General features: G+C 43.4%; 5 protein-coding genes, 5 long non-coding RNA genes and 2 pseudogenes across 29 annotated transcripts; 5 read left to right on the top strand and 7 right to left on the bottom strand.

Annotated features, from left to right (window-relative positions):
* Positions 1–3,430: 3,430 nt before the first annotated feature.
* Positions 3,431–22,333, top strand: LOC131506407 (uncharacterized). The gene is made up of 3 exons (XR_009258915.1): positions 3,431–3,863; positions 5,318–5,444; positions 22,229–22,333. It is a non-coding gene; the product is annotated as an uncharacterized LOC131506407 (long non-coding RNA).
* On the bottom strand, positions 17,719–41,674 carry CASP3 (caspase 3). 6 transcript variants are annotated; one of them, XM_058719989.1, is made up of 8 exons: positions 41,556–41,629; positions 38,819–39,005; positions 28,361–28,425; positions 25,447–25,574; positions 22,284–22,412; positions 21,791–21,966; positions 20,902–21,022; positions 17,719–19,508 (listed from the first exon to the last, which is right to left on the bottom strand). In XM_058719989.1, the coding sequence occupies exons 3-8, from the start codon at positions 28,411–28,413 to the stop codon at positions 19,279–19,281; spliced, it is 837 nt and encodes a 278-aa protein (XP_058575972.1). In that variant the 5' UTR covers positions 28,414–28,425; positions 38,819–39,005; positions 41,556–41,629; the 3' UTR covers positions 17,719–19,278. The 6 variants fall into 6 exon arrangements, with proteins under 6 accessions (XP_058575972.1, XP_058575974.1, XP_058575969.1 ...); XM_058719991.1 differs by having other exon boundaries at positions 25,447–25,571; positions 41,556–41,627; XM_058719986.1 differs by lacking the exon at positions 38,819–39,005 and adding an exon at positions 29,271–29,346 and having other exon boundaries at positions 41,556–41,582.
* Positions 41,675–41,849: 175 nt separating this feature from the next.
* PRIMPOL (primase and DNA directed polymerase) lies at positions 41,850–97,983 on the top strand. Of its 8 annotated transcripts, none has more exons than XM_058719969.1 (16): positions 41,854–42,075; positions 42,197–42,332; positions 42,888–42,964; positions 46,455–46,595; positions 48,115–48,327; positions 51,259–51,356; positions 52,275–52,404; positions 61,079–61,226; positions 66,698–66,982; positions 83,908–84,070; positions 85,979–86,067; positions 88,797–88,886; positions 88,964–89,072; positions 93,734–93,816; positions 93,897–93,943; positions 96,717–97,983. In XM_058719969.1, exons 5-16 carry the CDS (start codon positions 48,148–48,150, stop codon positions 96,963–96,965), a joined length of 1,671 nt encoding a protein of 556 aa, XP_058575952.1. In that variant the 5' UTR covers positions 41,854–42,075; positions 42,197–42,332; positions 42,888–42,964; positions 46,455–46,595; positions 48,115–48,147; the 3' UTR covers positions 96,966–97,983. The 8 variants fall into 8 exon arrangements, with proteins under 8 accessions (XP_058575956.1, XP_058575950.1, XP_058575954.1 ...); XM_058719968.1 differs by having other exon boundaries at positions 42,229–42,332; XM_058719967.1 differs by lacking the exon at positions 42,197–42,332 and having other exon boundaries at positions 41,853–42,075; positions 48,089–48,327.
* Positions 89,105–93,936, top strand: LOC131506403 (protein kish-A-like). The gene is made up of 3 exons (XM_058719992.1): positions 89,105–93,191; positions 93,734–93,816; positions 93,897–93,936. The coding sequence occupies exon 1, from the start codon at positions 91,714–91,716 to the stop codon at positions 91,939–91,941; it is 228 nt and encodes a 75-aa protein (XP_058575975.1). The 5' UTR covers positions 89,105–91,713; the 3' UTR covers positions 91,942–93,191; positions 93,734–93,816; positions 93,897–93,936.
* Positions 97,984–102,846: 4,863 nt separating the features above from the next.
* Positions 102,847–146,760, bottom strand: CENPU (centromere protein U). Of its 2 annotated transcripts, none has more exons than XM_058719976.1 (13): positions 146,738–146,760; positions 142,413–142,461; positions 140,958–141,075; positions 137,127–137,232; positions 128,822–128,882; positions 128,133–128,375; positions 121,562–121,628; positions 120,377–120,485; positions 107,836–107,914; positions 107,573–107,620; positions 106,407–106,468; positions 104,337–104,493; positions 102,847–103,067 (listed from the first exon to the last, which is right to left on the bottom strand). In XM_058719976.1, the coding sequence occupies exons 1-13, from the start codon at positions 146,743–146,745 to the stop codon at positions 102,954–102,956; spliced, it is 1,221 nt and encodes a 406-aa protein (XP_058575959.1). In that variant the 5' UTR covers positions 146,746–146,760; the 3' UTR covers positions 102,847–102,953. The 2 variants fall into 2 exon arrangements, with proteins under 2 accessions (XP_058575959.1, XP_058575958.1); XM_058719975.1 differs by lacking the exon at positions 146,738–146,760 and adding an exon at positions 145,701–145,842.
* On the bottom strand, positions 104,631–105,995 carry LOC131506408 (uncharacterized). The gene is made up of 2 exons (XR_009258916.1): positions 105,923–105,995; positions 104,631–105,886 (listed from the first exon to the last, which is right to left on the bottom strand). It is a non-coding gene; the product is annotated as an uncharacterized LOC131506408 (long non-coding RNA).
* Positions 143,402–145,681, bottom strand: LOC131506406 (uncharacterized). Its single transcript, XR_009258914.1, has 2 exons — positions 144,149–145,681; positions 143,402–143,902 (listed from the first exon to the last, which is right to left on the bottom strand). It is a non-coding gene; the product is annotated as an uncharacterized LOC131506406 (long non-coding RNA).
* A 6,416-nt stretch (positions 146,761–153,176) lies between the features above and the next one.
* On the bottom strand, positions 153,177–154,294 carry LOC131506053 (uncharacterized). Of its 2 annotated transcripts, XR_009258707.1 has the most exons (3): positions 154,084–154,294; positions 153,647–153,891; positions 153,177–153,315 (listed from the first exon to the last, which is right to left on the bottom strand). It is a non-coding gene; the product is annotated as an uncharacterized LOC131506053 (long non-coding RNA). The 2 variants fall into 2 exon arrangements; XR_009258706.1 differs by lacking the exon at positions 154,084–154,294 and having other exon boundaries at positions 153,647–154,071.
* Positions 154,295–160,281: 5,987 nt separating this feature from the next.
* ACSL1 (acyl-CoA synthetase long chain family member 1) lies at positions 160,282–233,022 on the bottom strand. 6 transcript variants are annotated; one of them, XM_058719995.1, is made up of 21 exons: positions 232,884–233,022; positions 210,583–210,809; positions 196,321–196,435; positions 192,148–192,212; positions 189,475–189,576; positions 187,063–187,162; positions 186,663–186,841; positions 181,046–181,078; positions 180,819–180,870; positions 179,492–179,565; positions 176,666–176,743; positions 174,777–174,911; positions 171,293–171,427; positions 170,266–170,361; positions 169,238–169,310; positions 167,393–167,481; positions 165,793–165,909; positions 164,067–164,210; positions 162,470–162,571; positions 162,292–162,363; positions 160,282–161,933 (listed from the first exon to the last, which is right to left on the bottom strand). In XM_058719995.1, the coding sequence occupies exons 2-21, from the start codon at positions 210,775–210,777 to the stop codon at positions 161,793–161,795; spliced, it is 2,097 nt and encodes a 698-aa protein (XP_058575978.1). In that variant the 5' UTR covers positions 210,778–210,809; positions 232,884–233,022; the 3' UTR covers positions 160,282–161,792. The 6 variants fall into 6 exon arrangements, with proteins under 6 accessions (XP_058575978.1, XP_058575977.1, XP_058575979.1 ...); XM_058719994.1 differs by lacking the exon at positions 176,666–176,743 and adding an exon at positions 176,818–176,895; XM_058719996.1 differs by lacking the exons at positions 176,666–176,743; positions 232,884–233,022 and adding exons at positions 176,818–176,895; positions 232,247–232,365.
* On the top strand, positions 172,176–173,481 carry LOC131506410 (heterogeneous nuclear ribonucleoprotein A1-like; annotated as a pseudogene).
* Positions 233,023–239,578: 6,556 nt separating the features above from the next.
* On the top strand, positions 239,579–243,609 carry LOC131506411 (uncharacterized). The gene is made up of 2 exons (XR_009258917.1): positions 239,579–239,879; positions 243,463–243,609. It is a non-coding gene; the product is annotated as an uncharacterized LOC131506411 (long non-coding RNA).
* A 31,020-nt stretch (positions 243,610–274,629) lies between these two features.
* On the bottom strand, positions 274,630–275,551 carry LOC131506054 (voltage-dependent anion-selective channel protein 3-like; annotated as a pseudogene).
* Between the last annotated feature and the right edge of the window lie 12,807 nt (positions 275,552–288,358).

A 288,358-nucleotide genomic window follows, 5' to 3' on the forward strand; every position in this document is an offset into this window, starting at 1 on the left:
CTCAGTTTCTGTACCCGTTCACCTCTTGATGGGCATTTGTACCCTTTCCATTTTAGGTCATTATAAATAAAGGTGCTGTGAGCAGTCACGTGCAAGTCTTTGCGGGGGGACATATGTTTCCACTCCTGTTGAAAAAGCACCTAAGAGTGGAATGAGCGGCTCATACAATAAATGTATATTTAACTTAAGAAGAAACTGCCAAACTGATTTCACAAGTGGCTGTTCGATTTTGCATTACCAACAGCAGTACGTGAGAATTGCTCCCCCTCCTTGCCCTCCTTGGGCTCTGGCTCTCGCCCTTGCCACCAACACCGACGAGGATCCTTCCAAAGCCAGTGTGTTTTCAGTGCTAGGCTCAGCCAGTGGCACTTCTTGCTAAAACGAGCCCACGCTCCTACCATTCCAGCTCTTTAAACACCCTTGCACTGAAGGGTTGGGTCGGGTCAGACCCTGGGGTCTTCCCTCAACACACACCCACAACCACTCTCCCCGTTTGACTTTCGAAGTCTGGATTTTGATCCAGCAAGTCTTTCTCAAGCCCGAGACCCCTTTTTGTCAGCACAGGGGAGCCTTCTTTAAGGGAGAACTAATAGTGCTGGGTATCATTAGGAAGCCTAGCCTGAAAGAGATATTAAAACCAAAAATCATTCGGAGGGGCAAGCGTGGCAGAGACCAGTAGATCCATCAGCTATCAGTAATCTGGTAGGAGGCAATGAACAAGATAGTTTTGTAGCTCTTTTAATCCCAGTAGACCTTGGAAGGTTTGTAAATTACTGACTTTCAAAATGTGCTTCATCTCATGAAGCCTATTAATAGTAATACAAAGTCGTTTTTTTCATCGAAAACGAGAAAATAAAAGGTTTCATGCAAAACAAGTATTCCTTAATTAACGCCATGAATTCGATTTCAATTAATTTGAAAATAATTTTTACCTACCTCTTTTTCTTTACGGTAATAATAATGCAGGAAATTAAACTTTGTTTGGAAACTCCCTCAACCCACCTGACACGGGCTAGTATTTTTTCAACTGTCACCTACTCCTTACACAACCTGCTAGGATCCTACTTAGCTGATACTTCCCTCCCTTGACAGCCAAGGCGGACCAGTCTGTGGGAATTTTGATCAGGACATCACTGCAAGAGGCCCAGAGCAGGGGGCCAGGTGACTTTCCTCCTAGCCGGGCCTTAGTTTCCCCATATTTAGATTGAGAGTATTTCTAAAATTAGATCCCAGGCCTCATAAACTGCATTCCTCTGGATGCCCTAATATTATTACCTGAAGATGTCTGCAGGACAGACAGAATGCAAAGTGTCTGAGATGGTGAGAGAGGCTTCCCCCAGGGCAACACATTTCCCAGCAGGACAATAGTCTTTTAGGGTGTGGCATCTGAAAAGGGTGATGTGATTCTGTAAACTATCTAGCAAGAAGAAAAATCACCTTGTGAGTTTCCAAGTGGATCAGTTGCTGATTCACAAGGTGTCTAGTACCTGTCGTTTACCCTGTGCTAAGGCTTAGCCCTCAGCCCCCGCTTGGAGCTGGGTATGACTGAGCAGGTATCATTGGCAGAATTCTTATATGTTCTTCCAGTTTCTGTCCCCTGGTGTCCGTGCCCCAGATGATTCCCTCCCTCTGAGTGTGAGTGAGATGTGGGAGCCTGATGGGATTTCATCCTGTGATTGGGTTGGGTGACATGGCAAAGGGAAGGGATTCTGCAGATGTAACTAAGGTCTCTGATCAGTTGACTCTGAATTAATCAAAAGGGAGACGATTCTGGGTGAGACTGACCTGAGCGGCCACATCTCAAAAGAGGATCTGGGCCTTCTCTGAAGGGAACAGATATTTGAAGGGAGAGAAAGCCTCCCGCTGGCCTTGAAGAAGCAAACAGCATGTTAGAAACTGCCTGTGGAGGGAGCCAAGTGGCGAGGACCCAAGGGTGGCTTGTAGTTAGAGAGTGGCTTCTGGTCAATAGCTAGGAAAACAGGGACTTTAGTTCTATAGCCATAAGGAATTGAGTTCCACCAACAACTCTGATGAGCTTGGCAATGGCTTCTTCCCTAGTAAACACCCAGAGAAGAACATAACCCAGCTGGCATCTTGGTTTCAGCCTCGTGGGTCCTTGAACGGAGAACTGCGCCTGGAGTCCAGACCCCAGATACTGTGAGAACAAGTGTGTGTGCTGTTTGAAGATGCTGAGCTTGTAGGGGCGCCTGGGTGGCTCAGTTGGTGGAGTGTTGGCCTTCATCTCAGGTCATGATCTCACAGCTTGTGGGTTCAAGCCCCGCGTGGGGCTCTGTGCTGACAGCTCGGAGCCTGGAGCCTGGATACTGCTTCGGATTCTGTGTCTCCCTCTGTCTCTCTGCCCCTCCCCCACTCATGCTTTGTCTTTGTCTGTCTCTGTCGGAGATAAATAAACATTAAAAAAATTTAAGATGCTAAGCTTATAGTAAGTGGCTGTCATCAGCAGAAAACGAGTGTGACAGGCACCATTCAGCACTCATCTTTGCCCAGCTTTCTGCAGTAGCTTGCACCTTCATTTCACAGCACTAGCACAGTGCTTTGCACATCGTAGGACGGAGAATGCAGCCTTGAATTTATGAGGTCTAAGAATCTGATGGAAACCGTGAGAGATCCCTTAGGAGCAAGTACATGAGCTTTGATGCAGGACAGAACCGATTGCGCGTGACGCCCTAAGCTGTGTGCTCCACAACCGCTTTGCAAGGATGATATTATTTACTTTGGTCATTTTACGAATAAGAAGACCGATGCTCGTGGAGGTTAACCAAGATGCCCGAGGTCGCGTAGTTAACGCACAGAGACGTCAGGCTTCGTGGCCAGGTCTTGAGGACTCCTCTTTCTCATCTCCACTCTGTTTTTGAGTTCCTGAGGGCCACAGGATCACCCTGCCTCCCAGGTGCCCAACTCTGGCATGCCCAGGCGTCTGCTTCTTGCCTAGGGCAACACTTGTCGCCCAAACGCTCCTCGTTGGTCCTCTGGCTCATAGATGTTTGCGGCTACTCACACACGACGCCGTGGGCAGATGCTCCTAGCTGACATCCCCCAGCTACAGCACCTCCTGCTCCTTTGCTTTCTGGATCCTACAGTCACGGGTGAGAGAAGAATAGAGTTGGATAGAAAATCAGGAAGAGGGGCGCCTGGGTGGCTCAGTCGGTTAAGCGTCCGACTTCGGCTCAGGTCATGATCTCATGGTCCGTGAGTTCGAGCCCCGCGTCGGGCTCTGGGCTGACAGCTCAGAGCCTGGAGCCTGTTTCAGATTCTGTGTCTCCCTCTCTCTCTGCCCCTCCCCTGTTCATGCTCTATCTCTCTCTGTCTCAAAAATAAATAAACGTTAAAAAAAAAAAAATTAAAAAAAAAAAAAAAAAAAGAAAATCAGGAAGAAAAGTTGAAAAAGAAAACTATGAATAGGTATCTGTCAATTTTCAACCCGCCCGAGTTGACTCCCCAACCCTGTAGCCTCCAACCCTGTCCCGGGACTTGTTTGCCTTCTTATTTTGGCTTCTTTAAGTGATGCCACGAGGTACAGCTCTTGGCCACCTTGAGAGCAGGTTCTGGCAAATGAGGCTCTGCCATTTGTTCAGACTGTTTTTAAGGATTGGAGCTCATCTGTTCCTCCGCTCTTTCCTGCAGCCATCCTCAAGGAAGGGCCATGCTATCGCCCAGTGCTTTCTGAGCTTCTGTCAGCTTGACTGATTCTCCTCCCACGAGCTGCTTCAGCATCTCAAAAGGCCAGAGCTCTGAGAAGCACGTAGAAGGTGTTTCTGCGATCTGTTTTACAGATGCATGCTTTCTGCCAGATTCTAGTGCGTGCTTTAGCTTGTGTTCTTCACTGGGTTTCCTCTGGAGAAGTAAGTAGTAGAAAGAGCAAAGAATTGAGAGTCAGAAATACCTGGGTTCGTGTTCAGGCACTACCACCTATACAGGCTGTGTGACCTTAGGCAAGCTGTTTAAGCTCTGATTTTTCATTTCCTCAGTTATAAAATTAGGAAAATAATACCCACCTCATAAGTTCGTGTGAGAATTACAGGAAACGATGTTTGGAAAGTATCCGGCATGGAGAAGTCACGCAACCGGGCCAACTGCTATGATAAGCACATGTGGCAAAATAATGTTAGGAAATATTAACTGATGCGTTCCCATCATCCGCGTCCACACTTCCTTTGACTCTGTTACCCTCCCTATTCTCAAACTGTCCACTTAGCTGTTAGACGTGAGGTCTTCGTGGCCCCCAGGAGAACTGTTGGCAGCGGAAGTAAGAATGAGGGCATTATGTCTTGAGTTTGATGTCTAACAGCTGAAGCTGACACAGAATGAGTAACTGTTGTGCTTCCTCCGTCCCCTGCATCCCCGCTGGTAGGTCACAGTCCTCTGAGCTGAGAAAAGGAGGACATCTAATAAGGAGAGTGCCAAAGTGAGTCACTGGTGTGGGTCCCTGCCCATTTCCTGCTCGGAACCCTGAAAGACACACTCCCACAATACCCTTCCCTCCATCAGAGTAGCTGTAGGAAAAGCAGCCTCACAGACGGACACTGGGCCTGTCCCAGAAGGGCTCAGGAGACAGCTAACTAATCTTCCTGTGTGGTCTGAGGGGCAGTTAACTTTGAGGGGTGTGAAACAAGCTACCCCAAAATATGCCTCTTTGACGTAGGATTATTTTGAGTAACTGCAGACACAGGCGAAGCTCTGAAAATGGAATCGAAGTTACTTTTTTTGCAAGAGAAATGGGCATTTATTTATTTATTTCTGTTCTGTTTGTTTTTGAGAGAAAGAGAGGGCAAGTGGGCGAGGGGCGGGAGGAGTGGGGTTGGGGGAACGTGAGGGGACAGAGGATCCAAAGCGAGCTGTGCCCTGACAGCTGGCAGGCAAGCCCGTTGTGGGGCTCAGACTCACAAACCCTGAGGTCATGACCTGAGCCGAAGTCGGACACTCAACTGACTGAGCCACCCAGGCGCCCTGAGAAATGGGCATTTATATAAGGGTAGTCTCCACCTGGAAGCTTGTCTCCCTCTCTGTACCATGAAGGGAAGGATGACTCTTGACCATAAGAGGCTTAACTAGACCGTAACTAGACCACCTCACCTTTCTTTCTTTTGTCTTTAACCTGACGATGTTATTTAAGCCAGTGCCTAGGCCATCTCGGGAAGTTATTACCCACTTTTCCCTGGGGATCTTCCTGTTATACACGAGGTATTCATGTTAGTAAACTTCTGGGTTTCTTTCTCTTGTTAATCTGACTTTTATGACAGGGGTCTCAGCCAAGACCTCAGAAAGTTCCAGGAAAGATTCCCTTTCCTCCCTACAGGGGCCTCAGGGATTCGAGGACACAGAGCAGTAGCAGAGTAACCATAACAGCAGAGGCTCAATGGGAACGCAGATATCTCGGTGGATACCAGAGAGCACAAGTGATGGGGACAACCAAATGGGACGAGGTAAGTCTCAGCCGGACCCACAGGGCACCTGTGACAACGGAGAACCAGATACCTCCAGTCCTCCAACCTTCTCCTACCTCCATGACACGGCGCTTCACCAACTCCAGGCAAGGAGAGAGCCCCCAGTTGGCTGGGTTAACTCTGAATGGATCCAGTTTGCCCTGAACTGATGAGTTTTCCACTACCAAGTAGAACTGAGGTTCAGGTAACTTGATTTATCAACAGAGTCCTCAAGCTAATTTGTATACCCGCCAAATGGGAGGCTATCCCAGTGAACTGAACCTCTGAGCAAGTATGTGTGTGTGTGTGGACACACACTCACGATCATGGGATCACTTCCTGCTGTGTTCTCCTCTGGTAGTGATCCCCTCTTTTGTCAGGAGCCCTGCCACCCTGTACTTCCTCAAAGGACATGATTCTTTTTTTTTTTTTTTAATTTTTATCAAGTTCACTTATTTTGAGAGACAGAAGGTAGGGTAAGGGGCAGAAAGAGAGGGAGAGAGAATCCCAAGCAGGCTCCATGCTGTCCGTGTAGAGCCCAACACAGGGCTCAAACTCTCCAACCATGAGATCATCATCTGAGCTGAAATCAAGAGCTTAACTGACTAAGCCACCCAGGTGCCCCTCAAAGGAAATGATTCTTATATTTGGGGTTAAAGGCGGTTTAAAGCAAACTCACAAGTTTATTGCAGCTTGGGTTTTTTTAATGTACACAATTCTAGGACACAGCCATCTAAGAATTAGAAAGTACAGCTTTCTCTCTCACGTAGGATATTTGCCTTTCTATCTAATCAGCTGCTAAGTTTAGCCATAGGAGAAGTTAATTTTTAAGACTGCTATGCATTTCCTGCTTGGATCCCTGAAAGATACCCCTGAAAGATCCCTGAAAGACACTCCCACAATACCCTTCCCTCCATCAGAGTAGCTGCAGGGAAAGCAGCCTCACAGGCATGCTGCCTGTCCCATTTGGGCTCAGGAGACAGCTAACCCTTCTCTGTTGTCTGAGGTGCAGTTGACTTTAGGGGTGCAAACTTTGGCTCTCCTTACATGTACATTAAAAAGACACCATTTGTACACTAGCCTTGGTTGAAAGTCATCCAAAAGATCCTTGTTGACAAGCAACAATGTGATTCAGCTGAAGCTGATGTGAATTTATCAGGGTGGGAGGGGCAGAGGCAGAGAGAGAATCTTAAGCAGGCTCCATGCCCAGAGCTGGGGGGGGAGGGGTGCGGTGGGCAATGGGGCTCAGTCTCGTGACCGTGAGATCACGAGCTGAACCGAAAATCAGGAGTCGGATGTCCGACCTACTGAGCCACCCAGGTGCCCTTGCTAGGATAAAGTTGCAAGATAAAGTGAGGCGTATTACATTTTTTAGAGTTTATTTGAGTCGAAATGGATTTGAATCGGCAGCACTAAACCAGAAGTGGTTAGGAGCTCCATAGGAGCTAAGGGAAAGACTTCACAGAAAAGACGCAGAAGCAAAGTAAGGAAATGACTTCATTGGCTCTAGCTGGACAGAAGCCTTATTTGGAAAAGTCGGCTGTTTGTGATTGGTTGTCCGTAGGTTTTGACTTCCTAGCCCTGAGGCGTGACAGGCTTAGGTTTGGGTTTGCTTACATAGGCTGTCTGGGCAACAGAGTCACCTCAGTCCTAATACTTATTTTTCAATTCCAGTTGGAAAATATCCTTTTGTTTTAACCTCCTGCCTGGCAAGAGCTGAGCTGGAGAGAGCTGGAAGGCCGGGTATCGAGATGATCAATGACAAGCCAAAATGAGAGTAACAGTGGTGCCTTTAAATGCTTACTGTGAGGGTATGAGCAGGAGGCAGGCTGACGAAAGCGAAAGCGCTGGCTCTCCCAGTGTTTTGTTCTTCCCCGTGGAACAGGGCGGGCACCAACAGGAAGCCCCAGACAAAAGACTCCTACCGTTTTGTGAAGAGGAGACAGGGTGAGGGGTGGACTGGGAGTGAAAAAAAAAAATGAATGCTGAGTCAGAGTGAAGGAAAGTGTCTTTCAGAGTCCCCTTTCCCCCAAGCCTAGAAGGTGGCCTCTGCAGAGGTGTCTGAAAAATGACTCAGCCATGGGCCTCCCAATAAGGAGGCCTCCAAATGAAGGAATGCAGATATCTGTAAGAGCATCGCCGGCCAGGAGGGTCTGGGTATCCCTGCAGAGACTCAGTTCGGTGCACACAGATACTGTGTGTGCAGGGAGGTCAGCTTTCCCCCACGCGGTCTGCCAGGTAAAGCCTCTGTAATTCCTAACGTTGGGCCTGAGAGATCACACATAGGGTTGCGACCTGGAGTCCGACTCCTCACTTCTCAGCAGGACTTTCGCATCCACAACCCAAGACCTAACTGGATGTCAGTGGAAAGAGACTTGTGACACCACACAAAGAGATTTCCAGTGCGCATATCTTAGAAGGTCTTCTGAGCATCAGTCTGCCTTCTAAACCCTCATTTGTTCATTGGCGATTTTTCCACATATACTTCCTGGGAATAGATATATAATGAACGTTGGCTGTATTATCTTGACCTTTGTTACTATTTTCCTTTAAAAACACAACAACGCAAAGAGGCACTGGTTTGTTAGAATGAGTGTCAACGACCTGTTTCCCTTCATCTCGTATTCCAGCGTTGTGATATTCATTCCCCTCCACACCCACTCACCATGTAAAACCCGGTGAGGAAATCAGCATTTCCTCCAGAGCCCAGTGTGCCCCACAAGGGGGTTAAGAGCCGTCCCTGAAAAGCCCACCGATTCTGACTAAGCGTGGCTTCCTCTCTTTGTGGTGTGGGGGAAGCTGGTCATACCAAGACCTATCAGTTGGCCTGCCTGGGAGCGGCCAGAAGCAGCTGTATACTTTGTACACTGTTGAGTCATCAAGGTTTCCTTTGCTTTTGACAGATAAATAAGTAGAGATTAGGAGGCTGCCAGAGGCTACCTAGGATAAGGCAATTTAGAATTCACCCACTCTGGAATTTTTTGGACTCAGCTTATCCTTATTGACTTCAAAGGGAGGGAAATAGCCTCTTACCAGGTGTTCCCTGTTTATTCCACCAACCATCTGACAGATTCCAGAAGGGCATGAAATGTGGCTTTCAGCTTTATGGTCCTAGTACCTAGCACAATCCCTGGCAAAGAAATGATGAATACTCAATACATATTTGTTCAGTAACAACTTGAGGGGTGGCTGGGTGGGTGGCTCCGTCGGTTGGGCGGCCAACTCTTGATTTTGGCTCAGGTCATGATCTCACAGTTCGTGCGTTCAAGCTCCAGGTGGGGGTCTGTGCTCATTGCACAGAGCCTGCTTCAGATCCTCCGTCTCCCTCTTTCTGGCCCTCTCCGACTCACGCTTTCTCTCTCTGTCTCTCAAAAATGAATACATGTTAAAAAAAAATAAGAAAACAAACAAAATAACTTTAAGTTCCCCAGAGATCCTCTGCACGCTCAGGACTGAACCTGCTAACGTGGCTGCCGAGGTCATACAGGACCTCCCTTGAGGTAGCTCGGCAATGTGGTTGAGTGGGTAGGCCCTGTAGCTAGACTCCTGGGTTCAAATCCTGGCCCTGCTCCTTCCTTTCGTCGTGGCTTTGGTCCAGTTACTTCAGTTTCCTCCTTTGTAAACTGGGGCTGTCTCATAAGGTTGATAAGAACAGAATATGAGTTAATATTTAAAACCACTTAGAATGGGGGCGGGCATCAAGTTGGGAAGTATACGTGCTGATAAGTAAAGAAAGCAGTTTTCCTAGTCCTCCGGGCATTTTCAATGACAGCAAACTGATGGCTATCTAAATAACCTGCCGTCGTTTTGTCTGCTTCAAATTCATCAGACAACTCCTCTGTCATTCTCTGTTGACAAATTCTCATGTCACTCCTACAGGAAGAAAGATATTATTGCCCCCATTTTAGAGAAGGAGAGGCCGCAGTCCAGCCTGGGGAAGAGGCAGCTAGCTAGCTCAGTACAACCGGCGCTCCCTCACTTCACGAACCCCAACAGAGGAAGTGTAGCTGTGGGAGTTGGAGCAGAGACGGGGGAGTCTGCATTGAAATGAGTTGTGACAAATGTCCTGTGAAAAATATTTCTTAGTCATAGTTTACCTGTGAGTTTCCCAGGCTGAAAAATGGGTCGTTCGCAAACCGTAACACCTCTGGAGACAGCGGCACATGTTAACTCAGGATTTCCTGGAATGTAGTCGATGGCATTGGACATTATGCCACGCTCTCCAACTAAGGTAGTTCTTATCAACGCGGTGATCTGAAGGGACTTTTTACATCGGGGCTTCAACATAAAGTAGATAGCCTTAAGGCTCTCAGATGAACTTTCATAAGAAGCTTCCATCCGGGACTTGAGTTTTAGGAAGACATTTGTGAAGAGAATCTATTACACATAATTTAAAAGTTTTAGTGGTTAACTTTAAAGGATATGAATGTATGATAGTGGCTCTGAGTCGAGTCTGTTTTTCTTTTTATGTTCTCATTGGATAAACCAAACCACTGTTTTGGTTCAGCCATCTCAACCTTTCAGTTCTGCTCCATGCTTGAGGGTGTATGAGGGGATGGGATGGGATAGGGAGACAGCAGGGATAAATGAGATCCTAATTTTGTATGACTATATACTAATAATAGAAATCTAAATGACATTTAAGTGATATTTGACTCGTTTGACCATCAGATATATCTGGAAAGTTCATATTCCATTTCTCACAGTAAGATTATTGAAATTTTTTTTCAGAAGGCTAACAAGTTGATCAGTTAGGGATAAAGTACCGAAAGTAAATGGAAGGATGGAGTCTGTCCACTAAAAGCAGACTTTAATATTTAAGTCATTAAATTTTGTATCAGCCTGGGTTGGGACAAGGGAGTGTTGAATCAGACTGTAGCTGATATGCACAAGCCAGACACATCTGAGTTTTGTTTGTTTTTTTTTTTCCCTCATTCCAGAGTCTCAAGTTCATTGCAGGGGACAGAGAGCCATGAAGGGTGAATGGGGAGCAGGAGTCGGGGAAGGTGGGGTGAGACTGTGCAGGTTCAGAACAAGATTTCAGTAAACAGGCTGCCTCCACCCCTCACCCCAGCAGTAGTCCACCTCATTCTTACAGATTTTTAAATAGTAGAAACCCAACAGATACTACTTGAAAATTTTATTTTTCAATCATTTCCATCTGAATTTGCATCACCAATGATGCTTCTGGACACCAGTGTTCAAAATAGACACGGGGTAGTGTTGGCTGGAAACAGGGATCTACTATTTCTATATGGAGCTCTTGATTGCATTATTATTTCTTTTAACTTGTAATGTTTATTTATTTTTGAGAGAGACAGAGCATGAGCCGGGAGGGGCAAAGAAAGAGAGGGAGACACAGAATACGAAGCAGGCTCCAGGCTCTGAGCTGTCAGCACAGAGCTGGATGCGGGCCTCAAATCCACAAACTGTGAGACCATGACCTGAGTCGAAGTTGGACGCTTAACTGACTGAGCCACCCAGGCACCCCGATTACATTGTATTCTGATTCAAAACTGGAAATAAACAACAGCCAACACACACACACACACACACACACACACACACACACACACTAAGGTTTTGAGCAGAATCAGGGTTTTTTTTTGAGCTTTAAAAATGGGGAAGCATCTTGGAAAACTTGAAGGTCTAGAAATAAATGCTGTAAATGAACAACAGGATCTAGATATATTGTAATAAACTTACTTATTCAGGGGGCGCTGGGTAGCTTGGTCGGTTAAGCTTCTGACTCTTGATTTTGCTCAGGTCATGATCTCATAGTTCATGAGTTCGATTCCCACATGGAGCCCCATCCTGACAGCACACAGACTGCTTGGGATTCTCTCTGTCTGCCTCTTCCATGTGCACGCACACTCTCTCTCAAAATAAAAAAACTTAAAAAAAAAAAAAGTTGTAATTTGGCCAAGATCACTCTACTATCAGTGGCCTCATACAGACTGGGACCCAAATATCCTCGTTCCTAACATCCACATGCAGTTACTTTTGATGTTAACCTATTATTTCCTAATCATCTATGCAGTGGACTGACTCAGACCCTCCCACATCGACATTCACTTTTTTTCTCTTGCTCAGGATCAACTGAAAGTTAGACAAATACGGAAAGAAATGAAGACTTGGAATCTTTCTTTGATCTATGGAAAGTTCTGGCAAATCACTGATGATGACATACTAATGGTGTACAGGGAAAACTTTTGGTAAAAAGATTTCTGTAAAAGGCAATTCTATGCCATTCTAGTTACTCCTGCTTCTCGCTGCCCAAGTCTCACCAAGGAAGGAAATTTTTAAGAGTACAGATTTATTTCAGGTGGCAAGTGGAACTTTATTCTAATGGACTAGAGTAAGAGTAGCACTTCTCAAATGCCACATCAAAGATTCAGATTCTGAGAGCAGCACGTATAGGTTTTCCCCCCACACCATTAATCAATTCTCAGACACCAGCTAAGTAGATGTTTTTCACTGCAGCTTAATTCTGACACTGTCTACCTGGAGATAGTATCAGATGGCACAGGTTAAGGTCTCAGTCCTGCCAACTTCAAGTTGAGATTGTCACCTCTGCTTCTGATGGTGGGCTAGAAATCAGAGGTTCCACTGATCCCCTAATGGGTTCCCTTAGTGAGATCCCCTTCTAATGGGTTCCATTAATTAGCTAGAGTGGCTCACAGAACCCAGACCAACATTTTATTCACTAGATTGCCAATTCTTTGTAAAAGGCTAGAACTTAGAAACAGCCAGAGGGAAGAGATGGTTAGGACGAGGTTTAGGGAAGGGACGCAGACTGTCCATGCTCCCCGGGTGCACCATTGTCCCCACATCTCCATGTGTTCACCAACCCAGAAGCTCTCTGAACCCAGTTCTTTTGGGTTTTTATGGAGGCTTTATTACGTAGGCATAATTGATTAAATCATTGGCCATCGGTACATCCCCTTTTCTTGGGAAGTACTTTCCTCTAATCTGAGATGATGTCCTTCTTTATTTGGGGGCCGAGGGGTAAATGAGAAGGTGGGTTAAAAATGTCTTTTTTTTTTTTTTTTTTTTATGAATAATGGTGATAATGGATAGCGTTCCAAAAATGTTATTTGGCAAAAAAAAAAAAAAAAAAGATTTTTAAAAATTCCATACAATCAAAGGTTTGTGAACACAACTAAATTTTGTCCCATTATCCCATTACTATACTCCCTCATATTGAATCTCATTTCAGCAAATCAGGGCTTACATGGATGAGGCCACTCCCACTATCCTCACCTCTTAGGTCCATGACCTCATTTCTAACATGGTCTGCTTCCTGCTACTTGGTCCCCGTACTCAGTCACATCATTTTCATGATCAGATTTGCCCCACTTTCCACTCACTCTCTGACCACGGTCTCCCCTCATTTCGTCACATTGTTCCACTACTGGCCCTACAACAGATATTCGGATTTATCAGGACCACCAGGCTCTGGACCACTCTTCATATTCCCTGCATGTTTATACCCCTTCTGTTTCCCCTGCCCTCTCTAGCTGGTTCACGTTCTATGGTTCATCAATTCACTAACTCATTTTTCAGTATCCTGAAGTCTGTGGCTCCTCTGTATTTTTTTTTTTTCAAGTTTATTTACTTATTTTGCAAGAGAGGGAGGGGAGGGGCAGAGAGAGGGAGAGAGAAAATCCATGAACCATGACATCATGACCTGAGCCAAAGGCAGACGCTTAACCAGCTGAGCCATCCAGGCACCCCCCCACCTCTGTAATTTTTTTTTTTTTTTTTTAACAAATGTGGGCAAAGGTCCAAAGTTGGATAAAGCCAACACATGCCAATATCCAAGTCGGATAAAGCCAACACATGCCAATATCCAAGCAGCTGAGTGCACCAGATAAAATCATGCCAACGGGGCAGCTGGAGCCACTGTGGATTCATAATCTCTGGTCTTGAGGAGGCCCTCAGCACCCCCCAGAGACCTCCCTGAGCTTCTCTGCCCAACTCCCTCTCCCGCTCTTGACAATGATTGTTGCAAACTCTTCTTACTCTTCCAACCTTTGATCCCACTGTCCCCTCCCTAACTTGGAGCAGAGTCCTTGCCTTCTACTTCACAGGAAATATAGAGGCTATTATAAAGGAACTTCCGGCCACAAAAACCGTAACCCTGGCTTCCTCAGCACCCCGCCTCACATTTTCCCCTGTTAAAAAAAAAAAAAAAAAAGTCTCCCCTCCTCTTTCCCACAGTTGTTCAGGTTTATCCTTCCTCACTTCCTGCTCTAGCTACTCCCTTCTCTCTCTCCCGTCCTTCAAAGCCAATTTCTCAAGTTTCTTATACTCGTTAGTTCCGTTTCCTCATTTTCCACTAATGTATTGATCCACTCTTAGCTGGCTTCTGTCTCAATATTTGCAGAGTGCCCTTTGTGGGGCTCACGTATAACCTCCTGTCACAAATCCAATGCCGTTAAAAAATTTTTTTTTCTTCTCTGATTCTTGGTAGTTTGTCACACTGGCCACTTCCTCTGGAACGTTTCTTCCTGTGGCTTTCTCAGCCTCTACTGTTTTCCCACCTTTGACTTTGGTGGTCCTTTGTCTCCTTTTCTGGGTGTTCAAATGTTGGTGCTTCCTCTTCCCACGTGTACTCTCCCTGGGTGGCATCTCTAGACAAAGCACCTCCAAGGCCTCTCTCTTGACCTTGTCTACTCTCCCCCTTGTTGACTGTCCTTCTGCCACAGTGGCCCCATTAATTCTTCTTAAACCTGCCAGGCAGAAATGGGTTTTTGGGAATTCTTTGGTAAAATCAGTGAATTAGCATTCAACATGCTGGCCAACCATGCTTCCCTCTAAGGCTGTCAGGTCTCCAGGCTTACATTTAAGTCGCATAGGGGCGCCTGGGAGGCCGAGTCGGCTGAGAGTCTGACTTCAGCTCAAGGTCATGATTTCGAGGTCTGTGAGTTCGAGCCCCACGTGGGCCTATGCTGCTGACGGCTCAGAGCCGGGAGCCTGCTTTGGATCTCCCTCTCTCTTTGTGTCTCCCTCTCTCTTTGCTCCGCCCGTGCGCGTCCACACACACACACACACACACACACTCAAAAATAAACATTAAAAGTTAAAAAAAAAAGTCACATAAAAACAAAGCAGGAGGAGATCAGACAATGGATTCTTTTAACTCAGACATGCTCCTTAATAGCTTTTGTACCAAGTTTAAATTTGGTAAAAACATTTTCTTGAAAGGGAGATGTCTGCCTTTTCTGAATATTCCTAAATATCTCAGTTCCTCAGGTCTTTTCATTATCTTTTTTTTTTTAATGTGTTTTATTTAGTTTTGAGAAAGAGTGTGCAAGTGGTGGAGGGGCAGAGAGGGGGAGGGCAGAAGAAGCAGGCTCCTGGCCCTGTGCTGACAGCAGCCAGCCGGATGTGGGGCTCGAACTCACAAACCCTGAAATCATGACCTGAGCCCAAAGTTGTTTAACCAACTGAGCCACCCAGGTGCCCGCCCCCCTGCTGTTTTTTTTTATTTTACTTCCAGGATAGTTAACATACAGGATAGTATATTAGTTTCATGTGTACAATATAGTGATTCAACAAGTCTATACATTACTCTGTGCTCATCATGACAAGTGGACTCTGAAGTCCCTGTCACCTATTTCACCGCTTCTCCCACCCACCTCCTCTCTGGTAACCACGTTTGTTCTCTGTAGTTAAGAGTGTGTTTTTTGGCTTGTCTTTTCCCCCCTTTCTTCATTTGTTTCTTAAATTCCACGTATGAGTGAAATCATATATTTGCTAAGTCTTTTCATGACAAGTAGAAAATCGATCAAGAAACTGATATTCTAGTGTGTTCCTTCAACAGCAACCAAAAAACTGAACTGAGAATTACTTTGGGGTCAAGTTCTAATATTAAGCATGTTATGATTTTGCAACGAATACCTACGAAGTTTGAGGCAAAAAAAGAAAGTTAACAAGCTAAACAGAATCCTGTAACATGGCTTTTGGGAATGTATGGTATCCTCCCCACCGCTCCCCTCTGTGCTGATTTGTGTTCTCATTACTGAAACAGTTTTGTGCCATTTGCACCCCCCTTGATTTAATTTCACTTTTGAAGGCAGGTATGAATGGCGCAATAAAAAGGAGTCATTTATGTCAAGGAGTTTTAAAATGGAGCTGGGAGGCCATCAAGGTGGCCCTTCTGCACACATCTCACTGGGCGGGACCATGAACTTTTGTACTGGGCCAAACAGCAAATATTCCAGGGAAAGGAATTCCAGGGAACACGGGCAAGTTGGTACCGTAATGAACCAACGAGTGACAGCCTTAGCAACAACCGTGGTTAGCCAAGGTTAGTTTTCTGCTGTCAACACCAGTCAACATTTTTTGCAAACATATGCAAGCCTTCCCTTTTTTCTTTGTTTTTTTTTATGTTTATTTAGTTTTGAGAGAGAGACAGACAGAGCATGAGCAGGGGAGGGGCAGAGAGAGAGAGAGAGAGAGAGAGAGAGAGAAAGAGAGAGAGAGAGAGACAGAGATACAGAATCCGAAGCAGGCTCCAGGCTCTGAGTTGTCACACAGAGCCTGACGCGGGGCTCAAACTCATGAACTGTGAGATCATGACCTGAGCTGAAGTTGGATGCTTAACCAACTGAGCCACCCAGGTGCCCCCCTTTTGTCTTTAATAAATCCTGATTTGTGTTCCCTGGGGGGCCAAAATTTGGGTTGCCACCTAAATCTGTGCTCCCACATTGCCATTCTGAGACCCAAAATAAATGTTTTTGTTTTATTTCAAGTTCTGCTTCTTTTCTCAGTTGACATAGGTAATACATTGACATGGTCCTCAACAGTCCAAATGATACAGAAAAGTTAACACGTGTGAAATCTCACTTCCGTACTGTCCGCGTCCACCATTTACATTTTTGTTAGTTTCTTCTTCTTCTTTTTTTTTGTTTTTAAATCCTTCTGGTGTTTCTTTAGGCAAATGCATATTCTTATCTCCCTTCTCCCTTTTGACACAAAATGCAGCATATTATCTATAGTGTTCTGTGTTTCATCCTTTTCTACTTAATCACCTATGTTGGAGATCTTTACCTATCAGTTGAGGATCTTCCTCATTCTTTCACAGCAAATCATGTTCCATCACGTGGATGTATCACAGTGTATTTCACCTGTCTTCCTGACGCTTGGGTCGCTGTCATTTTTTACCCATGAAAACAGTGTTGTGATGAATAATCATGCCTATGACTTTGTACATATACAGATGTATGGGTAGTTTGAATTTTAAGAAATGAGATGGCTACTTCAAAGAGTCAATAATTTGATAGATATTGCTGGATTCTCCTCCACAGGGAATTATACCATTTTGCACTTCAACCGGTGGGAGAATGTATTTCCTTGTTGCCTCGCCCACAGAATGGTGTCAAACCTTAGGACAATGTTTGATTGTCTTACTATGATGGAGGTTAAGCTCTTTATGTGAGTGTTAGGGACATTTGGTCTTTCTTTTTCCGTGAACTGTGTCCACACCCTTGGTCCTTTTTTTCTTTTTAACATCTCAAGTTTCTTTAGATAGTAGGGAGATTAGAATGGGCTGGCTTTCTCAACCCATTACAGAACTATAGCTTTAAAGAGTCTTTAAAAAGTTATTCATGCCATCCTCTATTTCTTGGAAATTGGAATCCCCCATTCCCAGTTAGGATAATTTAATTTAGTTTTCTGACTTATGGCATAATATGTGTATTACAGAAATACTGGAAGAAATTTAAAACTGCTTGTCTGCCCTTTCTTTCTTTTCTTTTTTTAATTTTTTTAGTTTGTTTGAGACAGACAGAAAGCACTAGCAGGGGAGAGGCAGAGAGACAGGGAGAGAGAAAGAGAAACCCAAACAGGTTCTACACTGCCAGTGAACAGCCCAACGTAAGGCTCAAGGGGCTTAAATTCACAAGCCGTGAGATCATGACCTGAGCCGAAGTCCGACACTTAACTGACTGACTGAGCCACCCAGGTGCCGCCATTTTGTTTTGTTTTTTAATTTAAGTTTATTTATTAGAGAGAGAGAGAGAGAGAGAGAGAGAGAGAGAGGAGGGGAAGAGAGAGAGGAGGGGAAGAGAGAGAATTCCAAGCAGGCTCTGCACTGTCAGCACAGAGCCAGACATGATCCCACCACTGTGGGGTCACAACCTGAGCTGAAACCAAGGGTCGGACGCCCAACCAACTGAGCCACCCAAGTGCTCCTTGGTTAAAAATGTTTTTAACTACAGCCAGTAGCACAACATCAGAAACGACAACAAAAACTTGACCATGTTGGTAATTTTAAGTTAAAATTTATGTTTTGAAATAAAAAATCATAACAAAAGTTTACAGAACAGTCACACAGATACCATTGCATGCTTCATTTATACAAAAAAGTTCCATAGTCAAAACAAAGAGCTGTCATTTATAAATGTGAGTTCCTTTCTTTGAGCAAGAGATAGCTTATGTGCAACGTGAGACGGAAAAACCAGGGAGACCTGGTGACGCGGCAGCGGCCCAGGGCCTGCCCGAGCGCCGCTTCCCCTGCGCCAGGGGAGGGGAGACTGGCTGGCGTCTCAGGTTCTGTGTGCGGTGGGCCTTTCATTTCAGAGAACAGGACATGATTATAACCGGACCATTTCCTGTGTAGACTTCAACAGAAAATAGCTTGCTTAAAAACCGTACTACAAAGCGTGCTATGCTTTTGGCTGTGACGCTCACCTTCTCTGGAAAATTTCCAATTCAGACGTTTCTGCTTTGGTTTGCTTTCTTGGAGATTCATCCTCCACACGCACCAGTCCATATGAAACAACTAACTGGCGGTGGTTTTTCTGAAGCTGTGGCCCCGTCTCCATCACATCACACGGGCTGTGCCCACCGTGTCTCTGCTCAGGTCAAACCATCTCCTAGTTATGGAGCACCCAGCTGATGGATTTATTGCTTCTTCATTGCATGACACTGTTTACTATGCATGGTGTGTTTTATTATATTCCTGTAGAATTTTGTCAGTTCGCGCTGCTATCAGCATGATCAACAGTTTGAGGTTTTTACGTAACTGCTCTTCAGGTGCTCTCCTGGTGAGAGCTCAGCGGGTGGGCCCGGGCGCAGACATCAGGACAGCGATGCTGGTGGATGAACTCTCTCTGGCACTTCGCACTTCTGACTCTGTCTCCCTCCACTGACGCCGCATCTAGCCTCACAAGAATCAACGGAATTTGCACACACTGCCTCTCTAGCAAAATACTCAGTTTCTTTTTCAATAGTAAACGTGACTTTTTGCCGCAGAAGACCTGCTCAGGACCAACATCACAAAACCATGCACTCAGACAAATGATCTAAAAGTACAGGGGCCTTATCTCCAAATACCGATTCTAAAATCAAGGTAGGTCTTTAAGACTTTGACCGTGTCCATGGGTCCCCACAATTCTAGGACACCTTATTCCACATCAGTAGGTCTATGGTGTGACAAAAACCAGAATGCATACTCTTAAATGACAGCATACCAGGACCACTGAACTTCCTAACTACAATGTTTAACGTTTTCCGTATTTACTTAAAAATTCATAGCATGGCATCACTAAAACTTGCTAATTATGAGAGCAGTTAATTTACAAACATTTCCCCTCACAATGATTGTGCCACTATTCACTTTTATTTATCCCTAATTAAGTTTGATTTCAACTACCTGATTCTGAGTTTGAGGTAGCCTCATAATTCTGCTGCTATGAAAGTGCCATGTTCCAAAATACCACTTGAAGTATTAGATTAGATCTAAATGAGAGAGGAAAACAAAGCAGTTAAACCTTTTCCTCCCTTGGCATACAAACTGAAAAAAAAAAAAAAAAATCATCCATCTTCAGTGATAAAAATATAGTTCTTTTGTGAGCATAGACACAATACATGGAATCTGTTTCTTTCCATGAAAAGCAGAGTCAAGAGAAAAGGACTCAAATTCTAGGGCTACCTTTCGGTTAACCCGAGTAAGAATGTGCACGAACTCAAGCTTGTGAGCATACAGTCTGAGCATCGAGCAAAGTGACTGGATGAACCAGGATCCATCCTTGGAATTTCGCCAGGAGTAGTAACCTACAAGGCAAAATGTAACCGAAATGCCGTGAGTGTCTGATGTTATAAATTCTCACATAATCGTCAAGGAGAAAACAAGCATACACTTCCTCAAGCAGGGCCAGCCCTAAAAAGGAAAAGAAACGGCGCCTGTGGTGTCCGGGGAAATGACAGCAGAGGGGACAAAAGTGTGCTGTGTATATACCCCTGCTTGTGGCGAGGAAACGAAGAGTTGTGAACTACCTTCCCCGCTGAATTATGGGAAGCTCTCTTCTCTGGGTCCCCCTTCCCGCAGGGAGGGTAGAGGGTAATGTGCAGAAGGTACAGAGGCAAACGTGTGAGAAGCACCACTGGGGTAGCACAGTGTTGCAGTCAGATTATTGACTCATCCAAGACAGAAGCTGCTCGTGTCTGCACACACATTCGAGTGTCCTAAATGCGTCTACGAGGCATCTGAATGAAGTATGATAAAGACATTAGAGAGTATTCAAAAACTCCAAAAAAGGGTAAAAAGATTTATTGTACTTTTTTCAGATTAACTCTTGGATCGACTGCTTCTAATTTAGAAGCACTTTACCTGGAAACATGTGCTGAGGTCAAAAAGAAATCATACTGAGCGTATTTAAAAATGTAACATCGTTTAAAAATGCATCTGTCCTCAGGGGCGCCTGGGTGGCTCAGTCGGTTAAGCATCCGACTTCGGCTCAGCTCATGATCTCACACTGTGAGTCCGAGCCCTGCGTTGGGTTCTGTGTTGACAGCTCAGAGCCCGGAGCCTGCTTTGGATTCTGTGTCTCCCCCTCTCTCTGCCCCTCCTCAACTCACACTCTGTCTCTCAAAAATGAATAAACGTTAAAAAAAAAAAAAAAAAATTAAAAAAAAAATGCATCTGTCCTCCATTTCCAAACTTTGTGACACCCTGAGTTAGTCGCATAATAAATAAGTCACACAGTCAACCAATACTTATTTATATGCTGATGGGTTTAACACAAACCACATTTCTTTTCCCTTGTCATATACTATTAAGGTTTATCTTTTTTATCTCCCATCTTCCAAAGAATTCCTGGAAAACATACCTCTCTCCTATTCCAAGAAGTGGAGGAAGCTCTCACAATTACCATACCTGTGACAAAATGGTACATATTGTGTTCTACTACTAAATCACGATAGTGCTATTCTGCATTACCCTATAGCCTCCTCTCTGGCATTAAGTTCATGCATGGCACTGTCCAGGTATGCTTCCTTCTATCAGCAGATTTTCCAGCCAGACTTCGCTGAAGACACTTCTCCGTAGCTAAAGTTACCTGAAATACAGACCCGCTAGCTGTTCATGAATATCAAAATCCTGACAGCCTTTGGAACAGTTTCTTTGTGTTTAAGATCTCCAGGTAACATTCACTGTTTGTACCCTTACCAGGGGCTGTGGAATACGCATATAAGAAGTCGGCTTCCACTGGTATTTTCTGGCAGGCGATGTCATCCTCGGTACCACTGTCAGTCTCAATGCCGCAGTCCAGTTCCGTGCCTCGGCAGGCCTAGAGGTTAGAAAATAAACATTTACTAAAAAACTGTTATGTGTGGGGCACCTGGCTGGCTCAGTCGGTTAAGGGTCCAATTTTGATTTTGGCTCAGGTCATGATCTCACTCTTTGTGAGTTTGAGCCCCATGTTGGGCTCGGTGCTAACAGCATGGAGCTTGCTTGGGACTCTCTCTCTCTCTCTCTCTGCCCCTCTCCCGCTCATGCCCACTCTCACTCTCTCTCTCTCTCTCTCAATAAAAAATAAAACACCTTGTGTGTATACACATAACTGTGATTTCTTTTTTAATTTTTTTGGTAACATTTATTTTATTTTTGAGAGAGAGAGAGAGAGAGAGGGAGAGAGACAGAGTGCAAGCAGGGGAAGGGCAGAGAGAGGGAGACACAGGATCTGAAGCAAGCTCCAGGCTGTAAGCTGTCAGCCTAGAGCCTGATGTATGGCTCGAACTCACAAACTGAAATCATGACCTGAGCTGAAGTTGGCTCTCAAGTGACTGAGCCACCCAGGTACCCCTACACACATAACTGATTCCTAAGAAATGTAAAGGCTGTGTAAAACTGGATGTTAACTATGAAGAATATTTTGGATAAAAGTCTAAAATGAACATTTATTCTAGATCTCGTAAGTGGTAGTTTAAATGAATAAAAAAGTTAACATTAGTTCAGTAGCTTCTGAGGGAAAAAAATAATCCATCGGCTAATCCACAAACGAGTAACTTAATCCCTGATTAATCCTCCGTCACCAGGTTATTCAGTGAAAGATTACCTGAATAATGAAGAGTTTGGGTTTGCCGGTTAGACTTCTACAATAATCCCCTCTGAAGAAACCTGTCAATTTTTTCAGGTCAACAGGTCCGTTTGTTCCATAAATGATTCCTTCATCACCGTGGCTTAGAAGCACGCAAATAAAACTGCTCCTTTTGCTATGATCTTCTCTAGAAACTGGAAAAACGTTTATAAGTAAGGAAAATAAGCAAAGAAAACCCAACACAACTTCGCTCACTCATCTCCTAGGAGACCGCACAGGAGAAAAATGAAGGACTTGAAGACGGAACCGAGAGGTCACTGAAGCCCCACCTGTGCCAGACAGCACAGCTCAGACCATTTCAGGGGGGGCACGACTACTCTTATGTCATTTATATACGATGTAGGCTTATGAACAGTACGACGCCACGGTTCTCACGCTTTACGGCTGTAATTACAGCTACCATCATATAAAGTTGGACCGTGAAGGCGGGTCACTCTTCGTTATTTCTTACCACTGTCCAGCAACGCCACAATTTGTTCGCGTGTAAGATCGTTTTTATTCCTGACTTCGTATTTCAAGTTTGTGAATGTTTCTCGGAGGTTCGCCGCATCCACATCTGTACCAGACCGAGACGGCATTCCTGGAAAACAGAAAGGATTACTTAAATTGCATTAAAAAGAAAAAAAGAGTAATGGCTCTGAATGAATTATTCAGTGCAATAAATTCTTCTTTTCAGCTGTTAAGAAAATTCAGTTACTCTGATCGTCGGTAACACTAAGTCTCTTTAGTTTCTTGGCATATAAGACACTTCATAATACAAGCTGTATCAGTGTTATGGTCCTAAGATCTTTCACAGCTGTTTAGTAAAAAACACAACTGAAATGCTTAATGGGAGAACTTTGGTTAAATAAATTATGATTCATTTATATAATGGAATACTGTGTTGCCATTTCTGTAGACAAAATTTTACCATGGGAAATGGTCATTGTATAAAAAAACCCTATAAAACAATATAGGATACTACTTTTGTTTAGGAAAAATATGATATATATATATACACACACACATATATATATAACCATATACACATCTCATACACTCAGAGGAAATGGAATTTTTTTAAGTTCCCAGCAATTTTAAGATACGTTACTACTTTAATAATATTTTTCCAGAAAAAACCCCACAAACCCACTACCACATTAATATTTTTCACCAGGCATCCTGCCAGGAGTAATTTCCTCCAACCCTTTCCAAGCACCACGAGACCATGATTATGACCAGCTTCTTTTGTACAGATGTGGGACAGGAGCACAGAGAGGTTCAGGCACTTGTTGAAAGTAACAAAGCTGGCGTTAGGCCTGTACCTGGGGGTCCTGGGCTTTCATCACTCCTTTACGGTACCCTCCACCTAAATGTACAGATTGATTGCACAGTGCACCCAGATTTAAAAATGCTAAAATGTTGGGGAGGACACACCTTAGAAGTGAATATGTTATTAACGTGTATGAATAGAAAAAAAAAGACTCGATGTCTATAGCTCCAAAACATTGTGGATAGAGTATCTCTGTGTAGTGTGACTATGAGTGATTTTAGTGGTTTTTCTTTTGTTAATCTGTAGTTTCTGAAATTTCTATTATGGCCGTATGTAATTTTTTATAAAATTAAAATAAGCCTAGCAAAGTTGTGACTTTGGAGAGGCTGAGGGTACCATGCAGCTATGTGACAAGGTGAGTGAATTCTGGTCCTAGGTTGTGAGCCATTTAAAAAATTTTTTAAATGTTTATTTATTTTTGAGAGAGAGAGAGAGAGAGCGTGACAGAGTGTGAGCAGGGGAGGCGGTGGGGCAGAGAGAGAGAGAGAGAGAGAGAGAGAGAGAGCGAGAGGGAGACACAGAATCCGAAGCAGGCTTCAGGCTCTGAGCTGTCAACACAGAGTCCGACGCGGGGCTCAAACCCACAAACCACGAGAACATGACCTGAGCTTAAACCAAGAGTCAGACACTCAACTGACTGAGCCACCCAGGCACCCCTGTGAGCTATTTAATAGTAGAACCGAAAGTATGATACTGTCAAGAGATCACTGCAAGGCCCTGACCTTCAAATTTCAAAGCAGAAAAAGAGCTCACTCTAATGCTCTAAAGTCTGCTCTAAAGCCAGACTACCGGTTTGTTGTTTGTTCTTATGGTTGTTAAAGAACATATTCAACAGTGTAAAATCCTACAGGAAGTGGGCATCATAACTGGCAATGTGAGACAGAATGTCCCATGGTTCAAGGCGGCATCTCAACTTACAGCCAAAAGCAATGCAGAATGCTGCCATTCGGATTTAGACACCCATCCCCATTCACCGTGTCCTCATTCTTCATAACTAGTCTAACGCCAAGGCCCACTTATCTTTCCAGTGCCACCTGGCTTCTTTTGGCCATTTTCACCACCACTCTGGTAGACAGCTTCCTAAATTAGATCTGCTGCTTCTAATTTCTTTAGTTAAAAATCAATTCTAATGTGATCGATATGCCAATTCACAGAATGATCACAGCATCAGTTTAAAAAATAAGAAGTGGAAAAACAGCCCATTCAGATCGTAAATTATACAAATGGAGCAAATGGAATACTATATGATCATTAAAAGAAAAAAATCTGAAGATTATATAGGAACACGAAAAATGTTTATATGACGTTAAGAGGGATAAGGATACAATACTGCTTGCGTATTATGAATACAATTAAGCTTCAAGAGAAACGGTCAGGAGAAAGTATCAAGTAATACATCAAGATATTAATTAGCTTTTTAGGATTGTAGGGGATTTTATTTTTTATATTCTCTAAAAATAAAGTCTGCAATGTATTAGTAGATTCAAGTGGCACTCCGCATAGAGGCTGGGAAGGAGATTTGGTGATCAGGCCATGGTAAATCTAAGAGAACAGTTTCAGTGGAGAGGTAGTGGAGGAAACAGATTCAAGAGGGATGGAAAGAAGTGAGAACAGCAAGCTTGAAGTACATGTTTTCAAAATTTAGAGGAGACAAAAATGAGATGAAAGCTTAAGAGGAAGCAGGGTAAAAGAAAGGTCTCTTTCAAATGGGGCTCTGTCATTTTTGTAGGGGGAAAGGAAAAAGTCAGTAGAGCAAGTGAAGATACAAACAGGTGAAGGAGTCCAGGAGGTGGATTGAGAGCTCAGGCTGGGGGCGTGGTCGGGCACACCAAGGCCAAGTCCCAGCTCTGCTATTAAATTATCTGTGTGACTCTGTGCAAGAATTTTAACCTTTCAGCACCTAACCGTGGTTACTTTTCAGGGTTGTTATGCAAATTAAACAAGAGAATACCTACCAGGTGCCCTGTACAATTCCTGGAATGAAAAAATACTACTACCTATTATTTGTTGACTCCTTCCATTAGCGTTAAAGAGGGAACAGGGGGATAAAGAAACGAGGGCAGAAAAGCCAACACACAGATAGGAGGCCTGCTATAGGAAGAGGGAGAGATTATGATGGTGGATAGAAGATGGAGAGTTCATAATGTGTTGCAGGACATGAAGGGTCCTGCTCCATCCTTACTTTGTGGTTATTCTGTGTTATCGTTTACTAACTAATAACATCAGTTCTATTTTTAAAATGATACCAAATGTAAACAGGACGATGTTTGAAAAGGACTAAAAATTAGGTTGTGATACATACCGGTACTTTCATGAAAGTTCTTATTATTAATTATTATACATAAACCCATTTCAGGGTAATCCATTTTGTAACTGTTGTCCATGTATATTCCAGAGTCCATTGATTTGCTTCCATGGAAGATCTTTCTGCTTGGAAATCAAACAGTTTACAAAGATAGAAAGGCCAATGCTGCTGTTCACATCAATACAACTTTTATAACACATACGGACAGTTCACATTTGTTGGGTGGGTGTTAGGCTGTGTGCTGCAGGCCTTTCCTGATTTAAATTTCACAAGAAACCATTTTACGGATGAGGAAGTGACTGTTGTGAGGCTAAGTAATGTGTAGATGGTTATGCAGATAACGTGTCAGGACCGAGGCCAAGAGCACCTGTTGGACTTGAGTCCAGGCTTTTAATCTCCACATTTGGCTTTCCTCTAAATTGTATAGAATTCCATCACATACATTTTATGCTTTAAACATTTTAAATGTCTTGTAATATTGTGAGATATTTTACCTTTCAAGGTAAGAGCAACGTCTTAAAAATTACCCTGAAATGCTAGGAAAGCAACAAAATGCATATATGACGTGAAGCACAATATTTACCACAATTCCTAAATTGTTCCTTAAATGCCATGAGTTAAACGAATTAATAGTTAATACAGAAAATCACTGTTGTAAATAACTGGAAAATACTTGTCTGAAAGTCGCTAAACCTCTGTTAATCCTAGACCAGGGTCAATAAACTTTTTTTTTTTTTCCAGAAGAGCCAAATATCAAGTATTTGAGGCCTGTGTTTTTTGTAGCTCCTCCGTTCTGCTGGTGAACATAGCCCAGGACAATATGTAAGTCAAAGTGTGTGGCTACATTCCAATAATACTTGACCAAAATAGACTGGAAGCCCAAACCCTGATCTAGCCCAAGAATCAGTAAATACCAGGTCTAGGAACAGCCAAACCTCAATACCTAAAGTGCACGTACTCATCATGCCTTTAACCGGAGAGTATTTCATTACGTGCAATTACATGCAATTCTAAAAACATTGTTGGAAAAAGATGAAAATAGTACATGAAAGCAATCAAGGTCAGAAAGGAACTATTATATTTAGCTACAGGTGAAGATCCCCACATTTTACAGGTGAGAAAATCAACACTCTGAAAGCAGACTGACTTGTTGGAGACCATATAGATAATGGATCCCAGAACAGTAATTCTCCACCTCCTGCTGCCTCCTAGGAGGCAGTAGGATAGCCAGGCTGGGGGAGCCGTGGGGGGAGGGGGCTGCCTGATAAAGAGCAGAGACTCAAAAAACCAAGGGACGTGAGGATAACTTAGCACAGGACAAAAACGACCTAAATCTGTTTTGGGCTCCCATGCAATTTGCTATTAAATTATATTCTAGGGGCACCTGGGTGGCTCAGGTCATGATCTCACAGTTCATGAGTTTGAGCCCCCCGTTGGGCTCTGTGCTGACAGCTCAGAGTCTGGAGCCTGCTTCGGATTCTGTGTCTCCCTCTTTCTCTGCCCCTCCCCTGCTAATGCTCTCTGTCTCTCAAAAATGAATAAAACCGGTAAAAAAATTATATTCTATATGATATGAAAAGGTAGGAAAATGCATGTATCATTTAAAAAGGTTTTTAAAAAAATCCCCAAACCCTCTAAAAGGAGAGTGCATTTCAAAAGCTTAGTTTCTAGGAAATCTCCTTAGTGAAACAGACACCGCTAAATCTTTATTGGTAACCTGTTAATAGTTCTGTAATACTCTGGGGCGCCTGGGTGGCGCAGTCGGTTAAGCGTCCGACTTCAGCCAGGTCACGATCTCGCGGTCCGTGAGTTCGAGCCTCGCGTCAGGCTCTGGGCTGATGGCTCGGAGCCTGGAGCCTGTTTCCGATTCTGTGTCTCCCTCTCTCTCTGCCCCTCCCCCGTTCATGCTCAGTCTCTCTCTGTCCCAAAAATAAAAAAAAAAAAAAAAAAAAAAAAAAAAACGTTGAAAAAAAAATAGTTCTGTAATACTCTTATTTAGTACTAAAACTACTACTTCCCTGGGTGGTCCAAAATAGTAATATCAGGTCTCAGAAAGAAATTTTAGAATTCAAAGTTCTCCAAGAGATTGCAAATGGATAATGACATGAATTAAATTAATAGTGTTTTGAGTTTTATCTTTTTTCTTTCTCCAACATCTGGTTATGGGAAACATTAATATGTAAAATATTACAAAAAGGAAGACAGAAAAACAAAGGGTACAAGATCATCTAAAACCAGGCAATTCTTCCCCAGACTCGGAATTGTCATTTCATTTTAGTCTTGTCCCTCAGAGATAAACACAACGCCAAAAATCTCCCCCAAACACAGAAGCTCTCATCCTCCAGAAGGATTTAGGGAAGCACAGAACCATCCAGATCTGCAAGTTCTGCCCTTCCTGTGGCATCCCGCTTCCAGGTTAGGGTCTCTTACTGTGGGTCAGGCACTGTACCTCGTCTTTCCCCCCATCCTCCCCATAGTTTCGTGAAAGTTTGATTTTAAGAAGATTCAGGGAGGCTAAGTAGACATGCGGAGCCACACAGCTGCTGAGGTAGGGAGCTGGCTGGGTGTCTCTGGTTTGAAAGCCCTTTCTGTTTCCTTCTCAAAGTTCGCTGTGTCACGTACACATGCCTTTCTCTGATTATAAAGATAGTATTAGAGGGGCGCCTGGGTGGCGCAGTCGGTTAAGCGTCCAACTTCAGCCAGGTCACGATCTCGCGGTCCGTGAGTTCGAGCCCCGCGGCGGGCTCTGGGCTGATGGCTCGGAGCCTGGAGCCTGCTTCCGATTCTGGGTCTCCCTCTCTCTCTGCCCCTCCCCCGTCCATGCTCTGTCTCTCTCTGTCCCAAAAATAAATAAACGTTAAAAAAAAAAAAAAAATTAAAAAAAAAAAAAGATAGTATTAGAAATACTCACGTTTCTGAATTTTTAATGGATTTTGCATCCACTGAGTTTTCACTGTTCTCCATGGGTACTTCTAACTAGAATATAAAGATAGGAAGTAATCAAAATCTGTTATTATAAGATCACTGCCTCCTCTTAATTATTCCAATGATGGTTTCTCCAAATTAATGCTTTATATGGACATTTTTACATTAGCATTACCCCCCTCCCCAGCTTCACCTCCTCTATTAAATGTTTCTGTGAGTCAAACCTGAAAACAATGATCCCTTCTAAGCCCATTTCTTTGTCTCTTTCTTTCTTTTTTAAGCGAGCTATGAAGTCCATACAGTATACAGGGAAGAAGCATGCGGCTTGATCAATGTTTACATTTGTACACTCCCACCCGACCAGGATACCAGTTGCAACTTATTGCAACAGAGCAGGTCATTCATTGATAAGAACTCAGTTTTCTAACTCAACACCATCAAAACAAAACCCAGAAAGGCCCCATCACAACAGTATACCTCACATCATACTATTCTACGATGCTTTAGATTCTTGAGAGATACAGCACCAAGAAGTTCCAAACCTCCATATAATCTTTATTCTGAAACTGGGCTTGAGAATCCCGACTTCTCGTTTAGGGCGGTGGGGTGGATGGCCTGGGAAACCAGGAAGTAAGAACTGAAGTTTCTGCTTTCATGCTTCCATCAGACAATTCTAGCCTACCTTATGCAGTGCGCAAGTCCTTAACAATCAAAGCACTTATTATACAGCAGACACTGTGCTGGGCATGTGACCTTTTCTCTTCCCGACACTCCTACAAGTCAGGAAACTCCACTTTTAGTGATTAAATGACTTGGTCCACAGTCACAGAGCTAAGTGACTGAGGCCCCTTCCTTCCCACTCTGCTCTGAGGCCTCCGAGGAAGCCAGGTCCTTACTACTTGTCTTCTGGAGTTCTCCCATGTCTTCTCTAGCCTTCCAGAAGTAAAGGTACTTCCCATGGCAATCTGCCTCCTTAAATAAAGAAGAGAGAAAAAACAAGGCCAAAATTGCTCAGCTTTCTCCAGCCTCTGGAAGCCCTGGCTATCTCAGAAATTCTAACCAAGATACAATTTTAACCTAACTCGTATGCTAAAATCGGGAATCTTGAAAGAATATACTAGCCCATCAACAGGACCTACTCAACCACAGAGCTTATATAGAAAGCCTTAGCCTCCCTTCCCACTTTTAAATTTAAAAAATTGTGATAAAACATACATAAATTTACCATCCTAACTATTTTAAGTGTACAATTCAGTGACATTACGTATAGTTACATTATTGCATAACCATCACACCATCCATCTCTAGAACTTACTTTTTCATCTTCCCAAACTGAAAATCCCTACCAAAGCCCACCCCTTTCAAGGCCTCCTAAGAGCTAAGGAGACTTCTTTTGTTCTCCAAAGTTAAGTTCCTTCCTGCCTTCTCCCTAAATATTATATGCACCCGTGGTGGGGAAAGATGGAGACAAGAATATGGAGGAAAGGAAGTGTCACCATTTCAATTCAACCACAGAGGAGGGTAGCATTTCACCTTCTCTCAACGCCAGTCTTCATTTTGCATTTCTAACACAAAGACTTTTTTGCTTTTCTACCATCTTGTTTCCTACAGGCTTTCTACAAAATCACGGGAGGATAGTGATGAACCCTCTTTTAGTAAGTAAGCAAATATTTAGTGAGCACATGCTTTGTGCTAGGTACCATTGTAAGTACTAGGACAGAGTAGAAGACAAGGCAAAGTTCTTACCTTCAAGAAAGTTTCATCCTAGAAAGGAAGAATAGTTACAGATTGACAGTAAGATTTCTGACACTAATTGGAACTCTGAAGAAAATAAAATAGGGTAAAGTACTGGAGAGACTGGGAGTGCGAGCTACTTTAGCTAAGGTGGTTGGAGAAGCCATCTCCGAAGTGACATTTACATCGAGATCCAAGACATTGAGGCTATCCTTGCCAGAGAAGGACCCCCGAGTACAACGTCTCTGAAAAAGTTTGGTGTATTCATGGTACAGAAAGAAGACTAATTTCACTTAGTGCATGGTCAAGGGAGGGGAAGGGAGGGGAGGGAAGGGAAGAGAAATGGAGTAGGAAAGGTGAGATCACATGGGGCCCTCAGGAGCTGAGAGCAGCTTGGGTTTTATTCTGGTTGCAAGGAGAAACCATTGGTGTGTTTTTAAGCAGAGGAGGGAAGGAATGCTTTCAAAAGATCACTGTCACTGCTGAGTGGAGAATTAACTGCAGAAGACTGGAGCACAAACACATAGGCCAATGGAAAGCCTTAAAGAATAGTTCTAGAAAGGGATGATGATGGCTTAGACTAGAGTTGAACAGTGGATGCAGGCAGTTAAGAGTCTGGAATCAGGGAGAGATCAGTGCTGGAGATACACTGGGGCACTCTGGTATTTAGAGAGCCAGTAGGAGACTAAGGTGACTGCAGCAGGGGGAGTATCAGAGGAATGTCAGGAAAAATTGTCTAACACTTGGAAATGGGCAAAAGAAATTACTGTATATCATTTCAGTGTGGTGCTGGCCATTGTCAAGAGGAATCTTGACTTTATAGGGTGTCTTTTGACTGACCTTGTACTGTGTAGGTTGTTTTACAACTCTGTAGGAAGATAAGTCATGGAAAATGGATGGCCATGCAAATGATTCTTGTCTGTAGCAACAAAAATGAATGTGTCTTTTAATGATGCAGTTGGTTTTGAACCTGTAGAAAAGAGGACCCTTTCAAATGATGTATTACCGCCCTATAGGATATTAACCAGTTTTGCTTCTATTAGCAAATTCATTTCATTATACCTAATTGTCTATGTTTGTTCTTCCAATTCTCCTTTGAACTGGTCTTAATATCTTTACTGGTTCTATTATTAATTAAAATGTCTGGTGCGCCTGGGTGGCTTAGTCGGTTAAGCATCTGACTCTTGATTTTGGCTCAGGTCATAATCTCACAGTCATGGAATCGATTCCTGCATCTGGGCCTCCTTCGGATTCTCGCTCCTTTCTCTTTCTGCATCTCTCCAAATTGCACATGTACGCTCTCTCTCTCTCAAAATATTTTTTTTTTTTTTTAACGTTTATTTATTTTTGAGACAGAGAGAGACAGAGCATGAACGGGGGAGGGTCAGAGAGAGGGAGACACAGAATCTGAAACAGGCTCCAGGCTCCGAGCTGTCAGCACAGAGCCCGATGCGGGGCTTGAACTCACAGACCGCGAGATCATGACCTGAGCCGAAGTCGGCCGCTTAACCGACTGAGCCACCCAGGCGCCCCGTCTCTCTCTCAAAATAAATAAACATTAAAAAAAATGCTTTAAAATATCTGACACATTTATTTTACATTTACCCAACAGCCACATTTTATACTTTTCAAAAATCATAGTTTAAAAGGATCCATGTTGCCGCAGAGGGTTGGGGAGAAAATGGGAGAAGGAAAATGAGTAAAGATAACAAAAGTGAGTAAACAGTTTTGCAGTGAAGGGGAAAGGAGAAATGGGATAGTAGCTGGAGGGGGACAAGGGGGCAGAGATTTCTTAAGTTGTTTGGTTTTAAAGATAGGTTATAGAAGGCATGCTTTCATGCTGGTGAGACTGATCTGTGTAAAGTGAGAAATTAAAAGGGCAAGAGGAGAGAAAGTTCCTGAAGGGATGAAAGGGTTTGTGGATGTAGCTCACATGTGGGGAGGTGTCAGTCTCAGCTAAGAACAGGAGAGGGTTCATCTGCCATGATGGGAAGGAGGACAAATATCAGGCACACCGTGTAAAGAGATGGTGAGTGTGACAGAGGGAGGATTAGGTACTTCCCTGGGATTGCTCCTATTTCCTCTATATTTAGATCAGCCACGAGACGAGAATCCCAAAATGTCCTAGCTGTATTTTTGTGCGGACTTACCCATGTATTTGAACCAAGTCATACCTAAAACCGATCACACACAATATGAGGAGAGGTGTGTGAGACAGGCATTCTCATGCACTACTGGAAGGGACGTCAACTGGGATCATCTCTTGAGAACATCTTGATATGTCCTCCCACCCCTCAATAAATGCTTTGAAGTTTGGCCTGGTAAAATCATACTTCTAAGAATGCAGCCTAAAAAAATAGCCCCAGGGGTTGGTGGGGGTGGGGAGGGAAGGATACGCACTTTTCAACAAAATATTGAGAATATCGAGAACTGAGAATAGTTAAGTTGTGGTATATCCATACACTGGCTAATAGAGCTATAAAACTTAAAACAATGTTTTTTTTTTTTTTTTTTTTTTTAATTTTGGAGAGAAAGGGCACATGGGAGAGGGGCAAGGGAGAGAAAGACTCTTAAGCAGGCTACACTCAGCCCTGGTATAAAAGTTTTTTAAACAACTTAACAAGGGGCACGTGGGTGGCTCAGGTCATTACTCGCAGTCATGGGATCAAGCCCTGCATCAGGCTCTGCACTGAGTGTGGAGCCTGCTTGGGATTTTCTCTCCCATTCTCTCTACCTGTCTCTCCCCAGCCCTCTCTTAATCAAAATATATAAACAGTACAAAAAAGTACTTATCAATTATATAGCAAATGCTTATAATGTAAGGCTAAGTAGATATAGGTTACAGGGGTGCCTGGGTGGCTCAGTTGGTTGAGTGTCCAACTGAGGCTCAGGTTGTGATCTCACAGTTGAGTTCGAGACTTGCGTCGGGCTTGCTGCTGTCAGCACAGGGCCCACTTAAGATCCTCTGTCCCTCCCTCTCTCTCTCTGCCCCTCCGCCACTCATGCTTTCTCTCTCAAAAATAAATAAAACATTAAAAAAATGCTTTTAAAGCTGTATAAAATAATCTCCATCAAAGCAAACACAAGAAAAAGACCCAAAGTAATTATCTAGGATCTTTACATATTAACCTGTTAACTGTGGCTATCTCTGGGGGATGGGATTATTGGCAACTTATTCATTCCTTAAAATTTTATTTTCTATTTTTTCTATGATATCTGTATTGTTTAAAAATTTTTTTTTAATTATTTTATTTATTTTTGAAAGAGACAGAGCATAAGTGGGGGAGGGGCAGAGAGAGAGAGAGAGAGAGAGAGAGAGAGAGAGAGAGAGAGAGAGAATCCAAAGCAGGCTTCAGGCTCTGAGCTGTCAGCACAGAGCCCGATGTAGGGCTTGAACCCATGAACCATGAGATCATGACCTGAGCCAAAGTTGGATGCTTAACCGACTGAGCCACTCAGGGGCCCCCGTACTGTTCTTATTTATTTATTTATTTATTTATTTATTTATTTATTTATTTAACTTTAAAATTTTTATTATATTTATTTATATTAATTTATCTTGTAAATCTTTAACTTAAATTTTAGTTAATTAACATACAGTGCAATATTGGTTTCAGGAGTAGAATTCAGTGATTCATCACTTTTTTTTTTTTTTTTAACGTTTATTTATTTTTGAGACAGAGAGAGACAGAGCATGAACAGGGGAGGGGCAGAGAGAGAGGGAGACACAGAATCTGAAACAGGCTCCAGGCTCTGAGCTGTCAGCACAGAGCCTGACACGGGGCTCGAACTCACGGACCATGAGATCATGACCTGAGCCGAAGTCGGACACTTAACTGATCAAGCCACCCAGGCGCCCCAGTGATTCATCACTTACATACAACACCCAGTGCTCATCACAGCAAGTGCCCTTTTTTTTTTTTTAAATGGTGTATGTTTACTTTATTTTTTAAATTTACTTCCAAGTTAGTTATAATACAGTGCAACAGTGATTTCAGGGGTAGATTCCTTAATGCCCCTTACCCATTTAGCCCATCCCCCCCTCCCACAACCCCTCTAGCAACCCTCTATTTGTTCTCCATATTTATGAGTCTCTTATGTTTTGTCCCCCTCCCTGTTTTTATATTATTTTTGTTTCCCTTCCCTTATGTTCATCTGTTTTCTCCCTTAAAGCCCTCATATGAGTGAAGTCATATGATTTTTGTCTTTCTCTGACTAATTTCGTTTAGTGTAATACCCTCCAGTTCCATCCACGTAGTTGCAAATGGCAAGATTTCATTCTTTTTGACTGCCGAGTCATACTCCATTGTATATATATATACCACATCTTCTTTATCCATTCATCCATCGATGGACATTTGGGCTCTTTCCATACTTTGGCTATTGTCGATAGTGCTGCTATAAACATTAGGGTGCACGTGCCCCTTCGAAACAGCACACCTGTATCCCTTGGATAAATACCTAGTAGTGCAATTACTGGGTCAGAGGGTAGTTCTATTTTTAATTTTTTGAGGACCCTCCGTACTGTTTTCCAGAGTGGCTGCACCAGCTTGCGTTCCCACCATCGGCACAAAAGAGATCCTCTTTCTCTGTATCTTCGCCAACATCTGTTGTTGCCTGAGTTATTTTTGTGTATGGTGTAAGAACGTGGTCCAGGTTCATTTCTCTGCATGTTGCTGTCCAGTTTTCTTAGCACCACTTGAAGACACTATCTTTATTCCATTGGCTATTCTTTCCTGCTTTGTCAAAGATTAGTTGGCCATACGTTTGTGGGTCCATTTCTGGGTTCTCTATTCTGTTCCATTGATCTGAGTGTTTTTGTGCCATGTATTATTTTTAAAGTTAGAAAATAGTAACAAAGATCATGTCTACTATGAAAGTAGCAATCCTTCCTTAACTGCTCTGTGCCATGTTCTAGTCTCCCTCTTTTTCTTTCTCTTTCTGTTTCACACATTGAAAAAAACATGTATCAGGTACAGGAAACCTCAAATGTCCTTGAACCATAAATCTAGAGCCCAAATTGCCCCATGCAGGCTAATTCTAAGTGGGCAGACTAGAACTCAAAAAAACTATCCATCCATAATTTTTTGCTAAAAAACAAAGTCGTGGTTAATTTGATGAATTGAGAGAATAGTTACAGAGTGGCTAACAATTCTGAAAACACAGGTAAATATATAATGATTTATTGTTGTATTACAATCCATACGAAAATAGTATTATATATGTTTCAAGACTTTATGGCCAGCCTGTAGTAAATCTGGACTGAAAACACAGTGGGAAAGACGACTTAATAAAAATAGAAATTTCTTGGGGTGCCTGGGTGGCTCAGTCAGTAGAGCATCTGACTTTAGCTTAGGTCATGATCTCACACTCCGTGAGTTCAAGCCCCGTGTCGGGCTCTGTGCTGTCAGCTCAGAGCCTGGAGCCCGCTTCAGATTCTGTGTCTCCCTCTCTCTCTGCCCTTCCCCTGCTCATGCTCTGTCTCTCTCTGTCTCAAAAATAAATAAAAACATTAAAAAAAAGAAAAAAGAAATTTCTTAAGCTGAACCCTGAGCTCCTGCCAGTGTCCTTTCTGGCCCCCAGGGTTTGTCTCAAATTGGCCCTGTGAATGAGTTTTCCAAATGTACAGTATGTGCTCAGGAACCCCTAAATGCTGGTAGGTTCCCGCATGGGACTGAAGCCCTTAAGAGATCCTGTCAAACACTTTGGCCAACGGTGCAGTGATTCTCAGACTGAAATACTAATTTCTAACAACCTTTTTATCTTTTGCCAACAATAAGCTGTGGAATGAAACTATTCTATCCTTATAGAAAGTTTTAATTTAAATAGTGACCAGCTTTCCAGAGTTTTAAAATATTTGGCTTCTTGGCTCATATCAGTGTTAAGATTTCATTTAAATAATAAGAGACTTTTACGTAGTTACTTCCTTTTCACTGAACTTTCTTTTTAATTTAACTTAATGTTTTTGGAGAGCGAGAGTACGCAGGTGCGGGAGAGGGGCAGAGGGTGAGAGGGAATCCCAAGCAGGCTCTACACCCAGTGCGGAGCCTGATGTGAAACTTGATCACGACCCTGGGATCGTGACCTGAGCCAAAATCGAGTCAGATGCTCAACCGAGCCACCCGGGTGCCTCTACTGAACTTTCTCCGACCAAATCATCCTTAAAAGTTACAGTTTCATACAGATCAAGCTTAATACAAATAATCGTAATTTATTAATATCTGGTATTAGGCACGAGATGTGCGATCTTGTTGCAGTAAAGGCAGTTGGTGGCTGAAAGGAAAAATATGAATTCTTTAGAGTAGGATTATAGTGTTTGATAAGGATTTCTCAGGAAAAAATACTGTAACATGCTTCATGGCTTTTGTTACCAGAATCTGAATACTATACATTGTGACAGTATCAGCTGACCTTCATCTAGTATCGTAAATTTATATAATGGTAAATAAAATCCTCACTGCCTCAGATTCGTGCACATTTGTTCTCTCCTTGTCACCATCTGCTTTTTCCACGTGAAAGTAGCAAATCCACACTCTTGGGATCAGCGCTGTGGTTCTCGCAGAACTTACTAATGTGTCACATTTAGCATTACCTCACCTCCATTAGCTAATGCTTGGCTGAATATAAATTATTCTGAGCATGGTGATCTCATCTTGAAGGAAAAAAAATGATCCCTCAAGGGAAACATCTAATGCTGTAAATGATAACAGAAGTCTATGTTCTTAGAACATTTTCATTTGACAAAACGTAAGTGGGAAGATATGAAGGATTTAAGAAATATATCTTAGTGCAGCAATGAACTTAATACTAATTGTTTCTGCTGTACTGATGTATGTTATTTTTTCCCACCAATTCAGGATGCTGCTGCTCACAAAGTAGATTTCTGAATATATATTAGGTCCTAGAGAAAATTTAAGTGGACCAATTGGCATTAGATGGCAACTTGACTGTGGGTCTTAGGGTCACTTCTCAAGTTCCTAGACTCTTTTAGCATTTGCCACTGAAGATACAAACAGATCTTCAAGTTTAAAAACAGGTTTTCAGTATAAATTTGCTGTCACTCTGAAACAGATATTTAAACATTTCACACTGTGTTTTCCTAAACAAGTGAAGAGTTGTAATGTTTTCCTATTTATATTGTGGTTAGCCAACTAAAGGGACCATCATGTATTGCAATAATACAATAAAGCAGAGAAAGTCATCTACAGTTAAGGTGCAGAATGGAAATTAATTTCTAAAATTGCAATTTCTATATGAAGTTATGAAGTGTTCTGTAAAAGCCCACAAAACTCTGTTATTAAACATGAATAGTTTGAAAGCGTGTCTACAGCAGAGATTTCCAAATAAGATTTTAAAATAGTATAAACAGTTTGCTAGATTCCTACTCAGCTAACCTGTCCCCCATCAGTAGGTTGTTCCTGGGGGCTACCCTACAAGAAACTGAGGTAAGGGATAAAGCCTGGTCTCAAAGGGTTTGAAATCTCAAAATGAGGCATCAGAATGAATACTCACTTATGAATCAACTCCATGAATCTATCTAAAAAAAAAAAAACAAAACAACACACTGTATTTCTGATTAGTTCTTCCAGTGATGGTCTGAGACGTTAACATCCCCATTTTACAGTTCAGCTGACTGAGGCTCAGAGCAGTTAAGTAACTTAAGTGGCAGAGCCAGGACTCCCACTCTTCTACGTGACTTACTACCCTATAGGACACTATTCATAATTTCAAGATAGGAAACTAAAATCCATAACCTAGAAGCTCTAATTAAGAAGCAGCAAAGAGCATAAATAACATGACAGAGACTGATAGCAGAGACACAGAAATAGTATAAAGTGCACTTACTCTAATTAATGAAGAAAATAAGGATGACAGTTATGGTGTTTCTGAGGCCACTGGGTAATTTACTTCTAAAAGTCACATAACTGCTTTCATGTTAAGCATTCAGTATGTTATTAAGACATATTTTCTGTATGCCTCTAAAGTAAAGGTGAAGCCTTCCCATTAGGATTTCTGGGATTTATGCTTTTGCCAAAGAACTTGAAAAACATCAGGGTTGTATTTATAACCGATTACAGAGGACAAAGTCTGAAAAGCAGTCATGTATCCAAATTTAGTAAGTGAAACAGAAAAACGTACTTTTCAAATAGTTTGAATAAGAAAAGACTTCAGCTCTAATGTACTGGGGGTTTTATGGAAACTGTTTCCCATCTAGTCTCTGAGTTTCTTTGGGGAATTGTAAGACTCACTGAATTGGATGTTGTCATTGGACCGAGTAGTCATTCTTTTAATATTTATTTTGTAATTGAGGTGAAAACCCACTGAGCAGCAAGTAGAATTAAATACAGAATAAACTAGACTAAGTTCAGTGGTGCCATAGAATCAAATGAAATCATTCTTTCCTTTCTTCTGGAAGGGCCACAGGCCCAGGAAGACAGGCTGGAATTGCCCCCCCACCCCCACCCCCCATTCAAAGCCAAATTGTGTATAAAATAAATGTAGAATGAAGGATCCCGAATGCCTTTGATAAAAATTACAGCTAACCTACAAGACTTTCTCCTGCCCACTCAGAACCACTCCTCTCTACACGCAGATTCGTGTTTACAATCACCTGACTTAAAAAAATCCTCCCAGGGAGAGAAGGTTTGAAACTGGGAAAAGTCAGAGTGAGCAGTATTTACTCAATTGTCATTTGTGCTATAATAATTACCTGAACAACTGCGTGCAGAGTACTGCGGTCAACCTGAGTGGATGCAGTGAGGGCAGAGCCGTGGGTCCCATCCCTGTGTGGGACTCGCCTGTACCCCCCGGGGAATTCAGAGGTGCCTCCACAAGCCAGATGCCAGACAGTGCTCAGTAGGGATCACCTAACTTTTTCTTACTCGAACTCAGAATCTCTGTAAGCAATTTGCAGGCAAAACCAAAATAGGCAGAGAAATAACATTACATAGTTAGAAAGCACCGTCAACAGACGTCCATTTCATCCTTACAACCACCCTATGAGGTGTGTATATAATTTATGCCTAATCTACGAAAGAGCTAGTAAGGGATGCCCTTGGGACTTGGCCTCGGGTCTTCTGACAACAGAGTGCCTATTCCCCTCCATTACATTTATATTTACTAAATGTGTACAGAACATCACCTTAACAGTTGAAGAATTCCCACATCTTTTTGGGGGCCCAAACACCAGTGCTTCCTACCTTTGAGGCAGAGTTTAAAGATCTAATACTAGGCACCAAAACTGTTCTGAAAGCATCCGTGAAAGGAAAGACTGCTTTTTAGCATTGAAGGAGGATGAAGCTGTAGGCTGTGTTAAATTAGGTTTGAAAGCAAACAGTAAAGAAATATTATAAATGTCTATATCAGACAACACGTTAGTCTCTTAAAATGGCAGGAAGAAAGGCCTTTTTTTTTTTTTTTTTTTTTTTTTAAGGAGAGCAAAAGCAAATCTGATGATTTAAATAGGTACCATGTTTCATTTCCTTTGTATTGTGAACAGGTTTTATCACCACACTTTAATAACTTGCTCCTTTGTTAAAACACATTCTAACTTTGAAAGCCTTCTTTTGCAAAAAAGCAAAGCAAAACCAAAGCTCAAACATCAGGTGTGAGAGGGATGATTTAAGCTTGGAGATCACGTAACTCTAACACATTCAAAGTGGCTGAGCACATTTTGATACAGGCTGGTCTAATCACTTTGCTCAGCACCTGTTACTATCTTGCATATTCACATTGTTACAGCGTCTCCATATTTCAGTTCTGCAGTTCCTTTCTAATCCACATCTTTTAATTATAATTTGCCAAGTAATCCTAAAATAGGTTTACTTTTTCTAAACAGGGCTTACTTATTTAAAAAAAAAAAAAACACATAATACTGTAGTCCGGGCATTAACATGTGCCAGGCCCTAGACATGGGGAAAGACAATAAGGAACAACAAGATAAACACAGTACTTCATGGAATTTGCTTACTAACTAGTAGGGGAGATAGTAAACTAGCAATTGCAAAGGATATGCCATTTCCTTCTTAGGAAATGCAGGATGCAGAAGGAACACATGATGAGAAGACTTAAACCTTGAAGTACTTAAGGAGAACAGACACCTAAGTAGAAGTTCCACAAGGAAATGTGATGTAAAGAAGGGAGAGAGCGAATGCAGAGTGTTCCAGGCAGAGAATAGGTATTAAGATCAGCCTGGCTGTGCAGAAAGTGAAATGGTGCTATAATGAAAGATAAGGCAGGGGAGGAGACCGAGGACCCAACCCGTGCTTGGCTTTGTTAGCCTCGTTAAGGCAGTGGGTTTGTCCTATGGGCAAAGGATAAGCCTTCTGGAATTCTATTTTGTAAACATCACTCAGCCTGTGCTGTGAAGAATGGACTAGAAAGGGGGAAGGGGTCTGGAAGTACGGAGACCAATGAGGCTGTTGTAGCCACGTGAGAGCCTGGGGTGGCTCTCAGGAATGCAGAGAAGTGGACAGATGTGGCGGATATTCAGGAGGTCCAGAGGCTTGATGGCTAACTGAGGAAAGAACAGGGCGCGGTAGCTGAGAAGGCTGGTTCCTGGTTTCTTGGCTTGGATGCCCTTTACTGAGTACAGGGAGAGAGGAAGCTTCTGCATGGCTTGAGAACAGACCACTCAAATCAAGAGTGACAAGTGTGAGAAGGGCGCAATTTTCAGCATGGCCTGAGGGGGTTTCAAAGCAGCTCCTAGGGGACTTTGGCAATGGATATTTAACCACAGGGAAGAGCTGCAAGGACTTATGGAAGCCCTCAGGTCTGAAAAGGAATTGGAATTCAATGCTTGAAGTTACGTCTCTGGAAAACTGAGTCACACAGTCTACCGGAGAAAATCTACGCCCGAGACGGAACAGGCAGCAAAGACCATACGGTCGTCCAGTAACGGGAGGATCGGCCCCGAGGGCCGCGCCTCTCGGCACCACCAGGCCCGCCTTCGGCCCCCCAGGGGCACGGTTTCTGGGCGCCGAGCTTCCGCTCCTCTCTTCCCGATCCAAATCTTAGCCCAAGGCCGCCCTACCTTCCCAGGCATCCCGCTGCCTTCGGCTCTCGGCTCCTCCTCCTACTGCCGGGTTCGGCGCCCCCTCCCCCCACTCGTCCCCAGGCCCGGGGTCTAGTCTCCGGCAATCCGGCTTCGATGCTCCGGCCCGGCCTGTCCATTCTCCCGTCCTCCGGGCTCGGCCCCTCCAGCCAGATCTCCGCTCCTCGGCCCGGTCTCCCCCACCCCTGCTCGGCTCTGTTGCCAAGCGGGCTTCGGTGCACGTTCTCACACCCATGTGGTGCCGTAACAAAGGATCCGCCGCACAGACCCTGCCCATCTCTTCCACTCCCCCCGGAGCAGCTGCAGGCCCGGCGGGCGCCGGGCTTTGGAGGATGGAGGGAGCGGGCCTAGGGCTGACGGGGCCGCGGCAGGAAGGGGCGATGGCAGCACTCACCGCACACACAGTCTCCACACAACGGCCACCGACTTGCGCCTCTCCGCACGGGCTCCGTTTCTCTAGCCCTCCGCCAGCTGCCCATTAAGGGTGAGTTCCAGAGCAGGCTCCGCCCCCGCTAGCCCCGCCCCGGGCCCGCCCCCTCGGCTCAGCCTGTCTCAGCGCTGACACGTCCCTCCAACCCCGGCAAGCTCTCGTCCCCACCGCCCCAGGCCCCTTTCTCATAGGCCTGGTGCTCTCCTTTCTCCGGCCCCTCCGCACCAATGCCGCCCTCTCATTGGCCCGGCGCCCTCCTGCCGGCACGCCCCCTCACGCTCTGGCCTGGCCCTCGCGCGGGGTTTGAAGACAGACCCCGCCTGCTGCTGCGGGCCCACGGGTTTCCGCCGGTGGCGCGGGCTTCTGAAAGTAAAAGGACGGAGACGTGAAGGCCTCACGAGGCCCAAGGAGCAGAGAGAAGGGAGTCAAAGGCGGGCCCCGGCAGACCTCCGGGAGGAAAGGGAGCAGGCCGCGACCCGCGCTGGTAAATCTGTACTTCGCTTTCCTTAGCTCACCCCCCCCCCCCCCACTTACTGTCCCTAAATCCGAATCCTTCCCTGCTCTACTGATTTCCCCGCCCGTTTTCGTTCACAATCTCCGTTCAGACCCTGATGCAAGCAACATATCGTTTTCGCAGGAGAATATATCAACACAATTGAGCACGAAATTCACCAAATTTCAAGAGCTTCATGATATCCACGTTAAGAACTAGCCTGCTCCCCAACATTTTTGCCCATTCAGGTATAAACCCGGGGGCTGCGATTTGTACATAAATATGCATCGTCTTGTATATATGGCACCCCTTTGTTGAGTGCTTAGTACATTTTTGCAGTGCACTTTCTTATTGTATTCTCTCTACAACTCCAAGAGGTAGGAATTCCAATTACAGTCGCTACAGGTATTGAAGACAGTTAAATCATTTGCTCTTGCTAAAAGAGTTACCGGGGTTAAACTCAGATCCTTTCTTTATCCTTCCCAAATTGAGAGCGGTCCAGTGTTTGGCAGTCCATTCTCTGCCGCAATGCAACTGAAGAATGCGACCCCCTCCAAATCCTACCGGTGGTCCAGCTCCTACTTCTAAGGAAGGAACTGGTACTGTTAGTAAGTCCTGTTACCCTGAGATGCCCACGCCCCTTCCTGTGCCCAGGAATTTCTTACCAAAATGATGCTTGAGTTAAAGCAGCAGCAGATTTTGTTTTCCTGTAAATTATGCTAATTTGTCTAGTGAAACTTTAACTATAGTAGAACAGTTGGCTAGAGGAAATGTCTTCTGAGTCCAGTAATTTGTTTTGACAGAGTTGTCTCAGAGGTGGCAGAATTTGATCTGGGCCTTGAAGAGGAAGAATTTGGGAAAAGCAAGCGAGGCATTCCAGGTGAGAGGAATCTACGCCAGAGGGTGCTTGTAATTGGCCAGGGACAGGAAGTGGTCCTTATGCATTTGGTGGTAAGAAATAAAATGATTAAGTGGTCTAGATTCTAGAGGCTGTAAAGCGGTTTAGAATCTGGTCCAGATTCTGGAGAGAGTTTGGACTTCTTGAGGTGAATCAAAGTGTGAACTGAGTGATGCTCTGAACCATTAATGAGTGGCCCTATGGAAAGTTCTGAATCTGGTTTTAAAGGTGATTAGTCTGGCAGAGTTAGGCTGTTCGGATGGATGATCCACCGGGGGTGGTAGAAAGGGGAAGCTGGAGAAGAATAATATATCACTGTATGTTTTGTTATTCCTTACCAGAAATTTTTGGGAAATTTGATTTTTTTTTTTTTTTTTAATGTTTATTTTTGAGACAGAAAGAGTGTGAGCGGGCTTGGGTAGAGAGACACAGAATCCAAAACAGGCTCCAGACTCTGAGCTATCAGCATGGAGCCCAACGTAGGGCTGGAATGCACCGACTCAAGATCATGACCTGAACCGAAGTCTGATGCTTAATCAACTGAGCCAACCAGGTGCCCTTAGGGAAATTTTCATATGACTTACTTTTGTTTAAGCATAGAGAGGCAAAGTGACTGGAGTGGGGGGTGGGGAGAAGATTCAATTAGTGTAGTTAATTTCTTCAGGTGTTACTCATCTGGGATATAATCTTCTATAACAGTATTACTGTAAATGAATTTTAATCTCATACTTGATTATGAATATTCTAGTAGCGGGAGAAGTAGTATAAATGTGTTCCAGGAGGCCAGCAAGGGGATTTTATTAAGAAAATATTGCCAAATACCAGAACATTACTAAACACTGGAACTGGAACATACATGCCAGGAAACAAAATACTGGTGAATCTTTTCTCAGGGCACAGGGAGAAGCTGACTTGTGATAAAACAAAAGAAGAAAGAAGCTAGAAGCACACCAGGGAGAACCATGGCCAGGCTTTAGCTCTCCCTAGAGGCCGGGAATCTGTATTCCAGCTGCTCCTGGGACTCCAGCCACCAAGTGTGCTAGCTGGGCAAGTCTGGGCATAATCCAGGGCTATTGAGGTTGGCTGGTTCCTCAAAAATGACTCAGCCAGACTTTTTTCTAGCCTGACCACCTTTAGTTGTAAAATCAGTATTGAACATGGTTAATTGCAATGTTAAGAAAAAAGCATTGTGGGATGTGGCGCCTGGGTGGCTTAGTCAGTTAAGCGGCCGACTTTGGCTCAGGTCATGATCTCGCAGTCCATGAGTTCGAGCCCCACATCCTGCTCTGTTCTGACAGCTCAGAGCCTGGAGCCTGCTTTGGATTCTGTGTCTCCCTCTCTGTCTCTGCTCCTCCCCTGCTCATGCTCTTTCTCTCTCTCTCTGTCAGAAATAAATAAACATTAAAAAAAAATTAAATAGCACTGTCGGGGGTGCCTGGCTGGCTGACTCCGTTGCTAGAGCTTGTGACTCTTGATCCTGAGGTCATGGGTTCAAGCCCCACATCGGGCACAGAGCTGACTTTAAAAAAAGAAGAGGAGGAGAAAGAAGAAAGAACATTGCGGCACAGTGTGAAGAAATAAATAATAGAGCTCTTAAGCTTACTATTTTATTTTATTTATTTTTATTTATTTTTATTTTTTTATTTTTTTTTTCAATATATGAAATTTATTGTCAAATTGGTTTCCATACAACACCCAGTGCTCATCCCAAAAGGTGCCCTCCTCAGTACCCATCACCCACCCTCCCCTCCCTCCCACCCCCCATCAACCCTCTTAAGCCTACTATTTTAAAATACAACAAATATTTTTCTTTGGAACTTGGAAACTGTTACCAAAAATAGTTACGGTCCTGTGTGAAAAGAGGTTTTTGCTGCACAGTTATGTAAAAGACCACAATCCTTCCCCACCAGGAATTAAAATCATTTCAAGGGGCACTTGGGTGGCTCTGTGGGTTAAGTGTCCAACTTCAGCCTAGGTCATGATCTTGCTGTTTCGGAGTTTGAACCCCGCACGGGCTCTATGCTGACAGCTCAGAGGCTGGAGCCTGTTTCAGATTCTGTGTCTCCCTCTCTCTCTCTCTGCCCCTTCCCCACTCACGCTCTGTCTCTCTCAAAAATAAACATTAAAAAAAAAAAAGCATTTCAAAATTGGTGACCTGTTTCTTCTCGTAGAGGATAGAGATGAGGAAAATGATAGTCCAAAACCAAAATGCCAGATGCCTTCCTGTTCTCCATTTCCTTTGCTTTTGTCATTTAATCCTCCTGCTCCTACAGTCAGGCCCCCCGTTGTCTTCTAACCCTGAACCCAGCTGTTAAAATTTTTGAACTGTGCAAACAACATGAGGGAATAACATATTGAATTTCTCTTTGTTCTCTGTTGGCACTATGGTTTCCTCAGTTCAGTGAGTTGTCAAACCATACTCTCATGGTCATGCCAGCAATTTTTACAAAATCAAAAATTTTCCTGATGTCAGTGTCACTAAGTGTGAACATGTACATGGTTGTTCTTCATCAGTTACTGGTTAGATCCTAGAGCTACAGATCCTATCTAAATGCATTCTGTGTTTCTTGTCTTTATTAAGTCATCAGTGGGCTTTATTAAAAGTTATATTTTATAGAAGAGAATCAGTTTCTCACTTAGGTTGTCTAAATGTTGAGGATTTTTATCTGTATGTGAAACAAATTAAAATAAACTTTGTACTCAGAATCTAGCATTATGGAGCCCCCGTATCACTTCGTATTGAAAAAGCCATTTCGTCAAAAATTATCCTGTCTCGGGCGCCTGGGTGGCTTGGTCGGTTAAGCGTCCGACTTGGGCTCAGGTCATGATATCACGGTCCGTGAGTTCGAGTCCCACGTTGGGCTCTGTGCTGACAGCTCAGAGCCTGGAGCCTGTTTCAGATTCTGTGTCTCCTTCTCTCTTTGGCGAACCCCCCCGCCCCGTTCATGCTCTGTCTCTCTCTGTCTCAAAAATAAATAAACGTTAAAAAAAATTATCCTGTCTCTTCAATCCAGTGAAGTTGTATTCCTTTCCTCGGCATACCTGTAATGAAATTTATGTTGATATCTTTAGAATTATGTTGGTTATAATTTATTTATTTATTAAAATTTTTTTAATGTTTATTAAAATTTTTTTTAATGTTATTTATTTTTGAGAGAGAGAGAGAGAGTGCATGTGCCAGCGGGGGAGGGGCAGAGAGGGAGAGGGAGACGCAGAATCAGAAGCAGACTCCAGGCTCTGAGCTGTCAGCATAAGAGCTGGATGTGTGGGGCTCAAACCCATCAACTGGGAGATCATGACCTGAGCTGAAGTTGGATGCTTAACCGACTAAGCCACCCAGGTGCCCCTCTTGGCTTGTAATTTATAATTTTCATCTGGATCAGGTGTAACTTTGAGAGAGCAATCTTTCTTAGGTCTGTTAGGGTTGGAGTCGAATGTGAAATTTAACAGTCATGACGTTCTACCATCTCAGTCTTCTAGGATGAACCTGTTTTTCCTTCCCGGGAACGTATCATTTGCCAGTGAGTTTGTGTTGTTGGAAGGTTTTCTGCTAAAATTCCAGAGAATATTTATCGACATGATAAGCACAAGTACTGGAAAGGCATCGCGAAAGGTAAATAGGAATGTTTCCCTCAAATGCTGTAGTTTATGTTGTTATTTCGGCTTACAAAATGAATGTATGTGTTTTATATATCAGTAAATTATGACATAGATGATATTGATGAAGAGGGAGACTACATCGGGTTTCTATTTCTGTGTAAAACATCAAGCCAAAACTTCTAGGCTTGAACAAAAAGTAATATTTTCTTCCAGTTCTGTGGGTTGAACAGCTGCTTTGCAGATCTCACCTGAACTCACTCAGGCTTACTCACACATTGAATTCTGGTGGGTGCCTGATCCAAAATAGCTTAACTCAATATATCTGATAGTTGATGTTGGCTGTTACCTGGGGTAACCTGGGTTCTTCTCCAGATGGCTTTTTATCCTCTATGAGGCTAGAATTCTGGCATGACAGTCCCAGGGTGGGACTACAGCATAGCCAAATCCAGTGCAAAAGCACTTAATGCCACTAGTTTGCTTCACATTTGTTGATGTGACATTGACACATTGAGATTCACATTGTTGATGTGACCAAAGCAAGTCACATGACCAAACACAGAGTCAGTGTGGGAGTGGGCTCAGACAGCAGCTATTGATGGGAGGAATGGCAAAATTTTGTGGCCATTATCTACCTACGATACAAGCTTTTTTCCCCTTCTAAAAACTCATCCTTTTTTTTTTTTTTCTAAGTAAAACATAATCAAAAGTTGAAAAAGTATTGCCTGGCCCCCTCACCTGGTTAAAATGGAAACGTATGCAAACAAAAACATATAAGATTAATAAACAAGTGTTAAAAGACCATCATTTCACATTGATCACAAAATTACAGTCATTAACAGACATAGATTAAAATTTATTGATTCCTGTCTTCAGTCGTGCTTATGATGAACATAGACATCCGAAACCAAAGTAGCCAATATTGCAGTTCCCATTTATACACGGTGTTGTCCTCCCAACTAACGGCTGTGTTGGGTGAAAAGAAAAGAAATGGATAGAAACATAGAAGGAAAGGGAACTAAGAGTTGCACAGCGGTGTCTGGAAATGAACTCTGCCCTGAGAAGTAGTAGCACAAGGGTCATGGCCAAAGTAGTAGGACGACTTGGGCAAGGTCAATAGTGCTTGATGCATTAAAGTGGTTCTAGTGAAAACGATAATGATACAGAAACCACTTGTATTTACCTGCGACTTTGTAATTTACAAAACGTTTTCTTAGGTCTTATCACATGTATCCTGATAATTACATAAAGTATTCGGGATGACATTGATCCCCATTTTGCAGTTAAGGCTCAGGGAACTTCTAAAATCATAGCACTGTTAGAAGAACCAAGATTGAAAGATATCTGACAACTAGCCATGTTCTCATTTCGCATTAAAACTCCATGTAAAATAAATAAGTAAATAAACGGGATAAGGAAATAGCCATTAGGAAATGGGTTTTGAAGTTTTACCAAAAAAATATGTATATATATTCTAAACAAAGAAATTGATGTCCTTGTTTGTTTTAGTACTAATTGGTAGAAATCTTACACAGGATAGGATTTAGTTTCCCGTAACTTCTGAACCAATGGAGAGAAAATGGGAAGCAAAACTGAAGCAAATTGAAGAACGAGCAGCTTGTTATGAGAGGAAACCATTGTCCTCAGTATACAGACCGAGATTGTCCAAGCCAGAAGAACCACCTTCCATTTGGAAACTATTCCATCGGCAAACTGAAGCCTTTAATTTTGTTAAAAGCTGTAAAGAGGTAATTTTCTCATCTCCTGCCTTTATTTCTGGGGCTACTGTAACTTTAGATTTCTAAAAACAAACTAAAAATCGTTGTTTGTGTTCATTCCAGCCCACATGATCTACAAAAGAATCGTGATCTAAATATCACACTGTTTGCAAAACATATCCCTATGAATTATTGGCCATTTACTTTATATTAAGAATGAAGAGCAATGACCTATGTGGTGCCAATTGGTTTGAAAAATTTGTAATGACACTTAAAAATTTTTTTGTTTAAAATATAGTTGACCTAGTAAGTATATTAGTTTCAGGTGAACAACATAGTGATTTGACAGTTCTATACATTACAAAATGCTCACCACAATAAGTCTAGTTACCATCTATCACCGAAGTTACTCCAATATTATTGACTATATTCCCTATGCTGTCCTTTTTTTTCATCACCATGACTTATTTATTTTATAAGTGGAAGATTGTACTTTTTAATCCCCTTCCCCTATTTCTCTCTTGTCTCTCCATCTCCTCCCTGCCCCACTTTGGCAACCAACGGTTTATTCTCTATATTTATGAGTCTATTTTAGGTTCGTTTTGTTTTTAGATTCCACATATAAATGAAATCATATGATCTTTGTTTTTCTCTAACTTATTTCACTTAGCATAATACCCTCTAGGTCCATCCATGTTGTGAACAGCAAGACTTCATTCTTTTTTTTTTTTTTTAAGCGCTGAGTAATATTCCTTTGAGTACATATACTGTATCTTCTTTATCCATTCATCTGTCAGTGGACACTCGGTGTGTTCTTGGCTGTTATAAATAAATATGGGTACACATATTCTTAATTAGTGCTTTCATTTTTTTCAGGTAAATACCGAATTACTGGATTGTATGGTATTTCTATTTTAATTTTTTTGAGGAACCTCCATTCTGTTTTCCATAGCGGCTGCACCAACTTACGTTCCCACCAGCAGTGCTGCATGAGTGTTCCCTTTTCTCCAAATCCTTACAAACATTGTTATTTCTGGTCTTTTTGATACTAGCCATTCTGATGGGTGCAAGGTGGTATCTCAGTGTGGTTTTGATTTGCATTTCCGGGATGATTAGTGATGTTGAGCATTTCTTCATGTGTCTTGTCCATCTATAGGTCTTCTTTGGAAAAATGTCTATTCAAGTGCTCTGCACATTTTTTTTTTAAATTTTATTTTTTAACGTTTATTTATTTTTGAGACAGAGAGAGACAGAGCGTGAACAGGGGAGGGGCAGAGAGAGAGGGAGACAGAGAATCCGAAACAGGCTCCAGGCTCTGAGCTGTCAGCACAGAGCCTGACGTGGGGCTTGAACTCACAAGCCGTGAGATCATGACCTGAGCGGAAGTCAGACGCTTAACCAACTGAGCCACCCAGGCGCCCCTCTTTTATTTCTGATTTTATTTTTGAGTTGTCTTTTTTATTCTTGATGAGTCAGGTTATATCAATTTTGCTTATCTTTTCAAAGAACCAGTTCTTAATTCCATTGATATTTTCTTTTTTTTTTTTTTTTTTTAATTTTTTTTTTCAACATTTTTTATTTATTTTTGGGACAGAGAGAGACAGAGCATGAACGGGGGAGGGGCAGAGAGAGGGAGACACAGAATCGGAAACAGGCTCCAGGCTCCGAGCCATCAGCCCAGAGCCTGACGCGGGGCTCGAACTCACGGACCGCGAGATCGTGACCTGGCTGAAGTCGGACGCTTAACCGACTGCGCCACCCAGGCGCCCCTCCATTGATATTTTCTATTGTCTTGTAGTCTTTATTTCCACTCTGATCTTTATTATTTTCTTCCTTCTAATTTTGGGCTTTTTTTATTCTTGTTTTGTTCCTTTAGGTGTAAGTTTAGATTGCTTCTTTGAGAGTTTTCTTGTTTCTTGAAGTAGGCCTGTATTGCTATAAACTTGCCTCTAATAGAACTGCTTTTCCTGTGTCTCCCGTAAATTTGGAGCCATTGTGTTTCCATTTTCTCGTGTGTCCAGGTATTTTTTGATTTCCCTTTGATTTCTCCATTGGCCCATTGGTTTTTTTACTAGCACGTTTATTTCCAGTTGTTTTCTCGTATTGATTTCTGGTTTCATATTGTTATTGTTGGAAAAGATGCTTGATATGATTTCAGTCCTTTTAAATTTATTGAGACTTGTTTGGTAGCCTGACATATCCTGGAATGTTCCATGTGCACTTGGAAAGAATGTGTTTTCTGCCGTTTGGGGATGAAATGTTCTGTATATATTTATTAAATCCATATGGTTTAGTGTGTGACTCAAATCCAAAGTTACTTTATTGATTTTTTTTGTCTGGATGATCTATCCATTGATGTAAATGGGGTGTTAAAGTATGCTACTATTATTGTATTACTGTCATTTTCTCCCTCTTTGTCTGTTAGTACTTGCTTAATATATTTAGGTGCTCTTATGTTGGGTGCATAGACATTTACAATTGCCGTATCCTCTTGTTAGACTGATCCCTTTATCATCATGTCATGACCTTCTTTGTTTCTTGTTATAGTGTTTGTCTTAAATCTATTTTGTTTGCTAGAAGTATTGCCACTCCAGCTTTTTTTTTTTTTTTTCATTTCCATTTAAATGGAATATCTTTTTCTATCCCTTTTTCAGTTTATGTGTCTTTCAGTCTGAAGTGAGTCTCTGGTAGGCAGCATATAGATGGGTCTTGTGTTTTTTATCCATTCAGTCAGTTACCCTTTGCCGTTTGACTGGAGGATTTAGTCCATTTACATTTAAAGCAAAGATTTTGATCGGTGTAGATGTACTGACTATTTTTCTTATTTTTAGTAATACAGAATGATCAAATTCCAGTTTTTAAAAATTTGACAAAATTCTTCATAAGCATTGAGTAGCTACAGTGGGTTTTTGGATTTGTACTCTATTAATTTTTTGAATATTATTTTTGATTTCTATGAAGGATGTTCATGTATTTGCTTTGGAATACAAAGTGGGTGATGGACAACGTATTTACCTGGTAACAACCTACACTCAACTTTGGTTTTACTATAAATCCCGGTAAGTCTGTAAAGCACAGCATGTTAAAGTTACATTTCCTTCATCTAGTTATGTTTGTGAGATTGATTCTGGCTGAATTAACTGTTACAGTTCTCAATCACGCAATAGTCCTTTACTGGTAGAATTGAATTCTAGAGCTTCCTTGTCATGGCAACATTGAATGATCTCACCAGGTGTTGGGAGAAGAGTACTATGTAACCAACCTTGTGTGTGTGTGTGTGTGTGTGTGTGTGTGTGTGTGTGTGTGTTTTGAGTTCCTAAATAATCTGTGTCACATGATGACCCAATCCCCCATCACTTTTCCGTGTTGAAATTACAAACCTTTTACTTACATAGGATGCCATCGGAACTTCACTTAGCACAAGTAATCATTTACTTATCAAGTCAGTATCTGTTCTTATTAACCCGTGTTAAAGTCCTATCTCCTGATCCACGTGGGAGCACTGAAAGCTCGTTGAAGTCAGGTGATTTAGAATATGTTTTTAGCCAATTTTGAAAAGACTGTTTTCCTAATGAAAATACAAATCTTAAAAATTCTCAAAAAATTTATCGAATCCCAAGAATATATGTGATCTTGGGATTCCAGTTTGAGAAAGTTCTTTTCTTAGACAGGATTTGCTTTATCATGTCACCAAAAAGCAAAGAATTGTCATACAATGTGAAAATTATCAGAACTTGAAAATATTTTCAAGTTAAATAATGTTACGAATACAATTATTACATGTTGTGTGATGGGAGCTCTTGATAATATGATCCATAAACCTACTGTGAGCAGTTATTTACTTTGTCATGCCTTCACTGTGCCATAGTTACATGTCATTAAATCACAGTTAATACAGTATCTTGAAATATAAAAGCAGGTATTATGATTTAAAAGGTATAAGATGTAAACCTAATAATCTTGCATTATTCAATTAGAAAAAATCTCTTACACTGCTATGAAGTCATTCCTGAAAACGCTGTGTGCAAGCTTTATTTTGATTTGGAATTTAACAAACATGCGAATCCTGAAGCTGATGGGAAAAAGATGGTTGCGTTACTCATTGAGGTACATTAAAAACTTGGGTTTTTCTTCTTATATTTGTATATCTCTTCATTCATTTATTCATTCATTAAGCGCATCCAACCTATGTAATATTTGGCTTCTGTGTTTCAGCTCCTTTTTTTTTTCCTCTTCCTTTTGACCTTCATTTCGCATGACCTTCATGTGACTTTTCTGAGTAAAGTTCCAAAGAGACCGAAGGTTCAGTTCTGGTCCATATGTTTTGTGATATTAGCACATCTATAAAAAATAGCCTTGAGAAAGATGGCAGTTTGGACACTTTTTAAATTATATATTAATTCTCTTCATATTATAAATAGCTGACTCTGGTAAAAAGGCAAAGTAATTTTTACTATAAAAATCAGGTAGTAAGATGAATTTCAAGAAAACTTTGATTAAAAATTGTGTCATAGGGGCGCCTGGGTGACTCAGCCAGTTAAGCATATGACTTTGATCTTGGCTAAGGTCATGATCTTATGGTTCGTCAGATTGAGCCTCAAGTCAGGCTCTGTGCTGACAGCCTGGAGCCTGCTTGGGATAGTCTCTTTCTCTCTCTGTCTCTCTGTTTCTCTGTGTCTTTCTTTCTCTGTTCCCTCCCCTGCTGGTTCTCTCTCTCTCTCAAAATAAATAACTTAAAAAATAAAAAATAAAAAAATTTGTATCACAAGGGTACCTGGGCGGCTCAGTTGGTTGAGTGTCCATCTTGATTTTGGCTCGGGTCATGATCCCAGGGTCATGGGATCGAGCCCCACATCTGGCTCCATGCTGGGCTGCTTGAGATTCTCTCTCTCTCCCTTTGCCCCTCTCCTCTGCTTGCTTCTCTCTCTCTCTCTCTCTCTCTCTCAAATTAAAAAAATAAGGGGCACTTGGGTGGCTCAGTTGGTTAAGCGTCCGACTTTGGCTCAGGTCATGATCTCACGGTTCATGGGTTCGAGCCCCGCATCAGGCTTTGTGCTGACAACTCGGAGCCTGGAGCCTGTTTCAGATTCTGTGTCTCCCTCTCTCTCTCTCTGCTTCTCCCCCCACTCGCACTCTGTCTCCCTCTGCCTCAAAAATAAATAAGCATTAAAAAAAAATTAAAAAAGGTATCATAATTTTTTTGCTCACAAGGATTTTGGAAATTATTGTGCCATCATAAATGAGAAAACTAAGGTCTAGAAAGACTTAATTCTTATTCCAGGTCTTATAGTATTGGAAAAACATGGTCTAGTAATTCAGTTAATGTTGTTTTTAAAGGAGAAAAGACTGTAATTCTAGTATGTTTTTGATTTAGCAGTGTCAACCAGGAAGTTACTAACAAAAGGGATAATATGGGCTTGTTCAACTGAACACTATTATGTATGTTTATAAAAGCTTTTAATATTTGATTACATTAAATTATATTAAACTTATATTGGTTTTTATTTGGGCCCAAAGTAGGCATTAACATTTATTGATTAATTTTTTTCTTTTACATGTTAATTGTAGATGACACCTTTTATAACTTTAAATATATCTCAAGGGTGCCCAGGTGGCTTAGTCAGGTAAGTATCCAACTTGGGCTCAGGTCATGATCTCACAGTTCATAGGTTCGAGCTCCATTTCGGGCTCTGTGCTGACAGTGCAGAGTCTGCTTGGGATTCTCTCTCTCTCTTCCTCTCTCTGCCCCTCCCCCACTTGTATTTTTTCTCTCTCCCCCCAAATAAATAGATAAAACTTAAGATTAGAAAAAATATATATCAAAATGTTTTTGGTAGAGAATATCTGCCCAATTATGTTGAATCACTATATGTTTTTAAAATTTTTTGTGAAAAATGTATGCAAATACTTTTCTTAAAAGTGTGTATTTATCTTGAGAGAGGAAAAAAAGCATGAGCAGGGGAGGGGCAGAGAGAGAGGGGAGAGCGAGAATCCCAAGCATGCTCTGTACTGTTAGTGCAGAGCCCAATGGAGCCTCACGGAGCCCCATGCGAGGCTCAGACTCATGAACTGTGAGATCATGACCTGAGCCAAAGTTGGACGCTTAACCGACTGAACCCCCCAGGTGCCCCACCCCGCAAATATTTTTTTAAAAAAATCATATGTTAGCTTTCTTTTGGCTTTGCCAACCCCCCCCCCAACCTTACTTAGGTTTGTTTGTTTATTTATTATAAAGTATAGTTGACATCTAATATTTTATTGGTTTCAGGGGTATAACACAGTGACTTGACATCTATATACATTATATAGGATCCATCAGGATGAGTCTAGTCACCGTATAAAGTTATTATAATATTAATGACTATGTATTCCTATGAGTCTATTTTGGTTAGTTTTGTTTGTCTTGTTTTTTAGATTCCACAGGTAAGTGAAACCATATGGAGTTTGACCTTCCCTGTCTGACCTATTTCACTTAGCATAACACATGTGCTGGCAAATGGCAAAATTGTATTGTTTTTCATGGCTGAGTAATCATATTCTTTATGATTACATCTTCTTTATCCATTCATCTCTCAGTGGACACTTAGATGTCTTCCATATCTTGGCTATTGTAAATAATGGTGCAGTAAACATAGGAGTGTGTACATCTTTTTAAATCAGTGTTTTTGTTTTCTTTGGGTAAATCCCCGGGAATGGAATTGGTGGATCATACGGTAGTTCTATTTTTTACTTTTTGAAAAATCTCATACTGTTTTCCACAGAGGCTGCACCAATTTACGTTACCATCAACAGTGCAAAAGAGTTCCCTTTTCTCTACATCCTTGCCAATACTTTTTATTTCTTGTCTTTTTGATACTAGCCATTCTGACTTGTGTGAGGTAATATCTTATTGTGGTTTTGATTTGCATTTCCCTGATGAGTGATGTTGAGCATTTTTTAATGTGTCTGTTGGCCATCTGGACATCTTCTTTGGAAAAATGTCGCTCAAGTCCTCTGCACGTTTTTAAAATCAGAGTTTTGTTTTTTGGTGTTGAGTTGTTAGGGGTTCTTTAGACATTTTGGCTATTAATTTCTTACTCGATACATCATTTATAAATATCTTCTCCCATTCAGGAGATTGTCTTTTTGTTTTGTTGATTGTTTCCTTCTCTGTGCAAAAACTTTTTGGTTTGATGTAGTCCTTGTTGTTTAATTTTGCTTTTGTTACCCTTACCTGAGGAAACAGATCCAAAAACTAATGCTCAAATATACTAGAGTTTACTGCCTATAGTTTCTTTAAGGAGTTTTTTGGTTTCAGGCATTACATTTAGTTCTTTAATCCATTTTGAGTTTATTTTTGTATACGATGAAAGAAAGTGAATTCTTTTGTGTGTAGCTAGCTATTCAGTTTTCCCAGCACTATTTATTGAACACAGTGTCTTTTATCCATTGTATATTCTTTCCTTCTTTGTTGTGGAATGATCATTTAATTATGGGTTTATTTCTGTGCTCTGTTTCATTGATTTATGTGTGTACTTTTGTGCCAGTACCATACTACTTTGATGACTATAGCTTTGTAGTATAGTATGAAATCTGGCAGTGTGATACCTCCAGCTTTGTTCTTTTTTCTTAAGATCGATTTATTTATATGTGGTCTTTGGTTCTATACGTCCTTATGACCATTACTTGGAAGTCTTTATCAGGTAGATTGTTTATCTTTTGTTTGATGCTTTCTTTGAGGTTGTTTTTTTCCCCCCTATTTGGAACATATCCTTTCTCATTTTTTCTGTGTTTATTTCTATGTATTTGGTCGTCTGCTCTGTTTCCTGGTCTTGAAGGTAGTATCCTTATGTAGAAGGCATCCTACTGGCCCCAGAAGCGAAATCTCTCCTGCTTACTAGAACCAGGTGCTCCAGGGGTGTCCCGTGTGTGGGTTGTATGTGCCCTTCTGTCGTGACAGGGCCCTGACTCCTGTCAGGGGCACTGGTGGGCAGGGCGGGTGGGAGGATCAACGGACCCAGTGGTGTGGCTACAGCTGCTGGGGACGTGCTTGTGGGTGGAGTTAGCCTCTGTTGTAGCTGGCTCTAGGGCTTGGCTGTGACTGCTGTGCATGTGCTGGTAGGTGGGGTTGACCTTTCCCCCTTCTCCTTGGGTAGGAGTTGCTTTACAGGGTGGTCAGTCCCAGCCTGGGCTTACCTGCTGGGTATAGCATGTGGGAAGCCACTTTGGAGGAGCACCTGATGGGGTGGGCAGGTTGGACAGGCTGAGTCCACAGGGTGATGCTGGGGCTCAATGAGTGGTACTAGCAAGGTGGAGAGAGAGTGTTTGGAAATTGTATCTGCCAGGGAACAAGAAAAATGATGCTTACTAGTGCTTCCATTCCCAGAGAAAGTTCCTCTTCTCCTCTGATGCACACACTAAGATTAATACATCTCCTCCTGTATGGACCAAGTGCTTCTTTTTTTTTTTTTTTTTTTTAGTGTTTGTTTGTTTTTGAGAGAGAGAGAGAGAGAGAGTGCATGCACACAAGTCAGGAGGGGCAGAGAGAGAGAGGGGGAGACACAGAATCCAAAGCAGGCTCCAGGCTCTGAGCTGTCAGAGCCCTAGGTGGGGCTAGAACTCACAGACCACGAGGTCATGACCTGACCTGAAGTCAGAGGCTTAACCAACGAGCCACCCAGGTGCCCCTGGACCAAGTGCTTTTTAAATCTGTTATCTTTGTGCTGTGTCTTAGAGTAAGATTGCTCACAAGCCCTTTAAGAGTAGAGTCTTGGGGCACCTGGTGGCTCAGTTGGTTAAGTGACCGGCTCTTGATTTCAGCTCAGGTCTCGATCTCATGGTTGGTGAGTTTGAGCCCCACCTTGAGCTCTGTGCTGATGGTTTGGAGCCTGCTTGGGATTCTCTCTCTCCCTCTCTCATTGCCCTTCCCTGCTCGCGTGAGCACTATCTTTCTTTCTGTAAATAAACATAAAAAAAAACAACAGAGTCGAGTCTTGGTTTCCTAACCCTCCAGCTCTCCAGCTCTCCTGGAGTTCTGCTCCTTTTCGAAGTCCTTTTCTGGTGGCTGGTCTTCCTGGTGCACATCTCCAGGGCAGGCAGGGCTGCTCGGTGTGGGCCTTGAACCCGTGGCTACTCAGGGAAGACCTGTGCCTCGTGATGTCTCTTCCTCCTGTTGGTCACCGTGTTTAGGGCTTGGTTCCTGAGCCAACCTGGTCTTTGCCCCTCCTACCCTTATTTATATGGCTTTTCCTTTATATCTTTAGCTCTGTTCTTCTAGGTCATCAGGCTGCTCTCAGAGGACCTGTTCTGTATTTAATTGCAGCCTTGGTGTGTCTGTGGAAGGAGTGAACTCAGGATCCTCCTACTCCATCATCCTTCTCTCTTAGCTTTGATGCAGAAGAAATGTACATTAGTCCCCCTTCCCCCAAAGAAACCAAACAAGAAGGATGCTTTTCTTAAAATAACCATTAGACCCTTAAAAACAGATTCCAAAGTTTTATTTCATTGTATTTGGTAAATTATAACATGCATAATTATTTTGAATTTAATTTTATTTTAAAATAATTCATAGATACTGATTTTTCCCTGATGTATGATACACTTTTAAATTCTCAGGTAAGATTTATTGCACAGCTATTGTATAGCTAAGAAGGAATTAAGAATCAGAGATTTTTACTGGCACTTTAATACGGCATACCAGTAAGAAGTAGCACGTTGTATTATAAACCAGAAATAGCCCTAATTGAACCAACACTAGTGCAAATCCTGTTTGTAACATAGATTAATAAACACGGGTATGGCAGAAATGGTGTAGGTATTTAAAACTTTTTCCTCCTAATTTTTTTAAATATTTATTTACATATTATTTTTTAATGTTTATGCTTGAGAGAGAGAGAAACAGAGTGTGAGTGGGGGAGGGGCTGAGAGAGAGGGAGACACAGAGTCTAAAGCAGGCCCCAGGCTCTGAGCTGTCAGTACTGAGCTGATGTGGACCTTGAACTCACAGACCGCGAGATCATGACCTGAGCCGAAGTTGAACTCCCAACCAACTGAGCCACCCAGGCGTCCCTCCTCCTAATTCTTTATATAATTTTATCCAACTTAGTCTTAACTAATCTTCTACATCAGCAAAAGTTGGAAAAGATTGTAGAAATGCGAGCTTAAAATTCTATAGCCTTTTTATTTAACATGTTTACTGTTTGGTAGAAAAGTTAGTAGGATTATTTTAGATAATATAACCTTCATATTTATACTGAAATTAATTTCATTTATTGGTTACTTTGTATGATAACTGTGTATTCCAGTAAGTACTTTTCCTCTTGAATCTCCATGTGAAGAGGCATAAATTAGATTAAGTCCTGTCTTAACAGGTGGTTAGGAAATAACTGGCTAATGATAATTAGTGATAACCTATCACCCTTTGAGTCCATGACTTAACTGAAAAATTTTAGTAAGCCCCTTTTGCCAAATGGTATGAGCCCTGGTGCTAATGCATTTTATAAAACTATGTTGACAGGTAACATTGTTCAAATAACCATATATTTTTAATTTGTGGATTTTGTAATTTTAATATTTAAATAAATATTTAAAGTTTAGCTTAGGAAAGTTAACTTTGATGATTAGGACTACTCTATTGTTGTTGTTTAACCCATGGAGTCATTCCATTTATTCTGTACAGCTCCAAAGTACATAACTAGATTTTATTCACTTATCAAAATCTTTTCAGCCTCTGCTGAGAGTCAGTGTGTCCAGGCACTAGGAATACAGTGGTTTAGCCCATAGGACATGGTTTCTGCCTTCTTAGAATTTATAGTCTAATGGAGGGTAGCAAATTAGGATAGGTTTAGTTGCCATAATAAAAAACTTAATGTGGCTTAGACAAGATAGAAATCTATTTCTCTCATGGAGTATCTGGATATGGCTCCATTGTTAAAGACTAGGCTTACTGCTTTTGCTGTTTCCTGCGATGTTGCCTATTTTACCTTGTCCAGATGGCTCACTACCACTGTCTGCTTTCTAACCAGTAGAAAAGGGTGAAGGGATGGGCATGCCCCTTGCCTGTAAGAGTATAACTTAGAAGTTGGGTACCTTCCCTCTGTTCACATCCCATTGGCCTGAACTGAGTCATTTGGCCACACACCTTACTGCAAGGGAGTCTGGGAAATGTAGTCTTTATTCTGATGGCCTTGTATCTAGGTAATGAGCGTTCTATTTCTACAGAAGGAGGAGAGAACAGATAGTGAGGGATAGCCTCTGTAACAGGAAACTGAAGTCAAAGTAATCACACAAGTTAAAATTATAGCTGTGTAAGTACTACAAATGGAGACAGAATATGAAGGGGGAATTGATGTAAATAGGAAACTGAGGAAGTCTCTGAGAAAGTGAGAATATTGAAGAATACTATCAAAGAGGGTGGGAGGGGGGGTAGCTATAATAACGCTCAAATAACATTAATAAATAAAACTTATTGTGTAACTATTAGGTGTCTAAGTGCTTGCCAGTTTATAAGCATTTTGCTAATGTCAGGATAACCATGCATGGTAGTTCTTAGTAACTTCATTTTGCAAATGAGGAGGCTGAGGTTTCAGGAGAAGTGACTCATTTTGTAGCTGCTTTTAAGCAGGTATATATGCCAGGCACTGTGCTAATTCTTTACTTTCATTTTGTCATTTACTCCTTACAACAATCCCCAAAGTTAGGTCTGATTATTATCCTATTTTGCACTAGGAATGTAAGGTTTGGGCTTGACCAAAGTCACAGAGCTGGTAAGTGGCAAAGCCAGTACTCAAACCTAGATCTTTCCGATTCCAAATCTTGTGCGCCTATCCTGCTTGCTGCCTTCTTATAATGCTTCACTGCCTTCAATATGAGCAGCATCTGGGGGCATCTGGGTGGCTCAGTCGGTGAAGCATCCAACTTTGGCTCAGGTCATGATCTCATGGTTTGTAGGTTTGAGCCCCGCATTGGGACATGTGTTGACAGCTCAGAGCCTGCAGCCTGCTTGGAATTTTGTGTCTCCCTCTCTCTCTGCCCCTCCCCTGTGTGTGTGCGCTCTTTCTCTCTCTCTCTCTCTCACAAATAAACATTAAAAAAATTTTTTTTTTTTAAATATCAGCAGCATCTAGCCCCAGAGGGCTATGTCCTTGGATGTAGATTTGGGCTCAATATGTGTGAGGAACTTCCTGAAAACTAAAACTATAAAAAAAATAGAATTAGTGACTTCAAACTCATAGATGATATTTAAAGAGATGCTTAAGGGGCGCCTGGGTGGCTCAGTCGGTTAAGCGTCCGACTTCGGCTCAGGTCATGATCTCACGGTCTGTGAGTTCGAGCCCCACGTCGGGCTCTGTGCTGACGGCTCAGAGCCTGGAGCCCGTTTCAGATTCTGTGTCTCCCTCTCTCTCTGACCCTCCCCCATTCATGCTCTGTCTCTCTCTGTCTCAAAAATAAATAAACGTTAAAAAAAAAATTAAAAAAAAAATAAAATAAAAAAAATAAAGAGATGCTTAAAAAGAAATATTTTTACTGTGATTTTAGAGGAGATTAATATATAAGGTAAATTGTTCGAATTTTATGAGGTCTTTACTCCTGAGAGCCTATGATTCTTTGAACATAAGTGTGTCATAATTTAAATACTATGTATATTTCTATACATCAGTAATTTGATGAAATTATTACACAGTAAGTATACAGATAATAAAATAAAAAAGATGAGTTTGAGTTGTACCACGGTATTTGAACTTTGCTCATGGAAAAATTTTAAAACAATTTGAAACATGAATTATTTTGCTTGTATTTTTAGCATGTTTGTAAGGCACTTCAAGAGCTATATAGGGTTAACTGTTCAGCCGAAGATGTTTTCAACTTGGATTCTAGCACCGAGGAAAAATTTAGCCGCCATCTAATATTTCAGCTCCGTGATGTGGCATTTAAAGATAACATTCATGTTGGTAAGTACACCATTTTTTAAAAAGTTAAGGAATTCTATTAAAATTTCATATTTTCCTTTACCTCTTAACGTTTTGTAAATACTTGCCAGGTTTTAGGGTTCTTACCTATCCTGAATAACGAAATGTGGCTTTTCACATCTTCAGGATCTCCTTTAGTTCTAGACCTACCTTCCTGTTCTAGACACATTTTAGACACATTAACCTCCTCAGGATATCCTTGGCATTAGTGCCTCTTGCTAGACATTTTGGGATGGCCGTCCGTTGCCTGGGACTGGTTTCTGCTACAACAGGAGTCCTTTCAGAACTTTTCTGGGTAATGCATTGGAGGCCTAATTCAGGTCTTATCTGTGATGCCTCAGATCTGTATCTGTCCTTCACTTCAGCCTTGCCTTAGTCTTCGTTTTCGGTACATGAGGACGAGGCTGGGGCTCCAGGCCACGTCCGAAGAGGCTTTTTTATTGGTTGCTGCTCCAGGCGGACCCTCAAGATTGGGCAGGTGTCTTCGTATGGAAGCCTGAGAGTGCAAGGGGGGTGTGTGTCTGGGACTGGATGTTTAGAGACACAGGCCCAGGTATAAAATGAAGTCAGTCTATAGAGGAACAAATTAGGCAGGGGGAAACACTGAAAACCAAGGTCTGAATAGAAGCCCCAGTCCTGAGTGTTTCTCAAAGCAGCAATAGAGCTAGTATTTTGAGGCCTAAATGGCAGATGATTAACTGAAGTTCACGTAATAGGTAATCTGTTTCAGAACTACAGGTGTCTGATAGTTTAGGGGCACCTAGAATAAAAGGCATGAACATAGTCACTCGAGGACTGGCATAGAAGTCAGGAACCTAACTCAGATTAGATCAAAGCTGGGTCACGGTGACCTCGTTTGCTATGTATGAGGGGCTCCTATTATCTCCCCGTTTTCCGTTGCATAGTTGGACATTCCATCTCTTTCTTTCAGCCCTCAGGTATTAATAATTGTAGAATCTATCCTTGTCCCTCTGTTCACTCTGTCCGTAACCTTGGCGATCATCTACTGTCATGGCTTTGATTACCATCTATGTGTTGATGACTCTTAAGTCTTCATCTTCAGCCAAGATTGTCCTCTTTGATGCCAGACCCTATAAAGCCAGCTGCCTATTAAACATTCCCTTGTAGATATGTTACACCCATCATCCCTAAACCGGACTCCTCATTTTTCTCCTAAATTTGCCCTTTCTCCTGTGATCTATGTACCAGCGAGTAGTATCTACCGTCTACCCAGCTACCCAAGTGACAATGTTGGTGTCCTCTTTGAGCTCTGTTTTCTCTCCACACTTACCTAGCGAGCTGGAGTGATCTGATTCTACCACTTGGATGCTTCAGACCCTTCAAGGATTGCTCGATGCCATCAGGATGACTTCTAGATGTCTTCCTTTACACAGAGCCCCACTGTGCTCCAGCCTCCTCTCCTACCACGTGACCCTTGGAGTGTAAACCCCGACAGTGTTTGGTTTTGTTGTAACGCAACTGCCTGACTTAAGCTTTGATTCCTGAGGCTCCCATTTCAAAGTGGCATCCATTTCAAAGACCACTATCTCAATAGCACTCCCCAGACTGAGACGCTTTTGATTCAGAAATCTTGGTTGATTTCATTAACTGACACTTTGGGCCACTAGTTTTCTCTTCCTTGCTTTAAATTCCTGCTCTTTTATTTTTAACATTAAAAAAAAAAAAATGTTTAGGGGCGCCTGGGTGGCGCAGTCGGTTGAGCGTCCGACTTCAGCCAGGTCACGATCTCGCGGTCCGTGGGTTCGAGCCCCGCGTCGGGCTCTGAGCTGATGGCTCGGAGCCTGGAGCCTGTTTCCGATTCTGTGTCTCCCTCTCTCTCTGCCCCTCCCCCGTTCATGCTCTGTCTCTCTCTGTCCCAAAAATAAAAAAAAAAACAAAAAAAAAAAAACGTTAAAAAAAAAAAAAAGTTTATTTATTTATTTGAGAGAGAGCATGTGTGAGCAGGGGAGGTGCAGAGAGAGAAGGAGAGAGAATTCCTAAGCAGGCTCCGCACTGTCAGTATGGAGCCTGACTTGGGGCTTGATCCCACAAACCCTGAGATCAAGAACTGAGCCGAAATCGAGGGTTGGACATTTAACTGATTGAGCCACCCAGGTGCCCCTGCTCTTATACTTTATATTCACTAACAAGGTGTGAGCCTGGGAAACCCTAGGCTTCTGCCCCCAAGCCCAGTAAAAGCAGAAACCCCTTGCCTGCGCATGCTTTCTCCACTTTGCTGTGTGGCCCCAGGTGTCGTGGGCAATTTTCAGATCTTGAAAGTAATAGACCTTTATTTTTTTTTCAAAGTTTCTTGATAGTTGTTACCGAAAGGCGTCTTGCAGTCGTAACAAGAACCCCAAGCCCAGTCCAAGCACAATATTTGTTGTTGATGAAATGCTGAGACTGGCACAGAACAGCCCTTCTCACTCTGACCTTTACTTAGCTCCTGCGGGGGCCACATTTTCTCAAGTCCCTGTGCCTTTGCACATTTTGATGCTGCTGTCTGAAATGACATACTCCCATTATGTGGTCTCTTAAGACTCAGTGTAGATATCATCAGATGAGAAGCCATGCCTGTCACATCTCAAACGCTGAGACTCTGGGTTGTAGAGAGCCCAGTGCTTATCACATTCACCACTTCCTCATGTAATTTTCTGTCGTCTTTATGTTTCACTGAATGTCTCCTTAGGGCAGGGACTACTTGTTTTTTCTTTTTCTTTTTCTTTTTTTAAATTTATTTTGAGAGAGAGAGAGCGCACACGCATGCACACAAGTGGGGGAGGGGCAGAGGGAGAGAGAATCCCAAGCAGGCTCCAGCTGTCAGCTTGGGGCCCGATGTGGGGCTTGAACTCACGAACTGTGAGATCATGACCTGAGCAGAAACCAAGAGTTGGACACTTAACCTACTGAACCACCCAGGCGCCCCAAGGACTGTTTCTTATTCACTGTTTATTTCCAGAGCTCGTACATAATCATATCTTTATCAATATTTGTAATCTAGTAGTAGCAGTCGCAGCAATAAAACAGAAGTAGGCATTTGATAAGTATTTGCTGAATGAAAAACTATTCAGTGGGCTCTACGGTCAGGGTGTGGGGGCAGAGCCTTCAGCAAGATATTTCCTTGATTCTATGGACTCCTCATAGTCTGCTCCACGGCCTCCCAGCCACAAGGCTAAAAGTGGAGATTGGTTGCTAGGGAAGAAGGGAGAGTAGAAATTTGTCAGGTAATTAGCAGTCGCTGCTACAGATGTCTTCTGAAAGCAGATTGCCTTCAAGCTGGCTTTAAACCTGATTCCGTGGCATAAACTGAGTAAAAAGTGCTTTACACAGAACAGCATACACAAAAGTGTGGAGGTACAAGTTTGAGGCTACCTTGGGGGGCAGAGGGGGTCTGAAGCTCCTTTTCTCTAAAATTATGAACTGCCAGAACCAGAGATGCAGGGATGAAGAAATTAGTCCAAAATTTGCCCTTCATTTCCCATCCCTCCATGGATGTTTTGGTGACATTTCTAGTTCCTTTCGTTAGCCTTTTGGAAAGTAGAATTAGAGTGAGTGTAAAAGAGCACAGAATGTTTGCAAAATGTGTAAATTTGGTCTGCCTAAACTACACCTCTGCCAGCCTGCCATAGGACCCGAAATTCCTACGATCGACACGTTCTTTTGAGTTATTCCCAGCCGGTAAAATTCCTGTCCCCATGGTAATGATGAGGGCGAGGGTGATAAGATTGGGGAAGGGAAGTAGAAAGCAGAGTAGTTGCTGGAAGCCTGTGTTGGAATTCATGCTGGTGATACTGTCCTTGTATCCTGGCCACGTTAGCTCCCCGCCAAAGGTTTTTAAAGGCCTACCTGGCCTGCTTAGCGCTCCCTTTGCAAGGCGTTCTAGAATCATGCCTTGCGTCAAGTAGATGTTATCTTACATTTCCAGGAACATTAACTTTATTAGTTTATGTTGGTACTGCTTTGTTGTTTTTTGATACATTGTGATTTCTTTTTACTCGGTGTTTACCCTTATTTGCCTCATTCCAGAGATAATCACATCTGTATATCATTGCAAGGATCAGATGCTTTTGCTTTCATTTTGATGTATAGCGTTTTATGAGATACTGGATTTGTTTCATTGAGTAGAGAGTAAATCATTAATTTGGAGAAAGAGAATTTGAAATTCAGAGCATGTGTGTTACATGATTTAAGGGTAAATAAAGTGACAGACCCAGACAATACCAATATTAGAAATTAAATTTTTTTTCTTAAAACACTGCCTTTCTCCAGTATTCGTATACATGAAACACCTTAACGCAAGTTATTGCTTGATTTTATGGTATAAATAACATACAAGAGTTAAAGAAGTTCTAGATTTGCCATATCATCTTTTCTAGGTAGAGATAGGGCCGCTAATGGTTAGAGCTCTTTGTGGCACCTGGGTGGCTCAGTCGGTTAAGCATCCGACTGTTGATTTCCGCTCAGGTCATGCTCTCCTGGTTCATTGGATCAAGCCCCACGTTGGGCTCTGTGCTGATAGCACAGAGCCTTCTCGGGATATTCTTTCTCTCCCTCCTTCCTTCTCTATCTCAAAAAAAAAATAAACTTAAAAAAATAGAGCCCTTAGAGTAAGTATTGAAATATATGTATTTAATTGCTTTCGATCTGGATTTTACTTATGATGCCATAGCCCGTCCAGTGACCAGTTATAGGGAGAAGCCGGAGGAGCAGCGACTTTGGAACCGCTGGCTGCAAATGTCACGATTCTTAGGGCATATCATGACAGGTAAAGGAGAGAGCGTGAGCCCCAGAGAAGTTTGCTGACATCCTGACTCAAGGAGAGTGCGGCAGAGGTTCTCGGGGTATTTCTGGGCATTATCTTGGCAGCATTGTTTATGCATAAAAACCTTCCTTCCATTCTTTAATCCGTCGACGGTCAAGATAAGTTCTACTCAATTTGTATTAGTAAAAGTAGGGCTGGGACACCTGGGTGGCTCAGTCAGTTAAGCGTCCGACTTTGGCTCAGATCAGGATCTCATGGTTGGTGGGTTTGAGTGGGGGTTGGTGGGGTTGGGCTCTGCGCTGACAGTTCAGAGACCGAATAAACATTAAAAAAAAGTTTTTTAAAAAAGTGGTGCTTTCTTGGTGACAGTACGTTAGGCTCAGGCTCATGCTAGCAACGTCAACACATCTTCTCAAACTGACCTTCCCTTCTAAGATGATCTGTTTATTGTAAGTGACCCCACGCTACCCTGTCGGTGGGAATCGAAAAAGTAGAAGATTGCATAAAGAGGAAGGAAGTAACGAGAGAAGCACGTTACAGTTGGTAATAACAACTCAGTTTTAAAACCAGAAGTAAAAAAAAATCCTTACTGTATAAAATTGTCATGTGGAGATTTGTGCCTAGATCTTATACTTTGTGGAAAAGCAGAATTAGATTAATCATAATACTTTTTTTTTTTTTTTTTTTTTAGGTAATTTTGTGAGAAAAATATTGCAGCCTGCTTTTCACTTAATTGCCAGTGAAGACGATAGTATTTCTGAGAAAACAGGCCATGGGTTTTCCCATTTTTCTGAAACCCCAATTAAACAAGGAATTTCCTTTGGCAAAATGTCCCCAGATCAGGATGGAGGAGAGAGCTGGACGTTGAATTCAAAGGAACTGGAGAGGCTGGGGTCAGCCAAGCAAAGCAGTCCTGATCTTTCGTTTTTAGTTGTGAGGAATAACACAGGAGAAAAGCAACTTTTTGTAGACCTGGGTAAGTAAAGCTGGCAGCTGTCCGTTGGACTGTCCCTTTGTACTCCTCTGAGAGACCAGTCGGTGCCCACTTGTCACTCTGCTTGGGATTCTTGCTACTGCCACTGCTCCATGGTGACCGTAGAATCACCAGCAGACTGTGATCAGTGAGCTAAGGTGCTGGAACTCTGCCTGGCTTCCATTCAGAGATCGTAGAGAGGCCCCGTGGGACAAAAGCCCCGGACCGGCCTGAGTTCCAAAAAGAAAATGGTTGTGGCTGCCGCTACTTCTGAAATGTCTAGAGACTTGTGTCAGGAGAGTCTTAGTAGGGGACAGTTGCCCCAGCACTCTCCAGCACCGGTGAGAAGTTTCATAAGATGAGATAAACGTTAGAGCACCTGGGTGGCTCAGTCAGTTAAGCGTCTGACTCTCGGTTTTGACTCTGGTCATGATCTCGCAGTTTCGCGGGTTCGAGCCCTGCATCGGGCTCCACGCTGCCAGTGGGGAATCTGCTTGGGATTCTGTGTCTCCCTCTCTCTCTCTGTCCCTCCCCTACTTGCGCTGCTGTGTCTGTCTCTCTCAAAATAAGTAAATAAACTTAAAAAAAAAGTTAAAAACAGACACAATATAAAAATGGTACTTTTATGTGGCAAAATGAGGCGGTTGTTTTCTCCACTGAAGAGCTTTGCCGTTAGTGGCAGCGGCCATTTCTTCAGCCTCCTAACTGTGGTCAAACTAGCAGCTGCTTTAACTGTGCTCTCTCCTACCCCACTTGCTTCTGGTCGGTGAACCTGAAGGTGTATGAAGCACGGGGCGAGACTGTGGTCTGTTTAGGTAACACATAGGCCGATCGGGACCCATTCAGCCAGCTCCAGTCTGGTGAAAGAAGCCTCACTTAAAAAAAAAAATTTTTTTTAATGTTGATTTATTTTTGAGAGACAGAGACAGAGTGCAAGCAGGGGAGGGGCCAAGAGAAAGGGAGACACAGAATCCGAAGCAGGCTCCTGGCTCTGAGCTGTCAGCACGGAGCCCGATGGGGGGGGGGCCCAAACCCACCAGCCAGGGAGATCATGACCTGAGCCCAAGTCGGACACTTCGGTGACTGAGCCACCCAAGCCTCATTTTTCTATTGTGGCCTCCGCTTGCGATTTGAAAGCCGTGAAGAGCACGTTTATGCGTTGCGTGTCAGAGCAACCGTGAGAGCTGCAGTGTCCACGGGCTGAGGGAAGTTAGGTTTAACTTGTAGGCAGGATTATCAAGGCAGCCAGGCCAAGAGGGGGGGCAGTGTCTTGATGCATTCCATATCTCTCTGGCTACCCTGACAGCCGAGCGCCCAAATTTGGAAATACAGTCAGATAAGGGCAATGCCCTGGTTCGGGTGTGAACAAGCACGAGTTAGGAGTAGAGGGGCATTCTTCCAAATGACAAGTTTTGTCTTGTTAGCAGACTGTTCTCTCCAGGTCGTGCTAGCGTGCAGTAAAATAGGGGAGACCGCCGAACAGGAAGTGACTCGGGGCGGGGGTGGGGGGTGGGGGTGCGGCATAGCTGATCTCTGTGCTCCACCTCTACCCCAGTAAAAGACACAAACAGAATACCCCAGTTTGTGACAGCCTTAAAAGTTAGTTTCCTGAACTAGCAAGGAAATTTCTGTGATCTGCTTGAAAGAAATATTTCAGGCCTCTGCCTAGAATTATTGATGCAGCAAAGAGGACATTCCTTAAGGCATCTTTTGAAAGGTCAGAGATTTAATAGTAAGTTTTTGAGGAAACTTTTTTATTGAAGTATAACATTCAGAGCCACGAGTGATTGGTGAGTGCCCAGGTCAATGGATTATCACCAAATGAACATACCCTTGTCACCACACCACCCTAGGCAAGAAATAGAAGGTTACTGGGATTCCAGAACCTCCTCTAGGTTTCTTCTAGGAAGTACCCTTCCTCCTCCCCACAGGCAACCAGTAATCCATCCTCTAACACTGTAGATTAGTTTTGCCTATTTCCGAACTTTTTAAAAAATGCTTATTTATTTTGAGGGCGAGAACACGCTCGATAGGGGAGGGGCAGAGAGAGAGGGGCAGGGAAAGAATCCTGTGAGTGGGGGCTCGAACTCACAAACTGTGAGATCATGACCTGGGCCAAAATCAAGAGTCAGATGCTTAACTGACTGAGCCACCCAGGCACCCCTGAAATTCTTATTATTGGAATCATAGTACTTATGGCTTGCCTTTTCACTCTCTTATTGGTGTCTTTGATGAACAAAAGTACCTTTAAATAGTGGTAGTCTGATTTATCAAATGTTTTCCTCTTAGTGCTTCTTGTATCTTGTTAAATCTTTTGCCATCTCCAGTTATGAAGATATGCTCCTAGTTACCTTCTAGAAGACTTATATTTTTACCTTTTATGCTTAGATCTACAATTCACTTGGAATGGATTTTTGCTTATCGTGTGAGGAGGAGTCAAGATTGTGTTTTTTCTTCCTGTATGAACATCTGTTTGTCTCAACACTCTTTGTTGAAATAACCGTCCTTTACCTAAAAGGACATCTTTGTCATAAGTCAAGCGTCTGTCTGTGTCTGGTCTTCTTCTGGATTATGTTCTGCTCCATTGTTGTATTGATCTATTTTTGTGCCAGTACCACTACTATCTTCATGTTGCTTTTTTATTTATTTTTTTTTAATTAAAAAAATTTTTTTATTAGAGAGTGTATGCTAGTGGAGGAGAGGAGGAGAGAGAGAATCTTAAGCAGGCTGCATGCTCAGCGCAGAGCCTGATGTGGAGCTCGATCCCACAACCCTGGGATCATGACGTGAGCCAAAATCAAAAGTCAGATGGATGCTCAAGTGCCTGAACCACCCAGGTGCCCCTTAATGTGCCTTCTTAAAAAGTCTTGCTATCCAGTAGAGTAAGTCCACCATCTTTGTTCTTTGAAATTTCTTGGCTGTTCTTGACCGTTTGCACTTCCATTTAAACTTTAAAATCACTCTATCAGGTTATGTGCGCGCGCGCGCGCGCGCACACACACACACACACACACACACACAGCTAGAATTTTGATTTAGTTTGCATTGAGTCTATTGATCAACATTGGCATTTTTACAATATTTAGTGTTCCGATTCATGAGCGTGGTTAGTCATTCCACTAACATCGATGTTCTCTAATTTCTCTCGGTGTTTTATAATTTTCTGAGCAGAGAACTTGTACATCTTAGATTTATTCTAGATATTTGATTTTTTTTTTTTTTTTTTTTTTTTTTTTTGCTTAAACAACAAACATTTATTTCTCACAGTAGCAAGATTGGGGTACCAGTGTGGGTGGCTTCTGGTGAAGGTCCTGTTCCTGGTGTACGGATCCCTGTCTTCTCATTGTAGCCTTCCATAGCGGAGAGAGAGCAGTGCTTGATTTTTTGATGTCTCCCTTCTTTGAGATTTTGGCACTAGAAAACCTCACTGCCTTAGCAGGTCTTCAGTAGTCTCAAACTTTTTTTCCTAATGGATTTCCCCAGGTTTTCTATTTATTTACAATAGGAGGGTTACCCACAAATTGAACAGAATTCGATTTCTGTTTCTGGATGTGGCATTCTTCCAGGCCAACTCTACTTTATTTTAATTTATACATTGATTTTATTTTGTTTACAGCTGGTAGAAAATAATTCTTATTCTCATTTTTATTTTTGTTGACATGAAGGTGATTTTTTTTTCACCCTCATTTTTTAAATTGAGGTATAACTGACATACCACATTTAATTAGTTTCAGGTGTATAACATAATCTGATATTTGCACATATTGCAAATTGATTACCACAATAACTCTCATTAACCTCCATCACCATACATACAATAGAGTTGTTTTTCATATGATGGGAATTTCTAAGATGTACTCTCTTAGCAACTTTCAAATATGCAATATAGTGTTATTCACTATATTTGCCCTGCTGTACATTACATCCCCATGACTTATTGATAACTGAAGTTTGTGTCTTTAGACTCCCTTTATCCATTGGCCCACCCCTACCCCCCCACTTCAAGCAACCATCAGTCTGTTCTCTGTATTTATTAGCTTTTTTTTTTTTTCTAACTTTTTAGATTCTGTATATAAGCAATATGGTATTTGTCCTTCCCTGTCTGACTTATTTCACTTAGCATAATGCCTTTAAGGTCCATCTATGTTGTTGCAAATGGCAGGATTTTTATTTCTTTTTAATGGTTAAATAATACTCCGTTTTATAGACGTGCAGATTGTTTCCATATCTTGGCTATTGTAGATAATGCTGCAGTGAACATGGTGACCACATATCTTTTTGAATTAGTTTTTATTTTCTTCAGATAAATACCCAGAAGTGGAATTACTGGATCATACGGCAGTTCTATTTTTAATGTTTTGAGGAACTTCCATACTGTTTCCCACAGTGGCTGCACCAATTTACATTCCCACCAACAGTGCATAAAGGTTCCCTTTTCTCCACATCCTCACCAACACTTGTTATTTCTTGTCTTTTTGAGACTAGCCATTTTGACAAGTGTGAGGCGATATCTCATTGTGGTTTTGATTTGCATTTCCCTGATATTAGGGATGTTGCACATCTGTTTATGTGGCCATCTGTGTGTCTTTTTATGGAGAAACGTGGATTCAAATTCTGTCCACTTTATTTTATTATTTATTTAATTTTTTAATTATTTAAAACATAATTTATTGTCAAATTGGCTTCCATACAACACCCAGTGCTCATCCCAATGGGTACCCTCCTCAATGCCCATCACCCACTTTCCCTCTCCCCCATCCCCCATCAACCCCCAGTTTATTCTCAGTTTTTAAGAGTCTCTTATGGTTTGCCTCCCTCCCTCTCTGTAACTTTTTTTTTTCCCCTTCCCTTCCCCCATGGTCTTCTGTTAAATTTCTCAAGATCCACATATGAGTAAAAACATGAATCTGTCCTTCTCTGACTGACTTATTTCAGTTAGCATAATACCCTCCAGTTCCATCCACGTTGCTGCACGTGGCCAGATTTCATTTTTTCCATTGCCAAGTAGTATTCCATTGTATATATAAGTCACATCTTTATCCAGTTGTCAGTTGATGGACATTTAGGCCCTTTCCATAATTTGGCTATTGTTGAAAGTGCTGTTGTAAACATTGGAGTACATGTGCCCCTATGCATCAGCACTCCTGTATCCCTTGGGTAAATTCCTAGCAGTGCTATTGCTGGGTCATAGGGTAGTTTTTTTGAGGAACCTCCACACTGTTTTCCAGAGCGGCTGCACCAGTTTGCATTCCCACCAGCAGTGCAAGAGGGTTCCCATTTCTCCACATCCTCGCCAGCATCTATAGTCTCCTGATTTGTTCATTTTAGCCACTCTGAAGGGCGTGAGGTGGTATCTCAGTGTGGTTTTGATTTGTATTTCCCTGAGGAGGAGTGGCGTTGAGCACCTTTTCATGTGTCTGTTGGCCATCTGGATGTCTTCTTTGGAAAAGTGTCTATTCATGTCTTCTTCCCATTTCTTCACAGGATTATTTGTTTTTCGGGTGTAGAGTTTGGTGAGTTCCTTATAGATTTTGGATACTAGCCCTTTATCTGATATGTCATTTGCAAATATCTTCATTTTTGCTTTTATTTCCCTTGCATTTGATTGTGATTGCATTGAATGTGTAGATTGCTTTGGGTAGTATTGACATCCTAACAATATTTATTTTTCCAATCCACGAGCATGGAATGTTTTTCCATTTCTTTGTGTCTTCTTCAGTTTCCTTCATAAGCTTTCTATAGTTTTCAGCATACAGATCTTTTACATCTTTGGTTAGGTTTATTCCTGGGTATTTTATGGTTCTTTGTGCAGTTGCGAATGGGATCGGTTTCTTTATTTCTCTTTCTGTTGCTTCATTATTGGTGTATAAAAATGCAACCGATTTCTGTACATTGATTTTGTGCCCTGTACCTGTACACTGATTTTGACTTTGCTGAATTCATGTATCAGTTTTAGCAGACCTTTTGTGGTCTGTTGGGTTTTCCATGTAGAGTATCATGTTGTCTGCGAAAAGTGAAAGTTTAACTTCATCTTTGCCAATTTTGATGTCTTTTATTTCATTTTGTTGTCTGATTGCTGATTCTAGGACTTCCAACACCATCTTAAACGACAATGGTGACAGGACATCCCTGTCATGTTCCTGATCTCAGGGAGAAAGCCCTCTGTTTTTCCCCTTTGAGGATGATATTAGCTGTGGGCTTTTCATAAATTGCTTTTATGGTGTTTAAGTATGTTCCTTCTATCCTGACTTTCTTGAGGGTTTTTATTAAGAAAGGATGCTGTATTTTGTCAAATGCTTTTTTCTGCATCTATTGACAGGATCATATGGTTCTTTTCTTTTGTTAATCTGATGTATTACATTGATTTGTGAATACTGAACCAGCCTTGCAGCCTGGGAATGAATCCCACTTGATCATGGTGAATAATTCTTTTTATATGCTGTTGAATTAGATTTGCTAGTATCCTGTTGAGAATTTTTGCATTCATATTCATCAGGGATATTGGCTTGTAGTTCTCTCTTTTTGCTGGGTCTCTGGTTTGGGAATCAAAGTAACGCTGGCTTTATAGAATGAGTCCGGAAGTTTTCCTTCCATTTCTAGTTTTTGGAACAGCTTGAGAAGCATAGGTATTAACTCTGCTTTAAATGTCTGGTAGAATTCCTCAGGGAAGCCTTCTGGTCCAGGACTCTTACTTGTTGGGAGATTCTTGATAACTGTTTCAATTTCTTCACTAGTTATGGGTCTGTTCAAATTTTCTGTTTCTTCTCATTTGAGTTTTGGTAGTGTGTGGGTGTTTAGGAATTTATCCATTTCTTCCAGGTTGTCCAGTTTGTTGGCATATAATTTTTCATAGTATTCCCTGATAATTGCTTGTATTTCTGAGGGACTGGTTGTAATAAATCCATTTTCATTTGTGATTTTATCTATTTGGGTCTTCACTATTTTCTTTTTGAGAAGCCTGTCTGCCCACTTTTTAATTAGGTTTCCTTTTTCTCTTGAGTTGTAGGAGTTCTTTATATATCTTGGCTAGTAACATCTAATCAGATCTATAATTTGCAAGTATTTTTTCCCATTCAGCATGTAACCTTACTTTTGTTGATGGTTTTCTTTCTCTGCAGAAACTTTTTACTTTGATGTAGTCCTGCTTATTTATTTTTGCTTTTGTTGCCTTTGCTGTTGGTGTCAAATTTAAAACACCATCGCTGGGGTGCCTGGGTGGGTGGCTCAGTCAGTTGAACGTCTGACTCTTGATTTTGGCTCAGGTCATGATCCCAGGGTTGTGGGATTGAGTCCCACGCTGGGCTCTGTGCTGAGCATACAGCCTGCTTAAGATAACATTCTCTCGCTCTTTCTCTCTCTCCCCCTCTCTTTCTCTCTCTCCTCCTCTGCCCCTCTGTCCTGCTCGAGTTCTCTGTTTCTCTCTAAAATAAAAAACAAAAACAAATAAAAACAAACCACACCGTTGCCAAGATCCAAAACCACCGGTTTTCTAAGACTTATGGTTTCAGGTCTTATATTCACGTCTGTAATTCATTTCAAATTAATTTATGGATATGATGTGCGAAAGTAGTACAGTTTTATTATTTTGCATGTGGCTTCCCGGTTGCCCATCTCATTTTATTGGAGAGACTGTTCTTTCTCTATTGTATATTCTTGGCTCCTTTGCTGTAAATTAAATGAACATATACATACACGGCTTTATTTTCTTGCTTTCTGTTGTGTTCCATTGATTTATGTGCCTGTTTTTATTGCTGATATCATACTGTTTTGATAAGTATGGCAGTGTGATATACTTTGAAATCAGGAAACATGCTGCCTCCAGGTTTGTTCTCTGCCTGCGTTGCTTTGGCCATTCGGGATCTTTTGTAGTTCCATTCAAATTTTAGAATTCTGTGTTCAGGTCTGTGAACAGTGTCACTGAAATTTTGATAGGGTCGGCACCAAATCGTAAATTGCCCCAGGTATTATGGACATCTTAACAGTATTCGTCCAGTCCGTGAGCCTGGAATGTCTTTGCATTTCTTTGTGTCATCTTCAACTGCTTCCATGAGTGTTTTATACTTTTCAGAGTACAAGTCTTTCACCTCCTGGGTTACATTTATTCCTGGGTATTTTACTCTTTCCAATGCAATTATAAATGGGATTGTTTCTTTTTTAAATGGGATTGTTTCTCAATTTCTTTTCCCGATAGTTTGTTAGTGGTTGTACAGAAATGCAGCAGATTGCTATACAGTTGATTTTGTGTCCTGCAACTTGACTGATAATAGTTGTAACAATTTTTTTGGTGGAGTCTTTGGAATATTCTACATAATATGTTTCTATACATACACATCTGCAAATAGTGACCGTTTCACTTCTTCCTTTCCAATTTGGATGCCTTTTATTCCTTTTCTTGCCTACTTGCTCTGGCTAGGACATCTAATACCATGTTGGTAAAAGTGATGAGAGTGGGTGTTCTTATTCCTGATTTTAGAGGAAAAGCTTTCAGCTTTTCACCACCGAGTGGGATGTTAACTATGGGTGTGTCGTAAATAGACTTTATTATGTTGAAGTACGTTTCCTGTATACCCATTTTGTTGAGAGTTTTTATCATAGGTATAAAATACTTTGAGTATTTTATCATAAGTGATGTTGAATTTTGTCAGATGCTTTTTCTGTATCTATTGAGATTGTCATTTTTTTTTGTTGTTGTTTTGCTTGTTTGTTTTACAAGAGAAATCTACACCTTTACCTATTTACTTTTCAGTAAGTTTAAATCCTTGAGGGGTAGAGCATCACATGTATTCTGTGGCCAATGACTTTAGCAGGAAGGTTGCTTTGGAATTTGCCACGAGCCATATGCCGCCGTGTGTGTCCATGAGCATGTTACTTTTCTCCACATTACTCTGGTTGTGTTCAGTTTGCCACCAGGAGTCATCGTGTTGTTCTTTGCTTTGTACACATAAGCCTAGATAGAATTCATTTCATCTAGAGCATAAACACCTTCACTTTTAAGAAGAGCTGTGTTCCAGAGACCCTCTGGTTCCGGAGACCTCGCTTACAGACAGCAAAAATGGCCTTGGATCACAGCCTTCTAGACGTATTTGTCTTTTTAGGAGTCCTGTTCCCAGCCAGACTCCACAGGTTCCAAGGTGGCGGAAAGAGCAAGATGATCATTTGGTTTTTATGAAGCCACTCTGCTTTTATGAAAGACCTACATTAGTATGATTGATAATAGCTTTTTCCATAAGAGTGGAAATCCTCTTTGGAATCTTACAGGTAGTGAAAACAGGTAGTAATATAGGTCTTTCATAAAAGCAAAGTGTTGTAATGTGAACTTTCAGAAAGTGGGGAGATACCTGTATTGTTGAATTTGGTTTGCTGTTACTTTGTTTTCTTATTGATTTAGTTATTTTCTTGATGACTTTTATATCTGTGTTCATCAGGGATATTGACCTGTAATTTTCTTTCTTGTGCCCCTGTTTATTTTTGGTGTCATGGTAATGCTGGCTGTGTAAAGTGAGTTTGAAGTGCCTATTTTTGGGAATAATTTGAGAAGGGGAACATATTATTCTTTAAATGTTTGGTAGAATTTACCTTTAAATCAATCTATTCCTGGGCTTTTGTTTGTTGGGAGGTTTTTGTTTACTGATTCACTCTCCTTACTAGTCATCAGGCTATTTTCGATTCATGATTCATCCTTGGAAGGTTATATATTTTTTTTAAGTTTTTATTTTTTTAATGTTTATTTTTGAGAGAGAGAGAGAGAGAGAGAGAGAGAGAGCGCGAGCACGAGCATGAGCTGGGGAAGGGCAGAGAGAGAAAGAGACACAGGATCTGAAGCAGGCTCCAGACTCTAAGCTGTCAGCACAGAGCCTGACGCGGGGCTCAAACACAGAAGCTGAGATCATGACCTGACCCAAAGTTGGACACTTAACCGACTGAGCCACACAGGCGCCCTGGAAGGTTATGTTTCTGGGAAGTTGTGCATTTCTCCCAGGTTTCCCGATTTGTTGGAGTGTAATTTCTCATAGTAGTTTGTTATGATCCTTTGTATTTCTGCAGTATCACTTGTAATGTGATGAATCACTTTCATTTCTGATCTTGTTTTAGTCCTCTCTTTCTAAACTTGGTGAGTTTAGCTAAAGGTTTGTCCATTTCATTTATCTTTTAAAACAACCACCTCTTGCTTTCATTGATTTTTTTTTTCCTGTTTTTTTTTTTTTTAATTTAAAAAAAAAATTTTTTTTTCAACGTTTTTTATTTATTTTTGGGACAGAGAGAGACAGAGCATGAACGGGGGAGGGGCAGAGAGAGGGAGACACAGAATCGGAAACAGGCTCCAGGCTCCGAGCCATCAGCCCAGAGCCTGACGCGGGGCTCGAACTCACGGACCGCGAGATCGTGACCTGGCTGAAGTCGGACGCTTAACCGACTGTGCCACCCAGGCGCCCCCCTGTTGTTTTTTAAAGTCTCCATTTCATTTAGTTCTGCTTTGATCTTTATTATTTCCTTTCTTCTACTAACTTTGGGTTTATTTGCTGTTCCTTTCCTAGTTTCTTGAGAAATAAAGGTGTTTGAGATTTTTCTTTTTTCTTGATGTAGGTATTTGTCACTGTAAACTTCTCTCTCAGAATTGCTGTTTGCTGCATCTCATAGGTTTAGATTTGTTTTATTTATTTTTTTTTTAATTTGGCTCATGGTCTTTTGATTTCTTCTTTTTCAGTAGCATGTTGTTTACCCTCTATATGTTTGTAAATTTTCCAATTTTCTTCTTATAATTGATTTCTAATTTCACAGTATTGTGGTCAAAAAAGATGCTCAATGTGATTTCAATCTTAAATTTATTAGGACTTATTTTGTAGCCTATCATGTGATCTGTCCTGGAGAATGTTTCCTATGTACTTGAGAAGAATGTATTCTGTTGCTTTTGAATGGAATGTTCTATATATATTGTTATTCCCATCTGGTCTAACATGTCATTGAAGGTTGATGTTTTCTTATCATTGATTTTCTGTCGGGATGATCTATCCATGGGTGTAAGTGGGATACTAAAGTCCCCTGCTGTTATATTTCTATTTCTCCCTTGAGGTCTGTTAATCTTTGATTTCTATTTTTTAGGTGCTTCTGCATTGGTGCCTAAATATTTGTAAATGTTATATCCTCTTTTTGTATTGACCCTTTTATCGTTACGTAATGCCTTTCTTTGTCTCTTATGCCGTCTTTGTATTGAAGTCTTTGTGTTTTGTCTGACCTAAGTATGGCTACCCCAGCTTTTGGCTTCCACTTGCATGCCACATCTTTTTCCATCCATTCCTTCACTTTCAGTCTGTGTCCGTATGTCTGAAATGAGTCTCTTATAGGGACCGTATAGATGGCCGTTGTTTTCTTTTGTCCTTTCAGATACTCTTTTGATTGGTAAATTTCATCCATTTAAAATAATTATCGATAGGTAAGTACTTATAGCCATTTTGTTCATTATTTTCTGGCTGTTTTTTAATTCTTTTTCTTTCTACTTCTCTTGCTTTCTTCCTTTGTGGTTTGATGACATTTTTAGTAGTATGCTTCCTTTCTCGTTAGCTTTTGTGTATCTGCTAGAGGTGTTTGTTTTGTGGTTACTGTGAGGATTACATATAACAGCTTATATTTATAATAATCTATTTCAAGTTTATAACAACTTAAGTGTGAACCCATTCTTTTTTTTTTTTTTAGTTTTATTTATTTATTTTGAGGGAGAGCGTGTGTGTGTGTGTGTGTGTGTGTGTGTGTGTGGCAGAGAGAGAGGGAAAGGAAGAATCCTAAGCAGGCTCTACATTATCAGTACAGGGCTGTACTGGGGCTCCATCCCACAAAGTGTGAGATGAAGCTGTGACCTGAGCTGAAATCAAGAGTCGACCGCTTTGCTGACTGAGCCACCCAGGCGCCCGCGTGTGAATGCATTCCAAAGCTGAACATTTTTACTCTTGACTCCCATGTTTTACGTTTTGCATGTCACGTGCACTTTTTTTTTTATATTATATGAAATTTATTGTCAAATTAGTTTCCATACAACACCCAGTGCTCATCCCAAAAGATGCCCTCTTCAATGCCCTTCACCTACCCTCCCTTCCCTCCCACCCCCCATCAACCCTCAGTTTGTTCTCAGTTTTTAAAGAGTCTCTTATGCTTTGACTCTCTCTCCCACTCTAACCTCTTTGTTTTCTTTTCTTTTTTTCCTTCCCCTCCCCCATGGGTTTCTGTTAAGTTTCTCAGGATCCACATAAGAGTGAAACCCTATGGTATCTGTCTTTCTCTGTATGGCTTATTTCACTTAGTATAAGACTCTCTAGTTCCCTCCACATTGCTACAAAAGGCCAGATTTCATTCTTTCTCATTGCCACGTAGTACTCCATTGTGTAATATAAACCACAATTTCCTTATCCATTCATCAGTTGATGGACATTTAGGCTCTTTCCACAATTTGGCTATTGTTGAGAGTGCTGCTGTAAACATTGGGGTACAAGTGCCCCTCTGCATCAGCACTCCTGTATCCCTTGGGTAAATTCCTAGCAGTGCTATTGCTGGGTCATAGGGTAGGTCTATTTTTAATTTTTTGAGGAACCTCCATACTATTTTCCAGAGTGGCTGCACCAGTTTGCATTCCCACCAACAGTGCAAGAGGGCTCCTGTTTCTCCACATCCTCACCAGCATCTGTAGTCTCCTGATTTGTTCATTTTGGCCACTCTGACTGGCGTGAGGTGATATCTGAGTGTGGTTTTGATTTGTATTTCCCTGATGAGGAGCATTGTTGAGCATCTTTTCATGTGCCTGTTGGCCATCCGGATGTCTTCTTTAGAGAAGTGTCTATTCATGTTTTCTGCCCATTTCTTCACTGGATTATTTGGTTTTTGGGTGTGGAGTTTGGTGAGCTCTTTATAGATTTTGGATACTAGCCCTTTGTCTGATAGGTCATTTGCAAATATCTTCTCCCATTCCGTTGGTTGCCTTTTAGTTTTGTTTCCTTTGCTGTGCAGAAGCTTTTTGTCTTCATGAGGTCCCAGTAGTTCATTTTTGCTTTTAATTCCCTTGCCTTTGGGGATGTGTCGAGTAGGAAATTGCTGCGGCTGAGGTCAGAGAGGTCTTTTCCTGCTTTCTCCTCTAATGTTTTGATGGTTTCCTGTCTCACATTCAGGTCCTTTATCCATTTTGAGTTTGTTTTTGTGAATGGTGTGAGAAAGTGGTCTAGTTTCATTCTTCTGCATGTTGCTGTCCAGTTCTCCCAGCACCATTTGTTAAAGAGACTGTCTTTTTTCCATTGGATGTTCTTTCCTGCTTTGTCAAAGATGAGTTGGCCATATGTTTGTGGGTCTAGTTCTGGGGTTTCTATTCTGTTCCATTGGTCTATGTGTCTGTTTTTATGCCAATACCATGCTGTCTTGATGACGACAGCTTTGTAGTAGAGGCTAAAGTCTGGGATTGTGATGCCTCCTGCTTTGGTCTTCTTCTTCAAAATGACTTTGGCTATTTGGGGCCTTTTGTGGTTCCATATGAATTTTAAGATTGCTTGTTCTAGCTTCAAGAAGAATGCTGGTGCAATTTTGGTTGGGATTGCATTGAATGTGTAGATAGCTTTGGGTAGTGTTGACATTTAAACAATATTTATTCTTCCAACCCATGAGCATCACGTGCACTTTGAATATGTTCTTCTGGTCTGTAGCATTTCTGCTGAAAAATGTGCTCATAGTCACATGGGGTTTTCCTTGTATGTAACAAGGTTTTTTTTCTTTTTGTTTGTTTGTTTTTTCTTGTTGCCTTTAAGGTTCTCTCTCTCTCTTTTTTTTTTTTTTTTTTTTTTTTTTAACTTCTGACATTTTATAATGTGTCTTGGTGTGGGGTCTCTGCATTTATTTCATTTAGAACTCGCTGTCCTTCCTGGATCTGTAGGTCTTTCCTTACCCAGGTTATTGAAGTTTTTAGTTACTATTTCTTCAAATGAGTTTTCTGGCCCTTTCTCCTTCTGGGATTCATTTAATGTGAACGTTGGCCTGCTTGGTGTTGTCTTCTAAGCCTCTTAAGCTGTCTTCACTTTATTTCATTCTTTTCTCTTTTTGCTGCTCTGCCGGGTGAGTTCCTCCATCCTGTCTTTGAATTCATTGATCCTGCTTCATCTAGTTAGCTGTTGGACCTCTACAGTGTATTTTTCACATCAGTTTTTGCATTTTCAGCCCTGTGACTTCTGTTGGGTACTTTCTTCTATTTTCTTTTTGTGACGTTCTCACTGTGTTATCCATTCTTCTCCCGAATTTGGTGAACATCTTTATGACCATTAGTTTGAATTCTTTATCAGATAAATTCCTTATCTCCATTTCACAAAGGTTTTTAAAGAGTTTTAAATTGCTTTTTTGTTTGGAACTTGGTCCTTTGTTCTTCATTTTGCTTGACTCTCTTTGTTTCCCTGCATTAGGTGAACTAGCATCCCTAGGAGTCTTGAAGAGTTGGCCTGAGAAGGAGATGAAATCTGTCCTTCAACCCTGTCCTAGCTCTTGGTTGTTTCTCAAACTTTTGTAATTTTCCAAGCAGCCTATTTTATTTTTAATAGCTCCCAGTACTTTGGGGTATTCCAGGACCAGTTAATGTCCCAAAGGGGAGGATCCCATTTAACAACACCTAGATTCAGGCTGATTGGAAGCCAGACCCTCAGGCAACAGCTTGCTTGCTTGCTTGCTTTTTTTTTTTTTTTAATGGTTATTTATTTATTTTGAGAGAGAATGCTTGAGTGGGATAGGGGCAGAGAGAGGGAGACCGAGAGAATCCACACTGGTGGCTTGGAGCCTGACATGGAGCTGGAACTCATGAACCGTGAGACCATGACCTGAGCTGAAACCAAGAGTCAGATGCTTAACCTACTGAGCCACCCAGATGCCCCATGGCAGCAGCTTTTAAGGAATGGAGAGCATGTGCAGTTGTATTGGAGTACAAGCGTAAGTCCCGCTGACCAGCACAGCCAGGTCATATGGAGGTGCCCACGGTGGCAGTTGTAAAAATCAGGACTTGTTGAGCATGGAACCTTCTTTCTGAGAGATCCTGGGGAGCGATTGTGAGCTAGAAGGAGAGTACACAGATCGCGTCCTCTGGCTACGTTCCTTGCGAGCAGCTCTGTAGCTTCTAGATGTATGCCAAACTTGAAGGCTGCCCCTCAGGCTGAAGCTCCGGGACAAGCAGTTAGGCGTCTTTCCCAGAAAGGCTGGGGGTGTTTCAATCCGCTGTCTTTGCGGTGCGCCGGTGGTGGTCGCCATCTCAGAACTGTCTCCCTGACCGTTCCGGTCCCATGACCCCCAGGGCCGGGTGATCGAGGGTTAGGCCCTGGGAGGCAGCTATGAAAAGCAGGGTACCAGAGGTCAAAACTGGGGCACCAGACACATACAGAAGCTCCCCTCTGAGAGATGCTGGTGCTGTGAGACACAGCAAAAGCCAGGAGGAGAATGGCACCCACCCTCCAAGGTCTCAGGAAAGGTTTGCAATTAGCCCCTGGATGTGTGTTCGGTTAGGCTCCCGTGAGGAGAAGCTGGCAGGCTCTTGTACAGAGGGACTGAGCTGACTGAGCTCCTGGGTCTGTTGCCTCACTGTGCCCTAGGGACGCCCGCTGTTTAAGAACCCTTTCTCCATTGGTGACAGTTCTGTCGGACCTGTGAGGGTAAGTCCCACCGGCCAGCAGAGCCAGGTGACAGAGAGGAGTCCCCAGGCTGCAACTGCGAAAATCAGGGCACCAAGCAAAGGGCATAAGCTCCTTTCTGGAAGATACCAGTGAGCTGGAGTGAGGCAGAGGGAGAGTGCCAAAATTAGGTCCCCTGGACTCCATTCCCTGAGAGCCCTCCTGTAGGCCCCTGGGAGTGTGCCACAGCAGAAGCCTGCCCCTCAGGCACACGCAATCGGCCTGTCAGAAACTGGGGATGGGTTTCGGTCTGCTCTCAGTGCCATGGCCTGGGAGTGGTGGTCTACCGAGAACTGTGCCTCCAGTTGTTAGAGTCCTGTGGACCCAGGAACGCAAGGCTCCCTGGCCTTTGAAGCCAGGTGATCAAGGGGGTTACCTGACAAACGGTTTGGCGGATGTAAAAGTGCGGCACCGGATGCGAGTAGACGCTTTCCCCCCGCAGATACCGGTGGTCTGGAGCACGGCAGGCGGGGAGCCAAAGACTGTGTCCCCCGGCTGGAGGGGGGCAGAGGGGCTTGCAAAGGTGGCACTCGCTGGAAAGGGGGGGAGGAAGGAGAAAAGATGGCGCCCGCCGGATTTAGCAAAGCAGAGAAGATGGCACCGGCCACCTCCATCTCTGAAGAAGATCTCTCAGTCCAACGCTTGAAAGTTTGGAAATGAGCCTCTTTCACATAAACCCTGGGTGCTTTTCGGAGAGCTGCTTCTGCACTCGGCCCTGGGGTGAGTGAGTCTGCACGCAGGCCCTGAAGGAGTCTTTCTTCCCTGGTTCGCCACGGCCCGCAAGTCTCCTAGGCCCCAGCCCGGCTGGTCTTCAAAGCCGTATGTTCCTGGGGCTCATCTCCTAGGCTCAGGTCTTAAACGCTGGGCTGTGAGGTGTGTGAGGTATGACTCCTCCCCCTTTCAGGGAGAAGCTCCAGGTTTGAATTCCCTCCCAATGGTGGGGGTGGGGCTTGCGGTGAGGTTGTCTCAGCCTCTCCTACCTGCCTTGACGGGCTGTCTGACTCCTTCCTCCACGCGGAAGGAGTCAGTTAGCCAGTTTTTAGGCTGTTTTTCAGAGGAGATTGTTCCATATATAGCTACAGATTTGGGGTGTTCACCCGAGGAGGTGAGTTCAGGCTCTTCCAACGTTGCCACGTTGGACCGGAAGCACTGGTATCCCTGAGAACGCCATACAAAAGGAATCTAATGTTTGCTGACTATAAAACCAAATGGCTGAAAACGTGCGTTCGTAATTATTCTTATTAACTTTTGACATAGGAGTTTATACAAGAAATAGAAACTTTCGGCTGTATAAATCATCGAAGATAGGGAAGCACGTGGCTTTGGAGATTGCTGAAGATAACAAGTTTTTTCCTAAACATTCGGAGACTGTATCTGAAGAAAATCAATGTTTCCTGTCGTCTTTGGTCAGCAATGTCAGGTAGATAGTATATAGTACCAACATCAAACTGTTGCATATTCGTGAATGCTTATTAAGCAGTGAACAAACAGCATTGGATAGTACTATAATGTGAGTTGGGTAAATTCATTCTAACTTAAGGAAAAGGAAGTTCTCAAAATTCTAGGGTAACGTATTTTCATAAAGAAGAAAATTAAAACTGTTCCATGTGCAAATAGTTACTGTTAACATCTACTTTTCATATATGCATGTTCATACATACTTATATACGTCCTTCATTCAAAAAATAGTTGAGATCATTATTTATGTGGTTATATCTGTTGTTTTATCCACTCGACATTATATCATGAATATCTTCCAAGGTAGTAATTTGCAACAGTTAGTTGTAATAAAAACTTAAAATTTGTTTTAATGTTTCTGTGTTCTTGAGAGAAAGACAGCACACAAACTGGAGGGGGGCAGAGAGAGAGACCCAGAATCCGAAGCAGGCTCCAGGCTTGGAGCTGACTGCCCAGAGCCCCACGCGGGGCTCGAACTCACAAGCTGTGAGATCCTGACCTGAGCTGAAGTCGGGTGCTTAACCAACTGAGTTACATTTGTCAGAAGTAATGTCAGGGTCTTAGTTTCCTTACCTTTAAAAAGGAAATAATATGGGGCGCCTGGGTGGCTCAGTCAGTTGGGCGTCCGACTTCAGCTCAGGTCACGATCTCGCGGTCCGTGAGTTCGAGCCCCGCGTCAGGCTCTGGGCTGACGGCTCAGAGCCTGGAGCCTGTTTCCGATTCTGTGTCTCCCTCTCTCTCTGCCCCTCCCCCCGTTCATGCTCTGTCTCTCTCTGTATCAAAAATAAATAAACGTTAAAAAAATTTTTTTTTAAAAGTAAAATGGAAATAATATTAACACCTATCTTAGGGAGTTGTGAAGATTAAATGAGGGAAGAGGTACACACAAAATTATAGCTGGGCCTGGCACGTGATGTCTGATGGGTAAGTGTTAGTTGTTAGCAGCTGTTCCTGAGATTCTGGAAGTACAGTGGTAAGTGTAAGAATTGTATCACTGTGGTTGGCACAGGAGTGGCCTCTAATACAGCCTGAAGTCATCTCCTGATTACCAAATCCTATTTCTTTTGTAGTTTCGGTATTAATTTCATACAAGTGGAGAGTTCTTCTACTCAATGGGGTTTCCTTAATTTTCTTTTGTGTAGCCAAGTAAATAAGTATTTCTTTTCCTGAAATGAAGCCTAAATTCTTTATGGCTATGAGTCTGTCTTTCAGTTAACTTTAATTCATTTCTTCCTTTGTTCTCATCCCTCCTTCCTTCTTTTTTTTCACGCTTTTCAAATTATTTTCAGACTTATTCACACTTTTCAAATCATTGTAACAAAAATGTCAAAGGCTCTGTATGTTTGGAGAATAGAATTGTACTTCATTCTATACCTTCAGCAGTCCCAGAGTCCTCTAGTTCACTCTGTGGTTGAAGAAAGTATTTTAATTTTTAAAAATTTATTTGAGAGAGAGAGAGAGAGAGAGAGAGAGAGAGAGAGAAAGGGAGGTGGAGAGGGGCAGAGGGAGAGAGAGAGAATCCCAAGCAGGTTCCACGCTCAGTTGCTCAGTGCAGAGCCCGATGCAAGGCTTGATCCCACGACCTGGATCATGAACTGAGCCAAAATCAAGAGTCAAGAGTCAGATGCTCAATTGACTGAGCCACCCAGGCAGCCCAAAGAAAGTATTTTAAGTGACCACCAAACTACTCTTTTCCATATGGATAGGACTGGTGTTTTTGTAGGCAAATGTGGCTTGATTGCCCTAGAACAATTAGCTGTTGAACAAAGGATTTTAATGTGGAACTATTTGAAATTCAGTCTCCTTTCCCTAGCCATGTCTCTTTAATTCTTACATAATGTTAACTGTTTCTTTCACCTATTTTCTTCAGATTCTCAGACACTTTACGAATTCTGACATGTGACACATCTCAAAATAAAGAAAAACGCATTGAATGTTTTAGCAGCACCAACACTAAAGGTAATTCTAAGAGAACAATTTCCTATGAAAATTTAAGGATACAAAGTCTGTTTTGCCTTGAAGATTTTAAATCTTCAGTATTCATATCTACTGATCATTTATTATTTTTTTTAGACTTTATTTATTTAGAGAGAGAGCTATTAGGGGCGGGGCAGAGAGAGGGGGAGAGAGAGAATCCCAGCAGGTTCTGCACCAATGAGGGGCTTGAACTCATGAGCCATGAGATCATATCCTGAGATGAAACCAAGAATCAGACACTCAACCAACTGAGCCACACAGGTGCCTCAGTATCTACTGATCCTTTAAAACAACTTAGTTTCTATCCAAAAGGGAAAAAGTGTAAAGAAAAGATATTTATATTTTTTATTTTTTAAATTTTTATTATTTTTAAAAATTTTAATGTTTATTTTTTGAGAAAGAGTGTGAGCAGGGGAGGAGTAGAGAGAGGGAGACACAATCTGAAGCAGGCTCCAGGTGCTAAGCTGTCAGCACAGAGCCTGATGTGGGGCTTGAATTCATGAACTGCGAGATCATGACCTGAGCAGAAGTTGGATGTTTAACTGACTGAGCCACCCAGGCTCCCCAAGAAAAGATAATTTTTAAAGTGTATTCACTAATTTTCATCATATGATGGTTTGGGGGCAGGAAATGGGAAAATAGAGTAGATTGTTGGTAGAAATAAACCATTATTAAAAGAAAAACCTAGGGGGGCCTGGGTGGCTCAGTCGGTTAAGCATATGACCTCGGCTCAGGTCATGATCTCATAGTCTGTGACCTTGAGTCCCATGTCAGGCTCTGTGCTGACAGCTCAGAGCCTGGAGCCTGCTTCAGGTTCTGTGTCTCCCTCTCTCTCTGCCCCTCCCCTGCTCACACTGTCTCAAAAATAAAAAGAAAAAAAAGAAAAACCTAAAAGTCCTCTTCCCTTCTGTCCACAACCTAAGATGGGTAGCCACCATCAGTTTCCATGGAACCCCATGGAGCTTTTCCTTGCATTTCCCTGTTCTTTTAATGACTGCATGGTTTTCACGCATGTCCTTCATTTTTATATTGAAAAACATAGAGGTTTTTTTCTAGGATTTCGTATATTCTCCCGTAAACAATTTTGTAAATGCATTTTGGATTATCATTATTTATAGCAGTGAAAAACTGGAAACAAATCTAAATGTAAAACAAAATGGCATTGGTTACCTCCTATAACATACTCTATAACCAATTTATAAAATTTATAAAAACCAATATAACATGGGAAATGTCCATTTATAAGAGAAAAAGTAGACTGTGAAATTGGGAGGTATGATTACAGCTTCATTAAAAACATGAATAACATTTTCTTATGCTTATTTTCTTGTTTAACAGTTATTTCTAGATACTGATTTGGAGTTTATTTCTCTCATTTCTGCTTTAATATATTTTCCAAAGTTTCTCCAATTATGTATATTATTTTTGTAAGTGAAATATAGGCATTGTTTATTTGCACACTTTTTTAAAAAAGGGTATTTATTTTGAGAATGGGAGGGAGAGAGAGAGTGAACACCTGAGAGTCCGTCGCTTAACCGACTGAGCCACCCAGGTGCCCCTATTTATTTATTTAGAGTCAGAGAACACAGTGGGGGAGAGGGGCAGAGGGAGAGAGGGAGAAAGTCTGTAATCAGCCTTCACTCTCAGAGCAGAGCCTGACTCAGGACTTGATTCCACGACCCTGGGATCATGACCTGAGCCAAAATCAAGAGTCAGACACTCAACCAACTGACCCACCCCGGTGCCCCAATATAGGCTTTATTTTAAGAAAAGTAGATAATTCTGTGTTTAAAAATGAAGTGAGATTTTAAGTAAATGATTGTAAATTATTCCAGTAGATTCTTAGATACAAAATATAACCAAATTGTCAGAGCCCTACGGCTGAAGTTCCCGGGAGAGCACACCTGCAGTGAACCAGGGGCGTGTGTTATGTGTGGAAAACACGTACCACCGGGATCTGTGGGGGCAGCTCAGTAAAAGGGTGTTAGAAACGACTTCTAGGATTCAGGCTTGAGTTGGGTGTTTTGAGGAGTGTCCAAGGCAGCGTGGATTTGTTTTCAGCTGGGTACTGTCGGAGACAATTCTGCGCTTGACTATCTTCATAACGTTTATCTAGAAGGGAGGCAGACTACAGTGGGACTAAAGCTAGAATTGGCAAAGTAGCCCCCGTTATGAATAAGATGGGCGGCGTTTAGTCATTTTTGTGGTTTGGAAATAGTTCATGTTTTGTTTGTGATTGCAGGGCGCTCTTATTTTTGTCTTGAATCATCTTGGCCACAGAGTGACCTTATGTGATGTTGAAATTCTGTGAAATAGTTACTCATCAGCAGGAAAATACAGGGCTGAGCCGTGTGTGCCCAGCCTGTTTGTCACAACACCAAGGCCGAGCTGATAGGAGTAGGCCAGCTCTGGGGTGTAAGGGGTTGCTTTTCTCTTTATAAGAATGAAGAAAGCAATCAGAATGGTTATAGGTGCTTCTTGTGAAAATTAGTTAACATTGGACTTAATTGAGAGGTTTGAATATTACTTACTTGTAGGATAAGCCAGAACCCATGACTGACTAAAAGACAAATGGAGAAATGGGGGGGGGGGGGCGGGGGGAGGGACCTGGAGAGTTTCTGAAACGTGTAATTGCACTAAAGAACAACTTAAAATGTAACTCTTCAGCTTTTAGCCACTTTAATTATAATGAATTTTTCTCTCTGTTGCAGCAGAAAACATTGAGGGTTTTCATTGTTCGCCCTACCCTGAAATTGATCAATTTGTTCTTTCTTTGGTGAATAAAAATGGCATTCAAGGAGGTAAAGATAATCTTATTCCTTATTCACTGTAATATGATGGAGTTGTAATAGCTTCAGAAACATTATTTGCATTTTAGGAATTCGGCGTTGGAGCTACTTTTTCCCAGAAGAGTTACTGGTTTATGATATTTGTAAATATCGCTGGTGTGAAAACATCAGAAGAGCGCACAAGAGCAATAATATCATGTAGGTAAATGTTGTTTATTGAGTTCCATGTATTTAACCAACATTACATTTTAAATTTTTATAATTTCTACAGTTGAGAATATAAACATGATTTTGTTCTTATAATGAATGTAGTTACATCAGATACTGTATTTGGCTTATGTTTGAAAATATTTAATCTGACCAACTTAATTATCACCTTAGCACATGTCATTTTCATCTGTACTTTATTTGGTAAAATAATCCATTAGATAGTATAATCTTGAGAAGGGTAAGGTAGAATTGAGTGGGGCTAGAAAGAAATTAGAGGCAGTAGACAGGAGGAAGGAAGTATCTCTCCCTTGTCTGTTTCCATTGGTCCTTGACATGTTATGGAGTAAATTGAAATCAAGCAAACTTGGGTGAAAAGGAAACTGTTCGGTGCTAAGAGTTGGAATTGTTGGAACATGCACGCCCTGTTTTAGGAGTTTTCTGTAAAATCCCCCTGGCAAAAGGAGAGGGAGTGAAGGATGAAGTGAAACCACAAATAGAATTTTAGATAATACAGGGGCACCTGGGTGTCTGTTGGTTCAGCATCTGACTCACGATTTCAGCTCCGGTCATGATCTTGCGGTTCGTTAGTTTGAGCCCCGCATTGGGCCCTACACTGACAATGAGGACCCTGCTTGGGATTCTCTGTCTCTCTTTGTTCCTCCCCCACTTGTGCATGCTCTCTGTCTCTCTCTGTCTCTGTCTCTCTCGCTCAAAATAAATAAACTTAAAAAAAAAAAAGAATTTTAGACAATACAAAGGTATGGTTAGAATAGGGATAAGACAGAAACCCAGCAGTTACTGGTTATGATATGGGAAGTTTTGCTGTGTTTTATATTTAACACAAAGCTGAGACTTCTGTATATCAAGTGTAAATAGCACGTGTGCCAGACATGAGAAAAGACTGTGAAGTTCTGCTAGGAAGCTAGCGAATACATTGGGTAGCATGACTCAGTGCTATACTTACATATGTAGGTTAACCCAGTTAAAAAAAAAATAACATTTCAAAAAATATATCCTCAGTACACAAAAGCTATCACGTAGAATAGCACAAAGAAAAGATTACCCATAGGCCCAGAACCAGTGATAACCGTGGTTATAATTTTGGTATATCTTTCTAATTTTTTACTCTATGGATATATAAGTTTACCAGTAAATCATTATCATAAGATGATCTGATCGTCTTTTTTTTTTTTTTTAAGAATTTTTTAATTTTAATTTTATTTTTTATTTTAAAGTTTATCTTTTTGAGAGAGAGCATGCGAGTTGGGGAGGGGCAGACAGGGAGAGAGGGAATCCCAAGCAGGCTCCACACTGACAGCACGGAGCCCGACGTGGGGCTGGAACTCAAGAACCGCAAGATCAAGATCTGAGCTGAAATTAAGAGTCGGACGCTTAACTGAGCCACCCATGTGCCCTCCCCCTTTTTAAAAATAGTTTATTTACTTAGAGAAGGAGAGAGAGAATCCCAAGCACGCTCCGTGCTGTCCTCACAGAGCCCGACACATGGCTTAATCCCATGAACTATGAGATCATGACATGAGCCAAAATGAAGAGTCGAACGCTCAACAAACACAGCCACCCAGGCGCCCCCCCTTTTGACTAATTCTCAAATATGGATACTTATTAATGGGATATGTGTCATTCTGAGCATCACATAACCTCGTAAACCTTGGAATTAGATTGGACACTGTCACCCCCACGGTTCTGTCTTATTCCGCATTGAGGTTAGTGGTCCTTTTTATCCCAGTCACCACCAAAAACCTCAGCTCTGCAAAGACAGGACAGGACCGAAAGGAATGAAGGCTGTTACAGTTCTGAGGCTGTGAGCCATAAGCAAGTAGTTTGCAGGGCGCATGATGGATGTCAAGTATGACAGTTTCCCTTAGGAACATGTAAATATTCTTCATGACCCTGGCACAGTTTGATGTGAAGTTCGGGAACTGCAGCATTAATGCGTTTATTAGGATTGTTCAGGTTCTTCATAACTTTTTGAGTTTGCTTAGTTGGGTATCTTTTTATCTAGTACTTTGTCTATTTTACCAAAATGCTTAATGTTACTGTCAGAAATTGTTCAGAATATTCTTAAATTTTTAGTATATTCTACATTTGTAGTTATAGCTGCACTAAATTTTGAATAACACTTATGTCTTTACCTTATTTATTTTTTGATCAATCTGGCAAGAATTGTATTAGTCTTCACATTGGCCTTGTTAACTCTTTTACATTTTGGCTTCTTGAGGCACCTCGGTGCCTCAGTCAACCGGTTAAGCATCCGATTCTTGATTTCAGCTCGGGTCATGATCTCATGGTTCGTGAGTTTGACCCCTGGGTCTGGCTCTGTGCTGAGAGCGTGGAGCCTGCTCCAAAATAAACAGTGTGGAACTTGCTCTCAAAATAAACATTTAAATTTTTGCTTACTTCCTGCCTGTTATTTTATTAGAGTGTATTCTATTGTTCATTTCCCAAGTTAGTTACTTATTGGTCTTCAGCTATTCTTTTATGTAAATAAGCTTTTTCTAAAGATCGTTTTAGCTCTGTTTCACATATTTTAATACATATTTTCAGTTGCGTTCAGTTCCATTTTCTAATTTCCACCATGATTTTTCCTTGAGTAATTGGTTATTTAGAAATGTTTTTCAGATGTGGCTGGGGCTTCACTGGCCTCACTATGTCTACCGTTTTCGGTTTCCAGAGTCTGTTGACTGTAATCTTGCTGCTTATATGTACCTGTGCTTATATCCTATCCTTGGCACCCGCCCTCCTAGACAGAAATAAAACTGGATTGTTGGGTATATTTTGGAAGTGCGCCAGAATTGGTGAACGGAAGAGTCCTTATGTCACAGTGTGCTGTACGTGATGGCCTTCGGCATTTTCTTCATACAGTAGCTGGGAAAAATACCATAATTTAATTGCCAGCAGATTTCCGTATGAAAAAAGGACTTATCTATAGAACATAATGGAATGAATAGTTAACTCTTTTATCTCTGAACACTGAATGAGATAAATTTCCAGCTGCTGTTCTCTATTTTTGTTATTGGACCAATGTTCTATATAAACAGGATGTAACCATTTAATATGCAGAGTTTAATATGTCTAACAATCAATGTGAGCAGTGTCACTACAATATTATGTTCTGCAAATGTTACTCTGTCAGATACCAGTTTTTAGTGAGGCATCTCTGAGACACAGAATAGAAAACAAAATTGGGAAATCACTTACTTCCCTTCACTGTGATTTGGAAATGATAAATCTTTATGGGATGAGACACTTTTCTGGGCTAGCTTTTTTATTGAGAAAAAAAGGTTCAATTTGTGTTGGTAAGGATTGCATTCATATTTAATAATGCTTGCTTTTCCTCTGGCCACACCAGAGCATTAACAGAGTGCCTCTAAGCAAACTCTATAGTGTATTACAGACGTTTCAACTATTTAAAACAAGCCTGTGCAGTTCTTAAGGAAGAAGGTAAATGAGATATAACTTAAGAGTAGTATTGGGAAAATGTCCATATTTAACATAAAAGTTTAGAATAGCTGACTGGTCCAGTAGCCTCTGAAAACTCTAGATAAGTATGGATAAATATCTTACGAATAAATTGACCAGCTGTCATTCTCTGAATAAGACTACATTCTTAGAGTGAAAAGAACAAAATAGAACAATTCAGAATGATAAGAAAAAAAGTTTTTCATTTCCAAGTTACGTGTTTCTATTAGCTATTTTTCTAATATCTATTTCTAAACAGTTTGCTTTGTGGTCAGAGATGCGTTGTATGAATACTTTTTTTTAAATTCAGTGAAATTAACATGATACCTGGCAGTCAGTTTTTATCATTGTTTTGTGTTTAAGTTTATTTATTTATTTAGAGAGCATGTGGGAGGGGCAGAGAGAGAGGGAGGAACAGAATCCCAAGCAGGCTCCACACTGGACCGCGCAGAGCCCGACGTGGAGCTAGAACTCACAAACTGTGAGACCATGACCTGGGCTGAAACCAAGATTGGACGCTTAACCAACTGAGCCACCCAGATGCCCCTGGAATTGTTTTATATGTGATTGTAAAGAACTTCCAACTATCTGAAACAATATTCATGTATGCCTATTACATCAAACTTGGTAATTGCTTTTTAATTTATGTCATTCAAATTTTCTATATCCTTTCTGAATTTTTTGTGCCTATTTGTATCAAATACTAAAAGAATGTTTTTTAAAATCTTGATTTATGGGAGATTTGTTTATCCTTGGAGTTCCATCAGTTTTGCTTATGCATTTTTGAAGCTTTTTTATTTGGTGGGTACAGGTTGAGAATTAGGTCTTCCTGGAAGAACTTTTGTCTATAGATATACGTATAGATATGTATAGACATATGCACATATACGATATACGTATAGATATGTATATCGCATATGTATCTATATGTATATAGATATACACATATTTTTCCCCTAAAGTCCATTTTGCGTGCTATCTTTGACAACCACAGTTTTCTTTTGGGTGGTGCATATTTATTTCAATGCTTCTACTTTCTACCTTGTCTGCATCTTTAAGTCTTAGTTAGGCACATCTCTGGTAAGCAGCATGTAGATGAATTTTGTTTTCCATCCAGTCTGGGAATCAAGTTGTAACTCTTTTTCCTTTCTATTTTTTTCAATATAAAGGATTTTGGTTGATCTGAAAAATGAAGTTTGGTATCAAAAATGTCATGACCCTGTATGTAAAGCAGAAAACTTCAAATCGGACTGTGAGTTATTAATTTTTATATTTATACCAAGTGAAAATAGGAGGTCTATATAAAACAGTTTTACTCTTTGTCTTGTTCAGGTTTTCCATTACCTGCTGAAGTTGGTCTCCTATTTCTGCTCAAGGAGGTAAGTGCAGGTTTTAGTTTCTTTCTCATTAGTAATCAGTTCTTGGTACAACAGTATCCATGAGCTGTTAGTAGTGTTCAGACGTGTCCACATAGCCTTTAAACACACTCTGCAGTACTTAGTTTTCACTTAGGAGTGTGCCGTAGTGATTGTGCCTTGTGAGCACGTACCTGGTAGGATGCACCTCACTGTCACTGCCGCGGAAGAAACTGTATAGATACCTAGTCAACCACTCCCAGACAGTTAACAAGTTTCTCGTGTTTCGTTTTACAAAGTGTACCAAAATACTCACCTTTGTGTTTCTTTAAACAACTCTTTCTGTAGGGAGAATTTCTGGAAGTAAATTATGTCAAAGAGTGTATACATTTTTAATTTTGGTAGATATTGCTAGATTGCCAAATTAACGTTTTCCTGTTAAAAACCTTTATTTGCCCAAATAATTCACATTCACTCTGAGAAAAAAATTAGAAAATACATGAAAAGCCAAAGGGGAAAAACTCCTCCTCACATATAATTTGACCACTCAGAGATAACAGATGTAAGTGCTTTGGCATAGATCTTCCAGAAATTTCTATTTATGGTGCTCCCGTGTATATTTTTAAAGTCATAGTATGCGTACTATGTTAGAGCCTTTTTTTCCTACTTCAGCTATCACAAATGTTTTCAGTAGTATGTATTACCAGTTGGTACCAATAAAAATGATATAAAATTAGGCTTCACAATTTAAGAGAGCACCTGTTTACACCTTTGCCAACATTGTTTATTTTTACCTTTGACCTTTACCAACCTATTTGGCCAAAAGTGGTATTTCAGTTGTTTTTGTTTACATTTCTTACAGTCTTAAGGAAGTTGAACTTCTTTCAGATTTGCTATTTGTATTTCTGTTACCGAGTGTTGGTAACTGTCCTATAGAAATGTTGTACAAGGACAACAAACTCTCTTCACCTAGAGTTGCCCTTTGTTAATATTGGTTACATTTGTGTTTCTCCCTCTACTGTACGCATACACATTTTTGATGAATTTTGTCTTACTCATTTTAGGCTACTATAAAGAATACCACAGGCTGGGTGGTTTTTTTGTTGTTGTTGTTTAGTTTTTATTTATTTTTGAGAGAGAGTGCAAGTGGGGGAGGGGCAGAGAGAAAGAGAATCCCTAGCAGGCTCTGCGCTCTCAGCAGAGCCCGACGTGGGGCTCGAACTCACAAAAACGTGAGATCGTGACCTGAGCTGAAAACAAGAGTTGGGCACTTAACCAACTGAGTCACCCAGGTGTCCCTGACTGGATGGCTTATCAGCAACAGAAGTTTATTTCTCACAGTTCTGGAGGCCTGGAAGTCCAAGGTCAAGGCCCTGGCAGATTTGCTGTCTGGTTGGCTTCCTGGGTTATGGAGAGCCACTTTCTCGCTGAATCCTTGTGGGGGATAAGTTTAAAAATTCTCTGAGCTTGCACCACTAGTTAACAAGGCTTAGGGCAGAAAGCCGCTTCCACAGGACGAAAGCATAGGAGAACAGGTAGAGGTGGAAAGCTGCCACAGGGTGAAAGCACCCAGGGCTAATTATCCTTGTTAACCCTGAGGTAGCATGCTCTGTCTGTCTTAGCCCCTAGAAAAGTTAAGATACACACATGTGGTGCCTGGCACCTGCAGTAAACAGCTGTCTGCTCGGTGTCCAGATTTTGATTTGTCTTGACCCTAACCCCACACATCTTCAAAAACCCCTTTTGTCTCACACAGGAGTTAATGGTTACTGCATTATTGTTTCTTTCTGCATGTCTATCACATATGTGAGCCTTCTAATCCTAATAAATACGGAGCTAGGTCCCTTACTCGGGGCTCTTTCTCCTCCTGGACATTAGCCTCTCTCGTATTCAATTCTGCATCTGCTCTCTTGCAGGACAAGAGAGAACTCCAGACTCAGAGTCTGTGACAAGTCCTCGCATGTCAGAGGGATGAAAGAGCTCTCTGGGGTCCCTTTTGTAAGGTTTCTAATCCCAGTCATAAGGGCTGCACCCTCGTGCTTAATCACTTCCCAAAGGCCTCCCTCCTAATACCATGATATTGGGGGTTTGGATTTCAACTTATGAATTTGGGGTAACAGTCCACAACAGATCTCTTGAAGGGAAGTTGCAGCCATCAAAACCCTGTATCTTAAAAAAACAAAAAACCAAAAACCCTGTATCTTCATTTAAGTATATTACTAGAGAATAAGGATACTCTTAAATATGGTAAAATTTTAAAACTCAGAAAATGTACATAACAATACTGTTATCTAATACACAAATCTGCATAGCCCTATCTTGACAATTGTCTCAACTATTTATAGCAGTTTTTTACATTCATGTTCTTAATTCTTAAAATTCTTTATAAATAGGATAACAAGTCTTTTAAATCTTTTAAGATAGCAGGTGTATTTTCTAATTTGGCTTGAGCTGCACTGTCTGCTTTTTAAAAAACTCCATCTACGATTGTTCCAATCCCATCTGTGAATACTGAAAAGAATGTACCAGAGGAATCGTGGGCGTTTCCAAATTTAGAGTGTTAAGTGTCTGAGTTACAGCGGCAGCAACATTTGAATTAATGAACTCATTCCCATGGTGACTGTATTGAAGACCATATCATCCAGCATATTTATTTTAGTATCTGTTCAAGAACTGGTTTTGTACTTAGTACTTTAACATAGATCGACTGTTTAGTGAAATCATCACATATTCTCATTGAATCGCCTGTACTTTCTTCCTATCTCCCTCTCCCTTATTTTCCTCCTTTGAACTAAAGGAAGAAGAGTTCACAGCGACTGAAACATTGAACAGTGAAACCGAGAATCCTCATAAACCACCATCTAGTACGTTGTCAAGAGGTGTAGCTTCCGATGCTGACTGGGATAATGGCATTGATGATACTTATTTTTTGGAAGCTACCGAAGATGCTGAATTAGCAGAAGCTGCAGAGAATGGTCTTCTCAGTTATTATAGTGGAGTGGATGAAATTCCTGATGAACTAATTTTGCAAGTATTGCAAGAGTAATTAGCTCTGGACTGGTATATAAGTAGGCTGTAATTTTGCCTGAAGGTGGTTTAGTAACATAATATATTAAGTTATAGTAACTTTTTATTAAAACCGTCTATATCAACTAAGTTTTATCACTTTGCTTCTCAATTCTTGTTTTTTACTGAAGTAAGCCAGTTTTATTGAAAATTAGCTTTGAAATCGTAACTGACCAGAGTTGGTATATGTTCATATCAGCTTAATTTTGCATGTTTATTTATGTTAAAACTCTTATTAAAAAATTTTTTTTAAATTGAGGTATCATTGACATACAGTATATCCAGGTATATATTGTAGTGATTTGATATCTTTATACATTACAAAATGATCCCCATGATAAGTCTAGTTACCATCTGTTATCAAAGTTAGTACGATATTATTGATTCTATTCTCTGTACTGCACATCACATCCTCATGACTTTTTAAGTTTATTTATTTTGAGAGAGAGTGAGTCAGTCTGGGAGGGGAAGAGAGAGAGAGAATCCCAAGCAGGCTCCATGCTGGAGCATGGGCTCCACAGAGCCCAGTGTGGGACTCGATCCCATGAACCGGGAGGTCATGACCTGAGATGAAATCTCAAGAGTCAGATACTCAACCAACTGACCCAACCAAGCACCCCCCTCATGACTTATTTTGTAACTGGACGTTTGTAGCTCTTAGTCGTCTTCACCCCTCCTTCTGGTAACCAACAATTTCTTGTATCTATGCGTCTGTTCTGCTTTATTTTTAGATTCCACGTGAAAGTGAAATCATACGGAATTTTGTCTGACTTCTTTCACTCAGCATAGTATACTCTAGTTCCATCCATGTTGTTACAAATGGCAAGTTTTTATTCTTTTTTATGGCTGAGTGATATTTCAGTGTGCATGCGTGTGTGTGTACATGTGTGTGTACCTCATTTTCTTTATTCATCTATCGGTGGACACTTAGGTTGCTTCCATGTCTTAGCTGTTATAAATAATGCTTCAATAAACGTAGGTACATACATTCTTTTGAATTAGTGTTTTTTCTTCAGGTAAATACCCAGAAGTGGAATGATTGTATCACATGCTATTTCTATTTTTAATTTTTTGAGGAATCTCCGTACTGTTTTCCACGGTGGCTGCCCCAACTTACATTCCCACTAACAGTGCATGAGGGTTTCCTTTTCTCTACATCCTCACCAACACTTGTTTATCCTTTTTCATAATAGCAATCTGATGGGTCTGAAGTAATACCCATTGTGGTTTTGATTTGCATTTCTCTAAGGACTAGTGTGCTGTTGTGCCATCTTTTCATGTGTCTGTTGTGTATGTGCATATCTGCTTTGGAAAAATGTTTATTCAAATTCCTTGCCCGTTCAAAAAAAATTTTTATATTAAGTTGTGTAAGTTTTTTTTTTTTATATGTTTTGGATATCAATCCCTTATTGTAAGATATATGACTTGCAGATATTTTCTCCATTTCAGTAGGTTGCCTTTTCATTTTGTTGTTTGAGTTTGATATAATCCTACTTGTTTCTTTCAAAGCTTTTGTTGCCCTTGCCTAAAGAGACTAGTTCAAAAATATTCATAAGGCTGATGTCACAGGGCCAACTGCCAGTGTTTTCTTCTGGGAGTTTTATGATTTCACATCTTACGTTCAGGTCTTTAATCCATTTTGAATTTTTCTACATGGTGTAAGATAGTGGTCTAGCTTCATTCTCTTGCATGTAGCTGTCCAGTTTTCCCAGCACCATTTATTGAAGAGACCGTCTTTCTCCAGTAATATATTGTTGCCTCGTCTGTCATAGATTGATGGACCACATTAATTGAATAGCCTATATTTTCTTCCTATCTCACTCTCCCTTATGTTCCCCTTCTGAACTAAAGAAGAGGCCACAGCAGCTGTGAATGGGTCTTTTTCTGAGCTATTTCATTGATCTGTCTCTGTTTCTGTGCAATTACCATACTGTTTTGATTACTGCAGCTTTTATAGTACAGTTTGAAATCAGGGAACAGGACCCCTTCAGCTTTGTTCTTCCTTCTCAAGACTGCTTTGACTATTGAAGGTTTTTTACGGTTCCATACTAATTTTAGGATTCTTTATTTTAGTTCTGTGAAAATGCCATTGGCATGTTGATAGGGATTGTATTGAATATGTAGATGGCTTTGGGTAGTATGGCCATTTTAACAATATTACTTCTTCCAGTCCATGATCAAGGGTATCCTTACATTTATTTGTGTCCTCTTCAATTTCTTTCATCAGTGTTTCATAGAGTCTTATAGGTCTTTCACCTTAAATTTATTTCCAGGTATTTTATTCTATTTGATGCAATTGTAAATGGGATTGTTTTCTTAATTTCTGATAGCTTAATATTAGTGCACAGAAACTTAATTTTGTATCCCGCAACTCTACTGAATTCATTTATTCAAATAGTTTCTTTGGTGGAGTCTTGAGGGTTTTCTTTATGTAGTATTAGGTCATCTGCAAATAGTGACCGTTTTACTTCTTCCTTTCCAACTTGGATGCCTTGTATTTCTTTTTCATGCCTAACTGCTGTGGCTAGGATTCTAATACTATGTTGAGTAAAAGGTGAGAGTGGGCATCCTTGTGTTGTTCCTGATCTTAGAGGAAAAAAGCTTTTCGCATTTCACTCTCGAATATGATGTTTGCTGTGGGTTTGTTATATATGGCCTTTATTATGTTGAGATGTGTTCCTTGAAGTATGTTGAGGATGTCAAATTTTGTCAAATGCTTTTTCTGCATCCATTGAAATAATCATTTGATTTTTGTCTTTTGTTAACGTGATGTATCATGTTGATTTGCAGATGAACCATCCTTGCGTCACTGGAATAAAACCCACTTGATCATTAGTAAAGGTCCTTTTAATATATTATTACATTTGGCTTGATATTTTGTTGAAGACTTTTGTATCTATGTTCATGAGGTAAATTGGACTATAACTTTTTTTTTTTTTTAATGGTGTCTTTCGTTTTGGTCCTCAGTTTATGCTGGCCTCGTAAAATGAATTTGGAAGCATTCCTTCAAGTTTTTGGAACAATTTGAGAAGAACAGGTACTACTTCTTTAAATGTTTGGTAGAATTCACCTGTGAAGCCACTTGGTCTTGGGACTTTTTGGGGGGGAGGAGTTAAATTACTGATTGTTTCATTACTTGTAATTGATATATTCAGATTTTCTATTTCTTAGTGATTCAGTCTTAGAAGATTGTGTGTCCTAGGAATTTATCCACTTGTAGGTTGTCCAATTTGTTGGTGTATAATTATTCATAGTAATCTCATGAGCCTTTGAATTTCCGTGATGTCAGTTGTACCCTCTCCTCTTCCATTTCTGACTTGATTCATTTGAGCCCTCTCTTTTTCTTAATGAGTCTGGCTAGAGATTTATTAATTTTTATCTTTTAAAAGAACCAGCTTCACTTTCACTGATCTTTTTTAATTGTTTTTGTTGTTGTTGTTGGTTTAGTCTCTATTTCATTTATTTTTCCCTCTGCTCTTTATTATTTCCTTCCTTCTGCTAACTTTGGGCTTTGCTTGGTCTTTTTCTAGTTCCTTTAGGTATAAAGTTCGATGACTTGGGAGTTTTGTTTCTTGAGGTGGGCCTGTATCCGTATGAAATTCCCTCTTAGAACTGCTTTTGTTGTGTCCCAGATTTTTGGAAAGTTGTTTCCATTTTTATTGTCCCATGGTATTTTTTAATTTCCTTTGATTTCTTTATTGTTCAGTAGCATGCTGTTTATGCTCTGTGTTTGTATTTTTTCAAGTTTTCTTCTTGTAACTGGTTTCTAGTTTTATACTGTTGTAATCAGAGAATGTGGTTAATAGGATTTGTTTCCCTGATTTATTTCTTGGGGAATACTCCATGTGCACTTGAAAAGAATGTGTATTCTATAGTTTTGCAATGAAATGTTCTGTATATATTAAGTCCATCTGGTTTAATGTGGTAAGGCCAATGTTTTCTTATTGGTTTTGTCTTTCTGTTCAATCCATTAGTTTGTTTGTTTGTTTTTTTTTTTTCAACGTTTTTTGTTTATTTTTGGGACAGAGAGAGACAGAGCATGAACGGGGGAGGGGCAGAGAGAGAGGGAGACACAGAGTCGGAAACAGGCTCCAGGCTCCGAGCCATCGGCCCAGCGCCTGACGCGGGGCTCAAACTCACGGACCGCGAGATCGTGACCTGGCTGAAGTCGGACGCTTAACCGACTGCGCCACCCAGGCGCCCCTCAATCCATTAGTTTAAGTGGGGGTATTAAAGTCCCATACTATTATTATATTGTCAATTTCTCCCTTTGTTAACGTTTGCTTTATGTGTTTAGGTGCTTCTGGGTTGGGTACATAGATGTTTATAAATGTTATATATCCTCTTGTATTGACCCTGAGTCATAATGTAATGCCCTTATCTTTTGTTATAAAGTCCATTTTAGTTAATAGAAGTATCACTTTTTATTCCCTTTGCATGGAATATCTTTTTCCATCCCTTCACTTTGTGTTTAGGTCTGAAGTATAGGCAGCACATACATGGGTCACTTCCTTGATCCATTTAGCTACACTGTGTCTTATGACTGGAGCATTAGTCCATTCACTTTTAATTATCAATAGGTATGTACTTATTGCCATTTTGTTAATTGTTTTCTGGTTGTTTTTGTGCTTCTCTGTACTTTCTCTTCGTCTCTTCCCTTGTGGTTTGATGGTTTTCTTTAGTGTTTAGGTTCTTTTCGCTGTCTTAGAGGTTTTTGGTTTGTGGTTATCGTGAGGTTTGTATGTATTGATCTACATATATAGCAGTCTATTTGAAAGTTTTTTTAATGTTTATTTTTGTGAGAGAGAGTGCGAGCAGGGGAGGGGCAGAGAGGGAGGCAGACACGGGATCTGAAGCAGGCTCCGTGCTGACAGCTCAGATGGGATGCAGGTCATGATCTTGCGGCAGGGCTTGAACTCACGAACCGCGAGATCATGCCCTGAGCTGAAGTCTGGATGTTTAACCGACTGAGCCATCCAGGTGCCCCTACAGCAGTCTATTTCCAAACGATAGTCACTTAGAGTTCTTGGCGGGATAGCTGAGGCTGGCTGGGCGGCCCCGGAGTGCCCTGTGCCCTGGCAGGACTGCGGCAGTAGGCACAGACCAGGGTGTCCGTGTTCTCCAGGGAGATGGCTGGGGCCGGAGTGGCCCCAGGCTGAGGGGGTCCGGTTGCACGTGGTGCCGAGGCGGTGCCGGTGGGGCGGCTGGGGCAGGTGCAGGCCTGCACTGGAACCGCTGTGGGCTGGAGGCCCCGGGCTCACTGGGCCAGTCCTCAGAAGAGTGAAGTGCCTGGGCCCGGCTCCTGTCTGGCCGTCAAGGTGGAAGGGAAAGTAAACAATGGTGCCCTTCAGCCCCGGAGAGTTTTAGCAGTTCTTCAGCAGCTTGGTGGATGTGCTAAGCTTAATAAGTGCGTTTCCTTTGCTTACAGTCCATTTGTCCTTTAAATCGGTGTTTTGGGTTTCTGTTTTTTTTTTTTTTGCTGTGCCCCAGGACTGGCGAGCGTGCATGTAGGCCTCAGTGCTATTCCTCCCTGCTGCCGGCCAGCACTTGGGGGTGGGGAAGGTGTCCCTCTAGCATCGTGCAGAAGCTGTTCCATCAGTCCTCAGTGGTGCAGGAGGAGCTGCTCTCTATGTAGGTGCAGACTCTGCGTGGCCAGCGGAGGAGGGGAGTTCAGGGTCTTCGGTGCCCGTCTTAGAACACCTCCCTGTGCTACTCAGGGCAGAGCTTTCTGTCTGCCTCTGATCAGGTGTCAACGTTTTAAGTCAACTAATCACACTGTTGCCACTTAATGCAGTCAAATTAAAGGACCATGAACAAAGTACTGAATTTTGGTGACAAACCAGCCCAAACAAGTAGACAAGTTAACTTTTCAGGGAGTTTTTATTTACAAAACTATGGATCGGAAGACCACAGGCTGCAGCAGGGGACTGACTGATCCTTCTATTCGGCATGTTTTAGTCGGCTGGCTTCATTTCCGGTCAAGGAGCTTCTCTAATTGATGGTTGATGTTTTGCAGATGGGTCTCAGCTCCTAAAAGGGTTCTTGCCTGAACTAACAGAGCTGGAAGGCTGGATGAATCATACTGTTGAAAGCAAATTATTTGGATTAAGTATAACAAACTTTTATAACCCTGTCTGTTATACAGCTCCTTGCTGAATAGAGCTTTCCACTACTTTCATTTTTCAAACTAGGACCATTATGATCAGGAAAAGGTTTAATCCTTTTCCTTAGGGCATAATTAGTAAGGTTACAAGGGACCCCTCTCTAGAAAGTTTTAGGCTGATCTCATCCCGGAAAAAGTTCCAAGAACTGTGGCATCTAAATCATGTACAACAAAATCACTTCCTGGTACAGATTGAGACTGGGTTTGGGCAAGTCTGCTTGATCTCATGCCGGTTTTAAACCCAGAAAACTATAAGGCAGATGGACTTTTCCTGGAAGAACTAATGGAATGAAAATACCAGGCCCATGAAAGTTCATGAGGGAAAAATTAATCACGTAGAAAAACTGAAGACAAAATTAGACAACCCAACATAAACTCGTGATTTTGAAATGACTAAGCCAGGCTCCATGTTGTAACTTGTATCTAAGGATGAGTGACCAAAGTCCTCTTCCAGTCTGTCACACTTATGACAGTTTGTTTAAAATCACGTTTTCAAAGGGTTTTTCTTAGTAATGAAAAGAGCAGCTTTGAGCAGAAAAGCCATCAGACGATTGCTACCACCCACCTAATAATGCAGTTGTTTCTAGACTACCACATACCCTATTACTGGGGAATTCAATTTCACAGATATTTGAGAGCCTGCTGTGTTCAAGCTACCATGGGGCGCCTGCTCTCAGGGAGGAGAGAGAGAAGAACTAACATTTGGTGTTAGATTTCTGGTTTAGGAAAAGAAGTAGGACATAAACCCAAATACCTACTTTCCCTAAAGGAAGACAGATGCTGCAAGAGTACAGAAGGCCCGCGGGGCAAACACAGGACAGGTTGGTACACTCGTGTATTCCAAGCCAAGTACAGTTGCCACATCTGTTTTCACCAGTTATGCTCAAAGTCAGTGCTCAGGATGTCTCCAAGTTAGTAACCAAATCCCCAACTCCAAGCAAGCTTTGGGCCAAGTGTGTGTGGGCACAGAAAACAGTAATTGAAAAGCATTCCATGTCCGTATCTAATACACAAACAAGCTTAAGGCTTTTAGATTGGTGTAAAAAACCTCAATTTAGAAGTGAAGTCTAATGCTGCTCTGCAGGCCGACTGTAATGTTGCATCCACCTTTCTCCTCAGAGCTGCTAATCCTCAACAGGCCAATGCCCTCTCTTCTCAATCACAGTGAAAAATAAAAATCAATGTTACCGTTTCTTTTACATGTGGTTCTTTCTCTCGAGTATCTGAATAATCTCGATGAAGCTGTTTTAAGTTAGATAAGAAACACGCTGCATTCCTAAGGGAAGATTTTCTCTCCTCAAGCTCGACGTATTTTATTTGTAGTTGTTTCATCTGTGGCTCTAACCTGCAACAGAAAATATTTCCCCACGTATGAATGGCACGTAATGAAGTATAACAGCCTAGGGTGTAGGAGACTGAGGACACACGTAGACGGAGCGAGGTAAGACCATGCTGTGAGGGGGGGCTAGATCTTTACAGGTATCTTCAGTTCTGAAATTACGAATGTGGGACAGAGTCTAGATTTCAATTTAAAATACAGACAAAACTCTGAAACACAGTACACAATGAAGAATTAGAAATGACATCCACAGACGAAGAGGTCTTCTAGATCCTAAAACCCGTCCAGTCATATTGTTGGGAACCACTGAATTAAGACAGTTTGGTTAACAAGTCATAGCCTCAGGTGGGAGGAGAGAGGCCGCGCGGGTCAACAGCAACGGCAGGGAAAAAAGCCTTTCCTTCGCCCCTTCCCCTCATCACAGCCTTGTCCATTTTCCAATATCCAATAAAACCAGTGGAAAAATCATCCAAGTGCCTGGATGGAAAATGTATAGGTAAACCACTATATCTTTCAGTGTCTTCTTTCTTACCCTGGAAAGTAAAAATGGATAACTTGGATTTTATGGACAAATAAAGGCGGGGGAGGAGGCTGCCGATTTTTTATTCTCTCCAAGATAAAAGGATTTTTCTAAAAGGATATTAGAGTTACTTTTTCACAGTGGTGTCTGCTGAACAAATGCAGCACTGTGGGCAAGCTGTCTGGGGCAGGAGGGCGGGGTGCGGAGGCAGTCTGTACCCATGAGATCCTGGCCCCGACTTCCTGGGGGTGGGACTGGGGGTAGGTTACCTCCCTCGGCCTTGGGGTTTTCCACACGTGAAGTTAGAATAATGATACACTGCAGGTTTCTATGCCTTCTCAAGACATACTTTTCGACTTCTAGAATTGTATCGAGAAAAGGAACCAGAGGCGCTGGTCTGTAAGAGGTCTGATTCTCACTATCCTGCCATAATAAGCCACCTCCCAGGACCACGATAAGGAGCTAATACATAAAGCATTTCAGACAGTGAGCGGCACACACAGGAAGCTTAAGTGCTATTTTCTTTCGGCCTGAGTGAGCAGACGCTCCGCCAAGGGCCAGGACCTGCCCACAGACTGGACTGGAGAACAGTGAGCTGGACACCCAATCCCACCCTCTCCTAGACTTCTGGCATTCTCTCCTTTAAAACTTGGTACTATAATTGTAGGCCATCTTTTCCGATAATACCACTTTCTCGCCCTATTTTAAAACGCCTACAAAGAGCAGAGAAGAGATCTGCTTCTCTGGCCACTGCTCTCCCACAGCCCCCAGCTCACACGACGGTCCCGTCGCACAGAAGACCACCCACAACTACGAGCTGGTTGACTGTCGGCGGCAGCAAACCCCAGGCTTCATAACCACACATGGGGACAGCCCCGACTATGTTCCCGGCCCCACACGTGGGGACGGGTTCACAGGAGGGCTACGCCAACAAGAACACGAACACAAGCCGTTAACACTTACACAGCACTTACTGAATGCCGGCCACTGCGAGGCACGTTGTGTGTATTTATTCACTGAATTCTCTCAACACCCCGGGAGGGGTAGGTATTGTGCTCGTTTACCAAGGAGGCGCTGAGGCACCGGGAGGTTGCACAGCCAGTAAGTGGCAGACCCTGGATTCGAACCCAGGCAGTCTCGTGCCAAAGTCCATGCGCTTCATCTGTAACTGGGCCACCTCTCGGGCTGGAGTTGAGAGAGCTGATAGCAGACAGATGAAGGCTGAACTCTTCTTTGCTAAAAGCTTCTACTCAGCCACATAACCTACCTTCACTGAGCTTCCGGGAACAAAGAAAACCTGGGATTTCAAGGTAATACGGCAGATTTTCACAGCCCCACGGGATGTACTGTGATTCAATCCTTGCAGCTAAGTTCTCAGAGGAGTCTGACATTATCTTACCGAAGCAGTTCATCCTGGAGTTCGAGCAAACGCTGCCTTTTCTTCTCAATATCTGAAATAATCTAAAGTAATACAATAATTTGTTAAAATAACTCCCTCAGTGTTTGAGCACCGCTATGTACACTGTACCAGAGTCTAGAAAAACAGTGGGAAAGAGACTGCATCCTCCCCCTCGCGGAGCTTCGGTCTAAGGGGAAGACAGACATTACATATGAACAGCAGGTAACTACAACCTGTCATGTGCTATGGAGAAAAAGAACAGGGAACTCTGGGAAATAGGGTATCTACCCCAGGACAACTCTGAGGAGGAAGAGGGGTCCAGATCTTTACTACCCTGTGAGCTACTGTGTAGGGAGTCTGGATTTTATCCGGGTACACTAGGAAAATACTGAAGCAGGAGAGTGTCCTGATACAACCTGTATCTAAGAAAGAATACTTCCATAGAACAAATTTTATTATCTCAGCCATCACCTTTAGTGACTACCAGATCCACGGCTGGACCATTCCCAGGGGCTTGGAAGCCATGCGGAATTGACCGATAAGAAAATACAACTGAGGGAAAAAAAAAACCAACAAAGGCTTGTAATCACTGAAATGAATATACATTTCAAGTCTATTTCTATTAGAAATATAGAGGGGGGCTGCTCTTCAGTCCTGGATTCCTGCAGGCTTAGAGCTCAGAGGTCATCTGGTCCAACCGCACACTGGTGTTCATGGGCTTGCTTCTCCTCACACACCTAGTGCTAGAGTTTGCAAGAAGGTGGTACAACATCAAAACAGCAGAACCAGGACGAGAATGGAGGTCGCCTAACCCTTAATGCTGTATTCTTCCCAGGCTGTCCCTCTACGTGGGACATGGGACAGTTCTTTATTCCATAAGGTTTTATTTCTTTGACATCCACAAAAGCAATACATATATATTACTTAATACTTAATACCTTGTAAGTGTCACGTTGGGCTTGATGGCCATTTTAGGCAAGTTAGGATCCCCATCCCTTAGCACGCATTAGTAGGACCCAACCACGAGATCAACCCGATACAAGCCTGACTAAAAAAAACATCTACAAACTGAAGCTCATAAAATCGAAGGAGTCACGGCTTTTCTTAACCCTGCACATGCTAGACTTCTATATGACCGTGTGCTTCTAATCACACGAGGGATATACCTTCGTGTTCTTCCTTTTCAGGGTTTTCGACGTCTGGATGTCTTTAAGCTGCACAAAAGAAAAAAAATACGTATTTGTGTGTTTTCCAAAATTAAACTGTTTATTAACTTACCAGATATCACATTTAAAGACCACATGTGAAACAGAATAGTTCGAGTGAGTTCTTTACCACACTGCAATCTCTTCTTAGATAACTAACTGTATGCTGCCCCGCGACTGGCAAAAACAATTCAGACCGACAAACTTACGGTCTGTGAGCTTACCATTTTGAGGAGTTCTTCTTCCATATGAGCATGAAATTTTTTGATGGCTTCCTTACAGATTTTAGATTCTACTTTTTGTCTACAGCAGGAAAAAAAAAAAAAAAAAAGGATCACACTAGGTATCATACAAAGGATTTTGAAAGGTGTGTTTCATTTGCTTAGCACATCAACAAACCACGATTTGGCATATATACCGTTCCGAAGAAGACGGCCTGGCTAGCGTGCAGCCTTTTCTCAGGCTAAAAAAAGAAAAAAAAAATACCGGACAGAGTCTCAACAAAAGAGAAAGAACAGCAAATATGTTCCCCTAAACCTTCAGGGACATGGTTACCTGAACTTCCGGATACGGGCCACGCCCACAGGTGAAGGCGTGAGACGCAGGAAAGGCTCACGGCCCGTGTTCACCCTTTACTGTCCTGCCACTAGTGTGGTCATCGGATGACCGGCAAGCCAGCCCCTCCCTGCCCGCTGACAACCAGAGGGATAATCGTGTCACACGTCCGGACTAGCCAACAGGCGGCGAGAAGCCAGCCGGACTGGTAGCCACAAGTCTGGCCCCTCAAACACTTACAAAGCTCACCCACACAAAGTGGTTCCGGTCCGTCATCAGGACAAAAGCCTCCGAGTCTCCCAGTTCGGCGTGCTTATGGCCGAACGGCAGAGCCACAGTGCTATGCGGCAGCGGGACAGCAGCTAAGCCCTGACGCTGCCTCGGCGCAGAAGGATACTGGAGTGTGAGTGTGTGCCTTCCGCCGGAAGTAATAAATACCTGGTATGAGTGACAGGTCGTTACAAAATGGTTTCTTTCTTGGGGGAAATCCATGAGGAGGCAAAGTCCCTCAGAAGAAGGGGACTGAGCTAAGCGCCACACAAGAGAAGGCCCGTATGTCTGAATATAGATCTCTGTAGAAGTTCTCATCAAGACTGTTAAAAGGTATGTCTAGTAACATCGGCAAGATAGTGGAATAGGAAGCCCCCCACACCAGACTCCCCCACAGGGAAACCAACTTAATAACTATATATGGCCAAAAAAGCCTTGTGACAATTTCAGAAACCAATTAAGTCGCAGGCAAGTTCTAAGTCAAGAACAGTCATACTGAAACAGGTGAGAAAAGCTGTTTCCTATCAACTTCAACAGCCCTTCTCCCAAGCGAGCACAGCTTGGTTGAGCCAAGAAGCTCCGTGCGTGGTTTCTCCCTTGGGAAAGGAAGAGAAGAGTGCAACGTATGTCCAATGTCATGGCTTTTCGGGGGGCTGCCCAAGGGACCCCTTGCCACCTCGCCTGATTTGGAACGCTAACGGAACCAGCATACTTCAGATGCCTGACTGCCGTGGAGAACAAAGTCCAATGGCTTTCTACAGCGACAGAACTGGCAATGCTGCGGACAGGGGATCAGGAAAAATGGCCCAGCTCATGCCTTCCCTTTTGGTTGCGGGGCGGGGGGAGAGAAGAGCAAGAACGTTATCCATCATTTGGAATGGTTTCTGTGTCACCTGAAGTATGACAATGGTGGGAACCGAAATAGTTTGGATGCCTTTGGTCACAGAGACCAAAAAAGAGCTCAGCAGCCTGTTGCAGAGAGCTCTAGTCTTTGGAGATTACAGATTCCTAAGAAAGAAAGAAGCAAATCTCTCCAGTTGGCAAATCACATGCACAAGCCCAAAGGCACATCTCTCAGAAAGGACTGAGGGACCACCAGAAGTGAGGGACTGCCCAGGCTGACTGGTGAAGGTACAAAGCCTGTACAAAGCCGGTATGTAAAGACCAGGAGAGGTGGCTGCTTTTTAAATGTACACAACACAGCAAAAAATAACAAGGCACTAGAAGAAACAAGAAAACATAACCCAAATAAGTGGGGGGAAAAATCCCCAGAAACAGAACCTAAAGAAAGAAGTGGAGATCTATGAATTTGCTAACAAAGAACTAAAAAATGATCACCTTAGTGAAGTTCAATGTGCTACAAGAGAACACAGATGAATAAACTAAATCGGGAAAATGATGCATGAGAGTATCAACCAAGAGAACCTATAAAAAGAACCAAACAAGTTCTGGAACTGAATAAGATAACTGAATTGAAAAATTCACTAGGCGTGTTCACAGCAGATTTGATCAGGCTGAGGAAAGAAATGGGAAACTTGTGGATGAGTCATTTGAAATTACCAATCAGAACAACAAAAAGAAAAAAGAATAAAATGGAAAAAAGCATGTGGGATTTACAGAAAACATTCAACACACCAAAATGTGCATTATGGGGAGCAGAGAACTTATTTGAAGAATGGCCCCAAACTTAGCAAATCTGAGGATGAAAATGGACACCCAAATTCAGAAAGCTCAAAAAGCCCCCACCTAAGAGGAACCCAAAGGGGCCCACACTGACACACATTATATTCAAACTGTCAAAATTCAAAGGCAAAAACAGAATCTTGAAAGTAGCAAGAGAAAAGCAACTTGTCATGCACAAGGGAGCTCCCACAACACCACCAATGGATTTCTCAGCAGAGACACTGAAGAACAGAAGGTGGCACGGTATCTACAAAGCACCGAAGGAGAAGTGCCAACCAAGAATACCGTACCTGGCAGAACTGTACTTCAACAATTAAGGAGAAGTAAAGACTTTCCAGGTAAACAAAGGCTGAGTGGGTTCATCATCACTAGAACTGCCTTGTAAGAATTACTAAGGGGAACCTTTCAAGTTTAAACAAAAGGACACAATACAGTAACACACAGGCATATGAAAATAGAAAGGTCTGCTAAAGGTATATATACAGATGGATACAGAACCCCATAATACTGGATAGTGATGCATAAATCACTCTTCATACTGATAATAGATTTTAAAAGCTATAAGCATAAAAATAACATGAAACTGTGTCAATGGTTAAAACTCTAAGAAGGTGAGGGGCACCTGGGTGGCTCAGTTGGTTAAGCGTCCGACTCCTGATTTCTGCTCAGGTCGTAATCTCATGGTTTTGTGAGTTTGAGTCCCGCATCAGGCTCTGCACTGATAGTGCGGACCCTGCTTGGGATTCTCTCTCCCCCTCTCTCTTTTCCCCTCCCCTACTTACACTGTCTCTGTCTCTTTCAAGATAAATACATAAAAACTTAAAAAAAAACGTAAGAAGGTGAAACCTGCAACATCAGTAACAAAGTGTTATCCCCATATGGTGGGGGAGGGAGACATAAAGAAGTAGAGTTTTTTAGGTGATTGAGGTTAGTTAAGTTTTTATTCTTTCTTTCTTTCATTAACTAATTCATTTATTTTAAGTAGACTTCATGCTCAGTGCAGAGCCCAATGCAGGGCTTGAACTCACAACCACGAGATCAAGACCTGAGCTGAAATCAGGAGTCGGATACTTAACTGACTGAGCCACCCAGGCATACCTAAGTTGTTACCATTTTAAAGCAGACTGCTATAAGATGATTTATGCCATTCCCATTTGTGTAAGTGCACGTGTGTGCACATGCGTGCACGCGCGCGCACACACACACACTCGACAGAAGCACAGAAGAAAATAGGAGAATCAAGGCACATCACTACAAAAAAGAAATCAACAAGACACAAAGGAAGGCTATAAGAGAGGAAAAGAGACAAAATAACTGTAAGACTTAGAGAAAACAAAATTTAGTAGTAAAATAAGTCAATCACTACCAGGAGTCCCCCCAATCAAAAGCCACTGAGTGGCTGACTGGATTTTAAAAAAAGGATCCAACTATATCCTGTCTATAAAAGATCCTAGTTAGGTATAAGGAAATACACAGGCTGAATATGGAAAAGATATTCCATCCAATGATAACAAAAAGAGAACGGTGGTGACCATACTTACATTGGACAAATTATACTTTAAGTCAAAAAAGTGTCAATTCACCAGGAATATAGAAAATTATAAATATATATGCACCCAACACTGGAGCACCCACATATATGAGTTAACAGAACTGAAAGGGAAAACAGGCAGTAACAGTAATACTGTAATAGTAATAGTAGGTGATTTCAATACCTCATTTTCAATAACAGATCAAACAGAAGCTCAATAAGGAAACGAGATTTGAACAACACTATAAACCAAATGGATCCAACAAACCTACATAGAACATTCCACCCAGTAAGAACAGAATATACATTCTTCTGATAGGCACACAGAATATTCTCCAAGACAGATGTTAGATGATGAAATAAGTCTGAACCAATTTAATATGATTGAAATCATACCAAGTATCTTCTCAGACCACCGTGGAATAAAACTAGAAATCAACAACAAAAGGAAAACTGGAAAACTCACAAATATGTGGAAATTAAACAACATAGTTTTGAACAACGAATCATTCAAACAAGAAATACAAGGGAAACTGGAAAATATCTTGGAACAAATGAAGACAAAAACATAATGCACCAACACTTACGGGATGCAGCCAAGGAAGTACTAAAAGAGAAGCCGACAGCAGTAAATACCTACATTAAATAAGAGGAAATATCTCAAATCAACAGCCTAACTTTACACCTCAAGGAACTAGAAAAGGAAGATCAAACTAAACAACAGCATAAGACAGAACAGTAAAGATTAGAGCAAAAATAAATGAAATGAAAAATAGGAAAAAAATTAATGACACTAAGAGTTTTTTTATTTTCTTAATTTTTTTTTTTTTAACGTTTATTTATTTTTTTTGAGACAGAGAGAGACAGAGCATGAACAGGGGAGGGGCAGAGAGAGAGAGGGAGACACAGAATCAGAAGCAGGCTCCAGGCTCTGAGCCATCAGCCCAGAGCCCGACGCGGGGCTCGAACTCACGGACCGTGAGATCGTGACCTGAGCTGAAGTCGGACGCTTAACCGACTGAGCCACCCAGGCGCCCCTAAGAGTTTTTTTAAAAGATCAATAAAACTGACAAATCCTTAGACTAATACGAAAGGGAAAAGACGCAAAAAATGAAAGGTGAGGCATTACAACTGACGCTACAGAAATAAAAAGGATCATAAGAGACTACTATGAACAATTATAAGCCCACCAATTAGGTAATCATGAAGGAATGCATAAACTTCTAAGAACATAAAACCCACAAAGACTGAATCAAGTAGCAATAAAAAGTATGTTCAAACCTATAGCTAGTAAGGAGACTGAATCACTAATCAAAATCCTCCAATTTAAGGCCCACAAACCAGATGACTTCACTGAAGAATTCTACCAAATATTTGAAGAATGAACATTAATCTTTCTCAAACTCTTCCAAAAACTTTAAGAGGGGAGAAACACTTCCAAACTTATTTTATGAGGCTGGCATCACCTTGCTACCAAAATCAGACAAAGATACTACAAGAAAAGAAAACTAGAAAGCAATATCCTTGATTATGGATGCAAAACTCCCCAACATAATACTAGTAAAGGGGAATTCAATAACACACTTAAGTGATTATACATCACAAGAAAGTGGTATTTATGCCTGGAATGCAAGGATAGTTCAACAAATGAAATACAATCAACATAACACAATAACAGAATGAAGGACAAAAGCCTCATGCTCATCTCAATTGATACAGAAAGAGCATTTGACAAAATTCAACACCTTTCATGATAAAAACTCTCAGCAAACTAGGAATAGAAGGAAATCACATCAATGTAATAAAGGCCATATATTAAAAGCCTACGGCTAACATCATATTCAGTGGTGAAAAGTTAAAAGTTACTGCTCTCAGATCAGGAACAAAATGGAGATGCCTCTCTTGCCATTTCTGTTCAACACAGGACTGAGAATGCTAGCCAAAGCAATTAGGTAAGAAGAAGAAATAAACGTATCCAAATTGGAAACGAAGAAGTAAAATGATCTCTGTTCACAGAGGAAATAATTTTATATGTAGAAAATCCTGAAGATTACACACACACACACACACACACACACACACACGCTGTTAGAATAAACAAATTCAGCAGGATTGCAGGATACAAAAATCAACAAAGAACAGTTGCATTGCTATGTATCAACAATGAACAATCCAAAAAGGTAATTAAGAAAACAATCCCATTTACAATAGCATCAAAAAGAATAAAATACTTAGAAACAAACTTAAGGAGGTAAGGTATTTCTACCCTAAAAACTATAAAACGTTGTTAAAAGAAACTGGAGATACAAATAAAGAGAAAGACCTCCTATGTTCATGGACTGGAAGATTTAATTTTAATACTATTAAAATGTCCATACTACCCAAAGCAAACTATAGACTCAATGCAATAATTACCAAATTCCCAATGGCATTTTTTGCAGAAATAGAAAAAAAAAAATCCTCAACTTCATACGTAATATCAAAGGACACCAAGCAGCCGAAACAATCTTGAGAAAGAAAACCAGTGCTGAAGGCCTCATACTTCCTAAGTACAAAACATCACAAAGCTACTGTAATCTAAACATTACAGTACTGGCATAAAGACAGACATACAGACCAATGAAAGAGAAGAGAAAACTCAATGATAAACCCTCACATATATGGTCACATAATTTTCAACAAGGATGCCAAGGCTACCCAATGGGGAAAGAAAAATCTCTGCAACAAATGGTGCTGGGAAAACTGGATATCCACATCCAAAAGAATGAAGATGGACCCTTACCTTGTACAAAAGTTAACTTAAAATGGATTAAAGACCTAAATGTAAGATTTGAAACTACAAAACAGCTGAGAAAACACAGGGGAAAAACTTTATGACATTAGCCTTGGAGTTCTTGGATACGATACCAAAGCCACAGGCAACAAAAGCAAGGACAGACAAAATGCGACGACATCAAACTTCAAAACTTCTATGTGGCAAAGGAAGCAATCAACAGAGTATAAAGGTAACCCAAGGAATCACAAACAATATTTTCAAACCGTATGTCTGATAAGGGGTAATATCCAGAATATATAAAGAACTCCTACAACTCAACACCAAAATAACTCAAATTTTAAAAAGGGCAGAGGATCTGAACACTTTTCAAAAAAAAAAAAAAAAAAAAAAAAAAAAGAGTATATAAATGGCCAACAAGCATATAAAAAGGTGAAAATGGATAAAGGACCTGAATGTGAGACAGGAAACCATCAAAACCCTAGAGGAGAAAGCAGGAAAAGACCTCTCTGACCTCAGCCGTAGCAATCTCTTACTCGACACATCCCCAAAGGCAAGGGAATTAAAAGCAAAAATGAATTACTGGGACCTTATGAAGATAAAAATCTCCTGCACAGCAAAGGAAACAACCAACAAAACTAAAAGGCAACCAACGGAATGGGAAAAGATCTTTGCAAATGACATATCACACAAAGGGCTAGTATCCAAAATCTATAAAGAGCTCACCAAACTCCACACCCAAAAAACAAATAACCCAGTGAAGAAATGGGCAGAAAACATGAATAGACACTTCTCTAAAGAAGACATCCGGATGGCCAACAGGCACATGAAAAGATGTTCAACGTCGCTCCTCATCAGGGAAATACAAATCAAAACCACACTCAGATATCACCTCACGCCAGTCAGAGTGGCCAAAATGAACAAATCAGGAGACTATAGATGCTGGAGAGGATGTGGAGAAACGGGAACCCTCTTGCACTGTTGGTGGGAATGCAAACTGGTGCAGCCACTCTGGAAAACAGTGTGGAGGTTCCTCAGAAAATTAAAAATAGACCTACCCTATGACCCAGCAATAGCACTGCTAGGAATTTACCCAAGGGATACAGGAGTACTGATGCACAGGGGCACTGGTACTCCAATGTTTATAGCAGCACTCTCAACAATAGCCAAATTATGGAAAGAGCCTAAATGTCCATCAACTGATGAATGGATAAAGAAATTGTGGTTTATATACACAATGGAGTACTACGTGGCAATGAGAAAGAATGAAATATGGCCTTTTGTAGCAACGTGGATGGAACTGGAGAGTGTGATGCTAAGTGAAATAAGCCATACAGAGAAAGACAGATACCATTTGTTTTCACTCTTATGTGGATCCTGAGAAACTTAACAGAAACCCATGGGGGAGGGGAAGGAAAAAAAAAAAAGAGGTTAGAGTGGGAGACAGCCAAAGCATAGGAGACTGTTAAAAACTGAGAACAAACTGAGGGTTGATGGGGGGTGGGAGGGAGGGCAGGGTGGGTGATGGGTATCGAGGAGGGCACCTTTTGGGATGAGCACTGGGTGTTGTATGGAAATCAATTTGACAATAAATTTCATATATTGAAAAATAAATAAATAATAAAATAAAATAAAATAAAATAGTGAAATGCAAGACAAATCATCGGGGAAATGCAAGTCAAAACCAGAGTGAGCTATCACCTCACATACATCAGGATGGCCACCACAAGTAAAAGAGATGACACGTATTGGTGAGAAGGCAGAGAAACTGGAACACTGTGCACCGTGGGTGCGACTGTAAAACAGTGCAGCTATGACGGTAAACAGGAAGGAGCTTCCTCAAAAAGTATAAACCCTATGGCCCAGCAATCCCACTTCTGGGGACGGATCCAAAGGAACTGCAAACAGGATCTTAAAGAGACATCTGCACACCCATGTTCATTTTAGCATTATTCACAACAGTCAAGAGGCAGGTGGATGAATGGATAAAGAAAAGTGTGCTATATTCATACAATAAAAGATTAGTCAGCCCTAAAAAAGGAAATCGTGTTATGTGCTACAGTATGGATAAGCTTTGACAACATGAGGCTACGTGAAATCAGCTGGGCACAAAAAGAAAAATACCGTGTGATTCCACTCACGTGAGGTATCGAATGTAGTTACGCGTAGAAACAGTAAGTAGGTTGCTAGGGGCTGCAGAGACGGGGAAATGGGAAATTGTTTAATGGGTACAGACTTTCAGTTTTGCAAGAGGAAAAAGCTCTGGATATTTGTTGCACGACAATATGAATATACTTAACACTACTGAATTATACACTTAAAAATGGTTAAGATGATAAATTTTATAATTAAAAAAACACATCAGCTCCAGGTTTAAAAAAAAATATTTCTAATATAAATATGAAATCATGATTTTAAGATGTTAAAAACATAAAAAATTAGGAAAACCGGTTAGGCCTTTCTGCATATGGCTTATAATGTTGATAAATTGGTAGACTGTACCATTGAAAATGGTGATGGTCTACATACAAGAGTCAGACACAGCTCTTTCAAATTCTAGTGCCCTAAAAATCTGGTCACTTCGCTACAAATTACTAATTGAATCAGTTATAGAATAGCCTAAGTTTGTCATGTTTGCATTTCATGGCATACTTCCCTAGGTATATGTACATTGGCAAACTGCTTACAATCAATCAGTAAGTCTTTTAACAAACTATTCATGTGTGAGTTCCAGATGAGTATTAAAAATAGAAGACCCTCAAATAGTTAACTTGATTTGGAGAAAACACAACTTTTCACGTGGTCGAGAATACTTTATATCAGGAAAATAAAACAAGATCAGTGATTCTACCAGAATCACTGGGTATGACAGAAACACAAGGGTATTTTATCATTTTAAAAGTCTATGGGGTGCCTAGCTGGCTCAGCTGGTGGAGCATCTGACTCTTGATCTCAGAGTCATGAGTTCAAGGCCATGTTGGGCATGGAGCCTATTTAACGAAAAAAAAAAGTCTAACAAAAATACTATACCTCTTCTAAATTTTTTTTTCTTTTGAGTGGGGTGGGGAGGGGCAGAGGGAGAGAGAGAGAATCTTGGCAAGGCTCCAAGTTCAGCATGGAGCCCAATGCTGGGCTCGATCCCATGACCCTGGGATCACGACCTGAGCCGACAACAAGAATCGGATGCTCAACTGACTGAGCCACCCAGGCACCCCTAAATCATTTTTTTTTAAGTTCATGTTTTGAGGTGGAGAGAAAAAACAAGCGGGGGGGGGGGGAGGGAGGTGGGCAGAGAGAGAGGGAGACCAAGGATCTGAAGGGGCTCCACGCTGATAGCAGAGAACCCGGTGTGGGGCTTGAACTCACAAACTATGAGATCATGACCTGCGTCGAAGTCAGAAGCTTAACCAGCTGAGCCACCCAGGCGCCCCCCTAAATCATTAATTACATCAAAAATATATTATGCTAAAATTCAAGATACTGCCATTTTGCCACAACATCAGAAATCTATAGTAAGTCTCTTCTTCCTTTAGAAGAGATGTACGAATGGGAAAAGGGTAACACAGTCAAGATGGTCTTGGGTATGGTAAGAGACCTTCTGTACCAATTTTAACAGCAAACTGGCTTTAACACATACAGTAAGTACAGAAGAGTAAAACAGATAATTCCTACAATGATAATGATGAGTTAGCATGACAGGCTGGCTCCTTTCCCTGAGATCAACCCCATAAGAACCCCAGAGCGAAAATCCCCTCTCAAAATGGGTTGAGCTGTGAAAATCCCCGAGGTGAAAGGAAGAGGTGTTTAGAATGTGTGGTGGCTGTGACCCAGGGCAGGAAAGGAGCTGTCAAGGTTGGCTCCTGCTTCTTCCCCCGCATGATTCTCACAAGCCGCGCTTCCCTAACTGCTGCAGCCAATCAGACCTCTGTCTGCGTCTTGCAAGAGTCAAACCTGGGCTGTGCTTGTGGGGCCTGGAGGGAAACAAGGAGACTAAGTTTGGGCAGCTGCCTCCTCCGCCTTCCCCCACCAAACCCCCAGGGCTGGAAAATGATCGTGTAAGGAGCGTATCTGCTCTTAACACTACTTATGTCTGGAGGGCAAGGCTAAGTCCTGACCTGACAGGTTACTTTGGGGGATAAGTGACTGAGGCTTCCCACCTACGCCTCATCTACCCCCATCCCTTGCACTCCCAGGAACCCAGGGATCAAGACTCGGTCTTCCCTTATACACACTGTCTGACAAAGAAGCTGACTGGGGCAGGGGTAAATAAGCTCATAGGCTGGGGAATAACGCACTGGAGGAACACGACTGTGTCAGAGAAAACAAACTATCAGATCAGAAATTGTAACAGAAGCAGGTGTTTCATAACAGATGACTCAGTAATTTGACTTTAGCCTAATAAATATTCTAAAGAGGACAGCAGCAACATAAGACATAAAAGAGAACCAAATAGAAATGTTAGTTAAAAACTCAGGGCTAAATTTAAGAACTCAGTAGCTGGGATAAATAGCATAACGGATATATCACAGAAATAAGTTAGCAAATTTCTAGTTTCAGGATTGAGGAAATCTAGAAAAAGCAAAGGGCAGGATAGAATAGAGGACAAAAATATATTTTGGAATTAAAAAAAGAAGAACCTTAGATCCAAAAGGTCAGGCCCCATATAGTGAAATTTAAGAATATCAAAGACCAAATATTCTAAAAGCTTATAGAGAGAAAGAACACAGCACATATAAATAAAGACTTTGACAAGCACCAAATTTTCCAAACCAACACTAGAAGACGAAGGAATAGTACTCCAGAGTATTTAAGGAAATGATTTAGAACCTAGAATAGTATATCCAGCTAAACAGTCTTTCAAGTTCAAAGTCACGACCAAAATAATCAGAAGGATTTAGAAATTTTACAACATAAAGAGCCACACCTAAAAGTGCTGGATGAAGCACTTAACTAAGAGACAGATCCAGAGGTTGTTACAAGAAATATATGAAATAAAGGTGATCAGATAAATACCTTAATAAAGTTTATTATCTTAAAAACGGAAAGAGAAAACATTTGTATATCTTACCCCAGAAGTAAAAGTCTCTAGGTATTATAAATATGATGGATTTTTGGGTAGGGGAAGGGAGAGGTGAAAGTTTTTATTAGTGAGGAGTTAAAAATTCTATTTTTAACAAAAGTTAGAATTAAAAACCTCAAAGAGAAAAAAATCTAAGAAATCAAAATAATATATCAACACATTCTTCTAAATGTATTGATAATTATAATACATGTAAATGGATTGAAGTCAACAAAGACAGACACACTGGATTTAAAGCTTAATATTTCTTATTAAAATTTTTTTAGGGTCAGACAAAGGCTATGCGAATTCTGGCAAATGCCAGCAAAAGAAATCCAGTGACACAATAGTAGTATCAGATAAACTAGATTTTAAGCCAAAAAAAAAAAAAAAAACAAAACATTTTTAGGAATGGAGAGGGTACTAGAGAAGTATAAAATGTTTCATCTATGAGACAGAGCAATTTTAAACACGATGTCCTAACAAAATAGTCTCTAAGTAGATATAGCATAAATTGATTAAAAGAATCAAGAAAAATATTGATTCTACACAGATCCAATAATTAGAGAGTCTACATAAATCCATGAATTAGAGTCCCCAGATTATGTGCTAGGCCACGAAGAAAGCCTCAAAATTACAAAAAATATCACCAAATTTTCCCACAACATATTTAAGATGTAAGATAAATACAAAGAAGTCACATATGTGGGCGTATAAAAACATACTACTAAATAATTCACAGGATTAAAGAAAAAATTATAACGGAAATGTAAATATATGTAAAACTACGCGATGATAAAAATACGAGGTGTCAAAAGCCATGCTTTTGACAAAAGCACAAGTCGTGCTTTAAGGACAATGTATGAGGTGCATGTATCACATCAGAAGACTTACTTATACTCTAGGATGGTTTTCTCAAACGCAGACAAAACAACATCTAATTCCATGAGATCACTGGCTTTCTTTCCTTTTAGACACCAAATATGAACACAGTCGGACGTATCTAGAATATGAAGATAAGTCAATTTAATATACTGATTATCAATCTTTTGGCTCTAGGTCCAGGGTCCTGAAAGCCCCACACAAAAAAACTGTCCTACCAAATGGCCAAAAATAGCTTCAGCTGAAGAGGCACATAAGGGGAGGCATGACTCACTTCCTATCCTGGTGCAGAGTCTCACAGATCCTGTCTACACTGTCACTCTAACCGCTGTCTCCTTGTTTCTACTGAAAGAGTCTGAAGTACTGCTGACTCTTAACTACCTCGTTGTACCTTTTATGTAACAGTCTGTTGTTACCCAACACTACTGGTAATAGAGCTCTTTTTGGTTACCTGTGATTCCTTAATTTTAATCTACCTAATAGGCCACTTCTAGCACACATAACGGTTACTCGATGTGATTTAGTCTCAGTAGTGTATTGTAAGACATTAAGTTCTGGTACCTCTGTGGATGAAAGGTCATGCGTTCGTTAAGATGGAATTGTAGAATACTTAAACATATCCTATTTCGGGTGAGAAAGTGCGACAAAAGGCTTGAAGAGTAGAGACCAAACAGAAAGCATGGCGGCTCTTTTTGGGTTATGGGTGATTTTTATCTTCCTTTCCATACTTTCCAAACTTTCTAAACATAAAGGACGTCTCCTTTAAAGAACTGTAGGAGAGGGACAAAATGGTTTTCCACCCATTTTTCAATAAACTCTTATTTGCATCGATAAAAAAGTACAGAGTCAATCTCAAAAAAGTTATGTTGACTAGAAAAAGCCTATACAGAAGAGTATATGCTACATGATGTATCAAAAGAATACAGACTGTGTGATGAAAAATTAAGGTGATAAAAGGAGGTATAACAGTAAAATCTAGGTGTATAGATACATACCGTAAGATTCTTTCACCTTTGTTGTAGGTTGAAAATTTTCATGATAGATGTCGGAAAAAATCAGTTACTACAAAGTCTCATGTTTTCAGCTTTTTAAAGTAGCAATTTTATTGACTTACAATTTACTATTTTAACAACAAAAAATAGGTTTTTAAAATGAAATTCTTGAATGACTGACAAAGTATAAAACACTATTCTGTACCTGAGTCTATGGCTTCGCTTCTTGATTTCTTCCTTTTGCCGGGAAACATCTTCTTTTTCTGAGTTTTCTACAATAAAAAAAAAAAAACGCAAAGATTTTTATTTAAAAATTTTCCTTCTCTTAAAACATCGGTATTATAACAACAGTATCAAACACTCTCCATTCTAGTTATTACTCTCATTTAGTTCTAAGTGGTTCGTTATGTATACTGGCTAAATTAACATAAAGAGACCCTGGAAAAATTAAACTGTCTCAACACAAAAAGTAAATAAAGCTCTTCAGTGGCTTTTAACAACGATCGTCTTGGAGGCAGCTGAACTTTTCTTACTTAAGGTGATGTACTGCGTGGAGGCCGGCTGATCGCTCTCCAAGCCGGGATGAAGTATCGGGCTTCCGAACTAGCTCTCTTGCCACAACCAACCACGGAGTCGGGGTGGGGATGAGGCGACTTGATTCAGGTGCTGGAGAGCGGGCACCCAGGACTGGGAGACCGGGGACCCCGTGAACTCCCACTCCCCCGCCCCGCCCGCGCCAGGGGGCAATTTCGACAGCAGCACAAGCTAAACCAAACAGAGCACGTAGTGCCACTCTGCTGAGGCAGCAGAGACCAGACTGGAGCAGGTGAAGCACTTGGGACCGGAGCTCAGAGGGCGCACAGGAAGTCCAGGTGCGTGTTCCCTGCGGTCCCGGAGTCCTCCGCGTGCGCAGAATGAGACTACGTCAAGCTTACTAGAAAGCAGCCGGCATGGGATTCAGAACACAACAGGTAATGGGGGACAAGCCACTGGGGGGAAATTACATGCAGAAAATGCAGAGATCTCATCAAACCTCATTAAAACCTATCTATCCAGTTGAGCTAGGAGGAAGACTGCAACTTGGGGCCACAAGGATACTCTAGAGCGTGCAACCCTCAACAGGGCGATGGTTTTCCTAAGGAGCAAAAATGGGATTCTTCAGGAGAGGATGCAGAAACAATTCTTAGGTATTAAGATGGTCTGACTCTCTCCAAAGGGTCCCAGTTCATAAAGAGTAACACAGTATATTTCGGTATTAAAATTTAATTGGGGGAGGGAGTGGTTAGGAGAGAAAGGGTCTAAAAGGCTTTTTAGTCAGGACAATAATGAAAAGGATTGAGAAACACTACCCTAGAGGAAAGCCTACTCTGGACCCACCCTCACAAACCCTAAACCCAACGTCTGACCAGATTCACTAGAAAGACACATTGTAGGCTCTCAGCAGAATTGGAAGATGATCCTCAATGATCTGGGTAACTCCTTCCCCTTGAATGTGGGGGGCACCTGCAGACAGGATGGGATAGTTGCTCCCTCGATGAGGTCACCTTACAGAAGACTCCACTGTAGCTGACTGGAGAAAATCCTCTGGCTCTGAAGATGCTTGCCGCCATACTGTGAGAGAGCCGCATGACTAAGACCTAAGGAGGACTTCCAGCTTCCCCCACGGAGAAGCCAAGAACCTCAGGTCTACAAAGGCAAGGACTCAAATTCTACCAACAATCTGAACGATCCTAGATGAGAACTAGGCGACTCAGATCAGATTTCTGTCCTGGAGAGCACCTTGATTTCAGCCTCGTGGGACCCTGTGTAGAGAATCTGGCTAAGGCTGGCCTAGACCGGACCTATAGAAACCGTGAGATGTAAATATACGTGAAGTCACAGAGTTTGTGGGAGGTAATTTACTAGGCAGCAACTGAATACTAATACAGAGGCTGAGTCCCAGTGAGTTAGAGCTGCTTGCAAAATCCCTTAGGCTTTTTGCAAATTGACCCTAACCAAAGATAAAGCTTTCAGAAGCTAAAGATGATCAGCCAATAAACAGGCTACCAATGAGAATAAAAACTCAACATTTGTAAGAGAATTCAGAGTCTCAACAGCCTGTCAACAATTTCCAATACACAATTTAAAAGTACTAAAATACAAATGTTACACAAAAAAATGTGACCCATAGAAAAAAACAAAACAAAACAAAAAAAAACATACTCAAGAGAAACCGACCCCAAGTTAGCCCAGAACAAAGACTTTAAAGCAGCTATCATAAATATGTCTCAAACGGGGCTCCTGGGTTAAGGATCCGACTCTTGATTTCGGCTCAGATCATGATCTCTTGGTTCGTGAGTTTGAGCCCTGAGTCAGGCTCTGTGACAGTGTGGAGCCTGCTTGGGATTCTCTCTCTCTCTGCCCCTCCTCTGCTTGCACTCTCTTGCTCTTGCTCTCCCTCTAAATAAATAAATTAAAAAAAAAAACAAAACAAAAACGTCCCCAAAAGTAAAGAAAATGATGGCTTAATGATAGCAGAAAAAGAGAAACTACATTAAAAACAAAAACAAGCTAAATGGAAATTCTAGAACCAAAGAGCACAAAACTAAGAAGTCACTGAATAGTGTTTTAGTTTTCTGTGGCTGTTGTAATAAATTACCACAACTTGATGTCTTAGAACAGAAATGTATTCTCTAATGGTCCTGGGGGACAGAAGTCCAAAATCAGTTTCAGTGGGCCAAAATCAAGGTGTTGGTAAGACAGCATTCCCTCCAGGGACCTGGCGGGGGGTGGGGGGGGGGGGTGGGGGTAAATCTATTCTTTGTTTCTTCCAGCTTTTGTGGCTCTGACATTCCTCAGCTTGCAGTCACATCACTTCAACCACCTTCTCCGTCCTCACATCATCTTCTCCTGTGTGTGTAATCTCCCTCTGCCTCTAAGGATACTTGTGATGACACTCGTGGGCCTGCACATGGACACATCTGTAGGGGGCACCATTCACTAATTGGGGGCTTAACTGCAGGTTTTAGATGGCAAAAGACTGGTCAGTAAAATTGAAAACAAAGTGATAAAAATTTACCGAATTTGCAAATCAGAGAGACAAAGTCTGGAAAAAAAAAAAAAAATCAGAGCATCTCAGGAACCTGTGGGACAATACTAAAATATACATAATAAGAGTTCCAAAAGACGAGTCAGAACGGGATAGAAAAATTAAATTTTGAGAAAAAAAAATGACTGGAATTTTCCAACTTCTAGATCCAAGAAGCTCAGTAAACCCTAAAGCAAGATAAAACCATACTTAAGCACATCATAGTTAAAATGCCAAGAAACAAAAAAGATAAACAGGAAAATCTTGACAGCAGCCAGAAGAAAGGGACAGAGTCAATATACAAATAAACATGGGAACAATGACCCATGTCACAGCCTTGTCACAGAAACAAGAGACACCACAGAACAACACAGACACCTAATTAAAGAGTGGAGGGGAAAAAAATGTCAACCCAGAATTCTGCATCCAGTGAATCCATCCTTTAAAAACAGGGGTGAGGGCGCCTGGGTGGCTCAGTCGGTTAAGCGGCTGACTTCGGCTCAGGTCATGATCTCGTTGTCTGTGAGTTCGAGCCCCGCGTCGGGCTCTGTGCTGACAGCTCAGAGCCTGGAGCCTGTTTCAGATTCTGCGTCTCCCTCTCTCTGACCCTCCCCCGTTCACGCTCTATCTCTCTCTCTGTCTCAAAAATAAATAAACGTTAAAAAAAAAAAAAAAAAAAAGTAGACATTTTAAAAAAATTTTTAAAAATTAAAAAAATAAAAACGGGGTGAATAAAGACACTTTCAGATCAAGAAAATGAGAGAAAATGTTGCCAGCAGACCTGCACTAAAGGATTGCTACAGGATGTTCTTTAGGCTGGAAAGGTATTAGAAGGAAACGCAGATCTATAGGAAAGAGAAAAGACAACTGGAAAAGAAAAATCAGTGGGTAACCATAAAAACTAGATATTTTTTCCTTTTCATAATTTCCTTAAGAAATAGCTGTTTCAAGCAAAAATGACAATATCGTAAGGTTAGGTTTACAACGTATGTAGAAGTAAAACATGTGACAAAAACAGCACAGAGGATGACGGATGGATAAATGGAATGATATTGTCATGTAATTAGATTCACGTAGTGGGAAATGGTGAACTGTCAGGAAGTAGGATGTATGGTAGGAAGTGGTAACATACTGATTCTAAGCGGACTTTGCCAATTGAAGGATGCAAAGTTTTTAGCTTTATCAATTTTTGAGAGACAGACAGAGTGTAAGCAGAGGAGGGGCAGAGAGAGTGGGACACAGAATCCGAAGCAGGCACCAGGCTCTGAGCTGTCAGCACAGAGCTCGATGTGGGGTTCGAACTCACGAACCGCGAGATCATGACCTGGGCCGAAGTCAGAGGCTCAACCCACGGAGCCACCCAGGTGCCCCAGACGGATACAAATTTTTAAACCCAGACGCAACCACTTAAAAAAAAAAATTACTCTTAAAAAAATTAAGAGGCATAGGGCGCCTGGGTGGCTCAACTGGTTAAGCATCCGACTTCGGCTCAGGTCATGACCTCGCAGCTCGTGAGTTGGAGCCCCGCATTGGGCTCTGTGCTGACAACGTGGAGCCTACTTCAGATCCTCTGTCTCCCTCTCTCCCTGCCTCTCCCTCCCCCTCTCTCTCAAAAATAAATAAACATTAATAAAAAAAAAAAAAATTAAGAGGATAACTGAGAAGTCAATAGAGGAAAGAAAATGGAACACCAAAATATATTCAGTTAATCCAAAATTAGCAACAGAAAGAAAAAAACGAAGGGAAAATGGAAAACAGTAAGTAAGATGATAGACTTGAACCTGATTATACTTAAAAATTACATCAAAAGTAAATGGGCTTGGGGTGGCCATTTACTGGGTGGCTCAGTCGGGTGAGTGTCTGACTCCTGATTTTGGACTCCCTCCGCCCCTCCTCCACTTGTTTGTACACATGCCCGAGCTGTCTCTCAAAAAAAAAAAAAAAAAGCTGAACTCATAGACACAGACAGAAATGGTGGTTACTAGGGACTGAGGGAAATGGGGAGGTGTTGGCCCAAAGATCCAATCATAAGATGAGTAAGTTCTGGGAATGGAATGTCCAACAGAGTGATTATAGTTAACGATACTGTATTATATACTTGAAAGCTGCCAACAGAATAGATCTTAAATGTTCTTCACTTCCAAAAAGAAATGATAATTATGTGAAGTGATAGGGATATTAACTAATACCACTGTGGTTAATTTTGCAATATATGATTGTATCAAACCAACACCTTAAACTTACACAATGTTATATATATATTATATCTCAACAAAACTGGAAAAAATAAAGACAGAAACAGGTTGTAAACAAATGGGCGAAAAGAGATATACCGTGCAAAGTGAGCATAGGAAAGCTGCTGGGTTATATGAATATCGAACACTATGTATTTCAAGACAAAAAAATATTATAAGAAATTACAAGGAGACATTTCCTAATGATAACAGAACATAATGGTAACAGCCACTCATCAAGAACATAGAACGTTAAGTAAGCATGCAATTAAAAACATAGCTTCTGTACTTGAGATAACAGTATTATGTCAAGGTTAATTTCCTGGTTTTAATCACCACACTTTGGTTATGTAAAATCTAAGAATTAGATTAAGATGGGGAAGAAATGTGTGGGAACTTCCTGAACTATCTGTGCAACTATAAGTCTAAAATTGACAGAACAAAGCTACAAAAGTCACAATGCAAAACTTCAGAGAACTAAAGAGAATCCGCAAAACTGGGATATTAACAAACACCTAAAACATCTCTTTTGTCATCAAGTAGACTATCCCCACACCATAAAAAGACTCTACGGAGACATAGTATCTGAACGCATGTCCATCAACTTGACCTGAGAGGACATTCACAGAAAACCTCCAACAACTGCCAAGTCAAGTTCACGTGGGATGTTCACCAGACAGACCAGAAAGAGGCAGATCAACATGAATACGCTTCTGTTTGCGTAGAAAGGGGACAGTAAGAGAAAATAGATCCCTCTTTGTTTATTTGAGCAGAAGGAAACTCAGGAAGAGAACACAGAAACCAGCCGAAATGTTACCTGTTCAGTGGGGGAGGAAGACGGAAAGTGGAGAATGAGGCAGCAGGAACACAATATACTTAGAATTCTTTCTGAACATGAATGAGAATTATTCAAAGCATTAAGCCAAATGGATAAAATGACATATTAAGAGCTTGTCCCAAAGATAACATATGCCACGAATTTAAAACAGAGTGTTTAGGACCCGGAAATCTTATCTTAGCAATGTTTTTCTACGGAAATGATCGAGGGTGTACACAAAGATTTAGCTAGGAAGAGATTCATGAATGAAAGCACCTAAAAATTTTTGATTGCAACCATTCATTCGTAAGAGATTAAACTATGGCACATTCATGAAGGAAATGTCGTGCACTTGTGAAAATGGCATCCCAGAACACCAAGTGACCAGGTCGGTCCACTCAGGGGGAGGAAAAAGCTCCGTTAAGGGACTGAGGCGCACAGATCAAAGAGCACGCATCTTTTACGGGGATGGGATCGTGGGTGATCTCATCCTCCTTTCTACACCTTCTGAATTTTCTAAAATAAACATTTTTATAACAAAAATATATATTAGCTTTTTAAAGAATCAAAGGAAAGAGAGGAAATGCTTTATTTTCCTCCTCAACATTTTTCAGTCAACTTTTTTTCTCCCCAACGGGGATGACAGACACGCTCTTACCGACCGACTTTCTGTCGCCAGGGTCGCTTTTTCAACACCAGACGTGGCGCTAAGGGGTCCTACTCTTTTAGGAGTGGTGGACTCAGCTGGTTTCTCTGGAAGTTCCGAAGATATACGCGGTGTATCTGGAACAGGTTCACATCGTTCTGTACTCATTTTCTCTGCTGGTTTAACTTTCCTTCTTATATCACCTTCTTTGGGGCTTTCAGATTCATTGCTAATGGGCTTGACGTTTCTTGCTGGCTATGCCAAGAAATCAGCATTACTGGTTTAGAAAACTCAAATGCTTACCATCCTTCCTGTAATAGTAGACAGCCTTAAAATCCACATTTCTCATTTCCCACCTTCAAGCCTGAACATAACAGGAAGATGGCAACAAAATTAGTGGGTAAGTGGGGAAACCCAGATTTAAAGGCTCCATGTAAACACTCCTCAAGTTCACTCTGCCTCTGTAGATCCCGAACTAAACACAGGAATGCTGTGAAAACTGACAGGGTACATGCGGGTTTGAGACCTATGTAATGAAAAGCACTTAAGACATAAAAACACATTTCCCTTTTTACTCGAAAAGTATCTTCTGAAACGTAATATTCTTCCTCTGCGTAAAATGTGCCCGTTTTCTCTGCTTGCCTCCAATCGAGATAGGATATGAAATATGTTGCAAGATAGAAGAGAACACTCCTACACACCTTTTTTGCACTCATTTCTACAGACGTGTCTCCACTTGCTTCGATTTCGTAAGTGTCTGACCTGTGCAAAAGAATAAACCATCAACATCTTACACTTCCTTCATTTTTATTCACATGCTGCATAGAGGTTGCTCATCCAATATGAAAATAAGCTCAGTTTAGTGAGATTTCTCACGTGTCCCGGATTTATGGGTCATCTCCCACTTCTTCCAACGCCCAGGGCAGCCAAGCGTCCTGTTACTGCACCACACGACATGTGGTCATATCTAAGAAATGCCCTTTCCCTGGTGTTCCCACTCCCAGGTACATGGGCCATCATTTGAACTAAAAGCTAATCCACAGACGCTAGACCTATCATTAGGGGATATAAAAAGGAATACCCTTTTTTTCTTTGAAACGGAAAAAAAAATAATCTTAAACTTCTGATGAGAGATGAAAGTTCATTTTTTCATTCAATTCAACATTCATTTAATACCAACTTCAAAATGCAAAGCGCAGTGAATAAAATTACTTTAAAAATGAGAGCCTTCAGGGGCGCCTGGGTGGCTCAGTCGGTTAAGCGTGCGACTTTGGCTGAGATCATGATCTCGTGGTTCATGGGTTCATGCCCCGCGTCCGGCTCTGTGCTGACAGCTCAGAGCTTGGAGCCTGCTTGGATTCTGTGTCTCCTTCTCTCTCTGCACCTCCCCCTCTTGCTCTCTCTCTCAAAAATGAATAAACATTTAAAAAAATTAAAAATGAGAACCTTAAGTCCACTGTCTGGTAGCAAGGCCAAAGACAGTACCAGGCCTGGCCATTTCTGCCCACTACAGGGCTCCATGAACAAGCAGTCCCTCGGCCGGGGTTCCCTCCGTGAGTTGGCCAGAACCGCAAGGGCTGCCCTACAGTCTGAGACCATCTCTGCCCGGTCCCCATTCTTCTACCTTTAAGTTTCACAGAAAGGTCTACTAATAAACCTCTTCTGTTCTAATTCTGCCTCCGCGTACCTACCTGGCCTGGCACAGCGGCCTTCTACGCCGTGCATACAGGCCACAGAGAGCCCCTCAAGGGTACGAGGCATGCCAGGGAGAGAAGACTGGCATTTCAGAAGGATGGCGCTGGAAGCCGTATGGTGGGCGGGCCAGAGGGAGAGAGCAATCCCGGAGCCAAGGACAGCAGGCCGGGCTTTGCCGCGGGAGTGCTGGCGAGATCAGCAAGGGCTTACGCTGTGGCAGGGCAGGGAGAGGAAAACGCAGGCCCTCTGGGTCATCACAGGCCACACGAGCAGGACTGGTCAGAGACAAAAGACACTGGGGATGATGCCCAGGTGACAGCAAGGCCATTAATCTAGAGAATGCGGAAGGAGCCTGTTGACACCGGGTGAGAGAGGAAAGGACTGAGCTCGGTTTTGCCTTTGTGGAATCCAAGGTGCCTGTGGGCATCTAGGGGTACCCGGCGGAGCCAGGATACGGCGTGCCCTGGAGAAAGGTGGGGCCAGACAGACAGACGAGGGGAGCAGAGGCATGACAATAATATTGGGGGCGGTGGAGAGAAGAGGGCTAAGGGCAGCATCACCTGTGCACACAGCGGCGAGGGAGCAAGGAGATCAAGGAACAAAGAAACGAACACATCCCTGGTAAGAGACAGCAGGTGCCGATGCCTCCGCAAGTCCTGGGAAATGCTGCGCTCTCTCCAGTGCCTCCCCGCTGCCTTGACTCCCCTTTGTGTCCACACACAGACCCTAACTTACCGAACAGTTTATTTTTGGGGAGCTTACCTCACGATCAAAACCGAGATTACCAAGGACATCCATATGGTTAAATACAATGCACACGTTCAGTCCTTGCGTGACTTGCTTCTCAACTGCACTCGGGCCACCTGGCCACCCAACACACACTCCCTCTGCTACTCCTGTGAACAAGCGCTGCCCTGGTTTTCTTCTTTTGCCTCCAGATGCTTTTCTTCTCTCCTTCACAAGCTCCTTCCTCTCTTCGGGACGGCAGGTGGGCTTTCAAGAGGGGGGCCCCCTCCTCGCCTGCTCTCGGGCAGCCTCCCGCCGCGAGGCCCCACTCGCCCACAGCTCCACACCCCCACCACCAAGAGGCCAACAACCTCAGCCACAAGTCCAGCTTGGCCCTCTCCTCTGAGCGCCAGACCCAAGTACATAGCTTTGCCATGTCTACACCAATTCATCATGGCCTCAGGATGAAGTTACTGCATCTTGTAGGATTAAGCACTAGTCGCGGGCACTGTCATCGACCCACGTATAGAAACCAGAAAGCCAGTAGTCTGCCAGTAACTCTTACCCACCCTCCTAGAGCCAACCCACCACCAAGCCCACTGGTTGACTTTCTATTGCTTAAGCTCAGTCACTTTTTCCCTCTGTTGTAACTGCCCTAGTCCTGTGGGCCCTGGGCTACTAAAACACTTCCAGACTGGTCTCTCCAGTGCACTCCTGCCTCTCTCAAACCCATTTTCCACACAGCAGTCAGAGGGACAGTTTTTACGTGCAGTTGTTACCTGGCCACGCCACGCTTTCTTAAAATTCCTTAACTGCTGAGCTTAAGGACAAAACTCCTTACCAACTACATACGATGGGATTAGGTGTGGCTGCAATGCTAGAAAATATACCCCCAAAATGGTTTAAACAAGACCCTTTATTTGCCTCTTAATAAAACTCGAGATCATTCATGGAAATTTGGACAATCCCACCATGATCAGAGACCCGTATTCTTTCCACTTCACGGCTCGACTTTCTCTGCCCACAACGCCCGCTCAAGCTTCAGCTGCCACATCCACTTCCACCATAAGGAAGAAGGAAGGAGCAAAGAAGGGCATAATCCTCCCTATAAAGACACTTACGGAAGCTGCAAAAATTCAGTCACGAAGACACCTTAGGGGCAAGAGAAGCTAGGAGATCCACTCTTCATTCTGACAGCCACATGCTCGGCTAACATCAAATGTGCTGTCACTGAGGAAGGAGGGGAAGACACTGGGGCAGACAACCAGCACGCTTTACCATCCGTGACAAAGTAATTACTATCTTGCAGTGGGCTCCCCTCTTCAGTCTCTATACCCCGAGTCACCCCAGCTCTCTTCAGTCCCACAGACTCCCTCTGCTCCCTGCCACATGGGGCCTTTGTGCCTACCATTTCACCTCCATGGAACATTCACTCCTCCCCCACCCCACCAACCCAATTCCCATCACAGGGTCACCCGCTTCCCCGTGAGGTTCATCAGGGATCCTTCAGGAATATCTATTGTTCCATAAGCTCCAGGACAACAAGGATTATGTCCACTCTGAGTTACTGCTGTAAACCGAGAGCCTCACACAAGGCCACGCATGTGGGCGGTGCTCAAAGAATGCTGAGAAAATACAAACAATAATAGCTCATATTTGAAAGTTTACTATGTACCAACCAGTTTTAAGAGCTTAAGAGGATAAATTCATCTTAAACAATCCATGACGTAGACTGTACTACTACTTTACTTTCCAGATGGAGGAATTAAGAAGTTAAAGGTCTGGCCCAAGGCCCGATACCTTAGAAGTGGCCTAACAAGGACCTGAACCAGCACAAGAGGTTGAGGGCCAGTTGCCTTAACCAGGGCACTGCACTTACACCTCACGAACAAAGGGTTTCAAATATTCACTGAATGCCTACTGCGTGCCAGGTGGTGTTCTAGGCACCTGAGGAACAGCAGGGAACAGAACAAAGTTCTGCTTTTTAAGCTACTCTTTTTGGGGAGAGACTACGAACAAATTAAAAAATGAACATAGGGGCGCCTGGGTGGCTCAGTCAGTTAAGCGTCCAACTTCAGCTCATGATCTCACAGTTCGTGAGTTCAATCCCTGCATCGGGCTCTGTGCTGACAGCTTGGAGCCTGGAGCCTGCTTCGGATTCTGTGTCTCCCTCTCTCTCTGCCCTTCCCCCACTCAACGCTCTCTCTCTCTCTCGCTCTCAAAAATAAACATTAAAAAAAATTAAAAAATGAACATAAAATATTGGCTTGGTAGAGGTGAATGCTATGAGAAAAAGATCAGAGTACAGAAAATATACTGATGAAGAAAGGTGATATTTTCTATGAGGCAGCAGAGTGGATTGCTATGATATGGTGACATCTGAAATCTAAAAGGAAGCATAGGAGCAAGCCTTACAGAAGGCCTACAGAAGAGCAATCTGGGCACCTGAGATGGTACATGCAAAGGCCCTGAGGTGGTACATATTTAAGAACTTGATATTAAAATGATGCTGAGGGAAATAAGCCAGTTACAGAGGGACAAATAAATACTGTATTATTCTACCTATATGAGGTATCTAAAACAGGCCAATGCATAGAATTGTTTTCTTTTATGGGGCGCCTGGGTGGCTCAGTCGGTTAAGCGTCTGACTTCAGCTCAGGTCATGATCTCACGGTTCTTGGGTTCAAGACCCACGTCGGGCTCTGTGCTGACAGCTCAGAGCCTGGAGCCTGTTTCGGATTCTGTGTCTCCCTCTCTCTCTCTCTGCCCCTCCCCCACTCGTGCTCTGTCTCTGTCTCAAAAATAAATAAACATTAAAAAAAAATTAAAAAAAAAAAAAAAAGAATTGTTTTTAAACTATTCCAAAAAACAGAAAAGGAAGGAAAACTTCCAAATCCATTCTATGAGGCCAGCATTATCCTGATACCAAAACCAGATAAAGACACCACAAAAAGAGAACTACAGGCCAATATCTCTGATGAACACGGATGCAAAATCCTCAACAAAATACTAGCAAACTGAATCCAACAACACGTTAAAAAAAAATCGTTCACCACAATCAAGTGGGATTTATTTCTGGGCCGTAAGGGTGGTTTAATATTCACAAATAAACGTGACACAACACATCAATAAAAGGATAAGAACCATAAGGGTATTTCAAGAGAAGCAGAAAAAGCATTTGACAAAGTACAACATCCATTCATGATAAAAACCCTCCACAAAGTAGGCTTACAGGGAACATACTCATCCTAATAAAGGGCATATACGAAAAACCCACAGCTAACATACTCGATGGTAAAAAAATTCAGCTATTCCCCCAGGATCAGGAACAAGACAGCGATGTTCCCTCTCACCACTTTTATTCAACACAGTACTAGAAGTCCTAGCCACAGCAATCAGACAACAAAAAGAAAGAAAAGAAATCCTCCTAAGGAAGAAGCGACTCTTTACAGACATGATACTCTATGGAGAAAACCCAAAAGACTCCATCAAAACACGGCTAGAACTGATAAATGAATTCAGTGAAGTTGCAAGATACAAAATTAACGCACAGAAATCTGTTGCATCTCTCTACACCAATGATGAAGCAGAAGAAAGAGAAATTAAGGAATAAATCCTATTTACAACTGCACCCAAAACAATAAGACACCTAAGAATAAATCTAATCGGGGCGCCTGGGTGGCGCAGTCGGTTAAGTGTCCGACTTCAGCCAGGTCACGATCTCGCGGTCCGTGAGTTCGAGCCCCGCGTCAGGCTCTGGGCTGATGGCTCGGAGCCTGGAGCCTGTTTCCGATTCCGTGTCTCCCTCTCTCTCTGCCCCTCCCCCGTTCATGCTCTGTCTCTCTCTGTCCCAAAAATAAATAAAAAACGTTGAAAAAAAAAAATTTAAAAAAAAGAATAAATCTAATCACTGGCATAAAAGACCTGTACTCTGAAAACTATAAAACACTGATGAAAGACATTGAAGACGACACAAAGAAATGGAAAAACATTCCATGTTCATGGACTGGAAGAACAAATATTGTTAAAATGTCTACACTACCCAAACCAATCTATACATTCAATGCAATCCCTATCAAAATACCAACAGCATTTTTTTTTTAATTTTTTTTTTCAACATTTATTTATTTTTGGGACAGAGACAGAGCATGAACGGGGGAGGGGCAGAGAGAGAGGGAGACACAGAATCGGAAACAGGCTCCAGGCTCTGAGCCATCAGCCCAGAGCCTGACGCGGGGCTCGAACCCACGGACCGCGAGATTGTGACCTGGCTGAAGTCGGACGCCCAACCGACTGTGCCACCCAGGCGCCCCTACCAACAGCATTTTTTAAAAATGTTTATTTATTTACTTAGAGAGAATAAAAACAGCAGATGGGCAGAGAGAGAGGGAGAGAGAGAATCTCAAGCAGGCTCCACGTTGTCAGTGCAGAGCCCAATGCAGGGCTTGATCCCATGAACTGTGAGATCATTACCTGAGCTGAAATCAAGAGTTAGATGCTTAACTGACTGAGCCACCCAGCTGCCCCAACAGTATTTTTCACAGAACTAGAACAAACAATCCTAAAACGTGTATGTAACCACAAAAGACCCCAAATAGCCAAAGCAACCTTGAAAAGCAAAAGCAAAGCTTGGAGTCATCACAACTCTGGACTTTAAGTTATATTACAAAGCCGTAATATGTAATATGACACTATGGGACTGCACAAAAATAGACACACAGATCAACAGAATAGAAAACCCAGAAACAAACCCACAACCCTATGGTCAATAAATCTTTGACAAAGCAGGAAAGAATATCCAATGGGAAAAGGACAGTCTCTTCAGCAAATGGTGCTGGGACAACTGGACCGCTTTCTTGCACCATACACAAAAATAAACTCAAAATTGATGAAAGACCTAACTGTGAGACCTGAAACCATAAAAATCCTAGAAGACAACACAGGGAGTAACATTTGGCATTAGCCATAGCAACTTTTTTTTAGACAGGTCTCCTGAGGCAAGGGAACCAAAAGCAAAAATAAACTGATGGGGCTTCATTATAACAAAAAGGTTCTGCAGAGCAAAGGAAAAAGTCAACAAAACGAAAAGGCCACCTACAGAATGGGAGAATTTTGCAAATAACATATCTGAAAAAGGGTTAGCATCCAAGATGTATAAAGCATTTACAAAACTCAGCACCTAAAAAAACCCCAAATAATCCAATTATACACTGGGCAGAAGACATGAACAGATATTTCTCCAAAAAGGCATCCAGACGGCAACAGACACATGAAAAGACGACCATCACTTATCCTCAGGGAAACGCAAATCAAAACCTCGCACCTGTCAGAATGGCCAAAATCAACAACCCAAAAACAATGGGTGTTGGTGAAGATGTGGAGAGAAAGTAACCATAATGCGCTGTTGGTGGGGATGCAAACTGGTGCAGCCACTGTGGAAGACAGTACAGAGGCTCCTCAAAAAGTTCAAAACAGAACTGCCCTATGATCCAGGAATTGCACTACTGAGTTTTTACACAAAGAATGCAAAAACCCTAATTCCAAGGGTACGTGCACCCCTATGTTTATAGCAACATTAGTTACACTAGCCAAATTATGGAAGCGGCCCAAGTGTTCATCGATTTGTGAACGGATAAAGCGGTGGTACATATATACAGTGGAATATTACTCAGCCATTAAAAAAGAATGAAATAATTGCTATTTGTAATGACATGAATGGAGCTAGAGACTATTATGCTAAGCAAAGTCAGTCAGTCAGAGAAAGACAAATCCCATATGATATATACAGAAACAAAACAAAGGAGCAAAGGGTTTTAAAAAAAGAGAGGGAGGGAGGGGGAGAGGGAGAGAGAGAGAGAGAGAGAGAGAGAGAGAGACACAAATCAAGAAGCAGAATCTTAGCTTTGAAGAACAAACTGATGGTTACCGGAGAGGAGGTGGGGGGGAAATAGGTAATGGGATTAAGGAGGGTACCTGTGATGAGAACCAGGTGATTCGAATTAAAATAAAAACTTGAAAAATCCTTTCCTTCCCTCCTTGTCTTAACCTTAAAGCTAAACTAGCTTCACGAGCATGTTTTCTAGAATGATCAGTTAAATGTCAATTGTAATGACTTTTTTTTCAATTAAACTGGATTTTTTTAATAAGGGAGGTATAACGGACATATGTTAGTTTCAGGTGTACGACATAACGATTGGATACTCGTATATACTGAAAAATGATCTCCACAATTAGTTTCGTTAACGTCTGTCACTAAACAGAGCTACAAATTTTCTTCTTCTTGTGACAACTGTCCAGATCTACTCTCTTAGCAGCTTTCACACATACAACACAGTATCCCCTCTATCACCATGCTGCAATTACATCCCCGGGACTGTTTTCTTTGACGGGAAAGTTGTACCTATAATTAATTATAAGTAATGTTAATTTTTGAAAATACGTTTTTATGTACCAGTTCTCTTGAGGAAAAACTAAGTTGGCTCCAAAGATCTTTAAAGGGCTTTTGTTTTAAAAGCCTCCGCCTGAGAGAGCGTCTCGGAAATCCTACTAACCCCAAATAAACAACTGCTTAAGGTAGAAGCTTACCTTTTCTCCACTTCTCTTCCTTCAGGAGTTGAAGGGATGGGTGAACCACAGTGTGTGGAGAATTCTTCTTCATCAGCATATATAGCAGTGCTGTGTAAAGGAGGGTCTACAAAAGACATTTTTTTTTAAAGTACAACTTTCAAAGTCTGGCAGCTTGGGCAGTGTTTAAGTTTGTTCCCTTACAACAGCGGCCTCAGTTTTAATGGCTACCAATTACACAGGCTACTTCCTTCCCGAATGTTCTCGCGTTCACACCTCAACAATGAGAAATTTAAACCATTTCATTCATAAATACGTGGGCATTTGTCAGTGGTAACCTGTATTACTGTATTTGCATGCTATCTGGGAATGTTTTAAGGATATAAAAGAAATTTAAAGAAGCCTGACGTTCTCAGTCCTCACCTGACAGAGCATCACGGCCCTACTTGAGAGACCACTGCACTCGTGATCAGCTCCGAGGCTTACAAGGCTTGGCCCACGGGACTCTAGAACCTCATCAAGTTCCTAGCTGGGAGGAGAGGGCCCTCTGGGGAAGGATTCCAGTCTTCTCCCTCCTTCTCTTCCTCTGTACCGTTTGAGCCTTTCACTAGCACAAGGAGCTAACTTCAGCGAGCAAGAAGATGAAAAGGAGGGCGACCAAATGGCCTTGGTGGAAAGGCACAGAAGAGGACCCTGGGGGGAACAGAACACTCCTATCTACTCAGGTAAAAAGAGAGACCTCAACACACTGGGCTGGGGCTGGACTGGTGGCAGGAGGGGAGAGCTTGGGGGAGGGTGGGAGGCGGCCAGGAATGGGAGAGTTGAACTGCTGCAAGCGTGGGGCGGGGGGGTGGGGCCTGGTAAGAGCCAAGCTACCACTTGTGTTCGAATTTTAGCAATTTTAGCCCAGCAGTGGCAGCGTAAGCACCATGGTGTGGATTAAACGGCATGGGTTCAGACAGACAGTTGCTTAAGCAGTGAACACGTCCGTGCACAATTTTAACATCAGTAATATACTCTGTGTTGCCCTCAACTAGGCAAAGGGATTTATTCACTACTGCCCACCACAAAGAGTAAAAGAGAGACAAACCAATCCTGAGTCTCCGTGTGTAACCAGTCATACAAACTGGACCCTCACACCTCAACACATAAAGAGAGACACCCCAATTTTAACAAGATGAATACTCCAACTTAAAAATGGATACGTGATTTGAATAGACAGCTCCAGATACACAAATGGGCCAACAGACACATAGGAAGATGGTCAGCATCATTAGTCACTAGGGAAATAAAACTCGAAGCCACAACGGGATACTACTCCACATCCATTTGGATGGCTGGCATCAAAAAACAAAAGAAAACAAAACAAAACAACCCCAAGTGAGGATGTGGAGAAACTGTATTACTAGTGCCAACGTAAAATGAACGTCGCGGCCTCAAAAAAGCGAACACAGTCACCTCATATCCAGCAACTCTACTTCCGCGTAGGTGCTCCCAAGAAGTGAAAGCAGGGACTCCCATGGATGTTTGAACACCCGTGTGTAGGGCAGCATTATTCACAACAGTCACAAGGTAAAGGCAACCCCAGTGTTCACTGCCAGATGACTGGACATACGCACAGGATGGAATATTACTCAGTTTCAGAAGGAAATTCGGACACAGGCTACAGCACGGGGGGACTCTGAAGACATAATTGAGTGGAAAAAAAGAGGAAACATATTGTCTGATTCCTCTCAAAGGAGGCACCTAGAGCAGTCAAATTTATACAAACAGAAAGTTGGGCTGGGAGGTGTGGGGAATGAGGAGGTGTGGCTTAATGGGCACAGGCTTTCAGTTAGGGGCAAGGGAGGTTCTGGGGGGGGCGTGGGGAGGATAGCTGCAGGACAACGGGAGCGTGGTGATGCCACAGAAATGTACTTTTAAAAATGGTTAGGGGCGCCTGGGTGGCTCCGTCAGTTAAGCAGCCGACTTCAGCTCAGGTCACGATCTCATGGTTTGTGAGTTCGAGCCCCGCGTCGGGCTCTGTGCTGACGGCTCAGAGCCTGGAGCCTGTTTCAGATTCTGTGTCTCCCTCTCTCTCTGACCCTCCCCCACTCATGCTCTGTCTCACCCTGTCTCAAAAATAAATAAAACGTTAAAAAAAAAAAATTAAAAAAAAACAAACAAAGAACGGATTACGGAGCTAAAACATTTTTTAGGAATGCAGTATGACGCCTGCTACAGCACACAGGAACCGTGAAAAGACTCTGCTAAATTCAAGAAGCCGGTCACAAATGAACACAGAGTAGGACTCCATTTGTATGAAGAGGCACAAATAGGGAGGAGGTGTATGGCTGGCAGGGGCTGGGGGGGTGGGGGTGGAAGGACGGGTGGGGACTGAATGCCAACAGGCACAGAGTTTCTCGCCGGGGTGATTAGGATGTTCTGGAATAGACAATGGTGACAGTTGTGCAATTTGGGGGCCACACTAATGTACCACTGAAAAGGAGGTATTTTCTTTAAAAGTTTTTTAAATCTATTTATTTTTGAGAGAGACAGAGAGAGCGCGTGCGCACAGGGGAGGAGCAGAGAGGGAGACACAGAATCCGAAGCAGGCTCCAGGCTCTGAGCTGTCAGCACACAGCCGGATGCGGGCTCGAACTCACAGACCGCAAGATTCGTGACCTGAGCCGAAGTCGGACGCTTAACCGACTGAGCCAGGTGCCCACGTTCTGCTCATTTTTGACCTCTGAAGTGGCCAGTGACATAAACAGAAGCAGTCCCACCTAGACCAGGTGCCAGCCCTGCTTTCCTCACACTCCAAGAAACACAGATGGAGCTCCCCCCCGGCTCTCCCGAAGCATCCTCTGCCTCTGTGTATTTCCGCAAAGGGAAAATTATCCCTCTTCTAAGTAAAACCCCTTACTGAATCACTCTATGGTGTGAGTGGTCATAGGGAGTGAGAAGTATAGTTCATATTCCTCTTTCTACAGAGTACTATAATAGGTGCCCTATTAGGACTGGCTTGTGGACAAATGCTCCTAGAAGAGTTCCGCTTTGATAAATGTTTAATAGACTTCTTAATGGAGTGCCTGGGCGGCTCAGTCCGTTAAGTGTCCAACTTTGGATCAGGTCATGATCTCATGGTTCGTGGGTTTGAGCCTGGAGCCTGCTTCAGATCCTGTGTCTCCCTCTCTCTCTGCCCCTCTCCTGCTCGTGCTCTGTTTCTCTCTCCCTCTCTCTCAAAATAAATAATGAAACATAAAGAAAAAAAATTTTAAAAAAAGAGTTCTTACTTCTAAATGTACTTAAAAGTGAGAAAAATTAACTCAAAATATTAAGTACTCCCCAGAACACTACAGTCATATGCAGACAGCTGATTTTTAAAATCTGAAAAGATTTCCATATTAAAAAAAATTTTTTTTAATTAATGTTTATTTTTTATTTTTAATTTTTTTTTAACGGTTTTTTTTTTTTTTGGAGACAGAGAGAGACAGAGCATGAACGGGGGAGGAGCAGAGAGAGAGGGAGACACAGAATCAGAAGCAGGCTCCAGGCTCTGAGCCATCAGCCCAGAGCCCGACGCGGGGCTCGAACTCACGGACCGCGAGATCGTGACCTGAGCTGAAGTCGGCCGCTTAACCGACTGAGCCACCCAGGCGCCCCAATTAATGTTTATTTTTGATAGAAAAAGAGAGAGAGGGAGAGCGCAGCAGAGGGGTGGGGGGAGAGAGGGAGACACAGAATCTGAAGCAGGCTCCAGGCTCCGAGCTGTCAGCACAGAGCCCGATGCATATTTTTATTCGTAACTAGCCTAAAGTTTTTAGGATAATCTACGTTCAAGTTTTTACGATGAAGATTTAAAATACTAACCGAAGATTTCATAAGGTTCTTCATCTTTCTCATGTTCACCCAGTCTGCTGATGCTGGAGATACCAGAATTATTGGGAAAATCAAATACATCAGTAGGCTTCTGCTCTGGGCCAGCTTTCTGAAAGTGAATAAAGTCAAAGTCATTGAATTAGTTGTAACAACCGGGAACATTACAAAGTTGATTTACTTAGAAAGGATAATCCTGCCATCGTTGCTGCCTAAAGAAATGATCCTTAACACTTTTTGAGGGGGGAGTTGGGGGAAACAGACCCCTTTGAAAAACCAAGACAGGGGCTGGCTAAATTCTATCAAGGACCAGAGACTCAATATAGTAGACTTTGCATCTGTTGGAACTGCTCAACTCAGCCACTGTGAGTCTGAAAGCAGACAGTGACCTCGCAGAAAGAATAAGCACGGCTGTGTCGCAATAAAACTTTATTTATGAATACTGAAATTTGAATTTCGTATCATTCTCACCTATCACAAGATAGTTGTCTTTTGATTTTATTACGACCAATTAGAAAGGTAAATATCTTTCTCAGCTCACAGGGTTGTACAAAAACAGGGAGCAGGCCAGATTTGGCCCACGGGCCATAGTTTGCCAACTGCTGATCTAGGGGAAGCTGTGGGCCCTCTCCCCCACACACCTGAAAGTTCATAAGGATACACATAGGTAAAAACTCCCAAAGAAGAGACAAGGGTTTATGGTTCAATATACTAACAGGCCCCATGACATTTACTACCCCAAATCTTCATGAAAGACCAAAACATACAGAAAATGAGAAAAAAAAATCCATCACAGCTCTGGGAAATGGGGAAGGAGGCCATTTACAGAAAAGAAAACATGAGGAAATTCTAGAAGATATAAAGGAGATGGTGTAAAATGGACCAAAGAAAAACTTTCCCACTTATAGACCCTCACTATAAAATCTGTCACGGAGTACTTGGGGGTGGGATGCCAGAGAAGGGGAGCTGACAGGCCTTCCCATCCTCTGAGATGCAAATCAGCCTCCAGCTTCCAGCTGCCTTCCAAGAAAAGAAAGAAGTCAGGAACGCTAAGAAATCCATCTCAGGCAGTTTGGACTTCCAGCGAAGGCAGGCTGGGAGCAGAGCTTTAAAACTTGAAGAATTCCATGCCAGGTATGCTGGACTTTAGCCAAATGGCTAAGTGAAAAAAGCAAAATACAGAAAGCTGTACAAATTTTTACAGGATATCAATTATCCAAATGAAAAGAAAACCAACCTAGGCCCAGAAAAAAAGATTGAAAATGTTAACAGGGATCATTTTTTCTAATATACCGGCAAAGATGGGAGGAAAAGGAATACACTTTTCACTACAATAGAACACTGACCTCACCAAGTGAAGTCTACGCGACTCGAAGGTTCCCACAAAACGTTCATCATTTCGTATTGTCAGTTATGAGATAATTATATTAAAGTGAGACGATAACTTACATCTTTTGTGGAATGTGTTTTTCCTATAGAGTTCTTTGAAGATCTCACACTATCGAACAGCAAAAACACACAAAAAGGAAATATTTAAAATAACTGGGGAAACACCATAACTTGCAACCCATTCGAAGCATTTTTTCCCCCAGATTATAGTCATCAGTTGCACAAAGAGTGAGCACCCAGAGAAAGTCAGGTTATGGCAAAATCCTTTGGGAAAACAGAACCTGTATCTCACAGACATTTTTTTTTTTTTTTTAACACGTCAAATCATATCACCGGTGTATAAAATAGCACACCTCTCTCCCTCAGGGACACAGAAGCTCTTAATCCTGCTATTTTCCTTTCCCCTGAGGACAAGTCATAGTAGCGACTGACAGTTTCTGCAGAATAGAGCAAAAGGGAAGTATGCTGGCATTTACTAGGCACCTGACACCCATTCTAGCCTGTGCCTGGCTCTTGCCCGTACATTTTCTCATTTAGCTCCAACGGTCCTATAAAGCAGAAGTGAACCCCATCTGCAGAGTAAATTTGCCCAAAGCGGCACACAGCCAAGAAGCCGCCCGCGTCAAAATTTCCAGCAGTTCAAATCCACAGCTTTCCCCTTCCCACCGCTAATGCCCCTCCCTTGGGCACTGGGATAAAAGGACAAAGTTGTAGATCTTCAACAAGCGTAAACAAGATGTAACAACAGTGACTAAAATACAGACTGGAAATAGGAGGGGGGGGACAGTATTTCCAGTGAACATGTACCGCATATCCTCCGCGCACCAGGCACTGCAGGACGGCACTGGGGGTACTTGGGTACGACACCATAGTCCGTCTCTGACTCTACAACTGGCTGTGCAGGCACCATTCGTGGAAAGCAAAATCAGTCCGGCGTGTCGGAATCAATATTTCTTTGAGTAATGTTCTACTTGATAGAATTTCAAGAACATTCTGTATCTTCTCTACCCACGTTCACCTCCCGTTCACATGTTGTCTCATACGCTCTCTGTGTGTGTAGAGACAACGTGCACCTTTACCCCTAAATAATTCAGTGTGCCTTTCCTAAGAGAGCATTATCACGCACTGCCACAGTACAATTTCCAAATTAAGAAAATGAACACTGATAGGATCATATAATCTACTGTCCATATTCAAATTCTACCCACGTCCCCAGAATTTCCCTCAACATCTTCTGTATTTTCAAAAAGGAAATACAAAAGTAGTACAGAAAATGTAAGATTGTATTGAACGTTTGATTTTCATAACCCTTTTTTTGTTGTTGTTCTAGAAGTGTGTGGTGCACACGTGTGTATTAATCGGGATGTAAAACATCATTACTGTGAGTCACAGTAAACAAAACTGTGGAACTCTTTAGAGCGGTGGTTCTCAAACTTAAGACATCAGAATCACCTGGAAGGCTTCCAACAGACTGCTTGGCCCCACCCCAGAGATTCTGATTCCATCCACCTGGGATGGGATCTGAGCTGCTGCGTTTCTACCAAATGCACCTTTTTTTTTTTTTTTAATTTTTTTTTTCAACTTTTTTTTTTATTTATTTTTGGGACAGAGAGAGACAGAGCATGAACGGGGGAGGGGCAGAGAGAGAGGGAGACACAGAATCGGAAACAGGCTCCAGGCTCCGAGCCATCGGCCCAGAGCCTGACGCGGGGCTCGAACCCACGGACCGCGAGATCGTGACCTGGCTGAAGTCGGACGCTTAACCGACTGCGCCACCCAGGCGCCCCAAAATGCACATTTCTAAAAACACTTTAAGGACCGCCGCTTTATTTGATTCTCCGTTCCAAAGAAGAAAGTAGACCAGGTATTCATCTTACAGCATTTGTGATTCCAGGGTTCGGGAAAAAGAAGTTACGTGACTTATCAAAGGTCACACAGCCAAGTAACAGAAAGAGGACTAGAAACCAGATTGCAGAACTTATCCTCCTCTGACCCCTGGCTCTTGCCTCCTTTGTGCTTAAAAAAAGGTCAAGTTTCCACCTTACCTTAGGGTAGGAGCAAGGTGCTGTTTCCAAAGATGGAAACCTCTGCGATACCGTGTGTAAAAGTTTTCGTAGATGTGCACCAGTGAGTTTGGGGGAGAGGGATGAACAGATTTCAAGAGTCTCAAAGGCAAAAATGTTGTATGTATACACACACATGGAGAGAGTGGGGCTCTCCATCGGGAGAGTCTTTGGTTCTCCCCTCCCCCATCAAGAGTCCCCACAGGACTCTACTCTCAGTTCATTCCACCTCCCTGCTCTGTCCTGCTCCAGGCTTTCCCCTAAGCTCTGCCTGGCTTGCATTCCGCTGTCACCCTGCATCCACAAATGCCACCTCCTACAGGGAGTCTTCCCACAGCTCAGGAGAAACTCCTGGACATGTATATGTATGACCTTGAGTCCCCACCATAGCAGGCCGAGACCCCTTTAGCTAGGACCACACCAGGCCTTCGGGTGCGCTCAAGACACTGCCAGCAGGGCAACTGTCAACGAATCCATTATAAATAACATTCTGGCGGCGGCTGGGTGGCTCAGTCGGTTAAGCGGCCGACTCCGGCTCAGGTCATGATCTCACAGTCCGTGAGTTCGAGCCCCGCGTCGGGGTCTGTGTTGACAGCGCAGAGCCCGGAGCCTGCTTCGGACTGTGTCTCCCTCTCTCTCTGCCCCTCCCCTGCTCGTGCTCTGTCTCTGCCTCAAAAATAAATAAAAACATTAAAATATTAAAAAAAAAATAACATTCTGGAGAGCAGTTTGGCAGCCTATATTTAAATGCATGCCCTTTTCGATTAAGACAAAACTGCGTGACCCATCCTGGACCCCTTTTTAAGAATCACAAGCGACAGCTTGGTGCACCGGCTGGAGATTTGGTTCAGCTTTAACGTTCGTGTTACAAACACGGCAGGGTCTCGAAAATAAGAATCCTGACGGCCAGCCAGAGGGCAAACTTTCTAGAATGTAAAGTCTGGCAAGCAGGAGGCGGCTCAATGAGTTATTTGTTGGATATTTTGTTTCAAAATACTTCCAGCCTGCTTTAGCCTACACTCGCGCACACAAAGCCAACCTTCTCTTCCACCCGCCAGGCAGTTTTCAGCTGTAACTACTTTAAATCTCGCGGCCACCCTATGCACTTGGGGCTAATGTTCCCATTTTATAGGTAGAAGACGAGACCCTGAGCGAGTTCCGCAGGGGCAGAGCCAGGGAGCCTCGCTACGCAGCACGAACAGCTCCGAGAGGCACAAAACGCGGCAGGAAGCGAAAGAGGTAACGCCGGTGCCCGGGCTGCGTCCGCACGAACCGAGGTACTTACCCACCGCGCCCCGGACCCCGCACCCGCCGCGACGGAGCCATCCGAGTCCAAGGCTCTGCGGGTAAATGGAGCCAGAAAAATCCCGCCAAACCGCGCGCCGCCCCGAGCGGTCAATCTGGACCGAGCCTGCTCGCAGGCCCCGCCCCGCCCCGGACCGTTTAATCCCGCGGGTCCTCCCGGTCCTGGAGCGCCTGAGAAATCCCGGCTGGGATTGTAGGAAAGCGGATCTGGAGTCAGCGCCTTCCAACCAATTGCTGATGGTCCCTGAGACGTCAATAGTTAGCCGGGTTTTTCCCCGCGCCCGCGCCCGCGCCCGTTTTCCTAAACTATGCAGTTCCGGAGCCGTAGGGGCCCGCCCAGGGGGCGGGGAAGGGGAGGAGCCGGAGCTGAAACGAGGCAGCGCGGTGCTTCTGTGGGTACCCGGTCCAAACCCGGGTGGGAGCTCCTGGCGCTTAGGCTCCTGGGCAGTGAGAACGAGGCATTGCCAACAAGGCAGGATTTGACTCTGCTGCTGCCCTTTAGCCAGCTGTGTGAGCTCGGCCTGTTATTTTCACCTGTATTCTAGTTTCCTCATTGTAAATGGGAAGGGCCCCTTCTGGAGCTAGTATTCTCCGATTCTGTCTTTCTGTTTACAGATTTATTCTGCGAAAGAATGTTGGGCCTTTACCACACCATAAATAAAAATGAACTTAAAATGGGTCAAAGACCTAAACTTAAAAAGGAAAATGATGCAACTTTAAGGAGAAAACAGAGCAAAGATACTTAATGACCTTGAGTTTGGCAATGATTTCGTGGCTGTGATGCCAAAAGCACAGTTTGGGATCACGGAAAAGTCCTGGAGATGGAGAGTAGTGGATGGTTGTGTAACAACGTGCCTGTACCTAAGTGTATGCTGCTAAAGTGTACAGTTGAAAATGGTTAAAAAGCTAAAGTTTATGTTATGCAGATTTTATCACAATAAAAAGAACATATTTCATGCATACAAAAGAATATAACATGTATAACGTAAAGACAAGCAGAAACACCCATGTACTCACCACTGCATTAGAAAATAAATCGTGGGGGCGCCTGGGTGGCGCAGTCGGTTAAGCGTCCGACTTCAGCCAGGTCACGATCTCGCGGTCCGTGGGTTCGAGCCCCGCGTCAGGCTCTGGGCCGATGGCTCGGAGCCTGGAGCCTGTTTCCGATTCTGTGTCTCCCTCTCTCTCTGCCCCTCCCCCGTTCATGCTCTGTCTCTCTCTGTCCCAAAAATAAATTTTAAAAAAACGTGGAAAAAAAAAAATTTAAAAAAAAAAAAAAGAAAATAAATCGTGATCATTCCACCAGCCTTGGTAAATCCCTAAAGAATGTATTAATTACTGTGTATTTCTCAACTTTATATAAATGATATTTAGTATGTACTTTGCAAGTGCTCTTAATCAAAACCATGATTTTTAGATTTAGCCACATCGATTCATGTAGCTGTAGTTCATTCATTTTCATTGTCTTTGGAATGCTTTAAGTAAAGACTCCACATTGAATTTATCCATCCCCCTGTGTATGGTTGTTTCAGTCTTTTTGCTCTGATCAACAATGCAGTGCCCAACATTCTTGTAAGTGTTTCATATGACACATATCTGAGAGGTTCTCTAGGGATAGACCTAGTAGAAATATTATTGCCTCAGAATAAAGGCATTTTAAGCTTTATGTGATAATGCCAATTTTTATACCTCGTTTTGTAGATTACAGTTTACATCCCCCATCGGCAGTATATAAAAGTCCCCTTAGCTCTATATACATGTCAACACTTAGAATTTTTTTTTTTAATTTTTTTTTTTTTTTTTAATTTATTTTTGGGACAGAGAGAGACAGAGCATGAACAGGGGAGGTGCAGAGAGAGGGAGACACAGAATCGGAAACAGGCTCCAGGCTCCGAGCCATCAGCCCAGAGCCTGACGCGGGGCTCAAACTCACGGACCGCGAGATCGTGACCTGGCTGAAGTCGGACGCTTAACCGACTGCGCCACCCAGGCGCCCCAACACTTAGAATTTTTAAGACTTTTACATTTTTACCTAACTAGTGAGTTGAAATGGTATCCTATTATGTTTTTCATTTGCATGTCCCTTAAGACCATCATCTTTTCATCATTCCCAGTCCCTTCCTGATTCCTCCTCACTGAAATCACCTCACCCAGGAATCATTTGGGCAGTTGCCATAGGGGAATAAATCACCTTTCAGGAACTGAAGGTACCACCCTGCTGATGGGTTTAGAAATAGGGTTCCTGGAGCCACTGAAACTAGTCACTCTTAATAGAGTCGACAGGTAGCTCCGTTTTTTGGGAAAAGGGCCATGGGTCTCAAACTTGTGGATCCAAAAAAAGAAACTGCCCAACTGTGAAGACAGGAAGATGTTCAGCACTGGATATGAAATAAAAACTGAACCCAAATAGGTGTCAAAAATGAAAGGAGTTTATGAGCTTATGTCACTGAAAAGCCCAGATGCAGGATGGCTTTGACAGCGATGACAGTTTGACCTAGAGGTTTGAGAAGCCGTCAGGGCTCTGATGAGGCCATTTTCTTGCCCTTCTTATACATAAGCTTGTCATCAGGCCGTGTACGTCAGCAGCGGCATTGGCAGCGACACTTGGGTTTATTGAGCATTTACTATGATCCAGGCACTGTTCTAAGTAGTAAACCACTTCAACCTTTCCCTAACCCTATGTGGTGAGCACTATAATCCCACTTTGCATACGAGGAAACGAAGGAGCAGTCCCACAGGTGCTAGAGGTAGTGCCTGCATTAGATCTTAGGATCCGAGCCCAGAGCTTGCACCTAGCAGCTGTTCCAAATCTCACATCAGAACTCCACCATTCAAAACAAAGGGAGTAGCTATGTCCCAGTATTCCCAGAAAAAAAGCTTAAGCTTTAACGGGGTTTTGGTGACATACCTACATGTGTCGGTGTTCTCCAGGGAAACAGAACCAATAGGAGGCGCGTGCACACCCACACTGCCTATATATATGAATATGTATGTATATTTATAAATATAAAATAAATCTCTCTCTCACGTATACGTATTTAAAAAATAAAGTACCCAACTGTTAATACAGGAAGAGGTTCAGCACTCTGGATGGAATATTTATATACATCTACATGAGAGAGATTTGTGTTCGGGAATTATCTCACATGATTGTGGAGGCTGGCAAGTCTGAACTGGAGAGGGCAGGCCAGCAGCCTACACATTCAGGTAAGAGTTGATGTTGCAGCCTTGAGTCTGAATTCTGCAGGACAGCATGCTGGAAACTCAGGCAGAATTTTTAGCCTGCAGTCTTGAGGCAGAATTTTTTCATCACTGGGAAATCCCAGTCTTTGCACTTAAGGCCTTCAACTGATTGGGTGAGGCTCACCCACATTATGGAGAATAATCTGCTTTACTCAAAGTCTACTTATTTAAATATTAATCACATCTAAGGGGCCCTTGGGTGGCTCAGTTGGTTAAGCAGCTGACTTTGGCTCAGGTCATGATCTCGCGGTCCATGAGTTCGAGCCCCGCATCGGGCTCTGTGCTGACAGCTCAGAGCCTGGAGCCTGTTTCAGATTCTATGTCTCCCTCTCTCTGACCCTCCCCCGTTCATGCTCTGTCTCTCTCTCTGTCTCAAAAATAAATAAGCGTTAAAAAAAAATAAAAAAAAATATTAATCACATCTAAAAAAAAAACCAAATCAAAAAACCCTTTCCAGCAACATCTAGACTTGTGTTTGACCAAGCAACTGGGGATTATAACCTTGACCCAAAAACATTAACAAAAAAACAACCTCTGGATCAACTTCTGGGGGTCATAGAACTGGAATACACTCACAAACTTCCCGGAACCACATGGATTCCTATTGGGATTGGGGTGGTGGGTAGGGGATGGAAATTGGGAAAGCAGGAAATGGATGCTGTGGAGACAGGCAATTCCAATTCCTCTGCAGAAACTTGCCCACGGTTGGTTGCAGAGCTCATCTGTCATAGGGAAGGCAGGATTTCAACCTAGGTGTTCTAATACCAAACACATTCGTTCCACTCCCTCATGCTGCCTTCTCGGTTAAACTGTCAGATTCGAGCAGCGATTCTCAAATTGGGTGAATAAAGGGGAGAGGAAAGGGGGCGGATTCCAGGCTCTCTGGGGTGCGCGTGGTATGATGAAGCAAGTAATGCTATAACATGGACAAGACTCCCAGTTGCTCTGGTGTAGAGCCCAGTCTGGGTGGAAGAAAGTGAACGCGAAGGCCTAAGACAAGTATCAGAAGTGTGGGGGCTGGAGGCCAGCAGCTCGAGAGGGGAGAAGGATCAGTAAAGGGAAAAAGAAAAGCCCAGCAGATCAGAGAGGTTGCAGCCAAGGGAAGATGCGGTCACTGGGAAACTACGAAGACAGTGGCAGATTACTTTTTCAGGAAGCCGTTGCCCATCAATACAGGAAAACCTTGGTTTGCGAGCATAATTCATTCTGGAAACATGCTTATAATCCAAAGCACTTGTATATCAAAGCGAATTTTCCCACAAGAAATAATGGAAATTCGGATGATTCATTACACAACCCAAAAATATTCATATAAAAATGATTACAGTACTGAAATACAATACAACAAAGAAAATACAAAATATAAAGAAAAATAAACAAATTAACCTGCACTTCTGTTTGCAAACTTCATGGCTGGTGTGAGAGAGACAAGACAGAGGAGGGTTATTGTGTAGGAGACTTTCATTATCACTAATGGATGTTGACTGCAATACAGTATTAATAAACTCTTGTCATTTACTGTATTTCATGTAACTGGCAATAAGACAGCAAAGGAAAGGGTCTATAGCTGCAGGCAGCCTGACCTAGAAGGAAGCAAAGCATTCCTAAGCTTACTCTTGGATGGAAAAACAAGGGACTGTCCATAGGTGCTTGGAAGTGACATAAAACACACAAGTGCCAGTTGTGGGCACCTTCCAATGTTCTGAAAGATCACTGATTTCTGCAAACACCACAGCCTGAGACCAAGCATCCAAGCGTGGGAGATGATCACCCACAGTCCCACAGTGCACGCGTGCGAGATAGAGAAAGAGAGAGAGAGAGAGAGGAACCGTTGGCTCGGTTGTGATCATGTGACATCCGGCGTCTCGTACTACTCATATTACAAGACATCGCTCATTTATCAAGTGAAAATTTATGAGAAATGTTTGCTCGTCTTGCGGAACACTCCCAGCAACAAGTTATCCGCAATCCAAGCTTTTACCGTATTTTCTATTGTCAGATGCGTGCGTTGTGTGCACTCTTTCCGTCGTCGTTAACCCTTTGGGAATGTTCGTTAAAGTCAACAACCTTGTAATCTTAGCGTACCTAGGGAGGTTGGGAAGAATTAGGGACAGTGGCCAGGACGGGTGAAGCATGGGTGTGGGAAGAGGGCTAAACACACAGGAGTGGAGGGAGGAAGGTCTGGAGCCCTGTAAGTAGCCTGGGCAATGTGAACAACCAGAGGGTGCTGGGGGATAGCAGAGGACAGGTGATTGCAGAAATTCTGGAGGACATCACGGTGGGAGGAGCATGATATAACATACTTTCATGTTTGGACAGTGAAAAAAACCCCACCACTATTGGAGGACATGGGTGGCTCAGCAGGTTGAGCATCCGACTCTTGGTTTCGGCTCAGGTCATGATCTCTGGGTTGTGGGATCAAGCCCTGAACTGAGCTCCACACTCAGCGTGGAACTGCTTAAGATGCTCCCTCTCTTTCTCTCTCTCCCCGCCCCAACCCCTCTACTCTGCTCCCATTCTCTCCCTAAAAAAAAAAAAAAAAATGTTTGATAAAACAAAACAACAACAACAAAAAAACCCCACCACAACGACTGCTTTCATAATACAGATGTAGAAAATAAAGAACTACAAAACATCCTGGACCTCGGGATGAACTGAATGCTTGGGCACAGACACTCCTCTGTGGAAATATATCTTCCCCATGAAATGGGTTGATGTATATATTAACTTCATGTTTTGGAATTATTAGTTTGATTTTCATTTCTTTATTCATTTTTGAGAGACAGAGAGAGACAGAGTGCGAGCAGGGGAGGGGCAGAGAGAGAGAGAGCGAGAGAGGGAGACACAGAATCTGAAGCAGGCTCCAGGCTCTGAGCTGTCAGCACAGAGCCCGACGCAGGGCTTGAACTGGGCCACCCAGGCGCCCCTATTAGCTTGATTTTTAAGGGAGAATATTATTTACCTTACAGGTTTACCATGAAGATAAGAGGTAAAGAATATGGGGTATTCATATACATTTATGTATACACTTACATATATACTTACATATACACTTACATATACGTCCATATCCATACATATATATACCCATGCTTATTATTTCTTACTGGGCCTCTGCTTTCTTTCGGGGGAGCTCTTCTGTGGAATTTCCTGTTCAGAACCGTGGCCACCAGAGGGCAGATGAAGACCAGGACTGGAGGTTTGAAGATGTAATTGGAGACCAGAGTTCACATTTTCTGGTTCAAAGTCTGTTCAAGATTAGTAAGGCTACGTCTCTTAACTACCTGTTGCTCGACTCATTTTTCCTTGTCATGTGCATTATCCTCTCTTATACGTCAAGCTCATGCCTTTAAGTCTCCCTGAAGGCAAAGGGTATGATATTCTCGTGTGGGAAAGAAAATAAAGGAAATAATTTCTTTCTCAAATTTCCCTTCTGTGTTTTTTTTTAACTTCCTGCGGCAAGTTTGGGAAGAAACTAAGGTCGTTATCTGTGGTAAACAGACCAACTGCTCACCATCTGTAACAATGACGCTGCGAAACTAACTGAAAACGTCCCGCGGGGCAAGGCCAGGGCCAAGAAGGAGGAGACCTCGGCTTGGACGTTCCCTTCATGACAAAGAGGAAATAAAAATCAGAAAGGAAGTAGTACGCGGTATATTTTTCAGTTGGGGGGCAGAAAGAGTTTTCCATTGCCGCGAACTGCGATGACGTTCGATCCCTCCGTGTGTCACAAGCTCTCGGACGTTTCCTTGGCTCTGATACCCACTACTGAACTTATTTGCCGTGCAACCAATGTCCTACTTTTTCTAGACCTAACTGGCACTGCCCGCAGCCAAGCTGAGATCACATGCCTGACCACTGCATCATGACCTGCAACGTCACATGTTTCAGATTCCATTCCCAGCTCCCTGCAGGGCTGCGTCTGGTGCAGGAAGTCTGGCAGGACCATTCCAGCAAAATCCAGGATTTCTCTGGCCAAGCAATAGCTGATTCCAACCTGCAGAGGAATTCGTTTTATGACTCAAACTTGCGAAAGGGACACATGAGCGCACAAGTGAGAAAGAGAAAGCAAAAGAATACCCCAGAGGAAGAGATTTTGGTAAGAAAACAAGAGAAATAAAATCTCTACAGTAGAAACTTTCTTTGTCTCTATGATTCGCTCTCAAGCTGTGCCCCCCCCCCAAAAAAAGAAGAAGAAAAAGAAGTTTCTGGAAACAGTTCTCATCCTTTTAATGTCCTTGCTCTCTGACACGACTTTTGGGTGGCCTGAGGACACACAGTTGTGGAGCTGACCTTGTTCACAGAGTTCAGGGCAACTGGAGTCCTTACCTCAGGGATCCTTCACTGCTCAGCTGAGAATGGAAAAGAGCCAGAGTACCACCAGCCAGACAACCTCACGCCAGACGTACTTCCCTCTCCAACCCCCAGGTGACACAAAAACCTTCTTTCTGGAACCTTCTGTAAGAGTAAACAGCTACCCCTACCCTCTGGCTGCCACCCTGTTCTCACAGGCCAGCTTGCTCACCCCTTTAACCTTGTCACTTAGCATAAAGAAAATCACTACCAACCACCCTACCCCTCCACCTCACACCATTGCCAGGCCGCAAACATGCCAGGCTCTTCATTTCCTAGGCTTGGAGAATGGGAGAAGGCTTCTCAGAGGAAGTGGGATCTACAGTTTACCTGGAATAGGAGCAGGAGCCAGCTAGGCCAGGGGAAGCGTGCTCTAGGGAGACAGAGCATGTGCAAAGGCCCAGTGGTGAGCGAGCATGTGACGTATTCTGGAAGCTAGCACAAGTTCAGCGTGGCTGGAGCAGGGTTGGGGGGGGAGCAGAAGACGAGGCTAGGGACATCAGCAGGGGTCCTCCAGTTCCTTGCTCCTCAAAATGCCCTGCCCAGACCAGCAGCGCTGGCATCCCCTGGGGAGCCTATTCAAAACGCACAATTTTAGGCCCAGCGCCCAACGTGTTGAATCTGCATCTGCATTTTAAGATCCCCAGGGCATCTGAGGCACAGTAAAGTCTGAGAAGGCCTCCTCTAAGTCTTTCAAGCCGTTCAGACTTGGGAACAACAGGAACTTTCTGAAGGTTTAAACAGGACAACCACACGATAAGACTTACGAGTTAGAAAAATCATCCTTGCTGCAAAGCAGAGGAAAACAGGGTGAGTCAGTAGAGACCAACACAGACACAAGGAGGCCAGCGAAGAGGCCGGTGCAGTGGTCCCAGTGGAAGACAGCTGCCACTCTGGGCAGCAGGAAAGGAGGAGTGGACACATCCAACAGATGATAGGAGAAAGCCTCAGCAAGACAGTGGCGGCCCTGGAATCCCTCCTGGGTGCACCACCTGGCGGGGTGGGCGGGGGCGGGGGGGGAGGGTGCCGGGGGAGCAGCAGGGTGGGGCAGGCGTTATCAGTGGGTGTGGGAAAGCACAAGACTCTTAAGGGAGAGTCCCTCTGTATGTGCACAGGCTGCACATGTTGCCCAACGCAGAATGTGAGCAAACCGGTTTCACACACACTTCACACGTGTCCCGGACCGTGCCTGGGGCTTAGGTGCCCCTGTGGCAGGGCCCCGCTGCTGCTCTCAGGACTTACCCTCCGACTTTGGCCACATGCAAAGCAGGGAGCCTGCCCAGAGCTCTTGGGGGAAAATCCAGCAGCTTCAGTATTTAGCAAGGACAATTTCTCTTAGGGAACGCTGACATTCCCCTCCCCACCCCCACGAAAAATCTCAATGAAAGTGAGTGGCTAAGAACTTGTATTTACCCAAAAACAAAACCCTGCGTCTGGCCAAGAACAGAACATCTCTGTACCTTAAGAACAGTGCCGAGAAGCAGAACTGAGCCAGTAAGACGCCTACCATTTCAGCAGGCCGACAGTGAGAAGTTAAAAGTCAAAAAGGAAAAAATGTGGATTTTTTTTTTTTTTTTTAATGCCAAATAATGGATAACGGGTAAGGTGGTCAATTTCCCCGTGACTCGTGCTGAGCGAAGGAGGGAGTTCAGATTTGGGCATCTCTTCCAGGACCCCGTGGAGAAAGGGCTGCCCTCGGGGACCTCACATCTGCAGACTCACGTGGTAACAGGGGCTGCACTTTCTCAGCTCTGGGTGCTGAGGCTGCTGCGGCCGAGGACGGAGGAACGGCCACTTCCGGTGATACATGCAGAGGGGGCTGGAGGTGGAGGGATGGGAGGGACGCTCGGTCTCCAGCCCTAAGGCCTTCTGCCCTCTGTCCTCCTGCCCTGCCTGGCAATTGGGACGGACTGGCAGACTTCTCTCCTGCTTCTGCTGCCAAGAAAGGAAAAGATCACTGGAAACGTGGACGAAAATTCCAGAGTCGATGGCATCTACCCGCCTCCACCTTGTGACATGAACTAAGCTGCCAACTCTCCATTTACAATGGAGAGATTAGCTGTACCTGAGGACTGTCTAATGAAGGAGACTTGTCTGACACAGTGATGGGCATCACACCAGGGAGGGGGAGGGACAGCAAAAAAGTTGACCGAGGTAGAGAGGTCCTGCAGTCGGAAAACTCAGGAGTAGTTAGCTGATCTCCCTGACTTCCCCGGAGCCCCTGTCCCCACCGCCCGCCCCCCACCCCCCGGCTTCTGCCCTTTCTGCCCTGCTGGAACACTTATGTCCACGGTGGCCACCACTGCGGGATCAGCGGACGTTCCTCTGTCCCCTACCTTTTGATAGCATATGACATAAGTGATCGCCTTCCTCCCCGAACCTTTTCTCTCTTGGCTTCTGGGACACCCCATCTTTGGTTTCCCACCTTCTTCCATGGTAGGCCATTCTCAGTCCCATTGCTGGCTCCTTAATTCCCTTTCAAATAGGTGAGGCCGGTTCTGTCTTAGACCTCCTCTGGTTCCCATCCAGGTTTTCTGATCCCCCAGGGTCCCCAGCCGAGTCTCTTTCACCACCCCCAATAGAAACGGCCCAAATTCAACCTCCTGACTCCCTCCCCCCAAAACCGATGTGAGTCTTCCCAGCTCGGTGAGGGCGGGTGCACGTCCACCCCCCTGCGCTCACATCCTGAACCCTCCACTCCCCTGGTTCCCCACGCGCGGTCCTCCCCCCCGCCCCCCCTTCCTCCTCTGTCTCTGCTGCCACCAACCTGGTTCAAGCCACCATGCCCTACGCTGTCCTCACACGGTCTCCAGGAGTGGTCTTTGAGAAGGGGAACTCAGGGAGGGTAACTCCTTGCCTCAGACACCTCTTTGGTTTCCTCCTGAACCCAGGGTAAAATCCAGATGCCTTCCTGGGCCGCGAGGCCTGCTAACTTGGCCCTCCTTCATCTCTAACTTTTCCCCAGTACTACACTTTCCCTTGCTTATGATGCTCTAGCCTTACTCACTTTCTTTTGGGCCCTGGGATACATTGGGCTCTTTCTCACCTCAGGACCTTTGCACTCACGGTTTCTGCTTTTTGACCTCCTTCCCCAAACCTTGCAAGGCTGGTTCCCCTCCTCCTTCTTCCAATCATCCCCCACAGTCACCTCCTCAAAGGGACCTCGTCTGACCGCAACACTTAAAACAGGCCTGTGGTCCCCTCCCCAATCCTCTAGCAATTGTTTTCTTCAGAGCACCATCACAATCCGAATTCTTGTGTTTGCTTTTTTGTTTCCTGTGTGTCCGTCCATCTCTGTTACACAGGGAGCCTCGTCAGGGCGAGGATCCTGTCTGCTGAGCTCACTGCTGTGTCCCCACAGCACAGAACTGGGCCTGGCACTTAGCTGAGGGTAAACACATAACTGTGGACTCACCCCCTGCCTAACAGGGGTTTGTGAGGACTGAATATTCAGAGGACGTCAGTAAGGAATGCACACTGGCGGGCACACTGGCCATACCAAATCCATAGCCCCTGCAGCTGTTACTGAGGAGGGTTTCTAGAACTTCTGAGGGACCTCATGAACCTGCCGTTGGCCTGTGACCCAGCTTTCCACGTATCTTCTTCCTCAAACAGAGCGGCTGGCTCTAGGAAACTTTTAGTCCTTGGTGGATTTGGGGTTACCAACATCACAGAGAGCAACTCTAATTTCTGAGAAGCCGTAAAACCAGAACAAAACTCTGGGAGGTGGTGTTAGCTCTTGCCAGGACAAAGAACAATCACAGGGCAGGAATCGAAACCATCTGTACCGAAGCTTCGAGGCAGAACTACTGGCACCGAGAAATAACTCCACCGGCATGTCTCGTCAGGAAGTTCACGGTCTAAGACAAGAAGAAACATCCATGGCGTGGGGTTGAAAGCTTGGGTCCGGAGCCAGACGGAGTCCATGCCGTCTGGGCGTGGGACACTGATCACATTATCTGTGTGCTTACATTTCCTCGTTGTAAACTGGGGACAACGGTAGCATTTGGCTCCAGGGGTTGTAATGTAAAGTGGGTCATCTGTGTAAAAATGCCAAGAATCGTGCCTGGCACGGGGCGACGTCCAAAGCATTTTAGTTATTATTATTATTCCAAGTAATCTGAAATGTGGGAGTGGGGCAAAAATATTTACCAAGTGCCAAATATACTTAAAAACAAACTGCTTTTCTGAGTTTAGATCTAGAATGAGGGTGGGTCACAGCTGGGGCCTGCAGGGAGGGGCAGGAGGAGCCGTGAGGGCACAGCCACTAAAGCACTAAGTGGTTTGGCATTTCTGCCCCACTCACACCTCCTCGCTAGGGCTCTACGGGGGGAGACTCCTGCCCTCTGGCTGTTGTGTTGTTTTGTTTGAGAGAGAGCACGCACAGGGGAAAGGAATAGAGGGTGGGAGGGAGAGAGAGACAGAGAGGGAAGGAGGGAGGGAGGGAGGGAGGGAGAAAGAGAGAGAGAGAGAGAGAGAGAGAGAGAGAGAGAGAGAGAGAGAATCTTAAGCAGTCTCCACGCGCAGCATGGAGACCAACACAGGGCTCGATCCCACAACCCCGGCTGGGATCATGACCTGTGACAGGATCGAGAGCTGGACGCTCAACCGACTGAATCACCTCGGCACCCCTTTGGCTGTCCTTGAAAGAAGCTTAACTCCCAGGGCATCTGGATGGAAGAAAAGACTGCCTCATTCCAAGCCAAGCCCTTCTCTTCTGTTCCGGCTGGGTTTGAGACACAGACCACAGGGCTTTCGAGGTCTAGTTTTGATCTGTGGGATGGAGTGCCACTGGATATCTACTGCCGTTGAACAGGCACGGACCCCCAACAGAGCACCATGAAAGTTAAGAATCGAAAGGCGGTGTTAGAACTCCCAGAGCTCAATAAAACACACAAACAACCCAACTTGTAAAAAAAAAAAAAAAAAAAAAAAAAGGGCAAAGGACGTGAAGAGGCATTTCTCCAAGGAAGATGGACAAACAGCCAATAAGCACAGGAAAGGGTGCTCACCCTGACTAATCATCACAGAAATGCACAGCGAAACCATGATGAGATAGCTCTTCACACCCACTAGGATGCGCACTGTGAAAAACACAGAAACCAACAAGAGAGGATGTTTACAGACAGGATGTGGAGAAACTGGCATCTCTGTACATTGCCAGTGAGACGGTCAGTGCAGCCGCTGGGGAAAACAGTATGGTAATTCCTCAAAGCTTAAGCACAGAACTACCCTATAATCCAATGATGGCACTTCTAGGTAAATACCCACCAGAATCGAAAGCAGGGACTAAAACACGCTCTCAGCAATGTTATTCTCAATAGCTAAAAGGTACGAGCGACTCAAATATCCGACAACGAACGAACGGATAAAGAAAACGTGGTCTGTGCACACAATGGGGTATTCCTCAGCCTTAGAAAGGAAGGAAGTCCTGACACATGGTATGACCTTGAGGATATTGCAAACAGTGGAAAAACCAGTCCCAAAGGACAGCTACACCGTAGGATTTACCTAGGGTCAAATTCATGGCGACAGCCAGTAGATTGGTGGTGGTCGGAGGCTGGGGAGAGGAGGGGATGGAAGCTAGTGTTTAATGCGTAGAGTTTCGCTTTTGCAGGATGAAAAGAGTTCTGTGGACCGATGGCGCTGATGGCCGCACAATGTGAACACACCTGATGTCTCTGAAATGTAGGCTTGAAAATGACTAAGACGAGGGGCCTGGGTGGCTCTGCTGGTTAAGCGTCTGACTTCGGCTCAGGTCAGGATCTCACGGTTCATGGGATCGAGCCCGTGTTGGGCTATGTGATGACAGTGCGGAGCCTGCTTAGGACTCTCAAAATAAATAAATAAAACATTAAAAAAAAAATTAACTGGGGGCGCCTGGGTGGTTCCAATCAGTTAAGCATCTGACTTTGGCTCAGGTCATGATCTCACGGTTTGTGGGTTCGAGCCCCACGTGGGGCTCTGTGCTGACAGCTCAGAGCCTGGAGCCTCTTCAGATTCTGTGTCTCCCTCTCTCTCTGCCCCTCCCTCTCTCGCACTCTGTCTCTCTCAGAAATAAACATTACACAAATATTTTTAACGATTAAGATGATACATTTATGTATAGGATACAATTTTTTTTAAAAAAAGGATAAACCCAACGTGTACATCAGCTTCATTATAAGAGAAGTTTTCAAAATTCCAAGTATTTGTTCATATTTACATGGGAATCCCCTATTTAAATGGGATTTATTTAATGAACTCCTACTGGTGTACAAGCCATGTTGGGCACGAAGGGAGGGAAAAGGAGGTCATGTCCTAGTGTGAAGAAACTCACATTTCCTCAACTCAGGGGAAGAAGAGAAAGATGAGGGAAGACAAGATAAGGAATTTAATAACTCAAACAAAAGGCAGAACGTGTTTGGAGGCTTTCAAGAGATATGCGCAGAGGGCTTGAGCTTTAGAGGGAGGAACCAAACATCTCCACACCAAACATGAGATTTAAGGGAGGGAGCGAGGGCAGGAGGCGATTTCAACGTCACAGACTCCATAAGGAGCCGGGGGCGGACTACAGAGCACCTGGAGAGGAAATATTTACAACGAGAGCACAGCGTGGAACCAGAGGAAAAGGGAAGAGAAAACAGCAGCTGCTGTAAGCGAGACATCTAAAACAGTGCTTCGTAAGGGAATTACTAAAACACACAGAATCAAACCCAACTACAGCCAGTGTCTCCTGAAACCTGGCTGCCCAGCAAAGAATTTGCATTTCCAAGAATATCTGTATTGCTCACACCATGGTTTTCTTCACCACCCAACAGGGCTGTCGCCAGAGAGCCCAGCCAGGGGCCCCGGTTGGCCCCTGTAAGCGTTGGCGAAAACACGGGAGGGCGGGGCTGAGGCCGAGGGCCCTTCCGGCTCCCTTGTGCGCATCCAAGGCTATCCCGAATATTACCCCTGACACGAAAAGAGAGGCTTTCACCCACTTGAAATGCAGAAATATTTATTTTGGTTTCCTTCATTGTTTTTGGAAATTCTGTTTTGGTTTATAAAACATAGAAATAGCCAACACTTAAAGCAAACATTCAAAACCCCAAGGTGACAAATTATTGACTTTGTGTGCAATTAAGAATACACGTACGAAGTTAGGCTACCAAATAGTGTTACTACAATGACAATTCTTTAGTGCAAACCCTGTTGTGCTTGTATAATACACGGACGCTCACAAATCCCAAACCAACTGCTTTCGGTATCGAAATGACAACTTGATTCAGTCACACGTGGCAAAGACTTGCAGTAAAGTGAAATGCAGCTAATTTCCCAAATTAACTTAGAAAAAAAAAAATCCCTTGAGAAGTTAATCCCAGGAAATGAATTTTCCAGATTTCTACATCCTAGAATTTTGGCTTGGCAAATACATTTCATAAAAATCAGGTAGCATTGTAAGAGTGTTTATTACTGTCCATTTCAATAAGTACCCAAGTAGATCTATTCCCTTAATATTTTGAAAGACATGCCTTGCCTGAGAGTTTACTGGGGGCCGGGGGAGCCCGTTAATCACAACGTAATCTTCTGATGTGAAAACCACATTAAAACTCCATCGGCCATCACAAATAGTGACTGGTTCGGTGAAGATAAAGTCAACAGTTACACAGGCGTCACAGTTGAGCATGGTTGACCCAGGTGATTTTATTTCCTTCTTGAAATGCTTCTCTTCACTGCAGAGTCTAAGGCAGATTTTTTAATAACCCCTGGGAAGGGATGGAGGGAGGGAAGCGGGCGTAGAGAAGAGGGTCTGAGCGCATTCTGCCCCATGGATGCCAGAATCCATTCATTCGCTCAGGTGAGCAGCCATTCATCGGAGACTCCGTAATCTGTGCTGTTTTCAGTGGAGTCTGTTCTGTCCTTCTCTGGGAAACTTCTGCTCCTACAGGACAACAGGGACAGCGGGGAAGCGTGCGCACTCCATACCCCGGGATCAGAGGGGTCGTCAGAGTGCGTGTGAGGCGGTGAAGGGAAGGAGGCAGGGATTAAAAAAGAATCTCTGGTCCACTTGTGATGTTCTCCAGCTGGGACAGTTCTTGTTTTTAAGGGACAGGTTCCCTCCAGGGCACTGTACTCGAGAGCAGCAGACAAATGCAGAATTTGCAGCAAAATCCTAATCCCTTGGTTAGAAAAACAGGGAGACAGAAGTTTTCACCCGCCTTTTTTTTTTTTTTTTTTTAAACTGAGGAAGTCATAAATAACTTAGCACATTTATAGTTCCCCCTTTACAATTTTAAGGCTCATTTTGGAAATTGTGTATCACCATAAGCATGGTCTGCAACACGAGGGGACTGTAAGGCAGTGTTCCACGTCCTCTAATATTCCTATGACAAGAACCCCGAATGCACAAGTCAAACACGGACGCTCCCTTTCCTACGCGTGCTCTAGTCAAAATTACCAACGTGAAGGCCATCAGTAGGAGACGTTGGAGGTGTGTGGTTTCTTTCTCACGTTAAACTTTGATGGTGGAATAAAGTTCATCTATCTGTGACCTGAAATAGTTCCGAAGCTCTGGCCGTTTAGCCTTCATTGTTGGGGTCAGGAGGCCATTGTCGACAGAAAATAATTCGGGGTGGAGAGTAATGCCTTTGACCTGCAAATAAATGAGGTGATTGAAGCAAAAAACGAGGGCAGACACAGCTTGAATCTAAAAAGCCCGTAGACCTGAAGGGACGGAGGCCCTGTGGCTGGTCCAGTCCCTCTGACTCAGGCCAGCCGGCTCTGTCCATAGGGGCTATGCCCACGACAGAATCCGGGCCTGGATCCCGACCTCCAGGAAAGGAGAATGCCTACTCCTTGGTTACAGAAACCCCCTCCCGCTGCCGCGCCGCTCCATCATTCATTCCCCGTGGGTTTCTTTAGGTCACCTCGTGCTCCACACCTACTCACACGAAACCCTCAAGTTGGAAACCTGTTTTGCAGGGGTTCGTGCGTGGTGATGAAAGTCTTACCTGTTCAAATGGTTTCAGGCCAGAGTCCTTCCCGAGCCTCACCATGTCTTCTAGGATGGCTCTTCTGACATCCTAATAAGGCAAGAAAACAACACGCTTGCTGTGCTGGAGGTCCCTGGAGGCAGGCCCGGCGCCAGGCCAAGGTCCGGGAGGTGGACCACACGCTTCGGAGCCTTACCTTGTTCCTGCAGAGTTCCTCAAAGGAGCCTGCAAATCCTCTCTTTTGGGCCCAGGGACATAACGTCTCAACATCCGGTACCACGATTGCGATGAGAAATGCCTTTAACACAGACGAGTGAGTTAGGACACGGCTTGATGCAGATACTCTGAGACAGTGCTTCTTTGTCATCTTGTACCACGGACCCCGGGAGGATCTGACAGAGGTCACGGACGCTCTCTTCAGAACATATTACCAGCCCCAGGGGTCGATGGAGCCCAGGTTAAGAACTCCCAGCTGTAAACTACACCCAGCATCAGGAATTTTGCGATTAAATGTTTTAAAAGGGCCACTGGGCATCAAAATCTGACAAAACCCTAATTTGTATTTACTTTTGCATATTATATATATACAGATTTTAATAAAACTGCATCAAATAAGCAAGTGGGGCAATATATATCATCAAATAACTGCTCTAAAAAAGAGAGAAAATTTATACAGATTCATTTTCTTTACATCTTTCCAATTCTGTCTCCCTCTCTCTGCCCCCCCCCCCATTTGTACTCTGTCTCTCTCTCTGTCAAAAATAAACAAAACATTAAAAAAAAGGGGGGCAGGGCGCCTGGGTGGCACAGTCAGTTAAGCAGCCAACTGCAGCTCAGGTCACGATCTTGCGGTTCATGGGTTCGAGCCCTGCGTTTGGCTCTGGGCTGACAGCTCGGAGCCTGGAGCCTGCTTCCGATTCTGTGTCTCCCTCTCTCTGTCTCTCCCCCACTTGTGTGCTCTCTCTCTCAAACATAAAACATTAAAAAATTTTTTTTTAAATCTCTAACGCCTTTTTCTTTTTTACAGTTTAGTAACAATAAAACTAAATAAAAATCAAACGCATGGTAAGGTACCAGGTCAAAAAAAACCCAGTACACACTCAAAGAAAAATAGGTGTATTCCTTACAAGATAAGAAAATATTCTTTCAAAAGTATTTAAAAGTCTCAAGATTTTAAAAAAAAATGAACTTTCAGGAAACCAGACCCCTTCCTCTTCCTTGCCATCATCCGCCCCACATTTTGCAAAGAGACGTGCCCCTACAGCATTGACCTTGGTTTTCAACTTTATGTATATATACCGGTTCAGAACCACCACTGCTCAAAAACAGTTCAGGAGGCACAGCATAGCTATGATGCGTTTAACATGCTTGAAAATTCTAAACTTTCTCATAATCAACGTATCAATATTTCCTTTCATAATTAAATTAGAAGCGTATTGTACCCTCTCCCTCATATCTTTTTTTTTTTAATATGAAATTTATTGTCAAATTGGTTTCCATACAACACCCAGTGCTCCTCCCAACAGGTGCCCTCCTCACTCCCTAACATCTTTATCCAACTCCCCTTGGTACACCAGGCCACTCGAGCCAGGTAAAATAAAAATATGCAATTTAAAGAGAAACACTCTTCTGGATAAGAAATGCCAGGCAGCAAAACCCAGTAGTACTCTGGCACGTCGCACATGAAAGTCAATTCAATACCCATCGCCAACTCCCCGTGGCACCGAAAAGCTCCGGAGCACGAGGCCTGGCCGTGCCCCCGTGACATGGCTCCCAGGGCAGAGGGCCCGTACCTGCAAGCTCTCTCCGTACACAAACACCTGAGCGACAGGTTCGCTTCGCACGTAGATGTTCTCAATCTTCTCCGGTGCTATGTACTCTCCTTGCGCCAGTTTAAATATGTGCTTTTTCCTGTCGATAATCTTCAAGGTACCATTCTGTTTATTAGAGGGGAGGGAGGGGCTGGCAGTGGGTCCGTGGCTGGTGCCCCCTGCCCCTGCCCGCCCCGTGTCAGTCACACACAGTTCAGGGCACTTTGCACAGGGCATCATTTAATCCTGGTAACATGGCACAGAGGCGAGCTATCAGCCCATCTGAGAGGCAAACTCAGGCTTGGAGAGACTAAGTGACTTGCCCAAGGCCAGTGAGTCAAGTAGAAAGAGAGAGAGAAAAAGAGAGAGAGAGATTGAGAGAGAAGGGACCCCAGAGCTCATGCTTTCACTTCGTCCCTAGTAGCTTCCTACCTATCTGGCTCCCCGAGAATGAGTCCTGCTCCTTGAGAGTACAGACAGGGACGTATCCTCCCAGAGCACTCTGTCTACACAGAGTGAGGGCTCAGTGGATGTTTGCTATGGAGAGGCCGAATGCCTGCTTCCTTTGTCATTGTTTCGGGGCGGGCGGGGGAGGGGACTGCTCCTGGCCCCCTGGGGCAGCGTCGGTCAGCTGCCCACACAATAACCGTGGGGAGGCTACAATCTCTGCGCTAGACTGGCCAGATGTCAGCAGTGCCTGCCTCTGGTAACCCAAACCTCATCCCATTCAACCCATCCCCATCCCAGGGTCATTCTTATGCTTCCAAAAGTCAGCTGTTGGGGAGTTTCTGTGGTTCTCTCATTCCACGTTGGTTCTGCGCCATTTTCACAAGGAGTAGACTGAGGTCCAGAGAGATTATGAAATGTGTTCATTAGCGCCAGAGCCAGAATTAGAACTGACACGTAATCCCTCTTGCACTTGGAAAGAGGGACTTAATTTATTTCTGAATAACTGGGGTATGCTGAAGTCTGAATTAATTGGCTCGGCGGGACGAGGGGCGGATTTTCCACTTCACTAAAAATTTCGGGGAGTATTGTGCACCTTAAATCTATAAGAATCGACCAATACACAATAATGAAAATTATATTAGCCATTCCAGTGCTTGTAATTAAACATGGTAACCACTTAGAAAAAGCAGTGGTTGGTACCACAGCAAGCAAAATTGGCCCAACCTATGGATGTGGCTTCTTGTACATGACTCTCCCTCTTATGGTGGACTCTGGAATTTCTCTACATAAATTTAAGACTAAATCCAAAGGAGCTGGCCTAATCCATGGAACACTTATCCTATTTGTAATGAGATGGCAGACCTAACAAACGCATATATTCACAAATTCTTGCCCACCACACCTTCCTGGAGGCCTACCACAGTGCTCCCCACACCTTGTTAAACCAAGGCCTTAACATCGAGGTCCAGCCCGGATACATAAAAGGCCGTACGGAGTCTCTCTGGATTTCAAATGGGAAGCAGCCACCAGAATTGATGTCAAGCATCAAAAACAAACCTATTTGTTATAGTTAAGATGAAAATCCCACCCGGGCACGCTCAGAGCGTGAGTGTGTTCCCTTCAGGAAATGGAAGAGCCTACACCATACCCCCTTGGCAGGAAAAGAGAAAAATGAGGCCGCTCCCTGCAACCCATGGGACATTTTCTTCCCTATGGCAGAAAACAACAGCCTCTGGGGACAGGGGAGGGGAGAGCTTACTGGTAACCACTTTCCAATGTCCCCTGTGTGTAACCAGCCATCTTTATCCAGAACTTCCGCCGTTTTTGCCGGGTCCTTCAAGTAGCCTTTGAAGACATTTGGCCCTTTCACACACACCTGAAGAGGAAAAGCATGGAGGGGGGTGAGGAGAAAGTAGAGGAAGGGGGTGAAAAGGTACAAACTTCTAGTCAGAAGAGAAGTACCAGGGACAGAATGTGCGGTGTGGTGACTACAATTGACACTATTATGTGATATATTTACATGTTAAGAGATGAGGGGGCACCTGGGTGGCTCAGTTGGTTAAGCATCTGACTCAGGATTTTGACTCAGGTCATGATCTCATGGTTCATGAGTTTCAGCCCCATGTCAGGCTCCACGCTGGGCTTTTTCTCTCTCTCTCTCTCTCCCTGCCCCTCCCCTGCTCTCTCTCGAAAAAGAAGTAAACTTTAAAAAAAAAGTTTTAAAAAATGAGATCCTAAGAGTTCTCATCACAAGGAAAGAATTTTCTTTTTTTCTTATATCTATGTGAGATGATGGATATTAATGAAACTCATTGTGGGTAATTCACTTCACAATATATGTATGTCAAATCATCATGCTGTTTAGCTTTTGTTTTTAATGTTTATTCATTTTGGAGAGAAAGAGACAGAGCGTGGGTGAGGAAGGGGCAGAGAGAGGGAGATACAGAATCGGAAGCAGGCTCCAGGGTCTGAGCTATCAGCAGAGAGCCCAACACGGGGCTGAACCCACAAACCCTCACAAACCGTAAGATCATGACTTGAGCTGAAGTCAGACACTTAAACTGACCGAGGCACCCAGGGGCTCGAACCCATGAACGCTCACAAACCGTGAGATCATGACCCGGGCTGAAGTCAGATGCTTAATCGACTGAGCCACCCAGATGCCTCAATCACTGTGCCGTTTAAACATACAGCACATACAGTGTTGTAGGTCGATTACATCTTGACGGAAGTGTGGGGGGAAAAGATAATCTGTTAACAGCATTTACTGGGGGCTGTCCAGAGAAAGCTGGGGTGCATGTGTGCGTGTGTGTGTGCACGTGTCTCCACCTTTAGCCAGAAGCCCTGAATTCTATAATCCAGGAGTTACCAAAGCCACGCTGGGATCTTGGGGGTACCTCCAATGCTCCTGTTTCCTTGTCTTAATGACCTCAGCTGCAGTCAGGTTGTAGGGCTAATGCTTGCCTGAGGTTCCTGCTCACAGCTGCTGGACAGCCCCAAGGGGGATGAAATCACTTTGAAGTCATTAGGCTTTCCTTCCGCTAGCCAATAGCTCGCTAACAGGTATCCAGGGCAATTAGCCCACCAGAGCTGTGCTCTAGACCCTGCAGCACTGGAGCCTTTGCACGCTCTGAAGCTCAAGTCCCTCTGCTGTCTGATAGACGAGATGTTAGTGGTACCCCTCCCGCATTAGGAACCTTCAGAAAGAAGCCTGTTGGATCCCGGAGCACCAATGACATCAAGCTCAATGCCTTTACACGACAGTGCCGAGGTCACGGCAGTGCAGGGGTCACGGCCGGCCGTCAGAGGAATGGCGATGAGGGTGAACGACGAGGGGCGGGGGAGGGGGGTTCACTTACCTCGCCCTCGCCCTTGGCTGCCAGGTAGTTCATTTCTTCTACATCAACAAGTTTTATTAAATTACAAGGCATTGGGGCACCAACGTGGCCTGCATGTTCAATAAAAGAATGATCATTCCCAGGAGGACTACTAATACCCTGAAGCCGAATTACTTTTATAGCAAACAAGCCTGCTCCTGCTCATAATAACAACAGCTGGTGTAAACTTCTGTTTTCTCCCATTATATCCTGTCCCTCCCCCCCACCCCACCCTCCGCAGGAAGTGAACATAGAGTGTTTATTCTTCAAAGAGAGACAAATATTCAAAAGTCTTTTAGGGACCTCTCCCAAGTTTGGTGCTGCAAATTATTTTTCAGAGTAGAAATAATTTGGCTGCTGGTTTTAAGGGTTTCCTACAAACACCCGGAAGCAAGCTTTCTAAAACTTCAACTAGGCTCCCACGATCCGATGGCCTCTGCTTATCACCTGCCGCCTCTCTCTCAACAGACTTAACATCCCTGCTTTCTGTAAGAAAACGACACAGGGGTGCCTGATGGGCTCAGTTGGTTAAACGTCTGACTTCAGCCCAGGTCATAATCTCAGGTTTGTGAGTTCAAGCCCTGTATCAGGCTCTGTGCTCTCAGTACAGAGTCTGCTTTGGATCCCCTGTCTCCCTCTTTCTCTCCCACTCACGCTCTCTCTCTCAAAAGTAAATAAACATTTACTAAAAAAAAAAAAAAAAAAAAGAAAAGAAAGAAAGAATATGCGCAGCTTTGCCAAAGCTGGTTTATTCTCTCCCACGCCCCCTGGCTCTGACCAAGACCGTCTTTACTTCCTTACATACGGGAGAACTCGTTTTAGATTTAAGTTTATTAAGACAGGATGGTGCTTATTTTCACAGCTAACTCAACTCTCCTGCCCAAAGTGGTTCAGACTGGGGCTGTCTTTTCCCAAACAAACAAACAAATAACAGAAATGAGATAGGTTTTAAGAGCATCACAAAGAATTCCTCCTATGTTTTAATAATTTTTGCATAAGTTAAACCATGAAAAAGGGTCACAGACAGTTGGTGGGAGTCCCAGCAGAATTGTGCTACTAGGGTCCAAGACACTAGAATCCGTGTTACTGGATTGCGCTCGTATTTCTAACACGCCAAATAAATCAGCGGGGTCTGCAGAGTGGAGAACTCTGTACTACCTGTGTGCTACAGAGGAGAGCACAGAAACTTTGCAGTCAGACCTGGGCTGGAATCCTGGCTGCAAAGCCTACTGCTGTGCAAATTCTTATACATTATTTACATGCTTTTTAATCAACAATCACTTCCTCTCCGGGGTCACAGGGCCTACTTCACAGGGATGCGATGAAGTACACATGACGCACATCTCAAGCACCTAACACACAACCTCATCCATGACAGCTGCTCCATCAATGATTTCCGTATTTGCCTCTACTTGCGCCTTTTTGGAGAAAGGACTTGTTTCTTTTGCTCTGCGGTCTCGACACCTAGCACAGCACCCAGTGTAAATTCAGTTCAAATTTACCAGCAAATAATTCGACCCCAATCAATTCCGTGTAGGCTCTGTTGGGCCCAACATTCTGAACCTGGTAAAAAGGGCATCATGTCTCAGCTGTCAGCCTCAGGATCTAGGTACATTGCCCCCTGTGTTCCAGCTGGGTCCTCAAAGCACACCCTGCTCTGCCACAGCGGCTGTTTTCCACCAGGCGCCCTGATTTATGAGGCTGCCCCAAGGCCTAATCACTCGAGACACAGAACTTAAGTTGGTTAATGAACCAATGATGAACCAAATTCCAGTAATTCTGGTTGGAATAACAGGCTTCCAATAAGCAGTGGCCCGCTATGCGTACCTGCTGTCCAGTCTCCAGGCATGGTCAGGCAGCACCCGGCAGTGCATTCGGTCTGTCCGTAGCCTTCGTAAAACTGGACCAGCAAGAGATGAAACGTTATTAAAGGAAACAGTCACACCCATGCTGCAAGTGCACAAACCATTAAGTTCTTGTAACTCCTGAGCAACGGCTGACCATGACCATAGTGAAATCTCTTTTTTAGTGTTGTACAAGTAAAACCTTGGATGGCAAGTAACTTGTTCCGCGAGTGTTCCACAAGACGAGCAAACATTTCTAATGAATTTTAACTTGATAAACGAGCGATGTCTTGCAATAGGAGCAGTATGTGAGGCCGAACGTCACATGATCACAGCTGAGCCAATGGTTCTGGAGATTTGCTTTGACATAGGAGTGCTTTGGATTACAAGCATGTTTCCGGAACGAATTATGCCTGCAAACCAAGGTTTTACGGATATGGTAAATTTGTAGGCTACTGCTACGGCTTTGTTATGGCACCCAAACATCTTCACCCCCAACACAAAACACCAGCCTCTGTCCATGGTCATCTTCTTCTACTTAACCTCCTGCAGACAGGCCAGGGGGACACTGACGTGGCCCGACAGGTCACACTGCACACCACCCACTCGGGAATGTCCTGGCTCTGTGAGCTCTCGGCTCTGCCCCACGAATGTCTTATATGTCACCCAGTCTCTCCTGCCTCCCCTGACCCCTTTAAGGCAGGTTTTTCTCCATGGTTTGCAAGTGGGGCTTATCGCTTGCGACCCATTTCTATACCTCAGGCCTGGTTAAAGGCGAGTCTTCTGGACTGTGCTTGACCCTAGAGAAAATCACACGGTCCGTGGTGGCCACAGACGCATCTTCTTGCGCCTCGTGTTAAAGACATACACGCTCCTTTCTCCGAGCAACCCACGCATAACACGATCTTCCCAGCCAAAATAAGACACCGAACTGTAAGGATGACTTTTGGAAAGGAGGTTCCTGGGCTTGGAAAAGGCGGAGACAACCGGCTGCAGTGACGCCCATCTCACCTGACAGCCGAGCGCTGCTCTCAGAAACGTCAGCACGGTGGCGGACACGGGCGCGGCTCCTGTGACCATCAGCCTGACCTTTCCTCCCAGGCTCGACTTACAAGGCAAGGAGAGAGGAGAGAGGAGACAGTGAGGGTCAAATGGCTGCACGTTGGTGGGCTTCTCCAAGACACCTTTTGGGAACCCAGTACCCCCAATCCACCACTCCTTCTCCGCAGCCACACAGAGCTCACCCATGCACACACAATTCACAGGAGTTCAAAGGAGGAATGCCTGGCTGGAGCTGAAGCGACACCCTTCACTCTCCATGGGTCTGAAGAATAACCCAACACCACTACTTGTGGGTATTGTTGTTTTGTTTTTTTTTACTTGCAATTAAAAAATATTATTTTTTTAATGTTTATTTATTTTTGAGAGAGACAGAGACAGAGCTTGAGCAGGGGGGGCGGTGGGGGGTGGGGGGAGACAGAGGGAGACACAGAGTCCTTAGCAGGCTCCAGGCTCTGAGCTGTCAGCACAGAGCCCAACACAGGCTCGAACTCACGGACCGTGAGATCGTGACATGAGCCGAAGTCGGATGCCCAACTGACCGAGCCACCCAGGTACCCCTACTTGCATGTATTTTTAAGGAATTAGCACAAGAGTATGGTGGACTGGGGGCAAACGCCACATTTTTTGGCATTTGTTTGGACATAATATCGTTATTCCACATTCTTTATCACTTGTACCTAAAAAATGACATTGAAAGTAACATACCTGTTTCAGAAAGCAAAGCAAAATAAACAATTAGAAAAGCTCTAATACCCTGATTCCTTTCCTTCCCTGCCATCTCACCACGTCGCTCAGGTTTATACTGGATACTGGGGTTTACTTAGTGGCTTGGTCCTTAATTTTTAGAAATGTGCCAGACTTAATAAAAACATGCCATTCTCTCTTACCTTCATACTTTGCTTTAAAAAAAGAGCCCTCATAGAAACTCTGAAGCCAAAGTTAGTTTACATGACAAACAACAGTTTTGATCTGTCACCTGTATCTTGTGGAAGATCAGTTTATCCCACAGGCTGTTGTTTCTAATGATGCCACTGCGAAGCTCCGATTCTTTTCTCTTGGAGGCAAAGTCCAGGAGCCATCGCTTCAGGGTGGTGTTTGCCTGCCCAAAAATCTGATGGGTCAAGAAAAGAGAAGGTTTCAAAATGACGAGGATGGCTAGAATCAGAAAGTCAGACAGCAACAGGTGTCGGCAAAGGTGCGGAGAAACTGGAACCTCCCCCCCTACGTTGCTGGGGGTGGGGTGGGAAATGTCATACAGCTCGGTCACTTTGGAAAGTAGACTGGCAGTTCCTCAAATAGTTAAACACAGAGTGACCATGTGACCCGGCAATTCCGCTCCAATGTAAGTACCCAAGAGAAAAGAAGGCACGTGTCCATGCAGAAACTTGTACATGAATGTTCATAGCATCATTATGCATGATAGCCAAAGAGGGACGACAACCCAAATGCCCACCCATGCGTGAAAAGATAAATAAAATGTGTTATATCTGTTCAATTTAAGAAACACAATAGATGGACATAGGAGAAGGGAAGGAAGGAAAAATAAGATGAACACAGAGAGGGAGGCAAACCATAAGATACTCAAATACAGAGAACAGCCTGGGGGTTGCTGGCAGGGTGTTGGGTGGGGGCGGATGGGCTAGATGGGTGATGGGCAGTAAGGAGGGCACTTGTTGGGATGAGCATTGGGTGTTATATGTAAGCGATGAATCACTGGGTTCTGCTCTTGAAACCAATATGACACTGAATGTTAATTAACTTTAATTTAAATAAATATGAAAAATAAAATGCCAAACCATTATAACAGGACTGATCTTGTTATGTCAAAAAAAATGTGTTATAGCTTTCTGCCCGTGGACGCCGCCGAGTAATCATCGTGAAAGTCTCCCCTCCCACCGCCGTCATGTCTAAGTCAGAGTCTCCCAAAGAGCCTGAACAGCTGCGGAAGCTTTTCATTGGAGGTTTGAGCTTTGAAACAACCGATGAGAGTCTGAGGAGCCATTCTGAGCAATGGGGAACGCTTACGGACTGTGTGGTAATGAGAGGTCCAAACACCAAGCGCTCCAGAGGCTTTGGGTTTGTCACCTATGCCACTGTGGAAGAGGTGGATGCAGCCATGAATGCAAGGCCACACAAGGTGGATGGAAGAGTTGTGGAACCAAAGAGGGCTGTCTCGAGAGAAGATTCTCAAAGACCTGGTGCCCACTTAACTGTGAAAAAGATTTTTGTCGGTGGCATTAAAGAAGACACTGAAGAACATCATCTAAGAGATTATTTTGAACAGTATGGGAAAATTGAAGTGACTGAAATCATGACCGACCGAGGCAGTGGCAAAAAGAGAGGCTTTGCTTTTGTGACCTTTGACGGCCATGACTCTGTAGACAAGATTGTCATTCAAAAATACCATACTGTGAAGTAAGGAAAGCTTTATCTAAGCAAGAGATGGCTAGTGCTTCTTCCAGCCAAAGAGGTCGAAGTGGTTCTGGGAACTTCGGTGGTGGTCGTGGAGGTGGTTTTGGTGGGAATGACAACTTTGGCCGCGGAGGACACTTCAGTGGGTGAGGTGGCCTTGGCGGCAGTCGAGGTGGCGGGGGACATGGTGGCAGTGGGGGTGGCTATAACGGATTTGGTAACGATGGAGGCAACTTTGGAGGTGGTGGAAGCTATAATGATTTTGGCAATTACAACAATCAATCTTCAACTTTTGGACCCACGAAAGGAGGACATTTTGGAGGCAGAAGCTCTGGCCCCTATGGTGGTGGAGGCCAATACTTTGCCAAACCACGAAACCAAGGTGGCTGTGGCGGTTCCAGCAGCAGCAGCAGCAGCAGCTATGGCAATGGCAGAAGGGTTTAATTACTGCCAGGAAACAAAGCTTAGCAGGAAAGGAGAGCCAGAGAAGTGACAGGGAAGCTACAGGTTACAACAGATTTGTGAACTCAGCCAAGCACAGTGGTGGCAGGGCCTAGCTGCTACAAAGAAGACATGTTTTAGACAATACTCATGTGTATGGGCAAAAAAACTCGAGGACTGTATTTGTGACTAATTGTATAACAGGTTATTTTAGTTTCCATTCTGTGGAAAGTGTAAAGCATTCCAACAAAGGGTTTTAATGTAGATTTTTTTTTTTTTTGCACCCATGCTGTTGATTGCTAAATGTAATAGTCTGATCATGACGCTGAATAAATGTGTCTTTAAAAAAAAAAATGTGTTATAACCATACAGTGGAATATTACTTGACCATTTAAAGGGATGAAGTACGGACCCATGTTACAACATGGATGAACCTTGAAAATACGCTAAGTGAAAGAAGCCAGACACAAAAGGACAGATATGTCATGATTCCATTCATATGAAAGTCCAGAACAGGGAAATCTATACATGCAAAAGGTAGATTCATTTTGCCTGGGGGTAGAAGGCGGTAGAGGATAGCTATAGGTCAGGTACAGCGTTTCCTTTCAAGGTAGTAAAAATGGGGTCTGGTGATGGGTGCAGAGCTCTGTGAATGTCCTAAAAACCTTTGAATTTTACACTTAAATGGGTGAATTAGGGCACCTGGGTGGCACAGTCGGTTAAGCGTCCGACTTCAGCCAGGTCACGATCTCGCGGTCCGTGAGTTCGAGCCCCGCGTCAGGCTCCGGGCTGATGGCTCGGAGCCTGGAGCCTGTTTCCGATTCTGTGTCTCCCTCTCTCTCTGCCCCTCCCCTGTTCATGCTCTGTCTCTCTCTGTCCCAAAAATAAATAAAAAACGTTGAAAAAAAAAATTAAAAAAAAAATGGGTGAATTATACGGACAGTAAATTATATCTCAATCAAGCTATTCTAAAAAGTTTCTTTAAAGAACCATTAAAAAAACCGAACAGGTTCTCATAGATAACAGAAGCCCTGCTTTCCAATAAAAAGCATGAAAACTGCCCGGTCCAAATTCATCTTGAAGAAAGCTCATGCCACAAGCTGGTCTGGCCCAGGATGTGTGGTCTGTGCCACGGTGATGCCCTACGGAGAGGCTGGCATTCTCTCCATCCCTGGCTTGGCTCAGTCGTTTCTTTCTACGTGGCTAAGTAAGTCATGTTATGTGTGCGTGGACATTACAATTTATAGAGTCGTTTCACAGTTATTGTTCTCATGTGATGCGATTAGCAATTTTATGAGCTACACAGCGTGGGGTGGAGGGAACAGTCCATCGTGCAGATGAGAGAACAGAGGCTCAAAAGAGTTTACTGTACAAATAAGGTGACCTCCCACTTACACCTGTGTTGGGCCTTTCAGTTAACATAGTCTGTTGGTCTGTTTTTTTTCTCAGAGTCCTTACCAACAGCTCTGTGAGGTAGATGATTTCTGGTTTTACCGATGGGTAAACTGCGCTTTCCTGAGACCATGGGAACAGAAGGTACCCGGCTGAGCCTGATTCAAACCCAAGTCTTGGACTCGAGGTCCCCCTCTCTGCTGCTCAGAACTTACTCGGTCAAACATCCGGTTCAGCAGTCTGGGGACCACAGGAAAGATAGTGGGTTGAAGTGCCTTGAGGTCGTCCATAAGCAGCCTGATATCTCCTTGGAAAAATCCGATTTTAGCTCCATGACACAGCATTACACACTAGGGCAGGAAACGAAAATAACATCAGCATCGCAACAGGCGCTACACAACATACACACAGATGCACAGGGCTTCAGCTTGAGCATTTTGGACCAGTTTCCAGAAAGCTTGAAGTTTCTACACGTAGGTATCTTTTCAAAAAGTGTTCTTACATTCCCCAGTCATTGCACAACATGGAAATGCGGTATTTCTCTTGATCATCCTGAAGATAAAGGAGCTGGTTAAGAACCAGGGGGTGGTGTTTTTAGGGACGATGATGGAGCTTCTGCTGTTTTAGGTTTATGATAAATGGGTGGTGAATGTCATGTGATCCAAGTATTTTACTCTTCTAGAAACTTTAGGCCTAATTTATTCTCAAAACAAAAACCTAGCTACGTTGCAAACTTGGCTACTTGCCAAGCTTATTAAAGTCTCATTTTGAAAATCTGAATCTAACTAAAAATTTCTGAAAAGCCACTGGATATGTTGCCATTGAGATCCCGGGCCATCAAACACCAGAGTGGCCTGCTGTAGGATCCATTGTGTGGATGTGTTCCTGTCTGATGCAAATGGCACTGGCAAGCCATAAGTGCTTGACAGTCAGCCTATTTTAAATTTTAAAAAGAAAGAGAGATTCAAAAGATGATGTCACGGAAGTACAAATGGTCTCAGGCCTGAAAGCAGAAACCACTGGAAAGGGACACCACAGTTCACAGATGAAATTTTCAAGCGCAGGGGGCTTTTGTTCAGGTGTGCCCCGACCTCCCAGGCATCCTTCCAAAACTGCCATTAGTTATACATGGTCCATTATCAGCTCGCTTGAGATCACTCTGGAAACTCACAAGATCTCCTGAGGTGTGCAGTAGCAGAGGTAACAGATGGAAGATGGGATCTCATGACCCTTGATCCTTTAGGGCTAAGGGTGCCCTTGAGGGCAGCAGCCAATCAGAGGGCCGCTAGCTCTGGATTAGTCACCTCTTTGTCACAGACACCTCGCACGGTGCCCGGCACACAGCTGCTGCTCAGTAAATATTTGTTAAATGAATGGATGGCACCCATTGTTTTTTTTCCTAGAAGTATATGATCCAAAATTGTCCAAGAAGGAAAAGAGATGGTTCTCGGTCAGTTTTTAAACTAGTCACACAGTTGTGCACAGGGAGCCCGGGCAAAGGTCAGCTGTACATCACCCTGCTTTCCCAAGGGCAGTGAGAATACTGGTGAAAAAAAGTGTGTCTTAAGCCGACTTGTGCACTATTAACAAGCACCATAAAAAATAGAGACTTCTTACAGAGGCAGAAGCCTCTCAAGGCTTTGTAGGATGGCGTTCATAAAAATTCTACTTTTAAAGTTAAATTTCTGGAATCACGCCCACGTGCATATCCTTTGAAAGTCTGAGCTTCTAATTTTAAGATGAATGATTAATAAAGTTCAGATATCGGGGTGCCGGGGTAGCTCAGTCAGTTAAGCATCCAACTTTGGCTCAAGTCATGATCCCACGGTTCATGAGTTCGAGCCCTGTGTCAGGCTCTGTGCTGACAGCTGGAGCCTGGAGACTGCTTCGGATTCTGTGTCTCCCTGTCTCTCTCTGCCCCTCCCCTGCTTGTTCTCTCTCTCTCTCTCTCTCTCAAAAATCAATAAACTTAAAAAAAAATAAAGTTCAAGTATCCGGACCCCCACTCCCAAATTTATACTCCTTAAAATAATCAGCACCATTTCTAAAACGGGGCTGAGCAAAGAATTAACTGTGGGGATGACAGTCTACACATGAGACTTACCTGCAGAAGCTGCTCATACATGTGTGCGAGTGGCAAAAACGAAATGTGTGTGTCACTGGCATTCAAGGCAAGTACCTTCTGTAAAACATGACAACTTAGCACAACAAAAACAAGCAAGCAAGCAAGCAAGAAAAGTAAAACAAGGGGCCTACCTCTACAACTCTTTCAAACATATGGGCGAGAGGCAAGAAAGAGATCAAAGTATCATCTGGGGAAGGATCAACTGTATTCTGCAAACAGATACGAGCAAGCAGAAAAGCATTAAGATTCCTAGCAATTCCCCATTTGTATTTCAGAGCACATAATACCTCAATACCAAGGAGAAACAGCTTTTGCTTACATTCTTAAATTTTTTTTTTTTTAACGTTTATTTATTTTTGAGACAGAGGGAGACAGAGCACGAACGGGGGAGGGTCAGAGAGAGGGAGACACAGAATCTGAAACAGGCTCCAGGCTCTGAGCTGTTAGCACAGAGCCCGACGCGGGGCTCGAACTCACGGACCACGAGATCATGACCTGAGCCGAAGTCGGCTGCCCAACTGACCAAGCCACCCAGGCACCCCTAAAATTGTTTCTCTCCAAAGGATTAAATGAAAATCAACACTTTAATTATACAGTTAGAGTAGATCTCACTCCTGATGAAGTAAACCCACTCCTGACGACGTTAATCAAAATAAGGCAGATTTTGTCCAGATTGGGATATTAAGGAATCATGTGCTTGAATTATTTAGTGTTTCCAAGATACAGTACCCCACAGCCCAGTAAGCTCAATGTCACCTTAAGAAGTAAAAGGTCCGTTCCAACACAAGGTAACATATTATGTTGTGGAAACAGAAGATCTATTACAACATAAGATAGTGTATTGTGTTGAAAAGGGAAAGGACGAGAGAAGAGAAATTGAATTTCCAAGCTCTTTTATAGTATAAATGCATGTTGAGTATTTTAGTTTGATCAACGTCTTCACCTGAATGGCCTACTTCACCCCATGAAAAATAATCTTGATTTGTTTGGTGCAAGCTCTGATCTGGCACCATCTGCAATAAAATGCTGATTGTGATACAGGTTGCAGCTGGATTGAGCAAGGCATCTGGTTTCCGTTTCAAGGCTAAGAATGTTCATGTTATTTACGTACAAAATTCTGGCCAAAGCAGGGGCTGCCTTACAGCAGCTGTTGCCACACCAGCTAAGAAACGGAGGCCTCGTCGGGTGTCTACGCAACCATTTCTGGGCTGTGCCCCTCCCCTCCTTGAAGCTGGCCTGTCCCTCACGATAATGTGGTGACAGATGGAAGCACCAGCAAACTCAGCAGCTCCAGAAGCAGGTGATGGAGGCTGCACATGCCATAATCTTAGCTTAATTTTATTCAAGCGTGATCTGCGTCCCAAATAGTACATCTTCGTAGGAAACTGCTACATAATGAGGTGTCAGACTCGGTAATTTCTATACTTTTCAATTTTCTGATTTGGTACCCACCCAGCCCCCCCCCCCAAATGTATGTTACTAAGATTAGAAGTTTTACAAAGTTGTGAGTGCCCCCGATAGTATAATTAATTTTAAACAAAGTTTGTAGCCATTCGCCTCCATGAGCCACTAACCTTATTTTAAGTTTTCTTTGAAGGCTAATTAGGAAATTAAAATTCCAGGTGGATGAGGCACTAAATGTTGAATTCTGTTTATAAAGTTGTATGTCGAAAAAGGAACTGGGGACTAAGAAAGTGTGAGTGTAGGTAAGAGACAGACCTTCTCGAGCCACCAAAGATGCACATTCCCCAAAACCATTCGGCACAGGCTCCCAGAACAAAAATTAGGACCTACGCAACCCTCCCAGAGACCGCAAAAGCAAATTATGTAAAATGTGCCAAGGGCAGGAGGGAAAGGCATGATATTGCTTGATAAGTACTTTTTTTTAAAAGGCAAGTTTGAAATATACCCTTGGTGCTACAGACTGAATTGTGTCCCCCTCCCCAAATTTATGTTAAAGCCCTAACCCCCAGTGTGACTGTATTTGGAGACAGAGCCCCTGGGGAGGTAATTCAGGTTAAATGAGACCATAAACTGGGGGGCTGACCTAATAGGGCTGGTGCCCTTGGAAGCAGAGGAAGAACCACCAGAAACCTCTCTCTCATTCTCTGTGTGCACAAAGAGGAAAGGCCATGTGAGGACACATCGAGGAGGCCAGAAGAGAGCCCTCACCAGAAACCAAATTTACTGACACCTTGATCATGGATTTCCAGCCTCTAGAACTGTGAGAAAATAAATGTCTGTCATTTAAGTCACTCAGCCTGTGCTATTTTGTTATGGCGGCCCCGCAGACTAGGACACTGGGAGGGCAAACTTTAATAGGAAACCAACTGAAGGTCAAGGTTTTAATCTTCTCATAAAATAGAAGTCAGATCAACTGTAATAAATAACAGTAATTCAAAAACCTTCCGCAGCATTTAACGTTTCATTGTCCGCTTAAAGAAATTATTTTCCCCACCCCAGGATGGGAGCACTAGAGAGTCATTTCTTCTTGGTCCTCTCCTGGAAACATTTATATAGGGCAGTACCCACATGAAGTGTTACTACATAAAAGTTATAATAACTTGTCCGTCAATTCAGCTTAACGGTCACAAGCAGGAGTTGGAGATTAGGTCCACAATGAAAACTATCTGAGAGAAGGTGATCTTAGACCATATTAGAGCTCAGACCTCATCCCCACGTCAAACAGTGCTCCAAACACAGCAGGGACCAAACATGGCGGTTCTGCCACAAAACACTTTCATTCTTGAGGCCTAGTGCCAACCACTGAGCGTGAAGAAAGATGGCAATATCCCAAACGCTTACCTCTGTGATTTTCACAAAAGCTGAACAATCACTCACTATATTTCGATGAGTGATCAGGGCTCCTTTGGGGTAGCCTGAGGAACACACATGAGCAGAAACCAAGTTAAAGAAATGCCATCCCCAAATGACAGGAATTAAGGAAGCCCAGAACCCTGTATAATTGGGGCCTCAAATGCCTCTAGTGTTCGGTGCAACTGTGAAAGCCAGATGCTGAATGACACTAAATCCCTAAACAATCTGCAATCCTTTACATGAAAAGATTGTCTGAAACAACCTTTATTAACATGGGTGAGTTTTAGAGGGCGTGTGTAGTGGGAAGAGGAGAAAACACAGGAATTTTATTTCTGGAAATAAAATGTTGGTTTATCCCAAGAAACGGGCAGATCCACTGTCGCCTTCAATAAATGTCTGAGGAAATACACGGCACACTCAGATTCTGGGAATGTCTGACAGGGCCACAAGGACACTGTGCTCGCAACACTTCGGTCTCCTCTGCTTTTAGTCCATCTGTAGTTCAACTACGTCACCTGTTGGTCACCCAAGAAAGGGGGCAGGGAATACACACCTCCAGATACCACTTAGAAGCAACCGCATTTCATTGGGTAAATTCCTAGCAGTGCTACTGCTGGGTCATAGGGTAGGTCTATTTTTAATTTTTTGAGGAACTTCCACACTGTTTTCCAGAGCGGCTGCACCAGTTTGCATTCCCACCAACAGTGCAAGAGGGTTCCCATTTCTCCACATCCTCACCAGCATCTACAGTCTCCTGATTTGTTCATTTTAGCCACTCAGGAGTGCTGATGCATAGGGGCACTTGTACCCCAATGTTTATAGCAGCACTTTCAACAATAGCCAAATTATGGAGAGAGCCTAAATGTCCATCAACTGATGAACTGATAAAAACATTGTGGTTTATTTACACAATAGAATACTACGTGGCAATGAGAAAGAATGAAATATGGCCTTTTGTAGCAACATGGATGGAACTAGAGGGTATTATGCTAAGTGAAATAAGTCATACAGAGAAAGATACCATATGTTTTCACTCTTATGTGGATCCTGAGAAACTTAACAGAAGACCATGGGGGCTGGAAAGACCATGGGGGAAGGAAAAAAAAAAAAGGTTAGAGAGGGAGGGAGCCAAAACATAAGAGACTCCTAAAAACTGAGAACTGAGGGTTGATGGGGGTGGGAGGGAGGCGAGGGTGGGTGATGGGCATTGAGGAGGGCACCTTTTGGGATGAGCACTGGGTGTTGTATGGAAACCAATTTGACAATAAATTTCATATTAAAAAAAAAAAAGAAGCAACTGCATTTCAAACCTTACCTGTAGTTCCACTGGTGAAGCAAATCACTGCAAGATCTTCAGGTGCTGGCGGCTAGAGCACATTAAAAACAAACACAAACAAACAAACAAACAAACAAACAAACCCAAAGGTGGTGTAAGTCAGAACAGAAAGAAAATTATAAACCATACATTGATCCCCAAGGTTTCTACCAGTCTTGGAGACTAGTTATCAGCAGGGCTTAGCAGGGCTGACATCGTGTACTCACCTTAGGTCTCTGTCTGTTGGCTCTTCCCAGGTCCTTAAGGAGAAGAGAAAAAAAAAAAAATCTTAAATGGAAACATTTTCAAAATGTAAAGAATAAGGCAACATCGATAAAGTCACTTCAACTTGACTCTACTGTGGGATTCACTCAGAGCTGGCTCAAAGACAGTGTCCGTTTCAAATGAAAGAAACTGACCACTTTAACTAACCTGAAGTGACATATTTATGCATTGCTCTAACAAGCCATTTTCCAGGGGCATCTTAGTGGCTCAGTTGCTCAAGCAATTGACTTCCACTCAGGTCATGATCTCACGGTTCTTGAGTTCGAGCCCCACGTCGGGCTCTGTGCTGACAGTTCAGAGCCTGGAGCCTGCTTCGGATTCTGTGTCTCCCTCTCTCTCTGCACACCCCCCCCAACACATGTTCTCTCTCTCGCTCTCTCAAAAATAAATAAACATTAATAATTTTTTTTAAAAAGGAGCCACTTTCCAGTTGTCTTCTCTCATATAAAACCAAATAAATGGTGTCAGGACTAGCCCTTGAAACAGGATTTATCCAAAAGACAGGAATCAGAGATTTTTTATGATGGATTTCTTGTCCGCACTCCCACACTCTTTTATGGCTGGCTCTTGACCAAAAGCAAACCATAGTCATAACCAAAGAACTGCAGATGCTCTGCGCCCTCCTGAGACCAGAGCACAGCACCGACGTGTGGTCACCCAGCTCTGGATGACTGGATCACCGGCAGTCCCTGCAGGATGAAATGCTACAGGCTCAAATATCTATACTCCCCACATGGAGTGGATAAAAGATTTGGGAACCTCAGATTATAAAACAGTCCTTGACATGGGGCGCCTGGGTGGCTCAGCTGGTTGTGCCTCTGACTCTTGGTTTCGGCTCAGGTCATGATCTCACGGTTCGCGGGTTCAAGCCCTGTGTTGGGCTCTGCCCTGTTAGTGCAGAGCCTGCTTGGGATTCTCTCTCCCTCTCTCTCTGCCCCTCTCCCATTCATTCTCTCTCTCTCTCTCTCTCTCTCTCTCTCTCTCTCTCTCTCAAAATAAATAAACAAACTTAAAAAAAAATAAAAGTGTCCATGACAGAAGACAGAAGAGCACTGCTGGATGGACACGAAGAGCTGCAGGTTCATTTCCAAGGATGCATCTCCCAGCAGCTGGTTCCCAGTCACTACCTGGGGTCCATTGTGATGTTGTTCAGTTCACTGCATGGAGGTATCTTGGTGGCCACTTCAATTAGCTATTAATTTCTTTAATGAACTATTTATATTCCTTTCCTATTAAAACAGAATAGCTTGAATGAGCATATGGAGTGAGCATGCTAGAATTACATGGGAATTCGATCAGTGTGCTCAGGGCTCAGTGAGTTTCTGCCCAGCACACACTTTTAAACCATTTTTTTTTAAAGTTTATTTATTTCAGACTTTAAGCTGTACTACAAAGCTGTAATCATCAAGACAGTATGGTTCTGGCACAAGAACAGACACTCAGATCAATGGGACAGAATAGAGAACCCAGAAATGGGCCCACAAACATATGGCCAACTAATGTTTGACGAAGCAGGAAAGAATGTCCAATGGAATAAAGACAGTCTCTTCAGCAAGTGGTGCTGGGAAAACTGGACAGTAACATGCAGAAAAATGAACCTGGACCACTTTCTTACTCCATATACGAAAATAAAGTCAAAATGGATGAAAGACCTAAATGTAAGACAGGAAGTCATCAAAATACTAGAGGAGAAAGCAGGCAAAAACCTCTTTGACCCTGGCCACAGCAGCTTCTTATTCAACATGTCTCCGGACAAGGGAAGGGAAACAAAAGCAAAAATGAACTATTGGGACCTTGTTAAAATAAAAAGCTTCTGCATAGCGCAGGAAACAATCAGCAAAACTAAAAGGTAATGGTCAGAATGGGAGAAGGTATTTGCAAACGACATATCTGATAAAGGGTTAGTATCCAAAATCTATAGAGAACTTATCAACCTCACCATCCAAAAAACAAATAATCCAGTGAAGAAATGGGCAAAAAACATGAATAGACACTTCTCCAAAGAAGACATCCACATGGCCAACCAACCCATGAAAAAATGCTTAACATCACTCATCATCAGGAAAATACAAATCAAGACCACAATGAGATACCCCCTCACACCTGTCAGAAGGGCTAACATTAACAATTCAGGCAACAAGAGATGTTGGTGAGGATGCAGACAAAGAGGACCTCTTTTGCACTGCTGGTGGGAATGCAAATTGGTGCAGCCACTCTGGAAAACAGTATGGAGGTTCCTCAAAAAATTAAAAATAGAACTACCCTACGACCCAGCAATTGCACTACTAGGTATTTATCCAAGGGATACGGGTATGCTGTTTTGAAGGGGCACATGCACCCCAGTGTTTATAGCAGTACTATCAATAACACACACACACACACACACGCATGCACACACACACAATGGAGTATTTACTCAGCAATAAAAAAGAATGAAATCTTGCCCTTTGCAACTACGTGGATGGAACTAGAGGGTATTATGCTAAGTGAAATTAGTTAAGTCAGAGAAAGACAAATATCTTATGACTTCACTCATATGAGGACTTTAAGACACAAAACAGATGAACATAAGGGAAGGGAAGCAAAAATAATATAAAAACGGGAGGGGGGCACAAACATAAGAGACTTAAGGACACAAACATAAGGAGACTTAAATAGCTGAGTAATAAGGAGAGGGTTACTGGAGGGGTTGTGGGAGGAGGTATGGGCTAAATGGGTAAGGGGCATTAAGGAATCTACTCCTGAAATAATGGTTGTACTATATGCTAACTAACTTGGATGTAAATTAAAAAAAATAAATAAAAATTAAAAAACAATAAAACAATAAAAATATTTTTTAAAAAGTTTACTTATTTTGAGAGAGAGAAAGAGAGATAGCACACAAGCAGGGGAGGGGCAGAGAGGGAGGGAAAGAGAGTGAGAATCCCAAACAGGTTCTACACTGTCAGTGCAGAGCCCAATGCAGGGCTTGATCCAATTAACAGTGAGATCATGACCTGAGCTGAAATCAAGAGCCAGATGCCTAACTGACTGAGCCACCCAGGCACCCCCAAACCATTTTTAATCTTAATTACATTTTAAATTATGTATATAATAGACTGCTGATTAAAAACAGGAACAGCGAAGTCCAAATAGAAGTCAACTAAGAGCTAAAGCAATAATAATTCCTTTTTTTTTTAAAGTAATCTTTATCAGACCCAAATCTCCACTCATCTGTTCAAAATTCTTACATAACTTCTTGAGATCTCTAATTCTTCAAAAATTGATATGAAGTAAAATACAGCCACAGCTCCATGCAGTTTGGCTTTTATTTTATTGGGAACACACATGATCAAAATTAGTGCCCTATGTGCCAAGAAGGTTCACAGCCTCAAACCTGTATAATGACATCATGTAGAAAAGAGTACGGCAACCATAAAAATAAATGAGTTGCCATCTTCAGGCTCCAAATGCCCAAACAAAACAAAACAAAAACCTCGCCCAGAAGGAAAACTGAATTCTAGTTAATGAATAACATGCTGAAGTATTTGGGGGTAATAAAATCTGCAACTTAATGCAAATGCACTAAAAAAGGGTAATGAATCAATAGAGGGACAGAGTAATGCACGAATATGTGATAAAGCAAATATATTAAAACATTAGCTGCAGATGTTTGGTGGGCATATGGCAGTCTACTGTACAATTCTTGGTACTTTGTATCTGTTCTTGTTTGCAGGTCTGAAGATATTCATAATAAAATATCCCCCAAAAGCAAAAACTCCAAATACCAATATTTCTCTTTTTGATCCTATAAAAACATATATCAACATAAACTTGATCATATGATCAACCGGAAGGCCAATGTTAAATTCCCTTCTTAAAAATTACTTAATCTTTTGCTTACAAATTTTTAAAACCCAAGTATGAATCATATGACACAGGTAAGTGGAAAACAATGTCTTTTACAAATAAAATCTTTAATGTAAACTTTACATTACAATCTTCATTTACCTAAATGTTTTCATCTTAAAATTATGTCATCATAGAAAAATCAAAAAATACCAAAAAATTCCCATGGGTGTGTGCATGTGTGTGAACGTCTGTGTGGTGGGGTTAGGGAAAAGATGGAGGAAAAAGATTACATTGTAAATGGCATTACTGCGATCACAAGTGAAATTAACAAATGTGCAGAAATGCTAGGTAAAAAGCTAGCTAAAAACCCAACTGAACAGTACAGCACACCCATTCTTATGGACTAAGCATCTATTCTACTGTGTGCGTCTCTGTATAAATGTGAGGCAGAAGGCTCTGTTAGAACAAATTAGTTTCTCTATGACCGCTAAGTTCCTCCAGGAAGGTATTATATAGATCCTTGTTCATAGCCTCCAATTCCTTGTAGGAGAACTATAAGTAAAATTTCAAACCCTATTTATAACAGTTCCAGGAAAATATTTATAACATTTTCAGAAGGAGAACAGCCAATTCCTGTGATATGTACCTGACAAGATCCTCCTCTTACTAGCTTCTCTGGATTAAACTCTAATCCAAATCCAACTGGGAGAATCAGCTTTTTACATGTGATGTCAAACAACCAATTTATTTTTTTTTTCTTTTCTTTTTTTTTTTTTTAATATATGAAATTTACTGTCAAATTGGTTTCCATACAACACCCAGTGCTCATCCCAAAAGGTGCCCTCCTCAATACCCATCACCCACCCTGCCCTCCCTCCCACCCATCAACCCTCAGTTTGTTCTCAGTTTTTAACAGTCTCTTATGCTTTCAAACAACCAATTTAAATATACGCCACATTCGTTTTCCTAGAATGGTTACCCTTAAAGTTCTGATTAAGGTGAATCTCAAGAAATTTAATATAAAAATAAACCAAATCAAACATCTATGCTGGAAATCCACCAGGATGCTACAAAAGCAACTTGGGAAAAAGAATAATGAGGCAGATTTCTATAGCTGGCTCCATTTTAGAAACAAATCAGTAAGTAAATGGCATTAAAGGCTAAAAAGAACATACAAACTTAAATCTCCACCTGAATCAGAAATTCACATTTCTGGAGCACTTGGGTGGCTCAGTTGGTTGAGCATCCAACTTCGGCTCAGGTCAGGAGCTCTCAGTTCACGAGTTTGAGCCCCACATCGGGCTCACTGCTGTCAGCACAGACCCTGCTTTGAATCCTCTGTCCCCTCTATCTGCCCCTCCTCTGCTTGTACTCTCTCTCTCTCTCTCTCTCTCTCTCTCTCTCTCAAAAATAAATAAACATTAAGAAGAAAAAGAAATTCACATTTCTACCATTTATTGGCATGGCTGGTCAGTGCTCTAGAATAAATGTGTGAGCACCTGCGACTTGTTTTACGAGAGTACTTTTTATCAGATGGGATGGATTCACACTGAGACATGCACGTAGAACCCTTCCTTCCAGTAATGAGGCGGCAATTTCCACCCTATGTCTTTTATGGGTTGCTGCGATGCCCAACCAGAGCTAGGATTGCATGATTGCACTGGATACCACATGTGAGCCGAAATGGCCTCAGGGGCGCCCACCAGGGAAGTGGGAAGGATGACTCACCTCCATTGCCTTCAGACTGATGATTTCTACGCCACACCTTTTGCCTCGTTCTAACAGATCGATGCCATAGGAGTCCATGACGACTATGGTTTTAAGGCCTGGAGTTAACTTATTTTCTACACCTTCTAATAGCGTGTTGGCCTTCTCTGGCTTGTCAACAAAAACCAGAGAGAGTTCGGCTGGGAATGAAGAGATACAATGAAGAATGAGCTCCGAGATATTAAAAGCCTGACTGTACGATATCTGACACCAGGCTATTTTCAGGACTTACAGTCTTTGAATAGAAAGACAGATGTGTATTTAAACATAAAATCCCTATCAAATCAAATATAACCAAATGTAAAGTCATCAAATCTAACTGATAACTAGGCCAGTGCCCACCTGGAGACCCCAGACATACCTTTGTTGACTATGTAGGTGATGGCTTCAGCTCCAAGCGTATCATAGAGGGGAACGGACACCATGGAGTAAGCAAAGCATCCCTGTTCAATGATCACCCACTAAATGAACAGTAAAGGTCAGGGAAAGAAAACGAGATGTCATCACGGAACCACTCCAAGGAGAACAACACTCTAGAGAGATTCAAAGTGGAAACACTGGATGGGGCAAAATCAACTTTTGTGTGTCTACTCCTATATGCCAGGCACCACGGAGGATTCACGATGCAAACAAAACATCTGCCCCCTTCTTAGAAGGACAGTGCAATTGGCCAGAAGAATCGAGGCAAATATGTGAGAAGATAATTAACCGTACGAGATAGTGACCGGCTCAGACACGAGGGAGCCGGAAGTGACCCACCTCCACGGGGCACGTGACTGAGCTCGCCCTCTGCAAGGGCAGCACGGTTTGGACAGATAGAGAAAGGCAAGGAGACTCCAGGAGCGGGGACTGCGTGAACAAAAGCAGGGGGGAGGGCAGTGAGCACTCAAGGGTGCCCCGGCAGGCAGGGTTGCAGGTGGTCTGTGGAGGGGCCTGGCCCCATCCCCAGGTAATGCGCAGCCACTGAGGGCTTCTCGGTGAAATGGAGGCCCTGGGGTGTGAGAAGATCAGCTGTGCAGCCATGTGCAGTGAGACCTGGGAACTGGGGAAGGAGGGACACCCCTGTCTAACAGGAAAAATGTTCTGGGCAAAATCTCCCCAGAAGAGTGATGAATGAAGAAGTGGTACCGGGACCGGTCTCCTTGCCTCTAACTCATCAGCCATGTGGCAACTGATCTGCCTACAAGGCAAACATGGCAAGATGAGCCTTTCGCTAAAAATCCTTGCTGGTGCCCCTCATCTCCAGCTGCAGGTCTCGAATCTGCAGATTCCGACACGCAGCCACGGCACAGATAAAGGCACAGCTGCTGTGGAAAGGCAGCACACCCACTTACATTCACTCGGTCTGGGGCAGTTTTGCTCCTTTTTCTTCCCTAGCATCAGTTTCAAGTTACCAACATGGAGGGCAGGTCCAAGCTCCTCAGCAGGGTCCATGATGTGGTACATGTAGTCCTGTCTTCCCTGTCCCGCCAAGCTCTACCAGAGTGAAATCCCTCAACCCCCAGCCCAGATACGCTGCTTGATGCAAACATGTCGTTGTTCCGGACACTCCCTTAGCTTCCCTGCTCTCATATCCTTCAAGACTCCACTAGGAGGCCACCTCCAGGAAGTCCTCCTTGACTGAGCTCCCCATAACCCTTTTCCCTGTGTCCACGCTTGCCACGCTACAGACAAAGCAACACCCTACGGGCCGGTCTTCCCTCACACGGTACCTTAAGAGAAGGATCCAAATCACTGTTGTGCTTTGGTGCCTCGCGATGCCTGGCACATAGTAGGTGCTCCATACACATTTATTAAACTAGTTCGTAAATGTAGGAAGGAGCTTACCCTATGAAGTAAGGTCCTAGTGATAGATTCAGCATAAAATGCCACTAACGCAAACATCTGGGATGTGTTCACTTGAATGCGTTTCACTTACAATGAAAGAAACGAAATTCCATAAGCCTAGTAGTAGTCCAACTGTGGAAAATGCTGTGTATCCCTTACCAGTACATAAAACTCTAGGAAACCAGCCTAATTTATCAAATAGTCGATAGCACAGCGATTGAGCCAACATGTCTTTTAGACACAAGAACCAATTCAATTTCTTTGAGCCTAGTGCTTGAATTTTTCCAAGCCAAGTTATGCCATTTGTTCACCAACGCTATAATACGTGTATTATATACATTTGGAACAACAGCTCCAGAAGAGCTTCTCATTTAAATTGACCTTAATGCAAGGGTTTACAGAAGCACCACGCAGGGGCCTTGGCAGCCAGACAGACCGTGTGTCTACACTGAGGCTGACTCGCGGTGAGGTACTTTTCCCGCTGCCCCCGGTATTTTAAATTTTGTAACCTGATCACAGGGAAAGCTCCCACCTTTCAGAAAGCAAAGAGGGGAGTCCGCTACTGCCAAAAACGTATCCAAGTTTCTCTATAATTTATTGATGCTATTTTTCTAATTACAGAGGTAGGCCTAGAGGCTAGGAGGATTCTTTGTTAGTTATCTGTTCTAGTAACTTCTTTGTTAGTTTTTGTTTGGGACCTGGTTTTTGAAAAAACAAAAACCAATAATCAAAAAGTGATATATAGATTTTTTCCACCTAAAGGCCAAGGAGGCCCGAGCCTGGGTTTTCATATGTGTAACTTTCTAAGGAATAACATAGAGACATATGCTCAGTAGAGATCAGAGCACAAAATCGGGTCCCAAGCAAAGGTCTGTATGAACTCCAGTTGGCTCTTACATGTGAGAACTCTCAAAACCGCACACAATTGGCGTCTAACGGTCAATACCTCAGGTCTGTTCTGAGAAAAGATGCCAATGTACTGATCCGGGGAAGTCTTGAAGCCCTTCTGGATGAGCGCTGAGCCCACACACTCTGACATGTCCGCAACCTGAAACGGGGAGGAAAAAAAATCAGGAACCACGTCAGGCCCAACTCAGGGAACAAAGCTCACTGGAGCGACAGCCGACCGAGTCTGCTATCTTGGCCAGCAAGTGGCGCCGCACGGCGAAGGGCAGCAGGAGCGAACGGGGTTCCGTCAGCCCTACAGTTTTGAAAAACACGAGGCTGGCTTCACCGGAACTCACTATTAGGAGAACTGGTCATAGGGTTCCTTCTGCAAAGCAGAGGAATCGGATTCTGACAGCTGCAGGTCAGAAGTCACTGGATGCCTGGGCTTCTCACGCACATTTCTATTTTACACTTTAGTTTTATAAAATTATAAAAGTAATACGAGGACGTAGAATAATAGAAATTACTTGCATTTATAAAGAGCAGCAAAGCGGCCCAAACTTGTCATTTGCTATAAATACAGAAATAGCAAGTTTGGGGGACACCTTCAAAAAACTTGTAACAATTTTAAGTAAAATGAATAAGTAAATAAATACTATTATTGCAACTAAGTAAAAATAGGTAGATTCATAAAAATGAGGTAGGATTATAAACCTGCCCCCAACCTCTCCCCATTCCCATCCCAAATTAACTACAAAGAAATGTTTTTTTTTCATCTTAAAGTTTGGAATTATTTTCTTCATCTCAGTTGCTGAGTTCTCGGGAGCAGTCCGAATTCCCACGCATGCCCGTAGGGAATGAAGCCACACCTGTTCCTGCCCAGAACCCCATTTGTCCTGGCACACAGTGCCACCTCGCTCTGCCTATGGGAACGAGAGCTGAAAGGTGAGGTGACAGCAGGAATGATGTTTCCATATCCCCCAGCCTTCTCACAACCTCTGTTTGCACATAAGGGACGGGAACCCGTGAAATGCTACCCTGGTTTGCGGAGCTTACTAGGCTAGTGTGTGTGCATTTGTATCTCTAGAAAGAGGCTCCCTCAGGTTTTCTCTCAGAAAACCTCACAGGGTTCCGAGCCCCGCAAAGGGCAGAGGCACCAGGCTGACGAGAAGACTTAAGTCTACAAATCCAAAGCTGGCTTCTGTTATGTCCTGTTTTATATCGTCACCAGCCTCTGGCTGAAATGTACAAAACACGGATTAACACCTTCAGGAACCGCCGTGATTTTCAGTCTGCCTTGAAAAGTCCCATCTGCAACGGACCTGTCTTCCGCCTTCCAGCCGGCATCTAACACAAGTAATTCACAACACACCTGTGGATTCCGGGAGGCCGGAACACCACCACGCAGCGTTACGTGTCCAACGCACACGTGCACGACTGTTTCTACACCCCTTGCAAAAATAAGGGACCTTGGCAGTTATTTTACCTTGGCTCTGGAAAGGCACACGAAAAGCGGTGAAATCCCTCTGGTCCCCCGGGCCACGCATCTCATCCCTCCTTCCCCAAGAAAGGTCCGCTAAGCTGTTCTGCCTCTTGGCTCTCTGTCAAGAGATACCCAAGCCAAGCCTTCTGCATCTCACTGATCCTCAGATGAGGGAAGGGAAGGAAAAGTGGTGTGGGGTTCAGTCTAGGGAGGGCCAGCGAGCGCTATTCCCGAGCCGGCTTTGTGGCTCCTCGTGACGACCCCCCTGTCACATATACACTCCAGAGCACAGCTGCCAAACGTGGAAGGAGGAAGCTCACGTGGATTCATGAATGCCACAGGATGATCTGCCTCTACGGCAGGGAGCCATTTCCCGGACAGCTGGGCCGGAAACAAAAGGCAGCAGAAACTGATGCTTCCGGTGGCTCCCATACGTCCTTGGGGTCCTGCCTCCCCAGGGAGAGGCGGGGGCATCGAGATGTCTTGCTATCACGATCGAAATAAAAAGCAGTATCTTCCTGCTCCGCTCCCTCCCTGCCAGTGGAGACTACTGAAACAGCTGTAGCTGTGGATCAGCTAGGACCGCAGAGTCACAGGAATAAATAGAAATACACCCAGATCCCAGCCTCCTTTGTTTGTTACTGTTTATACAGTAACACAGGTGTCACTTCCGCATATCTGTTCTGCTCGCTACAGCCGCCCTGGGGTTCTATGTCAGCGCAGTCCCAAGTTGGTCAGGTTCATACAATGCACCAAAGAGCCCTGTACCGGAAGGTATGGACCTCGCTTCTGCTCCTGTTTCTGTCATTGACCAGCTTGTGACATTAGGCGAGGCCCATCCTTTCCTGGGGTATATTTTCCTCATCTATCACATGAGAGGGCTACTCTATGTTGGTGCTTCTAAATATCACTAGTACCCCTCAAGGCAGAGGAGAAATTCTGTTCTCCCAATGGACTCTGAGCACACTTCTAGAACATCATCTTAGAATTAAATTCAACTCCGTAATGCATCCAACGTAAGTTCTAAAATAAAGTGCTTTTGAACCACCAATTAAGTTACTTAACCAGTTTTTCCCCAAACTGCTGTGTAAGACTTCTCCCTTTGCATGCTGCACATTGTCCCTGAAGCTCTGAGCTAGTGCAACACGGGGACTCAGTAGCGACCCTCCACCCCTCACAGCGTCTCCGAGAGCTGACCTATTTCAGTACCACATCCTGCACGAGGACACACAGAGCCAGAAAACTTACCTCTTTGTATGAAAGCCATTCATAGGGTTGGTCTGGCTTCCGAGAGCCTAAACAAGGGCCATTATCTGGATAAAGGAAAGCAAAAAACAAAAAATGGGCTTAACATGCATAAATATTCTAATTTGTACTCCATTCTATAAAGGATCAGGTAGACAGATTTTTGTCCCTAGATTAGAAATAATGAGTTCAGGTCGGAAATATGTCCTCCCTAGGTTTCGGTCTCATTTGTTTGTTTGTTTCTAGTTTGTTTCTTAAATGGAGTGGGAGAAGAGGGAAAAAATGAGAGGATATAGGTAAATACAATTTTTAAAGACACTCAATTTGTGAATTCTTCTTCAATACCCTATCGGTTTAGAAAGGAGTCAGGAGCTGAATGGCAAAGAAATTCTGGTGTAGGTGTTCAGAAGACTCCCTCAAAATTTCTAAATTTAAAGCATTCTAACTCAGAATGTAAAAAGGAAAATACGATTCTTCGATGTCCAAATTCTGATGACCTGGACTTTATTTACACAGGCGAAGTCTTAACTGCAGGGAAACAAAAATAAAGAAAAGATGCAAAATGAGAGAAAATAAGGGGGTATTTATAAAAGTAAATGTTAAGAAATATCAGGATGGGAGCATCTGGGTGGCATTAAGCGTCTGACTCTTGATTTGGGCTCAGGTCACGATCTCTAGGTTAGTGGGATCGAGTCCTACGTCAGGCTCTGCACTGACATTGCAGAGCCTGTTTGGGATTCTCTCTCCCACTCTCTCTCTGCCCTCCCCCACCCCCACCACTCATGTGCACTCTCTCTCTCAAAAATAAAATGAACATTGAAAAAAAAAGAAAAGAAAGAAATATCAGGATGTGTCCTGATTCTAACCCAGGTAACGAATAAACAGGAAGAAAGAAAACCCGGTATTAATTATTCACACTAAGTGCTAGCACAGTAATGAATATCATTCAAGTCATTTATATTTGGAATTATGCAAGTTTCTTTCTACAGATTAACCCCAAGCTAACTTTATGCTCAGTTTGTAGTTGTTGAAGGAAAACTATGTCCACTCCACCCCCAGCCCCCCACAAAAAGCTGCCATATTCAGATGGTGATCAGGGTTGACCACATACCAGAATGTTTCTTCTTTTTTTTTTAAGTTTATTTATTTTTGAGAAAGCGGGAGAGAGAGAGAGAGAGCACGAGCCAGGAAGAGGCAGAGAGAGAGAGAGAGAGAGAGAGAGAGACAGAATCCAAGGCAGGCTCCAGGCTCTATCAGCACAGAGCCCAACGCGGGGCTTCCACTCACGCACTGTGAGAGCCAAAGTCGGACACTTAATCAACTGAGCCACCCAGGTGCCCCCCCCCCCCCGCCCCCGAATGTTTCTCAACTAGGAACACGGGCCCTACCACCATCTGTGTGCCTGCACGGCTTCTACTACAGACTGTTTTGTCACCTCCCCTCTGAACAGGGTATCGGCATTTCTGTCTTGTGACTATAACATATCTGGCTTCCCCATTCCAGGCTCGAGTGGCAGTTCAGATGTTCTGATTTGGTCTGGGGGCCTGAAGAAGAGGGAGGGACAGTGGACCACGGCCCGCCGTGGCAGCCTTGATACGCTGGACCTATTACACGGAGTCCCCCCGCTAGAGACGGGTGCTGCGTGTGCGGGTCAGTCGTGAGCACGGGGAGGACCCAGGCTGGATGAGTTCTCTGCTCCACACTGACTTCCTGGCTCTCTCTACAGCAGCCTTCATGCAAACAGAAAGAGCACAGAGGGCCTTATTCTCAGACCCACTTCAGTTCACGGGGACTGTAATAAAGACCACGCTGGACAACACAAGGTCCATCAGAGGCTGTTTTCAGACATTTCCCATGCGAAATAATGTGATTTTATTCTTTAAGAACAGGGACTGGTGATCTGTAGGCAGGGGCCGAATCAAGCCTGCCACCTGTTGTTGTAAATACAGTTTTACTGGAACACGGCCTCGCTTGTTCATTTACGTATGATCTAAGACTGCAGCTGAGCAGTCATGGCAGAGACTGTATGGCCCTGAAAGCCAACCATCGTTACTCTCTGGCCCTTTACAAAAAAAATATGCAGACTCCAGCTCCCGGACACTGGGAACTTAAAAAAAAGATTCTATACCCAGGCCCTACTAACAAAATTTTTGATGTAACTGAACAGGGAAGGGGCCTGGGCCTCAGTGGTTTTTAAAAGCTCCCCAGGTGATGTGCAGTGTAGCCGGGGACAAGAATCCACTGACTGGCAGGCAGAGGGCCCCTCCTAGAAGTGGCTTCCTGCATGCGGTCTGAAAAGACCAGGTTTGAAAACTCCAGGCTGGCTGGCTCCTCCTGTCATTCACCAGACTCCTAACTACCTTATCTAGAGGATTTTGCTCTCCTGTAAAGGCTTAATCTTATGGTAGTCTAGAAAATTGAAGCTTAGAATAAAAAGCTCCTCTGGGGCAGGGGGAAGAAGGCAAAGTGATCTGCTGAGTAGTTTCCTTCAATCAGTACAGGTTAAGAAGACTGAACTTCGTTTTCTTCAACTTCTCGGAAACATTCACGTAAGACCCTCATTTTCCAAGTAGAGGAAGGTGACTAAAAAAAAAAGTTACTGTCCTAAGATGAGAGGAGAGTCAGAAGTAGAATGTAAGTTACCACACAACCTAGATGAGTTCATTCTCTACTAATAGTGGAAAATCATATAAACATTTATACACGTGACTCTGTGGTACTGGTAAAGATTACACACACATATGAACATGCATATACATACACACATATATTTATTATATATATATATTAATATACAAATATTTTGATGTGGCCTTATGTTAGGCTGCTTACCTTATGGGTATTTACTATCACAGACAAACCGTGCCCCTCACCCTAACTTTGAAGAAGTTCACAAATTAAATGCTCTCCCTTTATCGTGGGGCTTAATGAATCTGCTACAGGAACACCAGGACAAAAACACAACAGAGCAATCCAATTTTACCAGTATCAAGTAAAAACCACGGCACTTCCTGAGCACATACCACATGCAACATGTCGTGGGGACAGAGACAGTAATAGCACACGGCCCCTGGCCGTCAGGAGACTGCGGCCTAGGGAGCAGTAGGAAAAATAAAAGCTAACCACCGAAAGATTTAAATAACAAACGTGTGGATCCCAAAGACCATTTCTAGAGAGTAACCCGGAATAAGCCAAAATGAAGGGGCTGAAACAAGAAGAGGGGTGGGGGGAAGTAGAGAGGACTCTCTCCATCTCTGAGGACACATTAATAGAGCACCTACGGTGTGCAGGTGCCGAGAGAAGAGACAGCTGCCTGGTTCATGGAGCACTGGCTAGTGGGACAGATGGGCAGTAAATGCCTCTGGTTCCTGGAGGGGCTGGTACAGAAATAGGTACAAGATGCTGGGGAAAGTGGGCATCTCCACCTGGAGGTAGGAGATGAAAACAAGGGAATAGGAAGGTTTTATAGAAAAGGTAAAAAAAAAAAAAAAAAAAGCAATACGAGGTTTACAGGATTAGTAGGCATATAGCAAGCGCCCGGGGCTGAGGTAGGAAAAGAAGCAGCTTTATGATCAGGAAAAAGACAAATGCACAAAGGCACGGGGTGATGAGAAAGGAGAGGGGTTCTGGTTTTGCGAGAAGTTCAGTGTGACGTGAGGCAGGTATACATGGAGCCTGGAAGAGAGAGAGGCTGGAAAGGCACGCAGGTGCACGGGGTCTCTTAGGCCACCGTTGCTAATGAAGCGCAATCCCATGGGCCAACACTCACCAAGTGTCTCATGGAACACTGCTTCCTTGGGATGTCAGTGTTTATTTCTCAAAATATGGGTCTCATGCTCAAGTAAGTTTGAAAATGTTGGATTGGGTCCAATTAAACAGACCTTTTGACCTCAGGATATGTCAGAGCCCACAATGAGCTAACATATGTGTGACCCTCCACAAAATGCAGGACATGATGAAAACATATTCCACCACGAACCCGCTCTGCCAGGGGATAAGCTGGAGGGGCTGCTGTGCTTTGGAGGTCACTCTGGAGAAGTTACAGGAGGAGACAGGGAGACCCGAACAGGTGGAAACAGGTGGAAGACGGGAGCAAATATGACTTTCTCCAGAAAGACCACTCATGCCGAATGAGAACCGTCAAGCATTCATCACACAAATCCCGCAAATGCTTACTTGACACCTGTATGCCCCGCAGGAAACCCTCGTACATGGTTGTGACATCATCGTAGAAATACACCAAGGGCTCATCGCCATCCAGTAGCACGGATCTCCGGGCACCATCACTACCCTGTAAAAAGACACAGACACGTGAGCGGTTAGAAGAAAATGTTGAAAATAAAAGGCCTCGCGTGCACGCCCGCAGTGCCCTGCAGGGGGCCCCTGTGGAGCAGCTGCTCGGTATTTGCTGAATGAAGGGAAGTGCAGGATTTGCCAAGATGGAGCATTCAGCTGGGGTCAACTCCTGGCTTCAGAGAAGCAAGGCTAAGAGGGGCCCTGGGAAAAGGAAACAGGGGAGCAGATGTCTGAGCAGGGGTCTGGCAGGAGGACTGGAAGCCTGCCACCACCACACACTGTGACAAGTCTCAAACCTCTGCCATCGACAGCACAGGAGACTGCGTTTGGGTCAGCTCTCGTGGAAATGACACACCATTCAGTTGTGCTTCCAAAATGCCATGTATATTCCTTCCGAGATTACTGCCACTGTTACATCTCTGTGTCAACAGCAGTGTAACCTGGTAGGAACTTTAGACGCTCACACAGCATCTAACAGTTAACAATCACCAGCTACAAAACTTAGGGAGGTGCAGGGACATGTCTTGACTGCTTTGACTCGCTGCATTTGTAGGTGCACAGATTTTGTATCTCTGCGTACCCGTCTCTTTGTGGTCTTCCTTGGTTGGTGCAGAAAGTTTACCTCCTATCCACAATAACTCCTAACTAGTTGCAGAAGTTATCATAAGAGGAAGTAGCTCTCTAGGGGTGCCTGGGTGGCTCAGTCGGTTGAGCGTCTGACTCTTGATTTTGGCTCAGGTCACGGTCTCACAGTTCGGGAGTTTGAGCCCTGTGCTCTGTGCTGACAGTGCACAGCCTGCTTGGGATTCTCTCTCTCTCCGGTAGGGGGGTAAGAGGTAGTAGCTTTCAACCTCTGAGCTGCGCAGCCCTCCAGGGCCACAGAGATACTGTGGGTCCAGATAGCCACAGAAACACCAAGCATTCTCTAGGAACTGATAAATCAAAGCTCAACTACTATGATGTCAGAGCCTACAATTTTTTTCTTTTGAATTTCAGAGAGGGGGGTCTTCACATGTGCAATGGTCAGGAAACACTCTCTTGGGGAAATCACGCTACGATGTAAGAACTTCTTGGTACTAAGAGAAAGGACTGTTCATAGTAGGAGAGATCATTTCTAGCATGAGATTTGAAGCAAGTAGATAGGAAAGCCTTCATGAAGAAGGGGGCAAAGGACTAGGTCTCAGAGACTAGAGTGTGAGATGGAAAAACGGGACACATTCCAGCAGAAGAACCAACATGGAGACCTTTATAGGTAATGACGGCCAGAGAGATTTTGGTGGATTCTTTTTCTTCTTCTTGTATTTTTTTGTTTGTTTGTTTTTAGGATTTAATTGGTATCCTTCATACTCCTCCTGCAAGCTCTCCTCCCAACCAATTTATCATATATGTACTTCAAAAAGAGCAATAGTACAGAAGTATATTAAGGAAAAAAAAAAAAGACTTGTCCCTATTACCAGTTTGATGAGTTCCTTCCAGACTTCTTCTATGGTCTACATTTATATAAAGTCTTTCATTATCTACTACATACCAAATACGTGTTTGACACTTGCTCTAAGGCTACTAATAGCTTTCTGGAGTAAATATCATCCAATGATATATTTTACAATTGTCACACAGTCTTCTCTATCTTGGCAAAAACTTTCTAACACCTGTAGCCATGATTCCAAACATAATTATTAATTATAACACACTATTTTATAAAGCAGTTATTCTTTGTGTGTATAATGGTGGGAAAATCTCTGCACTGTAGACTCATGATTATTATTCAATCTCTGCATCTCTTTGTTTTGCAAAATGGGGATACCGTGTGTCCACATCCAGGGTTATTTTCCGCTAAACAAAACTGGCCTTATAAAATAGGAATATGTAGAATACTACTCGGATATCCTATAATATGCCATAACTATAATACCAGTCCTTCTTAGACTGTATCTTTTCTCCAACAAATACTCAGATTAAAATTCAGAAGCGATTTTGTTGCTTTAGGGGCGCCTGGGTGGCGCAGTCGGTTAAGCGTCCGACTTCAGCCAGGTCACGATCTCGCGGTCCGTGAGTTCGAGCCCCGCGTCAGGCTCTGGGCTGATGGCTCGGAGCCTGGAGCCTGTTTCCGATTCTGTGTCTCCCTCTCTCTCTGCCCCTCCCCCGTTCATGCTCTGTCTCTCTCTGTCCCAAAAATAAATAAAAAATGTTGAAAAAAAATTTAAAAAAAAAAAAAAAAAAAAATTCAGAAGCGATTTTGTTGCTTTATATTAAGCATTGGAAGCCTTTTCAATCCAGGAAGCCACCAAAAAGACCCAGGGCCTCACGGCTAAGGTAGGGAAAAAAGGCCCGAGGGACTGAGTGACAGAAAGCTAAGAAAAGAGGCATTATCAACCCATGGCCGGGATGGACAGGCAGCGTGGTAGCCCACAGGGAGGTCCTCATCACCTCAGCCTGGGACAGGGTCCCCTACACCTCTTATCATGACCCTCATTCATTCATGGTATCCCTCAGTGGTGTCTCTGCTAAAGCAATACTGCCCTCCCCATGCGTTCTGCTGAGGACCCTTATAGCTGTCAATGGGTCAGATGGGAATCAGGCGAACAAGACTCAGAGCTTTTTCTGAAGGAGCCCAAGTCTTATTCTTACATCACTCGAGGGGCTCCGAAGAGCACCAGCTAAGCAAAGAGCACAGAGGAAGTCAGAAAGAATAGACAGGAGTAGCCTGGAGTCTTGGGAGCACGGGCTCACCCTCAAGCTGAAGTCCTCCAAGGATGGTCTGGGGAACACCAGGCCTTTGTAAGGAAAGCAAACTAGCTAGCCCTGCGCCAGATCTGCTGAATCAGAAACCCTGGGGGTGTGATCCAGCAGGCCGTGTTTTAGCAAACTCTCCAGGGGATTCTGGTGCACGATATAGTGACAACCACCAGCCTGGAGGCATTAGGATCCCAGCAGGGATGTGGTGAGGAACCGAGTAATGCTTCAGAAAGAAATCTACAAGAAACCTGCGCAGCCTGAAGAAAGGGAGGGAGGGAAATCCACTCATTTGGACCTGAGTGAGGGCAGTGGCAAGTGGGCATGGGGAGAAGGGTGACCCCAGAAGCAGTACTGGCTAATGAATGGGATTTGGCAAGTACCTGGGTGTAGGAGCAGAGAAGGAGGTCTAAAGATAGCAGTTCCATTTTTTATCAGAAACAGAAGGCTGGGCATGGGGGCCAGGTTTGAGAAGAGAGTTAGCTAAGCTTTGGATATACGGAGACAATGTCCCTCTCAACACAGGTCAACTTCCCAAGTCCTATTTTGAGAATCCACTGCTGTAGAGTATAATTTCACAACAAACTCTGGTTAAATAATTCTTGAGTGAAGGTTAATCTTTTGGTGGTATATAATCTTCAGAACTTTGAGAAACATGGAGGTAAAACAGCCAAATCCAAGTTCAAGAAGTTAGTCATATCCCAAACATCCCAAATCATCTTAACAAAGTAATCCGAAGACAAGATATTTATGATTATTCTAATTAGCCATTAGAATAATTAGCAGAAGTTTGAAGAGGAAGCAGTGAAAGAGTTCTATGCCAAAAAGGCACACCGATTCGGTGAGACTGGATAAAAGGTCACACTCACTGACTTGTAAGGCAAGTCTGTAATTTCAACAGAGGAGCCTGAAATGAAAGGGGGGGGGCAGGGAGGGCACTAAACAAGATCTATGCTTTGAAATGTGTCACTCTGTGAAATGAGCACACATTCCCCTGAAGAATCATCATTTTTGATGTGCATACGTGTTACCATTCTTCTCGAACAAAAATGTTATTTGTAAACACTGGGTGTTAGCAACCTTACTTATGCCTACCAAGGGGAGGGATTGCACTGAGCATTGGGAAGCCCAGCTATAACCACCAAGCTCAAGATGTCTGTATGTGCTACAAATTCGAATCATTTCAAAAGAAGGGTATTTCATTACTGGATGGTGCAAGTACATTTAGCTATTTCTAGGAACATCTACTTAAATGGAAAAAAAAGTACTTTAAACTTGGCCCTTCTGGACTTCTGGTATAAACCTACAGATTTGGGGGCATGGGGGTGGTTTCAATGGCGCTCAAGAAACGGAGAGCTAAACAGACAACCCCAATTCAATGTGCAGGAAATCAGTCAGTAAGATTGAGTGTCAAGGAGGATTATGCTATACGCTTCTTTCATGTGGTTTTATAGGTTTTCCAGCTAAAAAAAATAGAAGATGATGAATCAAACACACAATGGGCAAATCACTGCTCATGAGTACATTCTGCAACATCTATAGAAGCTAAGGTTCCGCTTGAGGTCAGTCTCCCCACGTGGGCTGAATTAGGAAATAAAGGTTCAAGTTCAATCCACTTAGGGCCAATAAGGGCAGGGCCACAGTGGACATCTGCATTATCAGTGGTCCCCAAGACCAGAACCCTTGCCAATACAGGGATCCTTTGCTTTCTGAAAGTTCATTTTATGGCACTTTTATGAAAGACCCAATGAGTACTTGTCTGTTTTCACTAACCAGAAGAAATCTGAAGAGGAGTTCTGCTTTTATGAAAGAGCTGTTACTGTACTAATGTAGGTGTTTTATAAAAGGGAAGTGGCTAACTTGAACTTTTGGAAAATGGCGGACGCTCTTGACTGATGCCATTTAGACCTACAGAAGCTTTCATGGGGGCGCTCTACTTTCGGATAACAGGGGAAGCCTGTATTTGACAAAAAGGACTCTTGATGGTGATAGTCATTTTGTGCACTCTCATATCTAAATGCAAAACAAAATGACACCCTTGAGGGTTTCTGAGGGATGGAAAGACCCAGGCCTTAGAAACTGTGGTGTCACTCACCTCAATGTGGGCCCTGACAGTCAAGTTCCTCCTTTGTTACTACTGTTTAGTCCCTCTAACGGGGAAGGGGCCGGAAGACGGAGGGAGACACGGGCGGGAAGGAGAACAGAACAGTGATGTAACTTGTAAGGAGACTGTTGAAGACGCATGTGGATTTTAATGTTAAATCCGTCTCTGGGAGAAAGGCTCCAGATGGAATCACAGCCCTGGGTGGGGGGGCCGTGGCGGGGCTGGTGGGGAGACCTTTTATTTTTTTATTTGCTGTTGCCGACATCCTCCATATGAACTACTCTTCCCAGCACTGGCATTTTTACACGTTTTTATGTGCATCTTACCCTCCGCAGACCACACTGTCTGCTTCTTTCTAGAAACAGGCACAAAACTACTCTTCCATCCAGTGACCTCTTGGGCTCTCTGCTGTATCAAACCAGGGCCTGTAAAGGCCAGCCAGTAAGTGGCCTTCCAAACCATGTTTCCCGAATGATAAGAGAACATCTAAAACACACCTAGATGCCCCATGATAGGCTACACCGTAAATGCCCCCGCGGAGTGAAGAACCCTCAGGCTCACCGTTGATGCTCACCCTTTAACTAGCTGACTTCCCCAGATCCTTTCCGCCCAGGGAGTAAAGAAAGGGCGGAACCATCACGTCAGTGCTGGGTTCTGTCATCTGAGTGCAGGAACGACGGAGGGTAAGTATTTCCTGAGCACCTGAGTGTAGCCAGCCAGCCACTCCACAGGTGAGCGAAGAACCTGCGGGGGAGGCTTTCATGTGACATCTCAAATGTTGTCCAGAGACACGGACATCCGATACGGTGAGAAGTTTCTTTGTGGATCACAAGCAGGGTTCAAACTCGCCCCCACGCTGTTAGTCTCCATCTTGGAGGAGCCGGGCCCGGATCATAGATGGCCGCCTGGGTTTCTTCCGTTCTTCAACACTTTCCTCTAAAGCCCTAGAACACCTTCCATCTCACCCCTAGTTCACTCTCCTGTTTCCTTCTTCCTGAGCACCTCCCCACTGCCATCCCAAGGGGAGGAGTTGCTTAGGTTGGGGGCTGGGGCGGAGGCTGACAAGCACATTTCAGGCTCATCACCAGGGGAAATCGGCCAACCACAGAAGGGCAAATGGCACCCTCCCACCTCTGCGAGAGGGAAGAAAGTCTGGAGTCACAAAATCCAAACCCCCACAAACACACATTGTTCCAGCAAAACAAAACTGCCTATAACATCTCTACATGCCTGCCATTTGGAATATGCGAAACATTCTGCCCCACTTCTGACTTCTAAAGGGAACCGGTGTCTGTTTCTCATCCATGGTTGGCCTTCTTTTTTTAATTTTTTTTTTCAACGTTTTTTATTTATTTTTGGGACAGAGAGAGACAGAGCATGAACGGGGGAGGGGCAGAGAGAGAGGGAGACACAGAATCGGAAACAGGCTCCAGGCTCCGAGCCGTCAGCCCAGAGCCCGACGCGGGGCTCGAACTCACGAGTGCGAGATCGTGACCTGGCTGAAGTCGGACGCTTAACCGACTGCGCCACCCAGGCGCCCCATGGTTGGCCTTCTAAGACATGAATGCGAAGCAGGGATTTTTTGTCGAGAGGCTCAGAAGGGTTACATTTGCCATTTTTCACCTGGCACCCGTTGACCCTGCTTGGGGGACGCTATTTTTAAACTTAAACAAATATTCCAGCACACGCGTCTGTCGTTTATGAACATGTGTATGTTCCCTGCTTAATGAAGCCTGTGAGAGGCAGCATCATTTGTACAAAATCAAATCGTGTTCTCAGACCTGCTTTACCATATTCCTGTTCGGTGAACTGAAGCTTTTACTGCCAGGTTTACATGGAATCCAGAAATAAAAAAAAATTCCCCCTAAAACAATCACCTTTCTTTCTTTGAATTCCTCAAGGCAGCTACTTAATACTTCTGCGGCCTAGTCTTGGCACGAAGATCAGAAACCTGCCTTCAGTTCTCTGCAATGCCCGTCTTTCACTCTGCAGCCCACTCACGCCACCCACTGCTGCCCCATGACCATGACCAGCAGTGACACTTCTACCGCCTCATTCGAATCACTGGTCACTTCTAATTAGCAGACAAGCCTCAAAACACAGAGAACCTCAGTTACGTTTTCTGCAATGTGAGTGAAGACAAAGTAACCAACGAGGTTTGTTATACTTAGTTACGAAGAAGCCTGTTTCGTTTTGGAAGAGGTGCTAAAGTTACCTAAAGGCATGAAAGTGCTGACGTTCGTACACTCCCAGAATATTAGGTCTAAACAAAGACGCCCCTCCAAATACATTCTCTGCATCCACCCCCACGGCCCCAACTGCTAGGGCCGCTGGCTGAAAATGCCCTCGGATGCCATAGCACTTTAGAAAAATGCATTTGAAAACTCTCTGAGCACCACAGCAGGCAAGCTACTAGGGGTAAGATTAAAAGGCGGGGTGCCCGGGTGGCTCAGTCAGTTGGGCGTCCAGCTTCGGCTCAGGTCATGATCTTGTGGTTCGTGCGTTCGAGCCCTGCATCAGGCTCTGTGCTGAAGGCTCAGAGCCTGGAGCCTGATTCAGATTCTGTGTTTCCTCTCTCTGTCCCTCCCCGCTCATGCTCCGACTCTCTCTCTCTTTCTCTCTCCCTCAGAAACAAATTCAAAAAAATGTAAACATTTTAAAAAGGATTAGAAAGGCAAATCTTTGCAGACATCTTTGACCACATGCACAATTATTTTCCAATCAGACCGGAGAAGAACAGGCAGTGGGGAACAAGGACTAGAAACCTGCAATTACAAATGGCAAGTAAACGAAAGCTAATGCCTAAAAACAGGATTTGCACAAGCATTACCCGCAGGGAGGAAGCCAGAGCATCAAACCAGGAGATTCTTCCAAAGTCCTGCATGTGCTTCTGCTCCACCACTCCGAGTCTTGCTGGAGATGGGAATTCTGTTTTTATTAATGTTTGTATTTACAAGTGACTGCAGAAACGACTAGACCGCTCCTAACATTTCTCCTTTCCTCGTCATGCTCACCTGCTACCTCCCACTGGGTTCAAATTCGGGAGTCTAACGCCCCCTCTTACAGATGCTCTGCCACTTGTTGCACAGACCGTGGGGCCGGTGTTAGTTCCACCATCTGACTGCACCTGCCCTTCCCAGACAACTTCCCTTCCTGCTCTGCCCTCCCAGCTCCCACTCAGACTCTCCCTGCATCGCTGCCTCACTGTGGAGTTTGGTCCCACCCCACTGGACGACAGCACCCCCACCCGGAACCAGCCCCAGCCATTCAAGTCCAGGGTATCGCCATGCTTTGCCCTTTGTTTTTTTTTGTCTGTTTGTTTGTTTTTTGGTTTTTTTGTTTTTTCCCCCAGCCTTACTGAGGTGTAACTGACCAAAGTGTGAGATACCTAAAATACGCGATGTGATTTGATGTATGCTTCCATGAGTCAACTTCTTTTTGGCATTGCCACTTTTGGCTTTGCCAATGTCATTAGCCCAGAGGTAGACACTTTGTCTCTGCAAGTTCTATGTGAGGAAACCATGACATTTATTGAGCAATGCTTCCACAGGCCAGATATGTTCCATTTAGTTTGCTTTTTTCGGGGTTCTTATCAGAGAATGAACCAGAGTTTTGGCTTTATGGCATGAGAACAAGTTGTCCTGTTAGTTTAAGGACAACCCTCACCTTCTGCCAGGGACAGAAGGAGACCTCAAGAGGACCGCTGGCCAGCCTACAAGCTGCATGAGGACAGCAGCCTCTTCTTCCAGGTATTGGGCGCATATCACGTGGCAGATGATCAAGTGCTTGCTGAAGGGAGGCCATCAGATAATTACTCTGTGAAGCATGGAGGATCGAATCCAGAGTGTCACCTCCTATAGCACAGGCTTAAAATGCTAAGGCAAGGGGTGCCTGGGTGGTTCAGTCGGTTAAGTGTCCGACTCTTGATTTCAGCTCAGGTCAGGATCTCACAGTTGTTGGATCAAGCCCTGCATCGGGCTCCATGCTCAGTGTGGAGCTTGCTTGGAATTCTCTCTCTCCCGCTCTCTGCCCCACCCCTGTTCGTGTGCACACACGTGAGCTCTCAAAATAAATAAACTTAAAAAAAAAAAAAGAATCAAATCTTTTTCTTTTTAATTTTTTTTTTTAACGTTTATTTATTTTTGAGACAGAGAGAGACAGAGCATGAACGGGGGAGGGTCAGAGAGAGAGGGAGACACAGAATCCGAAACAGGCTCCAGGCTCTGCGCGGTCAGCACAGAGCCCGACACGGGGCTCGAACTCACGGACAGCGAGATCATGACCTGAGCCAAAGACGGCCGCCCAACCGACTGAGCCACCCAGGCGCCCCAAAAAGAATCAAATCTTAAGGCAAGTTGCTAATCATAAATATCCCAACATGTGGTTGTATCAATCTCAAGCTTTTACGCCAAAAGGCCAGCCAGCCAGCATGTGCCTGAATGTCATGAGATCATTTGGTGTGGAAGTCATCCAACTTGGGAGCCAAGATGAGTGATCCCCAAAGAGCCGATCCTGCATATTGAAAGATATGAACCCACACTACAACCAAGGTCCAGTAACCAACAAGTTTAAACAGTGAATCTGTTATGGACTGACTTGTTTGTGGTTACCCGAGGTAAGTCTGAAACTAAGCTCTGATATTCTGAAAATGAAGTCTTAAGAAAGCTATGGACTTAGAGATATAGAAAAGTTTTTTACGTTCTGCAGTCTACTCCCTTCTCTAATATTCAAAGACAAGGCAAATAGCTTGGGTTTTCATTTAAGTACATCATAAATCCTTCTGTCTTAATTTGGCAAGTGAGCCATTTCAATGCTTCTGGCATCTCCCACCAAATCTAGGAATTCCCATACTCTTTCCACTTCCTCCTTCAGCAATTACCTGGATTCTCATTTACGCTTTGGAATGGTCTGGTGCCTCAATCCCTTAAACTCTGGGAGGTGGACCTACGACCGACCAGCACCAAGTTTTGCTCTGACCCCATCTACATCTGACCTGGGGCACGGGCAGAGGATGCGGGGAGGCAGAAGCTCACCAGAAATCCGGTTTTGCCACCGCCGCCCTGGCTGTGACAACCCTATGCTCCCGGCCCGGGCCTCACGCCCACACCAGCCCGCTTTCTGCTCCCACACCCATCTCATGTGTGGAACCTCAGCCCCCGTTCTTACATCACCAGCCCCGCTTCTTCCTTCCATCTGCATTACCTTCAGACGGTTTTGCCTCCAATACCCATTTTCAGAAGAGCCTGCTCCTGGGTTCAAAGGTCTAACCACTGATTCTTCAAATTAACCTAGACAGACCCCAACTTTATTATCCTCCCCACCCCCTGTAAAGCCCTATTACAATACCTGACTTTCAACCACTGTAATGAAGGCAGTATAACAAAGCTCTAGATAGTTCATTAACTATGTAATATAATTTCGCCTCTTGGGACTCAGCTGTTTTCCTGTGTATAAAACTTGAGGGTTAAAAGAGGAGGCCTTCATAGAAGAAAACTAACACTTACTGGACACTCGGTATGGGCCAAGTGGACCCTCTGCAAGTATCTAGGCAGTCCTCTTAACCGTGAGGGAGGGAAGGATCTATCACTTCTGTTCTCCAGATAAGAAATGTGAAGGTCAGAAAAGTCAGGGGAACTTGTCCAAAGCTGTCTTCCTGGTCTAAGCAGAGGAGCGAGGTCCAGCCTCTGCCAAATCCGCTTGCTTCTCTGGTCCCTTCTAGCTGCATCACGCTCTCCTATGTCCCTAAGCTGCGACCACCAAGGCCTGGGCCCCTGACTAGCCCCGAAGGGTTTCCGGTCACTGCGGTTAAGGTCATCTTCACCCGGGGGACACGGGGATCTCAATCTCGGCCAACAGACAGAGACCAGCGGAAACCTGGACACATGTGAATCACTTGTGAAAGTGAGTAGAGACTACACGGACACAGAGAAACTTGCTTCCCCCTAACAGCTTGGAGTTAGGGAGCAGAAGCAAAAGAATTCCGCGGAAGATGGAACTCCTCCCTGACACGCAGGGAAAGGCAGGCCTTCGGGTCACACTGCTGACACACGGTGTCAGCTGCCACCACAAAGGCACGGGCTCGGCCCTCAACATAGGGTCCGGATCACACCGTGTGTGAAATTGAAGAGACACTTGTTGGATTCATTTCCGAACTTCAGCTTCTCTGTCCCGTTCTGCAGCTTATGGCCTCACTGCTTTTCTTACACGGGGCACAGCACGGTGCTAATGTCCTCTTTATCACCCTTTTTATTTATTTATTTACTTACTTACTTACCTTTATTTATTTTAGTTCATCCAATTTCTTTAACAGCAAGGGAAATACTACCATAGCAAAATATTTTTTTCTTCACAAAGTAGCTTAGAGAACTATAAATGGGATGTTACTTTTATTTTTATTCATTTGTTTTTCTTGTCAAAAGGCTGACAATTTAATTATTCCCACTTTTATGCAGTTCCCCAAGACAATAATTGACTATTTTCCTTCACAGAGGACACCCTCTACATGTCCACAAAATCAGAATCTGTTTCTCCAGTGTCACCCTGACTTCTAGAAGGAAATGTTAGAAGCTGTAACTTCTCAAGAACCTCCGGGCCACAGCTTTAAGAAGGTGTAGCGTGGAATCAGCCAGTGTGGCTGGTATCAGATGCAGCAGAACCAAAAAGTGCAGACGCCTCATTTTAACACCCATGGAAGGTTTATGGGAAGAGGGGGGTGGAAATCTGGAGGCGAAATGGGGGCAGGGCGGGAGACCAGGGTGTGGACTGGCAAATGGCACTTGTTTTCAAAGGAACAAAGGAACAAAACAACAGTATTTTATTCTGACGATCAGTTCCTACATCGGTGCCAGATACACAGGCTCCTGATGAATACTTAATGAAATGAATTAAGTGCTTCTTTCTGCCACAGAACTCCTTATGACCACGCTACCTACAGGAAAGCACCTGTCGTTATGGAGCATCAGAACTCAAAGCTTGTCTTTATTTCAGTATTTTAAGTTCTCTTTTTAGAAATGCAAAGCAGGGGAGCCTGGGTGGCTCAGTCGGTTACGCGTCTGACTTTGGCTCGGGTCATGATCTCGTGGTTTGCGGGTTCGAGCCCCGCGTCGGGCTGTGTGCTGACGGCTAGGAGCCTGGAGCCTGCTTCGGATTCTGTGTCCCCCCCCCCCCCCCCCTCTCTCTCTGCCCCACCCCCACTCACTTGCTCTCTATCTTTCAAAACAATAAATAAAATCTTAAAAAAAAAGAAATGCGAAACAAATTTTGTATCTACTCCCAAGACTGACAAATTCTGAAAATCAAAGCTGAATCCAGTTCTGTAGGCGAAGAGAAAAATCAGGGAGACTCTACCAGGTAGTGGAATTATAGATTTTAATTTTCTTTCTGCTTATCAGTAGTTTTCCACCGTTCTACAGAGGACATGAATGCTTATTTTAATAAGTCTCAGAATGACTTTATGCTAAGCTGGAACTTAAAAAGCACACTGTAAGTGCCTCCACAATTTCTCATACAATTAGAATTAGGCATTTACAGTTACTGCTAAATTATAAATATCTTAAATCTGCACTTGCCAAGTACTCTTTTCATAGCAATGGCGATGCTACCCTGAGGCACCAGGTCCTCCACCAGAAGAGAAGGAATGTCAAAAACCCCACACTCATGTGTTAGAAAAATTAAATTCTACTCCTTCTTGGCTTGTTATTAGCTGAAGTGAAATTTTGTTTTTTTTTTTAATTTTTAATGTTTATTTATTCCTGAGAGAGACAGAGGGTGAGCAGGGGAGGGGCAGAGAGAGAGAGGGAGACAGAATCCAAGGCAGACTCCAGGCTCCGAGCTGTCAGCACAGAGCCTGACGCGGGGCTCGAACCCACGGACCACGAGATCATGACCTGAGCTGAAGTCAGACGCCTAACCCACTGAGCCACCCAGCCGCCACTGGCTGAAGTGAAATATTAAGTCACATTTACCTTCTAAACAAGGTATGAAAACACCTTTTCTTGGCAATAATTCGGCCATTTTATCTTTACATTTTGGTCTGAATTAGACTGATGTATCTTCTACAGATTATAAAAATTTCAAATTAATGAATCCAAGAAAATTGTCTAAAAGAACTAAAATGCTGTAAGTAATAAAATGGTCCTTATCAGGCAGGCCAAGGGTTCGTGTGGAAGGGTACCCTCTCCTCCTCATGGCCATCAGCCTGGGGACCAGGGCAGGAAGGGGAAGAAGAGACATTCTTTATGTACATTTAGAGTTATGAATACTGAAAATCGATTCTGACTTAGGTAGGGAAAAGCAAGAAACCACAACGCAGAGAGTAGGTGGAGAGTCAGGACACCAGTGAGAACTTGGCTGCTTCGTCTTTTCAACCCCTCACATTTTATACAAAAGAGATTCAAAAGGGAGGAAAGCAGAGCAGAAACATCAAGAAAGAATCTCTCTGGGACGCCCGGGTGGCTCAGTCGGTTAAGCGTCCAACTCCTGATTTTGGTTCAGGTCGTGATCTCATGATCTGTGGGTTCAAGCCCTGCATCGGGCCCTGTGCTGACAGTGCAGAGCCTGCTTGGGATTCTTTCTCTCTCTCCCTCTCTTTCTGCCCCTCCCCTGCTCGTAGGCACTCTCTGTTTCTCTCTCTCTCTCTCTCTTTGTCTCTCTCTCTCTCTCAATAAATAAACATTTTTTTAAAAATTTAAAAAAAAAAAAGAAAAAATTCTTTCTGAAAGGGTCCCTTGCTTTCCCTGTCCCATCCCACCCGCTATGCCCTAACCAGGGAATGCACACTCTGGTTTCATTTTCATGAGGACAAGAGCATGGCCTGTAGTTTGGCCATGTTATGTACAACCACAGTCCTCAACAATTCAACCTTGGATCCCTCCTGAATGCCCTTGCGTGATCATGTCCTACCTGAGATTCTGTGGCCATGTTATTCTGGCAAGTTCCTAGCCTCGCCTCATCCTAGGTGAAATCTCAGAGTCCCTTTCAACAGCTGGGGGATGTGTTCTAAGTATCAGGTATACCACAGATGAAATCCTTCTTTCTGGAACATTTGTTTGACATCTCTCTTCTCTGCTGGAACATCAGCCCTGCGAGAGCAGGGACTCCGGGCCCATCCTTTCTGGAATCCTCCGGGCCCCCACCCTCCATTTATTAACATAGACAAACGTCAGTCTGTTGAACACAGTTTAGCTTACAAAGTGGCCTTGCAAATATCTGATGGTGACGGAAACCGGTCAGTGTCGCATTCAATGGGAAATCTGGGGAAATGCAGAGAAAACCCACATGGCAGGCCAGCAGGCCCCTCCACTTACCGCCACCTCCACAGACTGCAAGGACAGGTCGCATGGTGGCTTCAGGGCTTTGGGTCTCGTGGCGTACCAGAAGGTGGTGAGGGCTGCAAAAGCTCCGAAGCCCATGAGCGTGTTGGTCGGAAGAGTGCGAACGTACTGTCGTAAGTCAACCAGCTCTGGCATTCGAAAATACCGGAACAACTCGTGGGCTTGCATTGTCCTGTGTCGCTGGCTCCCTCAGCTGAATTCTGTCAGGAGAGAAAAGATGTCATGTTCATTCCAGCAAGGCAGGACTTGTCTCCAGAATTCCCGATGGCCAACCATCCCACTTGATGCCTGGCTGACCAATCGAGGCATTAAACCCACAGGCCTGATGGTCCAGCTCTCTTCCTGGCTGCCGAATTTCATTTTTCTAAGAACACGTCAGAAATTCATTTGACTTCCATCATTTTGTGCCAAGTATCCATTCCCCACATTAAAAAGATTTTACTCACAAAGAATTCTCGCCATAACATGCTCAAGTGGCGTAAGTTACCAGTTTCTTCCCTGATAGTGTGCCTCTGTTCTCTCCCACCTAATCAAATACACTCAAGTCTCGCTATCAGGGCTAATGAGGAGAAAAGGGGAAGAGGCACAAGTAAGCCCAAACCACCCAGCAGCCGTCTGCTCCCCCTTCTTCCGAAAGATTTCCCATCAGCTCTGGATCGGTCCAATGGACCAACCTACATGTCGGTATGTCTCTCGCTTTCCCCATGCTCTCTGTACCATAAAAGCAGCAATACAAATGCAGAGGAAACTGCAGTTCTCTATTCTGCTAAAATAATTTTTTATATTCCTCAAGATATTATAACCAAAATATAATAATAATAATAATAATAAATGGACGTACATAAATTCTAAACCATCTACCACGTATCTAGAGAGAGACTGAAGCATAGCATTTGAGAAAAAGTATAGAATAATATTTAAGATCCCAGATTCTAGAGCCAAATTCTGTCTTCCCAGCTTATTAGTTGTATGATTTGGAATTACTTAACTTCTCTGTGCCTCAGTTTCCCTAACCAAAAATGGAGATTGAAAACAGACCTATCTCATGGGGATTTTATAATGGTTACATGATTTACAGAGAGCTTGGAATGGCATGGGGCCCCAGAAGCTACTCAATAAATGCTAAGTACTATCATTATTTCATCTACCAACATCCTGTGATTAGTCCTTTATGCAGAACCGTAAGGTACAGAGTTAATAAAACAACAACAACAACAACAACAAAGCAGTCAGAACACAGGGGTGCCCAGGTGGCTCAATCGGTTAAGTGACTGACTCTTGATTTCGGCTCAGACCATGATCTCGTGACCAGGGGATCGAGTCCCTGTCAGGCTCCATGCTCAGTGTGGAGTCTGCTTGGGAATGATTCTCTCTCTCTCCCTCTCTCTCTCTGCTCCTCCCTCACACACTCTGTGTCTCTCAAAATAAATAAGTAAACTAAAAAAAAAAAAAAAAAAAGCCAAAACACACAGAAGAAAATTGGACAAACAACCTAACGTATATGAAAGCCTCAAATTGGATGGGATAGACAATTTATATATACATCAGCATAAAAAGTGTCAGAACAGGAAATAAGTACAAATAATTCTAATTAGAAAATGATTGATGAACCACTACAATAAAGTATGTTTGGCAGTAAAGGGAAGGAAATCATAGCGAATGCTCTGAAAGGCTTTTCTCAAAAACTGCCTGCCAAGTGTGAACGCTTTAGCTGTGCTTCAGATGGTAGCTGTGAGTTCCTTCTTGTATGTCCTTTTAAATACCGAGGTCACAAAACTGAACATAATTTTCTTTTTTCAGATACAGAAATCTTTAAATCTCCCTCTCTACCGCTGTAGATTTTGTTTAGAGAGGAGCAGAGTATCAGGTGTTTTCACTGGCCATCACTATCTTAATGTATTTGCTCAGCTCGTGCAATCTTGCGTCACAACTCTGTGTAGGTACGCGCGCGTGCACACACACACATACACACACACACACACGAAAGTTCCTTCCATGACAGCCAAGAAGGAACAGATAAGCAAAATTTCTTCAGGTCATACTTCTGGAGGAGAAGCTCCCCTACTTACAATACCACTCACCATAGGTGCCACCAACAGCTGACTGCTAGGTGACTACTGCGGAGCAGAAGAGGTGGTGGGAGGGGGGCGGGGGGAGGAGCTCAGCTGGCGTTTGCCCGACCTGCCAAGGTCTCTCAGGACATTTGTCACAGGCCGACTCCTGTCCTGCTGCCCACTGGGCTAAAGGTAACTATCAGACAAAATTCACACTTGACTTCCCAGGAGAAGCGGGTGGAGGATGGGCCAATGAGCAGCTGGGAGCACAGTCACCCCACTGCTCCACCCATGGGCAGGGACAGGCATCAGCCAGTGTCACTGCCAGTGCCAGATCTGAAAACAGACACTGTTTTCTTTCTGCCTGGCTTCCCAATGAGAAGAGACAATGGGCATATTTTTAAAAACCAGTGAAATAAACGATCAGATGCTGGGCAGCATGTCGAACCAACAGGCGATGGACCACGAAAGAAACAGATTGTCCGTGGTATGGCCACAGCAGATTTATTCTAGAGGAACGCACAGGAGCGGAGCTTCTCCAGTCCGGGAGCACAGTGAACACACGAGGCCAGCCAGGGTGCGCGGGGGGGGGGGGGGGGGGGGGGGGGCGGCTGGAGGACGGCGCCCACCACCAGGTCCAGGCTCTCCGGGGCGGAGCCAGCTGGTGGGGGACTCACGACACTGAGCCGGCGGTGTCGGCAGGGCGTGCTGAAGTGAGGGCTCCCTGAGCAAGGCCCGCACTCACAGAGACCGTGAGGACCAGCAGACAGATGGAGTCGGGCCCGCTGGCAGCAGGCGGCCAGATTCCATACACAGCACAGCCAGCCGACGCTAAGCAACCCGACTGTGCCCTGTGCGGACCTGCCTGGCCCTCAAGTCACGCCCCCTGGCAGCCTTCACGCCCACTGCGCCCCTGCGGGCTGGAAAGGAATCTCCCACCCCTGGCAGACACACCCCTGCCCTTGGCTTTTCTCTCCCCGGGGTCCCTGAAGTCATTTCCATACAGCCCAGATCCTGTGAATCTGCAGGGGCTGTTCCACAGAATCCAGTCCTTGGAGGGGAACGTTAAATAATCCCCCCATAAACAAATACAGTCATAAACTGGTGATTTTTTTTTCTATTTTAAGCATCAGCAGGAGCCAAGCTGTAGACAGCATTAGACGAAGAAAGAAAAATGTCTATTTCTAGAGATAAGTCTAGGAAAGAAACTTGAAGAAAAAAAAAAAAACACTTCAGAAAATTACTGATTTGGTAATCTTGCACCGTTGCAAGAACACTTTATTAGATACTAATCTGTAATGCTAAGGGTTGAAACCCAGCTAAATTCTTACCTTTAGTGGGTGATAATGACAAGGTACAACAGTTTAATTCATGCCTCTCAGCTCGCAGCCAGGTGACAGACAAGCTGAAAACCAGCTTCACTTAATCAACTGGTTAATGCTGTCCATAGGAAAACTAGAGCCCATCCAATAAAGAACTAAGACAATCCTTCTTTGAGATCCACGTGAAGAATGACTCTTAAACATGAATACAAAGCATTCTAAATCTTCTTCCTTCTATGTAACTGCTATTAAGGAAAAGGCACTTCGCGTATTTAGAAATGCAGGCAGACCTCGTTCAGAGAATATTAGCCACAATAAATAGCCCTTCAATGCTGCAGGTGAACATTAACACCACGCTTTAAGACAGCCCCCAACAGGTCTCTAAGAAGAATCAAGACCCACACTTGCCAACAGATGACTAAAACCCAGACAGATTGTACTTCTTATTCCAACGGTGTTCTAGTTGGAATATTTTTTTTATTAAATTCTTTCAAAAGCAAATTTGCACATCACCCTCTCAGGAAGTTTACAGCCCAGGCAAGTAATAATGCTGCTATTTGCTAAGAATATGATTCAATCGGATTAAAGGCTTAAGCAGCCAGTATTTCTCAGTTGAGAACACACAAGACTATTGGCAGCTGGCTTCTCCCTTCCCCAACAGCTACACCTGCACACCCTTCCTCCCAGCACTTAGGAAAAGTGTGTTTGTTCAGTTGGGTCCTTTGAATTTCCCAAAGAGCTGGAGTCTAAAACCACAGAACGACAGAGAACACAGCAATGGTTGGGGGAACGTGGCACACATCCAGCGCAAAGAACCATTGTGAAGGATGCCTTTAAGTAGCCCTGTGCACAGGACAGGACACAGGACAGGATACACAGGACACGGTAGTAGAAACTGGATTGCACGACTGTCAGGAAACAGAAGTCCTGGTATTTATCCACCCAAACTTTGGGAAGAAGAGCTGGCAACACAGTTAGCACTGATCTAGTGTTTCAGAAAGGCTTTCACATCCTGTAGCTCACCGGAACATCGCAATACAAAATGATCATGGAGACTTAAGAGGTTTCCCCAAGGTGTATCCCAAGACGGGGACACCAACTTGACCCTAAAGTCATGCTTGTTCCTCTACACGAACAATTCCTAACCTCTGCGGGGCCGCTGATCCTCTCCACTGGGAACATGCACATACTTCTCTGCACATGCGGCTCACGAGTCCTCCGCAGCCCACTCCGGCTTAGAAACCGTGACAGCAGGTGGTTTCTAAAGGTCCTCAGCACTGACACTGCATGGCCTGATGAGAACCGGGCATCTGAACTCCCTTGTCTTACATAACCACCGGGATTTGCCCCATCATCCTGGACTCTGAACATATGGGTCTAAGGCCACCCGGACACAAAGGTTTACCTCCTACCATTTTGTTTACACCACACAAAAGTGGTTTGGGGCCAGAGGTGACTCACAAGGGCATCATTCTCTAAGGACACAGGGACACACACACACACACACATACACACACAGACCTCCTATGATTTTGCAGATTTATACTTACATCATCATTTTATTTTCTTCATATTGTTTACAAACCCCCCAAAAAAATGGGTGACCGGGATGTTTCTCCCCTTCTAAAGTTCCTCAAGCTTTCGTTCGGTTGAATAACAGCGGTTTGATGAAATACTTTGCTAGGAATGCAGCCTTGAAGCAAACCCACATAAATAGCACCCTTGCCCCAGCAGCAGCAAATGCAGAAATCCTGACATCTTTCCTTAAAAGCAGCGAGCCAAGCTGGCAACGCTGCCATTCCTTGCCCCACCTCCTGCCCTTGTACAATAGGCTATTTACAGAAGGCTGAAACTCCCCCTTTGTCCTGAGCTGGCTGGGCAGAGCTCAGCCTTGGGGAGGAACAAGAGAGCAGCAGCCAGACCGCGTGCTGTTCTTTCAGTGTGCCACTCCAAAACCCTTGGATTCGTGCTCCTTAACCCTGGCTGGCAATTTACCTAAAGCTAGATTTGCTTAAGCCGTCCCCTCCTGAACCAAAACAGCAGTCGGGCTCTCCCCAAACAGGGATGCCGGCATCCACCAGTTAGAAAGGAAAACAGAGGTCTCTGTCCAAAGCCCATTCTATACATGAATTCCTGACCACGTTTGCTGCCTTTGGATCATCTCCTCATCCTGAGCATGAGAAGGAGAGAGACCATCTGGGTAACTTCAGGATCCCACGCGCGGTGGGCAAATACTTCCACAGGGAATTAATTACTCCCATCCACTGCCATGGGGTGTTTCTTCCCAACGAAGTACAGTGAACCTTAAACCCACATAATTTTCATTAAAGTGATTCTCTGGGATCACGAATTCAATTTCCAAGCAGATTTTAAAAGGAGAAATGAAGGAGAGGTGCTCTGCTTTTAGAAACCTGATTTGCTGAAATATTCAAGTCAACTTGAAAATTCTTTATGACACCACTCTCTGTCCACGCCATCAAAGTCAGAAAGAGCAGGACACAAAGCTTTTAAAGGTAAGCAGGGGGATGCTTGGGTGGCTCAGTCGGTTAAGCATCCGACTCTTGATTTCGGCTCAGGTCATGATCTCGTGGTTTGTGGGTTCGAGCCCCGTGTTCGGCTCGGTGCTGACAGCACAGAGCCTGCTTGCGATTTTCCCTCTCTCCTTCCCTCTCTGCCCCACCCCCTCCACTCATGCGCGCACGTGCACGCTCTCTCTCTCTCTCAAAATAAAGAAATAAACTTAATAAAAAACTGTAAAGGTAAATAGAAGGCTAGACTAATTTTCGTTCCAATTTTAGTATATGTGCTGCCGAAGCGAGCACTAATTTTCTAACCAGTAATATTAGGGCCATACCTCACCTGTTCATATTGGCCACCAAGCCACGACTCCCATATACGCCCCCAAGTAATGAGATTCCAAACACAATGTGCCCAACTTGAATGGGTAAACTTGTAGGGCTTAGATGCAATGGCCAAAGTCTACCCGTAACAGCTTCTGTATTTATTAAATTACATATCTATTGAAGTCACGTGACAAAATAAATTACTTTAGAAATGTGTGCTCTTTCCCTACTTACATTTCCCTGATATTTTATTAAAATTCTTTGAACACACTTCTTCACACAGGGTCTCAGGCATCCCTAGAGCCAGCCACTTTTGGAGCCACTTTTGCCTTCGTAAGGTCAAGCCTCCAGAAATAGCAACCCAGCTAGTGTTAAATTCCTTTGCTCAGGAAAAGTCGAATTCACTTAGTTGGCCTTTCTGAGAACGAGGCGGTTTCAGGAAAGGTGCCTTCTCTACCTGACGGTGTTCAAAAGGAAGTGACCAAGAGGACACCCGCACAAAATGAAAGCCTCAGTGACACATGACGACTACAAGAGGGTTGTCGGGAAATCCTCGCCCTCTCTTGGGTGCAGGTGCATTACTTAACATTCAAATGTGGGTGCAAACCGTGAAAAACTTGCAGACCCCATTCGTGAGGCTTGGAAGTCAAAAACGTAACAAAAATATATACACAAAACAGTGCAAAACGAGGTGGCAGTAAGCGCACAAGAAATTCTGAGAGAGGTCACACGCTCTCAAGGATTGCTGCATGCAGAAAGCAAAAGTGAGCCGGTCCTCGCAGGATGAGGGAGGCCCAAGAATGCGAGCTCCACTTCGGGCTCTGGGGATAGGACGGGACGGCCAGAAGCAACTCCCCACCTCAGCTCTAGGATTTTTGGCCAGGTAATCTGGAACAAGTGACAGGATTCCACTGGGTAGGAGAAAGGAAGGAAAAATCAGCTTGAAATTACGCTTTAAGAGCCACCGTTTGCTAAGCACTTGCTGTGTATCAGGCACCGTGCTGAGTAATTAGACACATGACGAAATGTCATCCTCTTAACGGTCCTTACTGTACGGAGTCCTCATTAGCTTCGACTCAAAGACAGGAGACTGCGTAGGAGAAGTCCAGTGTCCTGCCCCAGCCCCACACAAGAACAAGACCAGAGGCCGGGACCGAAGGCAAAGCCTATGGACCGTAAGAGGCAGGCCTGTCGCCGAGGCACACGGTGGTTCAAATGCAGATGAACGTGCAAGACGATGAAGAGGATGCCAAGAAGCTGGGATAGACAGAGCTTTAAAGAGCCAGGATCTTGGGGCGCCTGGGTGGCGCAGTCGGTTAAGCGTCCGACCTCAGCCAGGTCACGATCTCGCGGTCCGTCAGTTCGAGCCCCGCGTCGGGCTCTGGGCCGACGGCTCGGAGCCCGGAGCCTGTTTCCGATTCTGTGTCTCCCTCTCTCTCTGCCCCTCCCCCGTTCATGCTCTGTCTCTCTCTGTCCCCAAAATAAATAAAAAACGTTGAAAAAAAATTTAAAAAAAAAAAATAAAGAGCCAGGATCTGAATCCCAATGTCCACCAAGCATTGGAGGGATACACACGAAATGTGGCCTGTGCAGGCGATGGAATATCCCTGCGCCTTAAAAAGGAAAAAAAAAAAAAAAAAAAAAGAAGGAGATTCTGATACAGGCCATAAGCTGGATGAACCTACAAAACGTTATATGTGTTCCAGGGACTTCGATGAGGCAAATTCAAAGAGACAGAAATGGAAGCTACAGGAATGGAGGGTGGGAGGGGAAGGGGGAGTTATTGCTTCACAGGTACAGAGTTCGTGTTGGGGATTCTGGATCCCCAAAACATTCTGGAACATCCCAAAAATTCTGGAACTCGGTAACAGTGACAGTTACACAATATCGATAATGTAATGAATGCCAATGAACTGTATGCTTAAAAGTGGTTAAAATGGTAAATTTTATGTTATGCCTACTTTACGATAAGGCATTTTTAATCGCTAAAAAAACAAAACAAAACAAAACAGGATTTAGTAACTCAGTGGATATCAATGGAAAAAAAGAGTCGGAGTCGGAGAGCTGGGTTGTTGAGCCCGGGAGATTGAAGGAGATTGACCGGTGGAACAATGAGGAGCAAAGCAGTGGGGGGAGGCTGGAAGGTGGTTTGTAGGCAGGTTCCCAGGGTCCTGGAAGCCTCCTTGTGCAAGTGGACCGGCCCATCCTCTCCCCACGCGTCTCTGGGCGAGCTCCCCTCCGGCTCCCTGCCTCAACAAGGCTGGGAGGGTCAGTATCCCAGGGCGGAGCTCTGGCCCTTTCCAAGAGTCTACCAGAAAGTCTCCCCATGCTTCCACGCCCACGCTGCATTCTCCAACCTTGGGGTCTCCTTTCCTTACGGCCTCTTCCCGAGCCCTGTCTTAATAACATGTCCAAACTGACCCAAATAGTTCAGTTGCTCTAATAAATCCTTACGTGACCTCCTCAGTCAGAGGCAGTCCTGAACTCCAGGAACATGTTATCTGTAGCCCTTGCGTGACTCTTAGCATCTCCTATTTTATACTTATGGTGAGCGTCTGCTTCTCTTACATAGATGCTTCTCTCTCCTGGGGCCAGGGCCCCTTCCCATCTGTCTTCATAGGCCCCTGATGCTGGACATACTGCCTTGCCCAGAACAGGTGCTTCATGAACAGTTACTGAGTTAGGAACGACCCTCTGTGATTCTGACCAGTTTTCTGCTACAGGCCCCAGGAGGGTGTATTTATAGAACAGTGATTCTCCAAAGAGCAAGGAGGTATTTGAAACATTTCTAAACTTTAGCATTCTCCCTGTACACCCCACGCTGCTGCTGCTGCTGCTGCTGCTGCGAGCCATTGTGCTAGAAAGGAGTAAGCAGCACCTCCTAGGTGATGTGGAGGGGAAAAGAAAAAGCTTGCAAGACACCGATTTAAAGGCTACATAAAAATACTCCCTTGCCCCTTGTTGTGATGAGCACTGGGTGTTGTACATAAGTGATCAGTTACTACATTCTACTCCTGAAGTCAGTAATGATAACTAAAAAAAAGCAAAACTCTCTTGCCCATCTTCCCATGATGTTTTTCATTTCTCAAACTGTTGCACTTCTATATAATGTCACCTCAAGGTCATCTAAGGCCAAGGATCCTCTTTCTCCTTAGCAGATGTGTAGACAAATATTCAGACAGGAGACTGTGGATTACTTTTTGAAAGATCAAGGTTGCCCACAAGAAAGGGAAGAGGGTAAACAAATACCTCTCTTGAGTAGAAGTGCAAATGCCAGAAGGAGGGCTTGAGTCCAGAGCTTGAGACCCGACTGGCCACCAACATCTAGAAGTGACTATTCTACGACAGAAAAGAGAATCTTCTAAACCAGAGAAGCATCCCAGGAGCTATAGAGCAATGGTGGGACTGCGGTGAGGAGAGCCCTCAGAGACTCCCCGACCACCGAGCACGAGCACGAGCACCGGGTGGGGGGCCATCTGAGCCGTAAGGGATGCTGCAAATATGACTTGCCCAGCATTCTCCGGAGGGCGGGGGGTGGGGGGGAGCCATCTGGTTCTCCTCCCTTCTCTCTTCAGCATAGACACGAAGACCTGCCATGTCCAGCCAATTGGGAAAGAGATAATTCTAGTTTGGACATGCCCAGCGAAGACATCCAGGTTATGTGAGTGGCATGGATTCACGAGGAAAAGTTTCTATTGAAAAAAAAAAAAAAAACTCTTAAGAGAAGCAAGATGTTTCCATTGGCCTTCAAACACTGTTAACACTGTTAAGTGAGTTCTCAGAAGTCACTTAGATGAGGCAGGGACATTTCTTGGTAACGGTCGGAGAAGGGGCAGGCTTGGGCAAAATGGGTGACCTCAGCCAGTCAGCCTCACTTCAGCTAATGGAGACAAGACCAGTTTGCTAGGTTGACCCAACCCTCCTGAAGAGGCTTCCGTGGGCCCGGCTCCCCACTTGTCAACTCACCAAGTGAATCCAACAAGGCATGTTATCTCAGCTGACATCTGGCCCAGGAAGGGCCCTAATTATGTCTGTAGGACTGTGTATTAGAGAACACAACGCCATGGTCCGGGGGGTACAGCCCATTATGTACAGCCTATTATGACCATAGCTAGAGAAGGAAATAAAATTCCTGTTGCCATGAAAATAATCCACAACAGACTCTCCATCTTCCCGGCCTCTGGGGAACCACAAAGCAAGGCAGGAAGCAGGAGGCTCCTCTTCCTGGGAGGTGGAGAAGAACTTAATAGTTAAGAGGACGAATGTCCTTTAACAATAGCTAGAGCCAGACCCCGTGAGGCAGGAACTCCTGTCCACTCAGGGCCCTGGAAATGGGGAGTAGGGTCCCTTTGTTTGAGAAACCGCACACAGAGAGGGTACCTAAGTCCCAGGGTCCCTCCGGATGTTTTGTCCCAGACTAGTCACTTTTAGGAGTGAATACGGAAGGAGACAAAACAGGAAGAGTAGGAGGTAGGCTCAGATGTAACAATCTGGTTGTTTCAGGTCCCGGCGGTGCCCCTGATGGGCAACAAAAATCTTGAGCCAGCTTCATCGCTGCCTGCGTGGGCCTCCGTGGGGATAAAGAAAGGACGGGAATAGAGGAAATGTGTGCCCCCTTCAATCACTGACACCATGGAGCATTTCCAAGACAAGGCCAGAGAAGGCAAAAGATGGTGACACACCCCTGACGTTCAGGACTGAACAACAGGATTCCACTGCCACCCAGAAACTCCAGATGACAGCACGACACAGAAAGAAAATAACTGTTAGAAACTGCCAATTCTAGGGGTGCCTGGGTGGCTCAGTCGGTTAAGCAACCGACTCTCGATTTCGGTTCAGGTCATGATCTCATGGTTTGTGAGTTCGAGCCCCGTCCGGCTCTGTGCTGACAGTGCGGAGCCTGCTGGGGATTCTCTGTCTCTCTCCCTCTCTCTCTGTCACTCCTCCCTCCCCTCAAAATAAATAAATAAATAAATAAATAAATAAATAAATAAATAAATAAATAAAATTAAGGAGAAAAACCTGTTCATTCTATGCTGTGGCATTTGGGTATTTATGATTTTATTATTCTACTGTGTACTTTGCTGTGTTATTATTTTTTTTATTTCTCAAGATAAAGAAGATAATAACTGGGTCAATTCGGTTCATTTCCTCTTGTATTTATGTATTTCCCACCTGCTGCATAAACGGCCTCGGGCGGCAACCTGTCCTTCTGGGAGAATGACAGATGGGGTGGAAGCCCTGCCCAGAAAGTCCATCCCTAGGCTCCCACCGTCCGTGTTGGGCCCTGACCAGCTATGTGGGCACTTCCACGTAAGGGCACCTTTGAGAAAGGTTCCACTGCTGATGAACAAAATCACAGGGGAAAAAACCCCACTTTCCCTCTCTCCCAAATAGAAGTCCGACAGCATTTGCAGTGTTGCCTCTGCCCTCAACGAGTTCAGGGTGTCAGTGAACAAACACACCTGCGAGAAAGAGTTAACCTAACTATCTAGACGAAAAGTGAAGAAGTAAGTGGTGGAGGGCTTCGGGAGGGAGAGAACACTATGACTGAACCAGAGAGCGATGGGAGGGCCGGCTAGAGAGCCAGGTGGAAGCAGCCAGAGGCAGGTGGTGGGGGTGAAATGCCCTGAGACCCAGCTCGCGCCGGCCGGTGCTGGGGCAGGGGCGGCTGGCAGTTAGGAACGACAGAGCCATAAACCAGGGTGGAGGATGCCCTGCCTCCGCCCGGGCTAAACAGCCGTTAGCTGCTGGAGCTTGTCCCCATGCAGCGGGGTGTAGTTTGCTGAGCGTCCCATGTCCCCGCCAGGGTGAGGCCTGGTGCAGGAGACAGCGAAGAACAAGGCCCCCAGTCGTTGCTCGCAGAGGTCACCACGATCAGATAGCAGTGACCTGGATAAGAAGGCTGAAAGGACACAAGGCTGGGTAGAGTTACTTACACCTCTTAAAATAGATCGCGGTTTCAGAGGGACTGACAAACTAGTGGACCAGCTTAGCGGCGCAGGGTTAAGTGGGAGACAGAGCATAGACAGACCTCTACCCAGAGAGGAAGGCCGGCCACTCACACATGGGGACGCTTCTGAGGGTTTACAGATTTCAGCGTGGAACTGTTGTGTCCCTAAACAGCAGAGATGAAGGGAGCCCACCAAATATGCTTAGGCTGTGGGCCTCGTCAAGACAGAACAGAGCCTTCGAAAGGGGCTGGGACCCCGTTCTGACTTTTCGATTTCGTCAGCTCTGGGGAAGACACTGGTGGTGTCGGGGGAAGCAGCACGTGAAACAGAGAAAGAGTTGCAGGATTGAGCCCCCTGTAGGAGGAGGGAGAAGGGCGGGGCTGGAATAACTCCAAGGGTGCGGGGAACCATGGGAAGAGTGGGTGGCCCAGGGGAGGCTGAAAACCTAACAAATCCAACAAGTTGCAGAGGGCTGTAGGGTAACGACCTGACGTTTAAAAGAAGGAAAGGAAGACAAAGAGATGGTCTCATCTGGCTGTTACCTGCTTGGAACACGTGACACTAGCTTGGGGTCTACTTTCCCCGTACGTTTTGTTTATATTTTATTATGAAAATGTCCACGTGGATTTAAAAGTCCATAGAATAGGAAAACAAACCCCCATATGCCCATGACCCTAGCTTCGGCTTTCCCAGGATCAACACTTTGCTAATATTGTCTCATTTTACACCCATTAAAAAAACAAAAAAAAAACAACAATTTTAAAGCAAATCCCAAACATCTTACTATTCAGGTGACACTTCTGAGGCCCATTTGGCGCTATGATCCTGCAGTTTGGGGAATGATTTGCGGGGAGTAAAACTGACTAGCACATCCACATGCTGCTTCCTGCTAAGTGACTAAACGTTCAACAAAGAAAGCCAACCTAAATATTGACTCAAGGTGCTACACCCAGCATGATATTTGATTGTCACACAAAGAAAGGTCTATATGTTCAATCTGAGATTTACAGAGCACCCCATATCAAACATTGCTCCCATCTCAGGAGACACAGTAGTGAATAAATCAGAAAATAAAATAAAATCTTTGTCCTGATTTTAAGGCTTCTGCATTTTCAAGCTTTGGGTCCAAAGTCAAAATATACTCTGGATTTAACACGACTCTCCTGAAGTCCAAGACCACTTTTAAAAAATTTTTAAATTTATCTCTTTAAGTTCAAGTTAGTTAACATACAGTGTCATGTTGGTTTCAGTAGAACCCAGGGATTCATCACTTACAACACCCAGTGCTCATCCCAACAAGTGCCCTCCTTAATGTCTGTCACCCATTTAGCCCATGCCCCCCCACGTACCTCCCCTCCGGCAACCCTCAGGTTTGTTCTCTGTATTTAAGACTCCCTTATGGTTTGCCTCCCTCTCTGTTTTTATCTTATTTTTCCTTCCCTCCCCCTATGTTCATCTGTTGTGTTTCTTAAGTTCCACATATGAGTGAAATCATACGACGTTTGTCTTTCTCCGGCTGACTTGTTTCACTTAGCCTAACACACTCTAGCTCCATCCATGTTGTTGCAAATGGCAAGATTTCATTCTTTTTGATCGCTGAGTAGTATTCCACTGCATATGCACACCACATCTTCTGTATCCATTAGTCCATCGATGGGCATTTGGGCTCTTCAAATGACATACTGGATAAAGGGTTAGTATCCAAAAGTCTATAAAGAACTTAGCAAAATCAACATCCAAAAAACAAATAATCCAGTGAAGAAATGGGCAGAAGACGTAACTAGACACTTTTCCAAAGACATCCAGATGGCTAACAGACACATGAAAATATGCTCTACATTATCAGGCAAATACAAATCACCACCACAATAAGATACCACCTCACTTCAAGACCAATTTGACATCAATCACAACCTAGTTTCGCAAGGGAGTTTCGATTCCCCCTTAACTGACAAACTGAGTTCTCTTGCTCTTTTTTTTTTTTTTCCAAGTGGCATTCAGAGGTATTTTGCCATGCTGTTGGTAAAGAAGGAGTTAATTTTCCGGTTCTCTGAGCTTTTCATAATGCATCCAAACTAATAAATAAATGCCTCTTAATATGTAACTACATTTATTTATTTATTTATTTATTTATTTATTTATTTATTAAAAAAAATTTTTTTTAATGTTTATTTATTTTTGAGACAGAGTGAGACAGAGCATGAACGGGGGAGGGGCAGAGAGAGAGGGAGACACAGAATCGGAAGCAGGCTCCAGGCTCTGAGCCATCAGCCCAGAGCCCGACGCGGGGCTTGAACTCAGGACCGCAAGATCGTGACCTGAGCTGAAGTCGGACGCTTAACCGACTGAGCCACCCAGGCGCCCCTGTAACTACATTTATAAACTCTAGACATTTGCAAATATTTTCTGAACATTATAAAATACACATATATGAATTTCAGCTAAAAAATGAGTATCTGTAGTAGTTGTAATATACCCACCCTGCAGCCTGGATGGCCTACCTCCGCCACGGGGCACAGCGGCCCCATTTTGGGACGACTGAGCAGTTCTTGCAGCTTCTCTGGGCACCTGCCTGGCTAGAGTCTCTGTCAGTTCTTGACTCTGGGAGGCAACAAATAAAAGTGCTAATTGCAGGGGCGCCTGGGTGGCTTAGTCCGTTAAGTGTCTGAGTCTTGCGATTGGCTCAGGTCCTGATCTCACAGTTCGTGAGATCGAGCCCTGAGTCGGACTCCACGCTGAGCATGGAGCCTGCCTGGGATTCTCTCTCCCTCTCTCTCTCTGCCCCTCTCCCACTCGTTCTCTCTGTCTCTCTCAAAATAAATAAATAAACATTAAAAACAAGCGCTAACTGGAGCACCCCCTCCCCCCGAAAAGCTTGCCGCCGCTAGGGGGCAGTGTAATAGTGCTTGCACACAGACTTGCAGTCTAAGAGGGAAACAGAGGTAATCAACAACTCCGTGAGGGAAAGGAGTTGGAGCGGGCAGGACACTGGAGTGAAGTCACCTGGCCCAAGCCTGAGAGCCCGAGGGGGCTGGGCCGGCTAGTCTGGAGGAAGGAGAATCAAGGTTGCAGGGCCACAGCAGCCCAAAGCTTCAGCCCCTGCCTCACGGGCCAGGGATGTTCAGTCTGCCTACACTTTAGAGGGGTGCCAGCCTCAGTGGCGCTCATCTCTGATTCCTGTCCGAAGAGGGCAGCACAGGCTGGCTCTGTCTTCAGAGTCTAGCCTGTCTCTGGGCTCTCAGCCACACCTCTCTGAATCTCGGTTCCATCCTCCCATGGGGTGGTTGGTTGGACTGCTTGACAGGCAAGTTCCCTGCCAGCCCCACATTCCGGGGCACCTTGGAAGCGTGCCTGAGGAACAATGCGGGTAATTGTCCTACAGAAGGAACAAACAGCTATTCGACCATTTCACTAGTAGCACAGAAACAAGGTATGATTTTAAGGAGGAATACCAGGTAAATGAAGGCGACGGTACAGTTATGTAAGATTATCTAGAACTTGACACTGATCTGCTTCCCTTCCACATCCCGCAAAGCCTACAACCACCTGCTGTTGAAACCTCTCTGAAAGTACCCTGAAAGAGTCACCACGGCTGTACTCCTAAACACTAAGTTCAACCCAACGAAAGCACAGGCTTGGTCTAGTGATTTTCGATACCTTGATCTTTGCTGCAAGATCTCAGTTTTGCGCAGCATCATAATTTACAAATTTGGAACACTGAAATGTGTATTCTTGTCAGCGATCCCCTTCTACAGGACACCTGACTGTCTGAATGTCTCCTGGTCTCAACTGGACATCAGACAATATTAAGTGCTTGCTAGCAGTTAAGGTGCCACGTTAAATGCTGCTGAAAACATGCAAAAGATAATGACTAGGTCTCCTACATGCCCAGAGCTTAGAATGCGGCTGGGGAGTCTATATGAGGAAGCAAGATATGCTCACATGAAAAGGCAAATGAAGGAGAGAGGGGGTGCTATTCATAACATGAATAACCAGCACAGCCAGGTATCAACCGATCCAGAAAGAAGGAGGCCACTGCCCCAGAACGGGTTCAGGAGATCCTTGGATGGACCAGGCACCAACCCTTCAGAATCTGAATTAGGGGTGGGGGCACCTGGAGTAGCAGCTATTCCTAACCAATATGGGAGAATTTCAGCATTTTAACCACCACTGCGGCTGCTGGCGCATCTCAGCCAGCTGAACGTTAGCCTAGGGTTCCAGTGAGGGATCCAGAGTCTCTGAGGAGCAGGTCCATGAGGAAGGAGGCTGGAATAAGGAATGTCATTGCAGACAGGTCACAGTAAATGCACAGGGTCCATGAGGCCCTTCCAGGGCATGGGAAGGCCACTCAGGCCAAAGAGAGAGCTCACGGATAGAATCTTGGGATGCAGAGACCTTGGTGCAATCCCGTGCTCCCAGAGTCTGCTTTCCAAAAGTCCCAGGATGTGGGTGGTTTGGGACAGGCACAGGAAACAGCAGGTTGGAACCAGATTCTAGAAGCTCCCAAGAACCAAGCTAAATAAAGACTTGGGACCTTATAGAGGGAGCCCCGGAAGGCTTCTGGGCAGAGGAGGGATTCAATCAGAGAGTTGTTCATTAAGGAAAGTCATCATTCTCTCCCTCTTTTTTCAACGAAGGGTCTCTACTGTCTAAACCAGAGGTGACAGGCTATGGTTTGGGCAGTGACGTTGAGGAAAAATTGGTGTATGTTGTGCAATACTGTACAGAGTAAGTGAAGATAGGTCGACTGCAGGGCACAAAACAAGAAGTACACTGAGATCTGGTCATTCTCCGAACAGGCCCGGGGCCCAGGAACAAACTCCACTGGGTATCATGGCCAGAGGGGAACACAGGTTGTGTAACCTGGGCTAAATCACCCATGACCTGCACAACGATTACTGTGTCTGCAAGGGAGCAAGTTATGCTATTTCGATGTTCAGGGAGCCTGGGATATTTAGAAGTGCCGCAGACAAAGGTGACTCAGGAAGCAAATATATATGTGGGAGCTGGGGTTCCCACCCTTGCCCCCTTCAACCACAGCAGCCCTGCTTTTATTCTGTACCTTGGGGTTCTGCCTAACACTGTACTAGAAAAAAAGGCACCCATATCCAGTAGACGATACAACACTGTGCCTCCAAACCCTGAAAACTCACAATTCTGTTCTCTTGTCTCTAACATGCTGAGAAAGTCTATTTTTGGTAAAAGTAACCCGAGATGCACCACAGGAAGCAAACCTATGTGCCATGGTGAGACCAATCTCTTACTTAAGTGAGTGGCTCGCCCATCTCTGCTGAGCGTGGGTCCCTGTTCCCAGCCACACCCTCTCTTCCTGCCACACACTTGATGCATTAACCGTGCACCTCGACGGTTCACCAGTCTTAATGAGACCAAGGGCAGGCAAAGCCTTTAACTCTTTAATTCTCTAGAAAGTCATAGCTCTGGACCAGGTGATCTTGTCACTCACTGAAGCAAGCTGAATCAAAATTTGTTGTCATTTCAGCACTCTGGTGGTACAAGACAGAGTGTAAAAATGAGGCCAGGAAATATGAAGGAACGACGACACGGAAAAAGAACCACTTCTGTCCTGTCTTGCCACTAGCTAGGTAACCTGGAACTTTGCTGACACTCCTGGGCTAAGAACCTTTCAAGCTCTAGGGAGGCAGTTGAGCCAACCAATTAGGAGCTCAGGCCCCGCAGTCTGACTTGCCTAGGTTCAAATCCTGGTTTGGGCAACTTCATTCCTGCCCTTATTCTTTTATCTTTTGTAAAGCAGGGATAATAGCAGGACCTACCTTGCAGGGAGGATTAACTGAATTCACAGGATATCAGAAGCACTGAGAACAGCGCCTTGGACTGTTGGCTGTTATCATCACCTTTCACGTCCTGAGCCTGCCCCTGCCGGGCTGTGGCCACTGCCTCAGTCAGCTCACAGACCCTGCTTTGTAGCTGACGGCTGAGCCCTGAGGGAGAAACTAGTCTCTGTAGCAACCTTCTCTTTCCTCTGGTTATTTAAAGAATAAACAGTGTTCGAGGTATTTGGGCCTTAGATATATGCACATTTCTCTCACAACCAACCTGAGGGGAAAGTACCAATTTCTTCCTCCGCCAAAACTGTGCAAAGGGACAGATAATACATTTATCAGAAGTCCTTCCAGAATGAGGAAATGGTATAAACGTCAATCCACGTTTCCTCCTTTGATGCCATTTTTTCCATTTATCTTTCCAGACCATGAAATCCAAAAATCGACAGCTTTGCACTAGAACACAGGAACCCAAAAGTTCATTAAAACCATTCACTAACAAAAATAATTTTCAAATCATTGCCAGTGTCAACAGTTTTAAAGCAGAACATGCCTTAATTTTTCCAAAAGATACATTAAATACATAAGAAGCTTGGCAAACCGTTCGGACGCAGTTGTTCTTAAATATCCAACAGTAGGAGAAGGGTAAGTAAATTGGAACATATCCCTTACACCACATTATGCAGCCATTCTCAAAACTTAGTTTTGGAGGAGAAGGTAACAACATGGAAGAATGCTCACAATACAACTTAGGTGATTAAAATTAAACTATCAGGAGCGCCTAGGTGGTTCAGTCAGTTAAGCGTTGGACTGTGGCTCACGTCATGATCTGGTTTGTGAGTTCGAGCCCCGCGTCAGGCTCTGTGCTGACAGCTCAGAGCCCAGAGCCTGCTTCAGATTCTGTCTCCCTCACTCTCTGCCCCTCCCCCAATCGTGCTCTGTCTCTCTCTGTCTTTCAAAAAAAATGTTAAAAAAATTTTTTAAAACATTAAGAAATTTTTTAAATCATCAAAATTTTTATCTTCAATTAAAACTATATGCTTAAAGTACAAAAAAAAGTTGTTTAGAAAAACACTAAAAGGAAATACACAAAAAGGTTAATAGCATCTATTCCTTGAAGACCTTTTTTTATAGTTCCCAAATTTTCTAGAAGCAGAGGTTCGTGTTATAATATAAAAAGTATATAATATATAATATTCCTATGTTAATATAATTCTTATAAAAGCATATATTCCTATTATAAATACTTTCACATTTACATGCTAAACTTTTTATCATTTTATATTTTATATACATATACATACACACACATATGTAGGTTTTCTGAGGCAAATGGTTTTGAATTAGGTGTTAGATAGCTTTCAAATTTCATTTAAAACTTGAAAAATTCTCATAAAGAGAATTAGCCCAGGTACCTACACAGAGCCACCAGTTTTGAAATCTTAGATTTTTTTTGTGCCTCCAGCCAAATGCATTCTTCTAGGCAGGCAGCACAGGGGAAGAGAGCACTCACCTACACCTAAGCTTTCGTCCAAAAGAATGTGCCCTCCCTCCAAGCCAGCCATGTTTCAAGAAAAGCTCCATATTTCATTCTTCCTCGGAATTGCACAAAAGTTACAACAAACCAAATTCGATATTGTCTACAACTCAGCCAAGAACTTCTAAACGTCAGGATGTAAAGAAAAAGCAGAGAAAGTAACATACCACCGATTACGCAAGAGCTTCCTCTTGTCAATTTTTTCAAATTATGTATCACTTTGAGCTCACACAAACTAGAAATTCCTGTTGAGCTGTCATCTGGGCATTTTCGGTAAGGAACTGGAGATAAAAGGACAATCTTGGAGTTGCAGCCACAAACACTGGTAAATTGCCTCCACTTTCTAGCTTGTGCGCTTTCCAAACGCGTTTCTGTAAAAGCTCTCAGAGCCCCTTCAAGTACTACAATGTTGAAAATTAAACCTAACCACGTGCAGCTTCAGATCAGCTCGGTTCAAGGAGACTTTGTCTCTAGGCATGAGCGCCAAAGACAAACGATCCTGATGGGTTTGTCTGACCACCGAGTTGGACTGACCACCTGCAGCAAACACCGTGCACCTACAGTCTACCTCCTGACGAACCTGCCTGCGAGAGAGAAAGGCTTGAATCCCAAGATTTCAAGTAAGGCCACAGGATACCAATAGCTTGGAGCTGCCTTAAAGGAAGTTCCTCTGTATTTTTTAACACGAGAGTCTATCCCATTGCATCATCCAAACAATACCGTTCATAAAACGTTATTAATGGATTCTAACGTAACAGTATTTGGATACGAAAGTCGGTATGTGCAGAAGAATAATGAGCTTATGCTTTATGAGGCAAACCTGCCCAATACATTCAGCAACTGCCCTTAAAAATTATATATATTCATCTCGGGTTACGGAGTCTCAACATCTAGAAATTACTAGTATTCCTATAGTCTTGCTCTTTCCAGAAAAGTGAAACTTGAAGGGAGAGAGGAGAAATCCCCAGCTGTGATGACAGAACAATCTGATCTTTCCCCAGCCCCTCCTCTGAACACCACCATTTTCCACAAGCCAGCTAACATCAAAAACGAAAGACATAGTAAGGCCTGTGGCATGTGAGCATGCTTTCAGTTATTTCAAACTTCATCTGAAAGAGAGGTAGCTAGGAAAATACCTCTATGATATAAACTGAAACCTGTCCCAACCTGCACTTGTCCCAATTAGCTATCTCTTAAACACCCCAAGTTAAAAAGCCCAGAGATCTCTTTTTAGTCAGGCTGCCTGCAATAATAATGAAAATATTGCCAAAATATGCATAACAGAGCCAGGAAGGAAATAAGTCAAAATGCTTATAATTGTGAGGGAAGGGTCATTAAAAAAAAAAAAAAAGTTTTTTTCTGTTCACAGTAAATGCATAAAACAGAGGTCTATAACATGCCTACACTATTTGAAGGGAGGAAGGGAGGTATGAGGTTGGCTACTTTTGAAGATTTCTTTCTAGTCCTAGAATCTTAGCTCATGAAAGACTTTCGTTTAACGCAGACCTTTCACAAATAAGGAGTCAAGTTTCAGACTGGGAAGGGATTCTCCCAGTTGAGTGAAGGCAAGAAAGAACATCTCAGAAGACTAGCTCCATGCTGATGGGAAGCAAGATTTCCTTTAAAAGTTCCACCTCCTCAAGTCCACTAATGTGCCCATTGAACCTGCCATGGCCACTTGAAAATGCAGAATCAACCAGAAACTTTCGATTGACTTTTTGTTTGTGTTAAGCAAATAACTGTTTACACCGAGATAAACACAGGTGAAATTTGTGTCAGACACTATAACATTTCATGTTTTTCTCATGCTAAGCAAAGACGAAAAATAAAAGAAAGGGTACTGACAGTCGGGGGGCACTTTGGATGCTCCTGTATCAAGAAGATGCTCAGAACTGTTAACTTTAAAAGGCAAACAGCACTTCTACAATGGTCTTAATTAAGCTCCATAACCTTGTAAGTAGGTGGGGTGGGGAAGGGATCTGCGATTGTAAATACACACTGATAAGTGTCTGTCTCTAGGTTCTAGTCCACGTGACCATTCAAGTCCTTTACCACCACTTTCCCAGGCTACAAGACGATAGGTATCATCGCTGCTTCCTAATTTCAAAAAACACCAGGCTTCTTACATCAGTGACTCCAACACGGCTATGGGCACTCCTCCAGAGACACCGCGAGAATTTCTCCTTTCAGCAACCGGCTTTTGAGGCTGCATTCGACCCTCCTACAAGCGCTCCGCGCAGGGGCCACCATCACGCCGAGGTAGCAGGACGTTCCGGCTCCGACGCTTTCAGGCGCGGTCCGAATGCGCCTCAAAAACCCTGTCACGGGGACAGGCGCCCCGGCCCCGCTGGACCATCCCTCGCATCTGAAGCTCGGGGTCCGGCTTCCGGGACGGGCGGGTCCCCGCCGTCACACAAACCAGAGGCCGGTCCCGCGGCGCGCGTCACCCGGACCCCGGCGTGCACCAGCCCCCGCGCCCGCGCAGCCCGCGGGAAACGGCGGCCGGGCATCCCCGGCTCAGGCACAGGAAGCGGCGGCGGGCTCTGGCGGCCCGAAGGCCTCCGCTGCCGGGAGAAGGGGAACCGAGGGCAGAGGCCGGAAAAGCGGAACGTCCCCGGGAGTCGAGGGGCGGCTCACGCGTCTCCGCCGCGGCCGTCGCCTCCCGGGCTCGGGCCGGCGGAGCAGCCTCAGCCCAGCGCCTCCGCCGAGACCACCGGCGCCGCAGCCGGGAAAAACGCGGCTCCCGGCGGCAAAAGCACTCACCTCCTCGGCTGGCCGGGCCGCTACGCCGCCGGCTGTCACCTCAGCCCACTGCCTGCCCAGCGCCGACTCCGGATGCTATTTAAGGGCGCCGCCGTAGTCGCTGCGCCCTGGCTGCGCCCCAGCCTCAGCCGCCGCGGAGCCAAGCTGCTTGCGGGTGCGCCAGCCGCTCCCGCCCCGCTGGCTCCGCCCCGGCCCCGGGCCCCGCCTCCGCTCTCAAGCCCCGCCCCCGACGCGCGCCCACCTCCCGTCTGGGTGCGCGCGTGCCGGGCTGCCTGCTGGCTGGTGCAGGGACGCGGCGAGCAAACTCAGGAAGAGTCGCTTCGCCTGCCTTCGATTTCATAGCGAATCTGTGGAAGGGCAAAGGGTATATTGTAGAGCTTCAACCTAGAAGCCCGGCCAGCCCTGGGGTCCCGTTGCCATGAGGACCGGCAGACGCCCTTTGTCATTTTCCTCCCCCAATTGCCTGCCTTGCTGACTTCTAGGAGCGCAAGGATTAATGCGGGAGCAGGGGGCGGGGGCGGGATCCTGGTGACCAGAGGTCTTCCTTTGCCTTTTTTTTTTTTTTTTTTTTTTTTTTTTTTTTTGTCATCCACATGCACGACCCCTTTTAGCCCGATTTCATCACGGTTTTCACATGGAGTTTCGCCATAGTCTTTGGCTTGGGAACACTCTTGTCTGGACTTCTGCAATGCCCTGGTCGTGAAGCAACGTTGAACAAATCAAACTGGGTATAGTGAGAGCAGAATGCAGGCTTGATATTGCTCAAGGGCAGTATACACCTGCCAAGTTCTTGGGGCCTGTATATCCTGCTCAGCAGTGGCTGTGGTTTTGAGGGGTTCTGCATCCCTGCGTTGGCCATTTGGAATGAACTGAGGCACAGAGGCTGAATGCTAGTGAGGGCGAAAGTACTCTTGGAACTCATGCAATCTGCTTCCAGAGCATATGCACATAATAACCACTGGACTGGACTGATACTTATGTTTCTGTGAGCCTGAGCTCCCCGGACACCTCAAGCTTATTGGGTTCCCTGGAGCAACTAATATCTCAAGGACTTACCTCCCAAAGTGTGCCAGGCACCCCAGGACAGCAATGGTGAGGGCCACCCACACTCCAGTAGCCTCTGTAACCGCTCAGTTCTCCAAGATCCCCTTCTACACATAGGGTCTCCATCTAAAATTAGAAATGTACTCCACTTTCGTTTTTATGGCTTTCCACTTGGCTAATCCTTGGTTTCTCTGCTCAGATCTCTCTCTCCTCACCCATGATTTCATCATTTGAGCCTCTTCTTTTTTTCTCTTGCTTCTCTAACTGGTCCTTCCGCCTCTCCATAGGCACGTCCAAGTTCTGTGCTGTATTGGTTTGTAACCTGCCATTACACGGTATCACAAACCAGGTAGCTTAAACAGAAATGTATTGTCTCACGGTTCTAGAGCCGAGAGCTTCAAAATCAAGGTGTGGGTGCGGTTGGTTCCTTCTGAGGGAGAAGGGAACACAATTCAACCCCACAACACGTGACAGCTGTCACTGACTGTCTTCCCTGTCCCTTCCCCCTCCAAGACACGTTTCTTCTAACTGGCATGCCCTTCCCTGATTTCTAGCCCTAGTGCAGATAATATAATTCCTAGCGTAGGAAAGGCACACAACCAGGGATTACATCTCAATTCCTACTCTCTGTGGTAGAGCTGCCGTGTGATGTAGAGAGGCAAGTTCAGGTTTCTCCTCTGGAAATAAGAGGACTAGACTAAATAACTTCTCAGGTCCCTTTCAGTGCTAACACTTTTTTAAAAAACTTTTTAAAAAACCCTTGTCATTTCAAAAAGTTTCACACTTGATGGCGTTGTCCTGTGACCACCAGATAAAGACTTTGAAGGTAAGCAGTATTGCACGGTGGTTGAGCACATAAGCCACATAAGCTTTGGAGTTGGGCAGCAAGGCCCGGCTCACCCTCTGTAAGACAGGAAGAATGGGACCTACCTCAGAAGGATGTTGTTGGGACTGACAGCCCATGATCTCAGTTTTGTCATTAAATAAAGGTTCTGTACTCCATAGTTGGGGGCTCCATTTTGTGACTCCGGGAGAGGTAGAAACCCAGTCTTTTTTTTTTAATTTTTTTTTAACATTTATTCATTTTTGAGAGACAGAGTGTGAGCGGGCAAGGCACAGAGAGAGAGAGGGAGACACAGAATCCCAAGAAGGCTCCAGACTCTCAGCTGTCAGCACAGAGCCCGACGCAGGGCTTGAACTCACAGACAGCAAGATCGTGACCTGAGCTGAAGTCGGACACTCAACCGACTGAGCCACCCAGGTGCCTCGGTAGAAATCCAGTCTTAAGACTCTTTTCCACCTTCTTTTTTCCCAAACACTTCTGTAGCCAACCGAACAGGAGCCAAATGGGATGTTGCAGTGGAACAAAATTCCTAATAGAAGTTTGAGTCTCTCTTCTTAGTTGTTCTTGGCCCCATTTTGGCTCGATTAAACTTCTGTGGCTAATTCTGGCTAGATCCAAATCTATAGCTGTCTAAAATTGATTGATCAACCTTCCAGAAAAGCGAAAGAGAGTCAAAGTCTTTTTTGGGACAAGCTGAGGGACCGGTTGACAATGACCTTGTCTCAAAATCTCCCACTTGTGATTGCCAACTGCAGAGTTGTGACTATTATTGATCTTCTATATCTACTGCTTTTGAGCATGGTCATCTGAAGTGTAGCCACATCAGTTATTAGTGGCCAATGGGCTTTAAATTCCAGACCTTGGTAAGTGGATGGTTAAAGAAGGGGTTGGCATCAGTGGCTGGATGCTTGTCACTCAGTCTGTTTTGAGGTTACATCTACATTAGGCGTATATCCATTTCCCCCAGGAGATGTAAGTACCTAGAGAGCAGGCACTGTATGCCATTAATCTCAGATTTGCTGGGAAATCTGAGATATTTCCACCAAACAGATGTTGCTCTGTAACTACTGATTATCACATGGTCTCCAGTGGCCCTAATTAAGCCATAGTCCTCCCTTCTCCCCCACCCCTTTTATTGTTCAAGTGCACTTGATCCACTGACTTCATTAACTTTACGAGGAGGAGTTAGTCCGCAGCTGTGTAGGCAGTAACTTCCATGGGTACAACCCCTCTTCCTACTGGGTGAGTTGTTGGACAACTCCAGGCCTTCCAGACTCTACCCTGCAGCCCCACAACACGACTTTCTGTTTCTTGAGGTGGTATGAATATTGTATTCAGTCAATGTCAAATAAGTTATAAGTACTCCAATCTTCCAATCCAACTAGCTCTTCATTGTCAAAATCAAACTCTTTACAAGAACTTCTAAGATGCCCTTCATAACCTATCTCTGCTTTCCTACCAACCAGCTCTCCAGACACTCCCCCATCCAGGTGGATGGAAGTGCTTGCAGGGTAAGAGCAAAGGCCTGAAGTCAGCATGGATTCAAATTCCACAACTTACTGGTTCCAGACCTTGGGCAAGAAACCTTCTGATCCCTAGCTTTCTTACCTGCCAAGTGCATATAATACTGTATTGCATCTGATCTAAGTCACAATCAATTGTAAGATGCACCATTATTTTATGTATCCCTGAGAGAGAAAAAAAAATGCTTCCCATTATAATTATGACATCATCAGCTGGAAGAAGTACTGTGTACTGCTTAGCTTTTACTGCATAGCAAATCACTGTAAAATTTAGCGGCTTAAAAAAACAATCATTTATTAGCTCATGATTTTGTGGCTTGGCACTTGGGCCTGTTCAACCAGGTAGTTCCCCTGCTGGTCTCTCCTGAGCTCTCTCTTGCAGCCAGTCAGCTGTGGATATATGGGCTGGATGGCTCAGGAATGGCCTCACTCACTTGGATGTCAGGATATTTGCTGGGGTCCCTTGGTTCTCTTCTACATGTCCACTCCAGTAAGCAGTTCATCCGTCCTAAAACGGTGGCCTCAGGGCTCCAAGCTCTGCAAAGGGGATAAGCCCCAGCGTACAATTGCTTTTCAAGCTTTGGCTTGCTTTGTGTTTGCTGCTATTCCATTGGCTGAAGCAAGTCACGTGACTAAGGCAAGTATCCATGTGGGAAAGGATTACCCAAGGACATGGATTCAAGGAGAGGAACAACAGTGGCCGTATTGCAAAAAGTCTACTACACATCCTGATGCCAGAGATATTAAAATCTGGAAAAATATGCATCTGAGATTACACAAAATATAGTAAAAGTAGTGGATGTTAAAGATTTATTTTGGTGATCATTTCACAATATACAGATATGGAATCATTATGCTGGACATCTGACACTAATATATGTTCTCTGTATCGATCAAGTCAACCATATCTCAATTTAAGAAAGTAAAGAAGAAACAGGGGCACCTGGGTGGCTCAGTTGGTTGAGCCTCTGACTTCAGCTCAGGTCATGATCTCACGGTCAGTGAGTTCGAGTCCCGCGTCTGGCTCTGTGCGGACAGCTCAGAGCCTGGAGCCTGCTTGGGATTCTGTGTCACCCTCTTTCTCTGCCCCTCCCCTGCTCGGGTTCTGTCTCTCTGTCTCTCAAAAATAAATAAACGTTAAAAAAAAAAAAAAGAAAGTAAAGAAGAAACATATTAGCTAAAGTGAAAATAGAGTCAAAGAATATTTAATTTATAGCTCTGTTGGTGGAGCGACACCCTGTGTGTAAAGAGATGAGAGGCAAATGTTTTGAAAAGCAGCTGAAGTCATTAGCTTCTAGTGGAGGAAAACACATTTTGCTGGGACTGGAGAGAAAAAGGTGCAAATGGATACAGATAAAGTTTGAAAATATTAGAGCTGAAAGAGGAAGGAAGGCTGCCCTCCACTCTTGTGACCAAAATAAATCCAATATCCTACATTCCAAGGAATATATTGTCGTGACACCTTTTCCCTCCCCATCCCTCTAGTCCTGTGCTCCTTCTGTTTTCACAGAAGAAATCATGTTTCCACAGGAAAAAATCATGCTTTGGGGAGTATTAGCCAAGGAAATAGTTCATTGGTCAATCTGAAAACACACATGATTGTCCAGTTCAATGCACAGCGGTGGTTATATTGTTTCCCTTAAGAGTTTCTACATTTGAGCATTCCTGGCAGGTCCATCAGTGAGCCCTCCAGCCTTCTGTAAACTTCAGTGAGTCAGTAGGGTTTCTAGAACTAAAGTTCCCAGTTCATAACCACTAATGCTCTAACAAGCCATGAATTTCTGCTCTAAAATCTGGAGTGTCACTTTAAACAGTTCAGCGTGACTAGATGAAATATATCACTGAGAAGGTCTCCTTTCAAGGTATTTAAATATTAATCCCGCCTCTGCCTTCCAAACATTGTGTTCTCTTTTTGTTCAGTAATCCCTCAGCTGATCGAATAGAGGAATATGTAAATCAAAACTTTTGAAAGTGTGTTTTCTGCTTTTTAGAAGAAAACCATAATTTCTTAAGAAAATAAAATCCTATATCTGATTCTGGAATAAACACTGGGATAGATATGGAGAGATAGGTAGATGGTAGATAGATAGATGAGGGATAGAGAGATAGATAGATAGGAAGATAGGAAGATGAGGGTCACCTGGGTGGGTCAGCTGGTTGAGTGGCCAGCTCTTGATTTCAGCTCAGGTCATGTTCTTACGGTCGGGGGCTCCACATTGAGCATGGCGCCTGCTTGGGATTCTCTCCCTCTCTCTCTGCCCCTCCCCCGCGTGCTCTCTCTTTCTCTCAAAATCAAATCAAGTCAAATAAAAATATGTAAAAGATAGAAAGATGAGTAGATAGACAAATTAGATAGAGATGGACAGAGAGATAGATATGTCTGGAGTATGGTAGGCCTTTTGGGGATTGAGTGTATCTCTTATCCAAGAAAGGATGATTATGTTAAAAAAAAAAAAAAAGCAGGGGGTGGCGGTGGTGAGTTGCTCTGTGAGATAATGTCTGCAAAGCACTTAGTACAGTACTTGCCCCCAGTGAATATTCTATAAGTGCTATTACTGACGATTCTCTTTGGAAAGCCTCTGTAGCTATGCTTTTTGTATCTGCAACCCTATAAATTCTTATTTATCATCCAAAACCTAACTCAGGCATCCCTTTCTCCAGGACACAGACACACACAGATACGCAGACACACACACACACACACACACACACACACACAACACACACCTTGTTATCCCCAGAGTCGTGCTAGCCTGCCATTTAAGTTGCACTGCCTGTTTGTGATAGGTTGTCATTTCCGTGCTTCTAGGTCTGTGGACCTGGCTTTGAGCTCCCTGACAGCAGACGTTGTGTGTCTACACATCTCCTCCCCTCATCCCAAGACAATGCCTGGTACTTGATACGTGTTTATTCTATTGAACCGGTATGTCACCACCAATAGCACCGCTTCTCCTTCTCCAAGGTGTAACTGCTGTTTCCTCCGGAGGTGGTCCCACAGCTCTGTCTGATGGTTCTGGCACAGAACTTGTCACATTCATTGTGATTACTTGTTCGTGTAATGCACACGCAGATAGGATGTGCCTTCCTCTCCTCTACGTCACACAGAGACTCCCCCTCACCGTGCCTGGTGGTAGCAGTGAGTACTCTGCTCATCCTTGTGACATAAATAAAAAGTGTCTCGAATCTCCATTCTACTGGCTAGAAGTCTAGAGGAAAATTGGATTGAGTATGTGATTCATCAGGGGTTGTTTCTAGTCCATTACTAGAACCTGAGCTCACTGGCTTCCCTCTCCTCTGAGGTCACAATGCTGCTCCCTCATCATGTGCTTGAGTGCCCGGGGGAGCCCAGCCCCCGTCCCTGGGGTCTCTCTCACCCTTCCACCCCACCCAAGGAACAGTCATGTCGCGGGCCCATGACACCTAGCAGTATTTGAAGTTTCTCTCAGTGAACAGAATGTGTCTAAAAATACCACAAGGAGTGTATGGGACTCGGACCAGATCATTTATCACCCGATGTCTCTGGGAACAGGACACTGGTAACCCCCGTGGGGTTGGGACATGAGTTCAGAGTAGTGTTGAAACTGGGTGAGTGGGCAACATGCATCCTCCCTCAGTTCTGCTCTGGCCCCTCCTTCATGCCCATTGCACCAGCCCAGCCACTGCAGGCTCCCCCCAGGCCCACACCTTAGCCTTCTGGAGGCCATGGCCCACCTTGAGAATCTGATGAAAAATATGGATCCGCACCTCATAAACGCTTCCCGTATGCTGTCTGTGGGTGTCCGAGGCTCCCTAGGTTAAGCGCCTGTGATAGAATAGAAAAATACAAATCTCTAAGTTCAAGGCTGGACTCTGCCTCTTCCCGGTGTTTAAAAAATGGTTAAAGAAGACAGTTTAAGGGGCACCTGGGTGCCTCGGTCAGTTAAACATCCGACTCTTGATTTTGGCTCAGGTCCTGATCTCATGGTCGTGGGATGCAGCCCCATGTGGGGCTCCACACTGAGTGTGATTCTCTGTCTAAAATCAAAAGAAAGAGAGAGAGAGAGAACAGAATTTAAGTGATATGAATAAACTATTTAACACTTCATGGACCCGATAGTCCCCATTCAAGAATGGCAAAACAGAGAAGGCGGCAGGAAGCATTTATAAAATAAATAATAAAGAACAGGGAAGAGAAAAACAGAGAATATCTGATTGGCGGGGGCTACTTAGGTAACCTTGATTGGAATGAGAAGGAACAAGGAAATAAGTACAGAGCCTGAGTTGGCTTGGCTTTGGGGGACTAGCCAACTCACGTATTTCTGGTCAAGTGGATCATTTATAGGGACATGAAAGTGATCTGAATTTTGATTTGTTGACGGTACACCCCGGTCAGGAGCAGATCCAACTTGGGCCTAGAAATGTATCTTAACGCTAGTTATGTGACTTATCTCTCTGAGCCTCAGTTTCCACATACGAACAATAGGTTGTAAAGGGCCGGCCACATAATAGGTCCTTGGTCCTCGCTTCCCCATCCCAAGCTTCCAGATATGTTTTCATTTTTAAGTGCGTGGTGCTATCAGTTTGGCACATGTAGGCAGCAAAGGGTTGACGTTTGATCGTAAATTCAGCTTTTCAGGTATTCACTTAAAAACGTTTGCTGGGCATTTACTGTGTGCTATCTAGGAGGTAGGTGTTGGAGTGTGTAGGTAGGTGTGGGTCTGTGTGTATACACACCTGTTCACGAAGGATGTACAGTTGAATATAAAATGGAACCTCAGTTCACAGCATGATGACCTAGTGCCTATCTATCCCTAGAATATACCCTCTCTGAAAAATTTTCGCACAAAATATTTCACCTAATTAACTCACTACAAAGACACGGTATTGGTGCCCCAGTATTTTGGCCGTGTGATCAAAGTCTGGCCCTTGTTTGGTGCCCACCTCCCTCTGTGACAATACCTTCTCGTCCTTGACTTTGTTAAATTCAATGCCAAGAGTCTCCATCGGGAATATTCTTACATAGTCTGAATTGAAGGAGATGTCTTAGGCCTAAATATAGGAATACATGGCTGGTTTTGTATCATTGCTGAAAATCCGTGTGTGTGTGTGTGTGTGTGTGTGTGTGTGTATCTGACAGGCTTTTCTTCAGTTTAAAATGCAGGCTGCTCACATACATATGGCCTTCTGGTCATTTGGACTCACTATTGAAGACATTTAGATGACTCTGTTCTCATACGGTCTTCTTTTTTTTTTTTTCCAATATATGAAGTTTATTGTCAAATTAGTTTCCATACAACACCCAGTGCTCATCCCAAAAGGTGCCCTCCTCAATACCCATCATCCACCCTCCCCTCCCTCCCACCCCCCATCAACCCTCAGTTTGTTCTCAGTTTTTAAGAGTCTCTTATGCTTTGGCTCTCTTCCACTCTAACCTCTTTTTTTTTTTTCCTTCCCCTCCCCCATGGGTTTCTGTTAAGTTTCTCAGGATCCATATAAGAGTGAAACCATATGGTATCTGTCTTTCTCTGTATGGCTTATTTCACTTAGCATCACACTCTCCAGTTCCATCCACGTTGCTACAAAGGGCCATATTTCATTCTTTCTCATTGCCACGTAGGACTCCATTGTGTATATAAACCACAATTTCTTTATCCATTCATCAGTTGATGGACATTTAGGCTCTTTCCATAATTTGGCTATTGTTGAGAGTGCTTCATGTGGTCTTCTTCAGGTCAATCGATTTGCCAGAATTTACCAAGCTCCCATTTTCCCAAGCCCATGGCTTTTTGCTAATAATCTGGGGAGGTTACTGAAGACAAATAACTAAATTTCTGAAATCTCTGTCTCCTGGGTGTTGTTCCTACTGAGATACCCCCATGCTATTAAGCTTCTACACTTTTCGTGTTAAAAAAAATAGCATGGTGGTCTAGTCTAAACTTTGGGTTAACAGGTCTGCTTTAATTTGTCTCTTTTTCAAGTTTATTGAAAATCATCCTTACCATCCACTCACATTTACTGGGCAGCTACTATTTTGCACCGTCTGGAGCTGGGAACTGTTGTGGATGTAAGCCATGATTTCTGTTTCCAAAGGTTCTGGGCTTTTTTTGTTTTTTTTAATGTTTATTTATTTTTGAGGTGGGGGAAGGGCAGAGAGAGAGGGAGACACAGAATCCAAAGCAAGCTCCAGGCTCTGAGCTGTTAGCACAGAGCCCAATGCTGGGCTTTAAACTCACAAACCAAGGGATCACGACTGGAGCCAAAGTCGGACGCTTAACTGACTGAGCGACCCAGGTGCCTCTGATTCCAAAGATGATATGATAAAGAATATATTTGGTCTTTGCCCTTAATCCCTGGCATGGAGTCCCTAAAATCCTTGGAATTTCCTGAGTGCTCAGTGTCTTTTGTTACTCAAAGTGAGTCCCTTTAGTTTTAGAGGGTCCCTTTCCTTTTATGCTAGCGAGGAGATTTATGTTAGCCTCAGAATAGGGTTGATCTTCCAGCCTCACTTATTGAGTTCCAGGAAGGAGCAGCTGGAGATTAAGTTTCTAGAAAACCTCCGAAAAGAAGAAATTTGATGAGCTTCTGGGTTAGTAGATGCATTCACGTGCCCGGAGGGTGGCATATTCCAGCCCCACACAGATAGACAGTCCTGCACTCAGGACCTTCCTGGACCTTGCTCTATGTACCTCCTCATCTGGCTGCTTATCTTTTATCCTTTATAATATCCTTTCAAGTAAACCAATAAGTGTATTTCCCTGAATTCTATGAATGGTTCTAGCAGATTATGGAACCTGAGAAGTGGGTCACGGGAACCCCAGTTTGTAGCCAAATTAGACGTAAGGGTGGAGCCTTACTACTTGCAAGTGACATCTGAAGAAGGAAGGCAGCCTTTTTGGGACTGAGCCCTTACCCTGTGGGGTCTGTGCTAATGCTAGGTTACAGATTGGATTGAATTGTTGGGCACCCAGTTGGATGTCAGCAGAAAATTGGCTGCTGGTGTTGGAAAACACCTTGGGAACACAGGATATATTTATTTAAAGATAAATAATAATACCAAATAGCACATGAAAACTGTAAATGAGTGGTGCCTTAGTCAGTTTATGTTAGGTTTTGCTACAGTAATGTCAACTTTAAATCAGTGGCCGATAACAAAGGTTTATTTTTCATTCTCTTGATGGCTGAACTAAAGATCGACTGTGGACTCCACAGATCTTCGTCTTTCCAGGACCCAGGTTGGAGGGACAGCCTCTCTCTAAGGAGATGCCACTCTTATGACAGAGAATAAAGTGCAATGGGAGAGCTACAAGATCACTCTGAAAGCTCCGCTTGGATGGGACACATGTCACTGCTCACATTTTAGTGGTCCTGTCAAGTTATGAGGGTGATGTGTAATCCTTCCACAAGAAAGGGCTGCGAATCATAGGGAGCAAGAATCCAATCTATCATAAATAGCATAGGGAAAGAGTGCTATGGGAACGAAGAGGTGGCAAGCTCATGCGGGGGGGGGGGGGGGGTTGTCAAATGGAGCCACTGAAGGGGACTTGAAGGATGGTTAGGATTTAGACAGATGGAGTAGGTGCTAGGTCCTTTAGATGAGGCAGCAAAGTGTCCAAAACATATTCAGGTGACAAGAAATAGACAATTCAGAAAGAATAGGGTTGGTGGAGACAGGCTGTCTTAAAGAAAGATTGAGCTCCCTGTGTCAATATACATGGCTAATGATACTAGTTACTAATATTTATTGAACTTTGTATTTAATTCTGCCATGAGATTTTCTCCCCATTTTATGGAAGTTGTGGGTTAGAGACGTCAAGCTACTGACCTGAAGCCACATGGCTGCTGAGCGCGGCAGTCGGGATTCAAACCCTGCCAATCTTAAGGGCGCCTGGGTGGCTCAGTTGGTTGAGCGTCCGGCTTCGGCTCGGGTCATGATCTCACAGCTCTTGAGTTCGAGCCCCGTGTCAGGCTCTGTGCTGACAGCTCAGAGCCTGCAGCCTGCTTCCGATTCTGTGCCTCCCTCTCTCTCTGCCCCAACCCACTCGCATTCTGTCTCCGTCTCTCTCAAAAATAAATAAACATTAAAAAATAAATAAATAACCCTGGCAATCTGCTGCAGAAGTGTGTAATCTTTGCACTGCTACTTCTGGGAGAGCCTGGGGGGATTTACACACCCGCCCTGTGCCAAACAGGTGGCTTCTTGGCTGTAAGCAACAAAAACCAATTATGACTGATGTGAATAGATACGGGACGCTGGAAAGAACTCACAGGACGTTGACCTGGTACCTAGGCTGAGAAGCTAGAAGAAGCAGAGCCATCTTCTAGCAAGATTAGTCTCGTCAGAATGCCACCACCACAGCCGCAGTACCTGCCATGAGGGGATCCCAGCCCTCCCTTTGTGTCTGTTATACTCACTCAAGAGTCCAAATTGTAGGATGGGCTTCTGGTCGCCAGCCTCTGGCCCAGTGCCTGGGCCCAGGCTGCCAGGGATAGAGAGAGAAAGAGGATCTCTCTGCTTTGTTGTCTGTAGTCACAGACCAGGTCATGTGACACTCCTGCTCCCAAACAGAAGGAGGGTTGAACATCGCACAGTAAAAATGACAAATGTCCGCTACCTTCTGTAACCCCATGGAAGGGGACAATTCGGTTATAACATTTGTAGTGACAGAAGCAAGGACTAGGATTAGAATTAATGTAGAGGAGGGGAATTGGTTATGTCTCAGAGACTTGGGGGGATGGTATAATGGTAGGCCTCATGGTGGAATAGCCCCTTAAATAAAGTTTTGAAGGATAAATGGGTAAGAATCATCAAGGCAGACGATAACAGGTCCAGACACAAGTGAGCGTGTATGGAGGTACAGATGTGTGAAACAGCACTGAGTGAGATTCATTGGGAACACAACAAGGACGTGGGTCCAACATGGCAGCTGCTCTCAGCGAGCACAGCTGATTGGACTGAGAGATGGAGAGGCACTGAACAGCGTCAAGTAGAGGTGAGTCACGCTTGCATTTTCGAAGCTCACTCTGATCCCTGATGGAGGGCAGATGGCAGGAACTGGTGTGGGTCAGGGTTAAGCCTGGTAGGCCATGGGAGATCGAGTTTCTAATTCTGGCCCTTTCACCAATTTACTGTATGATTTGGCCTCTAGCTTATGCTTTCCGTGTTTAGGCCTCACTATTCTCATCTTTAAGATGCTTTGGATGGATAAGATCATCTTAATGTAGTCCATTCTACCTTTGAAGTTCTAGGACTTAGTCGCCCCAAAGGAAGATCGGAGTACAAGTATAAAAGGCTTTCAATTCCAGGGTAAGGTATTTGAACTACTTATTTATTTATTCAGCAGATATTTATGGAGTGCTTCCTATGTCAAGCACTGTCCTAGGCTTCAGGGAAATAGCAGAGAATAAGAAAATCCTCCACCACTATGTGAAATTTTTGGAATAAGAACTTACACTCTAGGGGAGCCTGGGTGGCTCAGTTTGTTAAGCATCCAACTTCGGCCCAGGTCATGATCTCGCGGTCCATGAGTTCGAGTCCTGTGTTGGGCTCTGTGCTGACAGCTTAGAGCCTGGAGCCTGTTTCAGATTCTGGGTCTCCCTCTTTCTCTCTCCTCCCCCACTCATGCTCTGTCTCTCTCTTCTCAAAAATAAATAAACGTTAAAAAAAAATGTCCAACTCTTAATGATCTCATGATCTCACAGTTTGTGAGTCTGAGCCCCTCATTGGGCTCTGCACTGACAGCGTGGAGCCTGTTTGAGATTCTGTCTCCCTCTCTCTCTGCTCCTCCCCCCACTTGCTCTCTATCTTTCAAATAAAAATAAACCTAAAAAAAAGAAAGACCTGACATTCTAACCAGGTGGAGATTAGACACAACTCTCTAATAATAGAAGGTGGCGTTATGTGCAAGGAAGAAAAAGGAAACAATAGAAAAATAAAAGTTGGGGGGATTGAGAATGACAGGAGAAAGGCACTCCTTACATGGGCTGGCAGGGAGGGCTTCTCAAGGAAGCGAAAGAGACTTTTAGGAGAGATTTAAATGAAGGAGGGATCAAGTCCCGTGAAGATGGGTGGGAAGAATTTTCCCAGCAGAGTGATCAAATAAATGGCAACTGCAAAGGTGTCAGGGTGGTTTGTTTAAAGGAGAGCAGGAGGTCAGTGGGGCAGAGCAGAGTAAGAAGAGCTTCAGGTAAAGGAAAGAGCAAATGCAAAGGCTCTAAGTTATGTTTAAGAAAGACCAAGGCATTCAATATGGTGTAATGGTGCGAGCCAGGAAAAAGGTTTCAGTAGGTGACTTCAGAGAAGTGGCCAAGAGCCAACTTTCCTCCATGACTTGTTTTTTTATTCCATTATTTCAGTGTGTGACAGGCACTGGGCTAAGTTCTGGAAACACACCCATGAACTGGCTATGCCTTCAAGGAGCTTAAAATGTTTCCAATGGGCTCACAAGTATGTCAAACACATTTTTAGTCATCAACCTTATCGTCTAGCACTTCATGTCTTGCCAACTTTCATCAAACTCTTCTGATCCACCAGCCTGTTGTTTAACGTGTTTGCTTTGCCTGTGTTTGCCCTTATCATCCCACACATCTAAAGCTTCCTTAGTCTTTAAGGTCAGCTCAAATACCAGTTCCTTCAGGAAATTTCTTTTGCCCTAGACTGGAAGAAATCTCTGTTGTTCTGTGTCATGCATCTATCAATTTGTCCCTCTATCCATTTGTCCATCCTTCCATCCATGCACCTAGCCATCCATCCATGATGCATCCATCCATCATATTTTTTGATTCTTTTTCTTTTTAACAGGTAGCAGCCCTGTCCTGGGAATTGTTGATGCAGCAGTAAACAAAACACCATCCTGCTTTCAATGATGTCAGAATATAATGCCAAAGTTCAACAAGAAAATAAGCCATTGAAATACAGGAAATGTTACAAGCTATCTTTTTCTTTTTTTTTTTTAATCAGGCACTTGCTGTTTGTCTAATGCCATAGTAAACACAATGAGTACTAATAAAAAGTGAAATATTGAATCCCGACTTTAAGGGCATCTCCTGTTTCATAAATAGAATTTGTAAACAATTTTTCAGTGTAGAGAATAGATATTAAATATCTGCTGATTAAAAACGTCATATAAATTTCAAGTAGTAGAAATACAATTGGATGATTTAGTCTGATGACAAAAATACAGTGGACCCCTGAACAATGCAGGGCCTAGGGGTGCTGACCTCCCCACACAGTTGAAAATCTATCTGTAACTTTGGACTCCCAAGAAACTGAGCCACTAGTAGCCTACTGTTGACCAGAAGACTTACCTATAACATAAACAGTCGATTGATGCATATTCTGTATGCTCTATGTATTATATATTGTATTCTTACAATAAAGTAAGTTATAGGGGGTGCCGGGGTGGCTCAGCATCCAACTCTTTATTTGGCTCAGGTCATGATCTCACAGTTCATGAAATTGAGCCCCACGTCAGGCTCTGCAGTGTGGAGCCTACTTGGGATTCTCTCTCTCCCTCTCTCTGCCCCTCCCCTGCTCGTTCTCTCTCTCTCCCTAAATAAATAAATAAGCTTAAAAACACTAAAGTAAGCTAGAGAAAAGAATATGTTATTAAGAAAATCATAAGGAAGAGAAAATACATTTATAGAACTGTACTGTATTTATGAATCCCATACGTTTACATCATTTGTTCACGAGATGCATCATCTGTCAGTACCTACCTCAATATTACGTGATACAAAACAATGCAGATGTTAATACGTACAACACTAGACATCAAACAATGAAAATATAATGTGGAAAGAAATTCATGTTTATTTACAAGTATAATGATTCATGCATTGACAATGAGAAAGCAGCAGTGTGATTGCTTTATGGTAGCCTAGTATATCCCATGTGACTGCTCCACAGTAGCCTAGCCTATACATTAATGAGTGAATTGCTATAAAAATTTTATGGCACAAAGCATCATGGTCAGATTCATAACAGTATTGAAAACATTGTTATGTTTTGTAAAACCACTTACATGTGACTGGCTGACATGCAGTTTCTCCGCTTACGAGAGACAGAGGCCTTCCTTTTGCTTCAAGTTGTCCTATAATGACTTCCCTTTTTCTTGAACCACCTTAGAGGCTACAGGTATGCCTTTCTTAGCAGCAATCCTGCATCCACATAAAAGCTGCATTTTCAATACGACCCAAAAGGGTATTTAGCAAGAGGTGCAAAGTTTTTTGGTGTGCCTGGGGTGGCACAGTTGGTTAAGCATCTGACTCTCGATCTTGGCTCAGGTCACGATCTCACGGTTGGTGAGCGCATAGGGCCATGCGCTGATGGCCCAGAGCCTGCTTGGGATTCTGTTTCTCCTTCTCTCTGCCCCTCCCCTGCTTGTTTGTTCTCCCTCTCTCAAAATAAATACATAAACTTAAGAAAAGGAAGGTCAAGGTTTTCATGGCTACTGGCCTGGCTGTGGTCATGGCCTCATGCAGTTTCTTTTGTTTTCTTTACAATGGTCTCTATGCTGGATTCATGCACTTGAAACCATAGGCAAAGGCAGCTGCAGATCACGGTCCACAGTACATATTAAGAAATTCAACTTCCTCTTGTCATGTCAGGACTTTGCTTCTTGGGAGCATTTCCAGCGTCACTAGTGGCACTTCACGTGGATTCCATGGCATTATTTAAGGTTTACGGTATTGATTAAACATGATGAAAAGTACGCAAGAACTGTGAGCGGTCACTTTTTACCGCAATATGCAATTAACTCGAGAGAGGAGCTGCCCACATGGAGATAATTAGCATCACAGGGTGTTTTAAGCGGATACTTACGACACTTGAGCTCACCACAATGGTCACAGGAGGTAGCTATGAAATTACCAGTGTAGTGAAATATGTACTACAGTTAGTTTTATGCAGTTATGATCTAATACTGCATCTGCGTTTACATTTCTCCTAACTGCAGACGGGAGTATGTATGGTCTGTGTGTATGAGTTTTGATAAATTTTAACTTTTTATGATAGATTTGTGTATATTTTTTTGGCAGCAAGTGATAAAATAGTCTGTACACATTTTATTCATTCGTGACGTACCTAACTTGTGCATAATTTCTTCGCTATTTCTAGGCTATGTGGTTTGTCTATGAGTTTTTTTTTTCAAATTGTCAGAAATCTCCATAAAATTTTCCAATATAAGTACTGAAAAGAATTCGTGTACAAGTGGACACACACAGTTCAAGTCCAGGGTGTTGAAGGGTGAACTGCAGTCTATGTATGACTTTCGCCGATAATGGAGCAGATCTCTCACAGAGTAAGTTTCTAATAGATCAATCAATCAAAAATATTGCAAAACACTCTATCGGCTAGACACTGTGGGAGAACCCCACTCAAAGTATGTATATTTATGTTTAGCTGTGGGGATAAGACCCACACATTTCGAAGAGTAACTGCACTAAAAAAATAAGACGCTGAAGGATGGCAGTGAAATTAGTGGTGTATGCAAAATAAATGATATAAATTCAGACAAGTATCGAGGAGGGATGCTTTAAATTGGTCCTTTCGCGGTGAGCAAAATTCATAGGATGATAACGAACGGAGGGTGGAAGCCCCGTTTGGGGAAATGATGAACACAAAGGCCCAGTTGAGAGATGGCGAAGTGTTAAAAACCACAGGGAAGAGCGTGGCGCTCATTCAGTCTTAGGGAACTGGCACTGGCCTGTTTCGCTAATCAGCATCCCGAGCATATGGCCTGACATAAATGTATGTTGGATGAATGAATCTTTAAAAATGAATGAACGAGCCAGACGAGCTACCGCGGATTCTTATTTAGGAACATGACTTCAAGAATATGGTGCTTCTGGAAGATTCGCCTGGCAGAGTAGAACTGAGTAGGAGAGAGTGAAAAGAGGGCTCCCCCCCTGGGAGGCGTGGTGTCACACGGAAGAGCCAACACTCACACGGGAGAGGGCCAACGACGACACAAGGGACTGGAAAATTGGCGGGGGGGGTGTTCGAGGAGGGTCGTCCTAGGAGAAGGCGAAATCCAGGGGCAGCGGGAGGGGGGACATGGAGGTGTAGAGCCCCCAGTCGAACTGCAGAGATGTGCAGGGCAGGCACCTGCTCTCCTGCATGGAGGGAGCTGGCAGAACCCCGTGTTAGGGTTCCATCTCAGCGTGCCCTCTTCCTTATCTAGGCTGAGTTAATTTTCCTTCAATTCTGTAGCAATACAAACTCTTTATAGAGCCAAACCAGCAAAGTGCGCCTATGGTTTATTTCCGTAAGTGTCTGAGATCTCCTTTATCTTTTCCGTGATCCAGCAGATAGATGACGGCTATCATTTTGTGTTTTGTATGTTTTAGGTGGGGGCAAGGGGTGGTGCACTTCATTGGCTTCTGAGCTGGGGGAACGCTGTTGGCGGAGGTCCCCAAAAGGCGGCAAGAAGCTGCACTGGGCGGGGAGGGGGAGAGCGATGTTTACTCTGCTGTTGCACCAACACCCACGAAAGGCGCGGATCATACAGCTAATACATGATGGGGTTAACACCTCCACTCGCCTGTCTCTGGGTCCCACATCTGTGGACAGCTCAATAAATGGAGCAGATTTTTGTCTGGACAAGCTGAAGCCCTGCCGGAAGGCTGGTGTATATTTAGATGACTGCTCACCTGTGTCCATCCTGAAGTTGGTGTGCTCTTTTGAAACACATTTGTGAAATACAAATAAAAGTCGTCTTCCCATAAAGTTTGTTGGGCATCCATTTTGTCAGAAGGATAATAACGGTTCACAGAGTTTCTGAGGGCCACGGCAACAGTACACGGAGCAATTCGGAATATGGTAGAGAAATCTGGATGCATCTGGAATGTATTTTGCAGTAAGAACCAAAAAGTTTTATTTCTTGATTGGATGGGGTTGGGTTGTGGTATTAGTGGGGGAAATAGAGTACTCCAGAATGACTAGTGTTTTTGCCCTGAAAGATTGGTAGATCACGGTGCCATTTATCGGCCATTTATCGGCCGGGAAAGATTTGGGCGGGAATCAGTTTGTGAAGAAAATAAAGAATTCTGCTCTGGAGGTGTTAAGTTTGAGATGTCTGTGAGCCACCTCCGTGGAGTTTCTGCGAAGGCAATCAGATATACACCCAGGCGAGTTCAGGGCTGGAATTCAAGTTTGGGAGATGGACTTTTGCAAATCTCCTGCCTCTTTCTCAGATGTTAGGTTCAGGAAAAAGGGGACAGAAATGTTTCTTGCTTCAGAGAAATGAATAATACTGATGTCCATTTGCTCATTCATATTGTTATTCATTCCTCGAATATTTATTCAGTGCTTTTCAGTGCTGGATACTGTGTTCAATTCTATGAATATAACGGCAATTCAATGAGCACATACGATCACTGCCCTCGTTGGATCTGACATCTAGAGCGGCACAGTGAACATAATCTGAGCTTCATACGAAAGTTTAAATTTTCGGATAGCCACATTAAAAAAGCAAAAGGAAATAGTTGAAGTTAATTTTAATACTGTATGTTATTTAACTCAATAGGTCCAGAAGAATGTCATTTTGACATGCAATAAATATAAAAATTATTCATAAGATATTTTACATTCTTTTTTAAACTTTGGTTTCCAAACTCCATTGTGTATTTTATACATACAGCACGGGGGTCAGACTGACCCTGCACTTGAGGTACTCAAGGGCCACATCCAGCACAGATCGAGAGGGTGTTGTGCAACTTGGCTCCTTGATGTCTAAACCCCTTCCTTCTGCCCACTGGTCATTGTGAGTTCAAGCCCCATGTTGGGCTCTGTGCTGACAGCTCAGGGCCTGGAGCCTGCTTTGGATTCTGTGTCTCCCTCTCACTCTCTGCCCCTCCCCTGCCTGTACTCTGTCTCTCTCTGTCTCTCTCAAAAATAAACAAACATTTAAAAAGTTAGTAAAAGAATTTTATTTTCAGTAAATCCATCTAAGTCTCAGAGTTCCCGTAGACAGGTTCCTTTGTCTTGTTTCCCTGACATGTGTTAATGATGCTATTAGACAGTACTTCCTCTCTGAATCCCAGCACCCAGCCATGATAGGGCACAGGGCGTATTTAATGAATGAACACGGAACGGTATGCTCGCTCTGTGACCCAGGGGAGGAGAATGTGTAGGATTCTGTTTTTGGAACTGGTTCCTTCTTCGAACAACAGATCCAAAGACTAATGCCTTCTGTGATGTCATTCAGAAGGAATCAACATGGACGGTTCTTTCTTTAATGAGTGTGTATCATATGTGATGTCTCTTCCCCATCGTATGCAGTTCAAAGGTCAACAAAAACAGATTGTAAGCAAATACCATTTCATTCATGTGTGGAATTTAAGAAACAAACAAGCGAAGGGGGGGGGGAAGAGAGATACAAGCCAAGAAACAGACTCTTCACTGTAGAGAACACATTGATGGTTCCCAGAGGGGAGGGGGTGGGGGGTGGGGTGGGGGGAAATAGGTGATGGGGATTAACTAGCACACTTGCTGTGATGAGCACTGGGTGATGGATGGAAGTGTTGAACACCTGAGACTAATATTACACTGTATGTTAACCAACTGGAATTTGAATAAAAACTTAAAAAAAAAAACAGGTCGTGAGGACAGCGACTTTTGAAACCTAAGAGGGGTACAGAAGGCCAAATAGGAACAACTTTTGTCAGCAGGACACAAAGGAGCTTCATGGGGGTATCACTGCTTAGGAGCAACCACTTCTCCCCGACCCCTCCAAGCAGGCTGCCCAAGCAAACACGCCCATGGCAGCCTTAATTTCCCCACCTAACGTTCTCCCTGAAGATTCCCCCGTCTAAGGACAGGTTTGGGTCAGCATTGGCATGCATGCTGAAATTTGCCCGATCTTTCTGTCTTTTGCCTTCTTAGTTCTGCTAATTCACCAGAGTCTAAACACTAGGTCCTCCTCCGGGTCCCTGAGCCTGGGGATGCGCCTTGCAGGGGCATCAGCAACGAAGGAATGAGACAGGCTGGGATAATCGGGGCCTCTGACCAACAGCAGCCAAGGATTTGCTTAGGGAGCTGGAGAAGGGTGGGATTGCCATCAGACTGGAATACAAGTGTGATCTTGAGTGAAGGAGGGGGAGAAAGGTGGAGTGAACACTTCCTTGGCTCCTGAGCTGTCAGGAAAGTTGGGCAAGGCCAAAGGGCGTCCTGAGACAAAGTCACCAGTCAGTGGAGTCCCATGTATCCCACAAAGGGGCCCGTCATAGTGCCCTGCCCCCTCTGTCCTCATTGGCGGGCACAGCCTGTGGGAAGGGTGATCTTGGTGACGCAGAGGTGGATTTCAGAGAGAGCACAGAGGCCAGTGCCCTGGGCCAGTTGTGCCCCCAAGCAGTCAGAGGTCTGCATCCTCAGGGCCCCTGTAGGCCCACGTCCAGGCTCTGTCTGGAACAAGCTGTGTGGGCCCAGCTCGGCTCCTACACAGAGCAAGTCCATATGACATGGTGCAATGTGCCCTGAAATTGGCACGGAGGTTCTGGGTGAAGCCCCCGATCGCCGCTAGCTCCGTGACCTTAGATGAGGCGCCAAACCTCTCAGAGACTTGGTTTCTTGATTTTAAAGTAACACCTCTCTCACAGCGTCGTGGGGAATGACATGAGCCCACAGGTGCCGACCGCCTGGTACAACGTACGAATAGGCATGTTGTGACACAATCAACAAAGAGCAATCGTTAAAGGCTGATGACAGGAAGCCTGGAATTCTGCTGTGAGGAAAGTCTGTGGCAATGATAGGGTTGTGCCCACCTTTGTGGTTATGTTTGTACCGCGCTGTGAGCTGGTTCAGGATTCAAATTCTGTAGGGTCTCATCACTTAGTAGATGTCAGTTTCCACATTAGGTTCTAGGCAGATTATTTATTTATTTATTTAAAGTTTATTTATTTATTTTGAGAGAAAGCGTGCACGCAGTGGAGGGGCAGAGGGAGAGGGAGAGAGAGAGACTCCCAAGCAGGCCCCCGAGCTGTCAGCGTGGAGCCCAGTGTGGTGCCTGAACTCATGAACTGTGGGATCATGCCCTGAGCCGAAACCTAGAATCGGACAGTTAACCGACTGAGCCACCCAGGTGCCCCTAGGCAGATATTTAAAAAAATTTTTTTTTAATTTAAAAAATGCATAGGGATTGGGGGAGATAGAGTATTTCCAGAAAGACCTAAAATTTTACAAAAGATGGCTATTCTGCTGCTCCCGAATAATTCACGGTTGATGATAATTCATGGTTAAGTCATTGGTAGCTGCTTCATGCGTCCTGCTTTCCTTTTCTGCCTTCCAAGAAGAGGAAGATGCTGGTGAGAAAAAGCTGTCCTAGTTAAAGGGTGTCCCTCAGTTTTTATTGTAGGCAAACATTGAGGTTCGAAGGGCTGGACAGCCACCTCTTGGATGGCTATTGGGTAAGATCACACGCCTCAGCAGTGACTGAGACCTCATTCCGAGACTCAGATTCCTGGGCAAATCACTCATTTCGTGCAGGATTCCAGAGGATGGAGTGTGTGATGCTGGAAAGCAAAGCTGGAAAGATCCCATGGATTTATTTCTAAATAGTTGAAGGGTTCAGAACTGTATAGACTTTATTCTGAAAATGGTGGAAGCAGACAATACGACGTCAGACCCTTGGGTTGTAATGTTAGCTCTGGGGCTGTGGGTAAATGAAATGACATGTTGGACCGGTAGGAACAGGTAGGAACCGGGTGGCCGAAGGTGGAGCCTGCACCACACCGAGTGAGTCACCCCCGTAACAATTTACTCCACTATGAGAAAACAGGCCACTCCACCCAAGGACACCCAAGGACACCCCCAGAGAGAACATTCCCCAACCAGGCTACTTGCCTCCCTGCTGATCTCAGTGAAGTGTTTTGTTTCATTCTGCCGCCACCCAAAGATTAAAGGCGGTGATTTCTCCTTCAAGGGCAGCGATTTCTCCTTCAAGGGCAGCCCTAAACTGACACCTTTCCCAACTTCCCCTTCCTTCTTCCACTCTATGGCAGTCCTGCATCCGTGGCCAGTTCAAAGGGCACATGACTACAGCGATGAGGGAATAAACCAGATGCAGAGAGAGGGGTTTGACTAAGCCAGGGTTTCCAAAAGTGAGGTTCACCGCCCGCCTGCCTCAGAGTCACCTGGAGAGCTCATTAAGAAGGAGGCTTCATCAATCTCATCTAGACCTACTTATTCAGAATGCCTGGGTGTGGAATCCAGAATCTGTATTCTCTCCCCCACCACACGTACACTAATTTTCCCCAGGTGATTCTTTTGCACACACAAATATGAGTCCCAATTAGATGATGTCTCAGCTCTCAGATCAAAAAAAATCCTGCGGCTTCATGATCCTGGTTTGAGAAAATTTATCTGATTTTTCAGTTATTTACAGTCTTAAAGTTTTACGCTCCTTTTTCTCTTGGGTATTCTCTTTGCACCTTCTCTTTTATTAGTCAGAGATCTATTTTTTAAGTCTCATCAAATTATTTTAAAATAATATACACAGTATATTACACACAAGACTCTATGCTTTGCATGGGGGATGGGATACTTCCAAAAATATGTAAGGTGCCCTTCCTGAAAGGTGCATTCAGGTCAGAAAAGGAGCTAAGAGCATGCGGAACCAACTTCACTGCACGGCTGAGGGAAATCCCAGGACCCTAGGAACCCTCCCCCACCCCCGCTCCTGATTGGTCAATGCTTGGACATGCCAGTTAATAAATATCAGAAATATCAATCCTGGCAATAAGTAGAAAGAAAGTTCTTCAAGATTTGAGAGGAGGAAGATATCACAATCAACTGGGGCAATATGGGGGGGGTGGGGTTCATAGAAGTGGCAATTGAGGGAGACTTTAAAGGATAGGTATGACTTCAATGGGAAGAGGACATTTCAGTAGGAAAAAAAGTATGAGAAAAGGCACAGGTGCAGGGAATTGTAAGATGTGATCGTGGGAGAGATTCAGTTTGGAATGAGCGGAGGGGGGTTTAATTGGAAACATGGATGGTGTATCCGTTCTCTAGTGCTGCATGACCAACCACTCCAAAACAACAACAATTACCTATTTTGCTCATGAATCATGAATTTGTTTCATCCGTGTCAGCTTAACTGGGGGGGGGGGGGAGGAGCTGGGGGGGAATTCATTTTCAAGATGGCTCTCTCACGTGGCTGAAAAGTTGGAGGTGGCTCTCTGTTCTTCCTTATGTGGGCCTCTCTGTAGCTTGGCCTTCCTCACAGCCATTGGGTTGCAACGTAAACATTCCAAGAGGGCCACATGAAAGATCTCTCACCTTGTATGACCTTTGGGAGTCATAGTGTCACCTCTGCTGTGCTCACCAGTCTACCCAAATTCGAAGAGTGGGAACAGAGACTGCAACTTTTTTTTTTAAATGTTTATCTATTTATTTTTTAGAGAGAGATTGAGAGACAGAGAGAGAGCACGGGTGAGCAGGGGAGGAGCAGAGAGAGAGGGAGAGAGAAAATCCCAAGCTGGCTCCATGCCATCAGCACAGAGCCCCACGCAGGGCTTAATCTCATGAACAGCGAGATCATGACCCGAGCCAAGATCAAGAGTCAGAGGCTCAACTGATTTAGCCACCCAGGCACCCAACTTCAGAGACTGCAGCTTGTAAAGGTAGGAGTGTCAGAGTCTTTGTAAGAAGAGTGCAGGAAGGGAGATATTGATGTAGCCAATATTAGAAAATACACGTGAAATAACTCTAATCATGTATTAGATAGTAATACAAAGTGCTTTTTGAAAACATAGATGATTTCATTATATGTAGCACAACAACCTCCCAAACAGGTAAATAGTATTCTTTTTTAAAAAAAATTTTTTTTAACGTTTATTTATTTTTGAGACTGAGAGAGACAGAGCATGAACGGGGGAGGGTCAGAGAGAGGGAGACACAGAATCTGAAACAGGCTCCAGGCTCTGAGCTGTCAGCACAGAGCCCGACGCGGGGCTCGAACTCACGGACCGTGAGATCATGACCTGAGCCGAAGTCGGATGCTTAACCGACTGAGCCACCCAGGCGCCCCAATAGTATTCTTATTTTGCAGATGAAAAAAAAAACTCAGAGAGGTGGAGTGGAGAGGTGGATGTGCCATGAATTTGATGAAACTTCACTAGCACTCACACCTTCTTCCAAAGCCCTAGGAGGGGCCCAGAATGGTGGTTACATAGCCATAACTTTCATAAATATTCAGAGGTAAGATGTATTAAGTGCAACTGGTTAAATCTACTGTACTTTTTCACCTTAACCTCTCCTCCATCCCATTGTTCCTTGTGTCAGGTGTCATTGGAGGGGAGATAGGCATTTTGGAGATCCAGTTGAGGGGAAATTAAATTACGGATATATTTATTTTTGGTGGAGTGAGACATATTGATGTGTTTTTCAGTGACTTCAAGGTATCTAGTTAAGGTATGACTGGGAATCCCAAAGTATAACGACTTCCAGGAATACTCCTAGAGCTTATCGGCTGACTCATCTAGTATTGTGATTCTGAAGTCCAGGACCAAAGCTTTTAGTGTGATATGGCTTTGCTCTGTAGTACCTGGAATTAGAATTAAAATATATGGGTAGTGGAGGAGAAATAAAGTTGAAAGGCACATAACCAGAAGCTTGTCCATGGAGAATGCTTTTGATCAGGACGGACTTGCTGTATCTTCCCAAAGGCAGAAAAAAGTTCAAGTTCAAGGAGAGAAGAAGAACACTATGATACCAGTATTAAGAAAGAGGGTCTGTCCTGAAAGTCTCTGAAAGGAAGGCTGGATCTCAGAGCCGCTGACAGGTAAGGAGCGATGCCTGCACTGGGTTTACAGGAGGTGGGAGAGAGATGAGGCTCCCTAGTTCTCACCATAAAGAGGAATTTGCAGAGCATAGGAGTGTGGTCACCATCGTGATCAACCAGCAACAAAAAGCTGGGTTTTTTGTTTATAATTTATAATTTATAATAATTGTATTTTATATAATTTATAGAAAATTATAAATGTTTATAATTTATAAATTACCATTCTTTACATGACGCTGGGTGGGGATCCTGGAGTGTGGAAGGTGACACACAGGATTAGACGGTTTCTGACCTTGTGATAGAAAGTCATGTCCAATGAAGCTAACTCAGACTGGCTTGGGGAGTGAAACCGGTAACAGAAGGAAAAGCAAAAATTACTTATACAATGCAGCAACTGTGTCTACGCTATTTGTTGGCACATACTATTTGTCGCTTGAGATGGAATGTAGATATCATGTTTGGGAAAGGATAGATGGGAAAAAATCACCAAAGTCCCGTGTTTACCCAGGGCAGAAATTAGAGAAATCCAACTGGAGAGGCTTTGTGGAGGAAATTGATTCTAAGAATCACTTACAAAGTGGGCTGGGGAAGGGAGGTTATTCCTGGGGCATGCTCCAAATAACACTTGGGGGGTTCAGCTCCCGATGGAATTACTGTGTAAGAAGTGAAGGAATTTCGAGTGTGTTTGAGAGGAGTGATCTAAAACCCACAATGACTGGGGCACCTGGGTGGTTCAGTATGTTAAGCATCTGACTTTGGCTCAGGCTCAGGTCATGATCTTGTGGTTTGTGGGTTCGAGCCCTGCGCCAGGACCTCTGCTGTCAGTGCAGAGCGGCTGTGTACGGATCCTCTGTCTCCCTTTCTCTCTGCCCCTCCCCCACTCACTCTCGCTCTCTCTCTCTCTCTCTCTCTCTCCCCCTGTCTCTCAAAAATAAATAAACATTAAAAAAAAATAAAACCCACAATGAAAATAACTGCTATCATTTTTTTAGACACCTGTGTGAAACCAGATAAAAAACCAAAGTCGGTAAAATAATCTTCAATCCCGACGATGCCTTTGAAAGAGACCAGACAATCTTGGATGTGTTTGCTAAAGGTCTTAGGACTCAGGATGTCATCAGAAATGGTGCGGTTGGGGTCAAATGGGCCAGGCTGATGAGTGGTAAGTGAGACCTGAAGAAGACAAGAGTTGTAAGACCATGGCCCTGGCAATGGGAGAGGGGAGCGTGTCCACGAAGCGATGAGCCGTGGTAAGGGGTGGACAGGAACTGAAGCTCACTCTGAGGTTTATGGGCGGTGCTGGCCTCCCCGAAAACAAAAAATAACCTCCTGTGTTTCTTTTGCGACTATCTCCAGACACAGCCTGGTCCTCTGTACACGTACCCCTCTAATGAATGGATGAACAGGCAGCGCCCGCTGACTTTTATTGCCACCTGGTTCCTGCCAGTCTGGCTTCCAGCTGTCACCACACCAACTGCAGAGTCTTTTCTGGTCCCCCCAGTCTTTCCTCCCCTCAGCAGCCCTGGGCACAGAAGACCTTTGTCTTCTTTGGAAAATCCCTTCCCTGTTTTGTGGCTTCCGTCATCTGCATTAACTGTCACTTTTTTTTTTTTTTTGGCCTTACTGTCTCACCTCTCCCTCTGCTCCTTCATTTAGTCTTTCAATGGCTCCTCTCTAATCTCATGTTCCCCAAATGCAGGCACTCCCAGGTGTCAATCTGAGTCTTCTGGTCTTCTCTCTATCAGGCTCTAGTTCATTTTTGTTTTACAAATACAGACAATTGTTACCGTAATCCCCCAATCTACATCTCCAGAGTCAACCTTTTGGTCAAAGTTTCTAGTACATAATCCTCGAGGTATTACCATCATTTCGCGCTCCAAATATCCAACCCGTACGTAACTCCTCATCTAATTCCTAAAACTAACTCTGTCCCTTGCTTCCTGATTTCTGGTCATGTTATCACACTTCTCCGATTCTCCTACATTTGTGTCTTTGGGTCTGTCTTTTCCTTTGTCCCCCAAATCAGCCGCCGAAGTCCTATGGACTCATCTTTGCCGTTTTTGTAAACTCGTTCCCACCTGTCTCTCCTTATCCCAGGAACTCCAGGGTGTAGTCTGTTAGCTGTCTTTCTCTAAACTATCACCTGGAAATGCTGCTTTCACAGCAGTGGTAGTAGCAGGAGTATCACGTGTTAAGCGCTTACTGTACGTGAGGTACTTTAGCAGAAGCTTGAAATACATTACCTCACTTAAGCCTCTCCCCCTATGAATGGGGGGTATCGTAAAACATATTTACAAACAAGAAGACAACCTCAGCAAGCTCAGCTGTTTCCCAGAGTCATTCAGCTGACGTGGAGTGTGGCCTTGAACTCATACCTTGTCTCATTCCAAACTTTGCCATGCTATGGATGTGCTAAGATAGCCACAGCAGTCTCCTGTTACTTGCCGGGTCAAGCCCAGCACCCTCGTTCAACATCCAGTGTCTCCAGAATTGAGCTTGACCAACCCGTCTAGTTTACTGCTTTCTGCTCTCCAGAGGGGACCCTTCTTCCTAACTCCCCCCACCTTCCTGTGTGGTGGGTGGAGCACAGACATTGAATCATGATTCTGGCATTTAGTACTTCTCTAAATTCGAGTTCTCTCATTTGTAAAATACCCAACCCCAAATCCCAGATTGTGGCGAGGATTAGATATAATGAAGGTACAGAGCCTGGCATGGTGCAAGGCACATACTAGGGGCACAATAAACAGGACCACTGTGACGGTTACTATTATTTCTGCTTCGGTGCCTTTGTTCATGATATTCCCCACATGTGGAAATGCTTGTCCTTCCTATTAGTCTTGCCTAACAGTTCTTGTTTTGTTTGTTGGTTTAAGTTCTAGTTAACATAGAGTGTATTATTGGTTTCAGGAGTAGAACCCAGTGATTCATCACTTACATACAACACCCAGTGCTCATCCTGACACATGCCCTCCTTAATGCCCATGACCCATTTAGCCCATCCCCCCCACCAACCTCCGCTCCAGGAACCCTCAGTCTATACTCTGTATTTAAGAGGTTTGCCTCCCTCTCTGTTTTTATCTTATTTTTCCTTCCCTTCCCCTATGTTCATGTGTTTTGTTTCTTAAATTCCACATATGAGTAAAATCATATATTTGTCTTTCTCTGACCGACCTATTTCGCTTAGCATAAAACACTCTAGTTCCATCCACATTGTTCCAAGTGGCACAATTTCATTCTTGTTGATCATCGAGTAGTATTCCATTATATATATATGTGTATATATATATATATATATATATACACATATATATACGTGTATATATATATACATATATACGTATATATACGTGTATATATATATACACGTATATATATATACACGTATATATGTATATATATATACACGTATATATATACATATATATACGTGTATATATATATACACACCACATCTTCTTAATGACTCATCAGTCGATGGACATTTGGGCTCTTTCCATAATTTGCTATTGTTGATAGCACTGCTATAAACATTGGGGTGCCCCTTCAAAACAGCATACCTGTATCCCTTGGATAAATAACTAGTAGTGCAATTGCTGGGTCTTAGGGTAGTTCTATTTTTTAATTTTTTGAGGAACCTCCATACTCTTTTCCAGAATGGCTGCACCAGTTTGCATTTCCACCAACATTGCAAAAGGGTTCCCCTTTCTCTGCATCCTCGCCAACATCTATTGTTTCCTGAGTTGTTCATCTTAGCTATTCTGACAGGTGTGAGGTGGTATCTCATTGTGGTTTTGATTTGTATTTCCCTGATGACGAGTGATGTTGAGCATCTTTTCACGTGTCTGTTAGCCATCTGGATGTCTTCTTTGGAAATGTATCTATTCATTTCTTTTGCCCATATTTTCACTGGATTATTTGCTTTTTTGGTGTTGAGTTTGATAAGTTCTTTATAGATTTTGCATATGAACCCTTTATCCAACAAGTTGTTTGCAAATATCTTCTCTCATCCTGTCAGTTGCCTTTTAGTTTTGTTGATTGTTTCCTTTGCAGTGCAGAAGCTTGTATCTTGATGAGGTCCCAATAGTTCATTTTTGCTTTTGTTTCCCTTGCCTCTGGAGACATGTCTAGTAAGAAGTGCTGGGCTGAGGTCAAAGAGGTTGCTGCCTGTTTTCTTCTCTAGGATTTTGATGGTTTTCTGTCTTACATTTAGGTCTTTCATCCATTTTGAACTTATTTTTGTGTCTGGTGTAAGACAGTGGTACGGTTTCATTCTTCTGCATGTCGCTGTTGAGTTTTCCCAACACCACTTGCTGGAGGGACTGTCTTTTTTTTCCATTGGATATTTCCTGCTTTGTTAAAGATTAGTTGGCTATATGTTCGTGAGTCCATTTCTGGGTTCTCTATTCTGTTCCACGGATCTATGCATCTGTTTTTGTGCCAGTAACATACTGTCTTGATGATTACAGCTTTGTAATATCACTTGAAGTCTGGAATTGTTATGCCTCCAGCTTTGGTTTTCTTTTTCAACATTGCTTTTGGCTATTTGGGGTTTTTTCTGGTTCCATAAAAATTTTGGAATAATTTTTTCTAGTCCTGTGAAGAATCCTGGTGTTATTTTGATAGGGATTGCATTGAATGTGTAGATTGCTTCGGGTAGTATCAATATTTTAACAGTATTTTTTCTTCCAATCCACGAGTATGGAATGTTTTTCCATTTCTTCATGTCCTCTTCCATTTCTTTGATAAGTGTTCTATAGTTTTCAGCATACAGATCTTTTACCTCTTGGGTTAGGTTTATTTCTAGGTATCTTATGGTTTGGGTGTAATTGTAAATGGGATCAATTCCTTGATTCTTGATTTCTCCTTCTGCTGCTTCATTATGGGTGTATAGAGATGCAACCGATTTCTGTTTGTTGATTTTATATCCTGTGATTTTGCTGAATTCATGAATCAGTTCTAGCGGTTTTTTTGGTGGAGTAATCAGACAACAAAAAGAAATAAAGGCATACAAATTGGAAAAGAAGGAGTCAAACTTTCAGTCTTCACAGGCAACATGATACTCTACGTGGAAAACCCAAAAGACTGTAGCCAAACAGTTCTTACAGACCAAATCCCACCTTTATTAAACTCCCCTATACTGCAGAAAACACTGATCTCTCCCCTCTGCAACTGTAGACATACTTTTTATATACATGAGATGACTAGTATATACTATCTTATTTTCCAATGGTTTCATGTAAATGAGTCTCACACGTTACTTGTGAACTTGGTTGTATTTCTTGTGTTCTCATCTTTTTTTTAAATGTTTATTTATTTTTGAGAGAGAGAGAGAAACACAGAGTGCAAGTGGGGGAGGGGCAGAGAGAGAAGGAGACACAGGGTCTGAAGCAGGCTCTAGGCTCTGAGCTGTCAGTACAGATCCCGGCGCAGGGCTCGAACCCATGAACTGTGAGATCATGACCTGAGCTGAAGTCGGAGGCTTAACCAACTGAGCCACCTAGGCGCTCCTGTTCTCATTTTTCTGTTTTCATCTCAAAAGTCCTGGCAAAGGGTACCAGAGTGATTTGTTAATTGATTGATGGAGAGATTTAAACATTAGGAGAAGGAAATTTAAAAATTATGAGAGAAAAAAGAGCAAATTGGGTATTATCTTGTTTGATTTGATTTAGCAGTCAATGGTTTGTGTTTAGGTAGCCCTGTAAGAGGCCCGGACCAGGGGAGGAGATTCAGAAAAACAGGTGACAACAGCTGTATTCTAGGGAAAGAGAAGGAGTAGATCTCGATATTATCGAGGTCTTACTTTGAAGAAATGATTTGAGATACATTTTCAGGGAGTAGTAGTGCAAGAGACACAGCTAAGCGTGAAGATTCAGTGGGCTGGAAATAGTGAAGGGACGGTCCAAGACCTTCATTTTTTAAAAATAACATAAAAACCAGAAAGTATATTTCAACAGAAAACCCAGAGGTTACATTAAAGAAGTAAGGTTGTGACTGACCTCAAGAGGAAGAGGAAAAGCCTTGACTGAGCTCAGGGACCCAGCTAATTGGGTCTTGGAAAGCCAGAAGCTTTGCTTAACTAGCTACTAACAAAGGAAATTAGATAACCATATTACTGTGAAAGACACCAGATCACATTTATTGAGTGATCTGAAAGAAGTGAAGGAGCTAGATACGAATGCTTTGTGTTGGTTTCTGAGACTGAGTCGCACCAAAGCCATTTGACTGTGTTCACTCAGTTGCCCAAATAGGCAGACATCTTGATAAGCTCATGAAGCTTGACGTGTGAGACTGGCCACCATGGATGAGAAGCAAGGATAAGTGGAAAGGAGACGATGTGTTCACAGCTTTAAACCCCCTTCTAATTCTGCTGAGAAGATGTAACTTACATTACTTAAAGTGGAGGCAGAGTAAGTAGTAGGAGTATCATAAGTCGGTTGTGACGTGCCATCTCTGTGCCATGTAGCGAGGCTGTTTACTCCAAAGACTCCTTTACTTCTGCAACATAAAGGAGAAGAGGAATGTTTCAGCCAGATCTGTGTCAAACGGTCCCAGAAGTCCCGCGATTCACCTCGTATCCAGTCAGGTAATACACATGTGGCCTTACTCATAATCATTCAGGGACATGGCTTCTTTCACGTAGTTCCACTGTCTTCAACACAGGATTTCAAGCTCATCCTGTTGTCCTCCAGTCAGCAGATGGGGGAAGAAGGACAGAACCTCCTTAGTCCCTCAGGGCCAGTTCACTTTCACTACATTCCATTGATGAGTGCTGGTTATCGGGCCTCATGCCCATGCAATGATGATTGGGAAATTAATTTCACTATGTTCTTAAGAGGATGAGATAAGCTTGGTGAGTCAATCTCTTTAGAGAAAAACATAGTATTGTGCTGAGTAAAAAAAAAAAAAAATTCAGGTAACGATTCATATTTCTCTACCAATCAACATAACTATACACATGGAATGATTTAACCTTCCATTTCAAACGGATGTTTTGGGTTGTGTAAACCCAAAAAGCATATGGGTCTTAATGTGCTTTCTGGTAAAAACATTTGTGTAAATGCATATTGCAAGAGTTTGTTTGTTGAATGAATGTGTTATTAAATCAATGAATTGTTTACAGTGATGAGGTGGAAGCTAACTTTGTCCCACCAATAATCAAGGAAATTTTAAAACTCTAAGAGGCAGAAATGGGAAAGGAACTATGAAAAATTAGGCAGCCAACAATCAGAGCATACGTCAAGAGACTAAAAGTATAGAACATTGAAACAGTTGAAATCCAGTGACTATTTTTTTTAATGTTTATTTTTTTAAGAGAGGGAGCATGAGCTGAGAGGGGCAGAGAGCAAGGGGGACAGAGGATCTAAAGTAGACTCTGTGCTGACAGCTGTGACCTTGATGTGGGGCTTGAACTCAAGAGCTGTGAGATCATGACCTGAGGTGAAGTCAGATGTTCAGCCAACGGAACCACCCAGGTACCCTGCAATCCAGTGACGTCAATGTTCCACAGTGTCAGGGTGACGTTTCGTCTCAAAGGTTAATTGCTTGTTTTAGGTCCCCAAAACACTTTCGGGGTGAAGGAAGTGGTTATGGTTTTCACACAAGTAACTCAATGTACAGGGTGGAGGGTATTTTACGGAAGGTGGCAAAGGTAGGTTTGAAGGTAAAAACACCTGACCAGTATGATATAGCTGCTATAGATAGAAAAGGTCATTCTGAGGCCATAGCAGGAGGGACAGGAGTCAAAAACAGACTAGAGCTCTTTGTCTATGATGGAGAAAATTTTCAGACTCTCCTCCTGGATGACAGACAGACCTACTTAAAGAGTGAGCCCAGGAACCATGCTTTCTTCCCCAGAGTCCTCAGGTAACAGAAAAGATGCCTCAGCTCTAAATTCAGAGTTTTCTAGCGGGAAGATGTCACCGAATGTAATGCCCATTTTAACTAGGAGGAAATAAAGCCTCCGAGCAGGAAAATGATTTGCCCGATGTCGCAGATGGAGTGGACCATCCAATTCTACTCCATAAAGGCATAGCAGCAATACCATCGTTGTGTTGAAATTGAGGCTTTTTGGGTGTAGTATATCATGGGCCCTTTGAAAAAAATGGGTGGTGGGGAGTAAAGAAAGGAGGTGGGCCCTAGTTTCTGAAGCAGTGGGTGAAGGAAGAGTCCACAATCAGGTGGGCAAGGCCTGGAGCTAGGGGTGCGAGCAGCCTTCAGGTGCTCAGGAGCCAAGAGGACCAAGCACTGCTCCCTGCAATCTGTCTGTTTATGGCAGGAAATGACAATATGGGTCAGTTCATGCCCCAGAGATAAGGCCAGGATGGATGCCAAGGCCACCACCAACTGAACTGGAATTCAGAATAAAGCTGGCCTCCCCTAACCCAGACACTGGGCAGGGCAATGGACCCGACTCCAGCTGGAGTGCCCAGCTAGAGAGGAGTGCAGCAAGAGAGAGAGAGAGCTGGGACTATTGGAAGCACTTCTGGAAGCTGCCGGGTCTGACGCACAGCAAGGTCCCTCAGGAGTCACCCGAGCCCAGATATTATTATAACCAGGCCATGGAACTGGGGCTGGGCTGTTGGCTTATTCTCAAGCCCACTAGGCATGAGAGGAGGGCGGAACCCCTCGTGTTTTTGTATCTGTGGCGTTCAGGGCTGGCTCTGGGGCTGGGACTACGAGAGGGAGTAGCTGGAAATGGATTAGGAAGATTAAGTAGAAACGAAGAACAGGCTCAGCACCTCTGTGCCCACCCAAGGTCCAAGATAGGTCTTCTAAAGACCTAGAATCTCAACTCAGCATTGTCACTTACCGGTTGCTGGAACCTGGGTAAATTTCTTGTACGCTCTAGGTTGCAGCTGCTTCTTTTCAAAGGTGAAAATAATATAGTTGAAAAGTAGGGACCCGAGTTTCAGCGAGTTGGTGATCGACCGAAGTTCTGCGCAGGCGGTGGGTTGTTGGAGTGTTAAAGGGGCTGAGGCACCGAGAAGTTCTCTCTGAGCTGGAAGGTGCTGGGTGGGACACAGATGCTGCCCTTCACGGTCACCTTTTCTCTGGGGCAAAAACCCACTGGGGTGCCTGGGTGGCTCAATCAGTTAAGCATCCGACTCTTGCTTTGGTTTAGTGAGTTTGAGCCCTACATTAGGCTCTGTGCTGACAGCTCAGAACCTGGAGCCTGCTTCAGATTCTGTCTCCCTCTGTCTCTGCCCCTCCCCCACTCATGCTCCCTCGCTCTCTCTCTCTCTCTCTCTCTGCAAAAATAAATAAACATTAAAATAAAATAAATAAATAAATAAATAAATAATAGCTTTTCTAGGGGGCGCCTGGTGGCTCAGTCAGTTAAGCTTCTGACTCTTGGTTTTGGCTCAGGTTGATCTCACGGTTCTTGGGATCCAGTCCCGCATCGGGCTCTGCATTGGCAGTGCAGAGCTTGCTTGGGATTCTCTCTCTCCCTTTCTCTCTGCCATTCCCCCACTCATGCTATCTCTGTCTCTTTCAGAATATATAAATAAACTTAAAAAAAAAAAACAAAAAAACAGAACCATTTTCCGAAATATTCCCTCACAGGTCAATTATCCATTTTCTCCTCACGTGTCCAGGGTTGGACAAAGGCCATGAAGAAAGAACTGCCTACCTAAATAATGTTGCAGCCTAGACCCATTGGGGTGTAGCTTCACTAACAGTGGACATGTATTAAACCCTTCAATCGCCAGGTTCTACCTGAGATACTTTACATTTATTACCACCCCTGACAACCCTGTCACGTAGTTTCTATTATGAGCCCCTATTTGCAGATGAAGTCACCAAGGCACACACAGAAGTTACCAAAAGTGGTGGAATCAGAATCCGAACTCAGGCAGCCTGAGTTCACTCACCCAACCACACAGTCTTTCTTTCCTAGATTAAGCTACTAGATCACGAACAGGTAGCGATAGAGAGTAAAGGAGGAATTTTCCATGGGAGCAACTGATAGCTGGAGATTTGGGGGAAAAGGGAGATGAAAAGAATTGAATGGAGAAGAAAAATGTCGTTTTTGTGGGGGAAACAGAGTAAAATTGATCTTATTCTTGGGAATAAGATCAAAACAAAGCCATCGAGACTGGTTATATTCATGTGTCATATACTGATAAATTGAACCTTCATCGGATAGCTGGAATTAAACATTGTATCAGCCTTCAGGGGACTCACAGTCTAAAACCAGATGTTCGCACACCTCTAAAGTCTAGTTTGATGACGAGAGGTTTCTGACAGAGTATGGAAATCACTGCCTAAAATAGATCCTTAGGCCAGAGGTCACAGAAGAATTACAGGAGGACTTCAGCAAAGACATGGGTGGGGGTCCCCTCTGAGGGTCTCCCATCTCTCACAGAGGGAAGCACATGATTCCTCCTGTGTCTCCTCAGAGCAGAGGTGGGGGGGGGTGTCTCTGCATCATGATCAGTATACTCAAAATCTACTCATCCAGGTCAGGCCCTTCCCTAATTCTGGCTAAGATCAGACAAGGATGAAAAAAACTTGGGGTCAGTTATTTGAGGGTGGAGAGGGCATGTGGAAATGAGGCCACTGGGGACTTTCTACATTGCAAAACCCTGAAATCATTCTTGGTTTTGCGCTGTTGTAAGACGAGCCGAAAATGAGCAACCATTTCTTGGTGGAGAGGTGAGGAGCCAGTAAATCTACTAACCTCTGCCCGATATTTTCATACCAGCTTCGTGAGTCCCTACAAGACGTATAATGGTCTATCAGAAGTAGACAGAGCAGTGAAAATAATTATTTAAATGTTATTGCAGGTACAATTTTATTTATTTATTTTTGAGAGAGAGATCGTGAGCAGGGGAGGGGCAGAGAAAGAGGGAGAGAGAGAATCCCAAGCAGGCTCCATACTGTCAGCGTAGAACCCCACGCGGGGCTCAAACCCACGAACTGTGAGATCATGACCTGTGCCAAAATCAAGAGTCGGACACTTAATCGACCGAGCTGTCCAAGTGCCCCAGGACTGTTTTTAAGGGAATAAAAATCTTGGTACCAGAAGAGAGCTCTTAATCTTTTGAACACTGACCTAAACTATTTTTGTGGTGGAATAGAGTGAGTAGGATTAACGGAGCAAGTGGATTCCAGGCGCTTCTGGAAGCCAGGAAGCCCAACACATAACGAGGAGAAGAGCAGGATGGTTGAGTGAGCAGGAGCTACAGGTCTCATTCCTTATATTTTGCACCCCACTCCACCTCCTCACCCACCATCACCAGACCCTTTCCTCTCTACGATGAGAGCGTATGAGTTGACACCAAGGGAGAAAGCCCATCTCAAGCCAGTATCGCTTTTCATAATTACTTCCCTTCTTCCACTTACACTTTTTCCCCAAGTATAAAAATAGCACACTCATTGACAAGGATTCAGGACATACAGAAAGGGTCAAAGAAGAAAATTGCTTAGAGTCTCAGTATCTGTTATCCTTTGCACTAAGAGTAGGGGTCATTTGTCTTGTTTACCAAGCTCTATCCCCCGCATCCTGGAGGACCAAGTGGCACATAGTAGGTGTTCAATACAACACCTTTTTTGTAGGCATCAACCATATTTTTCAAATGAATCAATCAGCATACAGAGATGACATCTTTGTATCTAATTACACATTATCTAATATTTCAAAGCATACATTTTTGGGTAAACTTGGGCATATAATTTTTTTCTGTGCATTTTTATTGTGGTAAAATACACATAACATAAAATTTATCACTGTAACCATTTTTAAGGTCACAATTCAGTGGCATTAAGTACTTTTACAATTTGTACAACCATCACCACTATCCATTTCCAGAACGTTTTCATTTTCCCAAACTGAAACTCTAGCCCCGTTAAATACTAACTCCCCTTTCCTTCTTCACCCCAGTCCCTGATAGCTTCTTTCTGCTTTATGTCTCTCTGCATTTACACATTCTAGGTACCTCATATAAATGGAATCATATAGTAATTGTCCTTTTGCATCTGGTTTATTTATTATTTTTTTAAATGTTTACTTATTTTCGAGAGAGTTATTTATTTTCAGAGTGCGAATGGGGAAGGGGCAGAGAGAGAGAGGGAGACGCAGAATCTGAAGCAGGCTCCAGGCTCTGAGCTGTCAGCCCAGAGCCCGACGTGGGACTCAAACCCACGAGTTGTGAGATCATGACCTGAGCCAAACTCAGATGCTTAATCGACTGAGCCACCTGGGCGCCCCATAGCATAATATTTTTTTTTCTTTCAATATATGAAGTTTATTGTCAAATTGGTTTCCATACAACACCCAGTGCTCATCCAAACAGGTGTCCTCCTCAATACCCATCACCCACCCTTCCCCTCCCTCCCACCCCCCATCAACCCTCAGTTTGTTCTCAGTTTTTAAGAGTCTCTTATGCTTTGGCTCTCTTCCACTCTAACCTCTTTTTTTTTTTTTTCTTTCCCCTCCCCCATAGGTTTCTTTTAAGTTTCTCAGGATCCACATAAGAGTGAAACCATATGGTATCTGTCTTTCTCTGTATGGCTTATTTCACTTAGCATCACACTCTCCAGTTCCATCCACGTTGCTACAAAGGGCCATATTTCATTCTTTCTCATTGCCACGTAGTACTCCATTGTACATATAAACCACAATTTCTTTATCCATTCATCAGTTGATGGGCATTTAGGCTCTTTCCATAATTTGACTATTGTTGAGAGTGCTGCTATAAACATTGGGGTACAAGTGCCCCTAGCATAATATTTTCAATGTTTACCCACTCTGGAGCATATTAAGGCTGAATACTCTTCCATTGCATGTATATTATAACTGCATAATAAATATAGTTATGATAATCATTATATATTCATCCATCTTATTATTTTATTTGGGGGACACATTCTATCCAATTGAGTGACAATTTCCCTATGAGTTCATAAGAGATGACCTAATCATTCTCCTATGCTTGAACATTTAGGTTATCTCAGACTTAAGCCATGGTACGTAAGCCTGGAACCCCCTTGGACATAAACCTCGGTCCAGGTGTGTGACTGATATTACCGTTTCCCAGTAATAGCTTCCTGGAAGGTGAATTACTGTGACAGTTATGTTATCTAAACTTCTCTTGAGGGTTTCTTTCCAATTTGCTTGTCAAATGGTTTTCCAGAAAGGTGCATGGTTCTTCCAGTGGTGCGTGAGAAAGTCTACCGTACCCTTTCAACACTGGGTGTATTTATATGAAATGTCTTGCTAATTTGGTTGATGAAAATGGTATCTTGTTGACCGGAGTTGCATTTGATGGGTTATTTTTAAAAAAATTTTTTAATGTTTCTTTAATTTGAGAGAGAGAAAGACAGAGACAGAGCATAAGCAGGGGAAGGGCAGAGACAGAGGGAGACACAGAATCCGAAGCAGGCTCCAGGCTCTGAGCTGTCAGCACAGAGCCTGACGTGGGGCTCAAACTCATGAACTGTGAGATCATGACCTGAGCGGGAGTCGGACACTTAACCAACCGAGCCACCCAGGCGCCCTTTTGATGAGTTATTTGACCTCACTTGGACAGTCTCTAATATGTCCATGTCCTTCCCAGCAGCTCTCAATGCACCAAGAGTGGAGGAGTCTGTAGCTGTGGGGGTGAGGGCAGGGAGGGTGAAAGGTGAGGAACAGGGGAGTGCGGACCAGCTGGCTCTATGTATGATTATGTGGGGCTCCAATAAGTTAGCCTCTACCTGCATTTATAATGTCCTGAGTACTTAGCTAAGCTCAGCCCTCTGCTACAATTTCAGTCATTACAACCTGAATTCTCTCAGTTTCTCAGGCTTGCAGGCTGACTTCTGTTCATCCGCAGTCCTAAATAATTCCTACACAATTCCTTTGGCTTACCACCAACAGGTGTTATTATTTGCTTTTTGCAGATGAGAAAAATCAAGCGTCAAATAGCTTGGGCAACTTTTCAAGGAAACACAAGTGATAAGTAGCCAATCTGGGATTTGAGTTACCTGACTAGAAACCTATGCTTTTCCCACTACATCCACTTTTAAAAAGCTTCACAAACTTGAAAAGTGCTCTTCATTTATACGAGGTACATAGAAAAGAATATTTATTCGTTGCATTTTACTTAGGTGTACCTTTTTAATAGCATTTTTATATAGATTGACGATATTCCCAGGTGAATTGGTGTTAGGATTTTCTGTGTTTAATCTTTTGATTTTAAAAGCCCAGGGGAATGCAACAAACACACCAGAACCTAATCCTGGCTCTGCTGCTTGCTGTCTGCTAGCTGTTTGACTTCGACAGATCACTTGATCTCGCCAAGCCTCAGCTAGAATGACATCCAACTCACAGAGTCATTGGGAAGATTAAATGTGACGATATACGCCACCGAATCTAGCAGCATATATGGCATGCATCAGGTGGCCAATACAAAATTTTAAAGGTGATGGTGAGAGGGCAATTGGCAAAAGGAAACAAATTGGGGACAGTTCAGGAGAAAAGGAACCGATGCATTTACTGCTAGTCTATATCTGTAAGGGAAGGAAGATACATTTTCTTTAACTTTTTGTGGACGTGTAACACAAATACAGAAAAGTGAGCAAATCGTCATAAAGCCCAATGAATTACCCCCAAGTAATCACTCTCGTGGAACCACCTCCCAGGACAAGAAATGGAACATCAGTAACAGCCCTCTTGGCTTCCTCTCTTGATCCTTTTCCCCTCGGTTCTCCCCAAAGGTAACCATGTGCTTGACCTTTAAACCAATGGTTTAAGAGTTTTCCCCATTTTACCTAAATGAAACTTGGCCCCTATCGCATACCATATATAAAACATAAAGCATCTAAAAAAATATGGATGACTCTCAAAAGCATAATTTTCAACGGGGGGGAAAAAAAGAGCCATTCAGGGAAAAATAGCATTTACATAAAGTTGAGTCTTTTGAGTAACAAATTCTTAATGTAGCCATATTTGTCCATCTTTTCCCTTACAGCAATATTTTTGTCTTGCTTAAGACTTCCTGTCCATTACTCTATGATAAAGAAGAAAAGAATATATAATAGGAAAAGGAGTCTCTTCAATAAATGTTGTTGGGAAAACTGGACAGCTACATGCAAAAGAATGAAATTGGACCCATATCTTACACTATCTACAAAAACAAATTCAAAATGGATTAAAGACTTGAATGTAAGACCCCAAACCATAATACTCCTTAAAGAAAACATAGGCAGTAAGCTCTTTCAAATCTTTATGTTGTACACTTGAAACTAGCATGTTAATTATGTCTCAATAGGGGCGCCTGGGTGGCGCAGTCGGTTAAGCGTCCGACTTCAGCCAGGTCACGATCTCGCGGTCCGTGAGTTCGAGCCCCGCGTCAGGCTCTGGGCTGATGGCTCCGAGCCTGGAGCCTGTTTCCGATTCTGTGTCTCCCTCTCTCTCTGCCCCTCCCCCGTTCATGCTCTGTCTCTCTCTGTCCAAAAATAAATCAAAAACGTTGAAAAAAAAAATTTAAAAAAAAATTATGTCTCAATAAAACAATCAAAAATAGATAAATAATTTAAAATATTATTTTTTGCTTGTTGTTGGGATAGAAGGATAGATTTGATTTTTGTCTTTTGGTATCCAACAACCTTGCTAACTAAAGTCACTAATTAAATTTAAATAATTTATTGGAAGGGGAACACCTGGGTGGCTCAGTCGGTTGAGCATCTGACTTCACCTCAGGTCATGATCTCATGGTTTGTGAGTTTGAGCCCCGCGTCAGGCTCTGTGCTGACAGCTCGGAGCCTGGAGCCTGCTTCGCATTCTGTGTCTCCCTTGCTCTCTGCCCTCCCCCACTTGTGCTCTGTCACTCTCTATCAAAAATGAATGAATGAATGAATGAATGAATGAATAAATAAATAAATAAAAAATTGATTGGTAGATTCTTTTGGGTAGTCCACGTACATCACCAAATTGTGAGTAGGAGCAGTTTTTATTCTTGTGTTCATATTCTTATACTTGTTTGCTTTTATCTTGCTTATCAGATTGGTAGGACATTCTTATTCTCATATCCGGAGGTAAAGCTTTTAACATTCAATCGTGTTTGTGTAAGATTATTTATAGGTACATTTTATTAGATTCAACCAATTTTATTTATTTTTGGCAAAAGTTCTGTTCATGAATATATATTGGCTTTGGGCAAGTTCTTTTTCAGAAATTATCTGGAAGGTAACATGTTGTTTTCCCCTTTATTCCGTTAAAGTGACAAATTTCATTTTTTTTCAAACGTTAAACGATTCTGTTGTTGTTGTTGTTGTTGTTGTTCCAAACGTGATGGATTTATTTCATTTTACTCTGCTGCAAAACAGAAGTTCCAGTACAGCACAGAGACCATTATCTTTTAAAAGGTCTTGAAACATGTGGGACATGCAACACATGATGTATAAACTGGAAGCTTGGATCACACTTCCTTTACAACCCAACACTACATTGTCACTGAGGCATGCATGTGAAAATAACACTGTGGCACTGAACTGAAATGTGGCACAGACGTGACAATTCTCGGCCTGCCTTCAATCACCAACCTTAGGATGGACTTAGGATCTCTAGACTTCAGTGTGGGGAAGATTATTACCATTCTTGGGAAGAATAAAAAGTTCACGCTTCTGAAATTTCACAGAAGAGTTTTAAGGCCCGAACACAGTGTGTCCATTTCTCTTCATGTCCAGAGACAAAACGGATGCTTCACTCAAAACCACGTGAAGCTTCATAGCTCGGACCCCACCCCAAACTTGTGACCTCCTGCATTCATGTTCTTTCCATCAGTGAAAGCTGATAGGGTAGGTTTGACTACTGGCTGAAAGGTTTGAGTATAACCCAGTCCAATCAGACTGGGATTACTCACTTTGGCCTATAGAGAAGTTCTACAAGCCAGTGTGTATTTAGCAGCAACATCAAAACAGGTGCTGGTGACAGCTACGCAAGCCAGGTTCACTGGCAATTCAGTCTTCTCGTTTTAAGCCCCTGGTAGATAGAACCTCCAAATTCAGTGCCATCGTTTACATGCGTGTGCAGCTGGAGGTGTGCATCCCTGTAGCCCAGGGCAAAATGATCCTGTGACAGTTTGGATTTGGCTGTGTCAAAACTCATCTGAGAGCCAGCAAGCAACCTCCAGTGGCTAACACAGCCCAGTCATAGATGGTTGGTCCAGAAAAATCTGTATCCGCATCACCGTCAAGACAGAAACAATCTTATTTATAGGGGATTTCAATTTTCTGCTCTTCCTCAGTATAAATATGGTACCGAGAGTCAGTTTCAACCCTTCAGCCAACTTACTCTACAAAGAAGTTTCCATCCCAAGAGTATTGTCCATGTTCCATTTGTTGGTTGAAAGTAAGTCTCCAGTTACAGATCTTCTATTTGGTCTCTAGGTGGTCTGATGCTTTCCCTGTATCCGTGGAAGCATGACCAGAAGTAGAAAATTCCACTCCGCTACAAGATTTGGTTCTCAGATCTACTGACTATACCAAAACCAAATCCTCTGTTGAAGACATCCTTGGCAGCCATTCCCAGGTCATGCTAAGTCAGTGTGTTACATGTATCTCCAGCCAGAGGGCTTGTCCCCATTCTGCCAGGGCAACCAGAATATTAAACCATTCTCACATTCTTGGAATAGCCCCGTTTGGTCACAGTGTATTCACCAGACATTGCTGGATTTATTTTGCTAGTAGTTAATTTATTTATTTTTTACATTTATGTAAAACATCATGTTATTAGCCTGTAATTTTCCTTTTTTTATAATGTGCTTGTCAGGTTTTGGTACTGAAGTAACACTGGCCTCAGAAGACAAAATGGAAAGTGTCTCACTTTTCTATTCTCTGGAGAAGTTTATATACAATTGGCATAATTTTTTCTCAAGTATTTGGTAAAATTCACCAGTGAAGTAATCTGGATTTATTTTTTTTATGGAAAATTTAAAATTATGCATTCCATTTCTTTTATTGTTATAGGACTATAGAGATTTTCTTGTGTCAGTTTAGGTAAACATTGCTTTTCTAGAAAATTGTCCACTGGTAAAAAAAAATTTAGTTATTTACATAACATTGTTATAATATCCTCTTATAATATTTTAAATATTTGTAGGATCTATAACAGAGTCCGCTCTTTCATTCTTGACATGGGTTATTTTTACCTTTTTTTCTTTGATCTCACCAGGGAATTAGGACTTTATTAGTCTTTTCAAAGAGCCAACTTCTTGTTGTGTTGGCCCTCTCTCTGTTGTATTTACTTTATATTCCATTTAGTTCTCTTCTTATTATGTTTTCCTCTCTTCCACTTTGAGTCAGATATCTTTCCAACTTTTTGAGATAGATACTTAGATCAGTGATTTTTCAGCTTTTCTTCTTTTCTATTATATGTGTTGTAAGGGTATAAATTTTCCTCTAAGTACGGCATTAACTGCAACCAATATGCTTTGCAATATTTTCATTATCATTCCAGTAACATATTTTCTAATTCCCCTTGTTCTTTCTTTCTTTTTTTCATGTTTATTTACTTTTGAGAGAGAGAGAGAGAGAGAGAGAGAGACAGAGCACAAGTGGGGAAAGGGCAGAGAGTGGGGAAAGGGGAAAGGGCACAGAATCTGAAGCAGGCTCCACGCTCTGAGATATCAGCACAGAGCCCGACGCAGGGCTCAAACTCACAAACCTTGAGATCATGACCTGAGCCAAGGTCAGACGCTTAACCAACTGAGCCACCCAGGCACCCCTCCATTGTTATTTCTTCATTGACTTATGGGTTATTCAGAGGATAATTCTTAATTTTCATACCTGGAGGGATCTTCAAATGGTCTATTTATAATTTATTTCTAATGTAATTCCACTACTGCCAGACAATAAACTATATCATTTCAATCCTTTGGTGTTTGTTAAGGTTTGATTTAAACCTAGCATGTGGTAATTTTTATAAATAATCCAAGTGTAATTTTAAAAATGAACTCTACAGTGTTGAGTGAAATATTGTTTATCTATCAATTAGGCCAGATTTGTTAATTGTGAAGTCCAAATCTATATTTTTTATCTCCTTCATGAGAACGGTATGTGAAAATTTCACACTATGCTCGGAGATTTATCCATTTCTTCCTGTAGTTACGCTGAGTTTTGCCTTACGCATTTTAAGGCTATTTTATTAAGTGCATACAGTTTAGAATCACTATATATTTCTGGTAAATTAAACTACTTATTTTTATAAAATAGTCTATCTCTACCAATTATTTCTTCCTTAAAGTCCACTTTAATGGACTGATAATAATATAATAACCCTGGCTTTTTTGGTTAGTATTTGCATGATACATCTTTTTTTTATTACCTTACTTTCGATATTTCTGTGTCCTTATCTTTGTGATGTGTTTCTTATAAGCAGCATATAGTTGTTTTCTCACTCCAGATCTACCATCTTACCATTTGCTTTCTAGTTGTCCCACATATTCTATGTTTCTTTTGTTACTTTCAAATTGATTGTTTCTGTTACCCCATTTTCCCACTTATTTTGGCATTTATACATTACTTTACTATTCTTTTAGTGGCGACCCTAGATATGATTACACACATCCTTAAAAAATATCAACATCAAATAGAAATACTTTTATCTCTTCCTGGACAGTACTAGAACTTTATAGCACTTTAACTATATTTACCTTATTATCCAACTTAGATGCTATTTTTCCATATGTTTGTCAATTTAATGAACTTTATTAAGAAGGAGGTGGCACTGCATAAAATGTTCCTGTTTTAAGTGTACAGTTTGAGGAGTTCTGACAAATGCATACACCCATGTGACCATCGTGATATAGAACATTTACTTCACCCTGAAAAGTCATCTCATGCTTAGGTAACTATTGATCTCTTTAAGATTGGTTGGTTGTGATTTTTAAAAATTTGTTAATGTTTATTTATTTTTGAGAGAGAGAGACAGGGCATGAGTCGGGGAGGGGCAGAGAGAGAGGGAGACACAGAATCCAAAGCAGGCTCCAGGCTCCAGGCTCCAAGCTGTCAGCACAGAGCCCGATGCCAGGCTCACCAATGAAGATATCATGACCTGAGCCAAAGTTGGACACTTAACTAAGTCACCCAGGCGCCCCTGATTGATTTCTTTAAGATCATCATGATCCTTAAGACTATCTCATGTTTTGAGATTCATTCATGTTCTCACAGATATCACTGGTTCACTACTATGTATAGCTGAATGATATTCTATTGTGTTAATAGTCCACAATTTATTTATACATTCACCACTTGATGGATATTGGAATTGCTAGGTCTCATATGTTTGTTTAATTTTTTTAAAGAAACTACCAAATTGTTTTCAAAGTGGTTTTGCCATGCATTTTGATTTTTATATATTTAAACCCCATAAAATTTTATCACTATGATCTCAGTCATCAATAATTATTTTTATTTCTCCTTTCTGTGTATCTTATATTTTTCTCCTCATTCTTTTTGCATCTCTGAGCTGCTGTCTGGAATAATTTTCTTTCTGCCTGAAAAACGTCTTTATTTTCATTAGTGTAGGTCTGCTGATGATGAATTCTATTTTTATCTGTCCAAAAATGTATTTATTTCGCTTACATTTTTGAAGGATATTTTGGATGGTATTAAAATATAGATTGTGATTATTTTCTCTTAATATTTTGAAGACACCATTCCATTGTCTCCTGGCTTTTATTGTGTCTATTGGAAAGTAAACTGTCAGTCTTATTGCTATTACTTTGAAGGTAATGTTTCTTCTCTTTTATTAGCTACTTTTAAGACCTTTTTTACCCTTCATTTTCAGCAGTTGTACCATACTATGCTTAGGTGTGTTTTTATAGTTATCTGCTTGGTTCTATAGTGCTTCTTAAATCTGTAGTTTGATATCATCAATCCATTTTGGAAAATTCTCAGGTGTTATCTTGGCAAATAACAATACTGTCCAATTCTCTTCTTCTCCTTCTGGACACCAATTATGCATATCACAAAACTTTTCACTGTATCTTATGTTTCTTAGTCCCTTATCTTCATTTATTGTACTTTTGTTTCTCTGTGCTTTTATTTTGGATATTTATTACTGATCTTTCAATTTCCTCTCTCTCTCTAGCTGTTAAACTCATTGCCAAATTTTTCTGTTCCCGAAGTTTCATTTTAAAAATAATTTCCAGTTTTCTGTAAAAATTCTCAATTATGTCTTTTATTTCGGTAAACATATTAGTACAGTTATTTTAACATCTGTGTCTGATTATCCGGATACCTATAAGTCATTTTTTGTGTGTGTTTTCCCCTTTGGTTATCTATTACATTAACTTGTCTCGTCATAGTCTTGATTATTTAAAAGTGAATATTAGATATAGTACATGAAGAATTGTAGAGAAACACTGAAGTTTAAGATGATAGTCTCTTTCGGTAGAGAGGATTTATGTTTTTCTTCTTGGTAATAGCTAAAGGTTCCAGCAATCCTAAATAACCTGAGTCTAACAAGGGATTGGGATTATTTGAAGCTACTTTAGTCCCTTTGAGATTAGATTATTTATAGCTCACTTATTGAGATTAGATTATTTATAGTTCACACTTAGTCCTAGGGTGCAGCCATGTAGTTTATCCAAAGTTTAGAGGGGTACTTGGATCCTTGTCACCCTCTATTGAACTCCTCAGCCTCTCATTTGCCTCTTCTAGAAGCTCCAGGGTCCTGAATGCAATGCCCATCTTCCTGTTTTCCTTCTTTTCTAAGATCTTGGCTCCATGATTCTTCACTGGCTTCTTAATTCCCTGATGCCTTCAAACATTTTTTAAAAATAATTGTTCAGCTCTTCTAGCTGTTAGCAATAGGATTAATCTGAATTACTTAGATTACCACAATCAGAAGGGGGCCTCCCAGAACACAAATGTTTAGGTATAAATGAATCAGAGTGAAGAAAAAGTCTACAAAATAAAGTATTAGAAATCAGATGCACATGAACATGAGTACAAAGAACATAAACAGTACAAGTGAAATACAGCTATAGCCTCTTAGGTAGTCTTCAATATCTCTGTTATCGTCTATATGCTATCTTTTATATGTTTTATCTCCTGTATATATTCTACCTTATGACTAATCACCTCCCTACTTTGGAACATTTGCCTGGGAAATGTAATGAAATTTGTTATATGAACCTCAATTGTCAAGTCATTAGTGAGAACATACAAGAAATGGAGAGAGGGAAAGTAAATGATATATACTACAGTTACTTGGGTAATAAAATAAGAATATAAGATGCAATTGGTCAATCAATTCTTAGGGACAAAACAATTGCCACTCAAAAAATTAACTGATAAAGAGATGTGAGGAATAGTAAAGATATAAAATATAAAAATTAGGATAACTCTATGGTGGTTGTGAGGGTGGAGGGAAAAAAAGCCAAACTAAGAGCAAAAGCAAAGGGCAGTAGCATTTGAAAATAAATAAACAAATCTTCAAAGAAGCTTTATCACCAAGAAAAATAATAGAAAATGAAGTGGTGGTAAAAATCAAGGAAATACAAGTTCTCAAACTCCAAACTCCTTTAAATATAAATTCCTATTGAAAAATAACTTTTCCATAAGTTAATCTATTATTTTCTGCTTCAGTAATTACAATGCGTATCATGTATTTCAATAATTTGTGTTACATTAGGACTTTATCATCAGTTTTTTAGGATTGCCACTTTGAACATAGCCTTTATTGAAGAGATGAAAGATGTCAAACGTGTATGGGACTAGGATGATCTACACAGACCCAACTTATCCTGAACAATATTTTTTTGGAATAAATTCCTGGCATAATTTTTTTTCCTTGCCTTGGCTTCTTTTTCTTAAAAATCTGCTGTGTCACTGTACCAAGTCAAAAGATGCATTTATAAACGAGGGAGAGGAAAGGAGACAGAATTATTGAGAATGAAGTACGAGAAGCAGTTAAATATTTTAGCTTGAGGTCTTTCTTGGTTGTCATGACAAGGAAGTGTACTGAATGATGTTGAAAGCCAAACAAGCCATCCCAGGCTAGGTGGGACCTCAGAGCTTCAAGATTCGTTTACTTGAGAACAAAAGAGGGCACCAAGCCCAGTACTGCAGGTGCTCTAACCTGGTACATTTTGGAAGTCAACATGGGGAGCACATGCTGGTAGATAGATCCAAGAACTTTGAGCTCTTTTAGTCTTGCTTTTATAATTGAAGAAGAGGTTGGTAATACGGGGAGTATATCAGACAACATATCTAGTAATGTTGAACACAAATCTGGCATTTGAAAATGGGAAACTACATTTGGAAAGACTGTTCACACAAGCCATCAAAATAGATCAGAATATGAGTAAAAATGCAGAGATTGCACTCTCAAAATAGGATATACGTTTCTTACTCTGAACTTCTGACTCAGGATGTCTCCTCTATCCTCTATGTCTCCTATGTCTCCTCTATCCTATGTCTATCCTACCTCTATGTCTCCTCTATCCTCCTTCTTTGCACTTGCTGTTATGAAATGGTTTGATGAAACCATCTACTGTACTGACCCAGAAATTCTCTTGTTTTGAGTTACCCTGCATTATCTTTAGTTGTTTCAAAGAAAGGTATGAAATTTTCAGACAAATGAACTAATAGCTTTAATTAGAAACTAAACATATATGAGAAGGGATTGAAGGAGATTGCCTGGAGTGTTAGAAAACAAAATAATCCAAGGGTACATCCTTTCTAAAAGTTTGATAATGATTGCATTATCTGGAGTATATCTAAAAACACTATATAATTTCCATACGTGTGTCTCTTTTTTTAATGTTTTATTTTTTGAGAGAAAGACAGAGCACAAGCAGGGGAGGGGCAGAAAGAGAGGCAGGCACAGAATCCGAAGCAGGCTCCAGGCTCCGAGCTGTCAGCACAGAGCCTGACATGGGGCTCAAACCCACAAACCGGGAGATCATGACCTGAGCTGAAGTCAGATGCTTAGCCAACTGAGCCACCCAGGCACCCCTCCATACATGTGTCTTAAAGTGAGCTGAAGCTACAACATATAAACAAAACAAAACAAAACAAAACAATGAGCTGAGAGAAAAAGTCTTGTCTCAAGGATACATAATCAAAACAATTGGTGGATTTGTGCTTTTTGCTTTTTGTCACGTTGAGTCATGTACCACTTATAAAACTATTGTCTCTCGAGTTCTGATTTACCTTCTGTGCTCTGCTTCGTAATGGTGGGGCTGGGACTCTACCCACAATTTTCTCGTGCCAGCTGGCTCTCTCTTGGAGTGCCAACAAGGAGTATTAGAGGACGCCTAGTAGGCAGGAGGAAGGAAAGAAACCTACTCCTTTTTGTAGCTTCCTGTTTGCTTCCTGTTCCGGTGAGCATCAGAAGCCCTGCTTCCTGCCCCCTGAAGCCTTACTCTGTGCCACAGGCAGCAGTTTCCAGTTCTCTTAACCTTTAGAGAAGCTGCCTCAGTGTCCCACCCCCGCCCCCTCAGAGAGGCCACCACTAGCTGCCGGCATCTTGTCCTCAGAGGTCTGCGCTTCTGCTCTGTGGGACTTTTCTCTAAACTTCAAAATTGTCAGCATTCCAACATCTTCCCTTCATTGGAACCCTAGATGCGTTGCTGCTTCCTGCAGTTGCTAAGTCAGTCTATAAAATGCAACACCTTAGTGTTCCATTTTTGCCTTGTCAGTTACTTTGATGGGTAGAATAATGGTCCCCCTCAAGACATCCACATCCTAATCCCCAAAACCTGCGAACCTGTTACCTTATATGGCAAAAAGAATTTATCAGTTAAGGATCTTGAGATGGGAAGATTCTCCTGAATTATCTGCATGGGCCCCGCGTAATCACAAAGGTCCTTATGAGAGGGAGGCAGAGGGTCAGAGTCAGAAAAGGGGGTGTGCCAGTGGAAGCGGAGGATGGAGTGAAGCCAGGGCCAACGAGACGAAAAAATGCAGATGGCCTCTGGTAGTTGGAATAGGCAAGGAAACATAAAGGCCCTGGAGCCTCCAAAAGGAACACAATTCTACTGACACTTTGATTTTAGCCCGCTAGAAATGATTTTGGACTTCTGATCTTCCAGAAATTTAAAGCAACAAATCTGTTACTGTGTGGTCTCAGGCCACTAAATCTGAGGTGATTTGTTATAGCAGTAATAGAAGCCAACTCTCATTACCTAGACTAATGTTAGACCTACCTACCTAGTTTATAATACTTTATATTAAATTCTGTCTGTTAAACTAACTGTGGGGGTTCGAATCTCCTGACTTGACCTTGACTGATTCAAGTAGAGTTGGATGTCTAGTTCTGCGTTATTAAAAGGTTAAGTGCTGCTCAGTTATATTTCATTTTATTTTACTTTATTTTGTTTTATTTTATTTTATTTTATTTTTTATTATTTATTTTGTTTGAATAATCAGGTCTCAGTTGTGTTCTCCAAGGTTACCATTAGTTTGTGATGACATACTTAGGATGGAATGTTTTAAAAATAGTCTTCCTGGGGTGCCTGGGTAGCTCAGTCGGTTAAGCGGCTGACTTGGGCTCAGGTCATGATCTCGCGGTCCGTGAGTTCGAGCCCCACGTCGGGCTCTGTGCTGACAGCTCAGAGCCTGGAGCCTGTTTCAGATTCTGTGTCTCCCTCTCTCTGACCCTCCCCGTTCATGCTCTGTCTCTCTCTGTCTCAAAAATAAATAAACGTTAAAAAAAATTAAAAAAATAAAAATAAAAATAAAAATAGTCTTCCTATTTAGGCCAACTTTACACTGTAGAATATAACATTAAAACATATGAACTACATTAGAAATTAAGACAAAAGACACCTGCCAATTTGTCAGGTTGTCGTGAAAATTAGGAAAACCCAGCATAAGGTCTGTGGCACTCATTATGGTCATTGTGTGGGAAGCAGAGAAGAAGACCTGGTCTGGCTGAGACCAGGAGTCTGGTGAGCGAGGAAATGAGCGAATGTTACTTATCTGGACATGAAGGTACAATTCAGTAACTGGGAAGGCCAGGAAGACTGGGAGACAAGGTCAAGTGCAAATTCTAGGGATTTAGCAGAGGTATGAAATCATAGCTGTACAGAGTGATTCAGGTTGTTGAATTAAATCCAACATTCAAGAAATGCCTCGTGGATTAGAAGCAAGACTGCCATCATGGTTTTTAGTAGAAAAATAGAGTTCATTGTCCAGGGGTGTCTACAAAGGTAGATCCACAAAACTATCTCTTGAGAAGGGATTTGATCTCTATTCTCAAAGCAGTTACATGAATATGTGTAGGGTTTACTCTGATTTCTGTAACTTCGAAAATGTACAAGGACTCCAAGTCCATTTAGGGTTAAATACATCTACAAAATATATGTAATATACGACATGCTTAATATTATATTTATATATTTCGACACATTAATGCTTTATATATTCATACTTAATATATTTATATTTATATACATAAAGAGACTTGTTTTAAGGAGTCAAATCATATAATTACGGATGCTGGCAAATCCAAAATCTGCAGGATGGGCCAGGAACCTTGAGAGTCAGGTATAGCTGATGCTGCAGTTCGAGTCCAAAGACCATCTGCGGGCAGAATTCCCTCTTGCTCTGGTGAGGTCAGTCTTAATTCTATTAAGGCCTTCAACTGATTGGATGCGACCCACCAACCTTATGGAGGTCAATCTGCTTGACTCAAAATCCACTGATTCAGATGTAAATCTCATCCAAAACACCCTCATAGAAACATTCAGATTAATGTTTGACCAAATATCTGGATATCATGGTCCGGCCAAGGTGACACAAAATTAACCGTTACAACCTCTTACCTAACTGATGAGATAGAGGAAGATATTATATTTTAAGAGCAGAGGATATTCACATAGCCTTGCTATAAGCTTTTATTTCCTCCAGTATCCTGAAGACAATAGAACAAATTATTTTGTCTCCAGAGAACTCCTATTCCCTTTGATAATAGAACAATTTGAGAACTAAATTATGTAGTGCTCTCTTCAAATGCAGGGTCCAGCTTAAACAAACCAATTTTATTTTGTTTCAAGGTTGTTTTTTTTAAAAAAAGTATAATTATAGTAAAATATCACCTATTTAAAAAGAAGTAATCTGAGAAATTTTTCTTATTAAATGTAATTGCCAAAACAGAAATAATCACCTCCCCTTAAGGGAGGGTTAAGAAGCAAAAGCTTCTAGGGGCACCTGGGTGGCTCAGTTGGTTAAGCATTTGACTTCAGCTCAGGTCATGATCTCGTGGTCTGTGAGTTCAAGCCCCCACGCCAGGCTCTGTGCTGGCAGCTCGGAGCCTGAAACCTGCTTCGGATTCTGTGTGTCCCTCTCTCTCTGCCCCTCCCCCACTGGTGCTCTGTCTCTCTCTCTCTCTCTCTCAAAAATAAATAAGCATTAAATTTTTTTTAAAAAAAGAAGCAAAAGCTTCTATAAAGCACATATATTTTTTTCTAAAGGAAAAGCAACTGTATTAAACATTAGACTACCAATTATAATAGCAAGACACATTGAAAGAAGTGAGAAGTGACAATTCATAGCTAAAAGAAACAATAACCCTTAGACCTCTGATTGCTTTCTACTTCTTCAGTAATCTACTGGAGGTCACATAGTGTTTGGGTATAGGAGTGCTATCCATCCCCTGAAGGTAGTATAGTCCCAGAGCACACAATGATAATTAACAAAATGATTGAGTCATTCAATTGGCTTACATTCAGAACAACACTGAATCTGTAAGAAAGGTTGGATATTAAAGCAAGATGAAAAACAGAGTGCATCTTTCTCTACCCAAAATGTCCAAAAAAAAAAATCTTAAAACATTCAAAGAACGCATTAAAAAGAGAGAGAGGAAAAAAAAAAAAAAAAGAAGCACAGCCAGAAAGCTTCAAACTTTGAGGAAATTCGTGAATGATTAAAAGCAGATGGGATCCTGTTAATTGAGGAAACCCTAATCCAAAACACATGCAGGAGAAGGCAGCTATGGAGTCCAGGAGAACTTCTGGCAGAATTTCCAGCGCAGAGTCAAGGGAAAAGGAGAGAAATAACTGAGCCGATAAGCAATTTGGCAACTGAACAACGGAGGAGGGTGGACCTCTCCTCCTTCCCCTTCTCGTGCCGAGTGACAGCAGCCACAGAGTGTAGCCCCGGTGACGGCAGGGCTGGCCAGGCAGAGTGGAGGACCTGGGCCACCGCCCCTGGTGAGATCTGAGAAGCGCATCCGATGTCCAAGCTGTCAAAAAGTATGCAGGCGCATACTTGGTTGTGGAACTCAGGGGAAAGGTAGGGACTGGAGAGGCCAGCCTGGACTCATGGGACCTGGATGGTATTTGAAGCCATGAGACTACATGAGATTACCTGGAGAAAGAATGCATAGAAGGAAGAGCTCCAGGACATCTCGACAGATGGAGGACAGGTTTTATCTACGTGACACTGAAACAATCAGTTAGTGGAATTAGTTCATGGTTGTGAAAAAAAGGGCATTGGAGGTTATGTAGAAGGGGCTTTGCCTACCTAGAGCAGAAGTGAGACACATTCTAGTCCCCCTGCCGAATCCAGGGCCATCAGGGTTCCTGGGAGATCTTTGAGGGGAGGCTGCCTTGCTTCTCTTTACATATCTGAGCTGCCACACAACAGGTGCTTGATCAGTGTCTATTTAATGAACACATTTTTACATTTATAAATAAACTTCCATAGCTTGGGGAGAATTTGGACCAAATTTCTCATTGTTGTTGAGCATTTTCTCCACCCACCTCATATGCTTGCTCTCCATTCTTCTCCCTTTGCAGGTCTACAAATGTCTACAAATATATCTTTTGGATTTAAAGACTTTTAAGTAAAAAGGGACATCCTTCCTTTTTACCTGTCTCAATATTAAATTGGCATTTTGTCATTTTATTTCTAGTTTTCCAGCTGGGACTAATTTCACTTTTCCATCAAGACCTTTATGCAGAAAATATTGAATGAGGAAATATTCCCTCCACAGGGAATACCTCCAAGGACAGTAATGGAAGATGATTATCTGACAACAAGAGCAGTGACCACACGGTTCAGCTACTGTTTCCCAAATGAAGATACGACCTTCATGATGATCTCTGAGTGTGATTTCATTAAAGGAACCAGCGGGTTCCTTGTACTGTTTAACTGGAATGGTAACAATACTCATATCCTCTTGGAATTCTAATGTCTATCTAGATCCCAGTGGAGCAGAGTACCTGTTCACTGATGTTCTCTAGAGTTGATAGGAGCACCCATCACTGCAAAGAGGAAGAGGGAAACAGACAAGGGATAGACGCACAAGGAAAAAAAAATGTGTTGTGCGATATTTCCATGGCCATAAATATAGCTCCACCTTATAATTTTTTATGACTTCAGAGATTCCCATTTTACAAATGTGTAACAACTTCCTTCACCCAATCTACATTCTTGGACGTCGATTTTTTTCCGCTCGTAAACATCTGTTGTGGACAATTTTGAACCCCTGTCTGATTACTTCTTGAGATAAATTCTTAGAAGAGAGATTAGATTACAGGATATTCACTGTAGAGGATTTTTGACATGTACTGCCAAAGTGCTCTTCCGAAATGTTGTACCAACAGATCCTCTCGTTATCAGTGACCCCTTTTCCCATTCCATTGCTAACTTAGAGCATTAATGTTCTTTGAAATCTTTGTCAATTATTTGGGTGAAAAAACCAATTATTGTGGTTAAAATTTACTTTGCTTACATTTTTTACATTTTTATTCAGGTCCAATCTATCAAGCTGTTAAAGATGCAACAAGAAAAATGCAACCTAGGGCTGCTTCTTTTCTCCAGGGTATCTTGTACGGTAGTAGATTTTGTTCAACAGGCTCCGACCAAGGGTCTTAGGACCCACGCATCTGGGCAGTCACGCAGCAAGACACAGAAGAGACTGAGAAATCTGAGCCTGTGTGTCCCAACCCTTTGCTTCTCACCCTGAAACCGTGGTCTTTCACAAGACAGCAGAATAGTGTCTTAAGGCTGAGGAAATATACCTCTTTTAAACAGAGTTCACCTAATGATGAAAGACCTTTGCTATTGGAATGTATTGGAGAAAAACCAACTTTTTTCTTTGAGAAAACAACTTTTCTGCAGGGTAGCAGAAAGCAGAGTAACGAGAATGGGATATTGCCAACTTCACCACTTTATGAAAAGCAATGTCGACGGCAAGAAGCCCTCTGCTTTCTGGGCCAAAGATCAATCAAGAGCCTACTCTTCACATATCCCCTCTAACAATTTAGTAGGAAACTTTATAACGCTGACCTAATTAAAAGGTTTCTTTGGTAGTGCCTGCAGTTTGGGTTAGTGGTTTGTTCTCGCTCTCTCTGTTATTGA

The sequence above is a fragment of the Neofelis nebulosa genome, chromosome 3 (assembly GCF_028018385.1).
Source record: "Neofelis nebulosa isolate mNeoNeb1 chromosome 3, mNeoNeb1.pri, whole genome shotgun sequence".
In the NCBI taxonomy this organism is placed as follows: Eukaryota; Metazoa; Chordata; class Mammalia; order Carnivora; family Felidae; genus Neofelis; species Neofelis nebulosa.

Coding starts and splice junctions, on each gene's coding strand:
- CASP3 (XM_058719986.1), bottom strand. CDS start 29,333: ATGGGAAGTACCTTTACTTCTGGAAGGCTAGAGAAGACATGGGAGAAC. Junction 25,575..28,360: donor TCCATTAAAAATTCAGAAAC/GTGAGTATTTCT, acceptor TTGATTTCCAAG/CAGAAAGATCTTCCATGGAA. Junction 22,413..25,446: donor GAACTTTCATGAAAGTACCG/GTATGTATCACA, acceptor TCTGTTTTCCAG/GAATGCCGTCTCGGTCTGGT.
- PRIMPOL (XM_058719967.1), top strand. CDS start 48,148: ATGGAGAGAAAATGGGAAGCAAAACTGAAGCAAATTGAAGAACGAGCA. Junction 86,068..88,796: donor TAGCAGCACCAACACTAAAG/GTAATTCTAAGA, acceptor TCTCTGTTGCAG/CAGAAAACATTGAGGGTTTT. Junction 93,817..93,896: donor AGAAAACTTCAAATCGGACT/GTGAGTTATTAA, acceptor TGTCTTGTTCAG/GTTTTCCATTACCTGCTGAA.
- LOC131506403 (XM_058719992.1), top strand. CDS start 91,714: ATGTTTTTCAGATGTGGCTGGGGCTTCACTGGCCTCACTATGTCTACC.
- CENPU (XM_058719975.1), bottom strand. CDS start 145,741: ATGGCTCCGTCGCGGCGGGTGCGGGGTCCGGGGCGCGGTGG. Junction 142,462..145,700: donor CGGGGTCCGGGGCGCGGTGG/GTAAGTACCTCG, acceptor GCTGTTCGATAG/TGTGAGATCTTCAAAGAACT. Junction 141,076..142,412: donor AAACACATTCCACAAAAGAT/GTAAGTTATCGT, acceptor ATTCACTTTCAG/AAAGCTGGCCCAGAGCAGAA.
- ACSL1 (XM_058719995.1), bottom strand. CDS start 210,777: ATGCAAGCCCACGAGTTGTTCCGGTATTTTCGAATGCCAGAGCTGGTT. Junction 179,566..180,818: donor CTTCACCAGTGGAACTACAG/GTAAGGTTTGAA, acceptor TGTGTTCCTCAG/GCTACCCCAAAGGAGCCCTG. Junction 162,364..162,469: donor AGGAACTCTGCAGGAACAAG/GTAAGGCTCCGA, acceptor TTGCCTTATTAG/GATGTCAGAAGAGCCATCCT.